We start from the raw sequence: 267,419 nt of genomic DNA on the forward strand, positions 1-267,419 counted from the left end.
ACATCTCTGTTACAGAATATTTTCTTGAAGGCAGGGGTCCTGCTGCCTGCTGACAGCCCAGGTTGCACTTAGTTCTTCAGATGTATCATGCGTTTGCCCAGGCACCCTCCTGCCTCCCCTCCCCTTGTCAATGTGTGCTGAGCTGGGAGAATCATAGTGAGATGGCCACAAGCAGTGTCTGGAACGCCCACTAGGGGCTGCACTAGTAGAGGAACAGCACAGAGAGATCAATACAGCACAATGAGAGAAAGCAAGGCGAGAGAGAGACAGAGGCAGAGAAAGAGAGCAAGAGCGAGAAGTACACATTGCCCAGCTTCCCCACTGCAGCCGTGAGAGGCAGAGAGAAAGGAGAGCTCACAACTGAGCAGCCGTCGTAACAACGAGGCTGACAGATTGATACTTGGCTGAGAGATCGATATAGTCGCCAAAAGACACTGGGAGAGTGAGAAAGAAACCTCTTGGAGATCAGTGTAGAGTAAGCGAAAGGGACCTGCACCAGAGGGAAGATAGAGATAAACCCGAGGCAAATTTAAATTGTTCATCTGGCTGATTTCTCCAACTGGGTAAGTTACACTGCATGTTTAAATTATGGTGAAATGTATGGCAGGTGTAGCTCTTTTCCTGGCGGGGGTTTGGTTGAGGGTGGCAAGGTAACACAATAATAGGGGGCTTTATATCAATAAAAACATAACGATGAGAGCAGATGGGCCACAACAATATAAGGCTAATGACCCCCAAGCAGGGACTAAACAGTGGACAAAATCAGGAAACTAAAACACTCTGTTTTTAGACTTAGATCAAGCACTAGAGCAATTTCACATCTTAAATTCAATGATATTGATTGCATTTCACAGGCTATTATTCAAACAATAAAACATTTGTTTTTCTGAAATCCAAAAGAACCTGCATATCACAAAAAAATCTGTATTGTTCATTAAACTTTTTTTAAAAAACCTAGTTTGCTGCTCTCTACCTTAACCTATACTATACTATATTGACATATTTTTATACAAATAATTAATCTATTCTCTATTATTACAAAACCTTATCTAACGATGTTCAATTGATCCCTTATGTGTAACATCTATTGACTACTCTAGATGTATAGCTTTTATCTGTGTGCCGTGGATACAATATGAGACATACTCATAACTAAGTTAATGCCAACCAAAGTTTTATGTCTCATTTGTGTTTCTAAGCTGTTTTGCGGGAACACCATGAGCATAATATCACTACGTGTCTCTAATTATTACAAGTATTTCCTTTTTAGTATTCTCTTTATTAAAGTGTCACGTCACACTTTTTCCAAATTACGTTGGATTCTGAGGTTTCTGAATGGATCACTTAGCAAGAAAAGCAGGGATTGTCATTTACAGATGTAGGATCTTAATTTGATCCGCCTGTTGCAGAAAAACGTGTAGTGTATTTGAGGTTTAAAAAGGCTTCTCAAGTTTGTAATTTCCACTTTTTGTTTCAGACTTGATTTTCCCTTACAAAAAATGTATCAACCCCTACCAAAAATATTCATTCATTTATCATCCACATAATAATTCACATATCCTGTTGCTGCAGGATTGTTTTCCTGCTCTAGCAAACTGGCTCAAAATAAGATGCTATATGTCAAATATTTACATGATTTTTCTTCAGAAAATATCAAAGGAACTCAATGTTTCATCTGCTGTTTACATGTGTGAAAAGTTTTAGTGCCTCATGTCAAAAACTCCTGTCTTTTAAATTCTGTTTAACACCAGATCTGTTAACCACCTAGTCACTGAGTCTGGATCACATTGTTGTCTGAACCTAAATCACTGCTATCATTGTATTTTTGTTTATTTCCCCCATTCAAATCTTAGCCAAGTTTTATTGTTGTTTAATTAAAAAACAAAACAATACTGTGTACACATCCAATTATTTTGTAATGCTGTGATAGTCAGATAAGGATGTCATGGTGTGGTGTATCTCGATCTCCAGAAATAATGTTTATCTCATGCTGTTCTTTAAAAAAAATATACACGGCTATATATCTGCTGTTCCACTCGACAGCATCACCCATCGAAGGTTATTATCATAGATTTCAGGTGTCTGATTTGTCGAAGTCAGCTGAGCATATTCTCCAAGATCCAGAGAGTTGGGGGTTTGATGTTAGATATTGTATTGATATTATAATCTGGTGAGGGGGTGTCCTAGGACCTACCCTATCAGATGATTTACAGTGTACAGAAAATACCTCTGTTGGTGCTTTCACTGTTGTGACTGTGAGATATAATTTGGTACATTTTAGGCACCACCTCTGTGTGGTGCCGGGAGAGTCTGCAGGTATAGAGTAATCTTTCTCTGTTGAGAGATATCATTTGGTTATTTTAGGCACTACCTTCTTTCTGTGTACGAATTGTATGTAGACTGGCTGTTAGTCCGTAGGTAGAAAGTAATCAGTCTTCGGATTCATCATACCTTACAGCCTCTCAATTCCCTTCTCCCCTGTGGCCCTGCGTCATTAGCCTGAGCCATGCTTTCAAAGGTTTTCCAAAGTCTCAAAATGTACACACCATTCTCTCTATTTCACCCACGGTTACATCTAGCTTGCTAACCATACAGTGTTCAATGAATGTGAATATGTGTAAAATGGCTGGAAAATCACAAGACATAATATGTCTGTGTCATATGTTAAGAGAATTGATAGAAAAACACCAATTCCTTGTGGACTTTTCTTTCTTTCGTGAATCATACTTAGAAATAGACTCATTCATTAGGTTAGGTAACAAATATTCACATCATGCTCTTTCTCTTTTCCCCTTCAGCTTATTATATTACTCTAGAGCTCAGGACCGTTTCTTTTTGCACTCTATGTGAATAATTAATATTTACCGGAGTGCCATTGGGTAGCCAAACAACACGATTATGTTAGTCTATGTGGTAATTAAAAATGTACATAATATTTCAATCCTGGGGATTTAGTTCTCTGTTGCGCCCAGCAGTGATCGTGTTAGGGAAGTTTCCCCCATTACTCCTCATTATTCAGCATTCAAATGGAGATATTTCAATCATTTGCATCATCAATCAGATAATATATTCAAACAAACAGAGCTGCCAAAACATACCAATAGCCAGATCCACCAACATCTGTATCATTGTGTTTGTATTAGGCTCCTGTAACAAATAGACTGACATTGTGATTAACAGCTTTTTGAACAACAGAGCAACTGAGGACTGATAGTCTCTGGTTCCATCTATCATGAAATCCCATATTAAGACTTAAAAAATAAAACAATATTCTAAAACTTAAAATCAAAGGTCATTAGTTAATGACAGTGGATGCATGCAATGCACAATGATGATACAGCATAGAGACGCTATGTGGATGCCCTGGGATATACACCTTCCACACACAGTCTTGGTCATTCCGTTGTGGTCATCATGGTCCATTCTGTCATATTCTCAATCTGTTTGATAAATGGTCTATAGACCCTGCACTGATTCGTCTCAACCCCTCGCTGAGAAAGCCACACAAGCATTTCCATTTCACAATATCCGAGTAGAGAAAACAGAAAACACAGAAACAGATACACACAGACTCAGGCTGATGCAAATCTTCCTACCTACACAACCCTCTGTTTCCCTGGCGAAAGATAGAGTTAGAGCCCTTTTGAAATGTACAATGTCACTTATTATCATGCAGCTGTGGTAGCATGGCTTTCTCTCCTCGCCAGTGGGGGGAGTTAAAGTGCATTGGCTTGTAGCGGTAGCCAGGCTTCTGGCCTGTGGAGAAAAGCTCTGGAGACCGTCCTCCGGCACAACAACGCACTAGTGTTGAATTTAGACCATGACCGTCTTCATTAATGCGTTTATGATGAATATATGAATTATGCAGATCTTATCAACGCTGTTTCTGTTTGGCTGGTTGCATACTGTAGGAACGTTCTGGGTGTGTGTGTGTCCTCTATTCGAAAAGTCTGCATGCTTATTGAGCACAGAAACAATACCAGACTCAGATAAATGTTAAGTGACAGTGGGCGAGCAACAAGTCAGCAGTTTGGTGGTCGGAAGTCTGATCGGGCAAGATAGATTCTGACTGCCCACAGTTTGCTTTGAATAGCAGTGCTGAGCAGAGAAAATCTGCAATCGATGGAGGGCTAAGAAAGTCCACTTATATACTACTCACTGACAAAGAACATTTGTCTTATCAGCTCTGTTTGATCATGCCTGAGCTAACCGGGCGATTGATTATGCCATAAACCCGGAGGAAATGAGGAAAAAAAAACATCATAAATCAAATATGATTTACAGTAGCTGGACAGAAGCTTTTGATTAGCTTTAATGCTCCTCAGATTCACAGTGTATTACTGCTTGTGTAGATAGAAAGCCCAGAGAACACTAGAACGTAACAGCAATCAAAGGTTAGGAGGGATGATGATGAAGACCATCCATTTTCAGCTAAAAACTATTTGAAAGATAGGCCCACATTCGTTTTTCTTCTTTTTGCTATTTTGTTAGAAAACTTCTAAGATCAGACGATAGAAAGTATCATATTTAGACCTATATTCAAAATCAAATCAAATTTTATTTGTCACATACACATGGTTAGCAGATGTTAATGCGAGTGTAGCGAAATGCTTGTGAAGTTCTAAATCAGGTGAACAGAAGGATTTGAGTTCCTGTATGTTTCTTTCATCACACCATGTCACGTTAGTCATAAGGCATACGCCCCCGCCCCTCTTCTTACCAGAAAGTTGTTTGTTTCTGTCTGCGCGATGTGTGGAGAAACCCGTTGGCTGCACCGCTTCGGATAGAGTCTCTCCAGTGAGCCACGTTTCCGTGAAGCAAAGAACGTTACAGTCTCTGATGTCCCTCTGGAATGCTACCCTTGCTATTCTTTATATTTGTTGAAGCATTTTTTAAATTTTGATCTTCACACCATTCATGGGATTAGGTCATCAGCCCCAGTTTGGCATCATTTCTGTGTAGCCTACAATATGATGCTTCAAATAAATCATTTTGAGGAGAAGATACAGTATCTCTTTTACAAGCATTTGTCTAAGCAATTTCATTTTTATCCACCTTTCCTCCTCCAAACGTAAAGGAACGAGGAGGGCCATGCTAATGACTTCTCATTAGTGGGATGGGATATTGAAACTGAAACTGGATTTCTTCCATTATCCACAGCGTCCATTATGCTGGTGTTATACTTTCTTCCTTCTTGATCCCTGGTCTGTTCTGGGAGATCACCTGCAAACGTTTACAACTCTTAGTTATACTTCTTCTCTGAATCAAACCTGTTTTTAAATACCAAGTATGAAGAGCAACAGAGCAACAGAAACAGGATGTTTGCTGTAGACCTCTGGTCCATGCAGCATCTCCAAGGAGGAGGCAAGCTTAAAGTTCAGTCTCGGCACTCCCCAGCATGCAATGCAGGATGTTCTTAGATGCAAAGATATCTACCCAAGAGATACCTTAGCTGAAGGGTAAATATGTTTGGGGTGTTTAGATTCTCTTTCTCTTCTTATCTGTATTGCAGTATCAGATGTTGCTTCCTAATAGCGTGTAGACAGATACCCAGCATGGAAGCAGAGCTGTATCACTTCATTGCTTATCTAAATCTATATGTGCTTTAGGCCTATATAATGTGGAAACCAATCAGGATTGCACTGCCACTGACCCTCCCAAGTTAATTGATATGTGATTAAGGACTAAAGTAACTATTTGTTCCAGCAATTAGAGAGGAGGGTGTCATTAACCTAATATGTTCTTATAGGCCACACATTTCCCATTCTAAGCACATTGACGCACACAGTCACACATGTACGCATGTACGCACACACACACATACACACAAACAAACAACAATTGTTCAATTTATCACACTCGCCATTGTACAAAAGTATGCAGGGCACTTAAATATGCTTGCATAATTTCAGTTGTTTCTATTTTTAGCCCCAAAAAGCTAAAATAGACGTATCCTAATGAATCAGATGTAGAGGAATAAGCAATTAGCAGAATACACCAGGGTACACTGTCTTTGTTGTCTGCAGTATTTTGTTATATACTTATTTTGGAAATGTGTTTTATTTCAGCTAGTGGCTGTCATTTACCCTTTGAAACCGCCTCTGTGTGCTATATGCTTAGTTTGCTTACACTAGTGAATCCTGTCAGGGGGCTTTCATTGTCGATGTCAAATCCTTATTGCCAAAGGACACTGTGTACAACAAATGTCCATGTGGTTCACTGTGCCTGCATCAGAACGGACAATGACAAGCCAATGGAGAATAGAGTTATCACTGTGCCGTGGGCAGTATTCATGTTTCTACTTTCTACAGTGTTGTTTCTTCTGTGTCTACAGTGTTGTTTCTTCTATGTCTACAGTGTTGTTTCTTCTGTGTCTACAGTGTTGTTTCTACTGTGTCTACACTGTTGTTTCTACTGTGTCTACACAGGTGTTTCGACTGTGTCTACATTGTTGTTTCTACAGTTTCTACTGTTTACACTGTTGTTTCTACAGTTTCTGTTGTGTCTACAGTGTTGTTTCTACTGTTTCTACTGTGTCTACAGTGTTCTTTCTACAGTTTCTACTGTCTACACTGTTGTTTCTACGGTTTCTACTGTGTCTACAGTGTTGTTTCTACAGTTTCTACTGTGTCTACACTGTTGTTTCTACGGTTTCTACTGTGTCTACAGTGTTGTTTCTACGGTTTCTACTGTGTCTACAGTGTTGTTTCTACGGTTTCTACTGTGTCTACAGTGTTGTTTCTACGGTTTCTACTGTGTCTACAGTGTTGTTTCTACGGTTTTACTGTGTCTACAGTGTTGTTTCTACAGTTTCTACTGTGTCTACAGTGTTGTTTCTACAGTTTCTACTGTGTCTACAGTGTTGTTTCTACAGTTTCTACTGTGTCTACAGTAGACTACTGGAACAATTAAAAGCTGCTGTATTAATAATTTTGGGCTTCAGCGGCATCAGAATGGCTTGATACAAAGGACTTCCTGATGGCTCCTGGGCAGTGGTAGTAATTACATCTGTGGCGCTGATTAAATTTAACCAGTAATTAAACAAACATCATTGAGAGCCCAACAATTACACTTTTCTCTTGGCTGCCTCACTCCCATCATCCTGCCTTTATGCCTGCCTGACTTTCTGGCTTTCCAGCCCCCCTGCAGCTGTTGGCCAGTTAGATCATTTTAATTCCAGTTAGACAGTGGTCGGACACATTGATATTCCATGCTTTGTTGACAACCTTTTCCTTCCTCTTGCTAGTTGAGACAAAGATCAAAAAAGCAAACCTCATCTAAGAGGATAGATGAGGTTTGCTTGTGTTGGTGGTCTTTCAGTTGCTAGTTCTCCCCATCTGTGCAGGCAGATGGAGGACCGCTCTCATATAGCTATGTCTGCTGCCAACTCTTCTCCATCCTGCTCTATAGTTTAAAGGAAAGGAAGACTACTTCTCAGCATCACAGCTTCACCAGTATCTGTGTTTTGAGAGCCTGGCCATTATCTATCAACCCTGTTTGTTTCACTTGCTCGGTCAGTGGTGTGGTGATTGTTCTGCTGAGGATGGTGAAAATTGATGTGCACTCATCACAAAAGAGAGCTTCTGAGGCTGAAGCTTTAACATTGAGATACAAACAAATGTTGGTTGGCATAATATTTGAATAGATGGTAGTTGTGGAGGGATGCCAATGCTTGCTTAAAAACTTGAAAAGTGTTTACCGTGGGTATTCAGAGCTGGAGAGGGGAAATCCATATTTTTGTTCTCTTGGTGACCACGGGTGAAAATACAGTTGGCTTTATTGTCTGAAAACACATTCTGTGTTGCATGATATTCAATACTTCTTGCTGAAAGCCGCAGGTTTTTGTAGAAAACCTGCAGCAGTAATGACTGAGGCATTCTAGATAACTGACCTTTGACTAGTTTGTCTAGAATAACTGTCTACTGAACAACATGCATGTCTTTTGTATTCCGTTGCTTCCCCAACTTCAAACTGGCTAAATTAACTTAAAAAGCATATCATACTGAAGTGGTTCTTATGATCTATGAAATCTAACAAATACACCTCACAGTAGTTTGTTACTGTGAATGTGAGCAAGGACATCCTCTCCTGCACCATAACAGAGAACACGCTGTTGTACTTCTCTATAAAGCAGATTCAATGGCTGGATGTGGTTTAATAAGTCACACCTCCCACTTCCAGTCTGATCATCAGCATTTAAAAGCAGTCACACCTCCTCAAGTCAGTCTGCATTCATATTTCTCATTACATGAGCCAGTCCACCCAGAGAGATCACACAATGAGCTATTCTTCGCCTCAGCCCAGCATTCAGTCAGTGGTGCATTGCAAAGGGCTTTCAAAGAGGAGAGGAGACATTGGGACTGGCATGGAGCTTTGTTCCAATTATGCTATTTGGACAAATGTCAGACCAGCCTCAGAGAAAGAGATCATCTATCACAGATCCAGTAAGACCAGCTTCAGTGTATAGAAGATTTAGCAGTCCACTGGAAAAATACTTAGACATAGATGTTGAATATATGGATTAAGTTAAACATTTATTTTGTGAAGTCCTTGGGAGCTAGTGAAATAAAATAGCATTTCCACTGATTTCACTCAATATCCGCTTGACCTCAATGTGCATTGACTTTGTAGACTGAAGCGAGACAGTTAGGGCAAAGAAAAAAAACTGTGACCTTTACAATATTTCCTTAGACATCATGACACACACCAGGCATTTAAACGCCCCAACTTCTCAAATCCTCCCCCACGGAAAGCACTGGGTTGTTCTCAATTAGTGTCTCTTTATGTGTTGAGGTAGCACAGCTCAAAGAACATGATGTAGGCCTGATGAAGTAGTTCTGTTGTTGAATAATTGACCAAGCAGTTCCCTCAAATTTAGACATATCAATCAATGAGGTACAAATCATGTTTTATTTTATGGGTGATTGTTCATATGATGTGTTGGCATACTTATTATTTGTGGAATAGGCTTATGGAATTATTGAAAGTGTTGGTAACCAGACATTGAAATCAGCATGCTGAAATAGAGAAGTCTGTCTATGGCGATAAGACAGCAACCATTTCAGAGTAGGCTGCAATTCTCTTCTCACTAGCTTGGGATGTCTTAAAATGAGGATACCTTTGAAGTGTGATAATTCTAATTGGAATTGGCATAGCGAATGAAAAATAAAGGCATGCTAAGACATCTAAAACAAAACTGTTGTATGGGAAGGAAAATATATATTAAACAATAAGACAAGAAAGGTTAATTGGCTATTTTCTTTTCCAATTATCAGCATGAGCAGTGTAAAAAATACATAAAAACAATAGCTGGTCTATACTATTTGTTTAATGTTGCATATTGCATGGTGCTGCATGCAATACTCACTCTGTTTACCTACCATAGTCGCTCTAGCCAGCAATACTAACCATGTCCAACTGCTTGTCCATTAATCGGTGAATGTTCCAGAGAGGATGTGGAAGCAAGGAGCCATGAAACGAATTAGATAAATGTTTTCAGAGAATATTTAAAAAGGAATGCATGAACCTTATTGAGGCATTCATGCTTGAAATTGGGTAAAATCACATATTGGGAGGTACATGTAAGATCCCATTCGCTCCTATTGTTAATGCTGGAACATTTACCTTTGTCCTCTCTTGTAAGACATGTATGAGGAAGAGTCTGGGTCTGCATCCCAAATGGCACCACATTACCTACAGTATGTAATGCACTACTGCTGACCAGGGCCCATGGAGCTCTGGACAAAGTAGTGCACTATATAGGGAATAGGATGCTCTTTGGAACTTAACCTGGGATGACAACCCCCCCCCCCCCCCCCCCCCCCCACCCCCCACCCCCGCTGCATTCTAAAGCTCTTCAAAGGTCAGTGATTTTCCCATCCTGTCTATAATTTTCAATATACCTGTATGTCAGAGCAATAATATAATATAGAATCCTATTGGAGTGAGGAGACAATAGTGTAAGAATATAATGGGATGGGAGGAAAATAGCTTTAGTGTTTCTATCTACTCCCTCCCCTCACAGCAGGATGGCTATGTGGTGTAGCAGTGCTTTAGAGGGACTGTACGTCTGTTGGGTTTCTCTTGTAAATATGTCATAAAGATATACAGTGGGGCAAAAAAGTATTTAGTCAGCCACCAATTGTGAAAGTTCTCCCACTTAAAAAGATGAGAGAGGCCTGTCATTTTCATCATAGGTACACTTCAACTATGACAGACAAAATTAGAAAAAAAATCCTGAAAATCACATTGTAGGATTTTTAATGAACTTATTTGCAAATTCTGGTGGAAAATAAGTATTTGGTCACCTACAAACAAGCACGATTTCTGGCTCTCACAGACCTGTAACTTCCACCATCATTTGCAAATAAATTCATTCAAAATCCTACAATGTGATTTTCTGGATTTTTTTTCTAATTTTGTCTGTCATAGTTGAAGTGTACCTATGATGAAAATTACAGGCCTCTCTTATATTTTTAAGTGGGAGAACTTGCACAATTGGTAGCTGACTAAATACTTTTTTACCCCACTGTATAACAAACATATATTTCACACCTTAATATTTTATCTTTATACTTTTTATCAATTTAGAATTGTCTACAGGTCATATAACTCCCTTTACCGTTCTGTCCTCACGAGATTGCCCTTTAAATCTGGACGGATCGTTGTGTCAACTTTCGCGCTTTTAAATCATTCAATGTGACAATTTAACAGTGTCAACTCAAATGATAGTAGCGCAGCATACCCATGGCGCAATTTATCCAGAGGAATTGCAACAATAGATGCCTTAACCTGGAATTTGCCAGTAATTCCCGGGTTAGCTCTTTTTAGTTGGAGTAAGAGATGTAAGAGACTTAACCCTGCATGTTAATGAAATGTTGTCACTACATTGTTATTACACAGGTAACTAAGCAAATTCATGTAAAATATTATAAACACAATACCTGCATGAAAATAGGTGTAATATTAATCAATAATATTGATGTGTTATTGTGTTCCAGATAACACTATTGTCTCAGACAGTGATCAAGTAAAAGCTCAGAACGCACCTCAACGAAGTGAAGCAGCACTCTTCACAGTACCATAATTAACATTTTACAGAAGCTCTTATCCAAAGCAAGTGACTTGCTCAAGGGCACATCAACAGATTTTCACCTAGTCAGCTCGGGATCCAAACCAGCAACCTTTCGGTTACTGACCCAACCTCTTAATCACTAGGCCACCTGCTGCCCTAATAACACATCATTCCTACACTTCATCACAACCATGACTTAATGCAATTTCAATTTGCATTTTTCAAGTCTTGATAGGCATAGATACAAGTCTATCTTCAAATCACTGCATTTGTCGCAGCTCTCACACATCCAAAATGTTTAACATCTCAAGTTTAACAGAAATCCGTGTCCACTTTGAATACTAATTCCCTTGTTCTTTTGTGTGAGGCTGCTGTTAGTCACAGCCTGTTTGACACCACCGCTCCACTCGCTGACCGGCTGGACCTACAAGTGCCAAGAGTCAGTCGCTCTTCCAGACTGAGGAGTGCCTTAACATCCCGGTGCCCTGGGCTGACAACACAGCCGCTCACAAGCCAATCCATGTTTTTGTCCACCTTGGCCGAGACTAGGTGCTCCCATTTATCCCTTTGTGTTGTTAATGCTCTACCAACTAAGCAGGATGTTTTTTGAACACTTACACTGCTCTAGTTTCTAGTTACTTCATTAATTTTGGGGCCACTGACTGCTCCAGCACATAGTTGGCCCATGCCAGGCATATTGCAAAAACAAAAAAAATAAGTCCTTGTTCACTGTGCTATATCTGTCAAATACTGTATGTATTTGCCAGTATGGTGGATGGGGGTGTTAGCATCCCCATGCTAATACCAGTGTTCTACTTCTCCTCTAGCTCGGAGGTGTTTCCAAAGCATGGACTGATTTGACAGGGATCAATAAGTACCTCTGGCAGCTGGGATAAAAGACAACACCAGTGTGCAACACAGAATGTGACTGTTTAGCCGATGATTAACCAGGTCTAAATATTAGGTATATAAAAAGATAGGATCTGTATATCCCCATAGTGGTCAGTCAATTCCCCAGAGGATAATTAAGATTGGAAAATATGTCTATATTTTAGGTCACTGCGATGGAACACAGACAGTAGACTGTTGATGGGCCAAGAGGTAGTGTTGTTGCTTGCAGCCACTGTGAAGGGTCGTTAAGGTTTTATCAGTTACTCTCTGGTCTCACTGTGACAAGATAAGTGATTGTCCAAGAATCCCCTGTTTAGAGTGACACCAGATGCTGAGCTGAGGTAGTGAATGAGTGCCTGCATACGGTCGCAACTGTCTCTACAATAAAAGCTTCCCTGTTTCATTCAACATTTTCCATGCCGCATTCACAATAGTAAAATGCATTGTCATGTTAAAGCACTTGACAAGTGCCATTAACAGTTCAAATTCAACCATACTGCGAGAAAGGTTCATGCATATGGTATACATTGCATCCCTATGGTTATAAAACCTTCAGTGCATCTGTCACTGGAAGGGGAGAGAGGTATGATTAAGTACTAAAACAACCTGAGTGTCTTGACCACTCAGCCCCTCCCCTGGCAGAAAGCAGGTGGCGGAATGGATTAGTATTCAGTGCAACACAACATGCTCTGCCTTTTGGGAATAAAAATGTGCTCCTATACTCCCGTGGAGTACGTTATAAGGCTCGTCAGCATGTAGCCTGTAGCTTGCCTCCCCTGTTTGGGGAAAAGGATGACTTATCATTTTCTGATTGTTTTTATTAAGGGCTACATAAACAGCACTCTGAGGCCAAGACATTTATGGTAATGAAGTGAATTTTACATAAAAAGTTTTAAAACTTTGCAGTTACAAGCACACAGTAAGTGACCGACCAATGGAGAAAAGCCCCCATAAAAAGTTTTTGGGGTGTGATTATGAATGGCAACTACATTCACTAGGTTTTGCATAAAAATTAAGAATTGAGAAAACCAGAAATAATGATATGATAAATTAGAATGGAATGTGAATTAATTGAAGAAATATGCATTGTCTCTTTAAAATCCATTAAACCATTGTGTTCATTTATTAATGACGTCCATCTCATTTAATCCACCATGTCATTTAAATGAAGTCAAATTTCACATCCTAAATCCCTTACAATGCCTCTAAGTGCATTTCTTGCGCTGTAGCTAGTTGGCATTTCAACATTTCTGGCATGAATTAATACCATAATGACATTTGTACAGAATTACAAGATTATGAATGTGTTGAATAATACCATTTTGACCCTGTGCAAATCGTAAAACGTAGCCTACATTTGTATGGGATTTAATTGGTAGTTGCTGTCACTGGGTAATCAAAACAGAACAAAAATATCAAACTTTTTTTTCATTAGCTGGGACATCAGTAGATTATTGGGGCTGAAAAGTGACAGTCAGAAACAAAGCTATAGATATTGAGACTTGTTTAAGTAGTTGCCATTTCTGCCTGGATGTTTTGACTTTGTGACTCCCCCCCCCCACTCCCACCCCATGTCAATGTGGTTGCCATGGGAACCGGTCAGGCCTAGATGAAGGGCACATGGGGTGGAGAGGGCCTCTCGAGGCTGCTGGACTCACCGGCTGTGACTCCAGCTCTGTAAATTAAATGTGGTCAACATTGTTCACACTGGTGTGTGGTGGACACACAACACACTCAGGTAATTGCCACACAGCCATGGCTTTGAATTCGAATGTGGGGGATAGCCAGAACTCCTGCTGTTTTACCCTTGAGCAATGCAATAAACCTATGAACCTGTGGTGGTCCCTCAGAAAGAATACTTCATCCGGTAATATAACCTCAACCTGCATTTGAATGAGTCTGCGGTATGGTGCAGCCAAATCATGTAGCAAATCATACACTGCCAAGTGATCTGTCCAATTGGCTGGTTCATAGGGCCTGGGGCAGCTGCACTAATTGAGTGGCGAGCATTTGGCTGGCTATGGAACAGTACAGTGGACTTATGGAGCCTGGGCCCAGATCATATCACCTGCTCTAGTACCAGTTCTGCGGTCAGTTGAGTGTTGACTGGGCATTGTATAGACTGGGTTCAGACCATGTAACCTGCTCTAGCACCAGGTCTGGGGTCAGTGAAGTGTTACTTGGCCTTTATTTAGGCTGGGCCCAGACCTTTAGAAGAGGGCTAACACACACACACTACACTGCTTATCCTGTTTGTGCTGTTGGGTGTTACAGACCCAAAATCAATAGACATTACCATCTGCTCTGGTACCAGGTCTGGGGTCAATGGAGCTTTACCTGGGCTGGCTACAAGAGTAGCGCTAGAGCCAGAGAGCACAGGGCTTTTTAGCCTCTTTTAGGGCCAACCACCATAATTCAGTATGGGCAAAAAGCACCAAGTGTATCATATTATATAGATACATCTTACCTTGTGGTTCAGCTGTTTCCTTGGTCAGCCACTGAGAAATTGTGACCACCCACGTAAATGTGTGAAGTGGTGGGCTCGCTACATGGCCACTTTGCAGCAGCGGCCTGCCATAACGGAGGTTGACACCAATAGAAATAATGAATGTCCTCCATTTGGATTCTGCTGTGTCGGTTTATGACTTTTCGGTAGATGATGTCAGGGCTCTTAATGATAAATGGTGGCACTCAAAGTATATTTCTGCTCAACAGGTAAATCATTCCACCTGAGGTACCCTATTTTCTGGGCTGCCTGGGGATTCAATCTGGCGGTGTGGTGCTGTGATTTGACAGGCTAAGGATTGATCTGATTTTAGGAAATGGCTATTGTCTAGCCAACATTAAAATGAAGCATCTTTTAAAGACTTTAACGCTACCATACTGATTTCTCTTTACCTCAGGATGTCCATGTTGCAGTGTGGGTCTCTAACTGTTACTGTTTTATGAGGTATGTCTTTTTAAAATGAGTTTACCAACATAAGTTTGAGACTGTCGGAAGCCCTGAAGCCTAAAACAAAACAATAAAAGTACTCTTGGAATTATCTCGTCTGAATTATTAATAAAGATTAACTAGTCAGTGGCCACACCCCCGTGAGCCCAGGCATCACATTAGGCGTCATAGAACCACCCCTTCACACCAGACTAAAAAACATGCAGCTGACGCTTCATGTGAAATGGTTTAAACTACAACTATGTGAAAGAGATCCATGGTAAGCCCGGACGTCTCTAATGGTAAAGAAGTCAGAGAACGCCAGGACAGAGTCCCCACGTTGGAATGGCTACAATTCTATAGACCATTAGACCATACAGCATAGTTTTGGCTACACGGCTGGAAATGGTTAAACTCTGAGACTATCGATCACTGCAGAATAAGAGCAAATTCTAGACTACACAAATTACTAGTCCATTCTAACCACCTACAACAACGAAAGACATTGTGGGTTCTGGGAAAATTAACCAGAGACTGTCTTTCCCGCTCTTTCTCAGTCCCCACCCCTTTCCTTTGCCTACCAAGCCGTCATATCGGGCTTAGCCCACTAGGGACTTTTCTATCATTGTTAGTAACCAATATCTATTGTTCAAAAATCCACACTCTCATTTAGGAGGTTAATATCACAATACATCTTTTCACAAATAGTTTCATGTTTAATCACATACGTTTTCCAATATTTAGATGTAAACCTAACAGCTGGGAAATGTAAACTTTAACCTCTTGAGTGTAGGGGGCAGTATTTTGATGTTTGGATGAAAAACGTACCCAAATTAAACTGCCTGCCAGAATCTAGAATATGCATACAATTGTCAGATTAGGATAGAAAACACAAAAGTTTCCAAAACTGTCAAAATATTGTCTGTGAGTATAACAGAACTCATATTGCAGCTGAAAACCTGAGGGAAATCCAACCAGGAAGTGTTGTTTTTCCTGAAAGCTCTCTGTTCCATAGCCTGCCTTCGCTCCATTTAAAGGGATATCAACCAGATTAATTTTCCTATGGCTTCCCCGTGGTGTGAACAGTCTTTAGACATAGTTTCAGGCTTCTATTTTGAAAAATTAGCGAGAAAGATCACATCGCGTCATTGTATGGCTGGGTGCCAGCAGCATTTTGCATGCACAACAGCTTGGAGCAGACATTTCTCTCTCTCTCCTATTGAAGAAGCTACAGTCCCGGTTGAAATATTATCGATTATATATTGTAAAAACAACCTGAGGATTGATTATAAAAAACGTTTGAAATGTTTCTACGAACATTTCAGATACTATTTGGAATTTTCATCTGAGATGTCGTGACCGCTCGAGCCTGTGGATTTCTGAACATAACGCGCCCACCAAATGGAGGTATTTTGATTATAAAAAATAATCTTTATGGAACAAAAGGAACATTTATTGTGTAACTGGGAGTCTCGTGAGTGCAAACATCCAAAGATCATCAAAGGTAAGCGATTCCTTTTATTGCTTTTCTGACTTTCGTTACCAATCTACTTGGCTGCTAGCTGTTTGTAATATTTTGTCTACTGAGAGAGATGTCCTTACATAAACGCTTGGTATGCTTTCGACGAAAAGCTTTATTGAAATCTGACGTGCCAGGTGGATTAACAACAAGCTACGCTGTGTTTTGCTATATTGCACTTGTTATTTCATGAAAATTGTATATTTTTAGTAATTTAATTTGAATTTGGCGCTCTGAAATTCAGCGGATGTTGACGAAAATGATCCCGCTAACAGGATGGGTGCCTCAAGAAGTTAATGTGTGTTTCCTGTCCGTCATGAGATCACCAAATGAAACACACTCGTCATAACTGTCCCTTAAGTGTCCACGGACCATTCCCACATTCTCAAAAGTGGAAATATAGTTTATTTCTCCCATTTTGGAGATTTAGGTGTTTGGCCAATTCTCTCTATGTTCTGGTAGACTCTCTCAATACTGCATGGCAGTTTCTACCAGGTATTTATGACCTGTCGTGCAGTTATAAAACTGGAGAGAGAGAGAGAGAGACAGAGACAGAGACAGAGACAGAGACAGAGACAGAGAAACTTAGGCGCTATGATCCTTCCCCCAGGGCACGTCATGACAAAGTGTTAAACAAATCAACATATATTGTAGATTTTCGAATATTCAAATTAGCCACCATTTGCCTTGATGACAGCTTTGCACACTCTTGGCATTCTCTCAACCAGCTTGATCTGGAATTATTTTCCAACAGTTTTGAAGGAGTTCCCACATATGCTGACCACTTGTGGGCTGCTTTTCCTTCACTTTGCGGTCCAACTCATCCCAAACCATCTCAATTGGGTTGAGGTCGGGTGATGGTGGAGGCCAGGGGCCTCATTTATAAAACTGTGAGGAGGATTCACGTCAAAAGGTGGGTTACGGACGAAACACAGAAAATATTTATGCACAAAAATATTGTGATTTATAACACAGTGCGCACGCACGTCCCATGCCGGTTTCCCTTTATAAATCACAATCAACTCAGAATTTGGCGCACGTGAGCGAGCGTCTTGTCCCACCCTATTAACGACCATAGTTGCCAATATATAGTCAGTGAAACGCCCCTAATTAATATTCATCCATACTGACTGCATGACGACAATAATGGCAAATCCCGACAGAAAGGATAAAAAAGTAAATTTCACCCAGTGTGAAATGGAAGTGCTTGTAGGGGAGGTTGAAGCAAGAAAAAATAGATTGTTTGGTGGACACAGTGTGTCAAATGCCAAAAAAGGCGTTGGAGTGGCAGCATGTGGCAGACGCTGTGAATGCTGCTGCTTCAGAAGGTCGGACCCTCTCAGAAATAAAAAAGAAGTGGTCCAACATAAATGGAGGCCAAAAGGCGCATAGCCTGACACAGACAAAGTGTTTGTGACATGGGCAGGGGAAAGGGGACACCGGAGCACAACCCCCAAGATGAGCGACTTGCCGGTATTATAGGGGAATCCATCCTGAGTGGAGTAGTGACGGAGGTGGAGGGGAACACGTACATGCAAGACACACTGGATGATCCAGGTATGTAATTAGTATTCCCTCGTTTGAAAAGAGTAAACCAAATGCATTCAAGTTGTGTTTAAACATTTATTTACACAAACAATTGTGACATGTTCTATTGTTTTTAGTCGCTGCGTGTTCCTGCGGGGTCGGTGGTTCTGCAGCTGAGCAGGAGCTGACTGCGCCCAGCCCCAGTGTCTCCACTGCACCTCGTGCGTCACAACTCTCCAGCGGCCTTGGCCTCACAAATGCAGACCAGCAAATGCAAAGAGACACCATCAACACTATTTTGCGAGGTTGCCAAGGAGTTGAAGTGGGACAGGCATGGCTTGGTTTCTGCGGGTGCTTCTCTGTAAAGCTGGGCCCACTACATCACAGAGATCCAAGAGAACAGCTCTTGTTAATCGGAACCGGCTCATAAGCAACTCATAATTATTGGCCAGTAAATCTTGCTGGTCTCTGAAAATGTGCTTTCTCCGAATTCTTCCATTCGCCAAATCTTCCAACAGTGCCAAAGCAGCTATTGTGAGTCATTACGCATTTTAATTGAATGCCTTTTAATACCCACCCATTTGATTGTCAAAGTCACCCAATTGCGTAACACCTTCAGGTGTGGTAATTACCCTGATTGTAACTGACAATGACAGTGCCATTATCACATTGATAGTTCTGCGCAACGAACATGTGATAACAATACATGAAACTGTACACTTGTATATGCCCGACTGAGGCATCGGAAATGGCATCAGTTTAAGCTTAATTTGTCCTACTGTTGACCTTATTATTTATGAGAATGCATTTCATAACATGCAAGTATTGATTAATCATTACAGATTCAATTAAATATGATTCCAAATTAAAGTGTGCAACTAATTTGAGGGGTTCTTTTGCAAAAACAGATATCTCCATTTGTATTTATTATCCTAAAGTGTGTTTTTTTGTGTGTTTGTTTTGTGTGCACTCCAGGGAACTCTTCATGTATAATACGTGAGAGGTAATATTTTGATTTATTTTACACAATGGTATCACTTTCAAAGCGTTTCTCGAGTTCCATCCTTCTGCTATCGGAGTCGCAGCTTCTCATTTCTCGAGTTTATGTGCGTATGTACAGTATGAGTCAATGTGTCCGTAGAGGACCGCACATTCTCCCATCAAGTTTGTTTTATAAATCCCAAAGTTTGCTTAGAATGTGGCGTACGCCTTCTTTTGTGACTACGCAACGTTTATAAATGAGAACCCAGGTCATCTGATGCAGCACTCCATCACTCTTCTTCTTGGCAAATAGCCCTTACATAGCCTGGAGGCGTGTTGGGTCATTGTCCTGTTGAGAAACAAATGATAGTCCCACTAAGCGCAAACCAGATGGGATGGCATATCACTGCAGAATGCTGTGGTAGCCATGCTGGTTAAGTGTGCCTTGAATTCTAAATAAATCACTGACAGTGTCACCAACAAAGCACCCCCACACCATCACACCACCTCCTCCATGCTTCACGGTGGGAACCACACATGCGGAGATCATCTGTTCATCTGCTCTGCATCTCACAAAGACACGGCGGTTGGAACAAAAAAAATCTGATTTGGACTCATCAGACCAAAGGACAGATTTTCACCAGTCTAATGTCCATTGCTTGTGTTTCTTGGCAAAGGACGTCTCTTCTTCTTATTGGTGTCCTTTAGTAGTGGTTTCTTTGCAGCAATTCAACCATAAAGGCCTAATTCACACAGTCTCCTCTGAACAGTTGATGATGAGATGTGTCTGTTACTTGAACTCTGTGAAGCATATATTTGGGCTGCAATCTGAGGTGCAGTTAACTCTAATGAACCTATCCTCTGCAGCAGAGGTAACCCTGGGTCTTCCTTTACTGTGGCGGTCCTCTTGAGAGCCAGTTTCATCATAGCGCATGATGGTCTTTGCGACTGCGATTGAAGAAACTTAAAAAATTATTGAAATGTTGCTGATTGACTAACGTTCATGTCTTAAAGTAAGGATGGCCAGCCTTTTCTCTTTGCTTATTTGAGCGGTTCTTGCCATAATATGGACTTGGTCTCTTACCAAATATGGCTATCTTCTGTATACCACATCTACCTTGTCACAACACAACTGACAGGTTCAAATGCATTAAGAAGGAAAGCAATTCCCCAAATTAACTTTTAACAAGGCACACCTGTTATTTGAAATGCCTTCCAGGTGACTACCTCATGAAGCTGATTGAGAGAATGCCAAGAGTGTGTAAAGCTGTCATCAAGGCAAAGGGTGGCTACTTTGAAAAATCTTGATATGTTTAACACTTGTTTGGTTACTACATGATTCTATATGTGTTATTTAATAGTTTTATTGTCTTCACTATTATTCTACAATGTAAAACAGTGAAAATAAAGATAAACCCTTAAATGAGTAGGTGTGTCTAAACTTTTGACTGGTACTGTATATACAGTGGGGTCCAAAATTATTTACACCCTTGATAACGATGAGCAATAATTAAATAAATAGTTCAAATTCTGTATGCTCCTAAAAATTGGTAAATTATATGATTTTATATTAATACAATTGCTCAGAGAAAGAGATTTTGTTTAGCAAATATAAATATTTTTTTCTCAAAAAGGTAGGGATCAACATTATTGACACCCCTGTAGATATTCCCATATTCCTAGCACGCAATGACTACATCATGCTTTTGACTCTACAAACCTGTTGGATTTGCATGTGCAGTTCGTTTTGGTTGTGTTTAAGACTATTTTGTGCCCAATAGAAATAAATGGTAAATAATATATTGTGTGCTTTTGGAGTCACTTATATTGTAAATAAGAACAGAATATGTTTCTAGACACTTCTACATTGATGTGGATGCCAAAAAAGGACATTTGTATTTTCACATATACCGGATAGGTGCAGTAAAATGTGTTGTTTTACAAGGTCAGCCATAGTAGTACAGCACCCCTGGATCAAACTAGGCTTAAGTGTCTTGCTCAAGGGCACATCAGCAGACTTTCCACCTTGTTGGCTCGGGGATTCAAACTATCAACCTTTTGTTTACTCGTCCAAAGCTCTAACCGATAAGCTACCTACCACACGTTACTGCTGCCAGAGTGAGAATGTTACAGAGGGTCAAATATTATACCCCCAAGACATCCTATCCTCCCCTGCTATTGGTAATAGTGAATCGTCCAACTCCAACACCATCATTACTAAGTCGTTAGACTCCAACACCATCATTAAGTTTGCCGATGACACGGCGGTGGTAGGCCTGATTATCGACGACGATGAGACAGCTGATAAGGAGGAGGTCAGAGACCTGGCAGTGTGGTGCCAGGACAACAACCTCTCGCTCAATGTCAGCAAGACAAAGGAGCTGATCGTGGACTACAGGAAACGGCGGGCCGAGCACAACCCCATTCACATAGACAGGGATGTAGTGGAGCGGGTCGAGAGCTTCAAGTTCCTATGTGTCCACATTAGTGGTGGTCAGTGCCGTATAACATGAAGGAGGACGATTTGTTTTCCATGAGCATGGCCTTATTTCTATTACAGCATATTGGTTGACTCTCATTCATATTTCATTCATCGAGTTCAATGTAACAGCGATAGGTTTAGGCTACTATATGATACTCAAATTTTCCCTGTCATTAGTCCAACATTTGAAAACGAGAGTTTCTATTGTACAAATGCAGGTATGTTTATCCCCATTTTATTCCGCTTGCTTCCGTTTAAGAAATGTTTCTCAACAGAATCGGCGGAATGAATACACCTCTGATCATGCATAAACACAGTTCACTTTCATAGCAGCCACGTTGTATTCCTTCACACATCTGTGCGCTCACCTTCTCTCACTTTGCCCCTTCGCTTGTGGACTTCCATGCACAACACATCAGCTGTATGTGACCAGGCGAAAAAACCTTTCCAAGCCAAACTGCTACACACAGTTGTCACCATATAAGCTAAAGTAACATCAAAATCAGCACAGGAATAGTTCCAGTCTTGTGTTGGAAAGTCATAGCCAGCTAGCTAATATAGCACCCCTCTGTTTGAGCAGGGTATTTCAGTAGGCTAAACTAGCTAGTTGCATTTATTATCTATGTAAGTGAAACTGAAAGTGAAAAAATGACACTCTCTCTCTATTTCTCTCTTGCTTCTCCTTCATTTTGGAAGAAATGAATTTGTTCAAAACTGTTCAACTACTGTCTTTTTCTCTCTTTGAGTTTACTACTTACCGCATCTTATGCACTGCAGTGCTAGCTAGCTGTAGCTTTTGCTTTCAGTACTATATTTATTCTCTGATCCTTTGACATGTCAGTTCATGCTGCAAGTGCTCTGATAGTTTGGAGGACGTCCCCTGGAAGTTGTCATAATTACTGTGTAAGTCCATGGAAGGGGGTGAGAACCCTGAGCCTCCTAGGTTTTTTATTGAAGTCAATGTACCCAGAGGAGGACGGAAGCTAGCTGTCCTCCGGCTACACCATGGTGCTACCCTACAGATTGCTGTTGAGGCTACTGTAGACCTTCTTTGCAAAATTGTGTGTTTTAATCAATTATTTGGTGACGTCATTATATTTTGTAAAGTTTTATCTTAAAAGGATAACTTTTTTAATGTTTTTAAATTTTTATTTTTATGAAATTCACTGAGGAGCCTCTACTGGTCCACGTCACTAAGGATCTATCATGATCCAAACACACCAACACAGTTGTGAAGGGGGCATGACAACTCCTTTTCCGTCCCAGGAGGCTGACAAGATTTGCCATGGGCCCTCAGATCTTCAAAAGGTTTTACAGCTGCACAATAGGAATGGCAACTGCTTGGCAACTGACCGCAAAGCTCTAGAGGGGATAGTGCGGACGGTGCCAGTACCCATTTTTTTGCATAGAATATTGCTCAGTATTTGAATGATTTATTCTATACAGTCATTATTGCTCATCTTTATCAAGTGTGTCAATAATTTCGAACCAAACTGTATGTACATTTTTTACCAAGTGCTTCAAACAAGATACTAGGTCAGTACTTAATTCGTCTGGAGCTGCCGGATGTAAATAGAAACGTATTTTGACTTGTTGAAACAACGTTTAGGGGTAGATTTTCGGATTCCTATCTTGGCACGTTGAACGAGTGAATTACTCAAATCGATGGCGCCAACTTAACAGACTTTTTGGGTTATAAAGAAGGATTTTATCGAACAAAATGACACTACATGTTATAGCTGGGACCCTTTGGATGACAAATCAGAGGAAGATTTTCAAAAGTAAGTGAATACTTAATCACTATTTGTGAATTTATGAAACCTCTGCCGGCGTGAAAAATATTTTGATGGGTGGCGTTGTCCTCAAACAATCGCATGTCATGCTTTCGCTGTAAAGCCTACTGTAAATTGGACAGTGCAGTTATATTAACAATAATGTAAGCGTTCAACCAATATAAGACACTTGTATGTACCTAAATGTTTAATATATATAATTGATATGATTATTTTTTCACGGGACGCCTAGCCCTAATAAGATTTATTAAAAGCATTGTTTGTGGGTGTCCCTAGCATTTCCAAAAAACAAGGAGCTGTGACTGGATCAGTGGTTCACCAATCTGGACCTTGATGGGCCTTGCAACAGTAACAAGGGGTGATGTGTAATGAAACAAGGGTGCCTGTACCCTGGGTAAAAAATATTATCGGGGAGGGGAGAACATTTCTTTGCAACCATCAGGTGATGTCCCTGGGACAAACAGAGAACTAGACAAAGACCTCCAGGGGACCATGACACAATGTCCCAAGAACGTTCTGGGGACATTCAGGGGACCCTCACACAACATCCCAAGGAAGTCCCAAGAAAGTCGTTACCTTTCTTGCCTGTGTAGATAGGCCTAGTCTTTGCCATTGCATTTAGCCTACTTCCACCCAATTCTTAATTCACAATTGGAAGATTACAGCATTTTATAATAATAATATACAATTATATTATAATAATAATAATAATATACAATTATATTAGACCGCACAACGGTCTAAGGCACAGCGTCATCTGGGTTAGGAGAGGGTTTGGCCGAGGGGGCTTTACTTGGCTCATTGTGCTCTAGTGACTCACATGATTGTGGCAGGCTGGTTGCCTGCAGGCTGACTCCGGTTGTCAGTTGAACGTTGTTTCCTCTGACACATTGGCGCAGCTGGATTCCAGGTTAAGCGGGTGGGTGTTAAGAAGTGTGGTTTGGCGGGTCATGTTTCGGGAGACCCATCACTTGACATTCGCCTCTCTCAAACCTGTTGGGGAGTTGCAGCGATGAGACAATATCGTAATTGGATATCATGAAATTGGGGAGAAAAAAAAGGGCAAAATACAAAAAATGTGTGATCCACACATGGTGGTGTCTTCATCTCAATGTATTTTTGTGTGTGTGTGTGTGGGGGGGGGGGGGGGGGGGGGGTTTGGGGACTTTTCAAATATACAGTGCCTTGCGAAAGTATTCGGCCCCCTTGAACTTTGCGACCTTTTGCCACATTTCAGGCTTCAAACATAAAGATATAAAACTGTATTTTTTTGTGAAGAATCAACAACAAGTGGGACACAATCATGAAGTGGAACGACATTTATTTGATATTTCAAACTTTTTTAACAAATCAAAAAATGGAAAATTGGGCGTGCAAAATTATTCAGCCCCTTTACTTTCAGTGTAGCAAACTCTCTCCAGAAGTTCAGTGAGGATCTCTGAATAATCCAATGTTGACCTAAATGACTAATGATGATAAATACAATCCACCTGTGTGTAATCAAGTCTCCGTATAAATGCACCTGCACTGTGATAGTCTCAGAGGTCCGTTAAAAGCGCAGAGAGCATCATGAAGAACAAGGAACACACCAGGCAGGTCCAAGATACTGTTGTGAAGAAGTTTAAAGCCGGATTTGGATACAAAAAGATTTCCCAAGCTTTAAACATCCCAAGGAGCACTGTGCAAGCGATAATATTGAAATGGAAGGAGTATCAGACCACTGCAAATCTACCAAGACCTGGCCGTCCCTCTAAACTTTTAGCTCATACAAGGAGAAGACTGATCAGAGATGCAGCCAAGAGGCCCATGATCACTCTGGATTAACTGCAGAGATCTACAGCTGAGGTGGGAGACTCTGTCCATAGGACAACAATCAGTCGTATATTGCACAAATCTGGCCTTTATGGAAGAGTGGCAAGAAGAAAGCCATTTCTTAAAGATATCCATAAAAAGTGTCGTTTAAAGTTTGCCACAAGCCACCTGGGATACACACCAAACATGTGGAAGAAGGTGCTCTGGTCAGATGAAACCAAAATTGAACTTTTTGGCAACAATGCAAAACGTTATGTTTGGCGTAAAAGCAACACAGCTCATCACCCTGAACACACCATCCCCACTGTCAAACATGGTGGTGGCAGCATCATGGTTTGGGCCTGCTTTTCTTCAGCAGGGACAGGGAAGATGGTTAAAATTGATGGGAAGATGGATGGAGCCAAATACAGGACCATTCTGGAAGAAAACCTGATGGAGTCTGCAAAAGACCTGAGACTGGGACGGAGATTTGTCTTCCAACAAGACAATGATCCAAAACATAAAGCAAAATCTACAATGGAATGGTTCAAAAATAAACATATCCAGGTGTTAGAATGGCCAAGTCAAAGTCCAGACCTGAATCCAATCGAGAATCTGTGGAAAGAACTGAAAACTGCTGTTCACAAATGCTCTCCATCCAACCTCACTGAGCTCGAGCTGTTTTGCAAGGAGGAATGGGAAAAAATGTCAGTCTCTCGATGTGCAAAACTGATAGAGACATACCACAAGCGACTTACAGCTGTAATCGCAGTAAAAGGTGGCGCTACAAAGTATTAACTTAAGGGGGCTGAATAATTTTGCACGCCCAATTTTTCAGTTTTTGATTTGTTAAAAAAGTTTGAAATATCCAATAAATGTCATTCCACTTCATTATTGTGTCCCACTTGTTGTTGATTCTTCTGTTGATTCTTTATGTTTGAAGCCTGAAATGTGGCAAAAGGTCGCAAAGTTCAAGGGGGCCGAATACTTTCGCAAGGCACTGTATTCCATTCTCCTTTCTCTTGTTTATATTATGGCTATATTCCCACTTTATGTAATTAAGCTTTCACCTGTGTGATTTTCCATGTTTATGAAGCTTGTTGGTGTTTGCTTCTGTGCGCAAATAATTTGACGGCTGCAGTTTGGGATTATTTATTACCTTTATCTTCTCTGGCTGCTCCCAACAAATTACACTCCACTCCTTGCTCCACACTCATGGAGTCATATGAAAATGTCAGCAGTCAGATGTCAATAGCGCGCTGAACGATGAGTTGACAAACAGGAGATCCACATTTGATGTGATGTATGCAACCCTTTACATGATCTGGCATTCAATAGCAGCCCTGATTTAGGCTATCAAAGAACTGTCAATTTAATAATCATATCAATTGACGGAATCAGTGAATGGATCGCTGCAGCAGAGGTCTGACAAGCACAACAGGTGCTGCATAGCAAATGAGCCCTAATTACACTAAATAACAATTAAGTTGTTAGAACAATATAATAAATCTTGATCAACCAACTTAGTATCAAATTTGAACTACTCAGTAATTATTTTTTACTAAGTAATTCTAACGAGATGCTAAGAAAATATATATATATTTTTTATGAAGTCGTTTGGATGAGATCATTTCAAGAGTTTACGTTTTTTTGGGGGGGGCTTGGGCTTCAGTGTTTCCGTAGGAGACTTCCTTGCTGGTAAAGTACACTTGATGCAATACAGTGCCACTTAAGAGAAGTCCAAACAAACAAACAAACAAAAATACAGCCTATTCATTGCTATAAAAGCTCAGTTTTAATTATGTATGGCTACAACAGCAATCCTTTCTTTTTGGCTCTAGCCAGCACTCTTTGCCAAGCAGCTGAATCTTTTGCACAGTCATGGAAGTGTTGCAGAAGCAGAAGCCAACATTAGAAGCCTCTTTCAACCGTGTCCAAAGCCAACTACCTTCCTGAATACAGAAGTTAGCTGTTTCTAGCCTTTCTCTCCCCCTCGCCATGGACTGTGGAGTCTGTGGAGAGAGAGTGAGGGAGAGAAAGATAGAGAACATTGGAGAGAGAGAGAGGGTCTTGGCTGCAGGACAGGTGCTGGTTTTCATCTCTTTTGGCTGGACGAACACTCAGGAGTATGTGTTAGGTGCAGTTGGGTCCGCTCTATTACTCTGCCTGCACCTCCTGGCAGACAGAGATGTAAGAGGCTCCCAGGAGAGAGAGTCCAGCCCCAGTCTGGCTACAGTCATCTCCTCAGCTTTCTGGATCGGGGGCTGTTCCCCAAATAGCACCCTGTTCCCTGTATAGTGCACTATTTTTTGACCAGGGCCCATCAGGCTGTGGTCAAAAGTAGTGAACTATGTAGGAAATAGGTTGCCATTTGGGATGCAGACTGGCGCTGGCTCTGGGTCTGTCCCTGCCAATTGCTGGTTGCTGGTCACAGCTTTGATTCTCTCCCTCAGCTCCCATATTCCTTTTAGTATCCCATAACAGTGTCATCGTGTCTCTCTCTCCCAAGATACAGTACGTCAATGCTCTGACAAAAAGGTAATTCACTTTGCGCTGTGGGAGGGTTTCATGGGGTTCTGTTCCTCATATTATTAGTGGAGCCAATGAACTTGAATAAAGACAATGTGTTTTTACACAGGCAGGTGTTAAAGAGTCAGAAAGCATTGCAGCATTTCAATACATAAGCCTACCACTATGGGAGTAGAGATGTTGATGTGGTTGGTGAGAGGCTGTATGTGGTGAATGACACATTACACACAGGGCTGTGAAATCTGCTCTGTCAGTTGTGAGGGAGGGAATAACAGCTAGAGGAGGACAGGGTCATTTTGGTTGTAAGCCATGAATGAAAGCTTGTCTCAGCAAGGGAGCTTTACTGCCCTGGGTTATAACTGAACTGAATACTGTTTACAATGCACTTATTAAATCAATTAGGGATAGCTATTAATACCCCTAACTGGCACTGAAATGAATCAAACCCCTCAGGTTTAGGAATATCATGGAACTCATTTATCAAGCCTGTATGTGTGTGTTGTGTGTCTGTGTGTGTTCACACAAAGTACACTATTTATCAATAGCCATGTTGCAGCCCAATGATCATACAATTCTGCACCAGTGTTTGAATACATTTTCCCATAGTGGAATTATGGCAGATGGGCACTATAATTATGCGTCTCCTTCCATTGTTTTAATGGCATAGTAATAAATTGTTACTGTTTTGTTGCCATGAACTTGGTTACATAAACTATCCTAAAACATTATTTTGCCGTGATTAATTTAATCCAAAATGGCAGACTTGAACAAAAGCTTCAAACTATTCCTCTGCAGATGAGTCAGAATTACTTTAACAATGTTTAGCATTACTTATTGGAGCTGTAAATAGAGAGGCAATATAATGAGAGTTGAGAGGGTGAAATTAAGCAAAACAACATCAGGCTCTCTGTTTGCAAGAGTTATGTTTGACATTTTTGAGAAAAATGTTAACTTTCATGTGCATCCCGCTGGTATACACTGTCTGCTCATTGATGATGTAACACAAATTAATTAGAGAAGTAAGAAACCACTCCACCAACCCAATCCACATTCCCCACTACAACAAAACACTGCAATATTTAATATATTTGTATCAACATCATTTTGAAGGCTCAGATTGCTGCTGGCAAGGTTCATATTTATACAGTAAGATTTCCCTTGTTAGATCTTAGGAGAGTTCAATCTCTTTCCTCCCGCTCCTGCATGTTTCAGTGACATTTCCCCTCCCCTTCGAGCAGTTGTGATTCATTACAAGGTCACCATAAACAAAAAGGTACAGTTGTTCTAATGCTCACTATATTATTGGCCAGCTTTATTCCTACAGTAGCCTTTCATTCATCACCTGCCCGGTGCCTGCCGCATACGTAAGCCTCTCTAATTAATATAATGGACTCTGGTTTTAATGCTGGAGAAATTATGCAGTCGTTTATATGCTGATTTGCCATTTTTCAGCCTTTCACACTGAGTCAAACAATGCTGAGCTATTGACATAGGGCTCCCGAGTGGCATAGCGTTCTAAGGCACTGCATCTCAGTGCTAGATGCTTCACTACAGACCCTGGTTCAATCCCGGGTATCACAACCGGCTGTGATCGGGAGTACCATAGGGCAGCGCAAAATTGGTCCAGTGTCGTCCAGGTTAGGGAAGGTTTTGGCCAGGGTAGGCCATCATTGTAAAATAAGAATTTGTTCTTAACTGACTTGACTAGTAAAAAAAAACATTGAAGGTTGTGTATAGCTTAAAGAACACGAGTCAATTGCCTCAGCTCAAATGACTACCTCCCCCTGTATTATTAGGCTAAACCTGTAATCATATCAGGAACAGGCAGGGAGAAATAAACATCACCGGACAGTAGTGTAGATGCAAGTTTATGCATACGTAGGGAATGAGAATAATCTAAATTATATTTGTGCTCTTGTGAATGACATTATCCAACCTCTGAAGTTACGAGGAGATACATATTATTTTTGTGTTCTATCTTCTGGTTCATGGTTTTCCCTACAGTGCAGTGCATTTGTACTCAGACTCCTTACTTAAAGGATTATGAAGAAGACATGTTGTACTAGGACACATGTTCATTTGAACCAAAGAGTTCAGCCTGTCTCTCTGGAATGGAAATTAAGTGCATACTCACAGGTAGATTGCTATACCCAAGGTCAACCCTATACAACTATGACAAAGACCAAGGGTCCCTAATAAGGAGCTCTGACAAACTCTGCGTTCTGTTTCAACAAGATGGACCATTTATCTGCTTGTATGGATTAGATGTCCAACATCACATCTGTCCTTTATTACAGGGAGTCCCAGACTAATGTTTGCAAGTTCTTAATTTGTAGATTTGTTTCAATACAGTCTGGCTTAAGGTAACTAACAGGAGTGAATATAGAATACAGAGTTTGAAGCTCTGCGTGATACTAAATAACGAATGACCTTGTATTAAACATCTGACTGTTAACAGCATGGTTGTGTTTGCAATTGGTTGTATAATGGTTAATTTCTGTATTATCAAATGATGAGAGACAAACTTATCACACAAGTCAGAGTTATACTTGAACTAAATCTTTATTCACTTATTAACAAGGGAGCAGGTCAATAAAACACACACATACAAAGTGAATCGATTGCGTGCTCTGCGATAATGATGGCTGCTCGACGACCCACCCGTAGGTGATTCGTTGGGGACCCCGACACAAAGAATACAACACCTTTTTATAGCAAAGATACACCCTCCTGAATGTTCATGACAAACAACAGATGTATGGAATGGGTCACAAGGTTAGGATTCGTATGAAAGATACTAATAATTCACAGCAGACAATATCTGCTGTAAAAACTGTTACCATTGTGTAGAAACCAGGGTCTGGCCCCCAAAACAAAGTTCCTCTCATAATTATCCATACTGGAGCCATCTTCACCGTGGTACCGCAGCAATCGCCCTCACATGAATGGAATGTGACTTGTTAGGTTTATCACCTAAGGCATTTTAAATCTACTGTCAGCATTAAACTCCCAGAGGCCCACTCTCAGCTCACACAGACACAATAGAGCTCTAAGAATCCCAGATTCTGTTGCATGAAACAACCATTTGATGCAGTTACAGTATTATAACAATCTTGCAATTTTCCTCTCACAGTTGTAACGGTTTACGTGAATTGCTTGCTTTCCTGTCGTGTAGCATTGTAGAGGGTGAACTCTCCCCTCCAGTGTTCTTTCAGCTAAGTCTTGTCAAATATCTATCTGGCAAAACACTGGAACCTTCTCATATTCTTTAAACCTCTCAAGATATTAGCTGTATGGAGAGTTGTCAAGACGTTACATACATTTTCAAAAAAGTATCAATGCATGCTATATCTATGATGGAGTACCATTGGGATAACATCAACAAAAAGTACATTTAACTTCATCCAGGGGCTGAGCATTTGTAAGAACACCCTGTTGTTGGTGTCATTGGGATATGGAGGCCATTACTTTATCATAGCCTTTCCGCTCCACCCTACCGCCACTTCTAATATGCAAGCATTATATCACTCTGCTATTGCACATCAATAGAGACAGGACTCTGGGTGACTGTACATGTAAATGGTTTGATAAAATCCACTTTATAGCCACACAGTAAATCACCAAGCCTATCTCCCACAATATGGTGTATGCTGAAGTTGTGAACTTTGCATTTTATTCTCAAAAACTGGCTGAGAACAAATCTCACAAAGCATGTCAAATAATACATTTTTGGTAAAACAACAAACACGACAGGAGTTGGCTATTAATGGCTAAAGCAAAAACTGATCTGCTACCAGGCCAGTAGGAAGTTTTATAGGCTGTGATTAATGAATGATATCCTCTCATCGTTAATTTTTTGTGGAAGACTGGTTTTAATCAGATTTTCCTAAATATCAAATTAAACATTGGTTATGGAGTCTCGCATCTACAGCAACTGAAACGACTTTTCCTTTTTTTTTGAGAAGCTGCAGAAACAACCAGCATACCAAGGATAATGAGACCAGAAAATATTCTTAAATATTGTGCACGGTGTTACAGAAAATCTCTTGCCTACGGTGCTATCACAACTCGACATTAATAAGGACGACATTCATAACTCACGCTCTAAACCTCCCATCCCATAAAGAATTTCCACAAGACCTTTTACATAACCTTGACATTTTACGATCGTTCAGTAGAGATATTCAGTGACAACCTCTGACGCCACTAAAGCATGGGTGACATGCAAACGAGGGAAAAGCTAAGAACATGATAAGACAAAGCAGCACCTAGCAACCTTCAAATACCACCTTAGGACAAGTTTTCTGTTTTCATTATCATAACACTTGAACAGCTTATAAGCCATTCCCCTGGTGGGTATAGGGAGGAGTATTGACCTGTTAAGAATATGGGTACATTCCACATTACACCCAATTCCCTACATTGTGCACTACTTTTGACCAGGGCCCATAGGGAATAGAGTGACATTTGGGACACATCCCTGTTAAAGTATGGCCCCTCCCACAGTGAGGAAGTTGGATCAATGAGCAGAGAGCTCCTGGGGCCCTCCCATCAAGTTGGCAGCAGGACAGCAGGAGTGAGATGAATGGGACACAAGCTCCCGATCAATAATTCTGAACAACCGAACGAAGAGAGAAAGTTAGAAGGTATACGGGGGTAAGGCAAATGCAAGCATCTGTGTTTGTTGGAAGAAATTAATCCAAAGGCTTGTTGTAATGGCTGACACTATGTAATGTCAGATATTAAGCATCTCACCACCTCCTCCCCCTTTCCTCAATCATTCCATCCCAGATCATTTTGAATTAATGTGTTAAATGTCCAAACCATTGTCCATGCTCATGGTACTCGTGGCTCTCTAATGGGACTGAAAAGTTCTTTGTCATTAAAATCCCATCATTCAAGATGACATTGTCTAAGGATGTTGTAAATATCACTTTATGTATTTCACAAAATCCAAGGACTAAATGACCATTCACCCATGCGGCATGAACCAGTGTGATTCTAGCACTTTCTGAATTTGCCTGGGCAGCGGAATTGCACCAGAGCCACTATTCACCAATGAGGAATTAGCAATTTATAATGAGACATATTTAGTACATAAATTAGTAAGAATATAAAATTCTAATTTGGCAGTTAAAAGAATATGTAAAACCTTGCTATAGCCTATGTTGTTGCCGACGGATTCTGATATGGACAGGCAGCTACAGTACCTGTCTTTGCAATAGTTTTACATGTTTTTCTGAGAAAGGGTGACAGCAGGTGGGAATGTCAAACAGGATCATTTCAGAAACAAAGATGTCCGTCCATTTGCTTCCAAACAGAGCTGCAAAGGTCATGTCAATAACTCTCAGCTTGCACCCCAAATGGCAGCCTATTCCCTATATAGTGAACTACTTTTGAACATTCCTTTGGGCCCTGGTCAGAAGTAGTGCACTATAAAGGGAATAGGGTACGATTTGGGAGACAATTTCACTTTCTACCTCCGGCCATTAATCCCTGCGTCATACGTCTGTCATCATGGGGGGCTAATGAGATATACATAGATCATGTCATCCTTACGCTGCAGGGCACTCCTGCTCTTTAAAAACACTCCATGGATTTCAGTGGTTCATGTGGGTCACGTATTTCGTCCAGATCAGAGACCATGTTTTTGTTTTCATTTTCTCTATGTAAGTGTACGTAATAGATTTGAACATGCCACAATAGGAATTTTGCCCATAATTCATCAAATGTTCATGTAATGTCATCATGAGAAATAGCGTATAGTGGAGTATGTTTATCATTAAGTGTACAGTATAAGTATATCACCCAAACTGTACTTCAAGTTTTAGCAGAAATCTTGGTCCACATCTGTTCCTCAGTTGAGATATAGCTAGTTGAGATATAGCTAGTTGAGATATAGCTAGTTGAGATATAGCTAGTTGAGATATAGCTACCTCTGCTATTGTCGCTGGGAGATATTTACTACTCTGTGACACGTCGCTTCTATTTTCTCCCAAACCTTCAATCAGGAGGGTAGGGTACACCAAAATAAACAACCACATTAATCAATCATCCTGTCAGCCAATCTGTAGATCAATAAAACTCTCATCAAACGTTGCTAGCAGAGCAATTCATCAAGACCTCAGTCTGATTTCTCTTGGAAATAGACTTGGGGCGATACAAAATTATGTATAAATAGCAGGTAGATGCTTCCTGGTCACTTGTCTCAGCTGACCACTGGATGTGGTTAGATGTTTGTTGATCAGAGGGCCTATGTACTCTTTGGGAATATGCTGAGTAAACCTTAAAACCTTATGGTAGTTTAACCTTCACGTGATTCAATGTAGTAGTCCCTGTTTATGGGTTAATACATGTTTACCTTTGATCTTTTACAGTAGTTGTATATCCCTATACTGTAACCTACAAACAAAGTGAACAAAAAGTCATCCATTATCAAACATATTGCATTCAGTTTTTTTGTGTAGTGAAGTTGATGTGCCAAACTGTCCTCGCCTGTGAAGGAAACTTATGTTAGACGCATCTATTATGCATGATGAACCTGAATGATACTCAAGAGACAACTTGAATATTTTGTCAAAAAGATGACGCGCTCGTCATGCTGAAATGAATATGGTAACAGCCTGTCAAAGTAAATATAATTTGTACCTTGGGAGTCGGTGATGTGTAGAAAATTTCTAATTTATATCCAGCATCCATCTGGTTATACAGTGTTTTTGAAAATATATTGTATCTGTCTCCATCACAGCTAATGCTACTGTATACTCAAATGATTGAATAGCAGTCATCCTCGAGATCTCAATAGGCTTTGAGATGTTTTTATTAATGGCAGTCTATCTGTGTTGGATGCTGAAATATAGCATTACAGAAGTAAGGACTAGGCTGATATGTGTACCACAGACAGCGGAGTTCTTTATCCACTCATGAAAGGACCTGATATGGAGCAGTGCATTATCTCCCATCCTTTTGTTGACTACTGAGAGTGTTCTTAAAATCTTGTTTTAGAATACAAAAAAATACAAACTAAAAGCAAAGTAACACAGTGAAGGTAATTGTACTATTACAGGACATAAAGGTCTGTGTTGATACATTGACTATCCTGTTCTGAAAGTGGGTTTATTGGATTTATTTGGTCCAGAGGCTTTAGACAACATTTTCCAGATGTACTATGGTCAACGTTAAAGCCAAATAATATTTGATAGTTTAAATAGGTTCACTGGCTCCCTCCGTTTGATTTCTATAGACGAAGATCTCTTTTAGTCCTCATTCAGACGTATCTTCCAAGGGTCCTGTTGTTTTGTGGAATATAATATTGATTTACTTTCTTTTGATTTATTTAAGAAATATCTTCTAAGAAATCACTGATTGTATTATTCATATATCTTATGTGATTTGGGCATCAATACGGAGGCTAAGTGAAGGCCTGTTAGTCTGTTTAACACAGGGCTTGCCTGGCCGCAGCTCAGTAATCACTCATTAAATTGCACTAGGACTAAAGGGCAGTTCCAAAGGCAGCAAACACAATCAAAGTTACACCAGCTTAAATTTAGCCTTTTCTAGCATGTCATTGAATAGAACGTAATGGTATTACTATGCCTTTCACTAACCAAAGATGTATTTCGCTCTCCTCCCAGTGTGTGTCCTCTGTAGAACAATAGTACGTGGGGGTAGCTATCCAGGGTGCTGAAGCAGTTTGCTGGACAGATGCTTTGAATGTGATGTGTGCTCTTTGCCACCTCTACTGCACTAGCTGTAAGGACATTTAGCCTATAACACAGAGTAGCTGAAGTGCGGTGTCAACAAGAGTAAGATCAGGATATAAAGAAACACTGATATGAAATGTATTCTGCTGCTGGCCTATAGCCCTGTAGCCACTCCCTACTATACGGTATGTCAGTCACGCCTAATGGAACATGTCTTAAAGAATAAGTGTCATAAGCGGGCTGTGCATGGCAAAACAATAGTACCCTTTCTGGGATGCAATAGATGGTGGAAGTGTAAATACTGTGAACTATCCATGAAATCAATGGGCCACTGGCGGCTCTGTCTGTTCTGTCTGCTGTGGCTCTACAAAGTAGACTTGGCCACATAAAGGATGTTTATTAGCCTGACCATGCTACACTGGGGCCCTCTGTCATCTTCTGATAATAGGTCTGGTGCCACCAATGGAAGTTATATCTCAGCTGGCTAAGACACACTCAGTAAGAGGAGAGGGGAGGTAGTTAGTGCCTGTCTCGGGGGGGCTTCCGTTCTGTTTCGACAACACGCCCAGTGTTCTCAATTGGGGGTTCGCTTGTTTTTCACAAATCATTTCAAAGGACACACATCTCCCAGGGTAATTATTTATCCAAACACAAGTGGAGCTGGCTGACAAGTATGTTGTTGTATGACATGAATACCACATTGTGAAGTTTATAGTTTGGGTTTAGAACCACAATGTTAGAGATAGTAAGAGATGAAACAATTGTATGATGTTATCTTATTAACAAGATGTGTATTTTATCATGCAATGTGACTCTAAACTCACAATCCCATGCAGATGTATGATATAAATAAGTTACTCAATATAGGTCAATGTGAGCCTTCAGACAAATTGCAAGGGAAAATGATATGAATAGTGCTGTTTTTAGCTATATAATGGACAAGAGACTTTGGCCTGCAGACAAGAGACTGGATGTCTGTTTCTTTTTTGTTTTAATTGGGAACCACTTTGCAAGAAAACGCCTAGAGATTTTGCAGTGTGTGCAGATGCATTTTGTGTAAAACTAAATCTCAAGTTATTTTAGTTTCTACACACAAAATACATATAGTCATTGTTGGTATAATTGAATCCAAAAGTACAATAAAATGAGTTTAAACCTCTTTTCCTCGTTCTTTACTTTACAAACCAGGTCAAGGAAAGGAACATTTTGCAAGCTCGTCATAAAACCTGCCTCCATACCTCTGAGGATCAGCCCTTTGAGTGAGCTCGCTGGAAGTTTTGGGACCGTCATGTCATGAAGGACAAAAAGAGAAAGAAGCTATTTTAATTAAAGCTGGCAGATTTACTTGTCGAGGTGGGTTTAAAACATCACCGGGCCGGGCTGATCGAGGCCGAGTGCCGGCCATAAAAATGACTTATGCCAGCTACTCCAGTAAAGGATCCCCCTGAGCGATTGGTGGTAAAATTAGTGGAGGCATTTGGAGGCTGTTCTGTAATGAGGAAAAATAGCACTCAGTTCATCTCCTGACAAATAGCAGAGTTGCCAGGCAAACAGATGCGGGGTTCTTTTTTTCACCCAACTTCACCCAACTTCACCCAGTGACCTGGGTATAGGATTGTGGGTGGCACATCGAAATAGAGCAGAGGACAAAATGAGTGTTCCGCTTAGCAGGCTTTGTCACCGCAAGGCCTTCATCTTTCATGATCTGTGATGTGGGGCCCACTTGCACTGCTATCTCTAAAGTGTATTTGTTATAACGATCCATTGTTCGAACATGTTTAAGAAGTGAATAATGGTCCCACCCATAGTTGTAGGAACATTGACACCCAGGGCAAACTTAGGGCTGAATTAAAACAAAAACTTCACTGCAATGTGGATTTACCTTAGTGCATGTCCGATTGAATTCCAGCCCTAGTCTCATACAATAACACCCTTTAAGTCATGGCTTTTCACATGTGATTTTATTGTTAGATAAAATAGTGCAATAATGTTATTGATTCTTTCTCTTATTATTCTGACAGTCAATACCCTGTTGGATATCAAATTGAATATCAAACATATTCATCTTATATTTGAGGAAGTATTATTTCCTAGTGTTGTCATTTCAGACATCTGTTCCAATAAATGAAGGCGCAACGGTAGTTTACCAGTAAACTACCAGAATTTTGGTAACTTTAAAGGAATATATGGAATTTTATCAGGTGACATCTAGTGGCCCCTTTGGGTACTTCAGATTATCACAGGTGTCTGTAATTCGCTCTGGCCCTGTGAGGTCTTATCACATGTAAAATATATGTAAAATATATATGTTTTAAATCTAATAAAACGATTTTAAATAAAAAAATGGATGACAAAGCTGGAAAACATTATCGTAAATATAAACCATCAAATAATGAATATCACTGATGTTTAATGTGAGGGTTTCAGTAAGAAATAGACTTAATAAATATATATATATATTTTATATTTATATATTTTATATTTAATATACTTAACTTTTTTTTTACTATGCCAATATGTCTTTGTTGTCCTACTATTTGCAGTTGTAAACACAGTCAATAGTTGGTCTATCTACTAGAAACGCATGGACAATATGGACACAGATATAAAAAAAAATGAATACTATATGAATAAATGTTCTAAAATGAATTCAAGCATATATTACCAAAATTACAATAGATTACCATAGATTACCTGTTAATTACCAAAATTACTAAAAATACCAGTAACTGTGCCCTAGATTTCTTAAATACATGTGGGTGGTTTCTCAGGGGCCCTTTCTGTTGCTGTTCTCTGCCTTTCCCTGGTACTCAGCAGCAGCATGGCTTCTTCAAATGCAAGCTTCACGATTAACGTCATGTCTCCTTCAGCCCACCCACTCCAATAAACTGGGCTTCATTAATATGCTGTTCTTCGCAAGCGTGGAGCAAACGCCATGTGATACTGAGAGAGGCGCGTGGCATGCCGACAAACAAGCAGGGGGTTTAGAGAAGCACAGGTTTAATGTGCCATTGGCAGTCCTCAAACACACAAGTGTACTTGTGTGAAGTGCAACCCATGCAGCCGCTGTTGATTGCCTCGCTGCCAGATTCCATGAAAATAATCTGACAAGAACCCTCAAAAACGGGCCTGTTCTTTGCTTCACTATTGTCAAGCTTTGAGGTGAAATCAAGGCAATGCTTTTATATTGGTGTCCCTATGAAAGACTGATACATTTATTCCTGGGTGAAAAAAAAAATGTATAATCGTATTATCTTTTCTCCAGCTGAGAGACAAGCTGCTGTGAGGTGTGATCACTTACCACCTGTATAAAGGGTCTGCTTTTAAAAGGTTCTGTTTTTGTGTGAGAAGACATGCTTATTTTGGGAATAAACAAAGTACAGGAACTAGAAGCAAACTGACTTGCTAATAAGCACCATGCCATCCAGAGTGCTTCAAACAACGACGGCACTGAAATATGGTAGAGTACTTTTTCATTCTGAGTAGCTAGCGCTATCTATGGAAACCAAGAACCACCACTCAAATTTGACGGGAAGCCCAAGAAAAAGCCTGCTGTAGAATGACTATTTTTCTTAATCTGTGTTTTGAGCCATCACTTCAGCTGTCGTGTGCTCTATTGCTCTCTCATTTGAGCTCTGTTCTTTATTTTTGTAGTTGTGCCTTTGAACTCCAGAAAAGCAGTCGGAGTGGATTGAAATGGGGTTTATTGATTTAAACATCTATTTGTTCCCAGGTTAGGATAACAATTTATAGCATTGGTGTGGGGGAATTCGCTGATATTTATGCATGCTTTGACATCCTGTTCACTTCATCCGTCTTCAATCTAAAAGTGCTTGTTTGAATGTGTTGCTGTGTATTGTGCAATCTGTTTTCGTGGTGAATAAATATTTAATTCAAGCTGAGAACTGACCTTGTAAAAGAGCAGGGAGGGAAATATATCATCACACTTAGGGTTGCGTCCAAATTGGCACCATATTCCCTATATAGTGCACTAATTTTGACCAGAACCCTATGTGGCCTTTGCTGCTGAATATGACCAGAGTGAATGTAATGAATTCTGTCATGTGCTTTGTGCATGAGAGCACTGTGTTTAAAGGGAAGAAAATGTGATCACAGAGCTTTATGACCTCAAGAGCAGGTTAAAAGGCTCAGGAGGATTGGCAGCACAGAGACGGCTCAGTGCAGACTGAGTCAAGGCAGGCTCTCTATATGCTGCAAAACCCTTGTGTTTGGGTTGTTTCCATTTCTTTCTAAGGCTTCCCTGTCTTTCATGTTGTCACTAAGGGCTGATCATTTCTAGTTTGCATTTTAGTTTGCTCTAAGTAGCTGTATCAAACTGAGCCCATGCTTCAAGGATTTTTGATGGTATCAGGTTAGTTTCAGGTGGCGATAGTGTCATTTACCATGATGAATGACATCACCTAGTCAACTTGCTTGAAACTGGCATTATGGGATTATTTATTGGCTCTGTTATCATCGGCTACATTTGAGAGGAGGTAAATATGATTAACTGTCAGTGAATGCATGGATTCACTTCTGACTATATGACTTATGGCCCATAACGAGATATTTTGTCTCAGTTGTGGCTGGCCACCATTTTGTATTATTAGCATAAGAGATGTTCAACTCCCACTATCGTGGATACCTCACTCTCAGCAGTGGCACATTTGGTGGTATAACTTTGAAAGGATTTTGGTCCTCTTGTAACACACATTTATGGTTCAGTGACTCCAAGAAGGATTGTTTTGTTTTTTAATCCAATCTGTGCACAGAATGTTGAGCAATTCAATGTAATACCCCATGACTATGGCACACAGAACTCATTTCAAAAGGAGTTAGTGTAGTAGTACATTATCATAGAATTAGGAATTCTACTTTAAATACTAATTTAATAGGATCTCTATTTATATTATATTCTCCATTGTGACATTATTTGAAACCCTCTCCTAATAAAAGCGTTTGTTCGAGGCAGACAATGTTTCTGACAGAATCATACAATGGAAAGTCCAACACAGACATCACACAGAGCACAGTGCCCGCATAGATTTGACCTGCCAGCAATTCCTGCCATTGCTATTACCAATGGTATGTTTAACACTGTTATCAGTAGGTTAACACCTTAATCCAGAACTTTGAGAAAGCATGCAGATTACATGCAGTTAATATTTCAGAATTACAAGATGGAAAACTAGAGGATCAAACCATTTACCATACAGCATAAACACCATTCAATATTGACATTTCTCTACACCTTTGCTTTTATCAACAATGTCTACATCCACAGACAGACCATCAGGCACACAGACAGACAGGCCATTTACCATTGAACACAGAAGCTTCAGTTGGAGCTGAGACACAGCACAGAGAATGGAGGGAGAACAGGTCTGCGTCTCAAATGGCACACTATTCCCTCTATGTTGCACTACTTTTGACCAGGGGTGTTAGTGGAGAGTAGTGGCTAGCCAGCTAAGCTAACCATCACCAGCCCGGAGCAAGGGGGACGTGATGGGACAGCAAGGTGCGCTGCTGAGGCAATGGACCTGACTATCTCTCTACTCTGACCGGCTCTCTCCTCTGCTCATCTGATAATCAGACCATCAATGCTTCTTCCGATCGCACTGCCATCAGATATGCTTCCCTGTTCCTCCATCATACCTTCCAGTTCCATTACTCTCACCATTTATTGTTGATTGTAGATGTTTTTGTACTTGTAGATGCAATTCAGCTGCCATGTATGCTAAACACAAGTGTTTTTAAATAATTTGGGAAGCATCCCTGGTCTTCCTCCATCCATATTTGCCTTTCTAATTACTCCAGATAGGAACCGGACAGTGGTTGTTGCAAATGTGCATTGATTTGGGGGGATTCTGAAGGTGTATCGTATGTCTTGAATGCCACAGAGCCTGCTGCGATAGAAAGGAACCCTGTGCTTTCTGCCTGGGCCCTGTCTGCAGCCAGACTGCAAGAGTACATCCCAAATGGCACAATGTTATTTATATAGTACACTACTTTTGACCAGGTCAAAAGTAGTGCACTATGTAGGGAATAGGGTACCATTTGGGACACACTTGAGACATTGATCTGCCATGCAACAGTGTACAGTATGTACATTGGCTCAGGCCAACTAAATGCTTGTTTTCATCACTCAACATCACTAGTCCAAATAAATCAGTAGGAAAGGTTAGGGAGGTGATTTCAGTACATCTGGTCAATGACCAATGACCAATGAGCCACTTTAGTATCAAACATGCAAAGTGATTGCAGCAATGCATCATACATACTTGAGATATGACTAGTTTGATTGATAATATTAAATTGGTATCTTGTGCTAACAGGGCTCGAAGAAGTCGAGTGCCACTCTGGCTGTGTGTGAGAGGGAGAGATCAGATGTTCTGTGTGTGAGAGGGAGGGATCAGGTGTGTTGTGTGTGAGAGAGGGATCAGATGTGCTGTGTGTGAGAGGGAGGGATCAGATGTGTTGTGTGTAAGAGGGACAGATCACATGTGTTGTGTGTGAGAGGGAGAGATCAGATGTGCTGTGTGTGAGAGGGATAGATCAGATGTGTTGTGTGTGAGAGGGATAGATCAGATGTGTTGTGTGTAAGAGGGACAGATCACATGTGTTGTGTGTGAGAGGGAGAGATCAGATGTGTTGTGTGTGAGAGGGATAGATCAGATGTGTTGTGTGTGAGCGGGACAGATCACATGTGTTGTGTGTGAGAGGGATAGATCAGATGTGTTGTGTGTGAGAGGGATAGATCAGATGTGCTGTGTATGAGAGGGATAGATCAGATGTGTTGTGTGTGAGAGGGATAGATCAGATGTGTTGTGTGTGAGAGGGACAGATCACATGTGTTGTGTGTGAGAGGGATAGATCAGATGTGTTGTGTGTGAGAGGGATAGATCAGATGTGCTGTGTGTGAGAGGGATAGATCAGATGTGTTGTGTGTGAGAGGGATAGATCAGATGTGCTGTGTGTGAGAGGGATAGATCAGATGTGTTGTGTGTGAGAGGGATAGATCAGATGTGTTGTGTGTGAGAGGGATAGATCAGATGTGTTGTGTGTGAGAGGGATAGATCAGATGTGGTGTGTGTAAGAGGGATAGATCAGATGTGTTGTGTGTGAGAGGGATAGATCAGATGTGCTGTGTGTGAGAGGGATAGATCAGATGTGTTGTGTGTGAGAGGGATAGATCAGATGTGCTGTGTGTGAGAGGGATAGATCAGATGTGCTGTGTGTGAGAGGGATAGATCAGATGTGCTGTGTGTGAGAGGGATAGATCAGATGTGTTGTGTGTGAGAGGGAGAGATCAGATGTGCTGTGTGTGAGAGGGAGAGATCAGATGTGGTGTGTGTAAGAGGAATAGATCAAATGTTAAAGGTGCAGAGGGTGCAAGTGTTCTCGGATCAATCCAAGCATGGTCAGCAACAGGAAGGTTAGTCATTGGACAAAAAAGGAATTGGCTCCCTGCAATCGTTGATATACGATTGTGAATCAAGTCTGAGACCTGCAATTGTTATTTTTAAAGAGGATTTGTTATTGAATGAATGCATTATGTTGGAATGTGTTGTTTTTCCTTTTGTAAGATTGTTCAATGCTGGTAGAGAAGTGATCTAAATGTGATTTATTTGAAGTTGTTCTACACGTCTTTCTTTTGGTCTTGGATCCTGTGTAGTGTCTATTTTGATGACTTGTCTTTTTCTTCATGTGTTGTTATATTTCAGGACCTAGGATCTTAATTTGAGGCAGTTTGCTACAACATGAAAATAATCCAGGAAATATTCATTATTATTTAGATTATAATTAATGGACAATTAATAGACATTTTTTGTACGGATTGTCTGATTTTCAAATCAAGTCTGACATTTGAAAGTGGAAATGACAAACTTCAGAAACCTCAAAAACGTTATTCCGGAACAAGGTGATCAAATTAAGATCCTACATTTGTGTGGGCTCCCAAGTGGCGCAGCGGTCTAAGGCACTGCGTCTCAGTACTAGAGGCGTCACTACAGACCCTGGTTCGATCCTGGTCTGTTTCACAACCAGCCGTGATCATGACTCACATAGGGTGGCGTGCATTAGTGGAGGGTTTGGCTGGGGAAGGCCATCATTGCAAATAATAATTTGTTCTCAACTTACATTGAAGGTATAATAATAATGTGTTCTTTATAGCTTAAAGAACACTAGTCAATTCCCTTGGCTCAAATTATTACATTTCCCTGTATTATGTACCTGCAGACACTGCATACAAACAGATGTGTAGACGTGAATAATGCTGTGGTATTCTTTGTTCCCACCCCTCTCTCTCTGGGTAGCTTTGAATAATGGAACACCTTCAATGACTGAGAATCTGTCAGCTTCACAGAAACTTGGAAAAGGACTGTACACCAGCTGAATATGGTTTTAGATGAGATTTAATGTAATTTACCTGCCTAATGAGACACAGAGGCATTTGTCATTTCAACCGGAGCTCGCTGCTGGTCATGGTTTGCTGCATTGTGTACCTACATCTCCTGCTTGATTGGTGGCTTATTTTTAGTTGTCTGGGAAAGTCGGGGCGGCCTTTAATGAATGAGACCTTTTTCCAATTGTTACATAGGAGAAACCCACAGTTGCCGAGATGGCAATGTTCAATGGTAAGACCCAGCCAAAGAGGGATAGACCTTTGTGTTAGATTCAGTAACTACCCTACATACAGGACAGACATTAACATACTGTATCTTTCCTTACAAGTACTGTACCTTACAGAGGCCTCCACAAAGAGTGGCCATGACCATGCCCACTGAATCCAGGATACATCAGATAACCACCCTACATACTGTACAGCACAGACATACTCTATCATAATATACAATATTAAAGAGGCATCCATCTAGAGTGTCAATGGCCATGTAGGTGCCCACTGAACTTGAAAAGTGATCATAAATATTCCCTGTGAAAATACTCAGATTGGACACATTGAGTACCTGTTATTTCCTTGTAAGATCCCCATTGATGCAGTCCATGGCCCTGATGAGAGGTACTTCATCAGCTCCAAATTCACAGGAACTGTCACAGTCTTGAATTCTCCATCTCCATTTCAAAGCAGTGACCAAGGGGTCTCTGCTCCAAATGAGACCAACTACTTTTGACCAGAGCCCTATTGACCCCCCATGTACCCCACTATGGACCCTCCCATGGCCCCCCCTATAGACCCCCCTACGGACCCCCCTATAGACCCCCCTATAGACATCCCTATAGAAATCCCTATAGACCCCCCTACGGACCCCCCTATAGACCCCCTACGGAATGCCCTATAGACCCCCCTATAGACCCCCCTATAGACATCCCTATAGACCCCCCTACGGACTCCCCTATAGACCCCCTACGGACTCCCCTATAGACCCCCCTACGGACTCCCCTATAGACATCCATATAGACCCCCCTACGGACACCCCTATAGACCCCCTATAGACCCTTCTATGGACCCCCCAATAGGCGCTCTATAGACCCCCATATATACTCCCCTACAGACCCCTGTGGACCCCGCAATATACGCTCTATAGATCCCTATATATACTCCTCTACAGACCCCCTGTGGACCCCCCAATAGACGCTCTATAGATCCCCATATATACTCCCCTACAGACTCCCTGTGGACACCCCTATAGACGCTCTATAGACCCCTATATATACTCCCCTACTGACCCCCTATGGACCCTGGTCAAAAGTATTGCACTAAATAGTGAATAAGGTGCCATTTGAGACTGAAGCAAAGTAGAAAATCAAATCAAATGTTGCACAGTTTAGCAGTTGTTATGACTCAGTTGTTATGACTCAGTTGTTTTGACTCAGGTGTTATGGCTCAGTTGTTATGGCTCAGTTGTTATGGCTCAGTTGTTTTGACTCAGTTGTTTTGACTCAGTTGTTATGACTCAGTTGTTTTGACTCAGTTGTTATGACTCAGTTGTTATGACTCAGTTGTTATGACTCAGTTGTTATGGCGGGTGCAGCTAAATATTTATGTTCCTAGTTCCTATCAATCAATGCAGTAAAACAACAAAACACAGCACACTACAGGAAATATGCTATCCATTTTTATTTTTAATCCCAGGCCCCCGTTCCCGCAGGAGGCCTTTTGCCTTTTGGTAGGCCGTCATTGTAAATAAGAATTTGTTCTTAACTGACATGCCTAGTTAAATAAAGGTTAAATAAAATAAAATAAATATATTTTTGTTATCAAAGAAAGTGTAGAGCCAATTGGCCAATAGCATTTAATTGCCTGGTTTTATGTGGGCTGCTGAGGAGTAATGGCCACTGAGCACTTCTGTCTACATGATAGATGCTGTTAGTGGATGTCTGGGTTGGTTGTGTTGTAGAGGGTGTCGAGCCAGGAGCACTGGGTTGAGGAAGTCCATGTAGTGGAGTAATAAGAAACTATGGTTCACACAAACCCAAAGGAGTTCCAATTGGAAAGCACTCGTGCTTGGGCCAAAGTACAGAACTGGTTAGCTCTTTCTGTGATCAGTCTCACATTTCAGTCCTATCAAAGCAATGAGTTGTCACAACGTGCATGCCGTACCGTTAGGGGAAAGATGTCTACACAGTATATGCTGTTTATTTTAGTTGAATTAAAGAAGTCTACACAGTATATGCTGTCCATTTTAGTTGAATTAATGACGTCTACACGGTATGTGCTGTCCATTTTAGTTTAATTAAAGCACATTTTCTTATTTTCCTTTAATTTTATTTGAGTGAATATGACATTTCCGAACCATTTAGAACAACACACAACACAGTACAGACCATATTTGCACTTCAATTCAACTGTTGTTGTTTTCTTCCATAGTTATTAAATGGCTTGCAGAGGTCAATAGTCTGAATAGTAAGTCCTCTGCCATTGAATAGACAGCAAACACGAACAGTTACCATGGAATGTCTATTGTTGCCAGGAAAAATGTGAACTTGTGAAAGAGAACTGGGGAAACTGCTGAGCGTTCTCAATTCAAATGGAATCTTAATATCTTCACATAGAGGAATACTGTAGACTAGACTACCCCCACTGTAGAATTATAGAAATATTTGTGTTTTCCCATTTCTGGCACTGAAAATATATTTCATTTTTCATTGTGATGACACCATAGATTATTAAAGGATGTTGTGAATGTGTGATAGTATCAAATAGGATTTATGTGAAAATAAGTTCCTATCATAGAAAAGGTAAACATCTAATTATACTGTACATGCCCAACTGAAATGCATAGTCATGATATTTGTTGTGGAAAGCAGACCTGGATTCAAATACATGTTTTTGAGTATCTGATATTAGAAACACTTTTCTGTGTATTTGAGTATTTTCAAATACACAACCCAAAACAAGTACTTTTTTAAATGCATGGGAGTGTATTTGAGTCAGTGTATTTGACGTTTTAAAATGTATTAAAAAGTGAGACATTTGAGTGTACAAACCATTAGGAACACCTACTATTTCCATGACATAGACTGAAAAGGTGAATCGAGGTGAAAGCTACAGTGTCTTGCGAAAGTATTCACCCTCTTGGCATTTTTCACATTTTGTTGCCTTACAACCTGGATTTTTGGGGTATCATTTGATTTACACAACATGCCTATCCCTTAGAAGACGCAAAATATTTTTTATTGTGAAGCAAACATGAAATAAGACAAAAAAAATGAAAACTTGAGCGTGCAGAGCTACTGTATTCACCCCCCCAAAGTCAATTCTTTGTAGAGCCACATTTACAGCAATTACAGCTGCAAGTCTCTTGGGGAATGTCTCTATAAGCTTGGCACATCTAGCCACTGGGATTTTTGCCCATTCTTCAAGGCAAAACTGCTCCATCTCCTTCATGTTGGATGGGTTCCACTGGTGTACAGAAATCTTTAAATCATACCACAGATTCTCAATTGGATTGAGGTCTGGGCTTGACTAGGCCATTCCAAGACATTTAAATATTTCCCCTTAAACCACTCGAGTGTTGCTTTAGCAGTATGCTTAGGGTCATTGCCCTGCTGGAAGGTGAACCTCCGTCCCAGTCTCAAATCTCTGGAAGACTGAAACAGGTTTCCCTCAAGAATTTCCCTGTATTTAGTGCCATCCATCATTCCTTCAATAATTCTGAGCAGATTCCCAGTCCCTGTCGATGAAAAACATCCCCACAGCATGATGATGCCACCACCTTGCTTCACTTTGGGGATGGTGTTTTGCTTCACTTTGGGGATGGTGATGTGAGGTGTTGGGTTTGCGCCAGACATAGTGTTTTCCTTGATAGCCAAAAAACTACATTTTAGTCTCATCTGACCAGAGTAGCTTCTATCTTCTATGTCTTTTGGTAACAAAAAAAAAAATACTTGTTTGCTTGTTTTTTTCTTTAAGCAATGGCTTTTTCTGGCCACTCTTCTGTAAAGCCCAGCTCTGTGGCGTGTACAGCTTAAAGACGTCCTATAAACAGATACTCCAACCTCCGCTGTGGAGCTTTGCAGCTCCTTCAGGGTTAGCATTGGTCTCTCTGTTCTCTCTCTGATTAATTCCCTCCTTGCCTGGTCCATGAGTTTTGGTGGGCGGCCCTCTCTTAACAGGATTGTTGTGGTGCCATATTCTTACACTTTTTAAATAATGGATTTAAGGGTGCTCCGTGGGATGTTCATATTTTTTTATGACCCAACCCTGATCTGTACTTCTCCACAACTTTGTCCCTGACCTGTTTGGAGAGTTCCTTGGTCTTCATGGTGCCGCTTGCTCAGTGGTGCCCCTTGCTTAGTGTTGCAGACTCTGGGACTTTCAGAACAGGTGTATACAGTGGGGCAAAAAAAGTATTTAGTCAGCCACCAATTGTGCGTTATCCTACTTAAAAAGATGAGAGAGGCCTGTAATTTTCATCATATGTACACTTCAACTATGACAGACAAAATGTGAAAATAAATCCAGAAAATCACATTGTAGGATTTTTTATGAATTTATTTGCAAATTATGGTGGAAAATAAGTATTTGGTCACCTACAAACAAGCAAGATTTCTGGCTCTCACGGACCTGTAACTTGTTCTTTAAGAGGCTCCTCTGTCCTCCACTCGTTACCTGTATTAATGGCACCTGTTTGAACTTGTTATCAGTCTAAAAGACACCTGTCCACAACCTCAAACAGTCACACTCCAAACTCCACTATGGCCAAGACCAAAGAGCTGTCAAAGGACACCAGAAACAAAATTGTAGACCTGAATCAGACTGTGAAGACTGAATCTGCAATAGGTAAGCAGCTTGGTTTGAAGAAATCAACTGTGGGAGCAATTATTAGGAAATGGAAGACATACAAGACCACTGGTAATCTCCCTCGATCTGGGGCTCCACGCAAGATCTCACCCCGTGGGGTCAAAATTATCACAAGAACGGTGAGCAAAAATCCCAGAACCAGAAGAAGATTGGGAGAATGTCATATGGTCAGATGAAACTAAAATATAACTTTTTGGTAAAAACTCAACTCGTCGTGTTTGGAGGACAAAGAATGCTGAGTTGCATCCAAAGAACTCCATACCTACGGTGAAGCATGGGGGTGGAAACATCATGCTTTGGGGCTGTTTTTCTGCAAAGGGACCAGGACGACTGATCCGTGTAAAGGAGAGAATGAATGGGGCCATGTATCGTGAGATTTTGAGCGAAAACCTCCTTCCATCAGCAAGGGCATTGAAGATGAAATGTGGCTGGGTCTTTCAGCATGACATTGGTCCCAAACACACCGCCCGGGCAACGAAGGAGTGACTTCGTAAGAAGCATTTCAAGGTCCTGGAGTGGCCTAGCCAGTCTCCAGATCTCAACTCCATAGAAAATCTTTGGAGGGAGTTGAAAGTCCGTGTTTCCCAGCAACGGCCCCAAAACATCACTGCTCTAGAGGAGATCTGCATGGAGGAATGGGCCAAAATACCAGCAACAGTGTGTGAAAACCTTGTGAAGACTTACAGAAAACATTTGACCTCTGTCATTGCCAACAAAGGGTATATAACAAAGTATTGAGATAAACTTTTGTTATTGACCAAATACTTATTTTCCACCATAATTTGCAAATAAATTTATAAAAAATCCTTCAATGTGATTTTCTGGATTTTTTTTCTCATTTTCTCCGTCATAGTTGAAGTGTACCTATGATTAAAATTACAGACCTCTCTCATCTTTTTAAGTGGGAGAACTTGCACAATTGGTGGCTGACTAAATACTTTTTTGCCCCACTGTATACTGAGATCATGTGACAGATCATGTGACACTTAGATTGCACACATGTGGACTTTATTTAACAAATGATGTGACTTCTGAAGGTAATTGGTTGCTTACAGATCTTATTTAGGGGCTTCATAGCAAAGCAGGTGAATACATATGCACACACCACTTTTCCATTTTTTATTTTTTAAATTTTTTTTTGTGCTTTTAGAACAATAAAAAAAAATAATTTCACTTAACCAATTCGGACTATTTTGTGTATTCATTATATGAAATCCAAATAAAAATCCATTTAAATTACAGGTTGTAATGCAACAAGATAGGAAAAACGCCAAGGGGGTGAATACTTTTGCAAGGCAGTGTATGATCCCTTATTGATGTCACTTGTTAAATCTACTTCAATCAGTGTAGATGAAGGGAAGGAGACAGGTTAAAGAAGGATTTTTAAGTGTTGAGACAATTGAGACATGGATTGTGAATGTGTGCCATTCAGAGGGTGAATGGGCAAGGCAAAATATTTAAGTACCTTTGAACTGGGTATGGTAGTATGTGCCAGGTGCACCAGTTTAAGTGTGTCAATAACTGCAACGCTGCAAGGTTTTTCACGCTCAACAGATTTCCATGTGTATCAAGAATGATCCACCACCCAAAGGACATCCAGCCAACTTGACACACCTGTGGGAAGATATGGAGTCAGCATGGGCCATTATCCTTGTGGAACACTTTTGTCACCTTGTAGAGTCCATGCCCGACAAATTGAGGCTGTTCTGAGTGCAAAAGGGGGTGCATCTCAATATGAAGAAGACATTCCTAATGGTTTGTACATTGAGTGTATGTTATTGAAATATTTGAAATATTATTTGAACGCAGTTCTGATGGAAAGTAACATTTTTATTCATATTTAATCATCCGTAGAAGTTCAATTATGAATAGTTCACATTGACTTAAGTGATTGGATTTCAACCATGTCAGAATTCAGCCGTGAGACTAATAATTCTCCACGTCATTGCATTTTGTTGGTCTCCTCCTTGTGATAAAGTCAATTCAAAGTCTCTGTCCATGAAATCAAATGACCCGCCATTGCTGCATGACAACGAGGAAGCTATCATTATCTAAGAACATGAATTACAGTTTTTCACACGATGGACCACTTTCTTTGACTTATTTAATGTCCCACTGGGCAGAGCATTTATCAGAATGTGTTTACTTCTCTTGGTTAAGTTTCACATTAAACCAATGTGTTTCTGTTCAGTCCATCAGCTGCCATATCCTTAATGCATGCATACATGCCCCCCCCCCAGAAAATACTTTTCCTGTTAGTGTTATACAAGTCGGTTAAACCACTTATTTCATCTGTCATATTATATTCTTTATTTTTCCCTCTATGCTCTCAGTATAATTTAGATTGACACTGTAGGTGATAAAGACTAATCTAAAACACTTATTTATAAACTTTCATGTAGGTATATTGACTTTCAATTACGATTGTTTTGGCAAGTATGCATATGGGCATATGAGCATTGGAGCATAGCTGACTGAGAGTACAACGTTGCTTAGAGACAAAACACTATTTATATGCAAACTGAAGACACAAACGGAAGAGGTTTTAACCAACATTGTATAATTATGTTAATTTATATGCATATCAAAACCTTTCACATTCCTTGCAAGGTCTCCTGCCAATTGACTTGACCTGTGATGGTATGGTTTAGGTCTTGCCAGTTTTTGTATGCCTTCATTGTAATGTGCCATTATGACGATCCCCATGTCATTTAAAATGAATGCAATCCAACAAAACAGGAAACAAAAAACACATGAAAATGTTATCAGTGGTTTTGACTTCAGGACTTCAGGCGAAGTGACAATGCATGTGTTATAGGCCACGGTTGTATGTATCTAATGATAGTCCAAAATAGCTGGTTTTCTCTGGTGAACTTATGTCCAGACTTCAACATGTTAAACGTGTAATTGGGGTTGATGGTGAGGGATTTTGACCCTTTAGTTGCCAATTCCCTGTCTGTATCCCAAATAGTACCCTATTCAGTATCTATTGTAATACTTAGGGAAGTAGTGCAGTTGATTAGGATGTAACCTCTGGCTTTGTGAATTGTTTCATGGTTGTAGGCGACTCCCTCTGCTGGTGACACTATATAGTTGCCCTGAGTTCCTGTAAGTTTCTAGTTTCTAGCCCAGGAGATATTAAAATAACTGCATGATGCAATATGGAAAGTGGCCATTAAAGTAACGATTTACAATGCTGCATGTTCAAGTAGCTATTGAGTAAGTAGATATTTCTTAATATAATTGATGACCATTTCTAAGTATTGCTATGATAATCATTTGAAACTACTATCTAAACGTTCAGCCAAAATGTCGGGTTCAGCATAGAGTTTCCATGGTGATTGGAGTGAGTGGCCACCATGTACCATAGTTGAGGAGACGGTATTTCACACTGTATGGATAACATCCTCCAGTAAAAATGACTTTTGATGACTTTTGACCTTAGCAGTAAACGACTCCCAGATGGAGTAATCCATTGCCTTTAAAAATCAACTCTGCCAACAAATTTGGTTGGGCGATAACAAAGTAGTATCCTCCCCATGTAAAATCCTAAAAATAGAATAATGTATTCCTCATTTCCACTCTCAACGTTGCAGATGATGGATGTCCGCGTCTCCAGCAGAGCCATATGCTCACAGGGTCCATCTGTGGGACCTTTTACATACAGTACAAAGGCAGCTTCTTATTCTTATGTTTGTGTTCTGTGCTATCCTATTTGAGCACTCATTGTATGCAGTCAGTGCAGGAAGGCAAAACATATATTAAAATGCAAATAATTTCTCCCAGTTGTCTTGAATTAGAGGCTTAATGAATACTGATTTAAAAAGAGGATTTCATTATTGTGACCTTGCCATCAGTATTGAGAACAGCATCCTCCCATTACAGTATATGGATGCTGTTGGGTCTCACTATGCAGTTGCCATTCCTCAAATTTGTAAAAAGGAAAATATCCAATAGAGGTGCAGGTGTCCATAATTTCTTTAGTTTGAAGCAAACAAACATAATTTAACCATGGTGAAAAAAGACAATTTAAGATACCAGATAAAAACGACTTCTCGGTTCATGTACTGTAGCAATTTCAGCTATATCAGTTGATGCTTTCTGAGTTGCACATTGATGATCCATGAAGCGGAACTCTCATCTGATAACAAAGCAAAAAATAATCAATGAAGAATAGACAGGAAAGGTCATGAGGGTTTTTCTGTGAAATAACTTTCTTTGAAGTAGTACATTCATTGACAGCGAATGTGTTATGGTAGAATGCCAGAGTACATCAAGTAAAATCCCTGGTGTTCAAGTGTTCCCCTCTGAGGAGAGAAAGAACATGAGGCTGATTTTAGGACTGATTCACCAACAGTTCCCCTGATACACATCCGTTCTGCGCACTACTTCCACAGACAAAACTGGGCCAATTGATCTCTGTTTAGAGACAGCATGTGTTCAAGGGCAGGCAGCACCATCAATGCGCCCCATGCTCCCCCTCCACACAGCGCCAACAGCCCAACGGCCCAATGCATCCCAATGCATTGATCAGATCCTGGCCTCTTCTACAGGCCAGTCCAATATGTCAATCCACATCTGACATCCAGGCCAGCACAGTCCACTTGTAGTCTAGACACCACCAGAGGGTTGGTTGGCTTCACAGCCAATAACCTTGTCCCGGACGATGATGAAGTGGAATACTGCCTGTGGTGTGGCATCTACACGTCTATATAACCATCTATTGCTGCCCCATCCAAGCAGAGAAATCAACCTCCATGAGCTGCCTTGGTTTATAAACCGTAATCGAAAGGTCAGATATTTGCCAGCTAACACATTGTCAGTCAGAACTCTATGCGCCTACCAAAATACTTTTGGTTGTGCCCCGTCGTCCGTCCAGAGAGGCAATGTCGTCTCTGAAGTGATAGGAGTGTCTCAGATGCTTGTGACAGTTGTGACAGAAGCCTTCAGAAGTCTGCCTGTGCCGTTGTCAAGACACTGTCAAGCTGACTGGTAGAACAAAGGCCTGATGTATGTCTCCGTGAGAACTGTGGTGCACAGCAGAACTCATTGTGAGATATTGTCTCAGCTAATCAGCTAATTAGAACATGTGTTTATTTTATGTCTGCAAACTTTTCAACACACTTTAAGAGTCTGTCAAATAAATAACCAATACTTCTATAACTTCATCACAGAAATGGTCAGTCTTAGTTGCATCTCCATCTCAGATGCATACGTTATATATAGGATGCAGAGAGCTTCATTTGCCAAATGAATTGAGTGAGTCCTGTAGTGAATATTCTGAGGCACAGGAGGGAATCACTTTCAACATATTGCTTGTGGACCTTGAACACTCCCCATTAATCCACCTTGTTTCCTCTAAATTATCTCCCCGAATGTGGGTCCTCCAAACTTAGGTCAGTTGTTACTGTAAATGATCTCTGTGACTCACTAATCTCAAAATGAGTTTGGTAAGGAACGTAATGTATGCCTCTGTTTGGTCATTTGAGCCTTGACTATGTGAACAAGGCAGAATTAGGTAGAACTGGGAACCAAATCCATGAAGATTGTATGACGGCATCCGATCTGAAATCAACTGACAAATATCTAAGGAAGCCTCTGTAGGTTAAGAAAGCTGGGCAAATAGATGGCTACATTGATTGTGTTACAATTTCCAATGAGCTCACCTAAGCACTCATTCCTAAGGCTACTCAAGTAATGAACCTTCCAATTGCCGACCCAAACATTTTTCACAATGTTAATTGACACGACATCTTACTTGTTACTGAGGGCAGCATATGGTACTGTATAACAGGCAGGGGTACCAAACAAGCAAAAAACAAATGCTTGTTTTTATCTCAGAGGTAGGCATATTCCTAATCCTATCCCTACTGTAATAAGGGTCAATAGCAATTGATTGAGGAGGGCACTTTCCCTCTCTCTCACGCTCTCTGCCTCTGTGTTTCAACCTGGAGGAAATCCATGACTGGCCTCCTGTCCTTACCTCCCACCCAAACACACTCTGCTCCCCACACCTCTCTGCCTATGAGTGGGCTGCAGTCCAAGGAGAGAGTGAGGGTACTGTAGGTAGTCACTAGATGTAATAGATGCTATCTTTATTGGAATGCTCCTGCCTCACTATACTGATACGGATAGATTGGTAATACTTTATATTAAGGTACCCTTTATAAGCTTTATAAACCCTATATAAAGGCCCTGGGTGTATAAAGGCCCTGTGTATAAAGTGTTAGCCTACCGATAGATCTAAAATCATGTCTATTGTTTCTCACATCTAATGTGGCGGGTTGTTGCAAGGTTCTGTACTGTAATGCTCAAAAAAGGTGTGTAAAATGAATTCATTTCATTGTCTCTTGCTTTTTATCCAACAATACTATAAAGCGTTTTCTCAAGTATTGTAGACGGGTTTGGTCTTGAGAATCTGTACCTCCTTGCAACAATCTCTGATAGGCAGAGGATACATATTTAAGGTGCTTATGGTGTGTATAGCATGTGAAATGTTTCCATTGAGGGAATGGGTCTTGTAGCGAATCAGCGGTGGCTTGTATGCCTCTTTACCTTCGCTGCTATGAGAAGTGGAAGTGCAGTAGCAGGTTATGAGTGTCTCCAGAAGGCTGTTGTTGTGTTTGCCACGAGCCATAAAGCCATTAAAAACCTCTTAATAAGACATGGCCTGCCTACAGCACATTACTTGAACTGTCAGTTCTTTTATGCTGCCTTTGATGGATACATTTACTCTTTGAAAGCATGGGAAAAACACAACACTGCTCTCAGCTCCCAGCCAGGAGTGCATGATGGGCTTATTTTAAGGCGTTGCTAATGTTGTACATTTTTTGAAGATGAATAACTGACTGAATGGACTGTGCAGATCAAGCCTTTTTGCATGCGTTTTAGGGTAAAAGCCATTTGATTTGAATATGTTGCCCATCGCTAGTTCACTACCTGCTGCTTTCTGACTACTCTATAGAACTGTTCTTCATTGAACCCTGCCTCTCAATGAAATGCAAGAGATAAAAACACTTTAAAGATCCTTGAGTCTGGCAGGCAGGCAGAAAGAAAAGTCCATTTTCAAGCTGAAACATGTCTGCTTTTTGTCCATCTCAATAGAAAGAGCAAGTGGCATGGCATTGTGAAGATGCATTTGAATGAGGTAAGTTTTTTGGTCCCCAACACTCCACTAGAAAGACTATCTTATATTATTGCCTCTAAATCCAGGGCTCTAATTTATAGCGGCCAGTGCCAAGAGACGGATTTATGGATTTTAATCAATTGTCTTATTTGGCATGCAGAAATGTCAGATAGTCATAGATATTCACTGCCAATTTTTTCCAACCCTTGCCCTGCTGGGAATTGGCAAAACCCAGATTAATAACTGTGGAAAGGGCCTGTAGTCCGCTGGGTTCAGGTTAATCCTACCTGAGACTGCTGAGTGAGAGTTGGCATCCTGATTAACTGAGGATTCACTTAATGGCTAGCTTAGCTCTGTAAACACCCTTCAGCAACTATTGTGTTTCCTTCCAAAATCCTGTTTCATCACTCGTGGAATAGACTGATATCTACACTACCATTCAAAAGTTTGGGATCATTTAGAAATATCCTTGTTTTTGAAAGAAAAGCAAATGTTTTGTCCATTAAAATACTATCAAATTGATCAGAAATACAGTGTAGACATTGTTAACGTTGTAAATGACTATTGTAGCTGGAAACTGCATATTTTTTTAATGGAATATCTACATAGGCGTACAGAAGCCCATTATCAGCAACCATCACTCCTGTGTTCCAATGTCATGTTGTGTTAGTTAATCCAAGTTTATCATTTTAAAAGGCTAATTGATCATTAGAAAACCCTTTTGCAATTATGCTAGCACAGCTGAAAACTGTTGTCCTGATTAAAGAAGCAAGAAAACTGTTCTTCATTAGAATAGTTGAGAATCTGGAACATCAGCATTTGTGGGTTCGATAACAGGCTCCGAATGGCCAAAAACAAGTAACTTTCTTCTGAAACTCATCAGTCTATTCTTGTTCTGAGAAATGAAGGCTATTCCATGCGAGAAATTGCCAAGAAACTAAAGATCTCGTACAACGCTGTGTACTACTCCCTTCACAGAACAGAGCAAACTGGCTCTAACCAGAATATAAAGAGGAGTGGGAGGCCCCGGTGCACAACTGAGCAAGAGGACAAGTACATTAGTGTCTAGTTTGATAAACAGGCGCCTCACAAGTCCTCAACTGGCAGATTTATTAAATAGTACCCGCAAAACACCAGTTTCAACGTCAACAATGAAGAGGCAACTCCAGGATGCTAGCCTTCTAGGCAGAGTTGCAAAGAAAAGGCCATATCTCAGACTGGCCAACAAAAACAAAATATTAAGATGGGCAAAAGAACACAGACACTGGACCAAGGAACTCTGCCAAGAAGGCCAGCATCCCGGAGTCGCCTCTTCACTGTTGACGTTTCCAGCTACAGTACGTAGTCATTTACAACATTAACAATGTCTACACTGTATTTCTGATCAATTTGATGTTATTTTAATGGACAAAAAATGTGCTTTTCTTTCAAAAACAAGGACATTTCTAAGTGACCTTAAACTTTTGAACGGTAGTGTACATATATTAAACTGATAACTAAAAAGTATCTAACAAGACATACTTGGTCTCGCCTAACATTAAAAATGCACGTGGTATTTTTGTATGCAGTGATAGCAAGCTTATAGACTAGTTGCACAAATGTTTAAACCCAGAAAAGTTAACTCCATAGACAATTGAAAGGTTCGACAAGAGAAGCAAGTCAGCCCTTGCTGTCTCTGCCTGGCCGGTTCCACCCTCTCCACTGGGATTCTCTGCCTCAAACCCTATAACGGGGGCTGAGTCACTGGCTTACTGATGCTCTTCTATGCCGTCCCAAGGAGAGGTCCATCACTTGAGTGGGTTGAGTCACTGACGTGATTTTCCTGTCTGGATTGGCGCTCCCCTCGGGTTCGTGCTGTGGGGGAAAACTTTGTGGGCTATACTCTGCCTTGTCTCAGGGTAGCAAGTTGGTGGTTTGAAGATATCCCTCTAGTGGTGTGGGGGCTTTGCTTTGACAAAGTGGGTGAGGTTATATCCTGCCTGGTTTGCCCTGTCCGGGGCTAATGTCGGACAGGGCCACAGTGTCTCCCGACCCCTCCTGTCTCAGCCTCCAGTATTTATGCTGCAATAGTTCATGTGTCGGGGGGCTAGGATCAGTCTGTTATATCTGGAGTATTTTTACTGTCTTGTCCAGTGTCCTGTGTGAACTTAAGTCTGCTCCCTCTAACTCTCTCTTTCTCTCTTTCTCTATTTCTCTCTTATCTTGGAGGACTTGAGCCTTAGGACCATGCCTCAGGACTACCTGGCCTGATGAATCCTTGCTGTCCCCTGTCCACCTGCTGTCCCCAGTCCACCCCATTCCACCTGCTGCTGCTCCAGTTTAAACTGTTCTGCCTGCAGCTATGGAACCCTGACCTGTTCACCGGATGTGCTACCTTGTCCCGCACCTGCTGTCTCTGACTCTGAATGATCATGATCATGATCATGATCAACTGTCATTTACTCCTGAGGTGCTGACCTGTTGTACCCTCTACAACCACTGTGATTATTATTATTTGACCCTGCTGGTCATCTATGAATATTTGAACATCTTGGCCATGTACTGTTATAATCTCCACCTGATACAGCCAGAAGAGGACTGGTCACCCCTCAGAGCCTGGTTCCTCTATAGGTTTCTTCAGAGGTTCCTGCCTTTCTGGAGAGTTTTTCCTAGCCACTGTGCTTCTACAGTACATCTGCATTGCTTGCTGTTTGGGGTTTTAGGCTGGGTTTCTGTATAGCACTTTGTTACATTGGCTGATGTAAAAAGGGCTTTATAAATCAATTTGATTGATTGATTGATTGACTGTAAAATAAAGAGCTATATTAAGCCTTGCTGGACTAAAAATGATTTGCTTCAGTTCAGTAGACCCTCAACCGTGTTGGTTTTTCTCCAGGTGTAATGCATATAATACAGCACACTGCCACTGTCATCATTTCTATTGTTTTCCTAATTCAGCAAGCAAGTTGGCGAGAGTTATGGATTTTGCAACCAGTGTTGAATTCATTATTCCAGTTAGTAGTTTCTTTAATAAAAGCTGGTATCAAAAGGCTTCGATACTCAGATAGTCTTAAACTGCTAACAATGGCTCTTTCTGCTTGTAATTATCCTTCTAGCCATCCCAAAATATTGCCTAACGACTCACACTGAATTCTTCCGCTGCTCTATGTTCTCTACCTACTTCAGTCTGAGACTGCCATCATTAAAGTTGTTTGTGCTGATGTCAAAATTAGGGATCTGGTACAAAATAAAGTAATCAGCGATTTGATCATTTTTAACCAATCAGTGGAGCAATGCCAATGGCAAATTTTCTAAACGCTGCTTTATCCATGTGTGTTCTGACTCTGTCCCAACCCATTGGTATCTGGGACCATTCAGAAAATTTAGAATGCGTCTGCATTCCAGAAATCGTTGGCGAGGTGCTCAGATCCAGACTCATTGCGAAGAAGAAACTAACGTCCGTTGGCGTGGCGTAGTGTTTGGCCTGAGCAAGGAGTTTGGGTAGCCAGGCAACCAAAAATATCCTTTATTTCTAAAAAAAAAGAAATGTATCTTAAATTGAAAATCTCAATTTAATCGAAAGCGTTCCATTGGGATGCTGGCCCATGTTGACTCCAATGCCTCCCACAGTTTTGTCAAGTTGGCAGGTAGTGGATCTCTACTCCGAATAACTCGTTCCATCTCATCCCACAAATGTCCAATTGGATTGAGATCAGGTGACTGGGTAGGACACTGCAGTAAGCTGAATTCACTGTCACGTTCCTGGACAATCCTAGCTTTGTGACATGGGGCATTATTCTGCCGAAAAAATCAATTCGCAGATGGATACCCTCCTGCCATGAAGAGTTGCACCTGATTGACAATGATGTTCTAGATATCCTGTGGCATTCTAACATAGATCCACTTTCATCAAGGGGCCAAATGTGTGCCATGAAAACACACCCCTCACCATCACCCCACACCACCACCTGTAATGTTGACATGAGGCATGATGGATGCATGTACTCATGTGGTTTTCTCCTTACCCTAGTCCTCCCATCAGTTTGAAACAGCAGGAACATGAATTAATCAGACCAGGCAATGTTTTTCCCACTCTCCAGTGTCCAGTGTTTTTGTTCTCTAGCCCACTGCAACCACAGTGTCTTGTTTTTTGCTGAAAGAAGTGCAGCTCTGTAAGATCGTGGGCTGCCATACCCCATTCGTGTCAAGGTACGGCGATTTGCGCATTCTTTTATGGGTCTTTGGGCCCCAATGTTGTACTGGACTGTCAGTTGACTAACTGTAGCCCATTTGTTGCTCTGCACAATTCGTGTCAGCCTCCTTAGTCCTCTTTCATCAATGATCCGTTTTCGATCAATGGCCTGCCGTTGGCCGGATGTTCTTTGGGTGGTGGACCATTCTTGATACACATGGAAAACAGTTGAGCATGAAAAACCCAGCAGTGTTGCAGTTCTTGATACACTCGAACCCCTGGCACCTACTACCCCGTTCAAAGGCACTTAAATCTTTTGTTTTGCCCATTCACCCTCTGAACGGCACACACACACAATCCACGGCTTCACCAGGTAAGTTGTACATTCAGTGTACTGTATTATACATAGTCATTTGTGTGTATTGAGGCACGAGGCATTATCATTATCTAAAAATATATTTTTTCACTAGCGTGAGAAGTTTTCACATTGTTTGGCTTTTCCTTTTCGTTTTGTTTTGCATTGAAGTTGAACTTGATGTTCTGTAGTCAAGGTTTTCAAACTCCAGTTATGGACTAGAATTCAGAGCGAGAATATGTATGGGTACAATGTTGGAAGCAAAGGTTTCCTTTATATTGTTCGAGGAAACTGCTTAGAAATACATAAAAAAATGGTTTAAAGCACATTTTTCAAAGAAAAGGGAGAAAATAGGTTTCCTGTGGCAGGTGATAAACGAGGACTGTGAGGCAATCCATCTGCTGCATCAACAAATTGGAAATGGGATCTCCAAAAGATTACAAATTACAAGATATCAGCAATGATTCACACAGAGAGACCAGCCACAAGTAGTACTGTAGAGGCTCTCTCCTTCTCCTTACAGTGGTAGTACCGCTGGCAACGTGACAATTTCCCCCCAAAATGTCAGCATCATATCATGTCTAATATCTTCCCAGTCAATAACCTAAAGTGTTTAATGCGTGTTCAGTGTTATGTTTCATTTATTAATAGTTTGAAGTGTAATTAATTTTTTCATTCGAAATAATATGCAATTCTGTTTGGTGAAAATTATGATTATACTGTAGCAGAGCTTTCAAAATGATTGGGAACCAATAGGTCCTAATATTCTGAGGACCGAACCCAACATTGGGCAGGTTGGGTTGAATATAGATCCTGCAACCCTTACTCAAGCTGAGGAAATTATTGTTATACTGAAAAACAGTTCTATAAAAATAGTGTAGCGCATAGCAATTTCTATCATATGATCACCATACAGTACAAGCAAGCATGTCCAAGTAATATTGCCATAACAAAGCCATAATGCATTCCACAGATAATACACCACGGAAAGCCTATTATTTATTTATATAGCTACCTTTACTTTGACCATGTAGGCCATTGAGATAATTTGTCTTACAACAACCATCTCAATATTGTACAGTTTTAGTACAGTATGTCTTATGGTTTGATACACTGCAGGACAGCCAGGAGAGGCTCTGACAAGCTCAATAAGGCAAGGAAGCATTTTGAATGATTTAAAATCGCTTTCTCTCACAACCACATAAAACTGAATTACCTGAAACAGGATTATCTGTATCGTTCTCCTCCTCCAGGACTGAGACAGCAGAGAAATACTAAACAGTGTCTGTGTGTGTGCGTGTGTGTGAGTGCATGCCTGTGTGTGTGCGCTCATGTGCCAGGGTGCATGTTTGATACTGTTCTCCTATGGGACTGGGACAGCAGAGAAATATTAAACTCTGTGTGTGTGTGTGTGTGTGTGTGTGTGTGTGTGTGTGTGTGTGTGTGTGTGTGTGTGTGTGTGTGTGTGTGTGTGTGTGTGTGTGTGTGTGTGTGTGTGTGTGTGTGTGTGTGTGTACGTGCCGATGTGTGTGTTTGTGGTACAATAGTACAACGTGGAGGGATTCCCAATGTAGCCATGGGACTTGTAATCTCTTTTCTCTTAGGAACACTGAGATAGGTATCATCAGCACCATGGCATGTTAAGATCTAACCCTGCAGCCATCCTCAGTGTATTTAATAAAACGGCACAGCTGTCGAAGAGGGAGGGAAAATGAAAAAAAAAAGTGCATTTGCAATTCCTTACAGCTGACAACACAACTTGCAAAGGCTGTCACTTTATCTCCCAGTAGGTAAGCAAAGGCCCTGAGGAAGAGACAAGGCGAGGAAAGCAAATGAGGATGGTTTCTCTTTTCATGTTGAGACAAGCATCCTGCTCGCTACTTTGTGTATCCCTGCAGCAGAGTGTTGGTGTGGTGTGTTTGTTCTTTACCCCGACTGACAGAGAGCTCATGGCCAAGGTGTGTGTGTTCGCCTTTAACACCTCTCTCTGTGTGTTGATAGGTGCAGGATTAGACATTGGCACAAGAGGACCACTGCTTACGCTCAAGTTAAGACAACATCAACCATAAAGATATGCTTTATTATTAAGTATTCATGGTTTGGACTTCAGCATTCATATTGTGTTGACATGTATTGCTTTTTAAGTGCATCCCTCAGGTATACAGAAATGGGATTAAAGTGAAAGAGTACTGGTTTGTTATAAAGATACTGTACTAGTATACACATTTTGAGCATTTGGTGACCAGTTTTCTATAATCTTCAATTAAACCTCCAATTTCCTCAACTGGTTGAAAAAGTGAGTTATCCCTTGGTGCATGCTGCAGAGCATTGTGGGGCTCAAGAGACCAAGAGTAATTGTCTGACTGACAATTAAACTCGTGATCACAAATTTAAACTCGTGATCACAAAGATACAGCCAGGGCTTAGCAGTGAGTCGGTAATATCGTACTGTGGAGATTCATGTATTCTTTCCACACAACAGTAGATGAGGATTTTTTTATGTGTGGCGGGCGATTGTGGGATCAGAGACTCTAGTCTAGATCCCTCTGGGATATTGCATCTTTAATGTCTTACTGAAATACTTAGAGGAACTGTTGTTATTGTGGTGGAGCAGCAAAGATGAGATGGAGGTGAAGTACCAGCCACTGGAAGCCTTTGATCTCTGATTTCTAACCAATGGGGATTAGTGGCCCCATCATAGTGAAGGCTTCAGGCATGACTACGTACAGTGGTGACAGTAACACACACACACACACACACACACACACACACACACACACACACACACACACACACACACACACACACACACACACAGCCCCTTAGGCTGATGGGTTGTCATCCCAGGATAAGGTAGACCTGGTGGTCTAACAGCTGCCTGTTAATTAGTTAGACCTGGAGATATTTCGGGAAGGATTTCATGCCCCTGGTACAGATAGTGGTGATTCATTATCAATCTTTCATTATCAATCTAACCCAATATACCCCAACATAACCCTGGCTTGATCAATAATGGATGATTGGGAATGGATTGGTTTCACTTTCTACACTTTCAACTTTCTACACGGCATCAAAAGGCCTGTTTCCAAACTTCTATAGGTATATTAAAATATCTTATTAATCATAACCAGTCAAATCTTACTAGGTGAAAGTCAGGATGAAACAAAGCTTTATGAGTCAGCCAATGCTAGCAATGTCCATTCTTTTGTTGTTGTGTTTGATATTTATGAAAGTCAACTCAATGTTCAACTTGTCTCTGAGCATATTTACACATCCTATTTTCTCTTCTCCTTGCAGCGTGTTATTTTCTCCACCTATCTGAGTTGACAGGTAACTTATCTTCAGTTGATCTTTACAAGGTGATGCTGAAAACCTCTCACGGACAGATTTCCATTTACCAGAGTGGAAGATAAGAGGCATAAACAGTAGTGGAAGATGCATACTGGAGGCTTGTACTTTGATATCATCCTTAGACCCTCAAAATTCCATGTTGCACCGTCCAAACAAAATCACTGTATCACTGAAACCTCTATTTGTTTATGATTGAATTCAATCCTAACCATGTAAAAGGATTGATGTCTTCCTCTGGTTTGGCATCTAACTCAAACAGGCACAAACAAGAAAACACATCTATCCCGTCTTGATTCCGGTAGTTATTTCATCATTTCTCTGACACCTTGTGGTATTATGTTCTTGTGTTATGTTGCTCCGTCATTTCATCCTGCCTTCATCTCTGACTCTTTCTCGTTGCACAAAGGCAGAGAGAAGACATTTCTTATACTTTCAAGAAAGGCAGAACAATAACTGTCAGTTCTGGCCCACAAAAAACAGTCTCCTCTGAAAGAGGGAGATGAAAGGAGAAAATGACTTACGAGAGAGGGTGACGGAGACAAGACTGTTTCAAAAGGCTGGTTGGGTAAGAACAGAACAGTGCTGTATCCTAAGAGGGAAGAAGAAATCACAGCACTGACAGATTATTTGATGCTTTGCATAAGTGGGATTCACTGTCAGGTTAGGAAAGAAAAAACAGATACAAAAACATGGGTTCATTGGAATGAAGTTGGGTCTGAATCATTAGCAGTCGTTGGCTTATAGGGATTCCCAAATGCTTTAATGACAGCAATACTGCTGCAGGACCCAAGGGACAGAACTCAGTCCTCGAGTTAATAAAGAACATGCATCCTCTCGAAAGACACCTTGTGGATCACACATTCAATATTTTGTGTTATTGTGTTATTGTGTTATTGTGTTATTTTAAACTTGGACAGAACAAATGTTCCTCACAACAACATTTGCACGAATGGAAAACAATACTGAAACATATATTTTGACATATTTTAAATATATGGTCTGAAACAATAGATCACAAGAGAAGTAGTTCCTTTAAAAGCAGACCGTCACCATGGTGCCCAGCATGCCTGCAGCCTCTGACCTGGTGGGACAAATATGAAATTAAATTCTCCTGAATCATAGCGGCATGAACAAAGTGAGTCTTCAGCAGCATTTAAATGGACTGTGCCTGAGTCCCAAATGGCACCATATTCCCTATATACTATGAGCCCTGCACTAAGTAGGGTGCCATTTGGGATCCAGGCTGTGTTATGCTTTACTGTCTCTCCATTAAACAGGGAACCATTTGGTTGGTCATTATTCATGTTGTACCCCCTGAGCCCTCTGTATCTGCTGCAGCAGCTGGTCCCACAGCCTCTCCTCTGACAGATAGGAACAATGATAGCAGCTCAGAATTATGTTCTTGATCTGTATCTTGTCTACCTTTTATCAAAGCACTAGGTAACATTCTTGCAGATAGCATATTTTAGCAGATGGCATGTTTCTTTCATTGCAATATAAGCCAAAATGTGACTTCTTGCTCACTCTGCACTATTGAGGCTACTGAGGAGTGACGGGGTACTTATTTTATTCAGAAATATTGCATTTCCCTTGTAATTTGCAGAGAAGAAACTTCTCCAAATATTTCTTTGTTAAGCTGTATTTATTTTTTAAACAATGTGATCAGGTAGTAATGGCACGCGTCCTTATGTGAAAAAGGCCTGAGGACTGAGGAGTAATGGAGATCTTCAAACCTTTTAGGTCGCAGGTACTGAAAATGAGCAGTGGCCAATGATCCTGAAAGACAAGGCATTTTGCCAAGTGCTACTGGAGTAATGATAATTGAATCGGAATGTTGCAATACAGAGATTTACAAGGTAGAGAGGGGCAGAGCGCCTGTGGAGGCTGGCTACTGGTACAGTGTGCATGTCGGGATGTTTGCACATTAACCTGTACAAATAGGGGTTACCAATTCACTTCCCAGGGCCTGGCTGGGCCTGTCTGGGCCTCTCTGTGGTGCGGCTAGCTAGAGCCTGCCCGAGCTCTGTAGCAACCCAGCTCACCCAGCTCCATCAGTGATTCAGCACCGTACACACAGACACCTCTTTATTCAGCAGTTCAGGTCTGGACCGATATACTGTGTGAAATAAAGGAGGACAGCTAGAGAGATTTCAAGAGAAAGATGGAGTTAAACAGACGCTAGGAGAATAGGGAGCAGCAGAATCGCAGCATCCCTCTGGTGCTATGCCCCCCCCATGTTTTCCATTATGACACAGGACATTGGGTATGAAGTGACTCTGACAGTTAGTATACTGTAGATTATTCTGGAAAGCCCTAGTACAGTATGTTTAACAGGAAGTTTGACCTACTGACGGATCCAGGTAGTCACTAGTCCCCCAAGGCTCACTTGTCTTTGTAGAGAGAAAGTCCTCTACGGGACCTACAGTATATAAACACAATGTTCAGTACTGGGAGGAATAGAGAGGAGAAGGGAGAAGTGAGGAGTAGGGAGGAGAAGTGAGGAGTAGGGGAGAGAAGGGAGGAGTATGGAGGAGAATAGAGGAGATGTTAAAAGGCTTTAGGCCTCTTTTCCAGATAAGCTGAATTTATAAAGATATGCAGAGCGTCGCCTCAGAGTTACAACAAGGATGCTCTTCCCTGAGGGCGCCGGGAGACACTGTGATCTAGCATGGCACATGGGAGGTTAGGAACATCAATGGTGCTCTCATATATAATGCAGCAGGTGGTGTAATAGCTTGTGTAACCCCTCTTTAAGAACCACTCAGGGTAATGTCAGCTGAATGAGAAATGAAAGCAGATCGAAAGGAGAGCAAAGTGTTGAATAGAACATTTTTACAAAAACTTCTATTCCCAATAGATGTCAGATGAAATATTAACTCCTCAAGGAATGATTTGCCTTTCTTTGATGTTGATTAGAGGTAGCCTAGTAACATTATTTATTTCTAACAATGATCTTGTCCTGGCGTTGTGCTGTATCCCAGCCTTTGTATTCCTTAAAACCTGAAGGCTTGAAGTGTGCTGTGCCTGAATTTGAGAGCAATCCATCTTTGTGCCTTTTTGTCTAATATAAAACCTTACTGCAGGTCATTCAGAAGGTCACTCATCATTACACACTGAAAGTATGCTACTGCAACATCTCCGCTATCTCCTTAATAGAGCATGAGTAGGGCATCTACAGATTGAATGCTTAGCAGAAAAATAGGATTGTACGTTATGTTAGGGAAAGGTTAATGTATTTTTTGACCTACTCTAGCAGTAACACTATGTAGCTTTCAGCATCTTAAACCTACACTGTCTTTTTATCCTGCTGTATGACCCTCATTGATGAGCTCATTAGACAGTAAATACACTCAAGAGTCAGAGTAATAGGCCAATTTAACAAAAAACACAAGAACAGCTCAGGGTTTTGATTATATTTACTGTTGAACAGACACTGATGTAGGTTTCCATTTGCATCATAAACATTCATCCTATATGAACACTTATGAAAACAATGGCGCTACATGTGAAATTTCACTGTTAATACACTGTTACACAGGTATGACAACAACTAACGGAATTCTCAATTTGCAAATGTCCAGACATGCTATTCCACATGAGCTTTTATCATACATGCTCCTCGTCCTGACATTTCAATCAAGCCAGCCAGTCTACTATCTGTTCTCAGTGAGAATTAAGGTGAAAAGTGCTATTGGCCGTCAACAGAGAGGAGTTATTGCATGGTTCGGCTTGATGGTAATGTTATGTTAATACCAAGGTGAAAGCAAATGCTGTTGATATAAAGGGAGACTCTGTATATTTGTTATTGGAATGGCTGCTTAAAATGTGTGACAACATTTGTGTTTTCATTAATGCCTGTGATGATACTCAGCTTGTGTTCCTCTACGATATGTGGTGAGGAGTGGTGAGGAGTCCTCTACTGTATAGACTCTCTCTAGTCATCCCTCTTCACTGTATTCACTGCAACTTTATGAGAAAAGTCATATTTTTAAACCTCTCTCTACATCATTAAGACAAAACCTGATTCTGTGCATAATTGGAGCATTTTTCATATCTTCTCTTGTATCATCTCCAGCCTGCGCCATAAAAAGAAGGCTTTGGATGGAAGGGATATTCAGCTTTATGACTATAGTCTCTGAAAGAACAGAAGTTAAGGGGGAATGTATATGGCGAGGAACAAAACCCAAGGTTTTACCCAAGGTTTTTTGCTTTTGGGTGTACAATGAATTTGAAATGGCTTTCTTTGTGAATTATCTGCCTGCCCACATCATGTTCAGAAATAGACACTTATTGCTTGTCAATGGCATCCCAAAGCTGCAGATGCTTACTGAGTGTCCTGTCAGAGGGTTTTGTCAGAGGGGTATACCCAAATGTGTATGTGTAAAGTACAATTCGTAAATGTTTTATATTGAAACAGCCAGTTTTCTAGGGTTCGTGATCATCAACTTTGAACAGAATTGCTTTATGCCTCAGTGAGTTTTTGATCATGCCAGCTAGCAGGGGGTCGGCCCGGGAGAACCAATTCACATTCAATTTCCCAAGAAAATGACCCGTTTCAATAAAACTGACACTATTGTTCACTGGTCATCTTAGCAGGTACACTACTCATTTTTATACTACTAGTCATTACAGGGTATAGCTTAAAATGGCAATGTGCCATAGTAGCCCCAAACTAATTTCATGACTTGTCAACGTGCTCCCAGCTCCCAGAATGCCTCCTCACTTCCACCCGTTCAGCGGTAGGCGGCCCAAAGGACGGATTGTGAGCCTCTACGCCGTCAGTTCTCATTACGGTCAAGTCAGGAGGATGACCAATAAGTGCATCCAGGGCAGAAATGTGTGTTAAAACACCTTGCCCTTGAACAAGAAATTGAAATAGTCGTTGCTGTTGCCCCCGAGCCTTTGATCCTCATCCTCCTCTTTGTCGCTTCTAATTGAGAGGCGTCCTAATTGAGGCCCGACAACAGGCCTTGATAAAACACATCTGTCTCTAAACACTGTGGCCCCATTGCAATTGCAGAAACCTAAAAGCCTGAGGAAAACGTCCTATGAATATCGAATCTCTATCCAACTTCAACAAATGCAGCCCATAGTCTCAATGCCCCTGATTCCTGAGCTGGAGCGCAGGGCAATGGGGGCATGTTGGTGTATCTCCGTTGCTGTGGCATAGAGGAGCAGACCCATTATACAAGTCCCTGTGTGTGTGGTTGAGAGTGAGTCAGAGAGCCATTCCGGGCCATCAATTGAATATGTCATTTTGACTTTAGGACTGCATGTACCACGTTTTCACTTTAATCAAAGGGACCCTGCACTACTTAATGAGTGTGAAAATAATGTTCCAGTTGGGTTTGTCCATTTGATTTCTTTCTCATCTTTCTGGTTCTCATTTATTTGGTGGATTTGCTGGTTAAATGGCTTGCGTCGTGTCAAACGGGATCTTTTCGCATGAGGAGAGGAACATTTCCCCATTCTCTACAGGTGGGGGGAGGTTTAACAATGTACCCGTTCCCAAGGCCAAAGCCGTATATATAAAGGTATAGCAGGCAAGCCTGTTATGTTACAGTACGTCACACAGCATATTTGAACATGCAGGATCTCCCAATCCCTGGATGACTTACACAGCTCTTTAGTTGTATAATGACTATTTCAGTTCAGCATCAGCACACATGCACCACATCTGTTGTGTGCTCTCACCTTGAGATTGTAGCGTGGTCATAAGTAACCTTCAAAGATGTGTAGTAAAGACAAATAACCAAAGATCATACCTGTGGTTGGTTTCAAAGAAGTAGTCAAGGGGAATTGCCCTGATTTGTGATACATAACAAGGAAATAACATGAAAGGTTGACTTCCCTTTCACTTCACAACGGGGCATTCGTCAACAACAAAAAATAACAAGACAATTTTCAGTATCTGTCACATCGTGTATGTAGGTGACAGGGAAGTCAAGCTCAGGAGAATCAAAACTGGGTATAAATTGAGTATTTAAATAACTTAAAACACAAACTCCAAAACCAAAGTCCGTAATAAAATAAATGTAGGTACAAGAACCCGACGCGAACCAATCCATAAAACATGAACATAATAATAAACTATCTCTGACAAGGACATGAGGGGAAACAGAGGGTTAAATACACAACATATAATGAATGGGATTGGAACCAGGTGTGTAAGAACACCAGACAAAACCAATGGAAAATGAAACATAGATCAATGATGGCTAGAAGACCGGTGACGTCGATCGCCGAGCACCGCCCGAACAAGGAGAGGCATCGACTTCGGCAGAAGTCCTGAAAGTACCGGTTGATACCCCAATACACACTGAAATGGAGAAAGGTTAGTGGAGGAGTGGCGGAGCGAGTTCTTGGCCATCTCTGTCCAGGGCACGAACGCCGCCCACTCCCCCGGCCGGTCCTGGCAATAAGACCTCAGAAACCTACCCACATCCTGGTTAACTCTCTCTACCTGCCCATTACTCTCGGGGTGAAAACCTGAGGTAAGGCTGACCGAGACCCCCAGACGTTCCATGAACGCCTTCCAGACCCTTGACGTAAATTGGGGACCCCGATCAGACACTATATCCTCAGGCACCCCGTAGGGCACCCCGTAGTGCCGGAAGACGTGTGTAAACAGGGCCGTAGGGAGACCGGGCAAAGGGAGGAGACGATAGGACTTCGGGCAGAAGTCGTTACAGTTTCAGATACAAACTTTTGAAAAGGCTGCATGTATTCAGCCTCTGTAGGCTTCTTGGCATGCTGTGTATGACCTCCTACAGATACATCTTTGAGACATAACCTTACATACTGTCCTGATTTGTGTCCTCGTACAAAGTCATTTTTTATCCATGAACTGATATATACGTATAGTGTACGTCTCACATTTTTATTCTGCTGATTGAGCTTTGAGAAAATCCCTCCATCTAGTCTAACAGAGATGGAAAAATGTAATCGCAGATAATCACTTTCTGACCACAGGCTTTTCTAGACAGGAATCAGTCCCTCAATGTGATTCATTCTGTAGTTTGTTCCTGTCCTCAAGCCCAGTTGCTGAAGAGAGAGGATTACAGTGGAAAGAAAAATCACTAAAGCCAGGCTCTATTGAATCCATATCAACATGTTCTATGTGCTCAATATTTCAACATCCCTCCCCTGTGAGAAATAACAAATATTTGGTGTTGTGTGCAGAAATACGTATATTTAAGGATCCGAAAAACATCCCATAAGCATCCAGTTATTTTCCAAGGCAATTATTCTTTCACAATAGATCAAATACTCTTTTCCATTTCTCTCTCTCCTCTATAGATCCTATCAGAAGTCTGCCGGAAGTTACTGTGGTGTCAGGAGAGCCCTAGCTAGGCCCATGGTTCTAACGCCGTGGTGTTTCACCATGGCCCCTGCACGTGGCTGGCTGCTGGGCCTGGCTCTGGCTTTACTCCTTCTGGGGTCCCAGCCTGCTCCATCCCTATCCGGTGAGGAGCAGAAGCTGGTCCGGACCACCAGGGTCAGACGACAGGCCCCTCCAGGTGGCCCCACCAGCCCACTTAACAACCAGACAGTCAAGGAGCAGCCCATGGTCTTCAACCATGTGTACAACATCAATGTTCCCCTGGAGTCTCTGTGCTCTGTGGATCTTGAATCAGCAGCGGCTCCACCCAGTCAGTCCTCCAGGGGAGCAATGTCCAGTGGGGGTGGGGAGGACCCCACAGAGTTCACAGAGCAGACAGTGGACACAGACAGCCAGGTCACCTTCACCCACCGCATCAACATCCCCAAACAGGCCTGTGCCTGTCCCGCAGCCAACAGCATGCAGCAGCTGGCCACCCGCATCGAGATGCTGGAGAGAGAGGTGTCGCTGCTCAGAGTCCAGTGCAGCTCTGGCAACTGTGGCTGTGAGGAGAGTTCAGCCATGGGTAAGTAGGGAATAATAGTACAGCTTGACACTGTTATTAGAGTTACTGTACCCTGGTCATAGGCTACTTTGAGGCCAATGTGGAATGTTAGGTTTTTATTTATTCAGTTACTGAGCATCTTGGTTCAAGTAGATAGCACAAGGATATAAAGCCTGGGGGTTTGCGATTTGTTATTTTATTTGGATCCTCATTAGCTGTTCTAAAAGCAGCGGATACTTTTCCTGGGGTCCACACAACACATAAAACATGACACAATAGACAACATCAATAGACAAGAAGAGCTCAAGGACAGAGCTACATTAATCTAAAAGAAGAGTGTAGAAATGATAAAGGTCCTGTAATCACAAAATACTAAGACAGAGAGACCTATAATATATGCCTACATTCAGTCATATACAGTATATCAATTTCATTATTGCATACAGTACCAGTCAAAAGTTTAGACACCTATTCATTTCAGGGTTTTTCTTTATTTTTTAAATATTTTCTACATTGTAGAATAACAGTGAAGACATCAACATTTTGAAATAACACAAACAGTATGGAATCATGTACTAACCAAAAAAGTCTAAATATACTTGAGATTTGAGATTCTTTAAAGTAGCCACCCTTCGCCTTGATGACAGCTTTGCACACTCTTAGCATTCTCTCAACCAGCTGCATGAGGTAGTCAGCTGGAATGCATTTAAATTAACAGGTGTGCTGTCGTGGTGATTTCCTGTATTACTAAACATTGAGATGGCAAACCACACACAAGTCAGAGTTATATTATAGTCCATCTTTAATTCTATGAGTTTCACCTTAGCCCTTTTTGACTCTCAGATCAATTCAGTGTCTATAAAATAATTATCTGGGAGTGCTTACAAAACAGTTCTTAGTGTCATTTATAGCCAAGACACACCAATCTCAACTCACATGACGAAACCCAGATCTCAGGAACAGTTCACAAAGAACCTTTTACTTGAAAGAGGAGTATCCAATAGCTAGCTAGCATTAGCTATAAATTATCGTTCAGTTTGGTCTCCTAAAAGAAGTTATTATCTCGTTCATGGTACAACATAGTACCAAACCATTACCTCATCCAATGGCATATATCAATTGTCAATTCTAGATACTCCCATCTCAAATACACCCCCCCCCCCCCCTGGACAAGATCAGAAAAGACAGTGAGCCTCTTAGGTCATGTACTAGATCAAGATAAAGGCAACCTCAGAGGGGACGTACCAGACACTGCCATACTCCTCCCCCCAATGGGAAAAGTAGGGAGTGACTGGTGTACAGACATTGTGGAGCCCTTCACATGGTTTGACAGATACATTGACATATGAAGACAAGCCTGACATCTCCCCTCTCTGGGCCCCAAGTGACTAAGCCCTAGCAGAGAAGGGATAACTGCAAACTGCCAACAGTATTATTCAAAAGAAGACATGCCAATGACAAATATCTCACATAAGCATTATTATGTAAATTAAACATCCTATTTATCAATGTTACCTAACTAATTCTGATTCAGCCACGACAGTGCCTTGTTAAAAGTTAATTTGGGGAATTTCTTTCCTTCTTAATGCATTTGAGCCTGTCAGTTGTGTTGTGACAAGGTAGGGGAGGTATACAGAAGATAGTCCTATTTGGAAAAAGACCAAGTGGAAAAAGTCCATATTATGGCAAGAATAGCTCCAATAATAATAAGAGAATTGCTTGGGCCAAGAAACACGATCAATGGGCATTAGACCGGTTGAAATCTGCCCTTGGTCTGACGAGTCCAAATGTGAGATTTTTGGTTCTAACCGCTGTGTCTTTGTGAGACGCAGAGTAGGTTAACGGATGATCTCCACATGTGTGATTCCCAACTTGAAAGATGGAGGAGGACGTGTGATGGTGTGGGGGTGCTTTGCTTCTGACACTGTCTGTGATTTATTTAGAATTCAAGGCACACTTAACCAGCATGGCAACCCCAGCAATCTGCAGAGATACACCTTCCCATCTGGTTTGCTCTTAGTGGGAATTTGATTTTCAACAGGACAACAATCCAAAATACACCTCCAGGCTGTGTAAGGGCTATTTTAGCTAGGAGAGTGATGGAGTGCTGCATCAGATGACCTGGCCTCCACAATCACCCAACCTCAACCCAATTGACATGGTTTGGGATGAGTTGGACCGTAGGGTGAAGGAAAAGCAGCCAACAAGTACTCAGCTTATGTGGGAACTCCTTCAAGACTGTTGGAAAAGCATTCCAGGTGAAGCTGGTTGCGGGAATTCCAAGAGTGTGCAAAGCTGTCATTAAGGCAAATGGTGGCTACTTTGAATAATATCACATATAACATTGTTTAACACTTTTTTGGTTACTATATGATTCCATATATGTTATTTCATAGTTATAATGTCATCACAATTATTATACAATGTAGAAAATAGCTAAAATAAAGAAAAACCCTTGAATGAGTAGGTGTGTCCAAACTTTTAACTGGTACTTTACATACATATCAATTGACATAGGCTATACATACAAGTTATTTAGGTCAGATAGCGGAGGGGCATCCTGCCGTGAAGTGTTGTTTAAAAAGAAAAGTTTGCAAATCCGACTGTTTGCTTGTGTAATTGGAAATGGGAGTTCCATGTAACCACGACTCTATGAAATTCTGTGTGTTGCCTTAAATTTGTTTTGGACTTGATGACTGTGAAAACACCCCTGGTGGTATGTCAGTTCAGTCACATCATTTCTACATGTCCAACATGTGTGCTAATCAGATGTGCAGCCTGGCGTATTTTCCACTCCCTTTGCCTCATTTTTCTCAACAAAACAGTTTTTGAATTCCTTATCTATCCAGGGGTCTTAACAGTTAACAGTCACCCTACAAACAGTAATGAGTCATTAGCACGTTCCTGGGACGTCACAAAATGGTCACCTAAAGTCGTCAGAACGTTGCCATGGTCCCCTGGATGTTTTTGTCTAGATCCCATTTTGTCCCAGGGACATCACCTGGTGGTCAGAAAGATATTTTCCAGGTTGGGGCATATTGAAAAGGCAGTATCAAGTGATTACATCAAATGTTGTTGTTGATAAAAGAGTGTACCACTTACCTTAAAACCCACATACCATTACTTTACGTATAATGGTTTGGGACACCTGGGACCATTAGGTGACAAAAACCTCCAGGGGACCATTACACAATATGCCAAGAATGCTCAGGAGACCTTCGGGGGACCATGACACAAAGTCCAAAGAACATCGTAAAAACATATTGGGGGATGTCCCCGGGACAACCGGGAACTGACAAAACAGCAAGAATGTTCAAGGGACCATCACACATCGTCCAAATGAATGTCTTAAAAAGGTCCCCGGGACAAACAGGGAACTATAAAAAGGTCCCCCAGAGAATGTTCCCTTCGCACCATCACGTGGGACCATCACGTGACATCTGAAAGACTAGTAAAATTAAAGTCTTGAGAACGTCCTAATAAGGTCCTGACATGGTCCTGACAGGGAACTAGACAAAGGTCCCCCAGGGAACATTCCCTTGGGACCATCAAGCAACGTTCTTAGAATGTTTAAGAACGTCAATGGGATGACGTCGCACTAAAACCATTAAGGGACCTTATAGAAACATCACCGAAAGTCCTCAGGACTTTGTCTGAAAATCTTATACACTATTTTAGGCACAGCCTTTGAAACACTGGCTTTTCTAGATATAGCCACTATATTATGATCACTACATACAATGGGTGTGAACACAGCTTGAGAACAAAGTTATACAGCGTTTCTAAGGTTCATAGGTTCATTTTACACTGTTACACTGTTAAAGTTTTTCAAAATGTACACTGTTACAACAGACAATGTTAGCATTAGTAAACAATACAGTATATTTAGTGATGTGATTTTGAGTCTTTCTTTCTTCCTCTAGGTCGCTTGGACTTCATCCCCCAGTGCAGTGGCCACGGCAGCTTCAACATGGAACTGTGTGGCTGTGTGTGTGAGTACAGCTGGACGGGCAAGAACTGCTCTGAGCCACGCTGCCCAGACGACTGCTCTGGACAGGGAGAGTGTATGGAGGGCGAGTGTGTCTGTGACCGCGACTTCGGAGGGGACAACTGCTCGGAGCCCCGCTGCCCTGCGGACTGCTCTGGTCGAGGGCTGTGCATGGACGGGGAGTGTATATGTGAGGAGAATTTCACTGGAGAGGACTGTACGCTTGGTCGCTGCCTCAATGACTGCTCTGACCAGGGCCTGTGCACCAATGGGACCTGCCAGTGTCGCCCGGGATATGTGGGAGAAGACTGCTCTCTGGCCTACTGCGCCAACAACTGTAGTCAGAAGGGCATCTGTAAGGAGGGCTTCTGTGCCTGCCAAGAGGGCTTCGCTGGAGACGACTGCTCTTTAGGTGAGAGAAAGGGAACAACAGGAAAACACAGTAGCTCCTCTGAGAGGATTATTTACCTTTATACTTTTTGCCATTGTTGTTTCGTAGGTTGGATATATGGGTGGATATTTGGTTATATGAGACAAGCATTAGCCTAATATGCTGACTAGAACGGGCACACGCGTGAGTCCGCTTGCATGTTGATTTTGTCTATCCACACCAGACACGATCAGGACACGCATGTTGAAATATCAAAACAAACTCTGAATCATCTATATTAATTTGGTGACAGGTCGAATATTCACAGAGGTTATGGTAAGAAGTTGTCTCAGTCTGCATTTGGTTCTTTGGGGATATCTAAGCCTGCGTATCTGCCAAATATTTCCAAGAATTATGTTTTTACAGATAATAGCAATATTCTCCATGCAATAGCAGCTGAATCGACAGATCTTGCCCTACAAAACAGTAGTCAAACACCTCTTGCAGCCCCTCTGTATTTCAAATAGTAGCTATAAAATTGGTGATGGCTTGCTGTGTAACAGCATTCATTTGTCAAAAGTCACATTAACTGAAGCTGAGGCAATATCTGAATCACACTAGCCTGGATTCACAGCTAATTCTCAGGAAAAGGCTGCTGATTCACACTGGCGTAACGCAGTTTCTCCCACCCTTCCCCATATCCCGGTGTGCCAGTACTGATTCCTCCTTTTGCTATAGACATCTGTCATCTCACAAGTGAAACGAAAAAGAGCCTATACTACCTATACTCTCCCTCATTTTCAGCAGAACCTGCTGGAGCTAAAATTGCTTATTTCTTTGCAATTAGAGATAAAATAGCAGAGGCGCGTGTGGGAGAGGTTGCGGAATGCAAAAAGAGGCCATTCAATTACCAGCGCTTTTTCACGACTCATAGGTTGGCCTGCATTGTAAGTGTTTCATATTATCAAAGTAGAAAAATCAGGATATGGTTTTGTAGCCCCATTTTCTCTTACTATGAAAATAATGAGACGATGGAATTTAAATTAGGCATTTGGCGATGTGAAAATGTAAAAACAAAGCAGCTGCATTCACATGATGAGTTTACCTATCATAGAATGCTAATTGCCTTAACATCACTATCATTCAAAATTCTAGTCATTATGACTCCACCACTTTGCTAAAATGTCTCACATTGGAAATGATTATGCATGACTAAAAGGTTTTCACAGTTGTTTTTAACCCCCCAAAAGAAATGTACTGTTGAAGTCGAAAGTTTACATAAACAAGGTTTAATGACTCCAACCTAAGTGGTTCAGCCACTCCACAAATTTCTTGTTAACAAACTATAGTTTTGGCAAGTCGGTCAGGACATCTACTTTGTGCGTGAAAAGTAATTTTTCAAACTTACTTACTGCTTACAGACAGATTATTTAACTAATATAATTCACTGTATCACAAATCCAGTGGGTCAAAAGTTTACATACACTAAGTTGACTGTGCCTTCAAACAGCTTGGAAAATTCCAGAAAATTATGTCATGGCTTTAGAAGCTTCTGGCTAATTTACATAATTTGAGTCAATTGGATGTGTACCTGTGGATGTATTTCAAGGCCTACCTTCAAACTAGTGCCTCTTTGCTTGACATCATAGGAAAATCAAAAGAAATCAGCCAAGACCTCAGAACAAAAATTATAGACCTCCACAAGTCTGGTTCATTCTTGGGAGCCATTTCCAAACACCTGAAGGTACCACGTTCATCTGTACAAACAATAGTACGCAAGTACAAACACCATGGGACCACGCAGCCGTCATACCGCTCAGGAAGGAGACGCGTTCTGTCTCCTAGAGATGAACATACTTTGGTGCAAAAAGTGGAAATCAATCCGAAAACAACAGCAAAGGACCTTGTGAAGATGCTGGAGGAAACAGGTACAAAGTATATCCACAGTAAAACGAGTCCTATATCGACATAACCTGAAAGGCCGCTCAGCAAGGAAGAAGCCACTGCTCCAAAACCACCATAAAAAAGCCAGACTATGGTTTGCAACTGCACATGGGGACAAAAGATCCAACTTTTTGTAGAAATTTCCTCTGGTCTAATGAAACAAAAATAGAACTGTTTGGCCATAATGACCATTGTTATTTTTGTAGGAAAAAGGGGGAGGCTTGCAAGCCGAAGAACATCATCCCAACCGTGAAGCACGGGGGTGTCAACATCATGATGTCGGGGTGCTTTGCTGCAGGAGGGACTGGTGCACTTCACAAAATAGATGGTATCATTAGGTAGGAAAATGATGGGGATATATTGAAGCTACATTTCAAGACATCAGTCAGGAAGTTAAAGATTGGTCACAAATGGGTCTTTCAAATGGACAATGACCCTAAGCATACTTCCAAAGTTGTGGCAAAATGGCTTAAGGACAACAAAGTCAAGGTATTGGAGTGGCCATCACAAGCTCTGACCTCAATCCTATAGAAAATGTGTGAGATGAACTGAAAAAGCATGTGCGAACAAGGAGGCCTACAAATCCGACTCAGTTATACCAGCTCTGTCAGGAGGAATGGGCCAAAATTCACCCAACTTATTGTGGGAAGCTTGTGGAAGGGTAACTGAAACGTTTGACCCAAGTTAAACAATTTAAAGGCAATGCTACCAAATACTGATTGAGTGTATGTAAACTTCTGACCCACTGGGAATGTGATGAAAGAAATAAAAGCTGAAATAAATCATTCTCTCTACTATTATTCTGAAATGTCTCATTCTTAAAATAAAGTGGTGATCCTAACTGACCTAAGACATGGAATTTTTATTAGGATTAAATGTCAGGAATTGTTAAGAACTGAGTTTAAATGTATTTGGCTAAAGTGTATGTAAACTTCCGACTTCAACTGTTCCTAATGCAAATGGTTTTGCAGTTTGTGCCAGAGAAATACTGTACAGGAGCTCTCACTAGTAGTCAGGTGGTTGCATGTGAGCCTGTCAATCCTGTCACCTCCTCTTGTTAACAGAGTTGTTCACTGACTGACAGACATTTTCAGCCAGAGAGAACACATCAATGACCTTGCCTTTCCAGAATGCCCCACAGAAATAGAACCAACAATTTTGACTTCAAACATTCTTTGACAAAACCTACACTTTCAACTTTCATACAGTAGCTCAGCTGCATTAAATAGACAATTGATTTTTCTACTCAGTCTTCATGACACCTGCATTTTGTATCACCCTTTTCCATTATTGCTCAACTGAACTGAGTGATGGAAGAGAATATGAATTTGGAATCGATAGCTCAATCCACCAGAGGTAGAAGTAGCTTTGCTTACCCTCCTCGGGAGACACACGTCTTCACTGTGTCCTCATTAATGTATTCACTCCAAAAAGCATAGCTAACTTCAATGTTGTGTCATTTTTAGGATAACCTCATTACAGCAGTTTAAACAATGCAAATATCTTCCATAATGTTGTGTAATTCAATGACCTTTGGCCTATTTAGAATTTCTGATAAACAGTCCCAAAACACTAAACTCTAATTACGCTTTCATAAGTCATTCGCTGCCCTGTAAAAAGAAGATCAGTCAAACAGCGAGTCTGTTTGCTGTGGGCAATAATAAGTGAAATGGATGGAAACGGAAAACAGTGGTGTGATGTGGTACTCAGCTGTGCTGTGGGGCATTGGCCTCATCATGCCAGAGTCCTGACCCTCCTGACCCTCAGTGTAGCGCAGTGTAGCGGTACAATGGTTCATTCCCCTCCTCCCTCTGCTGACCCATCCAAATCAAATCAAATCAAATTGTATTTGTCACATGCAGTGAATACAACAGGTGTAGACTTTACTGTGAAATGCTTACTTGCGAGCCCTTTCCCAACAATGTAGAGTTAAAAAGGTAGAACATTTTGCTAAATAAAAAAAGGAAATAGTAACACAATAAAATAACAATAAAGAGGCTATATACAAGGAGTTCTAATACCTCGTCAATATGCAGGGGTACGAGGTAGTTAAGGTAATTGAGGTAATATATCCATGTAGGTAGGGGTAAAAGTGACTAGGCAATCAGGATAGATAAAAAACAGAGTAGCAGCAGCGTGGGTGAAGAGTGTGAAAGAGTGTGAAACTGTGTGTGTGCGCGCCTGCGTGTGTGTGTGGGGCGTTAATATATATGTGTGTGTGTATGTGTATGTGTTTGGTGTGTGTGAGTATATGTAGTGTTTGTATGTGTGTTTTGGAGTATCAGTGTAGTATGTGTAAGTGGGTGGGTAGAGTCCAGTGAGTGTGCATAGAGCCAGTGCATGGGGGTCAATGCAAATTGTCCCGATAGCCATTTGTTTAACTGTTTAGCAGTCTTGTGGCTTGGGGGGTAAAAGCTGTTCTCTGTGATTAATGAGAGGCAGCTATACTGTAGGCTTAGTACTGGAGGGAGGGTCTGGCCTGTCTCAAAGACTGTGTCATAGTATTCATAGCTGATTTTGAAAATGCCTTTGAGAAAGTATGACTAGAATTTATATAAAAATGCCTAATTTTGGAGAATAGTAACCCAGTTGTAAAATAGTAAATAATGACTACTTCTCAGACAGTACTGTCAAGGGGAGTGAAGCAAGGTTGTCCACTGTCAGCATATCTATTTATTATGGCCATCAAGGTGTTATCTATTCAAATTTTATCCAACAATAATATCAAGAGGTTAGAAATACAGGGCTTAAAAACAAAAGGTTGTCATTGTACACTGACTACATGTTTTCTTTTTCATTCGCAATTTGGGTCCCTGCACAGCCTCATAGAGGATCTAGATAATTGATCTAACCTCTCTGGATAACAACCTAACTATGATAAGTGTACCATATTACGTATTGGATCGATACTGTGTAGTTTATCAATAAAATGGTCTGATGGTGAAGTGGACATACTCAGTATTAATTTCCAGAAAGAAAGAAACAATCTCACTACTATACATTTCAATAGAAAGTTAGAACTTGTTGCCATGGAAAAGTAAAAACCTGTCTATTTGTGGAAAAATCACCCTTATTAATTTAGTCATATCCCATTTTACCTATTTACTTATGGCTCGGCCTTAAATTATATGTGCAAAAAATATGAAATACTCTCCAGAATATACAGTGCATTCGGAAAGTTTTCAGACCCCTTGACTTTTTTCACATTTTGTTATCTTACAGCCTTATTATGAAACATATTAAATCTACACACAATACCTCATAATTACAAAGCAAAAAGAGGTATTTAGAATTCTTTGCATATGTAGAAACAGAAATATCACATTTACAGAAGTATTCAGACCCTTTACTCAGTATTTTGTTGAAGCACCTTTGGCAGCACTGGGAGAGCATCCTGACCAGTTGCATCACCACCTGGTATGGAAACTGCTCGGCATCCGACCATAAGGCACTACAGACGGTAGTGCGTACGGCCCAATACATCACTGGGGCCAAGCTTCCTGCCATCCAGGACCTATATACTAGGCGGTGTCAAAGGAAAGACCAAAAAAATGTCAAAGACTCCAGTCACCCAAGTCATAAATTATTTTCTCTGCTGCCGCATGGCAAGCGGTGCCAAAGTCTAAGTCCAAAAGGCTCCTAAACAGCTTCTACCCCCCTTCTGAACAATTAATCAAATGGCCACCCAGACTATTTACATTGACACTGTGTTTTTACACTGCTGCTACTCGCTGTTGATTATCTATGCATAGTCACTTTACCCATGCCTACATGTACAAATTACCTCGACTAACCTGTACCCCCGCATATTGACTCGGTACAGCTACATATATATATATAGCCTTGTTATTGTTATTTTATTGTGTTACTTAAAAAAAAAAAAACTTTATTTATATATACATATATTACAAAATTACAGCACAGTTGAAAAATATATGGCATTTAGTAATCACTGGATGGTTTTCAGAACTAGATGGAAGGGGCTGAGTGTAGCTGAAGGGTGGGACTAAAAAGAAGGAAAAAAAGTAGTATATATGTATAGTATGTATACGCTGGAAGTAGAAGCCTAAGTATTGTCCATTAGTTTACTCCAATTAATTGAGGGGTATTAGGGTTAGGAAAATATATAAATACAGATATATATGTATATGGGCGATTGTAAATTACATTCATAGAACCCACAATCTGTCGGCAAAATTAAAGCTGATCTACCCCCTAAAAAAAATGTCAAATACAATAGTAAGACTGCATCTCAAATGGCATCCTATTCCCTTTATAGTTCACTACTTTTAACCAGAGCTCTATGGGACTTGGTCAAAAAGCAGTGCATTACAATTGACAATAAGGTGCCATTTGGGATGTACCCAAAGCTCTTCAGAAGAAACGTTGCTCTAAGCATGGAGACTCTCTTCATTCTGTTAGAAGGCTTAGTTAAAGTGCTCACTCCCTATACCCCATATCAATCACCTTACTACTGGTTCACTTTCTTGTGTCTTACTTAAGACTGAATCTGGTCCATGCGATAAATCTTCCTAAGTGATGCCGCAGGACTTCTCCTCCTCACTCCAGGGTCAGTCTCGAGGAGGAGGCATGCTCGGCTCCATCTGTCGTGTGCGTGTGGAAGTAACTCAAACTCTTTCTTGAGTCCCTCAACGGCTCCCCTAGGAGGGCTTAATGCTCCACCACCACCACCACTGAGCCCAATCTACAGAGGAAAGTCCCACACCACTAGTTGTCTTCAGGACAAGATCTGTTACTCACTCTCTCTGATTGAGCTGTAAACTTACACACTCCTGTTTATGCAGGGCTTCATTTGCATTCTACACTCAAACCCTCTCAGGCTTATGGCATGGCTCTGTCCCAGTTGCCCCCAAGAATATCAATCCCTTCCACGAATCCACTCTCATATACAAGCTTAGTTGTGGTAGTGGCACCACTGGGGTATTGTAAGTTAAAATGTTGCATCTGCATTTTGGGTCACTTTGGGTGATTTCAACACACATTTGGCAGTCAAGTGCACATCAGAATGTGTTGTTTATACAGTACATGTGGGTCAAGTGGGACCTAAGAGAAAATAAGTAAGTCAGTCTTCACCTGCTACAGTAGGTGCAATATAATGCATGGAAGTTCAAGTTTGCAAGGTTTTGATTTCATACTATGCACACAACATTTCATCTACAGTGGCTCCGGATCTGAACCTGCGTGTGCGGGGAGTGACAGAGCGTACTATTGACCTGGAGTGGGAGGGGTCGGTGTTGATGACAGACTACCTAGTCACCTACGTGGCCACCAGCCCAGGTGGGGTCCAGCTGGAGATCAGGGTCCCTGGGAACACCACCACCTGCAGTATTCCAGACCTGGAGCCTGGCATCGAGTACAATATCAACGTCTACGCTGTGCTCAACAACATCATCAGTGTTCCTGCCAATGCTCAGGTGTCAACCTGTGAGTACAACAGGCAGCCATTTTCTATTTCTATTTTATTTGGGACCTCTGCTTAAGTCCTCCACAAGGTCCATTTTTTTCTGCTTAGGTTTCCTTTCAGGTGTCAACCTGAGTACTACAACATACAGACAACCACTTTCAACTTATCACACTTCTTCTTTTACAGGAAAGTGGTCTTAGAAGGTTTATTGTACCATCACAGACCGGGGAGCGATTTTTGATTTGAGTTGATTTATTAGGATCCCCATTAGCCAACACCAAGGTCAGAACACTTGAAACTTTTGTACTATGGACACTATGGAAAAAAAAAGCTACTTGCCAGAATTGAATCATGTCACGTAAATATTACCTACAAACAAAACAACCATTGTTATACTGTATACACTAGGCAACTTGTCCTCACCATTGAAATCTGGGCACTTAGGTTTTCCACAACAACAACGCAAAAACTCACACGTACTTTCACAGACAAGTTTTGAGAAAAGTCCTGGAAGGAGGAGGCCCATCTTTGCCAACAGGATGTGATTAGACTCTTGCCACCTGCTGGGTATAAATGCCAGATTGGCAAATTGCTGCAGGCTCTCAGTTTCCAGTCAATATTTCTCAGACATATGCAGAACTCTCACTCAGGCCCAGAATAGAACATGTTTATACAGTAAACATTCAATTATCTGTCACGGACTGATTGGGCCTTTGCTAAAAAATTACAACTCTCATCAGCAGGCAACACTCCTGGTTCTGATATTATCACTAATTTTGAAATGATCAAGTAAATAGAGACAGGAGTATGTTCATGCAATTATGCTCAAGTTTTTTCTCTCTCTCCCTATAATATAATTATTAAGCTTTGAATAGTTAATTTTTTTCAAAGTTATTTTATGTTTCATATGACTGATCTGGACATGTTGTGTTTTCATTATGTGTTTATACCTCAAAGATGACCTAATGAAGAAACATTTTATATAGGGACCATGTAAACAATTACTGTACTAAACCGTTTGTTCAAAAGTAATGGATGTGCACCTGCTGCCTGGCCTGTTGTAGTCCACTAAGAAAGAAACTCCCTTTCCCCCTGCCCCTACGCATGGAAAGCTCTGTAGTAAAAAGGGAGATTTATTGAGCATACAGAAGATGGAGGCCTATAATACAGCTCTCCTTGCCTCAAAGATCTCTCAAATCCAGACGGTTTAGTCTTCAAATCCATCACAGAGACGGCCGTGGAGGTGCAGTGGCAACCGTTCTACTACTCGTTTGATGGCTGGGAAATAAGCTTCATTCCAAAGGTAAGGTTTCACCAACAGAGAGGAGAGATATTTATTCAATACTGGCCACATCGTTAAACATTTGAATGAATGAATGTTGTTACAGTGTAGACATATTGTTACATACATTTGTTACATTTAACAGATGCCCTTATCCAGAGTGACTTACAGGAACAATTGGCTACCTGCCACCCTATCTCTAGGATCCCCGACCATGCAGATAATCTTTCTGCCTAGGGATTGGTGGAAAACTGGTTTGAATTTGAACAAAACAGAAGTTTGTAGAAAACATTCATCAAAACCATAGAAATGTTGACATCAACCTTACCTACGGTATTTCTGCAAGAAAAATGTATTCAAGAACAGCTTCCCCATAGAGATGAAAGAATTCAGGTTTGGCGATGTTCTGGGAAGAGCAGTGTGGCACTGTACACAGCAGTGTGGCACTGTACACAGCAGTGTGGCACTGTACACAGCAGTGTGCTGAACAACAACAACAACAAACACACAGTACAATAAAACCTGTCATTTTCAACTCAGTCTGCTTACATCTCAGGAGAGTTCCTTTTGAAATAGCAACATTATATTACTATATTTATTACTACAACATTATATTGCAACATTATATTATATTTTTGATTTGATCCATGGTTAGATTTTTACTCTTGGGATGGTAGAAATAGTGGAACATTTGGGGAGGGGATAGATTTTTTACCCTTCAACTTAAAGTACCAAATTAGATGATGGATTGCCCAAGGCTTATTGACGATTAGGTGGATCAGCAAGCAGGAGACATTTTCAAACCCATAGCCATATTAGCCACAGGTTCAAAGTTAGGAGAGCTTTCCCTTTAATTCCCTCTATAAACACCAGGTACTCGTATCCTCAGTCCCTCTCTCTATAATTGACTTTCTCCTTTAGGTGTTCCTAGCTAGGAGGATAGAAGTTTGGCTGGGCTCAAGGACTTAAAGCTGGGGCTTTTAGATGAAAAGCATAAATGCCATGGAAACAAACTCGGGAAAGCTCTTTTGGAGGTGACAGACTATGAATACAAAGCGACATGGGAGTATTTGGGTCACAGTGCACTTTAATCTACATCATTGGGTGTGAGGCTGCCTACTACAGTAGACTCTGCTAGCTAGCTCCTTCTCCATAAGGGGTCTGAGTTCAAACTCAACGTCGTCACTTAGAAATCACATTAGAAGTCAGAGTCTCAACCCCTCTGGATTTAATCCAAAAGAAAAGATTAACAATAACGTAATGGATGTGAGCATAAAAGTGGCGGCTGGGGACAAACAAGAGTTCACAGTGCCAAAAGCACAAAGAGATGAGAGCTCGCCCACTGAGTCACCCCACACCAACAGCCGTTATCTGAGACAAAGTGACCCTGGAATTAATATATTCACAGTTTTTTTTACCTAATATTATCATACCAATGCTTTATTTTTTACCTTTATTTTACCAGGCAAGTCAGTTAAGAACAAATTCTTGTTTTCAATGACGGCCTAGGAACAGTGGGTTAACTTCCTGTTCAGGGGCAGAACAACAGATTCGTACCTTGTCAGCTCGGGGATTTGAACTTGCAACCTTCCGGTTACTAGTCCAATGCTCTAACCAGCAGATAGCCTAGCTGTTCAACCGTTGGGCCAGTAACCGAAAAATCAACACATTGCACTGCACCTATCAATCATCATCCTGTCAATCAAACATTGCGCACATCGCCCTTTTTACTAAGTCATTTAGCACAGAACTCTTAACAAGACCTGGAGATTAACCACCAAAAGAACAACCAACGCAAGCAGAATTTATCATAAAGCCAATCACAATATCATATTTATAGATGCCATAACTTGGTGCCCGTCAGAGCAGTAAGGGTTGAGTTTTATTCAGATCCTTCCTCTGCATAAACATCTGTCTGGGGGAGTAGCTCACATGGAACCATGCATCACTCCTCCATCAACAGCAGGTGGGATTGTTAACCTGTGTATGTATGAGAGGACCAGGGCCAGATTACCGAACAGGCACGCAGGGCACCTTTTGTGGGGGAGGTTGGGGCTCCCCCTGGAGAATGGGGGCTCTCAGATAGCATATGATAGAAAAATGTGTAGAACTGCAGTAAATTGTATTTAAAACTGTCAGTGCCCCAAATGCAGTAGTCTGTCCCAGGAGAGGAGCCCAAGTGAAGCCTGAAAGTGTGTCCCAAATTGCACCCTGTTCCCTTTCTAGTGCAGACATTTTTACCAGAGCCTTATTGACCCTGGTCAAAAGTAGTGGACTATATAGGGAATAGGGTTCCATTTGGAAACCATACTGTATATAACAAGAGGAGCCCAAGTGAAGCCAGAGGGTTCTGCCTGTCTGTGTTCTCTGACAGGACAATGATGGAGGGATGACAGCCCAGCTGCCCAGCACCATTACTTCATTCCACCAGACAGGTCTGAGACCAGGGGAGGAGTACACCGTCAACCTGGTAGCTCTCAGGGACCAGGGCCGCAGCCAGCCCGTATCCGCCATCGTCACCACATGTATGTATGGTTTCGTCGGTGATCCCATAAACCTCACAAAGCCATCATTATCAAACTTCTATCTATCTACTATTATACATAAACATTTGGTTGTATAAATATCCTTACTTGTGGGTGTTTGAGTGCTTAGACCTGTGGACGTCTCATTGTATGGCATCCACATTAGGAAGTCCCATAGGCTAAACCCTGTGACACTGAAAATTAGTCTCTTTGCCTCTCATATGTTGTCTCTATATGTTCCGGTATCCCCACCCCATACCCTGTTCTCACCATGTGACAGTCTTTAGGCTAATCCGTGTAGCTGAGACAAAGACCACTCAAGATGGGGGAACTCACACATACAAATCTCACACACACCACATGCATCACACAGCTGAGACTAACTGAAAATGTCACCTTGACGAATGGCTTGGTCTGCCAGCAATTATGCACTTTATGTAAACTTCACCCAGGAATTCCTCAGAGTGACACTTCCAGACAGTAGGAATAGATTCAATTGAACGTTTCCATAACAATTCAAAATATGTGTCCGCAGTGAAAACTCCATTCATTTTCCAACCCTGGCCCACTGTCAGTTGTAATTAAGTAGGCATTCATAATTCATGAGCATTCACACATTTTTCAACATATCCACCCGCAGATACCTTATTGGATAAATAAAGACACATTTGAAGTCACTCAATTATTTCTGGGTGTAAAGATTTAGCCATCCTTCTTCGAGGAAAGAAAAAAAAGAAAACAATATCAAACTTCTGGTGAGGGAATGAGGGAATTCATTCTTGGCCAAGAATCTTGAAACCCCTTGTGCAATCTTCAAGGAAACATCATACGCTCTTTTCTGTCAGGTTTGCTGCAGGAAGAGTTTCGAGGTCAGGTACAGTAGGTGTTCCAGGTGTTAATGTTTGGGTCAGAAGCATGGGAGAGGTTTAGCTTCGTTACAAGGTCTGTTGAAGCAGCAGATGTTCCCTGCTGCAGCCTCAGTGAGAAACAAGTTAATTATATGGAAAGCCAATTAGCACACTCTGAGAGACATGTGACTAATCAGACATGTGACTAATCCCCACTCTGACATTGTTCCCTCCCAGAATGACAATGCTATGAAATAAGTGTTCTGTTCAGTAGATCTACACTGCAGCAAATGTTCCTCCACCTCCAATAATGTTTTTTTTTAATGCTGATATAGCCAACAGCATAATGTGTTTTTTCCCCCAGACGTAATCTAATTATTGTTGGACCCACACAATTGACATGGGGACAATATGATTATTGGGTGTATTTTCAGTACCTATTTCTATAACGCCCCAAGTCTCTTGTGTTGTTTTACATGGTCAGCAATTAATTAACTGCATTCACTGCCAACACCTTCATTTTACCTTTCTAAATGTGATTCAAATTTCAGAAAGGCACTCACATGGTATATCTGGTATGTCTTCTTGCAGGTGCATAGGAACAAAGCGATAATTTCAAAGAAAAGTGAAAACTGCTCTTCCTAGTATCACTTTCTTTTAAGCTTACATTTCTAAATGTGCAAATCCGTGTTTTTGTATCAATTCTGGTGCTGTTTGGTACACAACTAGACATGACTACCTCATGTCATGTTAGTATGAATTGTACATACAGTACCAATCAAAAGTTTGGACACACCTACTCATTCAAGGGTTTTTCTTTATTTTAACTATTTTCTACCTTGTAGAAAAATTGTGAAAACATCAAAACTATGAAGTAACACATATGGAATCATGTGGTAAACCAAAAAGTGTTTTCAAATCAAAATATATTTCATATTTGACATTCTTCAAAGTAGCCACCCTTTGCCTTGATGACAGCTTTGCACACTCTTGGCATTCTCTCAACCAGCTTCACCAGGAATGCTTTTCAAACAGTCTTGAAGGAGTTCCCACATCTGCTGAGCATTTGTTGGGTGCTTTTCCTTCACTCTGCAGTCCAACTCATCCCAAACCATCTCAATTGGGTTGAGGTCGGGTGATTGTGGAGGCCAGGTCATCTGATGGAGCACTTCATCACTCTCCTTCCTGGTCAAATAGCCTTTACACAGCCTGGAGGTGTGTTGGGTTATTGTCATGTTGAAAAACAAATGATAGTCCCACTAAGCGCAAACCAGATGGGATGGGGTATCGCTGCAGAATGCTGTGGTAGACACGCTGGTTAAGTGTGCCTTGAATTATAAATCAATCACAGACAGTACCACCAGCAAGCACCCCCATACCATCACACCTCAACCTCCACCATGCTTCACGGAGGGAACCACACGTGCAGAAATCCTCCGTTCACCTACTCTGCGTCTCACAAAGACACAGCGGTTGGAACCAAAAATCTCAAATTTGGACTCATCAGACCAACGATAGATTTCCACCGGTCTAATGTCCATTGATCATATTTCTTGGCCCAATCAAGTCTCTTATTCTTATTGGTGTTCTTTAGTAGTGGTTTCTTTGCAGCAATTTGACCATGAAGGCCTGATTCACGCTGTCTCCTTTGAACAGTTGATGTTGAGATGTGTCTGTTACTTGAACTCTGTGAAGCATTTATTTGGGCTGCAATTTCTGAGACTGGTAACTCTAATGAACTTATCCTCTGCAGCAGTGGTAACTCTGGGTCTTCCTTTCCTGTGATGGTCCTCATGAGAGACAGTTTCATCATAGCACTTGATGGTTTTTGCGACTGCACTTGAAGAAACTTTAAAAGCTCTTGACATTTTCCGGATTGACTGATCTTCATGTCTTAATGTAATGATGGACTGTCGTTTCTCTTTGCTTATTTGAGCTGTTGTTGCCATAATATGGACCTGGTCTTTTACCAAATAGTGCTACCTTCTGTATACCACCCCTACCTTGTCATGATACAACTGATTGGCTCAAACACATTAAGAAGGAAAGAGAAATCACAAATTAACGTTTAACAAGGCATACCTGTTAATTGAAATGCATTCCAGGTGACTACCTCATGAAGCTGGTTGAGAGAATGCCAAGAGTGTGCAATGCTGTCATCAAGGCAAATGGTGGCTACTTTGAAGAATCTCAAACATAAAATCTATTTTGATTTGTTTAATACTTTTTGGTTTTCTACATTATTCCATGTGTTAATCCGAAGTGTTCATGTCTTCACTATTATTATTATTCAATGTAGAAAATCATAAAAATAAAGAAAAACCCTGAAATGAATAGGTGTCCAAACTTCTGACTGGTACTGTATGCTAACTACCCATATGGATCTCTTGATCATGAGCCCTGTCTCCATATTTATCTATGCTATCCCTTACAGTGATTGATGGGCCGACTCAGCTGATAGTGCGTGACGTCTCGGACACAGTGGCCTTCGTGGAGTGGACCAATCCCAAGGCTAAGATCGACCAGATAGTACTGCGTTATGGCCTGGTGGGGGGGGGCGGGCCTAAGACCACCTTCCGTCTGCAGCCCACCCTCAGCCAGTACTCCCTGCAGGTGCTGAGACCAGGCTCGCGTTACGAGGTGTCCATCAGTGGTGTTCGCAAGGGCAATGAGAGTGGAACCATCTCCACAGAATTCAGTACCGGTGAGGACCGTCAAAAACAGCTGGACCATACAACAGCTGCTCATTGTGCATGCCATGTTTGATGGATTAAGTGTATTTCATATGAACACAAACAGCACTTTATACATAACTCTACATTCTTCAAATATACTGTACTATTTGTTAAGCTCTTTACATTTTCACAATGTCTTCCATTACAAATACATTAAAGAATGCCAAATATGTAGGCCTACTGGCATGCTTTTTAAATATGTATTCATGGCAGAAACAATACCAGTCATAGCCATCTAAATAAGTGTAGCTTTGAATGTAATATTTTAAAATCTATTATTATCTATAATTATTTTTTTATTATTTTTTTCTATGGTCATATTATCATGTTTTACTATCTGACTGACTGATGAAACTGCATGTGGAAACCATGTCCAACTTCTGATGATTGGTCTCAGTGGCCCCAACATTGTCAGTTCTGTTGTTCCTCTCAGAGATCGACGCACCCAAGAACCTGCAGGTGCTGTCCAAGGCCTCCACTACCCTGGAGCTAGAATGGGACAACAGCGAGGTGGAAGTAGAGGGGTACCAGGTGGTCTACAGCACCCTGGCAGGGGACCGGTATGATAAGGTCATCGTTCCACGCAATGATGGACCCACCAGCAGAACCACACTCACTGGTGGGGATAACTTTAGTTCATGTTACACCTCTGTTTTTAGGACAAATAATATAATGTGGGGCCTCCGAAGTTGCAGAGTGGTCTAAGTGCTGAGGCACGACTACAGCCTCGGGTTCAATCCCAAGCTGTGTCACAACCGGTCATGACCGAGAGCCCCATGGGGCGGCACATAATTGGCCCAGGGTTGTCTGGGTTAGGGGAGGGTTAGTCCGTGGGCCATTTCCTTGGCTCATTGTGCTCTAGCGACCCCTTGTGGCGGGCTGGGTGCCTGCAAGCTGACCACGCTTGGGAGTTGGATGGTGTTTCCTTTGACACATTGGTGCAGCTGGCTTCCGGATTAAGCGAGCAGTGTGTTAAGAAGCAACATGGCTTGGCCAATGTTTCGGAGGATGCATGACTCTCAACCTAATATCTCCCGAGTCTTTGGGGAGTTGCAGCGAAAAGACAAGATCATAACTACCATTTGGATATTACGAAAAAGGGGGTAAAAAAATATATATAAGATAACGTTCATGCTTTAGTGTGATATGATGAGGACGTCTGTTGAATAACTGAGCGAGATTCTAATGTCGTGGATTTTTATTACATTTTTTATCAAAGTACTGATAGGTTTCCAGACATGAGTTTTCAGATGTCTGTCTTATGTAAAGGGAATATCAGAATAAGGGAACGCATTGTCTGTGGGATGACAGCTATCAATGCTTTCCTCTCTCCATTTCTGTAACCTTATAAGCTCACTGATGTAATAGCAGTTTTTACTTTACTGATTAATTATGCAGTTGAAAAAAGGTTAACACAAATCTTAAGAAAACGTATTGATGAACAGGGTATTTGGCAAGCCCTTCATTTTTAACGCAGTTTTTAATAGGCAGGTCTGTAAGGCTCCATCTGCTTGCTAATCCTTTCTCTTTAATATCATCATACTATATTGTCCGCCAGGGTATTGCATGGAGAGATTCATTCACATCACCAGCTAATGTTTAATCGTTTTCTATTCACATACTAATTAAAATCAATAGTTGGCTCGGTGTCTTGTGTCTCTCATCGTCCATCTGTCGTATTCTCATACACACTCTCTTTCTCCCTCGCTCTCTCTCCCTCTCTCTTCCTCCCTTTCTCTCCCTCTCTCTTCCTCCCTCTCTACCCACAGACTTGTTGCCAGGTACAGAGTATGGCATTGGTATTTCGGCCATGCTTGGCACCAACCGGAGTTCTCCTGCCACAATGAACGCCAGAACTGGTAAGTGAGTTAATCGCCTGGCTCATCTGTGCAAATCAGTGATCTGACACAGAAAATCACAACTACCAGTATCAGTAAACAGAAATTCACCACCCTGTTCTCTTTTGTACCCTACGTGTTTTGTTTGTTTGAATTTCAATGAAGCATGAAAAAACAGCGTCAAAATACCATTTACTGTACATGCATTTATTTATAGGCTATGCAAATTAGTCTAGTTACAGAATGTGTATTTTTGTCTCTTTATTTTATTAGCTGCACTAAATCAAATTCCTAACAGCTTCGGTTGATTATACTTGAACTACTCTTTACTGTGTGTTTCAGGTCTAGATGTCCCCATGGACCTGACTGTGACAGCGTCCACAGACAACACCATCACCCTGCTGTGGGGGGTGGTCCAGGGGCCTATCGACCACTACATGGTCACCTACACCTCCTCATCTGGACTGACCATGGAGGTGACTGTCCCCAAGGACGTGACCACCACCACTCTCAATGACCTGGAGCCAGGCACAGAATACACCATCACTGTAGCTGCCCAGAGAGGCAGGCAGCAGAGCACTGCAGCCACCATCGATGCCTTCACAGGTACAGTAACTGTATTGTACAAGGGCCAAGTAAGTGACATAACTGACGTCACATTGTACTATTATTAATAGCAGAGCTAGAAGTAGTCTAACCATATAAACAGCGTTTACACCATGAGTTAACAGGTCATAGGTTATATACCCCTTCTATGGATTATTTTGGTCTCTGGTCCATTTAGCTATTCCATTTAGGACACAACCTGTACTGTATCTGCACATGTACCAGTTCCAGGAACCTGAAAATATATTGTATTATTAGATTAATAAAATATGTAGTCTATTAATAACTATTTCTTTTCAAATACACTGGTTAAAGGTCAGCTTATTCAGTGAAGCTCCCACATCACTATACCCAAACAGGCAATTATGAGCTGAAGTGTAGCAATGACTGCTGTACTAGAGAATAGGCTTGCTTTGCATGCAATGTGGAACTACTGTTGGGAAGGTGAATACAAATCAAGCTATTAGGCAGTGTCAATCTTTGATGTAACAATTAATGTAAATAATTCACAGTTAGCTAACGTGCTCATTACATGTGCTTGCTAATCGCATCACCATCCTTCATTCATCTATCCAGCAGAGAAAATATATTATTTATTGCTTTTTTTCTTTACTCCATTTATCTTTCCTGTCCCTCTTTTCTTCACACTCCTGTACATCTGTCTACATCAGGCAGCAAGCTGTCTTGGTAGTCTTCATCTTTCCATTGCTTCTTGTTTTGACAACACACGCCTTTCAGTGTCTTTTATTGGTGAATCTTTCAAAAACAGCCAAGCCTCGTTGACGGACGTGTTTTCATCCCATCTCTACTGTAAACATTGACATCCTTCTTTCCCTTTGTGTTCATCATCATTCCATTGTCACTGGTCTCCTACTCTGTGTGTCTGTCATCTTCAGCTCTTCACATCCACATCACGTCTCACTGAGAGGGAGAGAGCCTCCAGAGAGATCTGTCCATTATTGACCAGACATGCCATCCACTGACTGACTGACTGTCCCCTGCTTCTTAATCACCAGCCATCCACTGACTGACTGACTGTCCCCTGCTTCTTAATCACCAGCCATCCACTGACTGACTGTCCCCTGCTTCTTAATCACCAGCCATCCACTGACTGACTGTCCCCTGCTTCTTAATCACCAGCCATCCACTGACTGACTGACTGTCCCCTGCTTCTTAATCACCAGCCATCCACTGACTGACTGTCCCCTGCTTCTTAATCACCAGCCAGCCATCCACTGACTGACTGACTGGCCCCTGCTTCTTAATCCCCAGCCATCCACTGACTGACTGACTGTCCCCTGCTTCTTAATCACCAGCCATCCACTGACTGACTGACTGTCCCCTGCTTCTTAATCACCAGCCATCCACTGACTGACTGACTCTCCCCTGCTATGCCTGCCTCTGAATCAGCCATTCACTGACTGACTGATTGTCCTTTGCCTGCCTGCCTCAGAACCCCAGCACCACCAGCCATATTGACAGCAGATGATCAGATCAAATAAATTCAAATGAAATGCAGCCCTTTATGACCATGCAGCTGGTGTCTTTGACCTTTGACTTTCAGGCTTCAGCCCTGTCATTGCTCTCTACTTGTCTGACATCACGTGGGACTCTGTGACGGTGGCATGGAGCGCCCCGGCCCCACCCGCAGACCTCTACATCCTCAGCTACAGCTCTGAGGACGGCACTGACACCTCCAAGGTCACCCTGGATGGATCCAAGACCCGGTCCTCTGTGGAGGGTCTCCTGCCCTCCACACAGTACACAGTCAGCCTTATCACCATACAGGGAGAGGTGACGTCTGAAGCTGTCACAGCCACGCTCACCACAGGTAGGCTACTTATTGTATCTCTGCAAGGGAGACTCTTATCTCCCTCACTAACTTCAAGCGCCAGCTGTCAGAGCAGCTCACAGTTCATTGCACCTGTACATAGCCCATCTGTAAATAGCCCATCCAACTACCTCATCCCCTTACTTTATTTGTTTATTTATTTTGCTCCTTTGCACCCCAGTATCTCTACTTGCACATTCATCTTCCGCACGTCTATCACTCCAGTGTTTAATTGCTATATCGTAATTACCTCGGCACTATGGCCTATTTTATTGCCTTACCTCCCTTATCTTCCCTCATTTGCGCACACTGTACATATACTTTTTTTGTACTGTATATTGACTGTATGTTTGTTTATTCCATGTGTAACTCTGTGTTGTTGTTTGTGTCGAACTGCTTTGCTTTATCTTGGCCAGGTCGCAGTTCTAAATGAGAACTTGTTCTCAAATATCCTACCTGGTTAAATAAAGGTGAAATAAAATAAAATAAAAAAGGGAAATAGGGTTGTATTCATTAGTCACCAAATGGACGAAAACAGACTGAGACAGGGAGAGACTACCTAAACTTGTCCAATGACAAAAAAGTTTTGCTACGGTGTGTGTATTGCATACAACCCAGAACTATACTGAAGGTTCACATGGTTCAATATGGTTCATTCAGGGACAACAACAACACTAAACTACTGACTAATGCAAAACTGCTGCAACGTCGTATACATTGATTGACCACACTCACCACAGGGTGCATTGATGTCTGATTTGGGCTGACGGTTTGCTGACACAAGACAGTTGCTAACGAAGGACAGCATTTTCCCATACTTAGACTTTCCTGTACAAACTTCTCGTACTTAGGATATCAATCAATCAAATCAAATGTATTTATAAAGCCCTTTTTACATCAGCCGACACACGTCCCATTGTGCATGCTGTACGTGCTTGGAGTTTGTTGTGGTTTGTTCTGTTTGTCAGCAAGTCGTCTAGCTCCAGAAGAGAACACCACCCAGACACTTTTATGGCATGTCTCTTGCTCATTAAGATTATTACACTCCCAGCTGCACTACTGATGAAACACAGAACCACCTTTCATTTCTTTATTAATGCTTCTGTGTGTAATCCTCTCTTAATTACCCCTGCTTGAACGTGGAGGTGTCGGGAATATTCAGCTGTCGCATCAGCAGGCTGTTACTCACAGTCGCAGCTGCCAAGTAAAAGGAAATGTGTATTGTCTGAGGAGGACCGGACAACTCTATAAACACTATGGAGCCACCTGCATACTGCCGTCTGATTACTGCTCTTGTTATTGCGTTGCTATTTTCAGCTTGTTGTTATCAAGCCACGTTATTATATGCAAATGAACCACAGGGTTGGTGGGCATGCTGTGGTGCCTGGCTGTCTTTGAAGGTTGACATATTTCTTTATGTTTTCAAGTGGCACTTCTTATGCTAAGTCTGAATAAAGGGATGACAACATGTTTACTGTACCATATGTTGTAGTGCAACACATAGGATGCATCCAAAATGGTACCCTATTCCCTATTGAGTGCACTACTTTTGACCAAGGCCCATAGAACTCTGTTCAAAAGTAGTGTGCTATATAGGGGATAGGGTGCCATTTGGGACACAGACCCAGGTGAATGCAGGTTAGACTTGTACTATAGAAGCACATCTCATTGCTGCATTCTGTCTTCAGTTTGCCCACATAATGTCACATGAATATTTAGTTTAAATTCAGAGCTATTACAGCAGCCTCCATTGCTGATTGGGAAATAAATAAAATATAGGCATTCGCCACTGTTTTATACTTGCAAAATTTAAATGAAGCTGGAGCCTAACTTATGAATTGTCCTCAATGTTGGTGAATAATATTCGTTATTGTAATGGAAATGGGAGGGTGGGGGTGTTGGTTTATCAAAAACAATTCTGTGTTCAGTCCACAACAGTAGAGAGAACCAATCCCTCTATCCCTCCCTTCCATAATGCATGCCGACCTTATAAGTCTCTTTAATTAAGATTCTATTGACGCACCCGTTCGCACTTGAGCATCAATCTAAGTAACATAATAAAAAAATCCCCATCAAAATCCGTCAGTTTAAGTTAGAGATATCAGGTTTTTGCCTGGGCCGCTTCTCAATCCACCACATCTGCATATGTTGGCCGAGCTACAGCAGTGCTTGTCAGACCATGAGACATTGCGAATATTGGTCTTCTCACTAAAATGTCTGTAGCATCCAAATGGAAAGAGGGAGACTCTCAGGAACATGATGGTGTTCTCTGTTGTGCTTTACGACCCCCACAAGTGTCATGGGACTCGTCTGAAGGTAACACGTACAAACAAATGGAGGTAGTGTTGTGTCAACAAAAATAAGGGGTTAAATGTGTCCAAAAAAACAAAACATTTCCTGAGCTTTCTTACTGTATATCTCCTAGATGTAGGACATACACTTCAAAACCTTATTCCTTATTATTTATTTTTTGACTGTCTTTTTTTCCATTTATGAATGTGTTATGTCAAAGTGTTTCTAAGGGCCATAGTAAGTAAAGGCCAAATTCAATATTTTATCAAATAAATTCACTGTAGCACATTCAGAGATCGATTTATAACCGCTAATCCAAAATAATTTTAATTTTTTTTTTTTTTTTTAAACCTTTCTGTTTGTCATAGATGGATGTAATTAATATGAGATGCAAGGCGAGGTCCTAACGAGTTCGGTAAGCCAAGCTATAGCTCTGTGGGACGTTCACAGAGATGGGGCAGATGTTTTTATCACAAAGCATACAACAGATTTTTCTCTCACAAAACACACAACTATGCATTTTACAGTGATAAGGAAGGTGAAATCTTATAGTCATTTTATAATTTGATTATACTATATTTAGAAAGCATAAAGGTAATTTCAAGCCTACAGTTTTATTGAATCGAAAATACATCATATAACTTGTATCATATTTGTACTGTGTACTTGAGCTTGTGTCCTCAAAAGTGACTACACCTAAACAATTTATAACAATGTTTTCCAGAAAGGTGATATATTTAATATTTCTTTGAGTGTGCAACATGACTAGTTATTGTTTATGGCCCTCTCATGATAAATAATTACTTTTGGTGGTTACATAGATTACATTTTCAATTACATTTAGTTACATTTAACTGGCTAGTACCCCCCATTCCCCAAGGGCTTAGACTTGTAGAGGTTATCTGTTTGCTCACATGGTCTCTGGTAACCTTTGCTGCCGCAGCAGTAATGGCCCTGGGGACAGAAACAAATCATGAACTAATCCCGTATGGGCAACAGCACTTGATCACAATGCAAATATCCCATCGCTGTTCTCCTGGCTCTGGCCAGCACAGCATGCAATTTACCTACATATTTTATAATGTACCTAATGTGCAGGATAAACACAGTGCTTCTTACACTATGACAGGAAAATGTGTTGGTTTTATCAATAAAGAAGTGTCTGTATATACGCTTCATTTAACTTCCACTGCCCTCCAAAAGTTGCCGAATTCCTTCTTCAGTTTTCTCCTCAATTCAGCCACCTTGGTTGGAGAGAGAGGTAGTGGCAGTATTCCCTTGAAACCCTTTCCTTTCATATATGGAAAGCATAGACTTCAAAGTGCTGAAATATATTGAACACACGGAGGTAGCAGCTTCGTAAGAAGGTTAAGTTAAATGTCAAGAGTGTCTTGTATGAGTGTATAGTGTGTGTCTTAATAGCCCGTTCCACTCACAGTCCGTCTTCCCGAATTCAGGTTGAAAATGACTGATTTTATCATTGATAAGCACCTAAATTGGAAAGCAGTGGCTTTACTGCAAGAGCTCAGTTTCTCTTCTTCACATCGCTTTATCGGTTTTGACTGACAGCTGTTATAAACATGAGCCCAGCATGCGACAAGAAGATGCCCCCATCCCACTAATTGGGCTACTTTTGCACATTTGTTGTTGTCTGAGGAGGGAAATGTTGTAAATTGAGAGGAGTTGATGTGTTCTGAAAGATGAGATGTTGAGCATCATAATAAGAACCACTTTGATGTCATACCACAAAAACACACGACTCCAAATGTGCACTTAACATTTCCATATGACAACTATGTTTGATCCATAGTTGCAAGGATGACATGCGTTATACCCTGTGTTGTCCTGAACAGAATGAGCCTATGTTTGTCATATTGTGATCAAAATTTGCCACGGAAAACGTACTTGAATGTGCTCATGACTCTATTCTACGCCCACCAAAATTACAATTTCTTTGTTTGAAGTGCCTTTTGAAAGCCTAACACTGTACAATTGTATTTTAAAATGTAGCTAGCCACGTTGTCAATAGAATAAGCTTTGAAATGATGTCCACCTGACCCAGATTGCGATTTAATGGAACGTTTTTGGATTTTTGGAGTAAACAACAACAGTAATTGTGTAATGGTGGGGATGCAGGGCTGTGTTCCAAACCAAAAAAAATACAAGTGTGCTTGTTTCAGTTCCTCAATGGCAAAGCTATGAGAGTTTAAAAAATAAAAATAAAAGCTCTTTACTTTAGTCATAAAAGAGCATTGAAATTACTTAGGAACTGTGTACAGTTTGGAGAGGTGTGTGGCCACTTGAAGGCACCAGTTAGACCTCTCACTCAAACCCTTGTAATCGTTTTTTTGTATCTTGCACCTTCTGCAAGATGTAAATTATCTTCATATTATGTTACTGAATGTATCCAGAGTATTTCCAGATTTCGTTACTAAGAAAGCTGTGAAAAGTACAGGAAATGTAAAATGCACATACAGTAAAAGCAACATTGTAATGTTTGGATTCAGTCTTGTGTCAGGTGGACTGTAATTTCACCATAATCTCCAAAAGTGTTCTCTCAATTGAGAGAGAGTTATTCAATTTGGCCCAATTTCAACAAGTATAACATGTACTATTTATTCTCTGTCATAGGAATGGACCCACCTAAAGAGATGACTGTGTCATATGTCACTGAAGACTCTGTCATCATATCATGGTTGAGACCCTTTGCCCCCTTTGACTATTACAAGATGTCCTACCAATCAGCAAGAGGTAGGCTAAGACATGTTTTATTTGAAAAGTTACTTAAAGTCCCAATGCAGCCATTTTGATGCTAATATCAAATCATTCTGGGTAACAATTAAATAACTTACTGGATTAGTTTTCCATTCAATGGTCAACAAGAAATAAAAATAGCTTTTTTAGCAACAAAAAAAAACAATTTCTCAAGCAAAATGTTTGTCAAGACTGTCTGGGAGGGGTCTGTGCGGGGAGGGGAAGGGCGCCAAAGAGGTGCTTTAAACACAGTGTGGATCAATCCACCAGAGCGGAGGGGCTTAATGGGAGGTATATGTAACCTGAAAACGAGTTATTATTGGCAGAAAGGTTTGGAACTTGCTTTGTTATTGGTCTATCGCACACCAGGCAAGCCAAAACTCCATCGTGCAAAACTTGCTGATTAGAAGGTCCTGTGTAGATTGTATTTTCAACCAGTAACTGTTGGGAAATAAAACAGATCACTTTTTCCACCCCTTTACAGTGTTAGTTTCCTCAGTTGAAAATGTGAAATTTGACTGCACTTGGCCTTTAAATAAAATACCACACTGTTATTCCATGGTCTCGTGGAGGAAAGATAGCATGACAGCAGTAACAGTGCGAAATGAGATTAAAATACTTTTTATTTCATTTTCCTCAGGGCGAGTGGACAGCATCGTGATTGACAACGACGTGACCAACTACACTCTGTCCAGCCTCCACCCGGCAACAGAGTATGAGATCAACCTGAACGCCGTGAGGGGAAGCCAGGAAAGCAAGTCCATCACCACCAGTGTCTTCACAGGTCAGTATGGTCCCCATAAGGAGCAAACTTCGATCTCAGTCACAATGCCACTCTTCCCCTGTACATTTTTACTGGTCCAAATGTACATTGTATTATATAATTTTTGTATCCACATTCCACTCCACATATTATTCCATATACTACACCAAATGTTTTGGTACCCCTTACTATCTCAGCCACAATGCCACTATAGAAAGTGACTATGTAAAGGGACTGAACAATTTGTCAAATGTTTTTGCTCCAAAAGTCAATGCACACATTGTGTACACATTGTATTTATGGAATCTTTGTCTCCACATCCTGCACAATTCTACAGAACAACTAATGCAATTCTGTTTTGTTCAATAATTTAGCTTGTATACAAAAATGAAAGCTAGCCTTGTTATTATATGTCTGCGCCTAGGGGTCTGAGATGGGGGAACAAAATGTTCTGGAGTCAGACATTGCCTATTTCAAAGATAAATGGAATGTTCTGTCTTTTCAGTGAATTTTATTCCTAGTACCAACTCTGTGGAGCGCTCACATCGCCAGCTGCACACTGAGAAATTGTGTTCCAACACAGACATACAGACAGTAGAATAATGTCTGGCTACATGCCTCTCATTGCTGCCGCAGTGAATGTAGTTACTGTTACCCCCTTGACCTTATAATTGGTAGCCTCTCCTCCTATCTGTCTCTGCATTTCCTCAGTATATCAGCCAGTCAGTCAGTCAGATAGACCTCTCAGCATTGATCTGTGTGAGATGTGAGATATATTTCACTGATAGTGAACCACCAGAGAGAGGTGTGTAGGCTGCAGCAGCTCCTCTGTGTGTGAAGTGAACTCCACTAACCTGGGCTTAACCAGCTCTCCACTGCATGCATAATCATCCAGCTGATCCTGAAGTGCACCACCGCATACTGATGAGCCAGTTAGAGATTTCTGCTCCAAAATCAGCAGGCTCATAACTAGAGAAGAGAGACAGAAGAGAGAGACAGACAGAGAGCGAGAGACAGAGAGAGATGGATAGAGTAAGAGGTAGAAAGAGCACAATTCATGTGTCTCTGCTTGTGCTGCTCTCCACTTTTAAAGCGGAAAAAAGTGCTCTGCATTTGCCAACTCTTCTTATAATGACGCAGGGCTTGTGGTGCTGCTACTGTAATAGCGCCAGAGGATAGCCTGGAGAAATAAAATGCCAGAGTGGCATCATTAAATTAATTTAAGGATCGGACCCTTTTTTTTCAATTTTAGCCTAAAATGACATACCCAAATCTAATGTATTTGTATTGTTGTTGTTTTTTACACCTGAATAGAATACAAATGCTTAGTAAATACATATTTGCTGCTACATAACACCCCAAATACACAGAAAAAAGAAAACTATCTAAATTTTCACTACAAAAAGGTGCTATATGGAGCCAAAAGGGTTCTTTGACTGTTCCCATATGAGAACCCTTTTGGAGAACCTCTTTGAGTTCCAGGTAGAACCCTTTTTGGTTCCATGTATAACCCTTTCAACAGAGTGTTCTACATGGAAGCCAAAAGAGTTCTACCGGGAACCAAAAAGGCTTATCCTATGGGGACAGCCGCAGGATCCTTTCCCCCCCAAAAAATCTAAGAGTGTACAGTATCACAGTGTAATTAAAAACTAGAAAAAAAGCACACAATACCATTTCGTAGTTATAGAGTTTACTTTTCTAATAATGTATTGTCAGAGGAACACTAGAATTCTGCTAACGCAGACGCTATGATAAATCTCAGGCCATGTTTCACAAAGTGGTGTGAAGGAGTATTATAGGACAAATGGCAGGGCTCATTAAAACAGGGTCATAGCCCGAAGAATATCATTCCACTGTGGTGTGATTCAGCAAGAGCGAGATAAAACATATTATGGAGAGAGGCGCTCTATCTGACAAATGGGGCGCAGAGGGTTCTCACCTTCTATATGAGAGAGAGATGAGAATTTGATAAAAGTGCCTTGAAATCCAGATTGTCAGATGTGAAGCTCTGCCCCGAACTGGGTCGGCGCCCCACTTGCAGGCCAGAAGCACGAACACAGTCAACTTGTTAAGATCCTTCGCACTAAGGGAAAGTTTGCTGCAGTCGCTGGAGAGTCCTGCCTGCCGGGTAGCGACCGATGTCAAGCTCTGAGGCACTAGCTGCAATTCCAAAGGTAATGAGTGTCCACGATTCACTGGACTGGAGTCAACTGTCCAGCTGATGGCTGTGGCTGGGACAGAGACGTACTGTGGCTCAGCAGACTCTGGGTGTATGTTTCTGCATTGTATTGATACTGTAGCTGACCAGCATTCAAACAGTCAGGCCAATGTGTAACACTTTACTTGAAGGGTACCAAGAACTTCATAACACATTTTTACCCCATAGGCTACACTACATTCTTTAATTTATACAATACTTATATAGGCTTCTGCTTATGGATGTGGTATAAATTGGATATTAAATGTGTGCTGAAGTCCTTGGATACCCTTCAAGTAAGGTTTTGGTCTGGTTGGGGCACATAATCAGCCATATCATAACTACACAGAGATTGATGAATAGATTATTACATACTTTGATTGATTAATTAAGTAGTTTTAGCTTATTCAGTCTAATCTAATTACATGTTATTTCATTTAAAATTGTCAGCTTTCATTGGATTCAATTAAATATTTAAAGTAATGAGTGTAATTAAACCCATTCTATCCATGGTGCGAGATGTGAGGCAGTGTGATTATGATTCCTAGATATGATCTTAGCTGTTTCCCATTAATGAGGGTTTGGTCTAGAACTATTCATGTTTGGATGCAAGCTGTTTTCTTCTGTGTTCTCAAGAACGGTTCTTGCAGTACCATGTGGACTATATACTTCTCTGCAGAAGTATACAGTATAGTCCACATGGTGGTCTGTAATTGGAACATACAGTCAATGGAATTTAGTAAAGTGATGGGGTGGGATCTGTGAACCCCTCTGACCCACTTTTTTGTATTCATCTCTCGCTTTATCTCTCTCACTTTCTCTCTTTGATGCAGCGATGGACATGCCAATGGAACTGACAGCCCTCAACATTACCCCACAAGGAGCTTTACTGCAGTGGAACCCTCCTCTGTCCAGCGTTGACAACTACGTGCTCACCCTCACCTGCAACCAGAGTAGGCAGAATTATTATCTTCTCACAAACTATGTATCTCCGCCACAGGGGTGGAGCGTGTGGAGCACCCTGAGTCTGTAGGTGGACTCCTGCCAGGTCGACTCTGAGAGAAAGTCTAGCTTTGTGTCCCAAATGGCACCCTGTTACCCATAGAGCTCTGGTCAAAAGTAGTGCACTATATTTGGAATAGGCTGCCATTTGGGCTGCGGCCTAGGACAGCTACTTGTAAATCAGCTCAGACATCAACCTGTTAGTCGATGCCGCTTTCATCAATATGGCCACAAATGATGGTTCTTCAGCAACCTCTTGCCAATGTGCTCTATTGACTCTAGTGTGTTCATTAAGTGTGATTTCTCATTTACTAATCCAGACTCATCTAGGCAATAGCATCTTGGCAGAAATGGTTTGTTAACCTGTTACTTTTCATCATCAACACGGAACCTATTTCTAAGGATCTAGTAAGCCATTCATTAAACAGGCAATTTATCTAGATTGGTTATACAAAGTTTAGTCGTGCAAGCAAATAAGAAATTGTGAATTTAAGTGAAATTGATTTCAGCAACATGCAATTAAACCTGACCAATAATAACCCCAATCTACCAACCCTGACATTGACTGTGCATATCCTAGGCAACTGTTATATATTCAAATTGTTTAATGTAATCATAAAATCCATGTTTGTTTACAATCTCATGTAGTCTCCTATTCTAATGTGAGTCTTTGTGTTCCTCCTTCTCCTTAAGTGACAGCTGACACCTTCCTGGTGGAGGGTGGGAAACAGGAGCACCAGCTCACTAAGCTCTTGCCTAGCACCACTTACTCTGTAGCCCTCTATGCTACCAAGGGACCCCTGACCAGTGGAACGGTCATCGCCAACTTTGCAACACGTATGTCACGTACTTTACTTGCTTAGCTACTTACTGTTCCACCTACCCATTCAGAACTAGCCCACAAAGACTACCGAGAGCAAGGCAAGCTACTTAAAACTCCTTGAAACATACTTCTATTCAACTAACGCGTTGCCTCTCACATCTCTTAGTTAAAGTGTGTCTAATTAGCAACAGGAATAATTTCTCCTCTCATTGAGGCACTTGCAGTGTGATCACGGACTGACCACGTCTCTAATGCTGGTATACAGTGTTCATTAGGACAACCTCAGTCTCATACATAAAAAAAAAAAATCTCAGTTGCCAGGACTGAGGCAGTCCTAATATGGACACCGTACTGCTAGCTAACAACCTTCACAAGCCAATCATATCATACCTACTCCACTTTAGGGAAGGGAGAAGAGGAGGGGAGGAAGATGGTGTAGATTAGCAGAGTTGGAGCTCTGGGCCCAGTTGCATAAAACATATTTAGTGTTTCCCTTAAGGGTTTACCTTAAGGAATAATGTTCTATTAAGGGAAAAGATAAGGGGAAAATGTACTTAAGATGTTTTGTGCAACCAGGCCCTGAACTTTATTTTCAGTGTTTCATGAACAAAACAATTCTGTCAGCAGCAAGGCATTACTATACTATAGTACTGTACTATGGTGGAACCACATTAACATTTTCAGGCCAAGTGGACTGCTGCCTGTGTAGTGTACACAAACAAATGTCCAGAAAAAAAGAACAACTAGTAGCTTTTTGGGGCGTTTTTTGTCTTGCGGTAAAAGTCTCCCTATGGGGAGGGGCAATTCCACTATATTTATTTAATCAACCAGTTCCCTTTGCAAAACTTTATTTATAGACACTGTTTTTCGACAAATTAATTTGTCTAAAAGTGTCACAGGCCATTGGTTTTGCTACTCAAGGGCCAGCCTTGTTCTCTGATGTTGACACGTAATCACTGAACGAACGGAGTAGCCAAGTTCACCAGACTTCAGAGACTTTTTACATTTTTAATTTGGGTGTTATTTAATTTTCGATGCTGTTATTCTCCGCTTACGCTTTGTTTTCGCTGACTGTTATGCTCTGATAAAAATGTGCCTGTGTTGATGGCCTCTTATGAACTTAAGTCATTTGCTGACTCACTTTCTAAAAGACTTGACCAGCGAGAGAGATTTTATTTAGGGAAGTTTTAGAAATTATAATGTGTCTTCAAAACAAGTACTTTGGTTTAGTATACACCTGAACCTGTGCATGGGGATTCACTTATTAATTGTTTCTTGATGGAAAACATGTCCAAAAACACCATCTCTCAGAATAGTGTTCACATGGGGTATAACTAAAGAGAATGAGAGAGAGAGAGAGAGAGAGAGAGAGAGAGAGAGAGCGAGAGAGAGAGAGAGAGAGAGAGAGAGAGAGAGAGGAAACAAACGAGAGAGAAGTGTAGGCATTGTCATGGCTTGAAAAGATTCAATCAAAATTAAAGGGGATGAAAGGAAAATTAAGATTGACGCCCTCTCAGGCATTGCAGTCATGTTGAGGAGAGTGGAGGAGAATGGCAGTCTGTCAGATAAGACCTCGAAGAGGCAGATATGGTAGTGTGGACACCCACATTGTAATTTCTCTAGTGGGTACTACTGCTGTGTGGAGATGTCATTGCATCTCATGTAGAAAGTCCTTCAGTCCAGAGGCCTGAGGCTATCAGTGGTAAAACACTGTTAATTACTGAACTGTCATAGATCTCCCCTGAAAACACCTGAGGACAACAGGAGGAGAGCGAGATAGGAAAAAGAGTGAAACCGGAAAAAGAGTGTGCAGCAGGTGTTCAAGAGTGTTGGGCCAGTAACCGAAAGGTCGCTGGTACAAATCTCTAAGCCAACTAGGTGAAAAATCTGTCGATGAGCCCTTGAGCACAGGTAGGCTGATTAGTTTTGAGCAGTAAAGGATGCTGGATTAAGGACAATTAGAATGCATTCGCAGCAGGATGACTCCAACTAAGGTCCGCTAGAGGGGTGTTCATCAAATTAGGAGATAGATCATAATTGGGCAACTTTTCCAATTTAAGTACAGTATTTGGATACTAGAAATGGACATACTGTAGCCACTAATGATTTGACTCAATGGAACAGGGACATAGTTATCTGCTATCTGATTTCTCCCCTCTAGCCATGGACGCTCCTTTGAACCTGACCGCCAGTGAGGTGAACCACCGCAGTGCCCTCATCTCCTGGCAACCGCCCATCGCAGACATAGACAACTACATGCTTACATACAAATCAGCCGATGGCAGCAGAAAGGTAGGCAGAAAACAGTAGGGCGTATCTACCTTTATCAACAAGAGTTCTCAATCACAGACACACACTGAACTGTGAACTGTAGTATCAAGCCAAAGCGGCTCAAATGGGAAATGAATATGGGCCATACGTGCTACGTGTAGTGTTTTCAAGCTTCCAAAATACTAGCCTTTCCCAGATCTGTCTGTGCTCTTGTTTTCTCCATTGTTGTAATTGTCAAGTCAAACATTGGCATGACAATGAGTGGCAAGGTGTCACGACTTCCACCGAGGTGGATCCCTCTCCTTGACGTCACCGGCTTTCAAGCCATCCCCGATCCACTTTTCATTTTCAATTTGTTTTGTCTTTGTCTTACAAACCTGGTTTCAATCCCCCCAATTACTTGTTCATTATTTAACCCTCTGTTCCCCCATGTTTGTTTGTGAGTAAGTGTTTATTGTATTGTGGTCCGTATTTGTGGCCTTGTACTTATACGACGTGTATTTCTTTGGTAAGAGTTGTCTTTTTCTATGAGTTTCCAATCAAGCTCCCACACGATGCTGTATCAATAAGCCAAAGGTCCTCCCAGGAGATATGATTGATAATACAAGAGCCATAATATGACTGTTACCGGTAGAGTTTTGAAGCTATCAAAACAGTGTAAATATCTCCCAGACAAGTGACCGCTTAGTACAGATCCATTGCACAGCTCTACTCGGCAATAGAGCCGTTTAGATCTTTTAATTTGACTCCTGGAAACGTTTTCATTTTAATTACATTCTTTGATGTAGCTGAGTAATATTAATAAAGTAGATTAGGAAGGTTATTCCGTTGCAATATGCCTATTAATGACTCACCAGGAACAATTTCCCCTGATATTCTACAGCAGATATCTCTCTCAACTAATTACATCATTCAGGCAGAGCCCCAAAATGGGTCCCAAATAGCACCCTATTCCCTATATAGTGCACAACATATGACCAGAGCCCTATGTGCCCTGGTCAAATAGTGCCCTATATCGGGAATAGGATGCTATTTTGGGACGAAGAGCCCAACACTGTACTGTCCTCACGGTCTTCATCTTAACTAGCTTTGAACCTTTTTTTTTATGTATATACGTATATGCACTGCTCAAAAAAATAAGGGAACACTAAAATAACACATCCTAGATCTGAATGAATGAAATATTCTTATTAAATACTTTTTTCTTTACATAGTTGAATGTGCTGACAATAAAATCACACAAAAATGATCAATGGAAATCAAATGTATCAACCCATGGAGGTCTGGATTTGAAGTCACACTCAAAATTAAAGTGGAAAACCACACTACAGGCTGATCCAACTTTGATGTAATGTCCTTAAAACAAGTCAAAATTAGGCTCAGTAGTGTGTGTGGCCTCCACGTGCCTGTATGACCTCCCTACAAAGCCTGGGCATGCTCCAACTCCTGGACAGTCTGTGGTGCAACATGGCGTTGGTGGATGGGAGCGAGACATGATGTCCCAGATGTGCTCAATTGGATTCAGGTCTGGGGAACGGGCGGGCCAGTCCATAGCATCAATGTCTTCCTTTTGCAGAAACTGCTGACACACTCCAGCCACATGAGGTCTAGCATTGTCTTGCATTAGGAGGAACCCAGGGCCAATCGCACCAGCATATGGTCTCACAAGGGGTCTGAGGATCTCATCTCGGTACCTAATGGCAGTCAGGCTACCTCTGGCGAGCACATGGAGGACTGCGGCCCCCCAAAGAAATGCCACCCCACACCATGACTGACCCACCGCCAAACCAGTCATGCTGGAGGATGTTGCAGGCAGCAGAACGTTCTCCACGGCGTCTCCAGACTCTGTCACGTCTGTCACATGTGCTCAGTGTGAACCTGCTTTCATCTGTGAACAGCACAGGGCGCCAGTGGCGAATTTGCCAATCTTGGTGTTCTCTGGCAAATGCCAAACGTCCTGCACGGTGTTGGGCTGTAAGCACAACCCCCACCTGTGGACGTCGGGCCCTCATACCACCCTCGTGGAGTCTGTTTCTGACCGTTTGAGCAGACACATGCACATTTGTGGGCTGCTGGAGGTCATTTTGCAGGGCTCTGGCAGTGCTCCTCCTGCTCCTCCTTGCACCAAGGCGGAGGTAGCGGTCCTGCTGCTGGGTTGTTGCCCTCCTACGGCCTCTTCCACATCTCCTGATGTACAGGCCTGTCTCCTGGTAGCGCCTCCATGCTCTGGACACTACGCTGACAGACACAGCAAACCTTCTTGCCACAGCTCGCATTGATGTGCCATCCTGGGTGAGCTGCACTACCTGAGCCACTTGTGTGGGTTGTAGACTCTGTCTCATGCTACCACTAGAATGAAAGCACCGCCAGCATTCAAAAGTGACCAAAACATCAGCAAGGAAGCATAGGAACTGAGAAGTGGTCTGTGGTCAACACCTGCAGAACCACTCCTTTATTGGGGGTGTGTTGCTAATTGCCTATAATGTCCACCTGTTGTCTATTCCATTTTCACAACAGCATGTGAAATGTATTGTCAATCAGTGTTGCTTCCTACGTGGACAGTTTGATTTCACAGAAGTGTGATTGACTTGGAGTTACAGTGTGTTGTTTAAGTGTTCCCTTTATTTTTTTGAGCAGTGTATATATATATATATATATATATATATATATATATATATACAGATGAAGTCAGAAGTTTACATACACCTTAGCCAAATACATTTTTCACAATTCCTGACATTTAATGCTAGTAAACATTCCCTGTCTTAGGTCAGTTAGGATCACCACTTTATTTTAAGAATGTGAAATGTCAGAATAATAGTAGAGAGAATAATATATTTCAGATTGTATTTCTTTCATCACATTCCCAGTGGGTCAGAAGTTTACATACACTCAATTAGTATTTGGTAGCATTGCATTTAAATTGTTTAACTTGGGTCAAATGTTTCGGGTAGCCTTCCACAAGCTTCTCACAATAAGCTGGGTGAATTTTGGCCCATTCCTCTTGACAGTGCTGGTGTAACTGAGTCAGGTTTGTAGGCCTCCTTGTTCGCACACACTTTTTCAGTTTTGCCCACAAATTTTCTGTAGGATTGAGGTCACGGCTTTGTGATGGCCACTCCAATACCTTGACTTTGTTGTCCTTAAACCATTTTGTCCATTTGGAATACCCATTTGCAACCAAGCTTTAACTTCCTGATTGATATCTTGAGATGTTACTTCAATATATTTACATACTTTTCCTGCCTCATGATGCCATCTATTTTGTGAAGTGCACCAGTCCTTCTTGCAGCAAAGCACGCCCACAACATGATGCTGCCACCCCCGTGCTTCACAGTTGGGATGGTGTACTTCGACTTGCAAGCCTCACCCTTTTTCCTCCAAACATAACGATGGTCATTATGGCAAAAGAGCTCTATTTTTGTTTCAACAGACCAGAGGACATTTCTCCAAAAAGTACTATCTTTGTCCCCATTTGCAGTTGCAAACCATAGTCTGGCTTTTTTTATGGCGGTTTTGAAGTAGTGGCTTCTTCCTTGCTGGGTTATTTCGATATAGGACTCGTTTTACTGTGGATTTAGATACTTTTGTACCTGCTTGCTCCAGCATCTTCACAAGGTCCTTTGCTGTTGTTCCGGGATTGATTTACACTTTTGGCACCAAAGTAGGTTAATCTCTTGGAGACAGAACGCGTCTCTTTCCTGAGCGGTATGACGGCTGCGTGGTCCCATGGTGTTTATACTTGCAAACTTTTGTTTGTACAGATGAACGTGGTACCTTCAAGCGTTTGGAAATTGCTCCCAAGGATGAACCAGACTTGTGGAGGTGATAATGTCATGATGTCAATTAGCCTATCAGAAGCTTCTAAAGCCATGACATAATTTTCTGGAATTTTCCAAGCTGTTTGAAGGCACAGTCAACTTAGTGTATGTAAACGTCTGACCTACTGGAATTGTGATACAGTGAATTATAAGTGAAATCTGTCTGCAAACAATTGTTGGAAAAATGACTTGTGTCATGCACAAAGTTGATGTCCTAACCGACTTGCCAAAACTATAGTTTGTTAACAAGAATTTTGTGGAGTAGTTGAAAAACGAGTTTTAATGACTCCAACCTAATTGTCTGTAAACTTTTGACTTCAATTGTATATATCTTTCAACACACATGCATGCACACTCACGAACAACGCTATACTGACCTTGTGTGTTTTTGGTGCTTGTGTTTGTCCAGTGGGTGTCAGTCATGCACAGAGGATTTGGTTTTAGTAACACGCTCTGTTGTTTTACTCTGCTTAGGTTAATTTCAGTCCCCATAAATTCTTCCCAACCTGTTCTCTCTGCTAATATAATCGTCATATCCACCACAGTAATCTATGTTAGTTTGATTATGAATCATGTGTTGACCTTCCAGATTAGAATAAATAATACAAAAAAACTACATCTGCATAATTCACCCAACATGTTGTCTTAAAATGTGTAACTTTTTCCAAAATGGCTGAATATTTCATTCAGTTCTTCATAGATATTTCATATGGCTCAAAGCCTCATCAGATTCAGCAGTTCAACGCTGCTGTCACGGCCAGCTCCTAGAGAGCTCATATTTTTATTTCATCTGCCAGAAAAAGAGATCTCTGAGAAAAATGGTATGCCATCCACTCTGCGACAGAAGATAAGCTTGATAAAAGTGGATTTGTCAAAAACAATGAAAGGGAACTGAGTTTTAGACTGAAATAGTCATTCTTCTTCCTCTTCCTGGCAGCTCCTTACAGCACCAGTGTCTGATAAGGTCCTTTTCCTCTCCTTTTTAGTTCTCCCTCTTATCATTTAGAAAAACACAGGGCAGTTGTACAAGAGCCAACAACAGTGAAAAATGAATTCAACATTTATATGGGCCTGACATAAATGTTTTATGTCTGTAAATGTGCCTGGGTGCTTTTGTTGTTTGTTGGTAGGAGTCAGATGGTATCACCGCTATGGGTTACTGTCTGCTGTACACTTTGGATTGGATCCAGCTAAAACTATTTGCTGTACCGTATCCAGTCACAGGCCCATAAATTATGATAAAAACCCTAGGTAAATGCTGTGCTTACACTCCTATTCATAACAACAGGGATTATCAGAACAGGGCCTGCATTCAAAAAGCGCCTCAGAATAGGAGTGCTGATCTAGGATCAGTTACCGTTCCCTCATCTGTGTGTTCTCCCCTCTGTGGTGTGTGTGTGGTGCTACAGGAGCTGATCCTGGATGCAGAAGACACGTGGATCCGTCTGGAGGGCCTGGCAGAGATCACAGAATACACTGTGAGGTTGCAGGCTGCCAGAGGATTAGAGACCAGCGATATCATCTCTACAGCCTTCACAACAGGTAAACACACATGCATGCGCACACACATGCTCTCTCTGAAACACACACACACACACACACACACACACACACACACACACACACACACACACACACACACACACACACACACACACACACACACACACCATTCATCCCCACTCCACACTCTATCCAGATTTCAGGGCCATATTCAATAAGCATCTCAGAGTATGATAGCTGATCTAGAATCAGATCCCCCCTGTCCATATAATCTTATTCATTATGATCTAAAAAACCGGACCCTATATCAGCAGTCCTACTATGACACACTTTATGAATACAGGCCCAGTCCTCGTCATTCTCCATTATGTTGAGCTTATGTCATGTGTTCTGTTCTTCTCTGCTCCAGGAAACCGTCTGTTTGCCACCCCTCAGAACTGTGCCCAGCATCTGCTGAACGGGGAGTCCGTGAGCGGCGTCTACACCATTTATATCAACAGAGACGCCAATCAGGGAGTGCAGGTCTACTGTGATATGACCACAGATGAAGGAGGCTGGATCGTAAGTGTCTCATAGCAGGAGATATACCTTGCAGACAAAACCCCAACAACACCCAACATTATAGTGCATAGGGTGCCATTTGGGACATGTACTTCGTCAATATGTACAGTTGTGGACAAAAGTTTTGAGAAGGACACAAATATACATTTTCACCAAGTCTGCTGCCTCAGTTTGTATGATGGCAATTTACATATACTCCAGAATGTTATGAAGAGTGATCAGATGAATTGCAATTCATTTGAAAGTCCCTCTTTGCCATGCAAATGAACTGAATCACCAAAAAACATTTCCACTGCATTTCAGCCCTGCCACAAAAGACCAGCTGACATCATGTCAGTGATTCTCTCGTTAACACAGGAGTAAGTGTTGACGAGGACAAGGCTGGAGATCACTCTGCCATGCTGATTGAGTTCGAATAACAGACTGGAAGCGTCAAAAGGAGGGTGGTGTTTGGAATCATTGTTCTTCCTCTGTCAATCATGGTTACCTGCAAGGAAACACGTACACAAAAAGGGCTTCACAGGCAAGGATATTGCTGCCAGTAAGATTACACCTAAATCAACCATTTATCGGATAATCAAGAACTTCAAGAAGAACGGTTGAATTGTTGTGAAGAAGGCTTCAGGGTGCCAAAGTAAGTCCAGCAAGCGCCAGGACCGTCTCCTAAAGTTGATTCAGCTGCTTGATCAGGGCACCACCAGTACAGAGCTTGCTCAGGAATGGCAGCAGGCTGGTGTGAGTGCATCTGCACGCACAGTGAGGCGAAGACTTTTGGAGGATGGCCTGGTGTCAAGATGGGCAGCAAAGAAGCCACTTCTCTCCAGGAAAAACATCAGGGACAGACTGATATTCTGCAAAAGGTACAGCGATTGGACTGCTGAGGGCTGGGGTAAAGTCATTTTCTCTGATGAATCCCCTTTCCGATAGTCCGGGGCATCCGGAAAAAAGCTTGTCCGGAGAAGACAAGGTGAGTGCTACCATCAGTCCTGTGTAATGCCAACAGTAAGGTATCCGGAGACCATTCATGTGTGGGGTTGCTTTTGCCTAAGAACACAGCCATGAATAAAGAATGGTACCAACACATCCTCCGAGAGCAACTTCTCCCAACCATCACGGAACAGTTTGGTGACGAACAATGCCTTTTCCAGCATGATGGTTCACCTTGCCATAAGGCAAAAGTGATAACTAAGTGGCTCGAGGAACATCGATATTTTGGGTCCATGTCCAGGAAACTCCCCAGACCTTAACCCCATTGAGAACTTGTGGTCAATCCTCAAGAGGCGGGTGGACAAACAAAACCCCACAAATTCAGACAAACTCTAAGCATTGATTATGCAAGAATGGGCTGCCATCAGTCAGGATGTGGCCCGGAAGTTAATTGACAGCATGCCATGGCAGATTGCAGAGGTCTTGAAAAAGAAGGGTCAACACTGCAAATGTTGACTCTTTGCATCAACTTCATGTAATTGTCATTAAAAGTCTTTGCCACTTATGAAATGCTTGTAATTATACTTCTGTATTCCATAGTAACATCTGACAAAAAATATCTAAAGACACTGAAACAGCAGACTTTGTGGAAATTAATATTTGTGTCATTCTCAAAACTTTTGAACATGACTGTAGGTGGAATCAGAGTGGTGCCACCTGGTCTTCACTCTGTATCTGGTCTGTGTTCCAGGTGTTTCAACGTCGTCAGAATGGCCTTACCGACTTCTCCAGGAAGTGGAGTGACTACAGGGTCGGCTTTGGGAACCTAGAGGATGAATTCTGGCTCGGTAAGTTTTCTCAGCAGCTCATTTCAGCCCCATAACACTTATTAGGAGGTATCTCTTGGGGCTACTTACACTATTTAATATAGGAATAGGGGGCCTTTGTGTTTGTGTTGCAGTCTCTGCTTCTGCTTATCTCTCCCACCTCAGAATTAACAGTTGACTTAATTTACACGTGTTTCTAGTCTGTTGTTCCTAGTCTGTTGTTTCTAGTCTCTCTCTCTCCCCTCTTTCTTTCATTACTTTACTTCACAAATACTAGCTCTGTGATTTATTAATGGATGTATTCAGCTCTCATTTCTCTCTGAGATTACATGGTAATTGTTTTTCATAAATGCTTTGATTTTGATACAAAACAAAAGGGCTCTCTCCTTTGATGCACTCTGGAATATTCATTATAACATCATCAAAATTCATTATAACATCCATAATTATATTCATTAGAAAAGCTAGAAATGAACAATGTTTCTTCATGGGCTAGTTTTCATGCTGTTGTTTTTGTAAATAGATAAAAGATGACGTCAACATAAATATTTCATAGCAGAGATCCCAACCTTCAGAACTAGTTTTTGTAATTTTATCAGAAAAATATAATTAAAGTAGAGTACACTTTCATAACCAAAAAAATGATTGTTAATGAATTTAACAACCATTAGAACACGTGTCAAACTCATTCCACGGAGGGCCGAGTGTCTGCGGGTTTTCACTCCTCCCTTGTACTGGATTGATGAACTAAGAGGACTAATTAGTAAAGAACTCCTCTCACTTGGTTGTCTAGGTCTTAACCTGGTTGTCAAGGTCTTAATTGAAAGGAAAAACCAAAAACCTTCAAACACTAGGGCCTCCATGGAATGAGTTTGACGCCCCTACTTTAGAATATTGCAGAATATCGATGACCCTGCAGAAGATTAGTCCCCAGTCTTTGTCATGCCTCTTTCTATGTTAACAATTGCCACTGCGTTCCTACCCAAGCTGTACTTCAGTATATCATCTACTAATGACACACAGATCCAATGTGCTGGGAAAACAGTATGAATCCTGACTCATTCCAGTGGATATTCCTTATGACCTGTTTCATTTCTGCTGACTCAGTGCTGTGCTCACTCCTGTTGGGGACGGTAGGCGTCAGCTCTGGCTGAGCCAGGCTGCATTCCAGATGGCTCCCTATTCCCTATATAGTGCACTACTTTTGACCAAAGTGTTGCAGTGTACAGTATAGGAAATAGGGTGCCATTTAGGATGCCGCTCCAGTCTACACTGCCAGGCCCATCCCATATCCCCTGTCTGTCATTAACTACACAGTAGGAGGTCACCTCTGGCTCTGGCAAGCACACTCAATGCTCCTCCTTGCCCAGTCTCGTACTAATAGATAACTGTCTGTCCACACTGCAAAAACACCTCCTGCCATGACAGGAGCACTGTAGCCATGTACTGTACCATTCCTGTGACTGACACTGATATGGTAAAGCTATGACCTCAAGAGGAGAATAGTGGTGCTCTCAGAGGACATCATAGTGGGCTTCAGATGATGTAAGCACACAGCACCTGATCTTTTTTTTATCCGACATCAAGCCGCAGAGACTGTGTGTTAGACCTGACATTTGGTTTAACTATCCTGCTATGGACAGAAAAGCTCTTTCTACAGGGAAACACTTCACATTAAGGTTGCCTCACGGTGAAGAAACAGGAATTAACGGATGCTACTATCAGTAGTTGAAAAGAGAACATTTTCATTTCAGCTGCGGTGCTATCCATTAGTCTGACTGACTAACCCGACCCTGGCCAAATATATTGTCAATTTGAGGACGTATTATAAAGAAACTGACGCAGTTGTGCAATATGCGATCATTTTCGCTCTTTTTAATTTGCCTCTTAATTTCTGTGGAAGTGTAGGAGTAAGCTGGGTAATAAAATGATAAGAGATATTAATTTATGAAATATAATGAGAACAGAATACAGCCTCCAAATGCATTTTTAATCCTGCTGGCTATTTCTAATCAGGCTGACGCAAAAGCTTTGCTATCAGGTTAATAGCAGATGATCCTGCATTATGCACTGGCAAATTGGACTTCACTCAATGTTTAACAAATCTTATTACACCAATTGCTTTTCCCCTGTCACCAGGGATTTCTTTTGTTTGTAATGCCGATTGTATCTTTTGCTGACATGTCGGAGCCCGAGCCCAGTTTCTCCCTCATTCAGTCCAATGCTTATCATCAGAGGCTTCAAGTTTTTCATGGAGTAAAAAAAAAAAAAGCTACCTGCTATCATGAGGCATGTACAACATCATATGATTTCTAGCTTGAGGTTAAACTTGAAACATCCCTGCCAAGAGGGGAGATTTGTTATCTGGGGAAAGCCAGGTCTAATCTCCCTGGTCCTTATCACAGCCTGGCTGGGCTCTGGGCTGGCAGCAGCAGTGGCAGCAAGGCCAAATGGACCAAAGACTGTTGACTGGAAGATATGGACAAATTTCACTTCACTGTCCACCTCCTCTTATCTCTATGTCATTTCCTGTGTGCAACGGTTCTTACCATGTCAAGGTGCAGGTAGAGGTTTATGTCAGACTTGAGTGAGTTAATTAAGCAATAAGGCCCGAGGAGGTGTGGTATATGGCCAATATACCACGGCTAAGGGCTGTTCTATACACGACGCAACGTGGAGTGCCTGGACACAGTGCTTAGCTGTGGTATATTGGCCATATATCAGAAACCCCTGAGGTGACTTATTGCTATTATAAACTGGTTACCAACGTAATTAGAGCAGTAAAAATAAATGTTTTGTCATACCCGTGGTATACGGTCTGATATACCACGGCTGTCAGCATATCAGCATTTAGGGCTCGAAGCACCCAGTTTATAATTTGAACGGCCTTTGGTTATCTCTTTTTCTTCTTCAGGTTTGGACAACATACAGAAGCTTGCAGCTCAAGGTCGCTACGAGCTCCGGATCGACATGAAGGATGGCCAGGAGTCTGTCTATGCCAACTATGACAAATTCGCCATCGGTGATGCCAGGAATTTATACAAACTCAGGATAGGAGAGTATAATGGCACAGCTGGTGAGCATTTATTTACTCTATGTGGCACTGATTTAAGATCAACCAACTGATCGGCAGGTAGCCTAGTGGTTAGAGCGTTGGGCCAGTAACTGAAAGGTTGCTGGATCGAATCCCCGAGCTGACAAGGTATAAATCTGTCATTCTCCCCCTGAGCAAGGCAGTTAACCCACTGTTCCCTGGGCACTGAAGACGTGGATGTTGATTAAGGTAGCCCCCCGCACCTCTCTAATTCAGAGGGTTTGGGTTAAAATGCAGAATACACATTTCATTTGAATGCATTCAGTACAACTGACTAGGTATCCCTATTAAATGTACAGTATATTACTTTGAACAGTGAAGAGATGCTTAATACTGAACCGACAAGATGAAGAATCTGTCATTCTGCTCTTGATCGAGGCAGTTAACCAGTCCCCGTCCCCGCCACAACAGCAACTCCCTTGGCGCCCATTGTGGCAGCCCCCCAAACCTCTCCAATTTAGAGGTTCAGTTCAGACTGTCAGTGTGCCCATGTCTTGTGCTGCTTCCTTCTATTTCATTTATTTCCATTCCCTGTCACAGGGGATGCACTGATCTATCACCAAGGCCGTCCCTTCTCCACCAAGGACAGAGACAATGACATTGCTGTGACCAACTGTGCTCTGTCCTACAAAGGAGCCTGGTGGTACAAAAACTGCCATCGGGCCAACCTGAATGGAAAATATGGCGAGTCGAGACACAGTCAGGTGCGTGTCCCTGTCCTCCATACTGAAACTGAGGGGTGACGACTGACATTAAACACCACAGTCCCTGTCATTTCAATTAGACACATAAAGAAAGTGAAGGCAGTAAGGCCAGCTCCTTTGTATTATACTTTAAAGCTCCTGCTGCTTTTACACCAGTGTGATTTTGTTAAAAAGTACAAATCTTGAAAAGAGCTTTTGGTGAGGCTACTACAAAAGGCTTGCAACATCACACAAATTCAGCAGTTTCCCAATCTCCTCAACCTTATGATGACATGAAATGAAACCAGAAAGACATAACAAGAGGAACTAGCTACATTGTACTGTAGGAAAGATAAGACTGTCTGCATACTTTAATCCACTAATTGAATGCTGAGCTACAATGACCACAGTAAGTTCAAACCACAAAATATAAGGAAAATGTGTTCCAATGTCCAAAATGTTGCTGAACATTTCAATACTATAGGAAATACCATTGTAAGGAAAAAGGTTGGTCTGATAATAAGGAGAAAGCCTTCATTTGTTACGTTCAAATTAGAAGAGAACTGTCCATTTGAGAACCATATCTAAACCTATCTCACTTGGCACATAAGCAATATGTAATTCGAAAGTTACATAACTAATACCATATGTCAGTGTAGGTTTCTAACCAATGTCCTCTCTTGATCTTACAGGGTATCAACTGGCATAACTGGAAGGGTCATGAGTTCTCTATCCCATTCGTAGAGATGAAGATGAGGCCATTTAACTACCGCAGCATCAGTGGCAAGCGAAGGAGGTCCACTCCTCCAGAATAAACCCCTTACCCCTGTACACTCTTACCCCCAATCCAGCTAGCTGTTCCCACTTTTTCATAAGGCTGAAAGACAATAGGATGAGCTATGTCATTTATTAAAACAATTCAATGACAATGGTTATGTTCGCTAGCCCCGGAAAACCAGACTGAATTCAGTTCTGTTTCGTGTTTGTTTCACTCCACTAGTGAAACGAGTGAAACATAGTGTGAGTCAATCGGAATTTTGAGGCTACTGTATCTATTTGCTAATATAGGAAGAGATGTAAACCACTGGGTTTTTGTGTTTAGCCAGTTGCCCTGTCCTGGTGAGCTCAGAGTAGAGTTCATGAACTTTTCTCTATCTATAAAATACGAGTACATGAGAGCTAAGATTATTTCTCCCATTTAAAATAGTAATTTTAACCCAATTCTATATGCCCATAAACATGTAAGATATCTCTATTTTTATAACTGATATGGTAAAAGTCCATTTATTACATGATATGATTTGATGCCTTGTTATTGAGATTTGTATTGAAATAGCAACCCTCCATGAGTTTTATAGACAAAGGCCTGCATGGAGCAATTCATTGGTCATAGACAAAACATTGCCACTCATAATGAGCTAATCAGTATTAGCCATCACCAAGTGACATACTGTACCAGCCTGTAATAGTGGATTCATCATCAGTTATTTATATATTTATGTCCATGTGGCCAATTTACTTTTGAATGTAAAGTAAAATCCAAAATCCACACCCTGATTGGAATGGAAGAAACGTTGAGCACCAAACAATGATTGTGCACAACTTGAAAAGTACAAGCTTATCTCCAGTGCCCATTTATCAAGAAAACAACAGTGTGCAAGTTATTTGCACTGAGATTATACATAGTATGACCACTGTCATTCACTACTGGTCTGTATACTGCCCTGCATAACTCAAACATATAACATTATTGACCAATATTCACATACAGTATTCTCCTTGAGGAAATTCCAACTCCACAAACAAATATAAAGTGGTATAAAGATACTGTATGTGAATTAGCACTCTCAAATGTTTTCCCATTATGTTACTTGCAGTGATGGTGCTAATAATTGTTCAGACATGAAACCAAAGATTTGCTGAAGAGAAACTGTCAACAGAGCTCCCTTTCTTTGTAACCTCATCCTCACTTCAGCAGATTTTTTTGGGGGGGGATTCTTGGTTTTAATCTCAGAAACAATTGTCATGGTTACATTCTGAGCACTTGTTCTTTGTCAAAATTAAGCTCATTTATACACAGTTATGGTGTTGGTGTTCAATAGTCGTCCTATATACAGTACATTCTTCCTGTCTCACCGGTATTTACCGTCTAACTGTGTTACGCCACCAGAGCAAGTAACATTTGGCCTGCTATAGCGAACCCCTTTGTCCTCAATGTACATTGGATGGATGAATACACTGTTCTACTCATCCAATCATTTTCATCAAACCATTTCATTTACTATTGTTCTCTGTTTTGGTGTGTTTTTTATTGACCAATTAACTTTATTTTCTCTCACCCAATCTCTACAAACTCTACCAACCACACAGTGTGTTTGTAACATAATAACTGTGTATGTGTTTGGTAATTCACTGTCCTTTAGACTTGATGACTTAAAACTTTGGTGATTGTCCATCCTGTAGACTGCTGGTACTAATACATTGGTATAGGAATCAGGAGCTTTATGAAACGCTGATACTACTTCCCCTATTGTTCTAATCATAGTTGTTAAGACAGACTTGTTTTGAGAAGGGAGGAGCCTATTGCATGCCAACAGTATGAGCAATACCTCCATGGTAATAAGACATGTCTAATGAGAATATTCTTGTACTTAAGTGTTGAATTTCTCCTCAGAATTCCACTTGTCAAGTAACTGTTTCAGAGCTGTTAATGCAATGCATCCAAACTCCCTGAGCAAGACATTGTTAAGTTTTTACTAGAATAGGGTGTGTACTTATTTATTAACTACATAGACTAACTACTGTATGTCTCAGTGCATTTTGTGCAAGGAATGAGAGTGATGAAGCTCTGTAGATAACAGATGGAATGTACTTTATGTAACAAAAGAGGTGTCTCTTTTGGCAAATCCTGGTGTGCCCAAATTCTAACCCGAATGCTTATTGACTCCTCCCCAAAAAATGTCACGCTGTTTTTCAGAATTTATAATAGTAAATCAATCAGAATTGTACAGCGGTATTGTCCACAAAACATTTGGTTAGGTGAGGTGTTCTGACAAGATTATCCAGAAGGCCTATTCCAAACTTTAGGACATGTATACTGTAGTTCTTATTTATGTTATGATTCCTTTCTGCAAGTCATAGCCTTTTCCTTTACACCCCTGTTACGCTTGTCAGTATGTCAACCCCCAGAATCTCTGCCAAGAATTCAAGTCTGAGCTAGTAAAGTTGTGTCAATTGGAGTGACTAAATCCCCTTACCTGTTTTGATGTTGTTTCAGGGGAGCAAAAGAGAGAATATCTACAAAATTCTGCTTCAATTTTGAATGAAAGGTAATAGAGCGTTAAGACACTGTTATCCATTGGCTTGTGATGTAATAGGACATCTAGCTATTGAGGGAACCTCAAATACAAATGCATGTAATCAATGATGGCTGTGAAAATGCTGAGTGCTAAAAAAAACGATATAAACAGATCGGGAAATACTGAGGAGGGTAATAAAAGCGAGATAAACTCTTCACAGAAGAAAATGTATTGTCAGTAAGAAAGATAATAGAATCTCAATATGCTGACTATAAAGTTATTTTCCGTGCCTTTGCACTTCAGGACTACTGTAGACAACACATTGCACGTGTGTGACAGGAATAGTATACGCAATGCTGTTACTAACTCCATAAGCTGTGAAAACCGAGACATGTAGATCAAGTATACCTCTCCCAGGCGTCGTCAGACCTCCACCAGACATCGCTGAAGCAGAATAATATGTTAAATAATGTGATTACCACGTCTGGCCCCTTAAACCTGCCACTATTGTTCCTACTATTGCTTCCATGCCATCACTTGAAGGAGGGTGAATGTATAGTTCTGATTATAGAATGGAATAACTCGAATGGGAATAACACAGACCACTGTGATTCTATTTCTATGGTTCTGATGCGTCATACAGCCATGAGTAGAAATGTATTTTGACATAATAGGACTGCAGTTCACCACATAATCCACCTCGCAGAATATACTCTAATGCTTTAATCACAGTTCATCACAGTCCATATGTAAATTAACTAAGGGACAATTGCATGGCTGTACAAAAATCATGCAGATTGTGGGTGAATTATCCCATCACTTTAAGATGATTACATTGGCCTAGAATAATAAGTGCTTCGACATGGATATGTCACATGCCACTCATATTAGATAAGTAAATGATCCAACATGAAATAGCCTACATAATTTTTTTAATCAGAATTACACATTTAACCTATTGATATGCTGTAGGACTAATATTGCTGTTCCCCTCTTAGTATGCATTCCAGGTGAATGTTGTTGCTGTTGCTCTACCCAGGAGCTGTGGTTGGAGGATCAGATCAATAGGTGAATTCGGGCTGCATCCCATATGGCACCCTATTCCCTATTTTGTGCACTAGTTTTGTCCAGAACCCTATGGCCATGATCAAAAGTAGCTCATTTGGGCAGAGCCCTATGGTCCTGGTCAAATGTAGCTTACTAAACAGGAAATAGGGTGCCATTTGGGACACAACCCTGTTTTCGAATGCCATAACCAGAGGCCAAGTTAACATGTGGTCTGCTCTTCTATTTGAACAGATGAGATACTATAAAGTATCTCTCTGTTTTATCTGGTGCACAGCATGCAGATCTTTGTATTTACATCTGAGAGAAGGTTTGAAGATTTTTCTGTGTGAGGAGGGGAGTGCAATCAAAAGACTGCATTTATCCAACAAGGTTGAGAACAGACTTCTACAGACTTCTATTAATCATTTGCATAGCAGATGCATAGCAGATGGAAAAGATAATCTAGTGTTTCAGAATTGTCAATCTTCCCCCCATTACTTTACCAATCACAGGTTCACAATGCACTGGAGCAACAACTCACACTGGATCACAACTCAAACCCACAATCTGTTCCTTTGTTGTGTGATTTAATCAGGCATAGTTAATGAGTGGAATCATTTCCCGTCCTTTATTTATTTCATTGTATTTATGACTACTAGACACAGCTATGTAATTAATTTGTCAGTTGATGCAACATTACTGTTTAGCTGAGAAATAGCCACAAGGATTGTTGAAATGTGTACTTTACCTGTTTGGATTAAGATCCCAGTTCTATGCTGTATTATTTGCCATGAAGAATGTGAAGGAAGGTTGGGACTGTGGAAAAGCTCTTTTGATGAGTATCTGGATTGTGTTGGATAATCCTGGATATTACCGATGAGATTAGTTCTAGTTTAATTTAAAACATGTACTGTATAGTTCCTTTTTTAATACATTTTCTACATATTAATAAAATATTCCAATTGTCAATTTTGCTGTTTACATGTGCAGTTCTTGTTTCAGATGTCCTTTTTTGTCTCAACTTCCTTTCACATGCTTTATAAATAAACACAACAATCTAACAATAATTTCAATCACACCAATAGTTTTAAAAAAATAATTCAATACTCTTCTTATCACTTGGCCTATTTTTGACAAAGAATGTCTTCTCATTAACTCACACTAATAGTTTGTTGTGATGATGATGGGGTTCTCTGTGGTGGCTGCAGCAAAGGGTCTGCCATCAAACTAGACGCTAACTGAACCACAGAGTCGGAGCCTAACACAGACACGAGCTGTATCCAAAAATGTCACTCTATTCCCCATATAGTGCACTACTTTTGACCAGGACCCATAGACCTCTGATCAAAAGTAGTGCACTACATAGTGAATAAGGTCATGACCAGGTCAAGGCCACACAATTTGCATAGGATCTTGCTTAAACACACAAAACAGTATCCACTTCAGAATTGTATAATGTTGAACACTATACACTACTGTATTTGAGAGCATGCTCATATTTACAGATAAATCATTTGTAGGCATATGATAATGGCATGTCCTAATTAGTCATTAATTCATTAAAAATGGCTAGCATGCAGAAATGGTCCACTAAATAATGAACAACACAATTACAATTACATGAAGCAGTTATGATTTAAACAGGACAGCATAATACTGTGGGAATGATCAAATATTAGGCCCAAGCCATGGCTCGCTATATTCTGTCCTCATCAAAATATACCATGAATAGCGCTGCTTTTGAAAAACAGAATTATTTCTGCCTTAATCAAAACCAACATGTCACTGACTGCCATATGACAACCAGATTGTCACAAGATATTGCAATATACTGTGATAAAAAATGATGAACTTGAACTTTTGCCCTATAACAAACAGTAACATTGAGTAAATGTAATTAACGCCTAGATGTCTGCTGTCTGTTGCGAGCTTGAGCGTGACACCAGAATAGGTGCTCTTATGTGCTGTTATTAACACGTGCACTCCTGCTAAATTGTTCAATTGTCTCACACATACTGTATAAAGATGCCAACCATTAATGGGTCATGAGGCCCCTTCACCCCTCTTCATTTCCCTCCAGTCATCCCTCCAGTCATTTCACAGATCACTGGTTTGAATGTGATGAAAGGCGGCACTGTAAAACCAGCCCCAAGACTGGCTGAGCGGCTTGCATTGGCTTCACAACTGACTGAGCCCTGGAAGCAAATTGGGGCTGACAAGTGAATAGGAGGAGGTGCTGCTCCCCGTTGGACTGGGTAATAGTGCCGTAAACACGTTGGCTTAATTGAGAATTGAGGGAAGGAAATGGAATGATGCACAGCATTGATACTTCTGACTTAGCTAACATTTAGTAAGCCAGTGGGGCTACTCAACATGAATGTTTGCAGGGCATGAAGAAGACTAGGGACAACTCCATTGGAGGCAGACAAATAAGAGGTAAGAATATTTGGCTGCATGGATTGCTGTCTCTCTCTTGCTTTTTCTCTTCTTGTAGGTCATGATTTACTCAGTGATCTAGTAAGTTTGTGTGCAAGGTGATGATATCATTAATTGAACTGATCACATGGAGTTGTAGTCCTAAACCTTTGATTGGACGGTATATAGTAGGAAACATCTTGTGATGTGGGGACATACTGTATTACACTTAGCCAATGTGTATGGGTTTTTGCATTAAAAATGAACTATATCTAGTATTAGAGTTAATGTTAGTCGCAGTCTATAGCTTTTCTTTTCTGTATCTCAATGTACTCTAGTACTTGATTAGAGACGGCGTCATTGCTTAACCAATAAGGCTCAGTCCTGATGATCATCTACTCTGACAGCTGTGCTTTTTGCATGTTGCATGATGTCTGCACAGTGGAGAGAGGAGAGGAAAGATCCAAGTCTAGAAGAAAGATCTAGAGCTTTAGTGGTGGTTTAGAACAGGCAGTTCATGTCAGGGTGCTGACCCACATACTTGATACAGTGGGGCAGCTTAAGTCAGCAACCACAGTGAGACCACATTGTTTTCTCTATTCCCCTCTTAAGAAGAAGGTGTAGTCAGCGAGGAGTGTGACCTGGCCGTGAGAATGTAGACTAGTTGGTCATGAACTGAACAGGTGTTTTGACCACGGTTGTAAAATTCCATCAAGTTTCTCAAAATAGCCCGATTTTCCAGAAATTTCAGTTGGAGGATTTTTGCCAAAGTTACCAGAATTTTTCAACTCTACCAGCAAATGACTGTAGGCTCATCAATAGCCATGATTACAAAGGCAAACTATGTTAGCATTTAATTATAAGACGGTCTTCATGTGGTCTTCATATGTTGATAAACAGTCCATGGAGAGGACCATGAAAGACTTAATAATTGCATGTGGAATGTACATTTTCTTGTCTGAATTGAGTCTCATTACATGCAGAGTGAAGAGACAACACAGGACAGAGAGCATCTGTGCATGAGACAACATGGCCAGAAGGTAAAGACCTACTCTGCAAAGTACAATCTTTTGTTAACTTCCCAGCCATGTAGAAATTGATGCTCACAGGTACCATCTGTGTAGAAATCCCTTCCTCCTTCCATCCATGGGTCTATTTGAAACCTTCCCTTTTGTCCAATTTATTAACATGTCACAGCATACACTGTATACTGTATACAATCACAAGACTGCCTCTTAAGGCTGTGGACTGGGCAAGCATTGTTAATGCTTTGCTTCTTCAGCTCCAAAGTAAGATGTGTTTTGTCCTGGAGACCTTAATTCTGATTTACGATTGGATGATCTCTCTCTACCCCTCTGGAGGGAGTCCAAGCAAGTGTTCATCGTTCTGCCTCAGAGCTCTGGGCCCAGTTGCATACAACATGTTAAATGTTTCCCTTAAGGATTTACTTGAATTAATAATTTCCCATTACCTAAGGGAATTGTTTAATGGCATTAGAGACCATCAAACATTAGGTAAGGGAATACTTAAGGGGCTTTCTCTCTGCATTGTTGGGAAGGGCCCTTAAGTAAGTATTTTACTGTTATTTGAACCTGTTGTTTACGAAGCATTTGATGAATACAAATGTATTTGATTTGATTTTACGGTAGTTTGAAGGCATGTACAGCAGAAATAATCTCAGGTTACCATGGACACGACCTGATTAACTGACTGAACATCTCCTCAAAGAGATCGCATTTATTTTGGAAGATCGTAAAATATAACTTTTACACTCAAGACAGGAGAAGCTAGAAGATAATGAAATTGTTATTTCAGTAACTTTTTTTTATTACTTTCTAGCATGTCAAGGTAACTAGCTAGCCAGCTAGCTTTGTAGCCATGGATTGTGCACCTTCCAATGTTTAGCTAAGTAGCCAGCTATCTATACACCTAGCTAGCTGGTTGATCAGCCTGGTCTCATAGACTAGTTGTAAACTAGTAAAAGTAAAGGTTGATGTTTTCCTTTTGCAACCAGGGCAGAGGAAAGCAACATTCCTTTCCACAAATGCGTTTTACATTGATATCCATACTGAATGAAGCACTTAAGGGACCTCATGGGCACCCATAACCTTTTCACTTAATTTAAGGGGGAAATTTATCTTAAAATGTTTGTACAACTGACTCAATGTTAAGGAAACGTTAAGTGAAAAGATAAGGCAAAAAAGCAGAATGAAGGCGGAGTCTTCGTTGAATAGCAATGGAGAGTGGGCATTCTATTAAACATAGCCATGTAAAGATATTCTAAGAATAGCCTAATTGATTTAAATTTTTACAATTTTATTTAACCTTTATTTATCCAGGTAGGCTAGTTGAGAACACGTTCTCATTTCTATCTGCGACCTGGCCAAGAGAAAACAAAGCAGTTTGACACATACAACAACACAGAGTTACACATGGAATAAACAAACATACAGTCAATAATACAGTACAAAAAAAAGTACATATACAGTGTGCGCAAATGAGGTAAGATGGGAGAGGTAAGGCAATAAAATAGACCATATAGCAATTAAACACTGGAGTGATAGATGTACAGAAGATGAATATGCAAGTAGAGATACTGGGGTGCAAAGGAGCAAAATAAATAAATAAACACAGTATGGGGATGAGGTTGTTGGATGGGCTATTTACAGATGGGCTATTTACAGATGGGCTGTGTACAGGTGCAATGATCTGTGAGCTGCTCTGACAGCTGGTTCTTGAAGTTAGTGAGGGAGATAAGAGTCTCCAGCTTCAGCAAATTTTGCAGTTCGTTCAAGTCTGGCAGCAGAGAACTGGAAGGAAAGGCGGCCAAAGGTGGAATTGGCTTTGGGGGTGACCAGTGAAATATACGTGCTGGAGCGTGTGCTGCGGGTGGGTGCTGCTATGGTGACCAGTGAACTGAGATAAGGCGGGGCTTTACCTAGCAAGACTTGTAGATGAGCTGGAGCCAGTAGGTTTGGCGACGATTATGAAGCGAGGGCCAGCCAACGAGAGCGTACAGGTCGCAGTGGTGGGTAGGATATGGGGCTTTGGTGACAAAACGGATGACTTGCTGTACATAGATCTCCCCTGAAACATGTATATTTGAGCCTTATACACTATATATACAAAAGTATGTGGAAATAAACAATATTTGAGGACAAATAAGAATCGTAGCTTACTGAGACGTTTTAGTTGTTCCTTAATTGGTATCATTGAAATACCTGTGGACAGAGAGAAAAATTCTAAATAGTGGATTCGCCTATTTCAGCCACACATGTTGCTGACAGGTGTATAAAATCGAGCACACAGGCATGCAATCTGCATAGACAAACATTGGCAGTAGAATGGCCTTACTTAAGAGCTCACTGACTTTCAACGTGGCACCGTCATGGGATGCTACCTTTCCAACTAGTCAGTTTATCAAATTTCTACCCTGCTAAAGCTGCCCCCGTCAACTGTAAATGCTGTTATTGTGAAGTGGAAACGTCTAGAAGAAACCATGGATTAGCCGTGAAGTGGTAGGCCACACAAGCTCACAGAACGGGTGCTGAAGCCCGTAACGCGTTGAAATCATCTGTCCGTGCTTGCAACACTCAATACCTAGTTCTAAACTGCCTCTGGGAGCAACGTCAGCACAATAACTGTTTGTAGGGAGCTTCATGAAATGGGTTTTCATGGCCGAGCAGCCGCACACAAGCCTAAGATCACCATGCGCAATACCAAGCATTGTGGTTTTAAAGCTCGCCGCCGTTGGACTCTGGAGCAGTGGAAACGGGTTCTCTGAAGTGATGAATCACGCTTCACCATCTGGCAGTACGACGGACAAATCTGTGTTTGGCGGATGCCAGGAGAATGCTACATGCCCCAATGTATAGTGCCAACTGTAAAGTTTGATGGAGGAGGAATAATGGTCTGGGGTTGTTTTTCATGGTTCGGGTTAGGCCACTTAGTTCCAGCGAAGCGAAATCTTAACACTACAGCATACAATGACATTCTAGACGATTCTGTGCTTCCAACTTTGTGGTAACAGTTTGGGGAAGGCCCTTTCCTGTTTCAGCACAGAGCCCTGACCTCAACCCCAATGAACACCTTTGGTATGAATTGGAACGTCAACTGCGAGCCAGGCCTAATCGCCCAACATCCCTGATTTATTGAATGAGGAAATAATTTTATAAAGATAAAAGTATTTGGATGTAATGTTGAAAAAGCCAAGCCTGCACACCCAGGAGCTCTCCAGATGTAGGGTTGATCACATGTTAGCAACATGTGACTACCAGTGCAGTTCTATGTGGGGGGGGCTAAGTGCCTTGATCAAAGGCACAACGGCAGGAGGTGGTAGGTCTACATGGGATCAAACACAGCAGATTTCCAGTGTAAATAGTGCTTACCTTGTCATGAAGGCTATCATGATAGTCATGGAATTTGGCTAAAAGTCATGGAGAAGTCATTAAAAATGTAACTGTGTTTAAACCATTTTAACAGCAAATAATCAGAGGTCTCTATAGTATAATGTCATTTGTGAATGTAGTCTAATAGACCGACTTGGAAGACATCCACTCCTGCACTTTTTACAACCCAAGTCAAGCACTGATGATGGAAAGCACTATGTTTCACCTCTGTTAGGGGAAGGGGGATACCTAGTCAGTTGAAGGCCTTCAACTGAAATGTGTCTTCACATTTAACACAACCACTCTGAATCAGAGAGGTGCAGGGGGCTGCCTTAAATCAACATCCATGTCTTTAGCACCCAGGGAACTGCCTTGCTCAGGGGTACAACAACATTTTTTTTCCTAGTCAGCTCGGGGATTTGATCCAGCAACCTTTCAGTTACTGGCCCAATGCTTCAACCACTAGGCTACCTGCCACTTACGGTTCCTTCTTTACTTCATTTTTGCATTGATGATCGAATCATAATCAAAATCATGCTGTGTAGCATGTGCCTCCAGACTCCAGACTAGCTCGGAGCTATAGCTCATATTTGTTATGTTTGTCTTATTTCAAGAGAGCTCATTGCTCATGAAGTATTTTAGGCCAGGAAAGAACATGAGGTCAACCCACTGCCTGGTGGGAAACTCTCTACAATGTGTCTGTTCTTTTAGACAAGGGGGGAAATGTGCTTGTTATCATAAGACGCCTGAATTACAAATTTAGAAAACATCTAGTTAGAAATGTTGTGGCAGGTTTCCTTATGGGAACTGTATAGATTATTACCAGCAATTAAATGATTGCTTATTTGAGTTGCATATAATGATTGACTAATGACAGTTACGTGGAAAATGGATGTCAGTGGCATTCATAATACAAAAGAGATCCGACATTAACCAAGCCTCTCAAATTAAGAAAAAATACTGGAGACTGGATTGTGTTTATTGGACAGAAAATGAACATGAAAGGTGTTTTCTTCTTCATGACAGTGTGGGACATTACACTGAACCAAAATATAAATGCAACATGTAAAGTGTTGGGCCCATGTTTCATGAGATGAAATATAAAATCCCAGAAAGGTTCCAAACGCACAAAAGGCTTATTTCTCTCAAATGTTGTGCACCAATGTGTTTATATCCCGGTTAGTGAACATTTCTCCTTTGCCAAGATAATCCATCCACCAGACAGGTGTGGCATATCAAGAAGCTGATTAAACCGCATGATTACACAGGTGCAACTTGTGCTGGGGACAGTAAAAGGCCACTTTAAAGTGTTTAGTTTTGTCTCACAACACAATACCACAGATGTCTCCAGTTTTTAGGGAGAGTGCAATTGGCATGCTGACTGCAGGAATGTCCACCAGAGCAGTTGCCAGAGAATTGAATGTTAATTTCTCTACGATAAACTGCATCCAACGTTGTTTTAGAGAATTTGGCAGTACGTCCAACCGGCCTCACAACCGCAACCGTATTTCTGTCTGTAATAAAGCACTTATGTATTCTGATTGGCTGCGCCTGGCTGCCAAGTGAGTGGGCCTAAGCCCTCCCATTCTCACCCATGGCTGCAGCCCTGCCCAGTCATGTGAAATCCATAGATTAGGGATTAATTCATTTATTTCAATTGACTGATTTCCTTATATGAACTGTAACTCATCAAAATCTTTGAAATTGTTGCATGTTGCGTTTATACTTTTGTTCAGTATACATTGAACTTGCAGCTCATTGTGAATACAATAATGTAGCTAACTATTACTTGAAAAATAACAATTTTACGCACTTCTTTATCAGTTTCTGTGGAATTTCTTCCTCTCTGTGTACAGACCACATAGTGATACTGGGTAACTTATTGAGAAATTGAGAAATGCAACAGACAGAAAAACAGGAAGTCTATTCACAGTGTTCTAAGTAATCTCATGACTACACAAGTTCATGACTCGGTCTTTGTTGCTTTCCTCCTGAAACTGCCAATCAGACACTTCTATTTATACTGTAGATGTTGTCTGATTTACTTCACTGTATGTACCAGGCAGTATACCCTTGTAGTGAACAAATGGGAATAACAATGCAAAACATTGGTAGAGTCTATTAATCCATGTTTGGACAGGTACATTCTTAATTCTGCCTTTTAAAAGACTTGACTAAGGGGATCGAAGACATGAGTCATTTGGGAATAACCAACTGGTTCATACAGTGTGTCCAATATATCATGTGGTCAAATGTACCTCGACCTTTGGCCTGGAATTAATTGGCTACTTATTGATGTACTTTCAAAATCAATCATCTCTTCAACATCTATCTGATATTACAGATGTAGTCAAATACATTTTGTCCAGTGGCATTAACACAGCTGTATATTGGACCAGTCCGTCAGAAAGTGGATTGGAAAGTACCTAAACAAGGCCTTTGTTTCCATCAGAGCAAATAACTACTTTTTTTACTATGCCATTACTGAAAAGGGGGGAGAGGTACTTCCATATATAGAATAATCCCCATCAACTCCACTTTGTGTGCTCCTCAGATCCTTCCTACTGTTTTCATAGCACTGGGCCGAAACATTTTACAGGAGTGACTCATGGCCTGTTTTGCTTTTGGGACTGGTTAGCAACGGAGTGGCCTAGCCTATTTTTGGCATCCTGTCAGATTCCAATACAGTCCTCCTGGTTTACTTTTCATTAGCACACAAGCTCATAAGCTGTGCGGCGTAATGTTTAATGCAGCTATGTAGTGCAACATCTAGCCTCTCCCTAAATATCCAATAAGATTAGGAGACATACTAGGTTGATATACTAGCACAAACAGTTGAAGTTACATACACCTTAGCCAAGTACATTTATACTCCGTTTTTTTAATTCCTGACATTTAATCCTAGGAAAAATTCCCTGTTTTAGGACAGTTAGGATGACCACTTTATTTTAAGAATGTGAAATGTCAGAATAAAAGCAGAGAGAATGATTTATTTCAGATTTGATTTCTTTCATCACATTCCCAGTGGGTCAGAAGTTTACATAAACTCAATCAGTATTTGGTAACATTGCCATTAAATTGTTTAACTTGGGTCAAACGTGTCAGATAGCCTTCCACAAGCTTCACACAATAAGTTGGGTGAAATTTGTCCCATTCCTCCTGACAGAGCTGGTGTAACTGAGTCAGGTTTGTAGGCCTCCTTGCTCGCACACGCTTTTTCAGTTCTGCCCACACATTTTCTATGAGATTGAGGTGAGGGCTTTGCGACGACTCCAATACCTTGACTTTGTTGTCCTTAAGCCATTTTGCCACAACTTCGGAAGTACAGTGGGGCAAAAAAGTGTTTAGTCAGCCACCAATTGTGCAAGTTCTGTAATTTTCATCATAGGTACACTTCAACTATGACAGACAAAATGAGAATAAAAATCCAGAAAATCACATTGTAGGATTGTTAATGAATTTATTTGCAAATTATGGTGGAAAATAAGTATTTGGTCAATAACAAAAGTTTATCTCAATACTTTGTTATATACCCTTTGTTGGCAATGACAGAGGTCAAACGTTTTCTGTAAGTCTTCACAAGGTTTTCACACACTGTTGCTGGTATTTTGGCCCATTCCTCCATGCAGATCTCCTCTAGAGCAGTGATGTTTTGGGGCTGTTGCTGGGCAACATGGACTTTCAACTCCCTCCAAAGATTTTCTATGGGGTTGAGATCTGGAGACTGGCTAGGCCACTCCAGGACCTTGAAATGCTTCTTACGAAGCCACTCCTTTGTTGCCCGGGCGGTGTGTTTGGGATCATTGTCATGCTGAAAGACCCAGCCACGTTTCATCTTCAATGCCCTTGCTGATGAGGTTTTCACTCAAAATCTCACGATACATGGCCCCATTCATTCTTTCCTTTACACGGATCAGTCGTCCTGGTCCCTTTGCAGAAAAACAGCCCCAAAGCATGATGTTTCCACCCCCATGCTTCACAGTAGATATGGTGTTCTTTGGATGCAACTCAGCATTCTTTGTCCTCCAAACACGGCGAGTTGAGTTTTTACCAAAAAGTTATATTTTGGTTTCATCTGACCATATGACATTCTTCCAATCTTCTTCTGGATCATCCAAATGCTCTCTAGCAAACTTCAGACGGGCCTTGACATGTACTGGCTTAAGCAGGGGGACACGTCTGGCACTGCAGGATTTGAGTCCTTGGCGGCGTAGTGTGTTACTTTGGTCCCAGCTCTCTGCAGGTCATTCACTAGGTCCCCCTGTGTGGTTCTGGGATTTTTGCTCACCGTTCTTGTGATCATTTTGACCCCACGGGGTGAGATCTTGCGTGGAGCCCCAGGTCGAGGGAGATTATCAGTGGTCTTGTATGTCTTCCATTTCCTAATAATTGCTCCCACAGTTGATTTCTTCAAACCAAGCTGCTTACCTATTGCAGATTCAGTCTTCCCAGCCTGGTGCAGGTCTACAATTTTGTTTCTGGTGTCCTTTGACAGCTCTTTGGTCTTGGCCATAGTGGAGTTTGGAGTGTGACTGTTTGAGGTTGTGGACAGGTGTCTTTTATACTGATAACAAGTTCAAACAGGTGCCATTAATACAGGTAATTAGTGGAGGACAGAGGAGCCTCTTAAAGAAGAAGTTACAGGTCTGTGAGAGCCAGAAATCTTGCTTGTTTGTAGGTGACCACATACTTATTTTCCACCATAATTTGCAAATAAATTCATTAAAAATCATTTCATTTTTTTTCTCATTTTGTCTGTCATAGTTTAAGTGTACCTATGATGAAAATTACAAGCCTCTCTCATCTTTTTAAGTGGGAGAACTTGCACAATTGGTGGCTGACTAAATACTTTTTTGCCCCACTGTATGCTTGGGGTCATTGTCCATTTGGAAGACGAACCTTGGGAGCAATTTTGGCTGATTTCTTTTGATTTTCACCTGATGTCAGGTAGGCCTTGAAATACATCCACAGGTACACCTCCAACTGACTCAATTTATGTCAATTAGCTTATCAGAAGCTTCTAAAGCCATGACATCATTTTCTGGAATTTTCCAAGCTGTTTAAAGGCACAGTCAACTTAGTGTATGTAAACTTCTGACCCACTGGAATTGTGATACAGTGAATTTAAGTGAATTATAAGTCTGTAAACAATTGTTGTAAAAATTCCTTGTGTCATGCACAAAGTAGATGTCCTAACAGACTTGTGTGGAGTGGTTGAAAAACGAGTTTTAATGACTCCAACCTAAGTGTATGTAAACTTCCGACTTCAACTGTAAAGGGGATCATAGTTTTAAGAGTTGAATGTGGTGGTGCTTATCCAACTATCTCTAAATCCTGATGTCTAGCCTGCTTACAGTTATTGTACCTCTTTACTCTCCACACCCTACGATCCAGTCAACACCCCCTCAATGTGATGTATGACAGTATAGCCGACAGACAAGGAACTGGGCGTAGATTATGACATTAAATACCACTTAAAATCATGGCTTGGAGAAAACAGAATAAAGCTCACCTTCTAGTATAGAATCGTTGGAATACTATGGTCATGAAACACAGATACTCGTGTGGCCAGCATATTCAAGGATCAGTACGAGGTTGAAAAAATACGATACCCTTTTTGGTGTCAGTCAGAGCACCTATTTGGTTCCGAAGAGCACCTTTCAGTGGGTCATTTCCCTCCTGTTCCTCATCACTTTCTGTGAATTACTGTACAGGAGAGAGAGTCAAAGTGTGTATGTTTTCTGATATGACAGTCTCTTACCAGTAAGTGCCTCCTGTTTGCTATAGCCATGGATAATACATTTTTTGAACCTTTATTTTACTAGGCAAACAGAACCAATACTTATTTACAGTGATGGCCTACACCTGCCAAACCCTCCCCAAACTAGGATGATGCTGGGCCAATTGTGTGCGCCCTATGGGACTCCCAATCTCAGTCCGGTTGTGATACAGCCCAGGATCAAACCCAGGTCTGTAGTGACACCTCTAGCACTGGGATGCAGTGGCTTAGTCCGCTGCGCCACTCAGGATCCTGAAAGGAAATGGTTGAGGTCCATTCTCCTCGCAACCAGGGTCACATGACCTCTCACAACTTTCTACAGAACAGTCACACATCCGTGCATCTCTCTCTCTCTGCTTCACCTGATTCCCTGTTCTGTCCACACCCTGAGCATACAGGACACAAACACGCACACACACACTTTCATTTCCTCTTTCCAATTAAAGTTAGTGAGGTGGGGCTGAAAAGGGTGAGGTGTTTTGGTTATTTTTAGATCGCCCTTCATAATTAAAATCAAATCAAATTTTATTTGTCACATACACATGGTTAGCAGATGTTAATGCGAGTGTAGCGAAATGCTTGTGCTTCTAGTTCCGACAATGCAGTAATAACAAGTAATCTAACTAACAATTCCAAAACTACTGTCTTGTACACAGTGTAAGGGGATAAAGAATATGTACATAAGGATATATGAATGAGTGATGGTACAGAGCAGCATAGGCAAGATACAGTAGATGGTATCGGGTACAGTATGTACAATGAGATGAGTATGTAGACAAAGTGGCATAGTATAGTATAAAGTGGCTAGTGATACATGTATTACATAAGGATACCGTCGATGATATAGAGTACAGTATATACGTATGCGTATGAGATGAATAATGTAGGGTAAGTAACATTTATATAAGGTAGCATTGTTTAAAGTGGCTAGTGATATATTTACATCATTTCCCATCAATTCCCATTATTAAAGTGGCTGGAGTTGAGTCAGTGTCAGTGTGTTGGCAGCAGCCACTCAGTGTTAGTGGTGGCTGTTTAACAGTCTGATGGCCTTGAGATAGAAGCTGTTTTTCAGTCTCTCGGTCCCAGCTTTGATGCACCTGTACTGACCTCGCCTTCTGGATGATAGCGGGGTGAACAGGCAGTGGCTCGGGTGGTTGATGTCCTTGATGATCTTTATGGCCTTCCTGTGACATCGGGTGGTGTAGGTGTCCTGGAGGGCAGGTAGTTTGCCCCCGGTGATGCGTTGTGCAGACCTCACTACCCTCTGGAGAGCCTTACGGTTGAGGGCGGTGCAGTTGCCATACCAGGCGGTGATACAGCCCGCCAGGATGCTCTCGATTGTGCATCTGTAGAAGTTTGTGAGTGCTTTTGGTGACAAGCCGAATTTCTTCAGCCTCCTGAGGTTGAAGAGGCGCTGCTGCGCCTTCTTCACGATGCTGTCTGTGTGAGTGGACCAATTCAGTTTGTCTGTGATGTGTATGCCGAGGAACTTAAAACTTGCTACCCTCTCCACTACTGTTCCATCGATGTGGATAGGGGGGTGTTCCCTCTGCTGTTTCCTGAAGTCCACAATCATCTCCTTAGTTTTGTTGACGTTGAGTGTGAGGTTGTTTTCCTGACACCACACAATTATGTTCTGGTACAGTGTTCAAACACTCTGAAGTCGGCAGCTCTTTTGAAAAACTGTTAAAAAACTGCAGACAAATCAAATGAATTATGACCAGCGAGACTCTCTCTCTCTCTCTCTCTCTCTCTCTGACATCACTGGGAACTTGTGTGTATAAAGTAAACACAAGAATGCAGCGCGTCAGGCAAGGGAGTGTGAGCACAGACAGAGGGCCCTTTCTTACACAGGGTGGGCAGGGCAGGGAGAAGTGACTCTGCCCTGAGAGAGTGACACACACAGGGAGAGAGGAAGAGAGAGAGAGGCAGAAAGAGCGTAATTCAATACAGACCAAGTATGGGGCAAAATTGAGAGCTTAGAGTATATCAACAAAAAGCAGCAGCAGATATTGAAGAGGATATACAAGGAAGAGGAAAGGAGGAAGAGGAGCTTTACTGGCCTGGACTTCTAAAGTGTTTGCCGGTAAGGTTTACATTTCAAAAGACCTTAAAAGCTCTTGATCTTATTTGGTTGAGTACCTGTGATTCGGGAGCCAATGAATATACCTGTAATACTATGTGTGAACTGGAAATCTGTTGTTTTGGAAAGTCCCTTCCATCACCCCTCCATGGTCTTTATTCATAGATACATATATTATGTACATATCTACCTCAGTTACTTCATACCCCTGCACATTGACTCAGTACTGGTACCTCATGTATATAGCCAAGTTATCATTAATCATTGTGTATTTATTATTACATGTTATTCCTTTTCTATATATATTTATTTCTCTCAGCATTGTTGGGAAAGACCCATACGTAAGCATTTCCCTGTTAGTCTACGCCTGTTGTTTACGAAGCATGTGACAAATAAAATTGGATTCGATTTGATCAGTTCAACAGGTACTGTGACATACCAGATGATACTTTTCTGTTCAGTCACTACTCAGTGCCATTCTACAGCATGACTCTTTTAAGTAACGTAAACCTCATCTTAAATATAGTCTTGGGCGTTGAGCCTTGTACAGTTTTGGTGACGGTTCAAACCTAAGGTTCACCATAAGATCTTGTCAGGCTCTCTCCCTCCTCCACCACTTACACTATTTCACTCCCACTGACTCAGAGGTTACCTTTCAGCATGAGCTGTAAAGCATTAAGACAATGCCCTGTCTTATACTGTGAGGCGATATGATAATGTTTGCATTTGTATGTTGTATTTATTATAGATCCCCATTAGGTGCTGCTTAGGCACCAGCTACTCTTCCTGGGGTACGGCAATATCAAGGCAGTTATACAATTTGACAATCATTACAATACATTCACAACAGATTTCACAAGACAATAAGTGTGTGCCCTCAGGCCACTACTCTAGTACCACATATCTATAACACAAAATCCATGTATGTATAGTGCGTATGTTATCGTGTGTGCATGCATGTGTCTGTGCCTGTGTTTGTCTCTTCACAGTCCCAACTGTTCCCATAAAAAATATTCCATCTTGTGTTTCTTACCATGACACCGTGATGTTGAGTAAAGATGTGAATTGGGTACACTCTTACGCATGACTTTCCGTGTCTCTAAACTATTGACTGTCCCTGCACAAGAATGTTGATTGTCTCACATTAATAAGAGGATAAAAATGTCAAATCACACATTTCAAGTTTGTGTTGACGAGTCAAAAGGGTTTTGCAGCAAATGATTGCCTTGGGCCATTCCTGTGTGCTCTTGTATTGCCTTCTGTCATTCCGGCTTTTAGGTTGGGCAGAGCAGGGTCTCAAGCTTCCTAAATAGCTGTAGCTTATGCATGCAGTCATAACAGTTTCTGCCCCATCCTGGCTTTGTGTTGCCACTGAAAGTATATTTCTGTTTACCGCTGATCCTAGGCCAAGACAATGTTAGGTAATTATGTTACATTGTTGTTATTTTACATGAATTTTACAGCCTGGCCAGGTTACAACGTAGATAATATGATGTCATGATCGATGAAATGGGGATGTTGGAGTGAAGAATAAGACGTCAATATCGTTTCTCCCCATTAAAAGCATTGAGTTTGAATGAATTATTTTAATTGCCAATGTATTTTTGAAAACTAGTCTCTAAGGTCTTCACAGCCTCTGTAAGTACATGTGGAGTGCCCTACAAAAGACCTGTGACCATTTTGAACTTTGGTGAGGAAAACGTTCTCACACCTTGCTAGGAAATGCTAATGAGTCATAGTGCAACTCTTTTATTTCAGTCAACACGTCTTCCTATGTGTGATCATTTAGTGGGCTGCATGTCTCAACATCAGGCTCAACTTCATCAAACACGAAATGCAAAGGCCTTCATACATGAATAATGGATGGGCTTACATTTAATGGATTTGGTGAACAAATTTGTTTAGAGGAAATGGGACCTTAATGTTGACAAACTGCAAGTAAATACAGCCTTCTTACTTCAACGCTACAAAATAGCAGCAGCGCACTGTTTCCTGTTGAGTGATGCGGGAACGGAAGGGAAACTGACTATGGGTAAACCGATTTCACCTATGGGCTGTGAGACATAAAACATAATGCACAGCCTATGTGCAGTTCAGTTGCAGTCAGATACACTTGGCTTAGAATGTGAAGCAGGCAATAGAGGACAGAGGAAAAACCTGGCCAACATTTTAACATCCATAATCCTAGTCACCGTAAACCTATAAACTAGAGACAGCTACCATTTGACCTCCTGGCTAGCCATAAAGGTTAGCGTTCATCCAAGTTGCAGTGGAATGCTACAATCAGTTAATGTTAAAGTCAAAACCATCAAAGCTAGGTTCTGTCCATCATTGCCAATCCCCTCAGAGCTCTATTAGCCGGTACATTTAAATTAGTCCAGAACGAGTGCATTTCCCTCTATGGTGCAATCAGGCAGCCAGAGCCATGACTTTCTCCTCCAACTTTAATGAGAGTAAAGCTGAATAATATACTTGAGCAGGAGAGGGAAGAGGGGGAAGAGAGCGAAGAGGCACCAGGGGGACTGGAGTTCATTCTGCTCACCTTCTTCTCTCTATTTCTCTCCGCAGAAAATCTCTCAGAGCCAGAGGAGAATGGATTAAAATAGACAGGAGACTTCAGAGGACCTGAGGTAGAATCCCCAAATCCCAAAAGAGGGACACAAACAAACTACTCTGAGAGGCAGACTCCATAGACCTTCCCATCGCAGCAAGGAAAGATCGGAATCATTACAGAAACTGAAGGATTTCAAAGGAAAACGTCCATCTCTCATAAAACAATTAATCTTTGGTCTTCAAACTTTCTTAAATAATGCTTTGGTCTTTAAACCCCCAGACAAGGCACTTAAGGAAGGAGGGGAGGATAAAGAGATTCTCCCTGCATCAATGAATTTTCCAGTCTCTTGCTATCCTCCCTTGGCATGTGCTACTATATCAGCAACATCTTCACTATCAAGCACTAGTTCAGGGTCAAATCACCATAGAAACAATCCCCTTCCTGGTAACAGCAACACCCTTGACTGACTAATTCAATAATCTATCCTTGTTTGCTATTGTGGTTGGCTTCTTCAATAGATGACCCTCTAAAGGAGTTGCTAAGACACTCACTGTCAGTGAACCATGAAGGAAGACATCTTGGATTTTTTCAGTAACTTGTGGAAGGTGGCCACCACCAAGCATGACCAGGGGATCTACAATACAGTCTGCCTGGTGGTGCTGCTAGCCCTGCCTATGGTGGTGCTCTTCACTTCTCTGGTGGTGTGCTGCCACTGCTGCTGCTGTCGCCGGGCCAACTCCACTGGTTGCTGCGGAGACAGCCCAAGTTCAGACACAGCAAAATCAGACAAAAAGAAGAAGAAGAGTCCCAAAAATGAGGACTTGTGGATCTCGGTCAAAACAGGACCTATGACACAAGACAGGGTTGCCCTGACGATGGTGTAGTAGTCGTGACTGATGTTCAGATAAGGTTTAATTATTTTGTATTTATATGAAGCTCTTTTTTACTGCAATGTACAGGTACATAATGCCGGGCAAGGCCAGCCTTAGCCTTTTAAAGGCCCTAAGCGATATTTGTTTTTAAGTTTTAAAGTTAATTTCCTGCAATTCTACACATTTTGCAATGGGGTGTACAGAAAATGTTGAAGTTTTAAATCACCTTTTCCCAGTTCTACACATTTTGCCATGGCGCAGAAAGAACTTTTGCAATTTTATAACAAATTTCATGCCATTCTACACATTTTGCCATGGGGTAGAGATACATTTTTTGACCGTTTGAAAGCAACTTTCCTGCAATTCGACATATTTTGCCATGATTTAATGATACCGGAGTGACAGTGACGAACAAAATCAACGAGGGCCCCATGGAGGTCAGGGCCCCTAGGCACGTGAACTGCGTGCCCAGTCGGTATTCAGCCATGATTATGCCTGGAGCCGGCACTGGTGTTCAATATGCTCCATAGAAACTCTTGAAAGAGACTAAAAGAGCCAATAATATGTGATTGATTGTGTGTGTGCGTGCATGCATATGTGTGGCTGTGCATATGCACGTACGTGTTACTCTCAAACTCAACTCTGTACCTTGAAGCTAGTTCCACAGCATTTTTTTTATTGTTTCCTTCGAATCACAGACTGATTTAGACCTGAGACACCAGGTGTGTGCAATTACCTATCAGGTAGAACAGAAAACCAGCAGGCTCCAGACCTCAAAGGGTAAGAGTTGAATACCCCTGTGTTAGAGTGTGCACTCAACCAGAAGGTTGAGGACTGCTTTTTATTTCCAATGCTGGAGGCCAGCAATCTAGCATTGTGATTCGGTTAGAAAGATCATGTTTTTTATAGGTTAGACCATTTCAAGTTCAAAGCACTTGCAGTTATTGCACTTACAATGTGAACAATGTGAACTTATGTAACTACTTTGAAATATTTTGCTGTATTTGCTATATCCACTAAATGGAGATCTCAATTCCATTCATGAGTTGACCATCAATCGCTGAATTGAATAGAACAAAGTGAAGCACTGAGATCTTTCATTTACATTACCGTAGAGTATGCTGAAGCTCAGTATTGTTGATGAATGAGTGTTTCTACCCAACAGTTCCATGTGTTACGTTACCTTATGCTCAGATTGCCATGTGTACTGTCTTGCACTGTCCCTATTGGTTCATAAAATCATTATGCGTTATTATTATTATCTCCAGGCTCTCAGACTTTGGGGTGCTAAGTGGATCCTTCTTACATCTTTATCCCTCAGTGCCAATAGCCATCATTTCACATGTAGTGATATTTACTGGCATATCATAGTTGAGGTACTATGCCATCATTCAGTATTTTCTACACCATTGTATTGATAAAATATAAGTTGTGTGCATATGGGGCATTGTGTGCAAAATGCACACATTTTGGGGCGGCAGGTAGCCTAGAGGTTAGAGTGTTGGGCCAGTAGCCGAAAGGTTGCTAGATCAAATCCCTGAGCTGACAAGGTAGAAATATGTTGTTCTGCCCCTGAACAAGGCAGTTAACCCACTGTTCCTAGGCTGTCATTGTAAATAAGAGTTTGTTCTTAACTGACTTGCCTAGTTAAATAAAATTAAAATGTATGCAAATAGAAGTTTATAATTGATTTACAAATCCGGTGACAAATCAGTTTCATTTGTTATTTTTTTATTATCCCTGTTTTCAGATCCTTATTTTGTGCCTAATAGGCTTCTCTATTAGTTATTCACTAAACTTTGATCGAGACAAATTATGCATTAGAACATACAGGTAACTGACAAAATAAAGGAAACACCAACATAAATAGGGCGTTGGGTCACCACAAGCAGCAAGAACAGTTTCAAGGTGCTGTGGCATAGATTCTACAGTCTGGAACTCCACTGTAGGGACACAACACCGTTTTCCCACAATAAATTCCATAATTTGGTGTTTTGTTCATGGTGGTGGAAAACTCTGTCTCAGGCATGATCTGGTGAATGAGGCATGCATGCATGCACACACACACGCACGCACACACGCACGCACACACACACACACACACACACACACACACACACACACACACACACACACACACACACTTTAAACCCCCCTAAGCTCCTTTGAGACCCCTCTTTCAAAGTTAATGAGATTTATTCTTCTAGTCATGCCAAAACAATGGGAAACTGGGCATTTTACATATGACCCTAAGCATTATGGGATGTTAACTGCTTAATTAACTCAGGAACCACACCTGCGTAAAAGTACTTGCTTTCAATATAATTGGTATCACTCATTCATATATATTCAATCAGATCCACTTTAGCCGACATCCAGATAGCGGTTGTTTTGACGTGTCAGAGGTGTGTTACAGCTGTCAAATCCACAAGCGGCTCCTGGCATTATAGCCTACCTAAAGGGGACATTTCCATTGACAGCACGGAGTCGCATTAAGATAAATCTCCTGCAGCCTTGTTTACAGGTTTGAACACTGGAATGTGAGATGTAATCTACACCTCGATTAGTGTGATAGAAATCCTCATTACTTTAATGATTTTTTGTATTATTTCTGTATAGCCTTCACTCTCGTTTTGAACTTTTAATGCAAGGGTGATTGATGGGTTACAATGAGCAAGAACAGCTGCTCTCCAATTTGACAGCTCCAACACAGTTACACCTTCGACACCGCCAGAACATCAGTTATGAGGGTGGCGGCTACCGCCAGTTAATGCTTGATCTGATTGAGTCTAGGCCTTACTCAAGTGTTTCCTTTATTTTGTCAGGTACCTATATATTCTCTTCTGTTTGTCATCACACAAGAAATCGCTGACGTGATACATTTTCGAGTTATGAGCTCAGGCCACACTGGCGGCTGCATGAATCATTTATCCTGTCATTTGATTTTACAAAACAGCTGGAGAAAAGAGGGACAAAATAAAGTATTTTTGTAGCTTTGTTGATTCTTTGTTGGTGGGTTCATGTGTGGTTCACAATAGATGTGTTTCTGTTATCTTGTTTGTTGCATAAATTGACTTAATCCCTAGAGAACTTGGGCAAATGTATCATAATTTAATCTGATATTTGGTAACCAACATAAAGCATTAGCATCCACACACTCTGGATGTTTGTTGTTATTTCAAACTGATATGTAGTGATAGTCTGGTTCTGGAGCAGTGACTAGCCAATTCTATGTGTCGAGATAATGATTTGGGGGTTTCCTACTCTCTGTCAGACATGCCGTGTTGCTGAGTCCTACAGCTCTGACAGGCCCAGACATTCAGAGGCAGAGCACAGACATGCAGTGGAAAGTCTATGTGGGCTGATGGCAGTTTGTCTGCCATGACACAACCCACCAACCCCAGCAGTACTCCACTTCTAAACAAATAAGTCTTGTTTGAATACTACACTACCACTCATGGAAAAATGACATCAACCCTTCCCTTAGCCTCACACACACTTCAATGGAGATTCAGCCTATGCTCATGGGTAGGTACTCTGTTGTATGAAAGCCTGTTTGTCAGATGCCACTTTGGAATCTGAGCACCAAACTTGAGCTCATGTTGAACTTGTTCTCTGTGAGTGAGGTAAATAGCCACAGACTCAAAACACTGCTGCATGTATACTCAAAAGTGTAGGGATGACAAAATAAGCATATGTTAATTGACAATTGAAGTAACCTTTGAAGCAGGAATAAGCGCATAAAGGAGTTATTCTCAGGGTAAAACGGTTTTACTTTTCTACAGGAGATTACATGTGTCTAACTGGATAAAAATGTGTGAAGAATTGTGTGTGAGGCATTTCCTTCCCTTTCCATCCCTATTACATCCATCTCAGCATTAAAGACGCTACTTTGCCGACTAAGAAAGTATTTTTTAAACCTCCCACTTTGGGCTGGATGTGTGAATGTGTAGTTCATACATGTATAATCTAAGAGCAGAATACTGTCTTACCTCAATTATTCACAATTCCTAGTTTCAAAGTAACTGGTTTCTTGAACCTGTGCCGCACCATTTCCCCTACATTTTCCTCACGTGGGCAGCCCCCTAGAAATTAGAGTTCTAGCCAATGAGTTTCAGCCCCTCGCATTTGTGTATTTCTAGCAAGAGGCCTGCCCTTCATTATCTAATGAGGTTGCAGGGTGGGCCCAACAGCTCATTGGACACAGCAGAGAGAGAGAGAGAGAGAGAGAGAGAGAGAGAGAGAGAGAGAGAGAGCAATGATGAGGTGCACATATCTGCACATATGTGGCGTACAGTAGTACGCAATTGTCGGGGACCACTTTTGGCTTGTGAGTGTTACTTTCAGACTAGTGGCTAAAAAGTATCAGAGAATCTCTTTAAGAGCTCATTTGCCCCGCAGTGCTGTTATAGGAACCAATCTTCTTTATAGTAATTTACAATCCATGTGGTTCAAATAGCTATTGCATCAATTGGCTCCTGTGAGACATTTCAAAAGCTCAGCTAGAATATTCCACAGTAGGCCCCATCCTCTTCCTCCTTCTTTTTCATTCTCGCTTAACTTTGTGAATATCTTTCTTGCATTGTTATTCACACAGTCCAATGTGTGAAATCATTCCTCAGCAGTGAATTGAAACGACAGCTGAGAAACCAGGGGAAGTTGAGAAACCTCAACTTGTGGTATGATACACAACTCAAGTGTAGGTTATCCTAGACTGTGTCTGTCAAAGAGAAAACCATAGTCATTCAACTCAAAAAGGACATAAATAGGGACCATTTTCAAATGTCCTGTCAAGATCAGGTTACCTGTGAGGTTACGTCACAAAGTGATATGAATGGTAAAAAGCAAAAGGAAACTGCAAATCTGCTATTCTGTTTTTCTGGTATATCTAACCTTTTCTGCAAATCTAACCCTGTTTCTGGGAAAGATATGGTGAAAATCAAACGTTTTCTACTTCGTTCCTCTTCAAGTATGAATTGAATTAGTTGATTAACATCAACTGCATCTTTTTGATAAACACTGTGTGAAGTCATGTCCCATTCAAATAGCACTCTCTGTCACTGCAGGCATAGATGCTACTGAGTCACGCCCTGACCTTAGAGATCCTTATTATTTTCTATGATTGGTTAGGTCAGGGTGTGACTCGGGTATGAAAGTCTATGTTTTCTATTTCTTTGGTTTTTGCTGAGTGTGGTTCCCAATCAGAGGCAGCTGTTTATCGTTGTCTCTGATTGGGGATCATATGTAAGTTGTCATTTTCCTTTTGGATTTTGTGGGGTCTTGTTTTCTCTTTAGTGTCTGTTACCTGACAGAACTGGGCGCTTTCGTTTTGTTATTTTGTTTGAGTGTTTTTTGGATAATAAAATCATGAACACTTTCCACCCTGCGCTTTGGTCCACTCCTTTCGACGAGAGCCGTTACATAGTGCTATAAAGGACTTCAATATAACACAGCAACTGGGTCATTCCACCAATTTGCTGCCTTTTGAGAAATGTATAAGGAAAAAAAAGAAAGAAAGAAAAAAAGTTTGATTTCACCTAACTTGAACATTTTGTTATTTAGCATTCAACTTCATGAATATCAGGTTTTCCCATCTCAAATGACTATAGTAAATGCCTATTAAGTGTGAAATAAAGTAACAGGGATGGCCATAACAGGGCTGACAATTTCTTCTGAAGTCAGCCATAAATCCCCTTGTGACAGGAGGAATGGAAGTATGTTGTGTGCAACAGGCAGTGGCAATTGAATGCAAGCTTCACCAAAAAATGAACTTGTTGAAACATTTATAGCCTGTCAATCTATGGGTAAAAAGGTTGACATGTTATGCTTGACACCACAAAACACCAGAAAATGGCCAATAAAATATTTTACTCTATGATTTGACTCTTAGATATTCAATGTTTCTTCTGCAAAAACCGTGTTCAGTTCACATAACAGTGTTGACCTTAAAACGAGGGACAGATGTAAATGAATCACTAATCACATGAAATACATAATAGTCTTCAGAAATGACTGTCATAGCAACACTTTAAGTAGGGCTTTACAATGATGGTGAAACTTGGAGACCTTTTGGGATTAAGTGGGTTAAAATCTTCCTAGAAGTGACACAAGGTGGATGGAGGGACATGTCAAAATGCTGAATTTTGGCATTTTAGCAAGCCTATATTCATTTTAGGAATCCGATTGATTGAATTCTCCATGTGGTCTATATTAAAGGGCACTTCATTTAATATAGCAGGCTTTTAATTTCTACTTAAAATATCAAAGGGACGCAAAAGGCACTCTTCGTGGAACGACACAATTACAAAACACACTTGAAAATACAATCTTACAAAGGAGCATGTCATACATTCTATTTCTTATGCATAACATCTGAAATGTGAAATGTAGCTAACTCTGTAGGCTGGGTAGGCCAGAGACCAGAACTTAGAACAGAGAGTCAGGGTCTATGCTATGTTATGAATGTGAACAAGAGCAGTATAACTATTCTAAAAACACGGTATCATTTGGTGATCTAACTGATTATGCATAATAGGAGCAGACAGTGTTATGAATATGGTGACTGTTTTATGCCATGGAGCCAGCCTATAAAATGTAATCATATACAGTACAATAGGACAGAGGTCATTTGCTAAGAATCTACGTCTGCGAGGAATGCCGCTTTAGGACAGAGCCAAGATACGAAATCCTTTTACTTTGCCCATGTGATAACACTATACAGTGAAAGTTGCAGTTCACTTGTTCATAATATATATGAAATAAACCAATAATACAAATATCCTATGAAAAATAAAGACGTTTATGGCTGCAGCCATATGATATGTTAACATAAAGTAAGTTACAATAGTCTTGAGATAGATTGATGTTCCTGGTTTGAGGTTCTAGCTACTTTGCCTGGTTTGTAATGAGGTTCCCATTGTCTGCTTTAGTTCATCAGAGGGACTATTTTCTGGGAGCTGTACTGCTTCTAAGCGACCTCCTCTTCCTGGCAGTGCCCACAGGCCGAATCTTCATCTCAGTGAAATCAAGAGACATCAGGTGACCCTTCCATGGCTCCCAGTTCACACCCTGGTAGAGGTTAGAAAGAGAGACAGGACAACACATTAGCCACAGTCAGCCAGATGTTTCATGATACTAGTAACTGCTTCACACTGAAGAGGATTTCATACTGTCTCATATCTATCAAAATAAGGTCAAATATAGAATGATCCAGAATGAAACTTCTATCAAGTTCTATCTGTGCCGGTGATGTCTTCATCAATACTGACACAAACGTATTTTGCATCTCATTAAGAGAGGCATGGTATAACTTGATATGACAAAACAATTCCCTCCCATTTCCTCTCAACGTTCTTCATGCAGACACAAAACAGTTCTTGTTAGGCTCCCTGAGAATGAAAGTTAGCTATAAACACCTATTTATAAGGCTTTTTGAGAAAAGTGTACCTTTATGGAAGCTGATAAATCTAGGACAGCCATTTCACACTAAGAATAGAAAACCCCTACCGGACGCTCACGTGCAACTACCATGGATTCTGTATTATGCTATCAGCGCCATCTGCTTGTACGATCTTGCACTACACCCCCAAAAAACTATGCCGCACAAGTCTTACCATGCTGTGTCTGTTGTCTCCGAATTTGCCGTTGAGGTTGGCAAGGTGACAGTTTTTGTACCACCATGCACCACGATGTGTCAGGGCACAGTTACCAAGAGCAATGTCATTGTCATTGTCAACCGTGGAGAAGGGGCGACCTTGATGGTAGCTCATGGCATCGCCTGGAAAACAATCATATACCTGATTCACAGCATCCATTGTGAAAATTCTATTCATGACAGTCACAGCTGTGTGGTAATTGGTTATGTGTGTGGGTTGGAGCCCTGAGTTTGTTTAATGTGTGGAATATTTATGCTTGTATTCCTCAACAAATTGTTAGAAAGATACAAAGAGATGGTCCACCTGCTGTTCCACTGTATTCACCGATGGTCAGATTGAACTTCTGCTTAGCCGGGGCTATCTTGAAGTTGTCATAGACAGCATAGGCCTTCTCTGAACCCACACCAAGGTCCACTCGCAGCTCGTACTGCGTGGGAGTATTGGTCAGCTCATAGATATTGTCCAGACCTGTGGGTTAGAGTAAGAGAACTTTGAGGACTTATTACATTTACATCATCATTATCGTCAATATCAATTCCATGAGAGGAACTCCTAGGAACATAACAGTCCTATTGAGATACAGGAGATGAAAATTATGTTTATACAGTACTAACCAAGCCAAAATTCATCAGTCATGTTCCCAAAACCAGCCATGTACTGTCTCCAGCGCTTCATGAAGTCCATCTGTCCATTGTTGCGTCTCTGGAACACCTGGGGAGTGATGTACTGTAGATCTCAGTCTCTGCTCACACACAAATTTGATTGATAGTTTGATTGACCACTTAAATCGATGGTCCATCTATCCAGACCGTTTTTTTTCTTTCAGTCATCAATACCATCAATCAAAATGTACTTTAGCTTGAGCGTACCACCCATCCACCGCCATCAGTGTCCATGTCACAGTACACCTCCATGGGCTTGGTGCGATCACTGTTGACGTAAATGGTGTAGATTCCACTTGCCACGTTACCATTCTTCTTAATCTGAGTACAGTCCATGGGGAATGGGTACAACAAACCCACTGTGAAGGATACAAGTGCAATGATGCCAGTAAACTATAACCGTTATGGGGTTCAGGGGAAAAAAAATATGTAACGATGTGTCAAGTAATTTATTCTGATATAGCAGCAAGCTAATTGCCCTGAAAGTTGGCTTTCAGTTATATTTCACAAGTGACCAATTAATTGTAAGATGAGAAAGAAATGAAACATTACTAATCAAATTGAAATTATAGCACAAGAGTGTAGTGAAATGCTAACGTCTCACCACACTGAGTCAGACTAGTCTGGTGTGTGGATGATGTTCATAGAGGGCACAGTGTACCTGTTTTGAATGTGATCTCTATCACTCTGCTCCTCTTTGGTCCTCTGTAAGCAAGGAGGGTAACAATGTAGTTCTTTCCTTTCTCCAGGCCCGATAAGGCAAAGCTGCTCTCTCCTGCCCTCAGCTTCTTCTCCACAGCCTATTCAGAACACAGTGGAATTACAATCATTCACTGAGACAAGGAAGAGTCACTGACACAGAACTAAAGACCACTGACGTTGGTTTTTACAAATGTTTCGCCACTAGAGGTCAGGGGTATAACACTGAGAATACTTGTTTTTTGTACACGATGCACGCCAACAGTAACTTTGTCGATTAAGGCAGCTCCCCGCACCTCTTCAGAGGGGTTTGGTTAAATGCGGAAGACACATTTCAGTTTAAGGCTTTCAACTGATTAGGTATCCCCCTTTCTCTTTCCTTTCCCTTTCATATAGGATGAAATGAAATTGTGATCTCCAATACCGAAAGCTACGAAAAAAAACACAACTGGCTAATATAATAGGTTTCTATAGCTACATACATATATCATGACATTGCATATTTCCATGCCCACAACTAGAGTGTGTGTTACTGAGAATTAGTACCTTCAAACTGCCATCCTCAGCTCTCAATGTGAGGATGTAGCCATCGATTCTGGCTAAGGGAGCAGTCCAGGTCAGGGTAGCTACATTCAGTTTAACATCCGATGCTTTCAGGTTTTTTGGTGCGTCAATTTCTATGGAGAGAACATCCCAAAACAGAAGCCATTTAGTCAAATAGAATGCATGAATGAAAATGTCCAGACGCAGTAATTGGATGGCAAAATAAGAATATGACAGCTGATGAAGTACTATTTATCATGCCTTACATTCCTCCATCTCTATTCTCCAATAAATGTCACTGTTTGTATCTCATATTGAGCAGATCCTTGAACTGTTGGTTTGGGTTGACCAGAATTCCACTAAGAGCGAAGGAACCTGACAGCTCCTCAAAGATGATTATGCCTCCACACAGGATGTCCTAGCCTTGTCGGAATCCTGGCGTAGGAAGGCCATCAAAAACCCTGAAATGTCCATCCCTAACATTTCCAGACAAGATAGAACTGCAATCTACTGCAGAGATAGCCTGCAGAGTTCTGTCTTACTATCCAGGTCTGTGCCCAAACAATTTCAGCTTCTACTTTTAAAAATCCACCTTTCCAGAAACAAGTCTCTCACCGTTGCCGCTTGCTATAGACCACCTTCCGCCCCCAGCTGTTCCCTGGACACCATATGTGAACTGATTGCTCCCCATCTATCTTCAGAGCTTGTGCTGCTTAACACCCCGGCCATCCTACAATCTAAGATTGATGCCCTCAGTCTCACACAAATGATCAATGAACCTACCAGGTACAACCCCAAATCTGTAAACACGGGCACCCTCATAGATATAATCCTAACCAACCTGCCCTCCATATACACCTCTGCTGTCTTCAACCAGGATCTCAGCAATCACTGCCTCATTGGCTGCGTCCGTAATGGGTCTGCGGTCAAACGACCACCCCTCATCACTGTCAAAGCTCCCTAAAACACTTCAGCGAGCAGGTATTTCTAATTAACCTGGCACGGGTATCCTGGAAGGATATTGACCTCATTCCGTCAGTAGAGGATGCCTGGTTATTCTTTAAAAGTGCTTTCCTCACCATCTTAAATAAGCATGCCACATAAAATTTAGAACCAGGAACAGATATAGCCCTTGGATCACCCCTGACCTGACTGCCCTTAGCATCGAATAGCCCCTGCGATATGCAACTTTTCAGGGAAGTTAGGAAAGAATATACACAGGCAGTTAGGAAAGCAAAGGCTAGCTTTTTCAAACAGAGATTTGCATCCTGTAGCACAAACTCTAAAAAGGTCTGGGACACTGTGAAGTCCATGGAGAATAAGACCATCTCCTCCCAGCTGCCCACTGCACTGAGACTAGGAAACACTGTCACCACCAATAAAGCCAGGATAATTGAGAATTTCAATAAGCATTTTTCTATGCTAGGCCATGCTTTCCACCTGGCTAACCCTAACCCGGTCAACAGCCCTGCACCCCCTACAGCCACTCGCCCAAGCCTACCCCATTTCTCCTTCACGCAAATCCAGATAGCTGATGTTCTGAAAGAGCTGCAAAATCTGGACCCCTACAAATAAGCCGGGATAGACAATCTGGACCCTCTCTTTCTAAAATTATCCCTCAAAATTATTGCAACCCCTATTACTAGCGTGTTCAATCTCTCTTTCGTACCGTCGGAGATCCCCAAAGATTGGAAAGCTACAGCGGATATCCCCCTCGTCAAAGGGGGCGACACACTAGACCCAAACTGCTACAGACCTATATCTATCTTACCCTGCCTTTCTAAGGTCTTCGAAAGCCAAGATAACAAACAGATCATTGACCATTTCGAATCCCACCGTACCTTCTCCGCTATGCATTCTGGTTTCCGAGCTGGTATGGGTGCACCTCAGCCACGCTCAAGATCCTAAACGATATCATATCCGCCATCGATAAGAGACAATACTGTGCAGCTGTATTCATCGACCTGGCCAAGGCTTTTGACTCACCACATTCTTATTGGCAGACTCAACAGCCTTGGTTTCTCAAATGACTGCCTTGCCTGGTTCACCAACTCCATCTCAGACCGAGTTCATTGTGTCAAATCGGAGGGTCTGTTGTCCAGAACTCTGGCAGTCTCTATGGGAGTGCCACAGGGTTCAATTCTCGGGCCGACTCTTTTCTCTGTATACATCAATGATGTCGCTCTTGCTGCTGGTGAGTCTCTGATCCACCTCTACGCAGATGACACCATTCTGTATACTTCTGGCCCTTCTTTGGACACTGTTAACTAACCTCCAGACGAGCCTCAATGCCATACAACTCTCCTTCCGTGGCCTCCAACTGCTCTTAAAGGCAAGTAAAACTAAATGCATGCTCTTCAACCGATCGCTGCCCACACCTGCCTGCACTTCCAGCATCACTACTCTGGACGGTTCTGACTTAGAATATGTGGACAACTACAAATACCTAGGTGTCTGGCTAGACTGTAAACTCTCCTTCCAGACTCACATTAAGCATCTCCAATAAAATTTCATCCAGAATCGGCTTCCTATTTCACACCAAAGCATCCTTCACTCATGCTGCCAAACATACCCTCGTAAAACTGACTATGCTTTCGATCCTTAACGTCGACGATGTCATTTACAAAATAGCCTCCAACACTCTACTCAGCAATTGGATGCAGTCTATCAAAGTGCCACTGCAACCTGTATGCTCTCATTGGCTGGCCCTCGCTTCATTTGTCGCCAAACCCACTGGCTCCAGGTCATCTATAAATATTTGCTAGGTAAAGCTCCGCCTTATCTCAGCTCACTGGTCACCATAGCAGCACCCAACCGTAGCACGCGCTCCAGCAGGTATATTTCACTGATCACCCCCAAAGCCAATTCCTCCTTTGGCCGCCTTTCCTTACTGCTTACTCTGCTGCCAATGACTGGAACAAATTGCAAAAATCACTGAAGCTGGAGACTCAAATCTCCCTCACTAACTTTAAGCACCAGCTGTCAGAGCAGCTCACAGATCACTGCACCTGTACATAGCCCATCTGTAAATAGCCCATCAGACTACCTCATCCCCGTACTGTTATTTTTTTCTACTTGCACATTAATCTTCTGCACATCTATCACCCCAGTGTTTAATTGCTACATTTTTATTATTTTGCCACTACGGCCTATTTATTGCCTTACCACCCTTATCTTACCTCATTTGCATACACTGTATATAGACTTTTTATATTATGTTATTGACTGTATGTTTGTTTATACAACTCTGTATGTCGCACTGCTTTGCTTTATCTTGGCCAGGTCGCAGTTGTAAATGAGAACTAGCCTATGAGAACTATCCTAAATGAGAACTAGCCTATCTGGTTAAATAAAGGTGAAAAACAAAAACACCATAACCTCTTGTTCAGAAATGACTATCTCACTCATTGGACAATGAATTTGTGGGATTATCATGAAAATACAGATAGAAAACCTGTCTCAGCTTCTGTGGAGCTCTTCCTGCTGACCCGGGAGCCCTTGACAGCCCAGATGTAGACTGTGTAGATGACTCCAGGCCTCAGCCCAGTCAGCCTGTAGGAGGTGCTGTCTGCCCCAACAGGGATCTCCACACTGGAGCCCTCAGCAGAGCTGTAGCTGATCAGGTAGCCATCAATGTCCGCTAAAGGTCTGTCCCACGACACATCAGCTGTGTCCTCTGTCACTTCTCTGGACAACAGGTTAGTAGGAGCATCCAAATCTGGAGAACCATTAGTAAATGGATTATTACTATACACAGTCTACCATGCATTACATTTTTTTTTCATCTGGGAGATTAAAAGTTGTGTTTCCCAAGAGCGAGATCATTTTCATGTCAGGATTTGTTAAAAAGTAGCACAAGTATTTTGCATAGAATAATTAACAAACTAATATCGAATTATTGAGGAATTACAACCCAATAGCAATGTTTGTTGGATGTTTTTAGGCCTCAAAAGTGATCATCTGTTGAGATAAGTTCATGTTACAGGCCATCTGTTTTGTAGCTGCAGCTATATGGCAAAATTCTAAATGACCTGGGAAAGGTTATCACTATATCATTTCAAGCTTTGCAATGCAAATTTGTTTCCATTTTTTAGGAGGTTGAGGAATATAGCTGGATGTACTCAGTCAATGGTGTGCAGAAAGTGGACTAATCTTGACATTAAGATATAAAAACATCAGACAAACTTCAATTTTGAAGTGTAATGTATTTGTGAGTATACATATTATTAAAATATATAATTTTCTGTGATGGTCAGTTGTGGAATGACTAAGGATATGTGAGACAAGTTTGATTGATTATCTCTTTGCCACTTTTACTGGTAACACTACTTTGTATAGTCCCAGATGAATTATCTAACACAAACACTTCCTATTCTAAGTAACATCCATATCTACAGGGTTTTTCAACACTTTGAATCACGAGACGAGTTAGTGACCTGTCTCAGCGTCAACAAAGTTCTTCCTGCTGACCCGGGAGCCCTTGACAGCCCAGATGTAGACTGTGTAGATGACTCCAGGCCTCAGCCCAGTCAGCCTGTATGAGGTGCTGTCTGCCCCAACAGGGATCTCCCCACTGGAGCCCTCAGCAGAGCTGTAGCTGATCAGGTAGCCGTCGATTTCAGCCTGGACTTTATCCCATGTTACTGTCGCTGTGTCTTCTGTCACTTCTCTGGTCAACAGGTTAGTAGGAACATCTAGTTCTGGAGAGGTATGAGTGTGAGTTAATTTCAGTAGTTTCAGCACATACTATGTAAGTAGCAGGCACTAAAAGCTAGATGTGTTAGGAACTATGATAAAGCATATGTATGTAATTCTACCAGTGCAGTGTTATCACATGAAGATCTTTAACAATGTATTTTTTTAAATACATTTTTTAAGGCATTTTTCAATTAATTATCAGTGTTCAATTTAACCTCAATGACTAACCCTATCTTAAAGTGTACCTACCAGCACCCTGTTTGTTACCACTTGTTTGAGAGCAGAAAGCTCTGTGTACCACCTTCCATTGGTCCTGTGTCACTGTTCATTTACGTTTACTGATCCAGTAATCCTAGCCTTCCCCAACCTACCCCCATCCAGTCAGCAGACAAAACATGGGAAACATGGGGAGCCCTGCTTGAATTTCACCCCTCTCAGATGTTTGTATCCATGTGGAATCCCGTTGTTTGACTTATGGGACAGGTTAGTGTACTATGTCTGTTTCATTTTCTCACTGAAGCAGGCGTCCATGACAATGCAGCTGTAGGCATCCAATAGGCTTCCAATGTCGCACACCAGCAGTCCCTGGAGGCCAGACGACCAAACCTCACCTACGTAGCAGGTAGTATATTGTTTACTTTTGGTATCAATGGGATTGTGGGGGAGGAAATGTATACACTGATACGGAAAGTATATACCACTGGGTGTGATATTTCTGCGCTATGAGAGCCAAGAGGAGATTTCCTACACAGTGCTTATCTATAGCCTGTATTTCCTGATGGTGGGTGTCAGCTGGTATAGTACTTGAGCCTTCTGTTTTAATGCCATAAACAGCAGTTAAAATGCACTCTCCTCCCCCTCTCTCTCTCTCTCTCTCTCTCTCTCTCTCTCTGTCTCTCTCTCTCTCTCTCTCTTTCTCTCTCTCTCTCTCTCTCTCTCCGTCTCTCTCTCTCTCTCTATCTGCCTCTCTCTCTCTGTCTCTCTCTCTCTCTCTCTCTCTCTTTCCTTTATGTATAACGTTGATCTCAAGTATTTGATAGTATTTTGCTGACTGGATTGCCAGTAAGTGAAAGTTAAACACATAGTTAGGTGAACCGAGGGGTTATTGAAAAAGCCCCACCAAGCCGTTACTGCTTCCTCCTTTTACCCTATCACATTGACACACAAGGGAAGCATATGTTTGGTGTTTCTTTCAAATGAGCAGAATTAAATAAGGAAGGAACCATTTCTAGCTCCCTTAAGCTCTCCTTAAATGTCTCTAAAACATTTCCACAAACATGCTCCACAGCTATAGGCTATGATAAACTCATTTCAAAAGAAGTGTCTACCTAATTACTTTAAATAGCTTGCCCAGCACAGGTCTGAGCAAGAGTTTCCCTCTTGGAAAAGATGTAAAGAAGATACATATTCACAAAAGTGCTGAGGGTGAAAGTCTGGCTGGCTGGTTTTTTTTTTGTACCATGTTGTCATTTTGTAAAGTGCATCCCTTTAAAAGTGAAAATACAGCCCTAAGAACTATCCACAAGACCCCAACATTAAAAAAATGTCCTCTTGCACAAAGGACCTACATAAAGCATAGGATGAGAAGTTCTCTCCCATTCATCCACAAGCCATCAGGATCAAAGTATAAAGACAGACGTCACTTAAGACTATTTCGAGAACTGAAACAAAAACAAGTCAGGCATTTGGTTAACAGTTTACCTGTCTCAGCTCCTGTGGAGCTCTTCCTGCTGACCCGGGAGCCCTTGACAGCCCAGATGTAGACTGTGTAGATAACTCCAGGCCTCAGCCCAGTCAGCCTGTATGAGGTGCTGTCTGCCCCAACAGGGATCTCCCCACTGGAGCCCTCAGCAGAGCTGTAGCTGATCAGGTAGCCGTCGATTTCAGCCTGGACTTTATCCCATGTTACTGTCGCTGTGTCTTCTGTCACTTCTCTGGTCAACAGGTTAGTAGGAACATCTAGTTCTGGAGAGGTATGAGTGTGAGTTAATTTCAGTAGTTTCAGCACATACTATGTAAGTAGCAGGCACTAAAAGCTAGATGTGTTAGGAACTATGATAAAGCATATGTATGTAATTCTACCAGTGCAGTGTTATCACATGAAGATCTTTAACAATGTATTTTTTTAAATACATTTTTTAAGGCATTTTTCAATTAATTATCAGTGTTCAATTTAACCTCAATGACTAACCCTATCTTAAAGTGTACCTACCAGCACCCTGTTTGTTACCACTTGTTTGAGAGCAGAAAGCTCTGTGTACCACCTTCCATTGGTCCTGTGTCACTGTTCATTTACGTTTACTGATCCAGTAATCCTAGCCTTCCCCAACCTACCCCCATCCAGTCAGCAGACAAAACATGGGAAACATGGGGAGCCCTGCTTGAATTTCACCCCTCTCAGATGGTTGTATCCATGTGGAATCCCGTTGTTTGACTTATGGGACAGGTTAGTGTACTATGTCTGTTTCATTTTCTCACTGAAGCAGGCGTCCATGACAATGCAGCTGTAGGCATCCAATAGGCTTCCAATGTCCCACACCAACAGTCCCTGGAGGCCAGACGACCAAACCTCACCTACAACCTAATGTAGCATATTGTTTACTTTTGATATCAATGGGATTGTGGGGGAGGAAATGTATACACTGACATGGAAAGTATATACCACTGGGTGTGATATTTCTGCGCTGTGAGAGCCAAGAGGAGATTTCCTACACAGTGCTTATCTATAGCCTGTATTTCCTGATGGTGGGTGTCAGCTGGCATAGTACTTGAGCCTTCTGTTTTAATGCCATAAACAGCAGTTAAAAGGCACTCTCCTCTCTCTCTCTCTCTCTCTCTCTCTCTCTCCCTCTCTCTCTCTCTCTCTCTGTCTGTCTCTCTCTCTCTCTCTCTCTCTCTCTCTCTCTCTCTCTCTCTCTCTCTCTCTCTCTCTCTCTCTCTCTATCTCTCCCCGTCTCTCTCTCTCTCTCTCTCTCTCTCTCTCTCTCCGTCTCTCTCTCTCTCTCTATCTGCCTCTCTCTCTCTCTCTCTCTCTCTCTCTCTCTCTTTCCTTTATGTATAACGTTGATCTCAAGTATTTGATAGTATTTTGCTGACTGGATTGCCAGTAAGTGAAAGTTAAACAAATAGTTAGGTGAACCGAGGGGTTATTGAAACAGCCCCACCAAGCCGTTACTGCTTCCTCCTTTTACCCTATCACATTGACACACAAGGGAAGCATATGTTTGGTGTTTCTTTCAAATGAGCAGAATTAAATGAGGAAGGAACCATTTCTAGCCCCCTTAAGCTCTCCTTAAATGTCTCTAAAACATTTCCACAAACATGCTCCACAGCTATAGGCTATGATAAACTCATTTCAAAAGAAGTGTCTACCTAATTACTTTAAATAGCTTGCCCAGCACAGGTCTGAGCAAGAGTTTCCCTCTTGGAAAATATGTAAAGAAGATACATATTCACAAAAGTGCTGAGGGTGAAAGTCTGGCTGGCTGTTTTTTTTGTTGTACCATGTTGTCATTTTGTAAAGTGCATCCCTTTAAAAGTGAAAATACAGCCCTAAGAACTATCCACAAGACCCCAACATTTAAAAAATGTCCTCTTGCACAAAGGACCTACATAAAGCATAGGATGAGAAGTTCTCTCCCATTCATCCACAAGCCATCAGGATCAAAGTATAAAGACAGACGTCACTTAAGACTATTTCAAGAACTGAAACAAAAACAAGTCAGGCATTTGGTTAACAGTTTACCTGTCTCAGCTTCTGTGGAGCTCTTCCTGCTGACCCGGGAGCCCTTGACAGCCCCAATGTAGACTGTGTAGATAACTCCAGGCCTCAGCCCAGTCAGCCTGTATGAGGTGCTGTCTGGCCCAACAGATATCTCCCCACTGGAGCCCTCCGCAGAGCTGTAGCTGATCACGTAGCCGTCGATCTCTGCTTGTACCTTCTGCCATTCCACGGTAGCGGTATCCTCTGTCACTTCTTTGGTCAAGAGGTTAGTAGGATCGTCAAGATCTGTTGACATATATGAGGATGTAGGCAGAGAAGACATTGTATGAAGAATCACTATTTTCTATAAGGACACTCAGGTATGTGGTTTATAAAACACCATTCAAACATTTATTTTATCCAAGTCGGTCAAATGATTTTCTGTTGGGCTCTTCACTCCTGTGAGGAGCAGACAGAGACCCTAGGAGCAGGCTGGAAGAGGAACGCAGACCCAGCATATACATCTACAATGGCACAATGTTGGCCCAATGCGAATATAAATATTGACCATATAAAACCAAATGCATGCTTTTCAACCGTTCGCTGCCTGCACCCGCACGCCTGACCAGCATCACCACCCTGGATGGTTCCGACCTTGAATATGTGGACATCTATAAGTACCTAGGTGTCTGGCTAGACTCTAAACTCTCCTTCCAGACCCATATCAAACATCTCCAATCGAAAATCAAATCAAGAGTCGGCTTTCTATTCCGCAACAAAGCCTCCTTCACTCACGCCGCCAAACTTACCCTAGTAAAACTGACTATCCTACCGATCCTCGACTTCGGTGACGTCATCTACAAAATTGCTTCCAACACTCTACTCAGCAAACTGGATGCAGTTTATCACAGTGCCATCCGTTTTGTCACTAAAGCACCTTATACCACCCACCACTGCGACTTGTATGCTCTAGTCGGCTGGCCCTCGCTACATATTCGTCGCCAGACCCACTGGCTCCAGGTCATCTACAAGTCCATGCTAGGTAAAGCTCCGCCTTATCTCAGTTCACTGGTTACGATGGCAACACCCATCCGTAGCACGCGCTCCAGCAGGTGTATCTCACTGATCATCCCTAAAGCCAACACCTCATTTGGCCGCCTTTCGTTCCAGTTCTCTGCTGCCTGTGACTGGAACGAATTGCAAAAATCGCTGAAGTTGGAGACTTTTATCTCCCTCACCAACTTCAAACATCTGCTATCTGAGCAGCTAACCGATCGCTGCAGCTGTACATAGTCTATTGGTAAATAGCCCACCCATTTTCACCTACCTCATCCCCATACTGTTTTTATTTATTTATTTTTATTTTTCTGCTCTTTTGCACACCAATATCTCTACCTGTACATAACCATCTGATCATTTATCACTCCAGTGTTAATCTGCATAATTGTAATTATTTGCCTACCTTCTCATGCCTTTTGCACACAATGTATATATAGACTCCCCTTTTTTCTACTGTGTTATTGACTTGTTAATTGTTTACTCCATGTGTAACTCTGTGTTGTCTGTTCACACTGCTATGCCTTATCTTGGCCAGGTCGCAGTTGCAAATGAGAACTTGTTCTCAACTAGCCTACCTGGTTAAATAAAGGTGAAATAAAATAAAAAAATAAAAAAAAAATATAGGTTGCCAATGCGCCTTTGCTCATCAGCTTCACATTGGTCCCTAAGGCATTTGTGTGGGCAGTTCATATCTGTTGAAGGCAGTCCTTACTTTGCCTGAAATAAGCCAATCTTTTCCCAGCACAGGTCTTCATTTGGCTCCCTGATTTGCATACTGCTACTACCACAGGAGGTTGGTGGCACCTTAATTGGGGAGGACGGGCTCGTGGTAATGGCTGGAGCAGAATTTATGGAATGGTATCAAATACATCAAACACATGGTTTCCAGGTGTTTTATGCCATTCCATTCGCTCTGTTCCGGACATTATTATGAGCCATCCTCCCTTCAGCTAATTTACAACATAATTCTCTAAAGGTGAATCCTCACTGCAGAACCAATAAACAGCACGTCATGCTGGTCCATGCACATTTTTTCAGTGCATGAAAAAATATTAACAATAATAACTACAGGCCATCTAAGAATTTGGCCAAATAAAAAAATATTTTGAACTTGCATTTCATGATCTGACATAAAGGCAGCCTACGTTTTGGGCATTACATTGGAGATTTGCTATTTTTTAACATCATGAACGAAGAGCCAAATGCGCCAGCTCACCGAAAAGACTCGAAATGCCCATCTCTAATACATAGATTTTTACAAGAGAAACTATTAACTCATACTGTATGTTATTTAAATATTTTTTGAGACTTCATCATTGGCTATAAACAAGATTTTAAAACATGTGGGCATTACACAACAGAACACTTTAACTGGAACCAAATATTTGAATGAGCCCCCGCCTCTAGCTGGGACTGGTTTGGGATAGACTGTGTTGGGCTTGGTGTGGGCTAACCTGTGTCGGCTGGTGTGGGCTTGGTGTGGGCTAGCCCACGCTGGGATAGTCTCTGTTGGGCTGATATGGAATTACTGTGGATTAGCCCGTGTTGGGCTGGTGTGGGCTTGATGTGGGCTAGCCTGTGCCCACCTTGCCAACCAAATACCCAGATGGGGCCCATGCTTGCTGGGGCACGCTCTCTCTATGACGAGGAAGTCAAGGGGCTTAAGGTATCAGGGGACAGAGAAGATATATGGCGGATGTGAGCAGACTGACAGGGAGGATCCAGAGAGGAGCATCCAGCAGAGCAGGGTGAGTGAGGGGAATGGAGCTTGCAGCTCTACGGGGGTTAGGGAAGGCAAGCATCAGTGGCATCAGCAGCCAGACTGAGAGAGGAAGTGAGAAGACATGTAAAAGCAATCATCATTTAGGCTATCCCTCTGCGACTCCTCCAAGGTCAGCTCTATGTCACCACGCTATCCGCATCATGAAAACGGATTATTGATGCGTCCAAAGAGAGAGTGCCGGCATCGGGAGGCACTTATAAGGTTTAGCTGCTGTCTTTTTGCCACTGTATGTGGGTACATTGCTTGACAAGCTGACAGGGGTTAATCACAAGAAAATGAAATGTTACACATAGTATCAGTAGCCTCGGAGAAAGCCCTATGTACCGTGTAGGAGTTAAAAATGCAGACAGCCACACGTGCCACAGCTTTCTGATCCTTTCCCATGTTTGGTTGCTCACGCTTAAACAGATCAGCACGTTGGTAGGTGTTATGTTTCCATGGGAAGAGACCACGTTTGGCGAGGCCATGTCGTGATGTATGACGGCTTTGGATAGCTCAAGGTTCTACTGCCACGGTAGCTGAGTGGGGAGACTACAAAACACTGGTTGCGGTTTACCATGTGGAAAACAGCTTATCCATCAGTAGGCCTCCTCACCATCCTTACAGGCTGGGGAGAAAGCTGCTAGTAGTTTGTTCCCATTCACAAGCTTTATTTAAACGGACAATGACAGCAGAAAGTCGAGTGCTCGAGGAGCCAGAAGGGTGCAATTCGTCCCATGTGGGTCAGTCTGTACGTGAGTCCATCCACACTGCAATTAGGTGGCAGGAGAGATTAGTAACTTCAGTGCCTCAGACTAACTCTGAAAGATGCCAGAGTACTCCTCCGCCCACATCACTGACTGCAGCCCAGCTGTACTGCACAGCTCCACATGGCCTTAGAGTCCAGGGACCATGATGAAGACTAAACACTTTCCCTGACATTCACCTAGCCATGCATCTGCTTCTAGTTATATGGCCGCTCCTGTGTAAACCGTATTGAATCTGATGCGGTAGCACCAGTAGACTACTATGTTGTGTTTATGAGCCTTACAATCCTCTGGCAGGTTACTGTGACAGGTAGCAATTCTGTTGATTTTGGCTTGTCCCGAATGCTTTCAGGTTGCTGCAATTTATCTCTCCTTACTGAGCCCTGGCAACAATACTGACGCAGGAACCGTGCACACGTTACAAGGTCTAACATTCTAGTCCACCGTTTCATTGTCTATGAAATAAGGATTTATGATTTATGACAGGAGAAGAGAGACATTTGTTTCACAAAATACTATAATGCCATTCAATAAAAGAAGACAATGCACTCTAGCTGATTTTCACAGTAAATAAATAGCATATCTTTCCTGAAAGAGAGAAGAATTGAAAAGCCATTTCCCCCTCTTGTTGTAAGTGGACCGGCCACTTGTGAGAAAATGTTCTGTAATGTATAACTTGCTGAGAGGAAGGAACAAAGCTCCTCTAATTGAGGCTTACATAATGTGAGCTGTCAGGGGTGGCCCCACAGGATACAGTTTCATACTCTGTACGGTTATTAGGAGGCTCATATACTCACAGACAGTCACAATAAACTGCCTCTATGTGATTGCTATTATGTTTGAATTTTCCTATTTTTCTATCGCGTGTGTGACTATATTGCTCTGAGGAGAACAAACTGGGCAGTAGCAATAATAGGTGACCTTTTAAAAGTTCCCGGCCCACACACTCATCTTGAAACAATTCTACGCCTATCTAAGGGAACTCTGGAGTTCCAACTTCCAAAATCACTATAAGCCTTTCGTGCAACTCCTCAAGTGAAGGTTTCCGTGGTGGTTGAGACAGGCCACCTTGTCTTGTGTGAAGATTAGCTCTATGAAGAAGGATGTGTGAGGTAATGGAAAGACACCTGACAACCATCAAACTGGAAACGCTACAATGGTTAACTCCCAAATGAAACCCATTAAATGTCACCTGAGGGTTGAGAAAACTAAAGCACCATCACCGTAATGAGACAGGGACAGCTCTGCTTTTGAACTACTGTAATACATCTCCTGAAATAAACAGCCAACAAAAGGAGCAGGCCAAGCTGTCATTTCAGTCGGTCAAATAAGTGGCAGGTATCGGGTTGGCAGGACCGGCTGTAGAAGTTAACATCCTTTATGAATTCATCCTCACGCAAAATACTCAAGAGAATGCTTGTGAGATCCAAATAAGTGATTCCCATGTTCATATTTTTAAAGGACCAGGTGGCTTATGTAAATCATGAACTACACTGACCTTAGGGCTCGGATCCTGGTCCAGACACTCTTACCACGATCATTAGAATCTGTCCAGATTATTAAACTGTGATTTATGACCCATAATCACTACCCATAATTATTAGTCTTCCTGACCACGTTCATATTCTACTATCATTGGCGGTTATAGTGAGACCTAATACCAGGGTACAGTACTGTACTTTATCAAGCTATGGACTCTAACACATTCTGTGCCTATTTTACTCCGCTGTTCTCACAGTAGAGTTGGGAATGGTTTAGAGCAGAAGTGTCAAACTCATTTTCTCTGCAGGCCACATTCGGTCTTCAACGAGGTCCAGGGGGCCGCACTTAAAATGGATTATATTGCCTTGCCGTCAAAATGTGCAAAAATAGTCCTTTATCTATCGCTTTTGGAATTTTCGATGCTCCCTGACAGTCTAGCTTCCATTGCGATGACTATTAGCAAGCTGGACAGAGTGAAAAGAGACTATAAATTAAGGTCTATTATAATTTCTACATCATTTTGATTTGGTTATAGTCCTTTCAATGTCCATTGAGATCGTCCCCCCCACATGTGGTTTTGAGTTGGACTATGGTCCAGTGGGCCACAGAGGGTGGTTACCGCTCGCTGATGTTGGATACAGTACCCATGTCCCAGGTGGCACCCTATTCCCATGAACTACTTCTGACCAGGGCTCACTGGTCAAAAGTAGTGCACTATATAGGGAATAGGGGGCCATTTGGGACGAAGACACTGTCTCCTCACTTTCTAAAACCCCCAGAAAGTCTCTGTATCAGCAGCAGTCACCTGTGACCCCGGTGGCGAAGGAGGCTTTCCCTTCGATGGTCCCTTTGATGCCTTGCACTGTGATGAGGTACTCAGTGCCAGGTTGCAGTCCTGTATAACACACACACAAGGCAAGTAAGCATACAGGTTTGCAAAACCTCATAGTAGTTCAAGGTTCTTAATCTACCACAATACATTTGAACACAATTGAATGATTAGCCGTTACGGGTACATAGATCTGTGAATACTCAAAGGGTTATGCGTGTTCTGCTCAAATGGGGAGAGGTGGAGACCATTGGGGAACAGACAGTTACACAGGTAAGAGTTGTAAAACATGAAGTCCTATTCTATTCAAAGGTTGTAAAATATGATGGACTATTTGTCATGCCTGCTCCCGTTCCCCCTCCCTGGCGCTCAAGGGTGCCAGGCTACCCGTCATCATAAGCACCTGTTACCATCATTACGCGCAGCTCTGCTCATTGGGCTCACCTGGACTCCCTCACTGTTTGATTGCCCCTGTGTATATGTCTGCTCCTCTGTGTTGTTCCCTGTAGTAGCATTTTGTTGTGTCGTGTTTATGTCCAGACGCTGTCACTGTTCCTGTTCCGTTACATGTCCGTATGGTTCACTCCCTGTACCCGATTCTCATGTCCTGCATTGGGCCTCACACTATTCTATTCAAATCTATTTCAGACGGTGTTCTCCAATTTAAATGACATACCTACGATGGTGTGGGTGGTCCTGGCCTCTGCACTCATTGGTACGTTCTGCTCCTCCTCCTGCCCGTCAGGGTTAGCATAGGTCAGTCTGAAATGGTCCAGAGGTGCTGCAGGGTTCTGCCAGTCCACCTGGATAGAGTCCTCAGTCTGGCCCAATACCCGGATACCATCAATACCAGACACCTCTGTGTAGGTTCAACATAGTCTCATTAGAATATGCCAGAATAATGACATTTAGCCATTTAAATGTCACCTGCGTTGACATATAAATTGTCACTAATGGTGTTATAGTTAGATACAAGTTATGAGAGACGTCTAATAGGGTACCCAAGAGTGTCATCGCTATCATACAGAACCAAGGACCAGGGCATGTTTCCTACTGGTTTCTATGAGGTTTCCTATATGTGATTTTGCATATAAATCCATTCCAGGCCAGGGAAAATAGTCTGGCTAATGTTCTTTAGCAGTTCTTTCTAATTGGAAAAAAAAAGATTTAAAACCATTTGAAAGGGATAACGTTTGAAGTTAAGCATATTGTGTGACTGAGAACTGTTTGTCTCACGCTAATTCTTCATCATAGCCGGATGATCAGGCCTTTTCTCATACCCAGACAGGAATGTCATGCACTGAGATGTTTTCCATGGCTAACCGCACAGCAGAGCCCAGGGCCCAAGGCTCGGTGCTCTGTGTCTCTCTTTCCATAAAATGTGTCTACAGCTTCATTTCCTTTTAATTAGGCTGACTGGTGTAATTACCTTAAACCTAATGGTAAGCAAACGATCACTAAGTGAATCACTTAGTACAAACAGTATTCAGGATTATTGGGGTGATCTGTACATAGAGAGTTTTATGTGACGACAGGACATTTAAATTGGCATTCAGAACCACTTACCACAAACAAAAGCACCTGGACTTTTGAGTAAAATATGAAAATCAATGTTATGAGAAACATACTGTACTTTCCTCTGTAGTTCACTTCACTCCCTTACCTGTGGTCGCCTCGATCCTGTCCCCCTCGCTCTGGATCTCCTTGATGACAGCGTACACCTGCACTATGTAGGTGACACCTGGGCTGAGTCCTGTGATCAGGTAGGAGGTCTCTGTGTTGGGCACGGTGAACTGCTCCAGCTCTGCCTCATTGCCCTCAGGGTGCCAGGTCAGGATGTAGTACTCTGCTGCTTTCACAGCCTCCCATTCCACCAACAGAGAATTATCAGTCACCCTTACCAGACGCAGGCCGTTAGGGCCCGACACTGAGGGGGACACAGAGGTATGATTAGTTAAGGTTCAAAACTTTATGTTACTCACTATGTTATTGGGATGAATTTGAGGGGTAGCCCCAACCAGGATAAACATTGGGGCCTGTCAGTCCAACACTTCAGTTGTTACGCCAAGAATTCCGGACCTCTTGGCGAAGTCAGTAGGTGTACTAAGTTCACTATGTTATTGCTCTCTCCTTTTTACTCTTTTCACACTTCACTCAATGTAACTCTGACAGAAATAACATATCTGATTTAAGGAAAACACAATTTAGAAAATTGGGGAAAACATATTCATTTTCTGCAGTTACAGCGTGATACTGTATCTAGACACGATCCTTCAATCAAGATGGTAGAAATAGGGTCGGGCGAATCAGACAGTATGGGGGGACTCTTCAATAACATGAATAAGAGCCCAGGAGACGGCCAGTCAGCAGTGTATGAAGCAAACTTTCCAAGCCAAGATATTCCTGCGGATACAGGGAAATACGGACACAGACGACCGAGCGTATGTGCTGAATTCGAGGAATTAAAGTGCAGAAAAAGCGTGTGTACATTGGGGGAAATATGAAATAGGTGCTAAGGAGACCACATTTACCAGGAAATAATTCACCGCAGGCTTGGACCTTGTTCCATATGTTAAAGGCAGGAAGCTCAATGTTTTCTGTCTCTTCAGCAGGAGCATTTCCATCCAGTGGCAGTTAATAGAACTTTTGCTGCCGTTTTCTACAGCCACTGCCAGTAACAATTATGCCCTTAAATAATATTTCAGAACAGCCAAAAGTACAAATAAATGAACATCTAATGATTCGGAAAAAGCAAAAGGAACTGACATATTTTGAAGAAGAAAATTATGAAATTATGTTTGGACTTCATAAAGAAGAGAATCATACATCTACAAATCAAATCACCAAATCAAATAATATTTTATTGGTCACATACACATGGTTAGCAGATGTTAATGCGAGTGTAGCGAAATGCTTATGCTTCTAGTTCTGACCATGCAGTAAAATCTAACAAGTAATCTAACAATTTCACAACAACAAAGGAATGAATAAGAATATGTACATATAAATATAAGGATGAGCAATGGCTGAACGGCATAGGCAAGATGCAGTAGATGGTACAGAGTACAGTATATACTTATGAGATGAGTAATGTAGGGTGTGTAAACATTATATAAAGTGGCATTGTTTAAAGTGACTTGTGAAACATTTATTACATCCAATTTTTAATTATTAAAGTGGCTAGAGATTTGAGTCAGTATGTTGGCAGCAGCCACTCAATGTTAGTGATGGCCTTTTAACAGTCTGATGGCCTTGAGATAGAAGCTGTTTTTCAGTCTCTCGGTCCCAGCTGTTGCGCCTTCTTCACCATGCTGCCTGTGTGGGTGGACCATTTCAGTTTGTCTGTGATATGTACGCAGAGGAACTTAAAACTTTCCACCTTCTCCACTAGTGTCCTGTCGATGTGGATAGGGGGGTGCCCTCTGCTGTTTCCTGAAGTCCACGATCATCTCCTTTGTTTTATTGACGTTGAGTGTGAGGTTATTTTCCTGACACCACACTCCAAGGGCCCTCACCTCCTCCCTGTAGGCCGCCTCGTCGTTGTTGGTAATCAAGCCTACCACTGTAGTGTCGTCTGCAAACTCGATGATTGAGTTGGAGGTACGCATGGCCACGCAGTCATGGGTGAACAGGGAGTACAGGAGAGGGCTGAGAACTCACCCTTGTGGGACCCCAGTGTTGAGGATCAGTGTGGTGGAGATGTTTTTGTTTCCTACCACCTGGGGGCGTCTCGTCAGAAAGTCCAGGACCCAGTTGCACAGGGCGGGGTCGAGATGACGAGTCTGGAGGGTACTATGGTGTTAAATGCTGAGCTGTAGTCGATGAACAGCATTCTTACATAGGTATTCCTCTTGTCCAGATGGGTTAGGGGAGTGTGCAGTGTGATTGCCATTGCGTCGTCTGTGGACCTATTGGGGCCGTAAGCAAATTTGAGGGGGTCTAGGATGTCAGGTAGGGTGGAGGTGATATGATCCTTGACTAGCCTCTCAAAGCACTTCATGATGACGGAAGTGAGTGCTACAATAGTCGTTTAGCTCAGTTACCTTAGCTTTCTTGGGAACAGGAACATGGTGGCCCTCTTGAAGCATGTGGGAACAGCAGACTGGGATAGGGATTGATTGAATATGTCCGTAAACACACCAGCCAGCTGGTCTGTGCATGCTCTGAGGACACGGCTAGGGATGCCGTCTGGGCCGGCAGCCTTGCGAGGGTTAACACGTTTAAATGTTTTACTCACGTCGGCTGCGGTGAAGGAGAGCCCGCAGGTTTTGGTAGTGGGCTGTGTCGGTGGCACTGTATTGTCCTCAAAGCGAGCAAAGAAGTTGTTTAGTTTGTCTGGGAGCAAGACATCGGGGTCCGCAACGGGGCTGGTTTTCTTTTTGTAGTCAGTGATTGACTGTAGACCCTGCCACATACCTCTCGTGTCTGAGCCGTTGAATTGCGACTACTTTGTCTCTATACTGACGCTTGTTTGATTGCCTTGCGGAGGGAATAGCTACACTGTTTGTATTCGGTCATGTTTCTGGTCGGCTTGCCCTGATTAAAAGCAGTGGTTCGCGCTTTCAGTGTTGCGCGAATGCTGCCATACAGTGGCAGGTTCTCAGCCAAAGACACATCATTATGGTGTTAAACATTTTTTGAGACAACTGTAAGTAGGACTTCCATCAACTGGGCCAAACGTGTGCTGCTCAGTGTTCTCTGTCGTGATTAATATGAAAAACAAGTGGGGAAGCACATGTACTGTTTCCATGTAGTTAAAAGTGACCATACATAATGTCAATGCATTTGGGCATTGCTAAAGGGTACAGTATGTTATTCAAATAATAGTCAAGACCACCAATTTGAAAATGGACGTGATTCTCAAATGTGAAGCAGAAATGTGAATGTACATTTCTGCATGGAACTGTCATTTGTCGGTGTGAGACATCCCACTTTTCAGTGACTCACATAAGGTCCTGTTTTTACTGAGTCTACTGTACCATGGTGAAAAGAGTGTTAAGGGACAACTCAGGAGACGTACATGGAAAGCAGACCAAATCCAGATGCAGCATCTGTAGGACATTGATCTGGCTTTTAAAAATCCACAGAAATTCACCAAGGCCTTTTGTGGGCAGAATAAAACAATTTAGGTTTTCTCTAGATGGTTTATTTGAAATGTGTGTCTGAGTTCTTTATCAATGTACAAATCTATAAAGGCATTAGCATTGCTTTTGATGGTCACTAAAAAGAAAACAGCATTGGTGATGATGATGCACCTCAAGGTCTGATCACACAAAACATAAAATGTCTCAGTATACTGTAGCTTTTGTCCTATACTCATAATATTTATCCTCCAAATCTAACTCATAAACTCACATAGCCTCCCTCTTCCCCCTTGACACGTCCCTGTTGTTGTTGTAAGCAGTTCCTACATGCACATTACTTTAAATCTCTCCAAATTTCTCTTGCAGCACAGATTGAAAATCTTACTATCGCTGAGTGCAATAGCTGACCAGCTACCATGGGTCTGTGCACAAACTTGGTTTTAACAAAGTTAAATCTTTAGACAGTTTGAGGCTGCAGCAATTGCTGTCACTTTCACAAGTGTGGATGCAGTGAATTTATCTGACAGGATGTTTTGACTGCAAATGTTCTGCTTAACTGCTATTTAACTAATAATCAAATAACCAGTACCTAATGGCAAGTTTAAAGTGTTTATGAAACCTTAGAACCCTAAGGATCCTACAGCTGTAGATTTTCTGCATTTTAGTTCTGCGAATCAACAAAAGGTAGAGTTTGCTATTTAGATCTAGGCCATATCAAACTAGGAGTGCTGATCTTGGATCAGTTTTCCCTTTTATATAATAATGAATAAGATATTATGACCTGATTATAACCTCAGCCTATATCAGAACTTCTACCTGTAGAGCAGTCTTCCCCAAAGAAGCCTTCGTCACAGATACACATTCCGTTCACGCAGGTGCCGTGGATGCAGTCAGGATCGCATTTCTGTTCGCTGCAGTCCTCGCCAGTGAAGTGGCTGAAGCAAACACACTTGCCGTCCACGCAGTGTCCCTTATCGTTGCAGTCGCCTGGGCACATCAGCTGGCTGCAGTCACTCCCCGTATAGCCAGCGTGGCAGACACACTTGCCATCCACACAGCGGCCGTTGTCGTTGCACTCATCAGGACAGGTGGAAATGGAGCAGTCAGGACCCTCCCAGCTAGGGTTGCATTGACAACTGCAGGTGTTGTGCTGGTAGGTCCCGTGGCCACTACAGCTAGTGTCCACACCTGTGGAAGTTTAGGAAATCACGTTATGTGACATCTGAAGTGTCTGTACTGTAAGTATAATGTAAGTGACCGTGCATCAATCATTATTTCAAACAGTGCCACAGTTATATATATTATTTTGTACTTATTACCCCTTTTTCTACCCAATTTTGTGATATACAATTGGTAATTACAGTCCTGTTCCATCGCTGTAACTCCCTTACAGACTTGGGAGAGGCGAAGGTCGAGAGCGATGTGTCCTCCCGAAACACAACCCTGCCTAGCCAAACTGCTTCTTGACACACTACTTGCATACCCCAGAAGCCAGCCACACCAATGTGTCGGAGAAAATACCTTCCAACTAGCGGCCGGCTGCAACACAGCCCGGGATCGAAGCCGGATCTGTAGTGATGCCTCTAGCACTGCGATGCAGTGCCTTAGACTGCTGCACCACATGGGAGACCAGTTTCACAGTTTTAAATAACATCTGGGATTAAATTCCACTTTTTTTTTCAGATATACACTGAGTGTACTAAACATTAGGAACTCCTGCTCTTTCCATGACATAGACTGACCAGGGGAATCCAGCTGAAAGCTATGATCCCTTATTGATGTCACCTGTTAAATCCACTTCAATCAGTGTAGCTGAAGGGGAGGAGACAGGTTAAAGAAGGATGTTTAAGCCTTGAGACAATTGAGACATGGATTTTGTATGTTTGCCATTCAAAGGGTGAATGGTAAAGACAAAATATTGAAGTGCCTTTGAACAGGGTATGGTAGGTATAGGTATCCGCTGCACCCGTTTGAGTGTGTCAAAAACTGTACACTCAATATATTTTAGCTATTGAATATAGATGTTCTGTCAGATCTCATGGTGATGGACTGCACTGTAGGCTTACCTCCTGCTCCACCACCTTTTCCACCACAGCAGCCCTGGGAGCACTGACTCTTCAGATGTTCCACCTCCTCCTCCAGCCCGTTGACTCTGTACAGCAGAGACGTAAAGCTCTCCGACTCATCACAGTCACACTTTGGGGTCTTGAGGTTGATTTGGTGCCTGAAAACGATGTTGTTTTCCCCCTCCAGAGTAGCGCCCCCTTCCAGCTCTTGCAGGCCTGAAAACTGGTCCTGTTGGGAAGGGAGGGTCTGCAAGGCGAGTTTACACTCAGGGCTCTTGGCCAGGTCAATCTTATAGACGTGGCTGAAGGTGACTTCTTTCTCAGCAGGGGATGAATAATCTTCTGTCACATACTTGGAAGTGACAGTGCACAGTATGCTTATCAGGCATAGGGCTCTTGTGAGCCAGTGAAGTCTAGTGGTCATGGCTAGAGGGGAAAATAAGTAGAATAATTGGTGAAATTGATATGCAACTTTTGACATGCACAAAGAGCACTGGTCTTGACACCTTTTTGGTCTATTATGGGGGATTTTCCAGAGAGAACATGGCTTTTTTTACAAGATTGTTAAAGAAGTCACATTCGTTCTAGTTAAGGCAGACTATGTTTTACAAATGGGACATGAAGCAATCTCGTAACCTCCAGCAGAAAGCCAGCAGTCATCACTCGAAACTAAACACTTTTATCCCAAGTTCCTAACTATTAATAGTGCTCAGCCAACCATAAGGGCTTCAAGGAGCAATTGAACACTGTCTTCCAAAAGATGTCATGTCTAATGACAGTGATGTCATCCAGCTTTTGACATCCCCAGAAAGAGAAATTATATGCTATCAAAATAATAGGCCAAATATGTATCTGAAAAGACTTCTTCAGAAATAATTTGGTTCAAACCTCTATGGTGAATAAGAGGTTACCTGTTTCTCAAGCATGTTCGATTGAACCGCTGCGTCCTTGGCACGCAGCCATTAGAAATTTGGTAGTGGAGCAACTTATAGTCGATGTCTGAACTTGTGTGGTCTGTGGAAACTGAAAACCAAACTTAAGTGACTGTCTGCTCCGCTCTCCTCCAAAAGAGAGGCCATGGTGCTTGACAACTGGAAACTCCACAGTAATAGCATACATGCTTTCATAAATTGCGCAGGGTACTTTTAAAAGAATGTTGATTGGTCAATGAAATATGCATGTAGCGCAAAAACACTAACGGGATAGATAATTGGGAGCACACAATGTGGAACTATCAAAGAAGTGAAATGACTCAACCATGCACAAATACTAGGCTTTTTACCTTAACTCACATATGGTATATTGCAACAATGGGAACGATAAATGTTGTACAGTAGATCAATAGTGCAAAGCGATTGTTACTGTAACATTGCAAACCAGTATAAAGAAATCTTCATCAATGATTATATCAATCATACAACACTAGCAACCTCATCTACAGGCTGAATTCATTGCATTGGTGTCAGCTGTGACACAAGTGGTGCTACAGTATCTGAGGCTTGTCCATGTAGTCACCTGAAGGATTGTGAAAGTAACCTATAAGTAATAAGCACAATGGTATAGGTGTTATGGCATCATAAGCAGCCTACAACATTAGTGTAGATGTTCATAGTTTGACATAATGGCTTAGATGCTCCTGGAGAGTTTACAGTATGTTTGTGATACTGCAGTGTGCAACGGAACAGTGTTTGTACCCATGTTGGTTATTTCTTTATGTCGTTGGTCTTGAAATTAAACTGCTCCGGCTTTTACCTAGTTCTGCTCTCCTGCGTCTGACTTCCCTGCCACCAGTTACGCACCCCTTACACTAACATTAGCCTAAATATTATGATAACTAACCCAAGATAGGACAGAGGCATCATTTACAATAGGAGCCAATAAAGCACAGTAGTCAGAACAGGCAATGAGGTGGGCAGAGCCAAGCAAGAGCTAGCATGATCCTATTAACGTGCTTTAGCATGTATTTGCATATTTACGTTAGGGAATGCCTAATCTCTGAAGTGTGCATGTGCAAGAACTTGAATTCACCCTACATTCCTAAGCCATGCCATTTTTAAAAACTTTGGCAAGGAGTCAAATCTACAAAACGTGCACTCTGTTTGTAACAGATTCTAGTTTTGGAACAGAAAACTGCATTCAGATCGTTATGAGAAAATGATGAGCTCTTGCTCCTCCTTGACCCTCTGCCTGCCAATAGACTTCATTATTACCATTTAAGGTGGTGAATAGAAGCCCTCACTGGATGCTTCAAGTTTATACCCCATGTGACACATCTGGGTTTTCTCTTTCTTCTGTGATTAGCATAAATGAAAATGGCTAACATGAAATTGGCGAACATTAGCCTAAATAAGAAAATGGCTAGGATTTACCTGAATGAAAGTGGTTAGCATTAGTCTAATAATGACCTCTTAGTCAAATAACCCTTGGCATTAAGCTTCCATCCAACAGTAGACTTCACAGAGGGAAAATGGCTCAACACTTGTGAAAATGTAGTATCAGTAAGCGACGTGTTGGGAGAAATTATGTTGGCTATGTTGTTAATGACTGTTAATGACAGTAACTGTATTCGTGCCACACAAAATTTCCACCATGTTTGCTACGAGTCCTGTGTCTGTTATCCAACTCAGTGGGTGAAAACCTTGAGGTTAGAGTAGCCAGACCGTAGAGACTATGACATCACAGCTATGGCCATTCATCCCCATTGACTCTCTGGCAATAATTACAGTAGATGGCACTTTATCAGCAACCAGGACATAGATCAGACCAAGGGGAAAGACCAGCAAGTCAATGACAGCCTTACAATAACCCACATCACAGGAACATTATACAGCCCTGTGGAATGGCACCAGGCGCTGGCGCACACAGATCCTTAACAAGCTCATTTATAGTTTACTGTCAAGGTTTTATTTGATGTTTGCCATTTTAAGGCTTTTATTTGTCTTAGAGAAGATTCCAATGTGACCTTCTTCCAGCTACCATGAACTCCTAAATCTCTGCAGGGAAGGAACGTCAGGAATGATACAGCAGTAAGACCAAAGATTCTCCTTAGTCAGTGAATCCATGGTTGTGTCCCAACTGACAACCTATTCCAGCGTTTCCCAAACTCGGTCCTCGGAACCCCAAGGTGTGCACATTTATTTTTTTGCTCTAACACTACATAGCTGATTCAAATGATCAAAGCTTGATGATTAGTTTATTATTTGAATCCACAGTGTAGTGCTAGGGCAACAACAACACAAATGTGCACCCTTTGCGGTCCCAAGGACTGAGTTTGGGAAACCTTGCTCTATTCCACCTTATTGGGCCCTCAAACTCAACTCTGGACATCAAAGCCAGTTCCACTGTTTTTTTAATTGTTCCCCTATAATCAGGAACAGATTAGACCTGGGACACCAGGTGTGTGCAATGAATTATCAGGTAGAACAGAAAACCAGTAGGCTAGGGACCTTGTAGGGTAAGAGTTGAATACCACTGATATAGGGAATAGGGTGCCATTTGGGACGCATTCTATGTGAAGCATGTCAGATGTGCAGTCATGGAAGAGCCGAAGCAGTCTCAAAGGCTTCGAGAAAACAGTATCCGCAGTTCCGCACTCAAAGTTGGCATGGACACACAGGGGAATTACCTTCACATAACAAGGAATTCAAATAGTCAGACACAAGGATGTCTGTCTCATCTTTTCAGCCTCCATTCTTTGTAGGCTTGTCGACTAGCTGTGAAGTTTGACAGACTTCCAACCGGGATTGGCAGGAAAGTACCTAAGCAATTCCAGCATGCATTGCTGACTGGCAAGTTTTGCTGGTAGTAAACTTCAAACAGCTACTGAAAATGTTAGAATCACTCCTCTAATTGTTAAGGTTGAACAAAGGGTAGAGAAAGCTGCATTTTACCAAAAAGTGGAACACTGTTGTGCATCATCTACTTACGGAATAAGAGGAGGTAGAATGTTTCCCCTCACTCACTAACAAGAAACGCTTCAGACTCAGACTGTGAATGCAATCAATATCAGATCCTCACAGGGACCCAATTTTCCCTCCAAAATCATTGCATGGGGAGGAGAGAAAGGAAGGGAAGCAAGTAAGGACAGACTGTGTGCAATGCCCCATCCTCTCATGAGACACATTAACCAACAGACAGATAAAAGGCAGTCTGTTCTTTTCCGTTTCAAGGGGAATTGCACTGGACCAACAAGCCTGGGATGAAAAGTTTAGCGCTCTGTAGTCTGCACACAGGGGGAAGAGCTCAGAGCTCATGGTCTTTATGTGGTTGCAACATTTGTCGAATTTTCCTTTACTAGCAGGCAGAAAAAGCTGAAAGCAATTAGAGTAAGTCTGAGCTCAAACTCATATCCCCCTGCTCTGTCTGCTGATCCTGCCATCCAAACCACAAAAAAACCTTGATAAGGTTACAAAAGCCCAATAGTCACCCCATTGGGTTTATGTAGGCCTTATGATCACATATTAGAAACCACCCCATTCATGGCTAGCTGCAGGCAACGCTCTACATCTGTTGTTCGTTTTATCACTGCTTCCAAGATAACTTTGAGCCAGTACAGTAGCATTTCATCAAGTTGAGCCACAGGCAAGCACCGTTCACGTCTATGAAGCTTGTTGAAACTATTTATTTTCAGAAGAAAAAAATCCACCTTCAATAAAATGGTTTACAAGAAAAGAAAAAGAAATATAATTATTATACTGAAGCTGTATATTGTATTAACAACATATTCACTCCATGGTAAGGACATGGCTGACACTTCAGCTATTTCCCCACTGGCTCTATGTCTGACTGACTGAAGTATAATTTGTTAATGCTTAGTCTGATGCTTGACTGCCCAGCATTTCCGTCTGGTACCAGAGAGGCTGGAGTTTAGTCTGTGATGAAAATGTGAGGAGTGAGAGAAGGCAAGTTTATTAACAAGGAAATGGACCTCTAAACGTATTGGGTTTGATGCCTAAGTCACAACTTGTGCAGTTTTTTTGGTGTTGATGCAAAATATCAAAAGAAATCGAACCCATATAGTTTTGTTTCTTTCTATTTTACTGTATAACTTGTGCTGAAAGAGCTTAGCTTTGTAATGAAGTTGTTATAATAAGTTTGAAACTTTGTTTAAAAGACTACTACTATATGTTAACATCTCATTTGCTCTGATGAAAACTATATGCTTCCTGATCATATATCATATAATGACTCAAACAGGAATAATGTTGCAAATTACTTATTTCGTAGTAAGTATAACTTTTTCAAGGTAATTACTTATTTCAATAGTAAGTATGAATCTTGTCTGTAATTGCATTTGTTAAAAGAAAATGAAAAGGTATGTAAAATATTAAACAGGTCACGATATGAATAACAATGTATCAAATCAGATGCAACCCCTAATTTAACAAAAACTTGCAGTCATATAAAATGTTTATGCACATATTACAAAGCCTCTCAAACTGAACATTCAAGAATAAAACAATAAAACAATAACATACAGCAGTGTTTCACTCACCGTTGCAGTTCCCTGTGACTCCCTCTTCTGAAAGCCTGAGAATCTGTCACTCTATTTCTTCTCTCTCTGACACCTGTTGACAAGCTCAGGGCATGAGTTTGAAGGGGCCCTTATAACCAATGCCTCTGTGGCTCCTGCAGCAACAGCCTTTCCCTCAAGTAGTTAAATCCCCTTCCGAAATGCCTTTGGCCAATGGGCAGTAGTTTGGGAGTGTCTCTTCTCTTGCTCCTCAATAACGGAATGAGAATAGAGACAGATAATGAGAGACATTCCTCCTTAAAAAAAAAAGAAATTAGGCTGGAACTAATCATAATACTTCAACATGACCCCCACATATGTTGCCCCCACCCCGTCACTACCAACTTTTGAGTTTGAGTTTTATAAACTTTTTTTATTTCACAGTTTCCTGTCACAGTAGCAGCGATGGATGCAATGAATCATTTTACCAGTCCAGGAGAGTAGTAATACAGTAATAAGGCAATCAGAGAAAGCTTGGATTTAATGGTGAGCTCAAGCCAAGAAAAATACGGACATTCATGAAGAAAACACAGGTCTAGTCATATCAGGGAATTAAGTTTCCAATCACATTAGCCAACATGTATCAGTCTATCTGAAGTGTGAATTTAGTTCTAGATTACAGACGTTAGTTACAGTAGGATTTGTACTGTAGGATTTTTTTCATTACATAAACTACTACAACACAACACAACACATGGACATCCTTATGTGGTCTGAAATCAAATAAACACAGATTTTATAAACCACTTCAATTTGGCACAAACACTGTGCTTACCATTGAGAAATGTCCACATTAACTGCTCGAAAAAAGAAGCAAACACGGATATTTTGTTTCTAGAAAACAATTGGCAACTCTTCAACTAAGCCAGCATGAAAGCACACCATCATTGTGCCACACATGTACAATGTTAAGGTAGGGATAGAGCAAAATCATCAAACAGTACCAAAGTGTTGTGTTTATTATGAATTGAATCGCTAAACATTTTGGTTTGTTACATAACAACAATGACGCAAATACAATAGAAACCCATGCAACAGCATGAATTCACACCAACACCACAGCCACCCCACACTTGCCTAATGGACAGGCAGCATCACCAAAGACTAAGTGTCGAGGTTGGTCATATTTTTCACCGGCATCTGTTTGTCTCTAAATATATAGTTGAAGTTGGAAGTTTACATACACTTAGGTTGGAGTCATTAAAACTCATTTTTCAACCCCTCCACAAATTTCTTGTTAACAAACTATAGTTTTGGCAAGTCAGTTAGGACATCTACTTTGTCCATGACAGAAGTCATTTTTCCAACAATTGTTTACAGACAGATTATTTCACTTAGCACTCCCTGTATCACAATTCCAGTGGGTCAGAAGTTTACATACACTAAGTTGACTGTGCCGTTATACAGCTTGGAAAATTTCAGAAAATTATGTCATGGCTTTAGAAGCTTCTGATAGGCTAATTGACATAATTTGAGTCAATTGGTGCTGTACCGTGGATGTATTCCAAGGCCTACCTTCAAACTCGGTGCCTATTTGCTTGACATCATGGGAAAATCTAAATAAATCAGTCAAGACCTCAGAAAATAAATTGTAGACCTCCACAAGTCTGGTTTATCCTTGGGAGCAATTTCCAAATGCCTGAAGGTACCACGTTCATCTGTAAAAACAATAGCACGCAAGTATAAACACCATAGATGTCACGCCCTGACCATAGAGATCCTTTTTATGTCTCTATTTGGTTTGGTCAGGGTGTGATTTGGGGTGGGTATTCTATGTTCTATTATTTGTATTGCTATGTTTTGGCCGGGTAGGGTTCTCAATCAGAGACAGCTGTCTATCGTTATCTCTGATTGAGAACCATACTTCGGTAGCCCTTTCCCACCTGTCTTTGTGGGAAGATGACTTTGTTGATGGCACATAGCCTTTAGCTTCACAGTTTGTTTTGTAGTGTTTATTGTTTTGTTCGGTGTCTTCTCTAAATAAAATAATATGTACGCTCACCACACTGCACCTTGGTCCAGTTCTTTCAACGGCCGTGACAGAACTTCCCACCACCAACAACGGAGCAAGCAGCGTGGTAAGTAGGACTAGACATGGGAGGACATCCTAAATGGCAAAGGATCCTGGACATGGGAGGAGATCCTGGTGGGAAAGGATTGCCTGCCGTGGGAGCAGCTGGAAGCAGAGAGCAAGGTGGAGGCAGCTTGAAAGAGGGCCCAGGTTTCACAGGGTCACGGCTGGCACTAAAGACCGGGAGGCCACTCCAAAAACAATTGGGGGGGGGGGGGGGGGTGCTTACCATGGCGAGCATGTGACTGGTCAGGCACCGTGCTGTGGGGTGATGGGCACGGTGTCTCGAGTGAGCATTCACAGGCTGGTGTGCTCTGTGCCAGCGTCCCGCATTTGCCGGGTAGAAGTGGGCATCCAGCCAGAACGGGTTGTGCCAGCTCTGCGCTCGAGACCGCCAGTGCGCCTCCACGGCCCAGTGTATCCGGTGCCTCTGCCAAGAACTAAGCCTCCTGTATGTCTCCCCAGCCTGGTGAGTCCTGTGCCTGCTCCCATATCCAGGCCTCCTGTGTGTCTCTCCACTCCAGTGATGATCCATGGCAAGAAGCCTCCAGTGATGATCCATGACCCGAAGCCTCCAGTGATGATCCATGGCACGAAGCCTCCAGTGATGATCCATGGCAAGAAGCCTTCAGTGATGATCCATGGCACGAAGCCTCCAGTGATGATCCATGGCAAGAAGCCTCCAGTGATGATCCATGGCACGAAGCCTCCAGTGATGTTCCATGGCAAGAAGCCTCCAGTGATGATCCATTGCACGAAGCCTCCAGTGATGATCCATGGCACGAAGCCTCCAGTGATGATCCATGGCACGAAGCCTCCAGTGATGTTCCATGGCAAGAAGCCTCCAGTGATGATCCATTGCACGAAGCCTCCAGTGATGATCCATGGCAAGAAGCCTCCAGTGATGATCCATGGCACGAAGCCTCCAGTGATGATCCATGGCAAGAAGCCTCCGGTGATGATCCATGGCATGAAGCCTCCAGTGAGTAGTAATGGCACGAAGCCTCCAACGATAGCCTCCAGTGACGTCCTTCAGTCCGGAGCCTCCAGAGACGGTCTCCAGTCCGGGGCCCGCAGCGCGGGTGCCCAGTCCGGGGCCCGCGACGAGGGTGCCCTGACAGGGGCCTACGACGAGGGTCCCCAGTCCGGGGCCCGCGACAAGGGTCCCCAGTCCGGGCCCGCACCAGAGGTGCCACCAAAGTGGGGTGAGCCAGTGGTGGAGCGGGGCCTGCGTCCCGCACCTGAGCCGCCACCGCGGATAGATGCCCACCCAGACCCTCCCCTATAGGTTCAGGTTTTGCGGCCAGAGTCCGCACCTTTGGGGGGGGGGGGGGACTGTCACGCTCTAGCCTTTAGCTTCACTGTTTGTTTTGTAGTGTTTATTGTTTTGTACGTCGTCTTTTCTAAATAAAATAATATGTACGCTCACCACGCTCCAGTTCTTTCAATGGACGTGAAAAAAGGACCACACAGCCATCATACCGCTCAGGAAGGAGATGCGTTCAGTCTCCTAGAGATGAACCTACTTTGATGCAAAAAGAGAAAATTAATCCCAGAACAACAGCAAAGGACCTTGTGAAGATGCTGGAGGAAACAGGTACAAAAGTATCTATAGCCACAGTAAAACGAGTCCTATATCAACATAACCTGAAATTCCGCTAAGCAAAGAAGAGGCCACTGCTCCAAAACGGCCATAAAAAGCTAGACTACAGTTTGAAACTGCACATGGGGACAAATATCGTACCTTTTGGAGAAATGTCCTCTGGTCTGATGAAACAAAAATAGAACTGTTTGGCCATAATGACCATCTTTATGTTTGGAGGGAAAAGGGGGAGGCTTGCAAGCCGTAGACAGCATCCCAACTGTGAAGCGCGGGTTTGGCAACATCATGTTGTGGGGGTTCATTGCTGCAGGAGGGACTGGTGCACTTCACAAAATACGTGGCATCATGAGGTAGGAAAATTATGTGGATATATTGAAGCAACATCTCAAGACAGCAGTCAGGAAGTTAAAGCTTGGTCGCAAATGGGTCTTCCAAATGGACAATGACCCTAAGCATACTTCCAAAGTTGTGGCAAAATGACTTAGGGACAACAAAGTCAAGGTATTGGAGTGGCCATCACAAAGCCCAGACCTCAATCCTATAGAAAATGTGTGGGCAGAACTGAAAAAGAGTGTGCGAGCAAGGAGGCCTACAAACCTGACTCAATTACACCAGCTCTGTCAGGGGGAATGAAGCTTCCAACTTATTATGGGAAGCTTGTGGAAGGCTACCCGTAATGTTTGACCCATGTTAAACAATTTAAAGGCAATGCTGCCAAATACTAATTGAGTGTATGTAAACTTCTGACCCACTAGGAATGTGATGAAATTAAGTGGGGATCCCAACTGACCTACTTGGATTTGAAAAACTGAGTTTAAATGTATTTGGATAAGGTGTATGTAAACTTCCAACTTCAACTGTATATGGTATCACATTGCTATGACATAGGCCGGGCTGTGCACAGACCTTTTGGCGGGCATGTGCTCAAAAAAAAAAAGGGCACCTCCACAAAAATATCCTGCAGACCCAGTCACGGACTAGTTGAACGGTTAATACAAGAAGAGGGGAAAGCAGCACAAGCTAATGTGTAAAGTATTTTGCAAAACTATTTTGAACTGGAATAAATGCTGTACGGTCACCAAAACAATAACAGTAAAAATAGAAGATTGAACGAAATACTACAGTATATCCTACCATTACTATATCCAACCCCCCAAAAATGGTATTTTATGTTAGCAGCTAATATCAACTCGGTATATGTCATGTCACTTCTCTGGAGTCCAGAGCAAGAAGAATCACACAGTCTATTTGTAACAGAGGTAGCAGGATGGAAAGCATGTTCTGTTTGTGTCGCGCCATCCCTTTGGAGGGCAACCTGCCTGCAGAGTGCTCGTTGCCATTTCCCCCAGTGCTCGTTGCCATTTCCTACATCGATGATGTCGTCCCCACAGTGACCACGTACATACCCCAACCAGAAGCCAACATCCACAACATCCGCACTGAGCTAAAGGCTAAAGCTGCCACTTTCAAGGAGCGGGACTCCAACCCGGAAGCTTATAAGAAAACCCGCTATGCCCTCAGACGAACCATCAAACAGGCAAAGCATAAATACAGAACTAAAATCGAATCGTACTACACCGGCTCTGATGCTCGTCGGATGTGGCAGGGCTTGCAAACTATTACAGACTACAAAGGGAAGCACAGCCAAGAACTGCCCAGTGACACGAGCCTACCAGACGAGCTAAACCACTTCTATGCTCGCTTTGAGGCAAATAACACTGAAACATGCATAAGAGCACCAGCTGTTCCGGAAGACTGTGTGATCACGGTCTCCGCAGCGGATGTGAGTAAGACCTTTAAACAGGTCAACATTCACAAGGCCGCAGGGCCAGACGGATTACCAAGACGTGTACTGCGAGCATGCACTGATCAATTGGCAAGGGTCTTGACTGACATTTTCAACCTCTCCCTGTCCAAGTCTGTAATACCATCATGTTTTAAGCAGACCACCATAGTCCCTGTGCCCAAGAACACTAAGGTAACCTGCCTAAATGACTACCGACACTGTAGCCATGAAGTGCTTTGAAAGGCTGGTCATGGCTCACATCAACACCATTATCCCAGACCCACTCCAATTTTCATACCGCCCTAACAGATCCACAGATGATGCACTCCACACTGCCCTTTCCCACCTGGACAAAAGGAACACCTATGTGAGAATGCTATTCATTGACTACAGCTCAGCGTTCAACACCATAGTGCCCTCAAAGCTAAGCTAAGGACCCTGGGACTAAACACCTCCCGCTGCAACTGAGTCAGTTAAGAACAAATTCTTATTTTCAATGATGGCCTAGGAACAGTGGATTAACTGTCTGTTCAGGGGCAGAGCGACAGATTTGTACCTTGTCAGCTCAGGGGTTTGAACTTGCAACCTTCCGGTTACTAGTCCAACGCTCTGACCACTAGGTTACCCTGCCGCCCAGGGATGAGGTCAGAGACCTGGCTGTGTGGTGCCAGGTCAACAACCTCTCCCTCAACTTGATCAAGACAAAGGAGATGATTGTGTACTACAGGAAAAAGAGGACCGAGCATGCCCCCATTATCATCGACGGGGCTGTAGTGGAGCAGGTTGAGAGCTTCAAGTTCCTTGGTGTCCACATCACCAACAAACTAACAAGATCCAAGCACACCAAGACAGTCGTGAAGAGGTTACGACAAAACCTATTCCCCATCAGGAGACTAAAAAGATTTGGCATGGGTCCTCAGATCCTTAAAAGGTTCTACAGCTGCACCATCGAGAGCATGGTTGCATCACTGCCTGGTATGGCAACAGCTCGGCTTTCAACTGCAAGGCAATACAGAGGGTAGTGCGTACGGCCCAGTACACCACTGGGGCCAAGCTTCCTGCCATCCAGGACCTCTACACCAGACGGTGTCAGAGGAAGGATGTAAAAATTGTCGAAGTCGCCAGCCACCCTAGTCATAGACTGTTCTCTCTACTACCGCACGGCAAGCGGTACCGGAGCTCCAAGTCTAGGTCCAAGAGGCTTCAAAACAGCTTCTAACCACAAGCCATAAGACTCCGGAACATCTAATTAAATTGCTCGTGAGTAAGCATTTCACTGTAAGATCTACACCTGTTGTATTCGGTGCACGTGACCAATACAATTTGATTTGATTTATTATGAGCCGTTCTTCCCTCAGCAGCCTCCACTTGCATTCCATTCAACCAGAAACACTCACACAGGCTTCCATTTGTCTTTTTGATTTTTCTATACTACCTTAGGAATGTTTTGAAAAATGTTATTGCATTCATGATAAGGGTTACAAGTTTTAAAACTGTTGGCCCCTAGTCATGAGCTGCTAGCATAAGGAGATGTATTCTTTCAGGTAACATTATAGCCAGGGCTGCAGGGTTTGTTGCTTTGAGTTTGACTGTTATCACTCTCCTATAAAATCAACTACATACTTCTGATGTTGAAGTAATCCATTGGATTTAGGTACTACTTTACAGTAGCTCATTGGACCTGTGTGAATGAGTTGCAGATGGCATGATTCCCCCCATACATTCTCCTACTGACAGTAGCCCTGGTCTGACATTATTAAACTCCTTTAGTGGGTGAACAGAGCCGATAACAGGCCCACTAAGCACAACCTCCATAACCCTGAAGAGTAACATGATGGAAAGGCATGTATTCCACGGAGAGGGACTTTCATTAACTGTCAATATGTAAGTATGGTTTCAATGTACTTGTGGGGGTAGAAGAGTACACTACAAAAGGCTGCTGTGTTCCATTTAGTTGGTTGTTCTAATGCCAGTTTTCTAACATTGATGAGTCCCAGTCAGTCGCGGTTTGACTTTCATGAGAATATTCCCAAGTTCCCTTTTTGTTATTCACAGCCTTTGTCAAAGGAATGTTAATTTCAGTGGCAGAATCTCACTTCATTTCCTCTATACCCCCCCCCCCTCCCATTTACACATTCTCCTCTTACTGTACGTGTACTGTATTTGACTTAACATGTGAAATTGATTTTATCGTTGTTGTTGCTGTCTTCCCCTAGCTGCTATTCAGGTGGTTGGAATCAGCAGATAGAGTTGGTGGTTTGGGTTAATTTACTGAGAGAGCCTTTTGTTGGACATTCAGCTTGGCTGAATTCATGAGGATATACAATGAGTGTACAAAACATTGAGAACACCTGCTCTTTCCATGACATAGACTGACCAGGTGAATCCAGGTGAAAGCTATGATCCCTTATTGATCTCACTTGTTAAATTCACTTCAAACAGTGTAGATGAAGGGGAGGAGACAGGTTAAAGAAGGATGTTTAAGCCTTGAGACATGGATTGTGTATGTATCCCATTAAGAGGGTGAATGGGCACGACAAAATAATTAGGTGCCTTTGAACAGGGTATGGTAGTAGGTGCCAGGCGCACCGGTTTGAGTGTGTCAAGAGCTGCAACGCTGCTGGGTTTTTCACACTCAACAGTTTCCTATGTGCATCAAGAATGGCCCCAAAGGACATCTAGCCAACTTGACACAACTGCGGGAAACATTGAAGTCAACATGGGCCAGCATCCCTGTGGAACACTTTCATCACCTTGTAGAGTCCATGCCCTGACGAATTGAGGCTGTTCTGAGGGGAAAAAGGGGGGTGCAACTCAATATTAGGAAGGTGTTCCTAATGTTTTGTGCACTCAGTGTACATGAGCCCCTCTAGTTAATAAGAACTACGCAGAATCTTCTTACCTGTGTCCTATGGAGGACGCAAAAGATTTTATTTATTTATCCGTTATTTTACCAGGTAAATTGACTGAGAACAAGTTCTCATTTGCAGCAACGACCTGGGGAATAGTTACAGGGGAGAGGAGGGGGATGAATGAGCCAATTGTAAACTGGGGATTATTAGGTGACCGTGATGGTTTGAGGGACAGATTGGGAATTTAGCCAGGACACCAGGGTTAACACCCCTACTCTTACGATAAGTGCCATGGGATCTTTAATGACCTCAGAGAGTCAGGACACCCGTTTAACGTCCCATCCGAAAGACAGCACCCTACACAGGGCCATGTCCCCAATCACTGCCCTGGGGCATTGGGATATTTTTTTAGACCAGAGGAAAGAGTGCCTCCTACTGGCCCTCCAACACCATTCCAGCAGCATCTGGTCTCCAATCCAGGGACTGACCAGGACCAACCTTGCTTAGCTTCAGATGCAAGCCAGCAGTGGTATGCAGGGTGGTATGATAATGTCTTCATGCTCCCATCTGCCTCTCCCATTGTCCACATCCTCTCCATTCCTCACTGGAATACAACATGCTATAACATGATTAAAGGTTGATCCTTTTTACTTGGTAAGATCACAACTTCTTTTATAAATGTTGATAGAAATGTATCAGCAATGGTGGTTTTGGTCTGTAGGCCTATGTTGAGAAATGTCACTCTTCTTTTCCCCTCAACCCTTGACAGGTGAAATCTCACTTGGATTTACGGGCCAAATGCAATGTGCTGCAGGATTTGTTACAATAGACAAAGCAAATGTTTAGCTAATGAGAGGAATTGATGGACTATTGATGAAGAAGTTAATGAGGAAAGCACTCGTCTGGTTTGCCCAAGCTTGTCATGGGCGTGTCTGTGAAGACCTGACTGTCTTGGTAGTTAATTGTGTCTGTGAGGACCTAGCTGTCTTGGTAGTTAATTTGGGTCGCATTTGAAAGTTTTAGATCAGTGACAGTGCCTAGGGTCTTAGTGGTAGTCACACAGCAGTGTGTGTATAGTGGCCTCTAACCTAGTTTCAAGATTTTCGTTTTAATGTTATAACAGACAGAGCTTTTAAGAAATACAAGTCACCTCAAAATAGTACCCTAATACACCTGATATTTGGATTTAGAGTTTCTTGCTTGAGCTTTAGGGATCTCACTTCCTTTTATTCCTGGTGGTCCCACCCTAAGTGACTTAACAGACGCTGCTCCGAAACTATTCAGAAACGTTATGATCCCCTTATCATTTTGTTTGGCATTTAGGATCAAACCAAATAAAAGTAGCTTTGTTCTCTTTTTTTTATTAACAGTTACAGTCAGTGGGAATACAGACTAGCCTGTGTTTTATTGTGATCCTTGGCTGTTAGTTTACAGCTCACTAAAATGTATTTATATCCTCTTTAATGGTCAAAACCAGTTGTGGTATGAGAAGGGCAAAACAGTATTTGAATGATGGCTGTAGATGTGAGGTGAAGTGCTAAACAAACGATTCAACGTGGACAAACATTCTATTGAAAATCTGTCAATGAAACTAAAAAAGTGTATTACCAGTAGCCTCCATAAAGCATGACTATAACCTAACACCTCTTAGAAATCCAGCTTAATCTGAACAGAACTAAACCATTTTACTTCGCCCCAAAAAAGTTCCAGATCCCATGTCATGATGTCTCCTATCAATCACAATTGACAACAATTGCACTAGATTATGTTTGATAAGATAGTTATCTATAAGAGAGCACCATACACCATATGGCACATAAGGACTTTTGAACTGAGGGAATGGAGAGGGGAGAGACTCCTCTTTGGAAACCCTGAGTAATGACTGGGGGGAGATATCTGAAGTTAAAATTGTAACTTGGGCACTCAGGAACATATACTGCCTTCTTGGTAACCAACTCCAGTGTAGATTTAGCCTTGTTTTTAGGTTATTGTCCTGCTGAAAGGTGAATTAATCTCCCAGTGTCTGGTGGAAAGAAGACTGAACCAGGTTTTCCTCAAGGATTTTGCCTGTGCTTAGTGCCATTAAGTTTATTTTTGATCCTGAAAAACTCCCCCAGTCCTTAACGATTACAAGCATACCCATAACATGATGCAGCCCCCGAAATGCTCTATGCTTGTAAATATGGAGAGTGGTAATTTGTATTCAGGACAAAATTGAATTGCTTTCCCAAATGTTATGCAGTATTACTTGAGTGCCTTGTTGCAAACAGGATGCATGTTTTTGAATATTTTTATTCTGTACTTGCTTCCTTCTTTTCACTATGTCAATTAGGTTAGTATTGTAGAGGTTAGTGTTGTATTGCAGTATTGTAGAGTACAATATTGATGGTCCATCCTCAGTTTTCTCCAATCACAGCCATTAACTCTGTAACTGTTTTAAAGTCACCATTGGCCTCATGGTTTCCTTCCACCCTGCAATGGTGTTAGGAAGGACGCCTGTATCTTTGTAGTGACTGGGTGTATTGATACACCATCCAAAGTGTAATGAATAACTTCACCATGCTCAAAGCAATATTCAATGTCTGCTTTTTCTTTTTTTTTTACCTATTTACCAATAGGTGCCCTTCTTCGCAATGCATTGTAAAACTTCCCTGGTCTTTGTGGTTGAATCTGTGTTTGAAATTCACTGCTCGACTGAAGGACCTTACAGATAATTATATATGTAAAGTACAGCGATAAGGTAGTCATTCAAAATCATGTTAAACACTATTATTGCACACAGAGTGCAACTTATTAGGTGACTTGTTAAGCACAGCTTTACTCCTGGACTTATTTAGTCTTGCCAAAAACAAAGCGGTTGAATACTTACTGACATTTTTTATGAATTTGTAAACATTTAAAAAAACATAATTCCACTTTGACATTATGTGGTATTTTGTGTAGGCCAGTGACAAAACATCTCAAGTGAATCCATTTTAAATTCAGGCTTTAAATCAACAAAATGTGGAAAAAGTCAAGGGGTGTGAATACTTTCTGAAGGCATTGGTTCTGCCATTAAATGGTTGGTTTGGTTTTATGTCATGTTTGTCAGTCCACGGATGTTAAAGTAGGTGGACAAATTGTTAGATTTGTTTCACTGTTTATGAATGGTTGCTTTGTCAATGATTTATCAAAACCCCAAAATAGGTCTGCACTGTTTGTTTCATTTTGCAGTCTTTCAGGGAGATTTGGATAGTATTAATGGTCCTCTTTAATGTCTATAGTAGCTAGGTCTGAAGTTTGCATTCATCCCTGGTACGAGCTTTACGACATCCTGTAGAAAGTAAGAGTCGCTTGTTTAACTGTAGGGTATAAAGAAATGTGTTGTTTCTAAAAAATTAAAATAAAATAAATAGAATCCTATTCAAGTATGCCTGTTACAGATTCTCTAAGTGTCTATTACAAGAAGTTGACAATGATGATAAATAATGAAGTATGTAAAAACGATGTGCTAGCAATATTCTACCTGCAGGGCAACTCTGTGTGGTCTGTACTCTGCAGCTGATTATAGTGTATGTGCTGTCTCACACAGTGTACAGGGATGTCAAATCTTACAATGCCCACCCAGGTAGATGGGCATTTCATTGTTGTGTCTTAAAGATACATTCTCAGTCACAGGAGGATAGGTCCTATTTGATTATTGGTTTGATAGACTACTTTAAATACCATAATGATATTCTACTCAATCCTTATTAAGGCAAAGGCACGAAGTTATACTTGCAGATAATATCCAGCAATACCATCATGAGGGTAGATTTTGAACACCAGCTGTCAAACTGCCCTATCGTTAAAACATAGAAATCTAAACAATGTGGTATAAACACATTTTACCCTTCTATCCTGAGATGCTCCTAAAGGTAGACCGGAGGTTTAATGTTTGCATCTTTACACCTAAATCGTTCGCCTTTGTTCGATCTTAGTGAGGAAGGTATTCGTGTTGAACTATGTCGAATGATAGTAGATGGTAGTGAATTGTGCAGAATTTTACTTCTGGTCTTTTGAAAGACTAAGACAAAATGAAACAAAGGAAATAAATATTGAATATGTGTGGGTTGGGGTATCTCATTAAAAAAGACTTAGCTCCATATTGTGTCCCTTTATTGTGAACACGTTTGCAATTTAGCATCTGTTAGTATTTATCCAGGAACGCATCTTCAAGCGGTTACTTACAATGAACGGAATTGTGGGAAATTATGAAAGAATTCACTTCTATTGTGTTTAGATCACTGTCCTCTTAACCAATGTGATGTGAAACAAAGCACCACAGAGCACTGTGGTTTGAAACTCCTAAGAATTAGCCTGAAAGGTTTTCATTGGGTTGTGGTCTAGGGAGATGTTTCCTGGGGTTTTTACAAACAATAATTTGGCTTGTGATGCTCTGTAAACATTTCATTTAACAAGATGGGGCAAAAACATCCCCTGTATTCAGAGGATGGATGTGTGTGTGTGTTTGTGTGTGTAGATCAGCTGTTTTTCAGTTTTGTTTTTCAGCTTTAGTGATTTGACTAGTCTTTGAGTGTGTTTTCTCAACCGCTCAAATACATTGAATATGCTTTCTGATTACATCCTAACATTATTCAGACTGAGACATCAAAATTACTTCATCACCGTGAACAAATACTGCCATCCTCAGGTGAAAATGGGGTTCTGCATAGTCTCTCTCTCTCTCGCTCTCTAGACACTGAGATACTTGTAAACATATTTGAGTCATGAAAGTCTCATTTTAATGTATTATAATTAAAGATGTGTGTAATTTATTGCATTTGCACTGAACCTGACCTGATCAAGTTCAGGCAAGTGAAAATTACTGTCAAGCCAACTCCCGCCTGGTCGCAAGGTGGTAGTAATTGTGCAAATCGAAATTTCGAGCACTACAGAAGAAGACGTCATTTTCACGATGGCGACAGCCTGTAGGACTGCATTTGCGGGGGTAAATGTTTTTCACTCCTCGTTTTGTGCACCTAAACAGGTATGTCGTTGAATTATTGCTAATGTTTTCGTCCATGGTGAGATGTCTGTGTTATTGTGACTTTCAACTATGGACTTTATAGCCCGAAAGAGAAGCCAGAAACGGTTGCTAGCATGTTAACGAAAGGCTAGCTCTCTTCCATCGCACGACAACAACTAACATTAGCGAGTTGCCTTTGCGGATTTCGATTTATCCTTTCCTAGAAAATGTGTTTTTTCCCCCAAATGTGTTAAGTGACTGACTGGCTTCAATCTACTTTAGTAACTCCCCAAAGTAAAGATCCCAGTAAGCTAAATGAAAATACTTATTTTCCAGACGTTGACATCCCGTACATTTCAGGTGCTGAATGAAAGGTTAGAAGATGTATTGTCCTGACGTCGAAAATGCGTCTTATACAGATGTCATGCGTATTTTCCAGAAGTTTAAATCCGTTTTATTTTAATGAACGAATGTAAGGTAAAAATGTCTCTTCTAGATATTTAAAATATGTAACTACCTAATTTACAGACATTGAAAATGTATTTTTCGGTCATGATTCTATGGCCAAATGTAAACTACTATACACTGAATGTACTAAACATTAGGAACACCTGCTCTTTCCATGACATACTAACCAGATGAACCCAGGTGAAAGCTATGATCCCTTAATGTCACTTGTTAAATCCACTTCAATCAGAGTAGAGGAAGGGAAGGAAACAGGTTAAAGTGGGATTTTTAAGCCCTGATAAAATATACATGGATTGTGTGTGCGCGCCATGGGAAAAACAACAAAATATTTAAGTGCTTTTTAATGGGGTATCAATCAATCAAATGTATTTATAAAGCCATTTTTACATCAGCCGATGTCACAAAGTACTATACAGAAACCCAGCCTAAATCCCCAAACAGCAAGCAATGCAGATGTAGAAGCACGGTGGCTAGGAAAAACTCCCTAGAAAGGCAGGAACCTTGGAAGAAACCTAGAGAGGAACCAGGCTGTCACGCCCTGGTCGAAGTATTTTGTGTTTATCTTCATGTATAGGGTCAGGCCAGGGTGTGGCATGGGGTTTTTGTATTGTGGTGTGTTTTGTCTTGAGGTTTTGGTGTGTTTTGTCTTGGGGTTTTGGTATGTATTGGGATTGTAGCTAGTGGGGTGATCTAGCAAAGTCTATGGCTGTCTGGAGTGGTTCTCAATCAGAGGCAGGTGTTTATCGTTGTCTCTGATTGTGAACCATATTTAGGCAGCCATATTCTTTGAGTGTTTTTTGGGTGATTGTCCTTAGTGTCCTTGTTCCTGTCTTTGTTACTTTACACAAGTATAGGCTGTTTCAGTTTTCGTTTCGTTCATTACGTTTTTTTGTTTTGTAGTGTTTGTATTAATTCATGTTTACGTTTGTTCATTAAACATGGATCGCAATCTACACGCTGCATTTTGGTCCGATCCTTGTTCCACCTCTTCGTCAGAGGAGGAGATAGAAGAAAGCCGTTACAGAATCACCCACCACAAAAGGACCAAGCAGCGTGTCAACAGGCAGGAGGATTTCTGGACATGGGAGGAAATCCTCGACGGGAGAGGACCCTGGGCTAAACCAGGGGAGTGTAGCCGCTCAAAGGTGCAGCAGGAGAAGAGGCAACAGGAGCAGCCCAAAGAGTAGGACAGTATGGGCTATACTTCTTGGGAGGAGATAGACAGGTGGGCGACGACCCAGGGAGAGTGCCGGAGCCCGCCTGGGATTCGATGGAGCAGTGCGCGGAAGGTTATCGGAGAATGGAGTTGGCGAAGCAAGCTCGGCGGCGCGGACGGAAGCCCGAGAGTCAGCCCCAAAAATGTCTTGGGGGGGCTCACAGGGAGTAGGGCTACGCTAGATAGGAGACCTACGCCAACTTCCTGTGGTTACCGGGGGGCTAGAGAGACCGGGCAGGCACCGTGTTATGCAGTGGTGCGCACGGTGTCCCCAGTGCGGGTGCATAGCCCGGTGCCAAATGCCATGAAGCCGGCTCTACACATCTGGTCCCCAGTGCGTCTCCTTGGGCCGGCTTACATGGCACCAGCCTTGCGCTCGGTGTCTCCGGTTCGCCTGCATAGCCCAGTGCGGGCTATTCCACCTCGCCGCACTGGCAGGGCGACCGAGAGTATTCAACCAGGTAAGGTTGGGCAGGCTCGGTGCTCAAGAGCTCCAGTGCGCCTGCACGGTCCGGTCTATCCAGTACCACCTCCACACCCCAGCCCTCCGGTAGCAGCTCCCCGCACCAGGCTTCCTGTGAGTGTCCTCGGTTCAGTACCACCAGTGCCAGCACCACGCATCAGGCCTACAGTGCGCCTCGCCTCTCCAGCGCTGCCGGAGTCTCCCGCCTGTTCAGCGCAGCCAGAGCCTTCCTCCTCTACAGCGCTGCTGGAGTCTCCCGCCTGTTCAGCGCAGCCAGAGCTGCCAGCCTGCATGGAGTAGCCAGAGCTGTCAGTCTGCATGGAGCAGCCAGAGCCGCCAGTCTGCATGGAGCAGCCAGAGCCGCCAGTCTGCATGGAGCAGCCAGAGCCGCCAGTCTGCATGGAGCAGCCAGAGCCGCCAGTCTGCATGGAGCAGCCAGAGCCGCCAGTCTGCATGGAGCAGCCAGAGCTGTCAGTCTGCATGGAGCAGCCAGAGCTGTCAGTCTGCATGGAGCAGCCAGAGCTGTCAGTCTGCATGGAGCAGCCAGAGCTGTCAGTCTGCATGGATCCGCCAGTCAGCCAGACTCTTCCAGATCTGCCAGTCAGCCAGACTCTTCCAGATCTGCCAGTCAACCGGGATCTGCCAGATCCGCCAGTCGGCCGGGATCTGCCAGAACCGCCAGTCGGCCGGGATCTGCCAGAACCGCCAGTCGGCCGGGATCTGCCAGAACCGCCAGTCGGCCGGGATCTGCCAGAACCGCCAGTCGGCCGGGATCTGCCAGAACCGCCAGTCGGCCGGGATCTGCCAGAACCGCCAGTCGGCCGGGATCTGCCAGAACCGCCAGTCGGCCGGGATCCGCCAGAACCGCCAGTCGGCCGGGATCCGCCAGAACCGCCAGTCGGCCGGGATCCGCCAGAACCGCCAGTCGGCCGGGATCCGCCAGAACCGCCAGTCGGCCGGGATCCGCCAGAACCGCCAGTCGGCCGGGATCCGCCGGTCGGCCGGGATCCGCCAGAACCGCCGGTCGGCCGGGATCCGCCAGGACCGCCGGTCGGCCGGGATCCGCCAGGACCGCCGGTCGGCCGGGATCCGCCAGGACCGCCGGTCGGCCGGGATCCGCCAGGACCGCCAGTCGGCCGGGATCCGCCAGGACCGCCAGTCGGCCGGGATACGCCAGGACCGCCAGTCGGCCGGGATCCGCCAGGACCGCCAGTCGGCCGGGATCCGCCAGGACCGCCAGTCGGCCGGGATCCGCCAGGACCGCCAGTCGGCCGGGATCCGCCAGTCGGCCGGGATCCGCCAGTCGGCCGGGATCCGCCAGTCGGCCGGGATCCGCCAGGACCGCCAGTCGGCCGGGATCCGCCAGGACCGCCAGTCGGCCGGGATCCGCCAGTCGGCCGGGATCCGCCAGTCGGCCGGGATCCGCCAGTCGGCCGGGATCCGCCAGATCCGCCAGTCGGCCGGGATACCGCCAGATCCGCCAGTCGGCCGGGATCCGACTGGATCCGCCAGTCGGCCGGGATCCGCCAGTCGGCCGGGATCCGCCAGTCGGCCGGGATCCGCCAGTCGGCCGGGATCCGCCAGTCGGCCGGGATCCGCCAGATCCGCCAGTCGGCCGGGATCCGCCAGATCCGCCAGTCGGCCGGGATCCGCCAGATCCGCCAGTCGGCCGGGATCCGCCAGATCCGCCAGTCGGCCGGGATCCGCCAGATCTGCCAGTCGGCCAGGATCTGCTGAAACCACCAGCCAGCCAGGATCTGGTAGATCTATCTACCTGCCTGGGCTTCCTCTCACTCCTGAGCTTCCTCTCACTCCTGAGCTTTCTCTCACTCCCGAGCTGCCCTTCAGTCCCGAGCTGCCCTTCAGTCCCGATCTGCTCCTCAGTCCAGTGGGGTTCTGGGTGAGGACTACTGGGCCATGGTCGGCGGCGAGGGTGGACTATCCAGGGACGCGAGGAGAGGGGACAAAGACATTGACTGAGTGGGGTCCACGTCCCGCGCCGGAGCCGCCACCAAGGACAGACGCCCACCCGGACCCTCCCTGTTGTTTTGAGGTGCGTTCGGGAGTCCGCACCTTAGGGGGGGGGGTTCTGTCACGCCCTGGTCGAAGTATTTTGTGTTTATCTTCATGTATTGGGTCAGGCCAGGGTGTGGCATGGGGTTTTTGTATTGTGGTGTGTTTTGTCTTGGGGTTTTGGTGTGTTTTGTCTTGGGGTTTTGGTATGTATTGGGATTGTAGCTAGTGGGGTGATCTAGCAAAGTCTATGGCTGTCTGGAGTGGTTCTCAATCAGAGGCAGGTGTTTATCGTTGTCTCTGATTGGGAACCATATTTAGGCAGCCATATTCTTTGAGTGTTTTGTGGGTGATTGTCCTTAGTGTCCTTGTTCCTGTCTCTGTGTTCTCACCAGATAGGGCTGTTTCGGTTTTCGTTACGTTCTTTGTTTTTTGTAGTGTTTGTATCGATTCGTGTTTTACGTTTGTTTATTAAACATGGATCGCAATCTACACGCCGCATTTTGGTCCGACTCTCCTTCACATACAGAAAACCGTGACACAGGCTCTGAGAGGTGGCCAGTCCTCTTCTGGCTGTGCCGGGTGGAGATAACCGTACATAGCCAAGATGTTCAAATGTTCATAGATGACCAGCAGGGTAAAATAATAATAATCACAGTGGTTGTAGAGGGTGCAACAGGTCAGCACCTCAGGAGTAAATGTCAGTTGGCTTTTCATAGCCAATCATTCAGAGTCAGAGACAGCAGGTGCGGTAGAGAGTCGAAAACAGCAGGTCCGGGACAAGGTAGCAGATCCGGGACAAGGTAGCATGTCCGGTGAACAGGTCTGGGTTCCATAGCCGCAGGCAGAACAGGGTGTGCTAGGTGTCAGGTGCACCGGTTTGTCTGTCAAGAACTGCAACTCTTCTGGGTTTTACACGCTCAACAGTTTCCCATGTGTATCAACAATGGTTCACCACACAACTGTGGGAAGCATTGGATTAAATATGGGCCAGCATCCTTGTGGAATGCTTTTATGCCTTTACAAATTGAGGCTGTTCTGTTGGCCAAAGGGTGCAACTCAATATTAGGAAGGTGTTCAGTGTACATTCTCAATTACACTACCGTTCAAAAATTGGGGTCACTTAGAACTGTCCTTGTTTTTAAAATAACATCAAATTGCTTGCCCTTTGGGGTTTTAGGCTGGGTTTCTTTTCACAACTGCTGATATAAAAAGGGCTTTAAAATACATTTGATTAATTTGGTGATGAAATCCTTGCCGTGGTTTCATTGACAATTCAATATTTTAGTCAAACTCCCAACATTTTCCATAAGACGTGTTTGTCTTCTTTGTGGGCATTGCACATGTAGAAGTCAGCACAAAACTGGCAGTGTGGTTTTATTTTGTTCGGCAATAGATTTAATTAGGCCTGTGATTATGTCCTAGGCAGCACACGGTCGGACCCGTAAGATAAAGGAAAACCTCAGACAAGAGGACGTTGTTCCTTACCTGGCAGGAGAGAGACGTGGAAACTCTTGCAGAGCAACATCGAGTCGCGTAAGTAGTTGCTACATCTCTCACCTAAGGTTTTATCCCATCTCGAAATAGCCCTTTCTGTCTGGCTTAGCCCTACCAGTCATGACTGACACGTTCGTATACCCTACTATTTATCCTGGTCCCACAATCTACTAGATCTCCCTGTTACTTTATACTCATATCACCACCACCTGCCCCTTTCCACTGCATATCCCAAAGACTGAATGCCCCCCCTCTCCTGCTTAATCCATTCAACATTAAATCTTCTGACCGGATTGAATGCTGGTCTCTACACTGCAGCAATTTTGGAAAGTCTGCAGACTAAGATGACTCACTGTCTGCTGGCAACAATCCATAGGCTGGTCCTGAAGTGCTCTTTCTATTGTGGCCTGGTCTGAAAGTATGCAGGTACTGCAGCCAATTCAGTCTTGTTGAACACGGCATCACTCCCTGGCATATCACTGCTGTTGATATCTAATTGTCATTCCCACAGGTGTTTTGAACTATATGAAAGATTTCTATCAAACTTCAAGATTTTCATGACCATTTCTTTCAATTGTTTTTCAGATGCACAGACTATTGCTGTGCAGCTCTCCAGAAAAGCCAGGTGGACATCGGAGAGAATAAAAAAGCAGATCATCTCCTACAATGGAGGGAACAAGTCACCTCAATTCCCCCTAAGACTGGAGTACATTGATGTTCTCCAGCAAGACCATCCAGTCTGGTCCCAGGTGTCCAAACATTTGGGGGATAGTCTGCTCTGGGCCAAGCAGGGTGCAGTGTGAAGTGATGCTGCACAAGGTCCTAAACGATATCATAACCGCCATCGATAAAAGACTGTACTGTGCAGCCAACTTCATCGACCTGGCCAAGGCTTTTGACTCTGTCAATCACCGTATTTTTATCGGCAGACTCAACAGCCTTGGTTTCACTAATGACCTCCTCGTCTGGTTCACTAACTTCTTCTCAGATAGAGTTCAGTGTGTCAAATCGGAGGGCCTGTTGTCCGGACCTCTGGCAGTCAATGGGGGTGCCACAGGGTTAAATTCTCGGGCCGACACTCTTCTCTGTATATATCAACGATGTCACTCTTTCTGCGGTTGATTCTTTGATCCACCTCTACGCAGACGACACCATTCTGTATACATCTGGCCCTTCTTTGGACGCTGTTAACAAACCTCCAGACAATCTTCAATGCCATACACCACTCCTTCTGTGGCCTCCAACTGCTCTTAAATGCTAGTAAAAGGAAATGCATGCTCTTCAACTGATCACTGCCCACACCCACCCGCCCTACTAGCATCACTACTCTGGACGGTTCTGACTTAGGTATTTATAGTTGTCCACATATTCAGTGTCTGGCTAGACTGTGAACTCTACTTCCAGACTCCTATTAAGCATCTCCAATCCAAAATTAAATCTAGAACCGGCTTCCTATTTTGCAACAAAGCCTCCTTCATTCATGCGGCCAAACATACCCTTGTAAAACTGACTATCCTACCGATCCTTCACTTCGGCGATGTCATTTACAAAATAGCCTCCAACACTCAGCAAATTGGATGTAATCTATCAAAGTACCATCCGTTTTGTCACCAAAGCCCCATATACTACCCACCACTGCAACCTGTATGCTCTCGTTGGCTAGTCCTTGCTACATTTTCGTTGCCAAACCCACTGGCTCCAGGTCATCTATAAGTCTTTGCTAGGTAAAGCTCCGCCTTATCTCAGCTCACTGGTCACCACAGCAACACCCACCTGTAGCACGCGCTCCAGTAGGTATATTTCACTGGTCATCCCCAAAGCCAACACCTCCTTCCAGTTCTCTGCTGCCAATGACTGGAATCATTCACACAGCCCATCTGTAAATAGCTCATCCAACTACCTACCTCACCCCAATATTTGTTTTTATTTTTCTGCTCTTTTGCACACCAGTATTTCTACTTGCACATCCTCATCTGCACATATCACTCCAGTGTAAATTGTAATTACTTTGCCGCTATTGGCTTATTTATTGCCTTACCTCCTTACTTTTTCTGTTGTGTTTTGACTGTTTGTTTATCCCATGTGTAACTCTGTGTTTTTGTTGCACTGCTTTGCTTTATCTTGGCCAGGTCACAGTTGTAAATGAGAACTTGTTCTCAACTGGCCTATCTGGTTAAATAACGGTGAAAAAATGTATACGGTGCCTGTCCTTTTATTCAGGCAGACATACACAATGTAGGCTCGGTCAGCACATATGTATAGGAGGACAGTGATTCAGAAGGTGAAAGTGGTTGAGGTGTGTGTGTGTGTGTTATATAGGGGCAAACTATTCAAAACATTAAGAATACCTTCCTAATATTGAGTTGCTGGATGTCATTTGGTTGGTGTACCATTCTTGATACACACAGGAAACTGTTGAGCGTGAAAAACCAAACAGCATTGCAGTTCTTGACACAAATCGGTGTGCCTGACACCTACTACGATACTCCATTCAAAGGCACTTAAATATTTTGTCTTCACCCTCTGAATGTGTTTGATCATTTTTCTTCCTTGTGGTAAGCCATTTTGTTCTTCCCTGGGAACTCAAGTCTGAGAATGTTAATTGCCACTAAAGGTGGTGATACTGATAACTTGCTGTCTCTCCAGGAACTCCCTTTTGCCCCCATAATGGATGATGATATGCAATAATGAATTGGTATCCATGTTTGATTAAGTACCTGAAGGTTTTTAGTTATGTTGTTAAATGACAGCAACCGTAGAATGTAATGGAAAAAGGATCAGATATGAAGATGGATTTTTGTCTATTGTAATGCCTATTGTATGTAAGAATCAGTATTTACTAAATGCACTCCTGATGATAGACTGACTATGTTAATTAAAATGTATTTTTATTATCCCATATGGTGGTACAAGGAGGGAGTGTAATAGAAATGTTTTATGTGTTCTGTCTCTGCAAATCTGTGACTACGTGTAACGTGTTTCTTGTTGTTGGGTTAGGATGTTCTGTGACTTCTCTCAGGGAGGACTGATTGGGCGTTGGGCCAAAGTAACGATGTATGCAAGGTCACGATCAGCTTATTGCACGCTGAGAGCAGCAACGCCTAGTTTGTGCATGAGTATAAAGAGTGCTGAAGGGAAAACATCCCTTCAGAGCTTCCGACAGACTTGTATAAGCTTCCGACAGACAGACTGTTAAGTTTGTTGTAACCTCTCCGGCCGTGATGATAAAGATATGTTAATTTAACTTGGAGTCCTTAGTGGTATTTTCTACGACAGTAGTTACCCATGCTTCTCCAGACATACATCAACAGTAAACATAGCATCACTGGGCTTACCCCATTCTTTGTAACGTGTGGCAGGCATGCCTGTCTTCCTGTTGAGGTTTTAGGTGTAGAGGCCCTGATGCTGCGGATGGACCTAGATGGATGGGTGAGGCACCATCATGACCAGCTACGATGGGCCTACAGTCCGGTTGAGACAAGGACCCGATATCAGCAGGAGCAAGAGAAACAGCGGTACGATAAGCAGGCAAAGGACCTTCCATTGATGGTTGCTGAACGGGTGCTCCTGCAAAACTTCCGATGTGATCAGGATAAATTAATCCCCCGATGGCAACCGTGGCCGTTTGTCATTCTAGGACACCTTCGGCCTGGACTGCCAGTCCTTCGTGTCCGACCAGAGGGAGGGGGAACAATACAGACCATTCATTGGATCCATGTGCGGCCTTGCCCCTAACCATCCTTCAGACTTCGCTCAGATGTATAGCACTTTGTGACATCGGCTGATGTAAAAAGTGATTGGTTGGCTGGGGAGTTACTTCAATGTTCAGCTGAGCCAGGCACCTAGGCCAGACGGGCAGAACTACACATGGTACCCTGCCATTCCCTAGGCCAGAGAAGAGCCCGCTGCACCCCCAAGGGTACAGGTCCAACAGTGAGAACCGTGGGCCCCTACTTAGGTACTGGGCTCCATTGGTTAGTTCAGTATAGTCGGGACGACTACAGAGAAAGTGTGTGTGTTGGGGTGGGGGGGTAGGGGCTGGTGTGATCAGATGCACCTGCAGGGAGTTAGCTAATCAGACAGGTAGCTGGGGATTGGCTGTCATTTCCTTTAAAGCCCTGTGTTTTGTGGTGTTTGATGCTTGGAGTTGAGTGGAGAATGTCTCTGAGGTGGGATTGGGCCCTTATGCAAGTGTCCATGTCTTAGGTGTTTGCTGTGATCACACTGGACCAGTATCTGCAGGACAAAGTCTTAGTGGCGAATTCAAGTGAGGAAGTGACGACGAACTGGGCTGTGGGGAGCAGAGGGCCGAGAGAGGCATTGGTACAACGCACATCTAGGAGCTTTAGCTTCTTCCTGTGTTCACCTTACACTACTCTTTCTCTCTGGGCCATTTTGCCACACTACTGGAAGCCACTATTGTCGGCAGGTTTCCCTGCCGTCTGTCTCCCTCTCGTTCAGCATCGGAGATGGGGCCATCAGTGATATAGGCAAGCCAGAGACTCGGACCATGTGTGCACCAGGACAGGGAGTTGTGCGGATCTGGGTATCACCAGACAGATGTTAATATTTCAATTTTTGTGAGGATCTGGTTCTGCCACCCTCTGTCTTTTCCCCTCCCTATTTTGTCCCATAGCAGTAGAAAGTAATTTTAGAGGGGTTGGCAGAGTAGAGCAGGGCCAAGGGTGGGTCCCATATTGTGTGCCTCACCAGAGTGAAATTGTAGTGCCTTTCACCATATTGTTTGCAGTGCCATATCAGAGTAATTCGCAGTGTGTCACTTTTGCATGCCTGATATTTACCTGAGGGAGTAAGGGGAGGGTCTATTTTGTGGACACCGTCTGGGAAATCGTACAGTCTGCTGTGGGGAAACGGGGTCCAATCCATTTTAACCCATGAATTGAAACTAAAACTTACCTTGAGCATACTTACCTTACCTGGTCTTCTGTGTTGGGGTTGTGTGCTGGAGAACATTCAATCCTTTGTTGGGTGCAGTTAAAAGGAATTCACACTAAACTGTTACATGTGTCTGTGTGGAGTCTAGAGTTGCTAGGGCAACTGGGCCTGCCTGCTCAGAGAAGATAGGGAGGAGCAGACAGACCAGAAGGGAGAGGAGAAAAAACGGAAGGAAATCAAGCTGCAGTGGCATCTGTCCAGAACTCATCCAAAGGGCTTTGACTTCTCAAACACAGCAAAAAGCAAACACAATATTAATTTAGTTACTTACTTAGATAACTAGCAAGTTGAACTTAGAGGTTGCCCTAATGCAGAATTCTTTGTTTTTTCACGCAGGAAAAAAAATATAAGAGCATAAGAAATATCTTGCTGCGTTTTGTAAATGCAGATCTAAAATGCTTCTTATTGTAATATCTGCTCAGCATCAAACTTATTTTATGCCTCAGGGCATTCTATCAAAAAACAGCGCTCTGACTGATATGTAGCTACTTTTCTCTGTGTAGACTACTTTTCTCAGCTACTTTTCTGTGTAGACTACTTTTCTCAGCTACTTTTCTCTGTGTAGACTACTTTTCTAAGGTGAAATGCAATATTAACTTCAAACAAAACAGAGTAACCAGCTACATTTCCTATGATAAACATTAGCTTTGCAAAAAAAAATACAACTTATTTTTCATTGTAAGCTCATTAAGGAAAACTATAGTTGCATGTCCCTGATCACCATTGAAGCAACAACAAAAACACAGACTTTAATTACACAGCTGGATGCACCTGCTCCCGCTTTCTCACGTTGTGCCATTTACAAACAAACAGGTGACTGGCTCAGCTGTTCTGGGGAACTACAGTAAGCTTCATAATGTAAAATAATGTGAGGTAAAAAGAAGAATGCGATCTGCTTTATTTCGCAATGTATTGCACAAGTTGACTGCAGTTGTTTATTTAAAGTAGATACAAATATTAAAATGTATTAGAAATACCATCCATTGGCTATTTCCAAATACCCCAGTATACGGTATATATGGTATACTGCCCAAGCCTAATCTATAACTCCTTCAAACACTCATACAGCACTGTCTAATTTGTGACATCTAGGCCAACTGTATCTTCACAGTCTTATTCAACCAGAGTTAAGAGTATATATAATTTTATTTGACATATCTATTAAAATCTGATAAACAATTCAACAGTCTTGTGCTGCTTTTAAACAAATTAACCACTAAAATTCAGGCAGAGTTCTGGATGTAAGGGCTGACAGATTTATAAAAACAAAGTACAAGTCAAAAGTTTGGACACACCTACTCATTAAAGGCTTTTTCCTTATTTTTACAATTTTCTACATTGTAGAATAATAGTGACGACATCAACACTATGAAATAACACGTCATGTAGTAACCAAAGAAGTGTTAACAAAATATATTTTGACAGATTTCCACCAGTCCAATGTCCCATTGCTCGTGTCTCTTGGCCCAAGCAAGTCTCTTCTTATTATTTGTGTCCTTTAGTGGGGGTTTCTTTACAACAATTCGACCTTGAAGGCCTGATTCACACAGTCTCCTCTGAACAGTTGATGTTGAGATGTGTCTCTTGAACTCTGTGAAGCATTTATTTGGGCTGCAATTTCTGAGACTGGTAACTCTAATGAACTTATCCTCTGCAGTAGAGGTAACTCTGGGTCTTCCTTTCCTGTGGCGGTCCTCATGAGAGACAGTTTCATCATAGCGCTTGATGGTTTTTGCAACTGCACAACTGAAACTTTCACAGTTGAAATGTTCCGGATTGACTGACCTTCATGTCTTAAAGTAAAGGACTGTCGTTTCTCTTTGCTTGTTTGAGCTGTTCTTGCCATAATATGGACTTGGTCTATTGCCAAATAGGGCTATCTTCTTTATACCAACCCTACCTTGTCACAACACAGAAATTCCACAAATTAACTTTTAGCAAGGCACACCTGTTAATTGAAATGTGTACCAGGTGATTATCTCATGAAGCTGTTTGTGAGAAAGCTTTGCACACTATTGGCAATCACCAAGGGTGGCTACTTTGAAGAATCTCAAATATATATTTTTATTTGTTTAACACTTTTTTTGGTCACTACATGATTCCATATGTGTTATTCCATATACGGCTGTGGCTGCCAAGAAAGTGGTCATTGAAGTAGAGGGCATGCCAGGTCTCCAAATATGGCGTAGACCAACTATTTTAATTTTGGAGGCAGATCTTGGCATCAAATTCACAATAAGTAAGATGCAATGCTCTCTACAATGATTCAATGCAGAATTGTAATGTCTTGGTCATTGAGATGAACAACATTGACATGTACAGTACAGGCAGTGACTTGACCCATTACTTTAGACAATCAGTATATTCCCTTTGAACAGATACCCATTGTGGGCTTTGCTATACATATCTTGGCCATCCATCACTTGTTGTTTTTTTCTACGTAAATGTGTTTGCAGATTATGAAAAGATGGAGCAATTGTTTGATTTTAGAATATATCTTTGTAGGTGATGCTGGTCCTAGAGCTGGGCCTGTTGCTAGAGCTGGATTGTGGCCTATAGTTTGTGCTGCACCTTGGCCTTTAACTGGAGATTGAGCTGTTGTTGGGGCTGGAAGTTGGGCTAGGGGAGGGGCTAGGGGAGGAGCTAAGGTAATGGATGGAGCTGGCTGTTGGGCTGACGCTGGAGCTGGATGTTGGGCTGACGCTGGAGCTGAGGGTTGGTTTGAGGCTGGAGCTGAGGGTTGGGCTGAGGCTGGAGGTTGCTACTGTGATAATATACAGTGCCTTCGGAAAGTATTCACACCCATTGACTTTTTCCACATGTTGTTAGGTTACTGCCTTATTCTAAAATGTTTTTTTTTAAATTCCCTCATCTATCGACACACTATACTCCATAATGACAAAGCAAAAACAGGTTTTTAGAAACGTGAGCTAATCTTTTAAAAATTATAAACGGAAATATCACATTTATATAAGTATTCAGACCCTTTATGCCGTACTTTGTTGAAGCACCTTTGGCAGCAATTACAACCTCAAGTATTTTGGGGTATGATGCTACAAGCTTGGCACATCTGTATTTGGGGAGTTTATCCCATTCTTCTAAGATCCTCTCAGGCTTTCTCAGGTTGGGTGGGGAGCATTGCTGCACAGTTATTTTCAGGTCTCTCCAGAGATGTTTGATTGGGTTCACGTCCGCGCTGTAGCTGGGCCAATCAAAGACATTCAGAGACTTGTCTTGAAGCAACTCCTACGTTGTCATGGCTGTGTGCTTAGGGTCATTGTCCTGTTGGAAGGTGAACCTTCACCCCAGTCTGAGGTCCTAAGCACTCTGGAGCGGGTTTTCATCAAGGATATCTCTGTATTTTGCTTTGTTCATCTTTGCCTCGATCCTCATTAGTCTCCCAGTCCATGCCGCTGAGGAACATCCACACATCATAATGCTGCCACCACCATGCTTCACCATAGGGATGGTGCCACGTTTCCTCCAGACGTGACGCTTGGCATTCAGGTCAAAGAGTTCAATCTTGGTTTCATCAGACCAGAGAATCTTGTTTCATGGTCTGAGAGTCTTTAGGTGCCTTTTGGTAAACTCCAAGCAGGCTGTTATGTGCCTTTTACTGAGGAGTGGCTTCCATCTGGTCACTCTACCATAAAGGCCTGATTGGTGGAGTGCTGCAGAGATGGTTGTCCTTCTGGAAGGTTCTACCATCTCCACAGAGGAACTCTGAAGCTCTGTCAGAGTGACCATCGGCTTCTTTGTCACCTCCCTGACCAAGGCCCTTCTCCCCCGATTGCTCAGTTTGGCCAGGCGGCCTACTCTAGGAAGAGTCTTGGTGGTCCCAAACTTCTTCCATTTAAAAATTATGGAGGCCACTGTGTTCTTAGGGACCTTCAATGCTGCAGAAATGTTTTGGTACCCTTCCCCAGATCTGTGCATCGACACAATCCTGTCTCGGAGCTCTATGGACAATTCCTTCTACCTCATGGTTTGGTTTTTGACATGCTCTGACATGCAATGTCAACTGTGGGACATTACATAGACAGGTGTGTGCCTTTCCAAATCATGTCCAATCAATTGAATCCACCACCAGGTGGAATACAATCAAATTGTAGAAATGGAAACAATCGAAACAGGATGCACCTGAGCTAAATGTCGAGTCTCATAGCAATGGAACTGAATACTTATGTAAAAAATGTATCTGTTTTTATTTTATAATACATTTGCAAAAACAAATAAAATCCTGTTATCGCTTTGTCATTATGGGGTATTGTGTGTAGATTGATGAGAAAAAGAATGCATTTAATCCATCCCAGCTGTTGGTTATACACAAAAACAGACATCACACAAGTCACACAGAAGAGGGTTTGTGAAACTAACCAATTGTGAGATACATCTCATTCTTCAAAATCCAGTATACCTCAGTTGGTGTGTCTGATGCTCCTACTGATCAGTCAACTTTGTCTTGGTCACAAAATCAAATCAAACTTTATTTGTCTCATGCGCCAAATACAACAATAGAATAGACATTATCGTGAAATGCTTACCAAAGAACCGCTCAACATGTTTGGGACCATCAATGCTGGTCACAGACGATCTTTTCATGGAGAGCCCAAATAGTGCACAAGCTGCAATAATTTGATGAATGTTTTCCTTTAAAACGATGCAAATAATGAATTATACAAAATGATTAGGAATACAGGGAATGTACATTTGCATGGGTATTACTTAAACCCCTTTGCTCTTTGGGAAGCATAGGTAATTTACACTGTAGTTTATTTGTGATTGTATCTGTAATCGGTAGTATCCACTAAGGGGACGATTGGTCCGCCTAACTTTACCAGAGCCCCATTATCCAGCGTGTGATGGATCCAGACAGGCCTTCATGGCAACCGTAGCAGCCTGGGTGGCAAAACCACCCACAAAACTTTGCCCTGCCTGGGAATCCCGTACCTCAGCTGTTTCCGCCTCCCACAACTTGGATGAGGGGTTAGGTTTTTCAGAGGCTTGCAGTGGTATTGCTGCATAACATTACTACTGTTTGGCAAGGCAGTGATAGTTGTCTTTTTTATAGATCTTCTGAGGTGGTAGGATCCAGATATATTTCCCCTAAACAATTATGAACAACATTAAATTCAAAATATATGAGGACAAATAAGAATCTTAGCTTACGGAAACTTTATGGTTGTTCCTTAATTGTTATCATTGACATACCAGTGGACAGAGAGCACACGTTGTTCCGTCTGAGGTCTGGTGCCAACTTCCTGACAGTCTCTTGTTCAAACTGCCAGCGTTTGAACTTCTCAAATGACTCATTTGTGAGCTTCCGTTAGAGCTCAAATGTCTGAAGATAACTACTCCTCATAGCAAGAAACACTTGCATGTATAGTTTGATTTCCAATTTAAAATACAATAACTACCTACCAGCATGCATTGGATTTATGGAAAGTCAAGCTAATCCCCTTCAAAGACACCCCTCACTCCAGCTGCAGGAGTTCCACTGAAATTACTGCTTGCGGCTGATTGGGGGGTGGCAGGCCAGAGTCTGTAGCGGATCAGGGTGACAGGTTCCAGCTCACAGCTGCAAACTGCAGCCAGACATCATGAGCTCTTCCTGAAATGAGGACATTCCATTTCTTAGATTGCATTGCTAAGCATTACATCCGATGTTGGTGAGATGCATGTCTTAAAAACGTTCAAAATGACTTCATAACAACGGAGTGAACAGGGTTATAGTAAACTAGATCAAATTAAATCTAAATCAAAGTTGCGCAGGAATACAGCGTAGTGTGCACAATACAATGAAATAAGTAGATAACTTCAGTATATTAAGTACAGATCAGTAGGTGCCATAGCAGTAAAGACTTTTCATCAACAGTCTTATTGCTTGGAAGGTGAAACTGTCTCTCTTCATGGTGCTACTACACTTGATGTTCTGATACAGTTTGCTAGGAGCCAGACATCTTAGTTTCCAATTTTGATATAAGGCCTACCTCTAACTTCAACAACAGTCACAAGACGGTTGTACTGGCTGTGACAGTCATGGCCATCTTGTCTCTTCCACTCCCATCGTAGGCCCACCAGGACACATGGGATGAACTGCCCTTACTAAGAAAGACCTACAGACAGACAGACATAAAGACTACAGTAGCTGCAGATTTGAAACTACACGATCAGGGGAATATTGCATTACACAAGTTGTTTGTAAATTAAAAATCAACTAGGTGCTTGGAATGACAGATTTAGTCACCTTTACATTACCACTGCAAGGAACAGTAACTGTTTTAGAAACTGAACTGTGTGTACATTAACATTTTTGACTGTGAAGCAGTTTTTAAGGCAGAAGTTGACAGGTTTGTTGACATAACATGAAATACATTACCTTCCATAACGCCAACTGGTGGAGAATGTGTTGTGTGTTCTCACAGCACAGGTGGCACAGAAATATGTATCTGAGCCACAATCCCCACAGCGCCATAGCTCAACCTTCTCCAAATCTCCACACACATTGCAGATGGCATTGGGTGGAGGACATTCAAGTTCCAATGCAGGCATGTGGAGTAGCTCTCACAAGCCCTTCCAGGCCTCAACATCCGCTGCCTTCCTTCTTTTATGCTGGTTAAGGTGGAGGAGGCGCATCACTGCAGCTGGGCACAACTTCTGCTGCAGAAGGAACCGGCTCTGTTCTCCCAGTACTCTCTAGATAGCAGTGACAATTGTTACTGAGTGGACTATCCTGGTTAAATTAAGTTGAACAGAACTGAACAGAGAAACTTTCTCTTCTATCCAAGTTGATGGCAGGGGTATATGTGCTATCCCGCTTCTAGTCTCTGTATATCAACGTGTCTCTTTTTCATCACACTTCTAGTCAGGTCTCTGTAAAGCAGCGTGTCTCTTTTTCATCACACCTCTAGTCAGGTCTCTGTAAACCAGCGTGTCTCTTTTTCATCACACCTCTAGTCAGGTCTCTGTAAACCAGCGTGTCTCTTTTTCATCACACCTCTAGTCAGGTCTCTGTAAACCAGCGTGCCTCTTTTTCATCACACCTCTAGTCAGGTCTCTGTAAACCAGCGTGCCTCTTTTTCATCACACCTCTAGTCAGGTCTCTGTAAACCAGCGTGCCTCTTTTTCATCACACCTCTAGTCAAGTCTCTGTAAACCAGCGTGTCTCTTTTTCATCACACCTCTAGTCAGGTCTCTGTAAACCAGCGTGTCTCTTTTTCATCACACCTCTAGTCAAGTCTCTGTAAACCAGCGTGCCTCTTTTTCATCACACCTCTAGTCAGGTCTCTGTAAACCAGCGTGCCTCTTTTTCATCACACTTCTAGTCAGGTCTCTGTAAACCAGCGTGTCTCTTTTTCATCACACCTCTAGTCAGGTCTCTGTAAACCAGCGTGTCTCTTTTTCATCACACTTCTAGTCAGGTCTCTGTAAACCAGCGTGGCTCTTTTTCATCACACCTCTAGTCAGGTCTCTGTAAACCAGCGTGTCTCTTTTTCATCACACCTCTAGTCAAGTCTCTGTAAACCAGCGTGTCTCTTTTTCATCACACTTCTTTCTAGTCAGGTCTCTGTAAACCAGCGTGCCTCTTTTTCATCACACCTCTAGTCAGGTCTCTGTAAACCAGCGTGGCTCTTTTTCATCACACCTCTAGTCAGGTCTCTGTAAACCAGCGTGTCTCTTTTTCATCACACCTCTAGTCAGGTCTCTGTAAACCAGCGTGCCTCTTTTTCATCACACCTCTAGTCAGGTCTCTGTAAACCAGCGTGTCTCTTTTTCATCACACCTCTAGTCAGGTCTCTGTAAACCAGCGTGCCTCTTTTTCATCACACCTCTAGTCAGGTCTCTGTAAACCAGCGTGTCTCTTTTTCATCACACTTCTAGTCAAGTCTCTGTAAACCAGCGTCTCTTTTTCATCACACCTCTAGTCAGGTCTCTGTATATCAACGTGTCTCTTTTTCATCACACCTCTAGTCAAGTCTCTGTAAACCAGCGTGTCTCTTTTTCATCACACCTCTAGTCAGGTCTCTGTAAACCAGCGTGGCTCTTTTTCATCACACCTCTAGTCAGGTCTCTGTAAACCAGCGTCTCTTTTTCATCACACCTCTAGTCAGGTCTCTGTATATCAACGTGTCTCTTTTTCATCACACCTCTAGTCAGGTCTCTGTAAACCAGCGTCTCTTTTTCATCACACCTCTAGTCAGGTCTCTGTATATCAACGTGTCTCTTTTTCATCACACCTCTAGTCAGGTCTCTGTAAACCAGCGTGGCTCTTTTTCATCACACTTCTAGTCAGGTCTCTGTAAACCAGCGTGTCTCTTTTTCATCACACCTCTAGTCAGGTCTCTGTAAACCAGCGTGTCTCTTTTTCATCACACCTCTAGTCAGGTCTCTGTAAACCAGCGTGTCTCTTTTTCATCACACCTCTAGTCAGGTCTCTGTAAACCAGCGTGGCTCTTTTTCATCACACTTCTAGTCAGGTCTCTGTAAACCAGCGTGTCTCTTTTTCATCACACCTCTAGTCAGGTCTCTGTAAACCAGCGTGTCTCTTTTTCATCACACTTCTAGTCAGGTCTCTGTAAAGCAGCGTGCCTCTTTTTCATCACACCTCTAGTCAGGTCTCTGTAAACCAGCGTGCCTCTTTTTCATCACACCTCTAGTCAGGTCTCTGTAAACCAGCGTGTCTCTTTTTCATCACACTTCTAGTCAGGTCTCTGTAAAGCAGCGTGCCTCTTTTTCATCACACCTCTAGTCAGGTCTCTGTAAACCAGCGTGTCTCTTTTTCATCACACCTCTAGTCAAGTCTCTGTAAACCAGCGTGTCTCTTTTTCATCACACCTCTAGTCAAGTCTCTGTAAACCAGCGTGTCTCTTTTTCATCACACCTCTAGTCAGGTCTCTGTAAACCAGCGTGGCTCTTTTTCATCACACCTCTAGTCAGGTCTCTGTAAACCAGCGTGTCTCTTTTTCATCAGACCTCTAGTCAAGTCTCTGTAAACCAGCGTGTCTCTTTTTCATCACACCTCTAGTCAAGTCTCTGTAAACCAGCGTGTCTCTTTTTCATCACACCTCTAGTCAAGTCTCTGTAAACCAGCGTGTCTCTTTTTCATCACACCTCTAGTCAGGTCTCTGTAAAGCAGCGTGCCTCTTTTTCATCACACCTCTAGTCAGGTCTCTGTAAACCAGCGTGGCTCTTTTTCTTCTAAAAGATGACAAGAAAAACAAGACAATGACAACTAAGTTTAGTTAATTCTAAATAAAGATATAATTTGAATTACATTTAAATGATCTGATACATAGGACACAATTCTATATCATAATGCATGACTAGTGGAGTTACTTTGCATTCATTCAATTATTTTCTTATAGAGAATCTAAAGACAGTTATGGATAGGAAGTTGTGCTTCGCATTGGACATAAGTAGTCCGAAATTGGCTCCAGAGACAGATGATAACACATCTTTGGGCTTCAACAAGCATGGGACAGGAATATATTGGGCATCTTGGCTAATGGATGATTATTGTTGGTATTGTTGGAATTGTTATAATGTACTATCTAATACTTGCCTAGTCCAGTGGTTTTGAACAGTTTGGCCTTAATGTCCATGCACTCTTATAACCTCTTATAACCACCCCTCAGAGCCTGGATCCTCTCTAGGTTTCTTCCTAGATTCCTGCCTTTCTAGGGATGACCAGCAGGGTCAAATAATAATCACAGTGAACTGGCCACCCCTCAGAGCCGGGTTCCTCTCTAGGTTTCTTCCAACAGATCCACAGATGCTGCAATTTCTATTGCACTCCACACTTCCCTGTCCCACCTGGACAAAAGGAACACCTATGTTAGAATGCTATTCATTGACTACAGCTCAGTGTTCAACACCATATTGCCCTCAAAATTCATCACTAAGCTAAGGACCCTGGGACTAAACACCTCCCTCTGCAACTGGATCCTGGACTTCTTGACGGGCCGTCCCCAGGTGGTAAGCGTAGGTAACAACACATCCACCACTCTGATCCTCAACACGGGGACCCCTCAGGGGTGCGTGCTCATTCCGCTCCTGTACTCCCTGTTCACTCATGACTACACGGCCAGGCATGACTCCAACACCATCATTAAGTTTGCCGATGACACAACAGTGTTAGGCCTGATCACCGACAACAATGAGACAGCCTATAGGGAGGAGGTCAGAGACCTGACCGTATGGTGCAAGGACAACAACCTCTCCCTCAACGTGAGCAAGACAAAGGAGATGATTGTGGACTACAGGATAAGGAGGACTGAGCACGCCCTCATTCTCATCGACGGGGCTGTAGTGGAGAAGGTTGAGAGCTTCAAGTTCCTTGGCGTCCACATCACCAACAAACTAACATGGTCCAAAGTTCAAACACACCAAAACCGTCGTGAAGAGGGCACGACAAAACCTATTCACCCTCAGGAGACTGAAAAGATTTGGCATGGGTCCTCAGATCCTCAAAAGGTTCTACAGCTGCACCATCTAGAGCATCCTGATGGGTTGCATCACTGCCTGGTATGACAACTGCTCGGCCTCCGACCGCAAGGCACTACAGAGGGTAGTGCGTATGGCCCAGTACATCACTGGGGCCAAGCTTCCTGCCATCCAGGACTTCTATACCAGGCGGTGTCAGAGGAAGACCCCTCCCAAAAAAAGACTCCAGCCACCCTAGTCATAGACTGTTCTCTCTGCTACAGCACGGCAAGCGGTGCCAGAGTGCCAAGTCTAGGTCCAAGAGGATTCTAAACAGCTTCTACCCCCAAGCCATAAGACTCCTGAACATCTAATCAAATGGCTACCCAGACTATTTGCATTGCCCCCCCCCCTCCCCTTTTACGCTGCTGCTACTCTCTATTATTATCTATGCATAGATAATATGTACAAGTAGGTTATCTATGCATTATCTCAATTACCTCGACTAACCGGTGCACCCGCACATTGACTCTGTGCCGGTACTCCCTGTATATAACCTCGATATTGTTATTTTGCTGCTGCTCTTTAATTATTTGTTACTTTTATTTCTTCTTTTCTTTAGGTATTTTTCTTTAAACTGCATTGTTGATTAAGGGCTTGTAAGTAAACATTTCACTGTAAGGTCTAAACCTATTCTATTTGGCTCATGTGACAAATACAATTTGATTTGAATGGGGGCAGCCAGGAGTCATCAGGCCGGGTAGTCCGGAGGCATCATCTACGTTATACCAGTAGATGATGTAGTTATAGGCTTGGACCTTCAACAAATGACTTGTGTGAGAATAATAAAGACACAGATGAGCCTTGTCTAGAATAGCCACCTGAGCTGCAAAATAGAAAGTAAATATGATTAAGGCTATGCCTGTTCCGATATCTAAATAGGCCATGCTGTTTGTTGTGTGTTATTAAATCGCTATATAATTGCATAATACATTGTTATAGCCGCATGGGACTATTATGGTGATCATGTAATGTAATGTATCACACTTTTTCCAGTATTTGGGAGCACGGACTGTAGGCCTTATATTAGGCATTTTGACTATTGTATTTGTGAATTCTACTCTGTGGAATGTAGGCTTGCTATAGCCATTTGCGTTGCACCACCTCATCACGCAGAGGCTAGATCCATATCAATAAATGAGACAAAACAAAACATTGATTAAGTCTTGGCTTATAACCTGTCCTGAGTAAAATAGCCAAGGGGTTCCAAATGGTCAAGACTATATATATATAGCCTATTCTTATTGCCAGATATGTTTTCCCTATCAGCCACTGCATGTGCTTTTTCAACTATTTTGTTTAACATTTATTTAGAGGCTATATTTAGAGGCCTGTGAGCTAGGATCTCTTTTTAGGGGAGCACTATAATAAAAACACAAATTGAGTTCTGAAATTATTCTGCAAAACACCAGTACGCAAAATTATAGCCTAAATTGCAATGCCTACAAGTTGAAGGACTATTTTTTGGGGGGGATAGGCCTAAATTAAACATGTAATTGTCAAAATGATAGGCTAAAGAACTTTTGAGAATTTAGATAATTGTGAATACATATGGATTTCAATAGACAAATGGATGACTGTTCTATTCTCTTTGATTTAGTTCCTATTGCAACTCAGACCAAATGGATGACATACTGACTGAACTGAATGAAGGAAATATGTTTGAATGACGAGTTGCACGCTCTGCACTTTATTTGGCTAGTAGGCAAATAGACCTATAAGGGCACAAGGCGAGACCCAAATGCAGACGGGGGGCAGATGGTTTAAGTCTTGGATATTTATTAATAATCCAAAAGGGGTAGGCATGAGAATGGTTCTGGACAGGTAAAAGGTCAAAACCAGTTCAAAGTCCAGGAGGTACAGTGTGGCAGGCAGGCTAGAGGTCAGGGCAGGCAGAATGGTTAGGCAGGCATCCAGAAAACAGGCAAGGGTCAAAACCAGTTCAATGTCCAGGAGGTACAGCGTGGCAGGCAGGCTCGAGGTCAGGGCAGGCAGAATGGTTAGGCAGGCAGGTACAGAGTCCAGAAAACAGGCAAGGGTCAAAACCGGGAGGACTAGCAAAAAAGAATAGAAAAGGCAGGAGCACAGGAAAAACACTCTGGTTGACTTGGAACATACAAGATGAACTGGCACAGAGAGACAGGAAACACAGAGATAAATACACTGAGGAAAATAAGTGACACCTGGAGGGGGTGGAAACAATCACAGGGACAGGTGAAACAGATCACGGTGTGACAAGACCTACATTAAGGGTATAATGACTCTATGGCTGCATGCCTCCAGAAGGGCATCTTCTGAGGCTGAGTGGTGCTTTTCTGAAGGTGCATGGTGCTGTGGTGCTGCATGGAGATCAGAAGCTCTTCAACTGGGCAGCAGTGTCACGATGGAGGGAATAGTCTATACAGAGAATACCTAACACCACTGCAACAGAGTTATTGTAAAGTGTAGGAATAAGTTCATGCCAGACTTAGCCTATGTTTAACCTCTCCCTTGTTCATTTCAAAGTCCATATGTTCATGACCCGATTCGTATAAATCATGTTAAATTATTTGATTTCACATTAACCCCTCCTACAGAATATGCTTTGGCAAAATTTGGAGTGTTGTAATAAATATCTAAATATTCAATAAAAAAAGTTTTTTGTTGTTGCCTTGTGTTATTATGCAATTATTAATGGGCATGTTTAGTTCATTATGTTTTATTAATGGCCATGTTTAGTTAATTAAATTTGAAGTTATCAATTGTGATCATGGTCACAGCTCTATTGCAAATGTATCATTCTCTACATTTAATATCAGTTTCATTGTAGACTTTTCCCTGAAATGAGATGTTGGCATGTTGGCCTTTCACAGGGCTACAGGCTTCCTGCATCTAGCTCAGCAAACCATGGCAAAGTTGAATTCCCAGATTTTAGTCAGTAGCCTATGCCTATAAGAAGTCAATCTCGCAAATAGGCCCTTAATAAAAGTTTGTGGTCAACATCTGGCACATAATAACAGCACAATTGCCAGAAAATAGCCTAATATTCGTATTTGGAAGTTTGTCCAAGTGTTTCTTACACAGAGATATCCTCAGTCCAACTTTCATCACTCAAACTCTCCCGATGGATTTATCTGATTGGTTGAAAGCCATGGTATATCAGACATGTACCAGAGGAATGACAAAAACATACGTTTTACTATTCTAATTATGTTGGTAACCAGTTTATAATAGCAATAAGGCATCTCAGGGGTTTGTGGTATATGGCCAATATACCACGGCTAAGGGCTGTTCTTTGTGGTATATGGTCAATATACCACGGCTAAGAGCTGTTCTTTGTGGTATATGGTCAATATACCACGGCTAAGGGCTATGTCCTAAGAACAGCCCCTAGCCGTGGTATATTAGCCATATACCACACCTCCTAAGGCCTTCTTGCTTAATCATAGCAGTCAAAAGATGTTAAATCGACATCCATTGATGGAAAATGATCTGGAGAGTTTAGTAAGGGTGATTTATATTTTGTCTTGCAACATATTCTTAAACCTGTAATAATTATTATTTTAATGGAAAACATAATTTTGTTTCTTAGACTACATCATTCAAAATTACGTTGATATTAATTCTTAATGCGCTCGATAACGTTATGGAAAAAGGGTTTATTGGATAAATGTGGCAACTTCTCTCTTACTGCGCAAATTTTTTGGCCGGCCAGTTTTCAGGCCTTGTGGGCAGATATTCAGAATTCTACCAATGAAATGTGTTATCTGTGATGTTATCGATCATTAGCAAGCTAAAGTTAGCTGACTTGCAGGAAGTCACCAGTTTTCTGGAGAAGTCTGATAAAGAGCGTGCTTTGGATTTCCTTTAACTGGAACAGAATAAGATTTCAGTGAAGCAACATCATAAGGAGCAGCAGGCAAAAGGGGAGGCAGACCCAACTTCTGCCTCAAAAGCATACACAGTAAAAAAATATATATTATGCTACTGCTTTTGTAATATCTAAAAGGATACATTACTTTGCTAGCAGCTCAGCTAGCAAACACTAATATAAAAAATGTAGGATGCATGTCTTCTAGGCAGAGTTGCAAAGAAAAAGACATATCTCAGACTGGCCAATGAAAATAAATGATTAAGATGGGCAAAAGAACACAGACACTGGGTAGAGGAACTCTGCCTAGAAGGCAAGCATCCCGGAGTCGCCTCTTCACTGTTGACGTTGAGACTGGTGTTTTAGACACTCTAATGTACTTGTCCTCTTGCTCAGTTGTGCACCGGGACCTCCCACTCCCCTTTCTATTCTGCTTAAAGTCAGTTTGCGCTGTTCTGTGGAGGGAGTAGTACACAGCGTTGTACCAGGTCTTCAGTTGCTTGGCAATTTCTTGCATGTAATAGCCTTCATTTCTCAGAACAAGAATAGACTGACGAGTTTCAGAAGAAAGGTCTTTGTTTCTGGCCATTTTCAGCCTGTAATCGAATCCACAAAGGCTGATTCTCAAATAGTCTAAAGAAGATTGCTTTTTTAATCAGAACAGTTTTCAGCTGTGCTAACATAATTGCAAAAGGGGTTTTCTAATGATCAATTAGCCTTTTAAAATGATAAACTTGGATTAGCTAACACAGGAGTGATGGTTGCTGATAATAGGCCTATGTAGATATTCCATTAAAAAAAATCTGCCGTTTCCAGCTACAGTAGTCATTTACAACATTAACAATGTCTACACTGTATTTCTGATCAATTTGATGTTGTTTTAATGGGCAAAAAATGTGATTTTCTTTCAAAAACAAGGACATTTCTAAGTGACCCCAAACTTTTCAATGGTAGTGTACGTTCTTCTTTAATGCAGGGTGGGACCAATCAAAAATCTAAATGTACATCACCCTCAATCGAGTACACAACATTGCACCAGAAAATGTGAAGGTCACTTTACAGAGAGATAGGGCTATGTTTTTGTTGTGTTACAATTATACTGTAAATGTTTCAATCCCCTTTCATCTCTTCTGCCTAAGTTTAAATTTGTATAATGTGTCTTCATTTTTTCTTATTACAGGTATTTAGTTTTACTTGTAAAATATTTGGATGGGAAGAACCATCAAATGACTATCAACCATTTTCTTTATACTATTGATGTTCAGAACAGCTCTAAAAAGGTGTGTTTTATTGTTTTAGATTTTCATCATGATTGTGGACCACAATACCTTTGCTGCATTGTCTTATGTAGGCAAAGTCTGTAAATGACACCTCTCGTGATATCCTTCTTTTCTTATAGGTTAAAACTGATATGGTCCTGGTAATGTGTCAGAAGAAGACGAACAGAATTGGATCAAAATGTTAACTGATTAGAATTGTAATGGATATTGAGCTTTAATAACCTCTCTTGGATATGTGGGACGCTAGCGTCCCACATGGCCAAAAGCCAGTGAAAATGCAGAGCGCCAAATTCAAATAAATTACTATAAAAATCAAACTTTCATGAAATCACACATGCAAGATAACAAATTAAAGCTACACATGTTGTGAATCCAGCCAACATGACAGATTTCAAAAAGGCTTTTCGGCGAAAGCAAACGATGCTATTATCTGAGGATAGCACCTCCGTAAACAAAGAGAGAAGCATATTTCAACCCTGCAGGCGCGACACAAAATGCAGAAATAAAAATATAATTCATGCCTTACCTTTGACGAGCTTCTTTTGTTGGCACTACAATATGTCTCATAAATATCACAAATGGTCCTTTTGTTCGATTAATTCCGTTGATATATTTGGCGCGTTTGATCCAGAAAAACACTGGTTCCAACTTGCGCAACGTGACTACAAAATATCTCAAAAGTTACCTGTAAACATTGCCAAAACATTTCAAACTACTTTTGTAATACAACTTTAGGTATTTTGTAACGTAAATAATCGATAAAATTGAAGACGGGATGATCTGTGTTCAATATAGGAGGAAAACAAACTGTAGCTAGCTTTCTGGTCACGCGCCTCTATCTAACACTATAGAGGTTACCCTCGTTCTGAACAGGGCTACTTCTTCATTCCACAAAGGAAAAACCTGAACCAATTTCTAAAGACTGTTGATATCCAGTGGAAGCGACAGGAACTGCAAGAAGATCCCTTAGAAATCTGGATTCCCAATGAAAACACATTGAAAAGAGAGTGACCTCAAGAACAAAATCTGAATGGTTTGTCCTCAGGGTTTCACCTGCTAAATAAGTTCTGTTATATTCACAGACATGAAACTTCAGAGTGTTGTCTATCCAAATCTACCAATAATATGCATATCTTATCTTCTGGGGATGAGTAGCAGACAGTTGAATTTGGGCATGCATTTCATCCGGACGTGAAAATACTGCCCCCTGTCACCAAGACGTTTTAACGTACCTTCAACCCTGTTCAAGATGTTTACTGACAGCACCTTTTAGAGTAATACATGGAATACTAAAAACCCACTGTAAAGCCAGACGAGAATGCTGATCCTAGCAATGAACTAATGAGCATGCTGAAAAAGATGTACTCTGAGGGGCACAATGAGATGAAGCACAGCATTAACAAGGCCTGGTCTGAGTCCCAAGACAAGAAATCCAAAAGAGATGGAGACATGGGCAACATGGACATGTTTTGAACCTGATCCACATCCACACACTTCCTAAGTTGTTTTATTTTCGTTCATTGATGACTTTGCATTCCATTGGCCTCTTAAAAGTCCTTGAACTGACTGAAAAGGAAAGTTTGCAGAGATGTTCCTTCCTGTTCAAATCATTCCAAAAAGAAAATAACTGTTAAAAGTCCAACTTTATTAGGTAGATCACAAAGTATATTTGTGAAAATGTAAAATTGTTGCAATCATGTACATATATATTTCAGAATGAAATGTAAAAGTTATCCACTCTAACGTGTTTCCCTAGTGTAGTAGTTATCACGTTCAACTTACACACGAATGGTCCCTAGTTGGGGTGGCGGTTAGCCTAGTGGTTAGAGCATTGGACTAGTAACCGAATGGTTGCCATGGAGCTGACAAGGTAAAAATCTGTTGTTCTACTTCTGAACAAGGCAGTTAACCCATCATGGTAAATAAGAATTTGTTCTTGCCTAGTGAAATAATGGTTACATTTAAAAATATATAATTTAAGAATTGTTTCTAGTAGCCTTCCATGGTCTGGTTCTGAAATGCAAGCTAAGTGATCAAGATGCAAACCCCAGAGACATTTACAGGCGATTGCTGTTGTTCAAATTACAGGGGGGTTTACTGAGGGGCCAATGATTAGCTGGATCTTTATTAAAAAGAGCAACATTTTACGAATAAAAATGTATTTTATCCCTAAAACAAGGGATCAGCTTTCTAGCTGCCAAACATTCTGTTTTGAACACAGCTGCTCAACATGTCAAATTGAGAAAGGATTATCCTAGGTGTTTCCAAATACTGTAGTCACCCAGCCAGAACAGGCACTGGTGAGATGATTCCCTAATCCCTATCCCTACTGAAAGAAAATGGCTTTATATGAAGGAAACCGCAGCTGCGCATGTCAGATGGATACAATTTTCACGTAGTAGTTCATGCTGAAACCATTCAATGTTTACTCCACCAGATGGCATCTCGAACCACTTCCTTTCACTGTCAGACGTGAAATGAGTTGGCAGCCTCATGTTCAGCCTCGTGATAATGGCACTGAAGTCAATATGATAAAATACTGTTGATTGATTGTTGTCTTCAGTTTTTTAAAGAAACATCTATTACAGTAATTTAATTTCCAAAATACAGGTTACATATTTCAATTTCTAAGACAAAATCCTACTAATAAGAGAATAAATGAATACATATTTATTTCATCTTGGTATATAGAATATCATGTTGATAGAACAATAAGTGTAATGTGCTTTGATAGAGTTATGTGTTTCTCTGATAATACAAATGTAAAAATATATTTAAAAAAATTAAAGAGTGGTTCAAAACCTCCATGCCTAAAACAAAATCCCCTCATTCAACAGCAGTTGAATCAATGCAGTCACGTGACTGGATGCATTGTTCATTCGTTCATTCAGTATTTCACGCACATATGAAAAGCACATTTAAGCACACGAATCATTTAAATCATCTTTGATTGAGAAGTATTTCGAGCAAATAGGATTGGTTCATTTCAGTAATGCACCACATATTCACCCGCCCTCCATGACGTCAGGGATAGTTTATATAGTTGAGGAATTTTCTGCGCGGTCATGTCAGATGGATACGAATTGGGTTTGAGGACACCCCTCCGCTGAAAGGATCAATCGTTGAATCAGAGGATTGTTGGAAAATATTTATTTTGGATGAATGGATACCCCATGTTTCGCCACCTCTCAGGGTAGTTCATGTCTCACGATGAATCCGAATCTATTCAAACCTTGTCCAGAACGTGAAGTTATTCCTCCTACTAAACCGAACAGGACTAAATCAGAACAAATCAAACCAGAACTCGCCCAGGTGGTGACAGATTCCAAGACAGGGAAGTCTTACAGCAAAGGAAAGCTTCTGGGAAAGGTATATCAATTTGCTCAATGGATTATGTATCTCACCGAATTCAATTGTTTGTACACATGGTAGTAGTCTAAAGAAATTGGAGATTGCCGCGTCAGTGTTACGTTGTCAGTTTTCATTCATTGACATGATTTGTTCACGGTTAGGTCGCATGTTCTACAAAGTTACACGTTAGTCACATGTGAATGTTGCGGGATAATTACCTCGTGCGGTGTTGGATATGACTAACTTTATCCTAGTCTTTCTCTCTCACGACTAGTCTAGGGAGATGTGCCCCTCATGTGCATTAATCTAGTCTACTAGCCCAAATATCGATGTTTATGTATTATCTCTTGTGACTGAGGTGGTGGAAATTGGCACATTGGCTAATCGTAAAACCAGCCACTGTTCAAATACCACCCGTCATGAGTCTAGACTACATTATTTTGCCAGTGCAATAATGTATTCTAACGCCCTACTTGTCACTGGTCAGTCATTTGTTGATATAATGTATATATTCTAAGTGTATATATTCTAAATGTATCAACACAAGCGCGGTGTCACTGTCTAAACATCGTTGCCTCAGTCTTTGCTGCTGCATGTGAGAAACAAATCATTGTTAATGATTGTGGCGTTAACCTAAATCTAATTTCATTTAATTCTAAATTAAATGTGTTTAACACAGGTACTAATAAATATCGAATGTATTTGATGAAAGGAAAGCGTCACAATTATGTACGAGGTATATGGTTTGAACATACGTCATTGGATATACAATACAAACAAGCAGCCTAGTGTTGAATGGCAGCCAAACCAACATTGTGAAAACCCCATTAATGTTATTTTATGGCTAGAAAATAGTCTGATGCTGATTTGTCGTGTTTCTTCTAAGGGTGGCTTTGCACGATGCTATGAAATGACAGACCTTTCTAACAAGAAAATGTATGCTGTAAAGGTGATACCACAGAGCAGGGTGTCAAAACCTCATCAGAGAGATAAGGTAAGGAAACATTTGAATGTAGATCTACAGATCAACTGTTTTCAAAAGTGGTCTCTATTCCTATTTATATTCTGGTTAACAGTTTCATAATTTTTCTGTCAGATAACAAATGAAATCGAGCTTCACAAAACCCTTCATCACAAGCATGTGGTCAAGTTCTCCCATCATTTTGAAGACCAAGACAACATCTATATTTTCCTTGAACTCTGCAGTAGAAAGGTGAGCTGTGCTGCTGCTTTCTGTTATGGTACAGCGTGTGCAGGCATTCTGAAGGGTGCTTGCTGGGTACTGACAGAATTCTCATCTTGTCTTCGCAGTCCCTGGCACACATTTGGAAAGCAAGACACACACTGACAGACCCAGAAGTGCGGTACTACCTCCGGCAGATCATTTCTGGGCTGAAGTACCTTCACAATAGGGGCATCCTTCACAGGGATCTCAAATTAGGTATATAGAGTGATTTGTCAAATATCATATTTATTATTTTACCACCATCTATCTCATTCAGTTCAGCCATTTAGAAAATGTCAATGGTTTATTTAGAATTTCCTATTTGGTTGTAGTTTCATGTCAAGCCATTTCAGGTGTGTGCCTATTCCTCATGGGAGTCCTAGGGGGGAAAAAAGGAATTTGACAAATGTTGCTCTTGCAGGGAATTTCTTTGTGAATGAGAACATGGAGTTGCGGTTAGGGGACTTCGGCCTGGCAGCAAAGTTGGAACCAGTTGAGCAGAGGAAGAAGTAAGTCAACTGATGGAATATGTCCTTTGGCTGGGAAGGAAAAAATAATATTCCGGCAATCTGAAGTGAACACCTCTAACGCAAACCTGTTTCTCCTCAGAACTATATGTGGAACACCTAACTACCTTGCACCTGAGGTGTTGAACAGGCAGGGCCATGGAACAGAGTCTGACATCTGGTCACTAGGTTGTGTAATGTAAGTATACTTAAAATGGTGGTTTTGTGGTGTCTGAGCTACGTTGTATTTGACTTGGCGCATACTTGCTGTTGACTGATCTACAGCTCATACTTGGTGCTTGAATGTTTAAAGCATGTACAGAATTTCACATATGCAAAAGGTTGTTTTATAGTTATGAGGTAGGCCATTGCTAAGGTAGGCCATTGCTAAGCTCAAATTAAGCATATGTCAACAGTTGAACTCAATTGGCATTTGGGAGACTTACGGATTAGTCTTGTCTTTAACCAGGTACACGCTGATGTGCGGGAACCCTCCCTTTGAAACCCTTGATCTGAAGGAGACGTACAAGTGTATAAAGGAAGTGAAATACAACCTGCCCTCAACCCTGTCCCCTGCTGCTCAGAAACTCATCTCTGGCATTCTGCAGAAGAACCCCAGTGACCGCCTCACACTGGACCAAATCCTCAACCACCAATTCTTCACAAAAGTATGTCACCCATGCCCTGGAATTAGGCTAGAATTTATAGCACCAATTCCTATAGCTTTTTTACTTATTGGATTACATTTTTAGTCTAATCAGCCTTGATTTGTGTTTTGAGTGACTTTCTAATTGGTTTATGCTTCTTGATCTTGGGGATGACATTTGGGTACAGTTAGGGGCCTCAGCCTTGGCTATAAAGTGTACTTTCTAAAGAGCAACACTGAATAATAGCACATGGCCACTGACTGAAGAGATCTCGACAGGATGTCAGTATTCATTGTGCTAAGTGTTTGATTTTTGAAGTGCCGACCTTGCATTTTCCCTGTCCTAAACCTCTTCTCTCCCTCTTATAGGCTTTCACCCCAGACAAGCTGCCTCCCAGCAGCTGTGTGACAGTGCCAGAGCTCAACCTGCCCAGCCCTGCCAAGAAGTTTTTCACCAAGATGGCCAAGAGTCTTTTTGGAAAGAGAAAATCCAAAGGTAAGCATTGTGGCAAGTCATGACTGACCTTCAAAAGGCTGCAGCCTAACGCCAGGATTAACCTTAGAATCAGAGTTTAATTGAACATGTTTGTTTTATAGTGGATAACAGCCATTGTGAAGAGCGGGAGAGCATCTCCAAGCTTGTGTCTGGCATCGTCAAATGCTCCATTAGTCGCCAGATAAGCTATAAAACAGTTGGAGCCAATGAGGTATGTACTTTGCACATGACAACACATGGTACCGCAAAAGTTTTTCTGTAGTATAGGCTAGATAGTTTATAGCATAGGCTAGACATGTTTAATTACTTTAAGTATGCAGCCATTTTGCACTTCCTCTTGTTAGCTGAGATGCATTAGCTGAGGACCGAGCTCAGCAAGGGACTGTTATGGGGTTGCTATAGTAGTAAATCTCTCAGAATAGTTTTCTACTGTACTTAGCAGAATCCCATTTTAGCCAGAAGACATATGGAGAGACTGGGTGATGGCTTGATTGACCATATTTAAAAATGTAAAAAATAAACAGGCCTGTGGAATAGAATGAATGTGCAGCAGTATATGCACACTGCTAATCCTTGTTCTCACAGCCCCCTGACATCTGTTTCCCTAGCGGTGCTCTGATTCAGTACAACTGCATTTGATTCATGCGCCATTCTTTGCTTTTTCGGTCAGATTTAAAACTCTTGTAAGGAAGGAAAACCAGTCTTTGTTTCCTGATGCTCATGAAAGCTGTTTCCTGTTTCAGCCTCCCACTCCCACAGTAGGCCAGCAAGTCAGCTCTGGTCCGCTGGATACTCCAGCCGAGGAAGAGTCCAGGAAGTCCGCAGCATCAGGCTCCTTTAAAGGCACGGTGGCCAGCAGCACAGAACGTAAGTTGCTACTCCGGCTGTTTGATTTAACACCAATCATCAGTTTTACTGAACATGATCAATGCTTTAAATATAGATTATTGTAAGGTCAAGGCCTTTTCCATACCTATACTGTTCAATTACTGTGAGACAGCCTTTCACTTGTCTTTTTGGTGTATCCAAATTGATCGCTTTTGAAGTGGCTTGAATGCACTGATCGTTTTGTATCTGAGCTCATGGACCTGATAAGTGGTTGAGTCAGACTGTTGGTGGTGGTAAATTAAACCTCACCCTCTCATTTCTCTCCAGTGTGTGAAGATGGCGTTACCCCTGCTGCTATCGCAGAGTCAGCCATGAAGGTCCTCAACAGCTGTTTGTCTGCTATGCCTGCAGGTGAGCTTTCAGCCCCTCTGCAAGCTAGTATTCAGTATGTTTAAATGGAATTTAAATGGTTATACTGAAATTCTCTTAACTAGCCTTTTCTTAATAAGTATTTTCCTCTCCAGCTACAAGAAATCCACCTTGTCTCTCCAGACCCAAATCATTTATCTGGGTCACAAAATGGGTTGATTATTCCAATAAATATGGCTTTGGCTACCAACTCTCAAATCAAGACATTGGTGTGCTCTTCAACGAGGGGACACACTTGAGTCTGTGTGATCAGCGCAAGTAAGAGCCCTTCATCTAATTGAGTAATATTCAAGCAGTTATTATCCTTATTTTAATCCTTTGAACAAACCCTACTTGTGCTCATTTTGTAGCCTTTTGCTTGTTTCAAACCCTTGTCTAATGTAACTCCATTGTCTTCTCCATAGGACTGTGCACTACTGCATGACCAACAACAAACACTTCACCTTCCAGGCCAGTGCTTTACCAGAGCAGCTCTGCAGCCAGAAGCAGATTGTGGAGCTTATGGCCAACTACATGGAACAGAACCTCATGGAGGTAAGGCATTGGAGAAGGAAGTTATAGGTTGCCTCCCAAATGGTACCCTGTTTCATTAGTACTCTACTTTTGACCAAAGACCTATGAGCCCTGGTCAAGAGTAGTGCATTTCATGGTGAGTTGGTTGCCATTTGAAACTCAGACAGTCATTTTCTCATCAGAGTATCAGTAATCAACTTGCAGTTTGCTGATCTAAGTGGGATTTAAATGTAATTCTTTCCCTTTTCCAGGGTGGAGACGTCCACTGTGAAGAACAGCCTCCCTCCCAACCACCGCTCCTTCTGCAGTGGGTGAAGACCGACCATGCTCTGGTGATGCTCTTCAACAACGGTACCCTGCAGGTAAGACTGACTGAAACGCTTCTGTGCTTTGCGTAGCACAATTGAACTGCAGCACTCTGTTATACACCACTCACTGTAATTATATTGTACAAAATTCCCTTTGTCTTATTGTGCGTTTACCATCCTTTTCTCACAGGTGAATTTCTACACTGACCACACCAAGATCATCCTGTGCAAGTCTTCTGGCTCCTACCTACTGACCTACATCAGCCGAGAGCGTGTGTCCTACACCTACCTCCTGAGCATGCTGTCAGAGATGGGCTGTTCTGCCGAGTTGCGGCACCGCATGCGTTACGTGGTCCAGCTGCTCGAACACCGCGCGGATTCATAATGGACTCCTGCCTCACAGCTCCAGAGTAAGGTGAAGTTTCCCGTAAATGCTGATCTAGGGTCAGTTTTGAATTCCCCCATGGTGAAGGTTAGAATGTGGGAGGGGAAGCTGATCCTGGATCTGTACCAAGGGAAAACTTCACCCCAGTGCCATAACGCCTGGCTCTATCCACAAGCATCAGCCAATCAACCCGCTGCTTTCTGCTTCCACTGGGAGCAAATAACCAGGAGGCTCTGTTAATTCAGGGAGTCTCCTATCTTCGGCTAGTGTCTGGCCTCTTTGGACTATGGTGCACATCTATCTTTTTCAGTTATTCTTTTTGGATGAAGCCTGACAACAGTAACACACTACTGGCTTGACTCACTTCATGTGCACAAACAACCTGACCCTGTTCTCTGAGTAGATGCTCAGACCTGATTCTGAAAATGTCAGGCTGGGATCACAAGCTGCCTAGTGACCAGCCCCATTGTGGTTGAAAAGCTGTGTGAAAAGGGGCTCTTCTGCTTTTCATGCTTTGACTTCACTTGCCTTTTATGATAATTGAACTTCACTAATTGGTACACAATGGCATAAGGAGGGCAATGAGTGTGACACTATTTGCACAATCTCTTATATTTCTTTGGATTGGCAGTAATTTTACCACAAATTGCTGAATTTTTGTTCAGTTTTTAGCTATAGATACCAAAAGATAATTATTTTAACCTTAACTGGTTAATGTGCAACTCATGCCAGCATTGCCCAAAAATATTTTTGGCATGTTCTGGTAATTCTCCCCAACGTTATTGGGCAGAAGTATATTTGACCATGTTTTTACATTTGTATGAAAAGTTTCACAAATTAGTTGCTTTTTTTTAGACCTATACATGCCTGTTGTAAGACCCTATGATCTGTGAACTGTACATGATACAGACAGTGTCTTCGTTTCATTATTCTCCTTAGTGTGCTCTAAATTATGGAATATCTCGATTCTGGGGAAAAACATATCACTTCATGTTTGAGACATTTAGCATTATCTCAAAGTACCTGTTTTGATTTAGCTTATTCTTAGACATAGTTTGGAACCAAATACTCTTCAAACAAATCACACTTCCAGTGGGCTCTTGTACTTTTAAGGAAATTACATAGGTCATTATACCAACCACAGCCCTCCTTTTAGGATTGCACATTCAACAAATCACCATTCACTGTTTTGGTGGTGCTCATAAAATTGATATCTTCAGAATTACTAGATCACACTGGAAATGTTCTATACTTGTATGTGGTGTGTTTTGTTCCAAACATGGTATTAAAATTAACAAAATCAAAAACGGTGCTTGGAGAGATTCATACTAATATTTTTAATGTGAAAATGTGTTTCAAAATCTTGACATGTTAGCGCACAATAAGGAGTGTAACGACACCAAGATGTCTATCATGTCCGGATCATAAGGTCTTGCAGGAGGTATGTGTATAGGTCTACAAATGGCCACTCATCAGGATTTTCTGAAGTTGCAAATGTGAAACAGCCTTTTGCCCAATGAGGTCTCTGAGAAGTGCCAGAACAATGAGATCAAAAATATATTTTGTCTTATGTTGCCGTGGAATCGCCCTAATATAGTTTTTCTGTGTTCAGGAGTGAATGTGTGCACTCCAGTTGAAATTGGCTTTGCTAAATTGCATTGCTGTTTGGCAAAAGGGATAAAGTGCCTTTTTGAGAATTCTGTATTGTGCAATAACAGCCGTTTCGAATGTCAGGTTGTGGTGTCATGGGAAATGGACTATGGAGGCAAATACTTTTTTTTTTACATGGAATTGGTTAAATTAAAATGAAGCACTAGTCTCACTACCTGGTATAAGCGTTTGGTAAAATGGTATGATAAACCTGTATCAATATGTAAAATTGCGTTTCGTCATACTGTACTCATCCCTCTTTGGTTTACCTTGCCGGCCATGTCTGCCAAGAGTTGTATCCTTAAACTGTGACCCCTGAGTGCAAGTATTATACAACTTCCGGGTATTGTCTTTTCAAAAATACAACATTGTGAAAGCATCTGCTTTTTCAGAAGAACCTTTATTTTTTTGACAAATGTTGTCTATTTATTTTATTTATTAATGTGTAATTCTATGGTCTTGACATGTGATATGATCATTATGTACTGTATTTGGGCGAATGGAGGAAAATAAAGTTTATGGTAATCACATTGATCATTTTGAAGTCTTTGACAATTGCCTGATCCATCAAAATACAAGTGTAAGCTTTTTGTGTCCCATGAGCTTAAAATTTGTACAATAAGCACATTTGGCAATGGTGTTGGTGAAATACAAATGAATTCTCAAACTAGTCTTTGCCATACACCAGAGTTGACATATTCTGACCCTAGGAACTAAGACTTTATCAGTGTTCATCCAGGTGGACTAGCTACTTATAAGCAGCAATTTGGATCTACGCTGAACAAAAATATAAATGTAACAATTTCAAAGATTTTACTGAGTTATGAGAATCGGTCTTGTGAATTTTGTTAGGCCCTAATCTACGGCTTGCACAAGACTGGAAATGCATATGTATCTGGTCAAAGTTGAAGTCGGCAGTTAGCATACACCTGGGTCGGAGTCATTAACTGGTTTTTCAACCCCTCCACAATTTTCTTGAACTGTAGTTTTGGCAAGTCGGTTAGGACTTTTACTTTGCTTGACGCAATACATTTTTCAATTGTTTAGACATTATTTCATTATCACAATTCCAGTGGGTCATACATTTACATACACTAAGTTGACTGCCTTTAAAAAACTTTGAAAATTCCAGAAAATTATGTCGTGGCTTAAGCTTCTGAAAGGCTAATTCACATTCAAGTCAATCGAGTCATGTATCTTGGGAGAAATTTTCAAATGCCTGAAGGTACCACGTTCATCTGTACAAACAATAGTACACAAGTATAAACACCATGGGACCACGTAGCCATCATACCGCTCAGGAAGGAGATGCATTCTGTCTCCTAGAGAATGTATTTTGATCAAATCAAAAACTGAAAAATTGGGCATGCAAAATTATTCAGCCCCCTTAAGTTAATACTTTGTAGCGCCACCTTTTGCTGCGATTACAGCTCTAAGTCGCTTGGGGTATGTCTCTATCAGTTTTGCACATCAAGAGACTGAATTTTTTTCCCATTCCTCCTTGCAAAACAGCTCGAGCTCAGTGAGGTTGGATGGAGAGCATTTGTGAACAGCAGTTTTCAGTTCTTTCCACAGATTCTCGATTGGATTCAGGTCTGGACTTTGACTTGGCCATTGTAACACCTGGATATGTTTATTTTTGAACCATTCCATTGTAGATTTTGCTTTATGTTTTGGATCATTGTCTTGTTGGAAGACAAATCTCCGTCCCAGTCTCAGGTCTTTTGCAGACTCCATCAGGTTTTCTTCCAGAATGGTCCTGTATTTGGCTCCATCCATCTTCCCATCAATTTTAACCATCTTCCCTGTCCCTGCTGAAGAAAAGCAGGCCCAAACCATGATGCTGCCACCACCATGTTTGACAGTGGGGATGGTATGTTCAGGGTGATGAGCTGTGTTGCTTTTACGCCAAACATAACGTTTTGCATTGTTGCCAAAAAGTTCAATTTTGGTTTCATCTGACCAGAGCACCTTCTTCCACATGTTTGGTGTGTCTCCCAGGTGGCTTGTGGCAAACTTTAAACGACACTTTTTATGGATATCTTTAAGAAATGGCTTTCTTCTTGCCATTCTTCCATAAAGGCCAGATTTGTGCAATATATGACTGATTGTTGTCCTATGGACAGAGTCTCCACCTCAGCTGTAGATCTCTGCAGTTCATCCAGAGTGATCATGGGCCTCTTGGCTGCATCTCTGATCAGTCTTCTCCTTGTATGAGCTGAAAGTTTAGAGGGACGGTCAGGTCTTGGTAGATTTGCAGTGGTCTGATACTCCTTCCATTTCAATATTATCGCTTGCACAGTGCTCCTTGGGATGTTTAAAGCTTGGGAAATCTTTTTGTATCCAAATCCGGCTTTAAACTTCTTCACAACAGTATCTCGGACCTGCCTGGTGTGTTCCTTGTTCTTCATGATGCTCTCTGCGCTTTTAACGGACCTCTGAGACTATCACAGTGCAGGTGCATTTATACGGAGACTTGATTACACACAGGTGGATTGTATTTATCATCATTAGTCATTTAGGTCAACATTGGATCATTCAGAGATCCTCACTGAACTTCTGGAGAGAGTTTGCTGCACTGAAAGTAAAGGGGCTGAATAATTTTGCACGCCCAATTTTTAATTTTTTGATTTGTTAAAAAAGTTTGAAATATCCAATAAATGTCGTTCCACTTCATGATTGTGTCCCACTTGTTGTTGATTCTTCACAAAAAAATACAGTTTTATATCTTTATGTTTGAAGCCTGAAATGTGGCAAAAGGTCGCAAAGTTCAAGGGGGCCGAATACTTTCGCAAGGCACTGTATATATCCACAGTAAAAACAAGTCCAATATCGACATTACCTGAAAGGTCGCTCAGCAAGGAAGAAGCCGCTGCTCCAAAACTGACATAAAAAAGCCAGACTATGGTTTGCAATTGCACATCGGGACAAAGATCGTACCTTTTGGAGAAATGTCCTCTGATCTGATGAAACAAAAATAGAACTGTTTGGCCATATTGACCATTGTTATATTTTAAGGAAAAATTAGGCTTGCAAGCCGGAGAACACCATCCCAACTGTGAAGCACGGGGGTGGCAGCAAGATGTTGTGGGGGTGCTTTACTGTAGGAGGGACTGGTGCACTTCACAAAATAGTAGGCATCATGAGGGAAAATTATGTGAATATATTGAAGCAACATAACCCTCATAACATCAGTCAGGAAGTTAAAGCTTGGTCGCAAATGGCAAAATGGCAAAAAGGACAACAAAGTCAAGGTATTAGAGTGGCCATCACAAAGTCCTGACCTCAATCTTATTGAAAATTTGTGGGCATAACTGAAAAAGTGTGTGCGAGCAAGGAGGCCTACAAACCTGACTCAGTTGCACCAACTCTGTCAGGAGGAATGAGTGAAAATTCACCCAAGGCTACCCGAAACGTTTGACCGCAAGTTAAACAATCTAAAGGCAATGCTACCAAATACTAATTGAGGGTATGTAAACTTCTGACCCACTAGGAATGTGATGAAAGAAATAAAAGCTGAAATTAATCATTCTCTTTATTATTATTCTGACATTTCACATTTTTAAAATAAAGTAGTGATCCTAACTGATCTAAGACAGGGAATTCTTACTTTTAAATGTCAGGAATTGTGAAAAACTGAGTTCAAATGTATTTGGCTAAGGTGTATGTAAACTTCTGACTTCAATTGTACCTTTAAAATTAAAAACATAAAAGTAGGGGTGCAAATCAGAGAACCAGTCAGTTTCTGGTGTGACCATTTGCCTCATGCAGCGTGACACATCTACTTCGCATAGAGTGGATCAGGCTGTTTGTGGCCTGTGGAATGGTGTCCTGTTCCTTTTCAATGGCTGTGCAAAGTTGCTGGATATTGGCGGGACCTGGAACACGTACACATCAATCCAGAGCATCCCAAACATGCTCAATTGTTGACATGTTTGGTGATTATGGAGGCTGTGGAAGAATAGACATCTTCAGCTTCCAGGAATTGTGAATATATCCTTGCGACATGGAACAGTGCATTATCATGCTGAATCATGAAGTGATGGCAGATGAATGGCAATAGGCCTCGATCTTGTCATGGTATCTCTGTGCATTCAAATTGACATTGATAAAATGCAATTTTGTTCGTTGTCCGTAGCTTATGCCTGCCCATAACATAACCCCACCGCCACCATGGTACACTCTGTTCACAATGTTGACATCGGCAAACTGCTCGCTCACACATACACACAGCCTTTTGCCCAGTACAGTTGAAACCAGGATTCATCGGTGAAGAGCACCCTTCCCCAGTGTGCTAGTGGCCATCGAAGGTCAGCATTTGCCCACTGTAGTCGGTTACTACACCGAACACGTAGGTGAGCTTTCCTGAGACAATTTCTGACAGTTTCTTTAAAATGTTTCTGGAGGCTTGTGAAATAAACATTAAATTCTCTGGCAACAGTTCTGGTGGACATTCTTGTAGTCAGCTTGCCAATTGCGCTCTCCCTCAACTTGAGACGTGAGAAAATTTTAGTGGCCTTTTTTTGTCCCCAGCACAAGGTTCACCTGAGTAAGAATCATGCTTTTTATCTGATTCTTGATATGCCACACCTATCAGGTGGATGTATTAACTTGGCAAATGCTCACAAGGATGTCAACAAATTTGTGCACAAAATTTGAGGGAAATAAACTTTTTGTGCCTATGGACCATTTCTGGGAGCTTTTGTTTCAGCTCATGAATCATGGGACCATCACTTTACATGTTGCATTTATATTTTTGTTCAGTATAGTTGTTGCCAGTGCGTATGACTCACTCACAATAAACTCCATGGACTATGACCAACGTGAAAAGAGAATGGTTTTGGAACATGGCAACTGCAAAGTCATCATGTTGCGAGTCCCAAAGACAGCGACTGGCCACTCGTAGACCCTGGTTCCTGTTCTGCCCCACCACCACCTGACACACCAGCTTGTACCGCGGAGGAATCATCTCTTTCACTTTGCTCTTCACCATGTCTGACAGAATCTGGCTAAGATGGCTGCCTGAGGCTGCGTTATAGCTGGCCCCATCCAGATAACTATCCAGCATGGCTTGCACAAGCTTCTGGACCTTACTGGCTTTAAAAAGACATCCCTTCTCTGGTTCAGTCTTATAGGTGTTCTCTAGCTGGACAGGCTGATGGAGGGGCAAACCAGAGAAACTGGCCCGACTGCCCTGAAGCCAACCGCCAAAAGAAAAACGCTTGGTTAGGGCGACCAAGTCCCGGCGTATGAAAGGGGAGTTTGGGTTGCTGATATTGGGCCTCCTGGATGAGGACTCGATAGGGAGGAAGCCCCTTGGGAGTAATAGAGGGTACCGAGGATGCTGCTGCTGCTGTTGGTCTCTAGACAGGGAGCTGCGGAGGGTGGAAATGGAGCCTTGGCGGCTCTGGTGAAGCTTCCGGGAGCCCCATGGTTCCATGGCCTGCTGGTTACACTGAGCCAGAATCTCCTGGGAGAGAGGGGGCTGCTGGGTCGTCATTTCGAGCCAAACCTGAAAGTCGAGGGCACTGTACTGTTCAAGGATGCAGTTGCTTGCCGGTGCATTCATTTAATCACATTAATTTGCATCACTGTTATTTGCCAGAGGAATCAATCTGTCCTGAACTATGGATTTTCAGAGTGCTGCCCTAAGTCTTGTCTATCATATTAGTAAACATCTCCCTTTCTGCATGTGGAGAATAAAAATCGCCTTTACATTAAATGTAAATAAGACACAAAGAACACCATTTCACCAGTTCTTTCTGAATGAACATAATCCAGAGCATTTTGGTTCACATCACTGTATGTCCTAAATTTAACCACTTTGCTAATTCCATCCACCCCTAATACCCCCATGAGAGTTCCTATCAGCATGATGGCTAAAATACCTTCATTTACAATTTCCACTTGTGCTTATCAGTAGCTTTAAATAACATCTTTAAAACTATGTATGTGAGATTAAGGTCAACTATTCAAAGGACAAGTGCTGAAGCATACAATAGTAGGTTAGAAAATGTGCTCTTTAAACAAACCAAAGGGAAATCATTTTGACATACTATGATGCCATGGGGAAGTTTTGTTTCCTTAAAAAACGAGTTATGTTGCATGTCACACTATATACATTCCAATTATGTTGCCTACAACCTTCCCCTTTTTCAAATGAGTCAATCCTGCTGCCAGTTGCAAACATTAGCTTTACCACACCCCGAATAATAACAAAATACTGTGACCACAACCAATAACAACAGTAAAATATAAGTATAACCTTACCTTTTAAAATCGCCGGAGAGACTACTGTATGATGATCAACTCTCCCGCAAAAGCTTTGTGACTCAGACACTCGCTCCTCTGCATGCTAAGGAAAGTTATCAGGCGAACACTGGCCAACCCACCAACAGGAGTTTTACTAGTTTGGGTTCTCAGCAAGCCACTGTGGGTAAATTATTGGCTAGAAGGCCAGTGCAGGTCAGCAACTACAACAGGCTGAGAGCTAAGCAATCATTCCCTGGGAGAGATGTGCAGTCTCTGGCTTACTGCCACGTCCTCTGCTGTTGTCATGGCAAATTGTTTTCTTCAACCTGAACAGTGACCTTCTGAATCAATGGGCTTGTCTGTGTTTGCTGTCTTTGGAATCATTCGATTAAGCAATCGAAATACGAATGGATGAATATGACAGTGTCAACAAATTCAATAGTGAAAAGGATCAGTCATTTCATGTGGGTATTTCATTGCTATATTACCAATGGCATTGGTGTTGGAGACACCATTAGCATTGGACAATTTGATTCTGAGTTCCATGCATGATTGACAGGTGTCCTTCCCTATAATACCATGGCTTTGGACTCATAAAACACAACACAAAATGTACATGTAAGAATGTAGATGTAAGCATGTATGCATATAAGATCATTTGGGTTGGCCACAAGGGCGATGCAGTACACACAGATTAACAGAGACAAATTGAAGATAGTTTGTATGATGTGGACTGGGAATCCAGCTAACTCTGGAGTATCTTTCTCTTGATCCTAAAAGACGTCCAAGCATCTGAACTGGGGCACTAGCAGGTGGTCATCAAAAGGCATCTGGCACCCATGAAGAGAGTGAAAGCTAAATGTGCCATTCCAAATGCTTAATTGCAACATGGCTTTAGCTTTTCATTTCAGGGCATTCAGAATTATGCGACAGTGCAAATGAGAAAATGTTTTCCTGTAACCAAAAATATCCCCAAAGCATGAGAGTAATTGTGCCATCCATCTGTTTGTGCCTAGGGTGTTTAACATTCTGACGTCAGAGGAAGAGTAGAAGGGCAGAGGCACTAATGAGCAGAGCACCGTCTAATTCATTTTCCTAATTAACAATGCTATCTTCTCACAGTCGCAGGTACTATACTGTGCTGTACCACCTCCTTCCTATTTTCATGACTACAGAATAGTTCTGAGGACCCCTGAAGGTATGACGGGATGATTCAGGGATATGCTATGTCTTACAGTATCATCATCATGGAAATTGAGGGTGTCTGCTCTCGCTCTCTCTCTCTCTCTCTCTCTCTCTCTCTCTCTCTCTCTCTCTCATTTAAAAATATCAGGTTATCATCCTAACAGTGAGGTGGTTATGGAGCTATACCTGTAACATTGGCAAGCCTGGGCATGTCTGTCGGTGGAAGCTAATAGAGATCAATAACTCTGGAGTTGAACAAACAGATGGGAGAGGTTGATGACTTCTCCTTTGAAGGGAAAATATGTTAATAGTTACGGGAACTTTTCTGTTAGACGTTGAAGACTTTCTAAGGTGGGGTTTTGTTTGCTTTTGCCTTGATTGAAAAGAGGGACATTTAAAAAAAAAAAGGTTGTTACAGTTTAAGAGCAATCTATTTGATGGAGTGGGATGTAAGTAGCCTGTAATCCAAACTGATATGTGTAGTACTAGTCTGGTTTAACCAGGCTAGAAGAAAAGAGGTATTGGCTCCGACCACTTCAGTCATATAGATATGTTTCAATGGCCCATTTGACAAAGGACCGTAAACAAGCAGCCTGTAATGACATAGAATCACCAGCCAGCCCTGTGTCACTAACAATAGACCCTTAGATTGTTCAGAAATTAGGTTGAAACCTTCATCTAATCCTGATGGATCAGTATATTAGTGTTCTTTCCACCTTTTCATTCATACATTGGTCATTTGGGAATCCAAATCAATAACTTTTGTCTATTACTCAACATAGCTGCACATTGCTGTTGCCAGAGACTTAGATAACTTGAATTGATATGAATTCTGCATTTTAATAACAATGTCCTTTTCACAGAATTGTACATTTAAATACTGTGGAAGATGAACATGAGGTACACTGACATACCTTGTTGCATCTTGACAAAAATAAACGTATCTCCATGTTGCACAATTTACCTTTTTGATATCAAGGAAATGTGAAGTAAATCACTAACTGGCTATGAAGCACAACTGTAATAGCAGCCAAACCTACTAACAGTTTTTATCCATTATGAAATGTTATGTTGCCTTGAATTGCTCATCTTGAGTTAAGATGATGCATATTTCATCTCTTTTAATTATGGCTCCTACATGAGCTCTGAAGTATACAATAGGCATCATTAAAGTGTGTTGACAACCCACAGTGATTGGATGTTTGCATCCTGTATTTTGACCTTCTGCAGTAAGCTGAATGATTTCAGCAGCTATTCATCTGTGCTATTTTTGGCCAGGTTGCCATCCTCTCACATGTGTACACATGGGAGTACCCTATCATTACAATCTGCTTGGTGAGGTACCTGGGAGCCCATTTGGAGAGCCTCTGTTGGAGAGATTCTATTTCTGGTAAGTATTTGCTGAGTCCCCTAAGGAGAACAAAGCAACTGTTTCAAAGCTTGATGTTAAGTATTTCTTTCGTTCCAATACAATCCAATATAATCATGGCTGTACATTCAGGGAGGATCATTTGAATGTCAAATGCAATATTGCAGAAGTAAGTTCAATGGATTGTATTTGCATATGACCCTGTATTTATAACTTTGCAGAAGAGATATAATCAACTGACAACTAGTTCAGAACTGACCGACCTGGTCAGATAAAGGTTAAAAAGGGAAGAAAATATAGACTGTAAATGTTTATTAGAGTCAGGAAGAATCAACTAAATAACCTCATAGCTGTTTGTGGGACATGTTTGTAACCCACATGGTTTCATGGTTTCTTGATATGTGGTGATTTTGTTTAGAATTTTGGTCTATATGCCAACTGATTTGTTTGTGAATATGCATTATTCTTTACATTTAATTTGTGCCCTCCATTGTATTTCTATATGTTGCGTTGGGTTGAGTGCTAACTGAACGTTGTTTTTATTAAATGCTCTTGAGCAGGGATTCAATTGTGTTTTTTGTTGGTGGTGGAACTTTATTCACTCTTCCACATCCTAGTTACTCCCATATTACCCCTTATGTGATCCCTGCTTAGCTCAAGTGAATGCAATCAATTTATTCTCAGTCGGCCTGGGATTCACTGGCTGATGTCATAGATGTGCTATTAACTACTCCAGCGGCCCACGAGGACTGAATCACACAGGGAGAGCAACGTCACTCTGGAAGACCACAGCAGGATGTGCTCTGCCTTTTCTTTCTCAGATCCTTCCCTATGTTACTCATCAGAACAACAGAGGAAAACCTAGCTCCCTTTCCCCCTAATTATTACAATGTTTCTACTTTTTATTCATTTAGCAGACGCCTTATTCCGAGCGACTTACAAGAAGTGACATGAGGGGAGTGAGTTACCAATAACTTCACTTCTCTCTGATTATAGTTTTTCCCCGAATTGATCCTGGACCTGTTCTAGAATATTCTATCAGTCCTCTGTTTTGACTATTCTACTTCCGGCCCTGTCCTCATTTATCCCTGTCTACTGATTAGCATGACTTCCTAGTATGACAGCATCCACAGAAGGCTATGAAAACTACCCCGCCAGGAAGTAAAACATTAGGAAAAAGGCATTCAGACATTTGGTTCTGAGGGTCGGAGAATGTTCCTAATTATTAACTTGTGTTTTCCCAGCCACATGGCAGCTCTGGGAAAGGCAGCCAGATCATTGCCTTCTATTATGGTGTTCGGTGCTTTCCTTACAAAAAAAAAGCAGGGTCTATGTGGGTGGCTGGGAATTGGTCTGGACTGGGTGGGTGGGTGATGGAGGACTGACTGACACTAGCTTCCTCTGAACAGAGGTGCTGCTGCTGGGCAGGGAGAGGCCAGGCAGATAAGCAGCCATTGTGAGGAGAGGAGGGTCAGAGTGGAAGACATGGAATGCTTTTTTTCCCCCTCGTAGAAGACTAATGGAGGCCATGTTTGTTTTAGACATGGTGGATTTCTTCTGGAGGCATGGAGCTCATCATGTGAGGGAGGGAAATGGGAATGAATGACTTCATTCATTTGTCATAGAAGAGTCAGCAGAGAAGTAGAGCAGCTCTAGTAGGTGTGCGTCCCAAATGTAGTTCACTATGTAGGGAATAGGGTGCCAATTGGGATACAGACTCTGTCTCGTGAGCTGTCCACTCCAGAATACCTCATTTAAGATGGTTGGATTGAAATTGACCACCTTCACACTATTGTTACATATGGGAAATTCCACAGTAACGGAATTGCCCTGAGACTTTTTACTTATAATGTATGCCAAACAAAAACCATTGATTTCAAAGTTTAACAAACCATGATATGATACCTTGACTTTGAAAAAAATCTCTTTTGGTTATTGAACTACTACTTTCAATCAAGGCCAGGGCGAACTGACCAAATTTCAACTACTTCAAGGATATCTGGTGTCGACCGGTGCTCAGTGGGTGAGGATCCTCCCGAGTGGCGCAAGATCAAAGGCACTGCATCTCAGTGCTAGAGGTGTCACTACAGACATAACTAATTGATATATCTACAATTTATGTTACCCCTGCTCCCGCTCCCCCTGTTTGATGCTCGAGGGCGCGTCAGCGCTTCATGGGACTCACCTGGACACTATTACTTTATTGATTACCTCTGCTAAATCTATTACTTCCTCAGTTTCTTCCCTGTGTCTGCATTAATGTTGTTAGGTTTCCCCTGTCCATGCGCTGTCCTTGTTTTGTTTCATGTCGGTTATTTATTAAATATTCACTCCCTGCACTTGCTTCTCGTCTCCCAGCAGCTGTCCTCGCAATCTATCTCTACTTGTTACTTCTGTGATCATCCAGTATGGTAACGGAATTTCATGGCACAAGGCAATGTTTCATAAAGTTACAGAAGGCGTTACCTCAGCGTTATTGTGTTTTGATGTACTTTTTATAACTTTTATACCTTTTTTTTTGTCAGACGCTTTCCATATGTTTGAAAAGAAATCAAAGCCTTTTCTTATTCCTAATTTCTAGGATGGAAAATGGTTGAAAAATGTATATGCCTTATTATTATTTTTAAATAGAGACTTTAGCTTTCATTTTACACCCAATTTGACATGCTCCTATGAACTTCACACGTTGGTGCTCATGGCTCCTTTTACATGGAAATGAACATGCGCTGCAATCCCTTCATTGACTGACTATCTGCACTATCAGTTGCTTCATAGTGTGTAGAGCATTCAAGGCACGGTATAAACTCTACCCCTCCATTCTTTAGTCTGTGCATTTTGATGTGTCAGCAACAGCAACTATTTGCCAAAGACATTAGGGGATTAGATTAGCATTTCACACTCGGTGTCTCCACATTATTTAAGGGAGTGGACATGCTGTTCCAGAAAGTCTTATCATCTATGTCATCCGAGAGAAAAGTATTCAAAGTAGTGCTTTTCCTGATAAACAAATGTTGGTCTGGACTGTCAGATACACTGTATGGTGTTGTACATATGCTGATAAAAGCTATATACTGTAGTACTGTACATACTGTATTGGAGGATGACTTAGCCTTATGATGTTTTGGCGTCTGTCTGTCCGACGCTTGATCATTTCAAAACTACAGTAAAACAATGCATCAGGTTGACTTGTTAGCTCTAAAATGGCTTTTGTTTGTCTATGCATTTATGAATTTATATTGCGTCCACCGGCATCTGCCAGTGAAAATGAGGCGTTGCAGAGCTGATGGAAAGTATTGCAACATGCGATAGACAGTACAGCACTAAATGCATCCCTCAGACTGTTGCTTTGTTTTCCATGGGTGCAGGTCATAAGCCTTCTCTCAGCACATGACTTCCTCTGTACCTGGTAAACAGGATGTAACCTGATGATCTCCAAGCAACTGCACACCCACGATAGTCTGATGACTTCATCAGCACTATAAATAGGTATTCTGGGACACTAGGTGGGTTTGTCTCTTTCAGAAAGCCTGCATTATTAATGGGAATCTTTACTTATCTCTGGCAGCTACGGTCTTATGGCATCTGGATAGTAAGTGTATCGCTGTGAGCGTGATACGTGTAAAAATGTGAACAGCATTCACAATCAGATATTATGTCTCCAGAGGCCTAGTTTGTGTATTAAATGGCATCCTTTACCCTATACATTGCACTACTTTTGACCAGGGCCCATAGGGTGCAAAGGGTGCCATTTGGGATGCACACCAGCACTATTTCAGGTGAAGCACTTAGACTGACTGTTACTGACTATGAGAAAGGCTGTTGAGTAGAGGGTCTCTCGTCTGAAAGCCACCCTTTGTTTTTTGTTTGGCTTGTTGCATTTATTGGAAATCCCCAAGAGGCTGTAACGTTTACTAGGCTCTAATTCAAAGTCATGTCTGTCTAAGAACCTAATAGCTGAAAAAGACATCTCAACTCGAACAATTGCAGGTTCTACTTCAAAATGGGCTAATGTGGTATAATTCAGAATAATACCATGATGCTAAATGTGAAAGTAGTTTTCTTTCTTCTTATTTCTCTGTCTTTCTTCCTCTAAAACTCAAACAGCCATGTGATGTGTGCCAGAGAGAGATTCCAGAAGGCTAGATAAGGGGGAATTCCCACACTCACTGCACTGTTGATCATTCCAACAGACTCCCTCCCTCCCTCTTTCCCAGCTGAACAAAGTTCAGCCCAGATCAGAACAGTTCAAGTTACAACTATGTGTCTGACTGTAATTCGTGCTCGGGAGAAACAGGCAGATTTATTTGTCTCTAACTTTTATATTTTGGGAAGCGATAAAGGGAATGTCATTTTATTTAAAGTACAGCTGGGAGGTTCCTCCTGTGTATTTCCCCCTTAACCTTACATCAGGGTTTATGTGAGTCTCTTGTGAGTCTTGGGGTTTTTGCCTTTTTGATCTAGAAGAAGTTTCCAAAAATCATCAAGATAAACGACTGATGTCTGATGGGATAGACTAAACACAAATAAAACTTGAGTGACTGTGTTACTGCGTGGCATTCCAGTAAGACTAGAGGTCCAGACGAAGAAGAAGAAGTCCAAGGACACCATTTTGATGGATGGTGTTATAATGCAGAGACGTGGGAGAGCTCACCACTTTAATGGATACAAATAAATCACTTATTCATCGAAGACACTGTTAGATAAGGTGCGCCAAATTATCTCCAAAACCGATCTCATCACGGAGACTATTGATCAGACACTGTATGTAGGGCAGGTTCATATTTATTGTGCCATATAACAAGCTGTGTGCATATGCCAACAGTACTATTTGGACTTGTTATTTCAAGCCTGTGTGCCAACTAATCTCGCAATATATGCCAACCGTATCGCATTGATCTACTTGATGACCCACAGGCACTGAGCAGGATACAACAACACATTTTAAAACACATGGTTGATAACAAAGGTACATTTTGACAGGGTAGTTAGGTAAGAAAACATGACATTCCCCACAGGGGCGAGTTTCGGTGTAGTGACAGGCATTTTCTTAGTCACTTAATGAACTGGGGAAATTTGAGAAGGAACTTGACGAATAACCCAGACATAACGAGTGCAGCAGACACATCAGAGAGAAGGTGAATTTGTGGGAGGGGACAACAAGGTATAATTGACGCAGCAGAAAACCCATACAGTTTCTCATCCTGTAAATCTCCCCACGATGTCCGCCTCCTCATGTACAAACTGGGCCTCTGTAGTCTCTCTAGTGATGAGACGGTCAGGGGTGTCAGCGGTGTTTCAATCCACCTAACTGGGGCTGTCCCAGGTCTACCTCCCCTCCCCTAGCCAGAACTCCCCAGCATCTTTTCTTGGCAGTTCAGACATAATCTACCTGTGGGTTTATGCACTGTAATTTGTTATGGGTAAAATGATTATGTCTTCCCAGAAAACACAAGACAATGGGCAATTAGGGAGACCTTATCGTCAAACCAGGATATAGAGAGAGCACTTTCGAAGGGCAATAGAAACTCTAGTCATTACGTTGCCCATGGAGATCAGCCTGCATAATCTTGTCGGTTGTTTCAACTACTATGGTAAGATAAAACGCAGATACCTGTTGTTTACAATGTTTTATGGGAGTGGAGATAAGTTTGGTATTTACTGTCTCATTGTCTGGTAATTTTGCACCGTGGATTTTATTGCACCTCTGACATGTGTACTGTACCAATCTAGTGTGTCTCGATTTTGATATGCAGTATACAGTGCATTCGGAAAGTATTCAGACCCCTTGACCTTTTCCACATTTTGTTATCTTACAGCCTTATTCTAAAATGAATTTAATTTTTTTTAAATAAGAGACTCTGGGTTCGCGCCCAGGCTCTGTCGCAGCCGGCCGCGACCGGGAGGTCCGTGGGGCGACGCACAATTGGCCTAGCATTGTCCGGGTTAGGGAGGGTTTGGCCGGTAGGGATATCCCTGTCTCATCGTGCACCAGCGATCCCTGTGGCGGGCCGGGTGCAGTGCGCGCTAACCAGGTCACCAGGTGCACGGTGTTTCCTCCAACACATTGGTGCAGGCTGGCTTCCGGGTTGGATGCGCGCTGTGTTAAGAAGCAGTGCGGCTTGGTTGGGTTGCGTCGGAGGACACATGGCTTTTGACCTTCGTCTCTCCTGAGCCCGTACAGGAGTTGTAGCAATGAGACAAGATAGTAACTACTAACAATTGGATCCCACGAAATTGGGGAGAAAAAGGGGTAAAAAAATGTAAAAAGTAAAAATAAAACAGAAATACTTTATTTACATAAGTATTCACACCCTTTGCTATGAGACACAAATAATTTAGGTCAGGTGCATCCTGTTTCCATTGATCATACTTGAGATGTTTCTACAACTTGATTGGAGTCCATCTGTGGTAACTTCAATTGATTGGACATACTTGCAAATGCACATTGCACATACCTGTCTATATAAGGTCCCACAGTTGACAGAGCAGGTCAGAGCAAAAACCATGAGGTCGAAGGAATTGTCTGTAGAATTGTCTGTAGAGCTCCGAGACAGGATTGTGTCGAGGCACAGATATGGAGAAGGGTACCAAGGACACAGGACACAGTGGCCTCCATCATTCTGAAAGGGAAGAAGTTTGGAACCACCAAGACTCCTCTTGGAACTGGCTGCAATGGCCAGCTTTAACATTATAGGGTATTGTGTGTAGATTGATGAGGGGGGAAAAAATAAGGAAAAAAATGTGGAAAAACTCAAGGGGTCTGAATACTTTCTGAAGGCGCTATATATTGATACAAGCTTTAAAACAGCTGTGACAGGTAACAACTCTATTGGTAAGATTGCATTCAATTCCTTTATTTCCTTGATTGGATGGTATATTTAGAAGGCGTCAGAGCCTCAAGCGCTCCATGTATACATGTGTTTACTTTTAACAAGAAGCTTGGCAAGATCCTAAGTTAGTGACCCAACTACCTATCGTCTCATTAAACTGCATGCATAAAGACAACTAGCAAAAAACAATCTACAGGTAAAAGTGTGTTGTAGGCATTATGACGGGGAGATGGATTTGGTCACTTGAATAGGAAGATTACATAGTCAGTTGAACTATCCAGGAATTACACCTGATAGTTAATACATTCAGGTACTATCTATACAGACCTAATTTGGCAGACATTTACTCAGTATTTACAGTACATTACAACATACTAATGTGATGCTATAGGTCATGATCATCCTCTAATCCTTATGCATATTGTTTTTAGCACAGGGTGCTTTTCTTTGTATTCCTCTTAGTACTGCACAGTGCCAGCACAAGCTAGTGATTAGTCAGAAAGCTCCCTCTCACCCATTGGAAGTCATCCCTGTGGAGAGAGATCCTCATTGAGTTTCCGGGTCACATGCTCTGGGCTTTATTTTAACAAACCTAACCTAATGTCCACAGCTGAGCTGTGCTCGCAAATGTTATGTTTTATAAACATCATAGAACCATCTTAAAGATCATATTTGCACTTTTCCAGAAATAGTTGACAAAATTGGATTGCATTCGAGCCATGTATGTTATCACCATAACCCAATGGATGGTGACTCTTTCTTATAAGTTGGGTTTATAATCAAGTAAAACAAAACAATATTTCTAAACAGGTTCGGGTCAGAAGCATAATATCATAAATCGCTTCTCTTTCTGCTTTTGTGGGTCTTAAAACTTCCCATTATCGCTTCATGAAATTGTCACGTTTGCTCTTGTTTTTAAGGACAAACCTCAAATATTGCCACCCCTCCCTCCCACCAAAGCGCAAGTGAGCTAATGTTAGACGGATAAATGTCAGAACCAGGCGTTAGGGCTGGGAAATGTTTTTACATGACCAAATTGCAATCTAACGTGTGTTTGACACCTGCGCCTCCTTAGCTCCAGCTGAAAATAGATCCCTCTATGACTGTATCCCAAATAAGATTTTCTATGTAGTGCAATGCTTTTGACCAGGGCCCATAGATGTATGGGCACTATATAGGAAGGAGGGTGCCATTAGGGACACAGACTAAAGACACTCTCACTACACATACAGCTGGCATTTCTGCCATGAGCCACCCACACTCCTCAGCCAGCTCTACTCAGCCCAAGCTGTTGTACATTAACCTGTGTGCTGGAATCATTCCACTACATGTTCAATCACTTGGGCAGCAGGGCTGAGATATTATGTGAGAATGCGTAGGTCATTACCATCCTGAAGGCGAGGTCGAGGTGAAGGCGAGGTGCATCAAAGCAGGGACCGAGAGACTGAAAAACAGCTTCTATCTCTAGCCATCAGACTGTTAAATAGTCACCACTAGCCGGCCTCCGCCCAGTATTATGCCCTAAACTTTAGTCACTGTCACTACCCGGCTACCAACTGGTTACTCTACCATGCATCTTAACGAGGCAGCATGCTTCAGTTTGCTGGTGCCTAGCCGAACTTGTGCTTTCATACTCACTTAAAAGACTTGAAGGCTTGAAAAATGAGAAAAAAAACGGCAATAGTACTGTTGGTTCATTTTGAGATGACTTAGTCAGTATAAATTTCCTCAAAATAGTCTGAATGAATCTTAAATAACTGTCAATAATTTTAACGTTATTGCCGAAGAGATCTTAGTTGTGCAATTTTACTTCTAACTAAGAAGTTTGGTACAGTATTTCTCAATTAAAACATTTGCATGAAAACGAGTAGGTCATATCGTTGAATGACAACAAAGACTTTATTGAAGAATCCCTAGAGTTGATCGATCACCGACGAAGGGGCGTAGACTTCGGCATCCAATCTTCAACTTGCGTGTGGGAAAAAGATTGTTTGCCTGAACAGCTGAAAAAATCCACACCAAAGTCCAAAACGGAAAAAGAAAAAAATCACAAAATGTCCTTATAATATATGCACAAACTCTTCCAAACTGTTTCGGCTGAGATGCATGTGTACGTGTTTAGAGGCTGCTGCCCTATGTACATATTCATGGAACACTTGTCACTTTAATAATGTTTACACATTGTTTCACCCATTTATACAGTATGTATATACTGTATTATAGTCAAGGCATATTTCGAATATAACTATTGCTGGGCATATACTATTCTTCAGATGTACTACATATTCTATCCATATACTGTCCATATTGTCTATACATCCCATCACATATATATTTTCTATGGTCCTCCAACATTTCTCATCCTAATATTTCTACATTTAATTACTCCATTATTTTACTATTTAGATTTGCGTGTATTGTTGTGAATTGTTAGATATTACTGCACTGTCGGAGCTAGGAACACAAACATTTTGCCACAAAAACATCTGCTACATATGTGTATGCGGCCAACACATTTTGATGTGATTGATTTTTATTTTACTATGTAAAGCAGAGAGACAGTCACATGTCTGTTGTGGACGATGACGATTAATGCCTGGGCTTGCAGACAAGCCTTTCACCATGAGATCAATAGATTTGACAGAAAAATGCTTGGTGGCCTGAAGTGATGAGCCTGCAACTTGAACATCTTTGGGAAGCATATCCCTGTAGGGAAGGGAAATCACATGAGAAACATAGAGAATTATAGTCTCACCAGATATTTACCTTACAAACTTTAGCCTAATTGAAGTTACAGCCATTGTTATAGGCTTCGCAAATATTCCACAATAAACTACAACCTACTCATATGCGTAGCTTATTAGCCTAGTGTGACAATCTATTCAGTCTCCCACACACACGGGAGGTGCCTGTACATAGAACAGGATGTGTTGCTATGGGAAACACATCCAGGCCTATAATCAGGTCTTGTCCTTGTGAGTGACATCACCAAGCATCAATCCATATTTCTATCCAATTCAATTCAATCTATCTCTCTGAGTCTCTGAGTTGTCACAGACAATGGCCTGACCTCGCTCTGTGTGATGCGTGTACAGTGAGGTATGTGATGAGCAACCTGAGCAATCAGGTTCCCACCCCTTCATGAGGTAAAAGGATGATGTCGACATCTGTAATCATTGTCGTATAGCCAATCAAGGGAGGAGGGAGGCTGTGACGCATGTAGAGTTAGGCTAGTCTAAGGATGACTGTTTCCTCTGCTCCTGGTTGCGCCTGTAGGCATTTGTACTTTATGTTGTAGTCCGCTGTATTGAGATATCATAGTTGCCTTGTCTTTCTCTATACACCACAACATGTATTTCCTCTGCACAAACACAGTTTATGTTGTACAGTGTTACATACCATGAATGTTCAAGTCACCTAAAATCCCCTCCTCTCTTGTGTGATGTTGTGATAGGTCCGTCTAGCACTACACATATGTCTGCACCGTTTTTCTGTCCGTGTTATGTACAGAAACACATTCAAACAAGCCTGTTTCCCATGATGTTCCCGAGAAGGAGACGTGTGGGAATGTAATCACCTGGGTGAGACATGTTTACCACGGGAGGGAGAGAATGTTTGACCCCCCCCTGAGCTGCCCCCACCACACCCCACTGAGTTTACAGTCGGGAAGTGTGAGACACTTCAGATCCAGGGTTACTTCCTAAGTGAAATAACTCACTCTGAGGCGCTCTATGGCTGCTGACCTCTCTCGTGGTGGTGTGAACATCTCACAGCTATTCTCAGGCCGTTACGGGCAGGTGGGGGTTGTCCTTCTGAGCGGCACAGAGGCTGCCTTTGTGATCTACAAGATATAGTGTAGTTGGGAAAATAGCTTGGTCACACTTTTTTGGGATAGTCCGGATTCTCTACACATGGTCAAACTATCTGTTGATAAGCAACTGCTTGCTAAGGTTACGGTTAGGGCTAGGGCTAGGGTTAGGGTGAGGGTTAAGTTTAGGGTTAGGATACAGATTAAGGTTAGGGTTCAAGCTACAGTAGGGTTAGGGTTAGTAGATAGTTAGTTCAAATGTATGTTGATAGCTTGTAGAGCATCTACTGATTATCCAAATAAAGTGTTACCAATAACTTTGCTGGTGGACGGCAGCTCTTGACGCTTTTCTCTTATTGTCAGAGTGTACTGGTAAAGAAAGTATAAGTGCGGTGGTTGGAATGTTTTGTAGTGTTTTGTAATGAGGTATGATGACTCACAACTGCCTCTCCACTCCTGGAAGTGCAAACACCCACACAGTAGTTTAATCAAACATATGTAGGCTATCACAGACTAATGGCTGTTATTTACTTTTTATGGTGTCTGGCTTATTTTCTTTCCTTTTCCTCCGTTTTTTCAAACTGTAGTTTGTGGATTTTGGAGGAATCCGAAATGTGCCATGACAGGTGCTTTGCAAGTAATCAATGAGAGACGTGAGTATTGTTAAGTCAATGGCTTTTTGGGACAACAAGGTAACACATGTGGGCTTAATGCCCATTTTATCTTCATTTCTTCCTTTCATCATGAAGACTTGCAGGGAAGAAATTCTGATGTGTTTTCCTTGACATCAGTAGCTTGATCACCAGCTGTATGTTCCTCCAATCACACAGCAACATAGATCTATAACCAACAGAGTCCACAAGTGACACATGTCCATACTGTACATAAGCAATTGCCAGTAAGTATAAGCAAAGTACTGCAGTATGACGCAGTATGGTGACACATTGTCATAGTCTGTAGCACTAATGGACTTGTCCATTACCCAGATACCACTAACTTTTTGAATACGCATACAGCAACAAAGTGGCACACAGATTTTCCCTATCAAGTGGGACACATGGTATCCAACGCTAGCAAAGAGAAGAAGCAGGCTTTCGTGTGTGTTCCCCTAATCTTCTCTTACTTCAAAGCCCTGCTTTTAGCACACAGAATAAATAGCCTTTTCATGTGTTCAATTCATGTGTATGAATGCTCTCAGATTAGTTAATTGACCTTCAATTCCTGAAATAGTTTCATATGAAGTCACAAAGCAGTTTTTTTGCATTCATAGACGGCTTGTTTTGCATGCTTACAGAATTCTAAAATACACTCATCTACATTTTAGTAGATAATAATTGAAGCCACTGAAAATGTCTGTGCCTCTTACGTCGAATGATCAAGGGGATTAATTCAGCTGGGTCTTTCATGAAAACTGTTGACATGTTTAAAAGATTTAGGCAGACATTTTACACAGGAAAATAGCAGCAATAGTAAGCAATATCATCCAAATCAAATTCGGAATACTACAACTCGCAATTGCATTGTGCGCATGCATCGCCTCAATACTGAGCCCCTGACGGGAGTTCAATGTCGTAGATGTGGCATTTAAGGAATGTTTACCCAAGACCATAACAGTCTTGTTGTCATGTGTCTGAAATCTTACTAATGTTCACAACAATTAGATAGCCATGAAACAGCCTCTGTCTTATTTGTTTAGAATGTGCCGGGCTGCCAGCCATAGAGAGAGAGAGAGAGAGAGAGAGAGAGAGAGAGAGAGAGAGGGAGCCCCACTGTGTACCCTACTAAACTGTAAACGAAAACCCCAAGCCTGGATGAGAGGGGAAAATAGTCCTTCAGAGCAAACCATCCAATCAATATCCTCCTGACAGGCGATCGATGCTTCCTCTGGACCTGCACGTCATATCCCTGTTTACACTATGGATCTACCAGCCTAGACTAGAATTACGTTACACTGCACATCATTCAATGACCGTTTGTTCTCTAGACCCTTTTCCAACTGATCACTAACATTGTAATTGTATTAGACTTAGCCTATAGCCCCCTTCACCCAGAGGCCTTTACCCAGAGGCTTTAATTTATCATTTTTTTTATTTAACCTTTATTGAACTAGGCAAGTCAGTTAAGAACAAATGCTTATTTACCCAGAGACCTTTCCCCAGAGGCCTTTCATTATTTTTCCCTTCTTTTTAATTTGTATATTTGAAAAACAGCTTAGTTTACAATGAGGTTAAGTGTAAATGACAGCACACAGAGGAGACCTCCATAGACTATACTACTAACGGTCTCTGTCTCACTGAGGCTGAGTTGTCCCCAATAAGGCTTCACATGATAGCCACTAGACTTTTCAATAGCAGAGAGCTGTATAAAAGCTACTTGAACTGTGTCAGGGGCAGGGAAGCAGTGCAGCAGGAGTGATTGTGAATAACAGATCCATTTGACTGGTGGTGGAAGCCTTTGTCTCTGAGTAGCAAAGGAGATGGGAGAGAGAGAGAGAGAAAGAGAGAGAGAGAGAATTAAGGAAAAAATGTGACAGGTTCTCTTTTTCTCCAGTTAGGTAGTTTCCCTAGGGAGAGCAGGAAACAGAACAGTGTCTCTCTTTTCCCCTCTCTCTCTCTCCTTCTCTTTCTTCCCTTTCCTCTCACTCTCTCTGTCCCTCTCTCTCGCCCTTCTCTCTCTTCCCCCCCCCCCTCTCTCTCTCTCTCTCATATTTAAAAATATCAGATTATCATCCTAACAGTGAGGTGGTTATGGAGCTCTCTCTCTCTCTGCAGCAGCAGCATACCGAGCAGAGTGATGTGACAAAGCACAATGATGTCACCTCCTTCAGACATGGTCTGAATACTTAATCACAGGCAAAAGTACTAAAAACAAAGTACTACTTCCATCCACTAGGTAATGATTCTATTACATTCAGATATACAGTATCAGTCAAACGTTTGGACACACCTACTCATTCAAGGGTTTTTCTATATTTTTACTGTTTTATAATTATAGAATAAAGGTAAAGACATAAAATATGAAATAACACATATGGAATCATGTAGGAGCCAAAAAAGTGTTTAACAAATCAAAATATATTTTAGATTCTGCAAAGTCGCCAACCTTTGCCTTGATGACAGCTTTGTACACGCTTGGCATTCTCTCAACCAGCTTCACCTGGAATGTTTTTCCAGCAGTCTTGAAGGAGTTCCCACATATGCTGAGCACTTGTTGGCTGCTTTTCCTTCACTCTGCGCTCCAACTTATCCCAAACCATCTCAATTGGGTTGAGGTTGGGTGATTCTGGAGGCCAGGTCATTTTGATGCAGCACTCGATCACTTTCCTTCTTGGAAAAATAGCCCTTACGCAGCATGGAGGTGTGTTTTGGGTCATTGTCCTGTTGAAAAACAAACCAAGTCTCTTCTTATTACTGGTCTCCTTTAGTAGGGGTTTCTTGCAGCAATTCAACCATGAAGGCCTGATTCACGCAGTCTCCTCTGAACAGTTGATGTTGAGATGTGTCTGTTCATTTCCTGTGGCGGCCCACATGAGAGCCAGTTTCATCATAGCCCATGATGGTTTTTGAGACTGCACTTGAAAAACCTTTCAAAGTTCTTGAAATGTACCATATTGACTGACGTCCAGGTCGTAAAGAAATGATGGACTGTTGTTTCTCTTTGCTTATTTGAGCTGTTCTTGACATAATATGGACTTGGTCTTTTACCAAATAGGTCTATCTTCTGTATATCACCCCTACCTTGTCACAACACAACTGATTGGTTCAAACGCTTTAAGAAGGAAAGAAATTCCACAAAGGAGCTTTTAACAAGGCATACCTGTTAATTCATAGTTTTGATGTCTTCACTATTATTCTACAATGTATAAAATAGTAAAAATAAAGAAAAATCCCTTGAATGAGTAGGTGTGTCCAAACTTTGACTGGTACTGTATTTATTTCAACCAAAATCATTTGTCCCCAACAAACATTTGAGTGGGTATATCGGTCACACTTTATTTGGATAGTCCGGATTTTCCGTCTTTTGATGCTCTACAGGTCATCTTACTATCAACAGACTATCTATTGATAAGCAACTGCTTGCTAATGTTACGATTAGGGTTTGGGTTAGTTTTAGGTTAAGGGTTAGGATAAGGATTAAGAGTTAGAGGTAGGGTTAGGGTTAGTAGATAGTTAGTTGAAATGTTACTGATAGTCTGTTGTCTGTCTCTAGAGCATCCTTTGCCTTTAGATCAACCATCCAATAAATATCTCCCTGACAGGCGATTGTTGCCGCGTCTGGACCTGCATGTCATAGTCCATCTGTAAATAGTCTATCTAAATAAAGTGTTACCGAGATATCATTGCCTGGATGTAGGAATTTCTAAAATTGCATAATTAATAAGGGATGTGTGGAAGAATAGCGTATGAGGCCATCGCCTATCCTAAACATATGGAATTATTCAATTGTATTTACATTTTTGGTGCACAGTGAGAGTTATTTAAGATACTCTTCAAAGAGGTAGAATTTCAGACGTTTTCGAAAGAAGGGCATCGACTCCGCTGTCGTCACTTTAGGGGAATGCTTGTTCCAACATTGGGTGCCAGGACAGAAAAGAGCTTTGACTGGGCTGAGTGGGAGCGGACCTCCAGTATCTACACATTTTTGTTGACAAATTGTTGGATGCTTCTCCTCAAATGTCTTTTTGTGAATCTCTATGTTTAGAGGAGTCTTGACTGAGCAGTACTTTTCCATGTTCTCCTGATTACCCAGCTTATACTACTCCTCTACCAAACCAATTCTGGCATGGAACAGGACAAAACAACATAGGCCTTCATGTCTCATGACTATAACACTACTGCTGCTGGCAGCAGTAGAAGTAGAGACCATGAGTGGAGGTAGCTAGCTCGGAGCCAAACAAGCAGCAGTAGAAGTAGAGACCATGAGTGGAGGTAGCTAGCTCGGAGCCAAACAAGCAGCAGTAGAAGTAGAGACCATGAGTGGAGGTAGCTAGCTCGGAGCCAAACAAGCAGCAGCTGTGTATTGTTAATATTCACATGACCTCCTTTAGAATTTGTTTGGAAATCCTTTTAAGCAGTATGTACGCCCTCGTCGACAAAGACACAGTGAAGAAAAGCCTCCTGGGTCTGACAGGCTGCAGTGCGGGGTGTTGTGATGACACGGGCCTGCTTTGTGTGGCCCCGGCTGGTGGGACCAACCCCCCCCCCAGCCTGGACCGTCGACAGGGCAAGAGGGTATCCAAACCCCATCTGCTGTAGTGACAGCGGGGCACACAACCCTACGGCCGCCACCACTAAACCTCAACCTATGGGCTGAGTGAGTAGGGGCCCCTCCCCTCCACTTCACTCCCTCCGCTCCCCACCAACACAAAGACAATCTGCTCATCTTTCAGCCAGGGAATAGAAAGCGATCCTGGGCCCCAATGACTCCTATTCACTCCACTGAATGCAATTATTCAAATCCTATCCCAGCTATGAATGTGCATGTGTACACCTGTCTCTAGGGCTGGCCAAGGCGATGAAGGTTAGAGGAAAGGAATGTTATTATAGTAGGCTGTTCATGACAATATTGGCTGCGATAGTGAAACAAGGGCTCAGCAAAGTTGGGGAAACAGAGGTGGGGTGGTAGATATCTCTATCAGTGATCTTTCTTGAACCAAAGGGTTTTCTGTGCTTTTTAAAAATGTAACTAGGCAACTTTGTTAAGAACAAATTCTTATTTACAATGACAACCTACCAGGGAACAGTGGGTTAACTGCCTTGTTCAGGGGCAGAAGGATTTTTTTTTTTTTTTTACCTTTGCAACTCAGGGATTCTATCCAGCAACCTTTCAGTTACTGGCCCAACGCTCTAACCACTAGGCTACCTGCCACCCCAATGTTGATATTGAGATAAATGCAGACTGACTTCAATTAGGAAATGTGCCAAGGACACCCCAAAACAATGAAATATGTCCATAAAACAATGTTTGTATAGTTCTATTGATTTGTTGTGACTGTTATTGATCTATTGGTCTGCGATTCCTCAAGGTCCAAGACTTGTAATTTGTGAGGGTTTTTTGTCAGTTGTTGAACAGTTTCTCAGTAATGTAACAGTTTATTAGATACACCCATCTAATACCGGGTCGGACCCTCCTTTGCCTCCAGAACAGCCTGAATTCTTCGGGACATGGGAACGTTGCTCAATTGGTATCAAGACCAAATGTTTTTCCACTCCTCAATTGTCCGGTGGTGATCTCGTACCCACTGGAGTCGCTTCTTCTTTTTTTTAGCTGATAAGAATGGAACCCGGTGTGGTCGTCTGCTGCAGTAGCCCATCCGTGACAAGGATCGATGAGTTGTGCGTTCCGAAATGCTGCTCTGCACACCGCTGTTATTTACCAGTTTGTGGCCAAGCTGTTTTCTCCCACAGGACTGCCGCTGACTGGATCTTTTTTGTTTGTTGCACCATTCTCGGTAAACCATAGACACTGTCGTACATGAAAAGCCCAGGAGGCTGGCCGTTTCTGAGATACTGGAACCTGGCGTGCCTGGCGCCGACGATCATGCCACTCTCAAAGTTGCTTAGGTCACTTGTTTTGCCCATTCTAACATTCAATCGAACAGTTACTGAATGGTTCTATACCGGTCTGCCTGCTTTATATAGCAAGCCACGGCCACGTAACTTACTGTCTGTAGGAGCGAACCATTTTCGTGAAAGGGGTACCTAATAAACTGGCCACTGAGTGTATATTGTCAATTTAGAATACCAAGCACTTTTTAGGAAATCTATAACTTCAGCAAGGATGCAGATTGAACTTTTTTTTAACCATCCCTCCAGGCAGGTATTGTCTTGGGACCCTTTTGCTCCATATTATTTACTGTTAGCAGCACTGCTGACACAGGAGAAAGGCAGTCATAATGGTTAGCGTTTGCGACAGACAAGGGAAGGCAGCCTGTCGTCCCACTTAGGCTGAATATATGACCTTACTCACTGACAGAGAAGAAAAGGGTACAGCCTGTTCCTCCTTAACGCTTGCTTCAACAACAAGGGAACAGAAAATTAGCAGCATTGGGTTTGAAATGAATATGCAAAGAATGCAAGTGAGCTTAGAGAATGCAGTGTGACCTGCGAACTTCGTTTCTTTCCAGACCTGGTGCCCTTAGCTACTTTAAGATATATTGTGTATGGGCTGAATACTAACTTGAGATATCAGAGTTTAACTCTGACTTTTGTGTATGCATTCATTTGTGAGAAAAATCAAGTTACATGCGCAAAAATGTATATTACTTCATTTTAGCCTCTCTCTTTACTTTACATATGCATAAACATATGGCTTGCTTTACATATGTATAAACATATGGCTTGCTTTACATATGTATAAACATATGGCTTGCTTTACATATGTATAAACATATGGCTTGCTTTGCATATGTATAAACATATGGCTTGCTTTACATATGTATAAACATAAGGCTTGCTTTACATATGTATAAACATAAGGCTTGCTTTACATATGTATAAACATATGGCTTGCTTTACATATGTATAAACATATGGCTTGCTTTACATATGTATAAACATATGGCTTGCTTTACATATGTATAAACATATGGCTTGCTTTGCATATGTATAAACATATGGCTTGCTTTACATATGTATAAACATATGGCTTGCTTTACATATGTATAAACATATGGCTTGCTTTACATATGTATAAACATATGGCTTGCTTTGCATATGTATAAACATATGGCTTGCTTTACATATGTATAAACATATGGCTTGCTTTACATATGTATAAACATAAGGCTTGCTTTACATATGTATAAACATAAGGCTTGCTTTACATATGGACCAAACAGAAGAGGATATCCTCTGTTGGTACAGGATCTGTGACATAACTCTATCGACAGCGTCCAAACTGAAGGAAGGGAAACCCCTAGTCCTGGACCAGACACCGTATCCTGATCCTGAATTACAGGCCTGACCTGTCAGCTTCAAAAGATTCAGCATCCCATGGGGGACATGATTCATGAATAAAACAGCTGAGGAGAGCACAGTCCTTCTTCCTTGCTTAGCGGTATCCTGCTGCCTCCCCCTAGTACATGACAGGACATGTCCAGACACATCCTCTTTTTGGGACAGAATCAGGGAAGGCTTTACATTAACCAATTGCTTTTTTCATTGTTCATTGTTCTAGGACAATGTTTTTGGGAACCAAGTGAACAGCTGTTTTAGGTGAACAGAGGCAAATGATCCGGCTCACCCCAAAACATGTTTAAATGTCCATCACTACTTGGCTGTTCTCCTGCCTCCCAGTACAATTCGTAACATATCATACGAAATGGATGATGGACATCCACAAATGTATACGTATTTTACTAAATGGAGGGAAAGAAAAGTACCTTTACCATGTTATGTATACACATGATTTCTGGTTGTTGTTTTCGGGACAGAAAAGGAAGTGAAACAGCCTTTGTTGTGGTAGCAGTTGGGAAAGGGTTGGGAGGGAGGGGTGGTTATTTCCAACAGAGTTTTTTTAACCTTTGACCTCTTCCATCCCCCACCCCTGACAGCTGTCACAAGGCCAAGGGCCTGTCCAGAATTTGCCCCATCTGCCATCTGCCTCTGAGGGGTCAGGTAAAGACAGCAGGGGCACGGAAGTGCATTTCACTTCATTAATCTTCAAGAGGGACGGAGGTGCAGCTTTCTGTATCTCAGACACACTTCTCCAGACATGGGTTGTTGTAGTTTAGACCCTCCCCATGGTTCTGCCAGCTGTCTTTAGAACCGCTAACAATACAAGGGATACCTGCATATTCATTACTCTGACGTCGATATCGTACTATGTTGGGTCCCAAATGGCACCCTATTCCCTATTTAGTTCACTACTTTTGACCAGTGCTCATATGGCTCTGGTCAAAACGAATGCACTATAAAGGGAATAGGGTTCCATTTGGGATGCATCCTACATGCCTCCTGTGGTATTGTTTCATTCAACACCAGTATAAATCTGTTAACTCTGTAAGTAGAACTACCAGGACATCAAAAGAGTCTCTCCATGAATCTTGATCATAGCTCCCGTGAAGTTCATGGGCTAAGCCTTCTCAGGTCATAAATTCCTGTGCTTGTCTCCAATATCGTCTCCTCCCTAGCATTCTGTTTATTTGGGAAATTCCCCCATATGCATTCTCCGCTACATAAAATACGTTGAAACATTCTTTAAAGATGATATGAATTACAGGTTCAGATTTTATCTAATAAATATGCTTTGTTCTCTTTCCAAGGTATGGAACTTGGAAGTATTTCCAATAAACCGGTAACATGCAGGAACTCGTTTAAAATCAAAGACGAACTCTAGCCAATAAATTAACATTACACAAACAGATAAGAAAGGGGTTCTCAGACATAGATTAGTGGGGTCATTCACCTTCTCATTATTAACTCTTAAAACCCTCTTGAATTATCTCCATTTCCGAGAGCCAGGCTTTTAAGAAATGAAAACCAGATGCTTCAGTCCAGTTATGTAATATCTAGTATTTGGTGGTACTTGAGACAATTAGGATGTTATGTAGGCCTAATGAGTTTCAGCAACATAAATAATTGCAATTAAATGCCACAAGTAATCAATTATTGGTGGTGCATCCATTACAATGATTAATGGCTCGATTGTTTTTACAGTGCTGATACTCCATCATGCTCTATCATATAAATGTTAATCAAAATGATATAATCTAAAAGGCTAGCTATACACTATGACCTAAGAAAGCTGTGCAACATGTATGTTGTTGGGCACAACACCACATACAATGAGTATGCCAAACATTAGGAGCACCGTCCTAATATTGAGTTGCACTTCCTTTTGCCCTCAATTTGTCATCCTCAATTTGTCGGGGCATAGACTCTACAAGGTGTTGAAAGCATTCCACAGGGATGCTGGCCAATGTTGACTCCAATGCTTCCCACAGTTGTGTCTAGATGGCTAGATGTCCTTTGGGTGGTGGACCATTTTTGATACACATGGACAACTGTTGAGCCTGAAAAATCCAGCGGCGTTGCAGTTCTTGACACAAACCGGTGCGCCTGGGACCTACTACCGTACCCCGTTCTTGCCCTCTGAATGGCACACACACAATCCACACAAATCTAACTGCCTGTAGCTCCTGAAGCAAGGATATGCATATTCTTGGTACCATTTGAAAGGAAACACTTTGAAGTTTGTGGCAATGTGAAAGGAATGTAACACATTAGATCTGGTAAAATATAATACAAAGAAAAAACAACCCGTTTTTTTTTTTTTTTGTACCATCATCTTTGAAATGCAGGAGTATTAAAGTAGTACATAATGTATTATTCCAGCCCAGGGGCAATTTCAATTTTGCAGAGTATGTGCAAAGTTTGATCCAATGAACCATTGCATTTCTGTTCAAAACGTTGTGTTGACTGCCCAAATGTGCCTAATTTGTTTATTAATAACTTTTCATATTCAAAACTGTGCACTCTCCACAAACAATAGCAGGGTATTATTTCACTGTAATACCTACTGGAAATTGGACAGTGCAGTTAGATTGACAAGAATATAAGCTTTCTGCCAATATCAGATATGTCTATGTCCAGGGAAATGTTCTTGTTACTTACAACCTGATGCTAATCGCCAGAGGTGGGACCAAGTCATTGTTTTACAAGTCTCAAGTCTTAGCACTCAAGTCCCAGGTCAAGACAGGCAAGCCCGAGTCAAGTCTCAAGTCAAGACCGTCAAGTATCAAGTCAAGTCTCAAGTCCTGAATTTTGAATTTCGAGTCCTAAACAAATCATAATGTGCTCCTCACCAAATCGGACGATGTAGGCTTCTACACAATCGCCCTACCTTAGCACACACACACACACTCTCTCTGTGTGGTTACAGTAGGCTAACATATGTCAATGGTTTTAGGAACAGCAGTAACATCAACCAGGATTTAGGCTACCAACTGCCTAGCCAGTTGTAGCTCAATCTTGGGTGCATTGATCACATTCCCTCACTGACTGACTGTGTGGAGGCTCATTGATTTAACGTTACGTTAGCCTACATGATACACCAGTAAAGTAATAAAATATATAGCTGTCGGCTATATTAGTCAAGACTTACCATTCTTTCTGCAGCTTCAAATGTCGAACAAAGATGGAAATTGTTGCGCCTCCGTCTGTCATTTTCTTCCCGTATGTTTTGCAAGTTGCAATCTGTTTTTTGTTGATACAGCGTCGTCTTTATATCCGAAAATAATAATTTTGGGTATCATCTTTCCAAGGGCTCCATCTGAATTCACCCGCCGACGTTCCTCTGCACTGCCACGCACAACTTTTTCTCAGCTGGCACAATTTGATTGGCTGCTGTCCAATTCAAACTGTAATCCGTTAAATGAAGAGTTGATGCGCTGCACACTTCTTTTAATAGCATCATTTTTTATATTTGGGCTTGGGGGAAGGTATCAAGTCATAAGGCTGAAGTCCAAGTCAAGTCACGAGTCATTGGTGTTAAAGTCAAAGTCGAGTTGCAAGTCATCATATTTGTGACTCGAGTCTGACTCGAGTCCAAGTCATGTGACTCGAGTCCACACCTCTGCTAATCGCATCAGCCTACGTTAGCTCAACCATGCCGCAGGGGACCCACCAATCCTGAAGAAGTTTTAACAAGTGACATCAATAAGGGATCATAGCCTTCACCTGGATTCACCTGGTCAGTCTATGTCATGGAAAGAGCAGGTGCCCTTAATGTTTTGTAAACTCAGTGTATGTGCTGCAGTCTAGCAATCATCAAAACAGGAAACAATGCTTGTCTGTCTGAGTAATACGTCTTTGAGCTCAGCAGCACACAAAAGGCCCCAGGAAGTGATCTATTGGTGTTGTACAATGGGTGGGAAGTGTTCGGAGATGCAAGGGAACTTGCCCAGAGGGAGGGGGGGGGGGGGAGAGGGAGGGAGGGAGGGAGGGGAGAGTGAAAGGACTGGTGGGTGATTGTGAAGTGCAAGGCAAGTGACAGCGTTGAGGTGACGCAGCGATGGTGTCATCAGTCGGTTTGATAATTGGATTGCAGAAGGAAAGGGAGATAGGAAACCCCAGTACCTCCCACGTCGACATGACAGACATACAGACATGTGGGTGGTTAGTGGAGGTAGCTATTTCCATAGTAACAGGCAAGGATTATAGTTGCCATATGCCCTTTCTCTCTCCATAGCTGTGTTGTGCGTCACGCTCTCTCTAGCTCTATTTCTCTGTAGCCCTCTATAGTCCTCTCTCTCTGCACACGCACACACACATGTATACACACATACAGTACACACACAAACACACACATTCAAATCACTCTAGTCTAGAGTTGAGTCTCTGTAAATTAACACTCGGCAACAGAGTCTCACTGTGTCACATGCTGTGACCTTCAACACATCCTGTCACCACACACAGCTTGTCATGCATATTATTGTTTTGCTTATGAATACAATCATTAGAGTTGAGTCCTAAAACAAAAATAACCTTCATATGTGTGATAGAACAGAATTGGCATCTACAGTAAGATTTCACTTCATTCTCCAAAGTGTTTCAATATCACTGCGGTGGACTGTATCAGTATCTCTTTGAGGTGACTTTCAAGTGCTAACAGTTCAGCTTTTTCCAAGATAAACCACTAGCACAGTTTGCAGGTCTTGTCAATTTCTTTGTCCTCCTGAGTCCTGGCCTCAAAGACAGACCGACAACTGTGTGGTGCTTTGTTGATGTTGGTTCAAACCGAATTAGAAAGCTTGTAGATGTTCAGAATGTGAAAAATAAGATCACTGGCCAAAGTTAGGGCTCCCGAGTGGTTCAGCAGTCTAAGGCACTGCATCTCAGTGCAAGAGGCGTGACCACAGTCCCTGGTTTGAATCCGGGCTGTATCACATCTGGCAGTTTTTGGGAGTCCCATAAGGCGGCGCACAATTCGCCCAGCGTCGTCCGGGTTTGGCCTGGGTAGGCCGTTATTGTAAATAATAATTTATTTCTTAAATGATTTGCCTAGGTAAATAAAGGTTAAAAAAAATGTAACATTAAAATAAAGACAACTAGATTAGAAAGGCCACAAAACGCCTGCCTGCCTGGCCACTCTAAGCTGATCTGTAAACTTCTTTATTGTAGGCTAACAGATCAATCATCCATCACCTCCCCAGTCCTCTTCCACTCAACTCCACAGTGTCCTCACAGATGCCTGCACTACAGGAGTGGATCTATTCGTGCTAGCTGTGTGCAATTGTGCAAGAATATTGTAACGGCTTTCTTCTATCTCCTCCTCTGACGAGGTGTAGCAAGGATTGGACCCAAATGCAGCGTGTAGATTGCGATCCATGTTTATTCAACAATGATAAAACATGAACTGTACGAAAACAATAAACGTAATGTGAAAAGAATATGGCTGCCTAAATATGGTTCCCAATCAGAGACAACGATAAACACCTGCCTCTGATTGAGAACCACTTCAGACAGCCATAGGCTTCAGTAGAACACCCCACTAAGCTACAAACCCAACACACCACATACAAAAACCCATGCCACACCCTGGCCTGACCAAATAAATGAAAATAAACACAAAATACTTCGACCAGGGCGTGACAGAACCCCCCCCCAAGGTGCGGACTCGCGGACGCACACCAAAAACCATAGGGTAGGGTCCGGGTGGGCGTCTGTCCATGGTGGCGGCTCCGGCACCGGACGTGGACCCCACTCTATCAAAGTCTTAGTCCCTCCTCCTCGCGTCCCTGGATAGTCCACCCTCGCCGCCGACCATGGCCTAGTAGTCCTCACCCAGAACCCCACTGGACTGAGGGGCAGCTCGGGACTGAGGGATAGCTCGGGACTGAGGGGTAGCTCGGGACTGAGGGGTAGCTCGGGACTGAGGGGTAGCTCGGGACTGAGGGGTAGCTCGGGACTGAGGGGAAGCTAGGGACTGAGGGGAAGCTCGGGACTGAGGGGAAGCTCGGGACTGAGGGGAAGCTCAGCACTGAGAGGAAGCTCAGCACTGAGAGGAAGCTCAGCACTGAGAGGATGCTCAGCACTGAGAGGATGCTCAGGCAGGTAGTTGGATCCGGCAGATCCTGGCTGGCTGGTGGTTCTGGCAGATCCTGGCTGACTGGCGGATCTGGAAGAGTCTGGTTGACTGGCAGATCTGGAAGAGTCTGGTTGACTGGCAGATCTGGAAGAGTCTGGTTGACTGGCAGATCTGGAAGAGTCTGGTTGACTGGCAGATCTGGAAGAGTCTGGTTGACTGGCAGATCTGGAAGAGTCTGGTTGACTGGCAGATCTGGAAGAGTCTGGTTGACTGGCAGATCTGGAAGAGTCTGGCTGACTGGCAGATCTGGAAGAGTCTGGCTGACTGGCAGATCTGGAAGAGTCTGGCTGACTGGCAGTTCTGGCTGCTCCATGCTGACTGGCTGCTCCATGCTGACTGGCAGCTCTGGCTGCTCCATGCTGACTGGCTGCTCTGGCTGCTCTGGCTGCTCCATGCTGACTGGCTGCTCCATGCTGACTGGCAGCTCTGGCTGCTCCATGCTGACTGGCGGCCCTGGCTGCTCCATGCAGACTGGCGGCTCTGGCTGCTCCATGCAGACTGGCAGCTCTGGCTGCTCCATGCAGACTGGCGGCTCTGGCTGCTCCATGCAGACTGGCGGCTCTGGCTGCTCCATGCAGACTGGCGGCTCTGGCTGCTCCATGCAGACTGGCGGCTCTGGCTGCTCCATGCAGACTGGCGGCTCTGGCTGCTCCATGCAGACTGGCGGCTCTGGCTGCTCCATGCAGACTGGCGGCTCTGGCTGCTCCATGCAGACTGACATCTCTGGCTGCTCCATGCAGACTGGCAGCTCTGGCGGCTCCTTGCAGACTGGCAGCTTTGGCGGCATCCTGCAGACTGGCAGCTCTGGCAGCTCCTTGCAGACTGGCAGCTCTTTGCAGACTGGCAGCTCCTTGCAGACTGGCAGCTCCTTGCAGACTGGCAGCTCCTTGCAGACTGGCAGCTCCTTGCAGACTGGCAGTTCTGAACAGGCGGGAGACTCTGGCAGCGCTGGAGAGGAGGAAGGCTCTGACAGCGCTGGACAGGCGAGGCGCACTGTAGGCCTGATGCGTGGTGCTGGCACTGGTGGTACTGGGCCGAGAACACGCGCAGGAAGCCTGGTGCGGGGAGCTGCTACCGGAGGGCTGGGGTGTGGAGGTGGTACTGGATAGACCGGACCGTGCAGGCGCACTGGAGCTCTTGAGCACCGAGCCTGCCCAACCTTACCTGGTTGAATGCTCTCGGTTGCCCTACCAGTGCGGCGAGGTGGAATAGCCCGCACTGGGCTATGCAGGCGAACCGGAGACACCGAGCGCAAGGCTGGTGCCATGTAAGCCGGACCAAGGAGACGCACTGGGGACCAGATGCGTAGAGCCGGCTTCATGGCACTTGGCTCGATGCTCACTCTAGCCCGGCCGATACGCGGAGCTGGAATGTACCGCACCGGGTGGCACTGGAGACACCGTGCACACCACAGCATAACACTGTGCCTGCCCGGTCTCTCCAGCCCCCCGTAAGCACAGGGAGTTTGCGCAGTTCTCCTACCTGGCGTAGCCATACTCCCTGTTAGCCTGCCCCCCAAGAAATTTTTGGGGCTGACTCTCGGGCTTCCGTCCACGCCGCCGTGCTTGCTTCGCCAACTCCATTCTCCGATAACCTTCCGCGCACTGCTCCATCGAATCCCAGGCGGGCTCCGGCACGGTCCCTGGGTCGACCGCCCACCTGTCTATCTCCTCCCAAGTCGTATAGTCCATTCTCTTGCTGTCCATAACGTCCTCCCATGTCCTTTCCTCCTTTTGCTGCTGTTGCCCGTTACCACGCCGCTTGGTCCTGTTGTGGTGGGTGATTCTGTAACGGCTTTCTTCTATCTCCTCCTCTGACGAGGTGTAGCAAGGATCGGACCAAAATGCAGCGTGTAGATTGCGATCCATGTTTATTCAACAATGATAAAACATGAACTGTACGAAAACAATAAACGTAATGTGAAAACCGAAACAGCCTAAACTGGTGTAAACTAACACAAGACAGTTACAAGGACACTAAGGACAATCACCCACGAAACACCCAAAGAATATGGCTGCCTAAATATGGTTCCCAATCAGAGACAACGATAAACACCTGCCTCTGATTGAGAACCACTTCAGACAGCCATAGGCTTCAGTAGAACACCCCACTAAGCTACAAACCCAACACACCACATACAAAAACCCATACCACACCCTGGCCTGACCAAATAAATGAAAATAAACACAAAATACTTCGACCAGGGCGTGACAAATATCCACTCATGGCTATCATATTCAACAGACCTTCATATTTAGCATACTATATTAATTTTATCAATTTTTTTGACTGATCATGGACAATTTCACAGCAGCCTGTATTGGTACACAAAACAGTGACGACTGAGGGAACATTGTGATTGACAGAGATCCCTTATGATTCAGCATTGCTGTGCTAGGATGACAGCACACCGTCTGACAGAGCTAACAGCCAAGAGTTGACTGTACTGACTGGTGGCATGACAGGGCTGGGAAGACAAGCAGGAAAGGTTCTGGCAGCCAAAAGAAAAATGAATCAGTCTAGACTTGGGAAGAGAGACAAAAATAAAAACCTTTTGATCAGAAGGGGTCTTTTGACATTAGAGTACTTTGTATATATCAGTGTCAAAGACAATCCAAGTTAAATCCATTTTAATTTCTAGGTTGTAACTCAACAAAATGTAAAAAAGTGCAAGGGCCTGAATACTTATGAAACCCACTGTAGGGGGATGGTAGCCATGGTAGCACAAAGGTCTCTATTACTCCTTTCCTACAGTCTTTTAGTAATCCCAGAAGGGATTGAGCGTTAATGTGTCCAAGCTCCTGGATTTTAGATGTTGCAATTTACATAAAGCAACTACAACATCAGCCGTTCGTTCTGGCCTGAGCTGGCAATACAACCAAACAAATAGAATCGGGTGCATTGTACTGGCTGGTAACTGTCTCTGCTACCCAGTGCTGTAAGTATCAAAGACAGGGCATTAGGGCAGGAGTGCCCCATACATACCTACATGTAAGCCTGTTCAAGTTGCCTTGATTACCTAATGCTTTTACAACAAGCAGCATAACCAAAGTCTCTGCTCACAACAATCGAGGTTTGTAGAACTATAAAAGTCGACTAAACTACATTCCTTTACTCTAGCTTACTACAATGTATTACTAAATATTGTTACATGATACGTGGGCTAGGTTGGTACACCTGTACTTTCACCTCGGTCATGTGGACCTGTTATCTTCCATAATGAGCCACCTGCCGCACGCTGATGTTCAGGGTTAATGTCTTATGCAGTAGTATTGGATCCAGAGGACACACCCTTCCCAACCAGGCCAGTCCTCCAGCATTTAACTGCAAAAGCTGATTGGACAGGAGAGCAGAAACGAGTTGGGTGTTGGAACACAGCCAACTAATAGAGTGATCAATCTGCCCAGACTGCAGCTGGATTGCGGCAGTGTCAACCTTAGGGAGAGACATCAGGACAATACTGCAATCAGACAGAACCACTATGAAACCACCTTACACTAACCATGCAGAGGCGCACTGGGCTGTTTGACCACATTTGCAGTGAGAGGAAGACAAACATGTTTTTCTATTCTTCAGCAGTTTCGACTGCTACCAATCAACAGCAGGTGTGTGATATTTGTGTGCACTGTTGCTCGCCCTTAATGCATGCACTATTGCATGTTTATGTCAATCTATACACACACTAACAAAAGAGGGTTCCTCAAGGGTTCTTTGGGAAGCGTGATGGTTCTATGTGGAACCATAATGACTCAAATAACTATTTGAGCCCTTGAATGGTTCTTTGCAGTTCAGAAAAGGGTTATTTCCTCTTTTAGTGATAGTTAAAATGAAGGGTTGGCAGCTCATTTGAACATTTTGTGGCGTGGTTTGCTCACATCTCTTTGGAGCAGCCGTGAGTTATAGTGTCATTCCAGTTGATCTAACATGTTGTGTTATGTCACTGCATGATAAGTATGACTATGGCCCGTAACCATGTCTTGTGAAAGACTCACATAAGGCTTTGTCTCAACTTTCTCCCCAGCTTTTCCGGAGCTAACGCGTGATTCAACTGGTCAACGAACACAATAATGACACCAATGGAAATGTGATTAATCACAAACCCTGTGTGGTTCATCAAAAGGATCTATACATAGTTTTTTTTATATTAAGGAAGGTTCTTTATGGAACACTTTTCCATAAAGGTTCTATAAAGATCCATAAAAAGGGTTCTACTGTATATAGCCCCAAAAAGGGTTGTAACCATATAGCAGAACCCTTTTTTTGGCACTATACATAACATTTTATTAATGGTTCTTTATAGAACCTAAAGAAAGGGTTCTTAATAGCACCATGCATATTCCAGTTAGAACCTTATAAGCATGGTTCTTATAGAACCTTCAAAAAAATGTTATTTTATAGCACCAAAAAGGGATCTGCTATGGTTACAAGACAAATCATATTATTTGGCATTATATATTACTTTTTTTGTGTGCCGTCACTATAATATCTGTAAACAAAGCCTACAGTAAGAATTCAGAAACTGTGTCAGAAACTGTGTCAGAAACTGCATCTCAAAGGCATTGACTGTTTGCTATATAGTATTGTTTACTTTGAAGGTCATGTGGACACTACATGCGGTTTGTGGACCCTTGTCGCCCACGCGGTTGTTTTGTCTTATGAAAGGTCTCTGCTCCAGCGTCCTGTTGATCTCTGTGGTCTGTCAATAACACACAGGTTGTTGATGCACATCCAGGGCATCATTACCCACTGCAGATAGAGGCCCATCTGTGATAATACCAATGTATTTTTCCACCCACTTTAATTTCCATCTACGTAGGTTATATCAGAAGAAGTACAAATAGTACAGGTCTTACAGTGCACCTTTAAGATTTTAGTGACGCATTTGTGTAGCTGCTGGCCGCCACACTCAGACACTTTCTATTTACAACTGACACTGTTCAGTCTCTTGAACTACACAAATAGAACAATGCTATATGTAAAAGTAGGCCACTGACGCAACAAGTCATAGACGACGAAACAAATAGCGATAAGACAAACATGACAAAAAAACAGTTGTGTGTTAATCAGAATCAAGTTCAGTAGCATTATTTCAGCTGTTCTAAGGATGTGCCCTTGGTCAAATCCAACTCCACTCTCTCTACATATTTGACTATGGCGCATCAGTATCAGAGTGGTGTGTGACAGTATACACCCGTGTGTGTGTGTGTGTGTGTGTGTGTGTGTGTGTGTGTGTGTGTGTGAGTGTGTGTGTGTGTGTGTGTGTGTGTGTGTGTGTGTGTGTGTGTGTGTGTGTGTGTGCGTGTGTGTGTGTGTGTGCGTGTGTGTGTGTGTGTGTGTGCGTGTGTGTGTGTGTGTGTGTGTGTGTGTGTGTGTGTGTGTGCGTGTGTGTGTGTGTGTGTGTGTGTGTGTGTATGTGTGTGTGTGTGTCTGTGTGTTTCATGCGACAGTGCGAGAGTGTGTTTGTATGCTGTATGTGACACGGTGCACACAACCTCCCATCTCATCCCAGGATCTATGTAATCACATAACAGGCCAGATTGATCTCTGTGTTGCCAGACCACTCGTCATCTCAGATGTAATTATTCCACTGGCTCATAAGGGACTGAGCTACATCAGTGCACAGCTGTCATTTAAGCACATCTAAAACAAACTCCATCAATCAAGCCTAAACCATTACACATCCCGCGCCAACGGCCTCCATGATCTGCTCTCAGCTCTCTAACAGTCCCTATGTCTCCTTGATCTTCAAACATTGTCAGAGTATCTGTGACTGTCATTCCCAGGAGATGAACAACGTTCTGTGGGGCAGTGCTGTGACCGGGAGTAAATATGGCCTACTCATACTAAATCATCAGTGTTCTGGTATTGTAGGTTAACAGACATACAGGATCATCTCCTCCAATGTGTTGCTATTTGAGCTCACATGTCTGTGTCATGTCCGGGCCCAAAATAGAGGAGGACAGACAGTGGTGCCTGGCTCCATTTTATTGAATATTTCTCATATGATTGTGTCTCTGTGCATTATTATTATTATTATTGATCTACGTTAGCTAGATGCATAATGACTATATGGTGCGGTGTCATTGATGTGCTGGTTAGGATACGTTTTATTTCAGGCAACTCTTTTATTTATTGTCATGATGACTAGTCTGATTGCTTTCTTTGTTTAGTTTGGACACATTTGGACACATTTTTGTTTTGGTTTCCATCACAGGGCAACATTCCTCTGTGTTGGCTCTGCTGTACCAGTCCCATGGTTCACCAAGTACCAGCAGTCTACCAGTCAGAGTCCCTCCAAACCTTCTATGGTTACATGTTTAGTTCTGAGTGATTCGGTTTTGATCCAAATTGAGAGTATCTAGGCCACCATCCAGTAGAACCTACCTCCTGGTTTTAAAAAAAACCTGGAGGAATAATAAGAGAGAGAGAGACCAAACGAGAATCTGACATCATTAAGGGATTATGGTGCAACAACAGGCCAGAAGGTTTCTCTAATTTGAACAATGGGAGAAGTTCTGGGTGATATAGTATTGGGGTTTTCCCTCTTAGGAAAAGGGCCTTATCCCGAGCTGTCTAAGAGCTGTCTTAATGAACCGTTAGTCAGGATTAGTCCAGAAGTTAGAATTATGTGAATGCCAAATAGATTTGAGATGGGGAGAAAGAAAATGTTTCATGAATTTAAGATCCTTTTTTTCTTTAGAAACATCCTCAGAGAAGTTTTCTTATTTTTCTTTATGCTGAATCATACTAGATATGCTGTGTTTCTGTCTGAACTTC

The 267,419-nt window shown here is 42.1% G+C and overlaps 5 protein-coding genes and 1 long non-coding RNA gene across 7 annotated transcripts; 4 read left to right on the top strand and 2 right to left on the bottom strand.

The window, feature by feature from the left end:
• The first annotated feature begins 218 nt into the window (after nucleotides 1-218).
• On the top strand, nucleotides 219-123,600 carry LOC110530311 (tenascin-R). 2 transcript variants are annotated; one of them, XM_021613244.3, is made up of 22 exons: nucleotides 219-563; nucleotides 70,789-71,396; nucleotides 75,299-75,775; nucleotides 82,859-83,122; nucleotides 84,290-84,405; nucleotides 86,759-86,909; nucleotides 90,192-90,461; nucleotides 90,926-91,111; nucleotides 92,262-92,351; nucleotides 92,673-92,936; nucleotides 94,501-94,767; nucleotides 99,691-99,810; nucleotides 100,454-100,597; nucleotides 103,607-103,726; nucleotides 104,469-104,612; nucleotides 106,760-106,890; nucleotides 112,100-112,232; nucleotides 112,603-112,754; nucleotides 114,433-114,529; nucleotides 117,423-117,584; nucleotides 118,143-118,306; nucleotides 118,978-123,600. In XM_021613244.3, the coding sequence occupies exons 2-22, from the start codon at nucleotides 70,847-70,849 to the stop codon at nucleotides 119,098-119,100; spliced, it is 4,125 nt and encodes a 1,374-aa protein (XP_021468919.3). In that variant the 5' UTR covers nucleotides 219-563; nucleotides 70,789-70,846; the 3' UTR covers nucleotides 119,101-123,600. The 2 variants fall into 2 exon arrangements, with proteins under 2 accessions (XP_021468919.3, XP_021468918.3); XM_021613243.3 differs by having other exon boundaries at nucleotides 233-563; nucleotides 90,908-91,111.
• A 16,666-nt stretch (nucleotides 123,601-140,266) lies between these two features.
• LOC118965541 (uncharacterized) lies at nucleotides 140,267-140,865 on the top strand. The gene has a single exon (XM_090182280.1). The coding sequence runs from the start codon at nucleotides 140,417-140,419 to the stop codon at nucleotides 140,735-140,737; it is 321 nt and encodes a 106-aa protein (XP_090038406.1). The 5' UTR covers nucleotides 140,267-140,416; the 3' UTR covers nucleotides 140,738-140,865.
• A 5,626-nt stretch (nucleotides 140,866-146,491) lies between these two features.
• LOC110530312 (tenascin-N) lies at nucleotides 146,492-177,610 on the bottom strand. Its single transcript, XM_036985951.2, has 17 exons — nucleotides 177,229-177,610; nucleotides 171,735-172,160; nucleotides 170,485-170,856; nucleotides 166,248-166,511; nucleotides 165,261-165,443; nucleotides 164,561-164,650; nucleotides 158,728-158,991; nucleotides 156,684-156,947; nucleotides 154,721-154,984; nucleotides 153,739-154,002; nucleotides 150,288-150,418; nucleotides 149,704-149,842; nucleotides 149,250-149,401; nucleotides 148,995-149,091; nucleotides 148,684-148,848; nucleotides 148,339-148,502; nucleotides 146,492-147,793 (listed from the first exon to the last, which is right to left on the bottom strand). Exons 2-17 carry the CDS (start codon nucleotides 172,156-172,158, stop codon nucleotides 147,668-147,670), a joined length of 3,363 nt encoding a protein of 1,120 aa, XP_036841846.2. The 5' UTR covers nucleotides 172,159-172,160; nucleotides 177,229-177,610; the 3' UTR covers nucleotides 146,492-147,667.
• A 12,627-nt stretch (nucleotides 177,611-190,237) lies between these two features.
• LOC110529126 (uncharacterized) lies at nucleotides 190,238-199,446 on the top strand. Its single transcript, XR_002474331.3, has 3 exons — nucleotides 190,238-190,566; nucleotides 196,131-196,241; nucleotides 196,788-199,446. It is a non-coding gene; the product is annotated as an uncharacterized LOC110529126 (long non-coding RNA).
• A 20,225-nt stretch (nucleotides 199,447-219,671) lies between these two features.
• Nucleotides 219,672-227,641, top strand: LOC110530313 (serine/threonine-protein kinase PLK3). Its single transcript, XM_021613247.3, has 15 exons — nucleotides 219,672-220,139; nucleotides 221,008-221,115; nucleotides 221,218-221,334; nucleotides 221,433-221,562; nucleotides 221,768-221,855; nucleotides 221,956-222,051; nucleotides 222,322-222,520; nucleotides 222,868-222,994; nucleotides 223,096-223,205; nucleotides 223,738-223,861; nucleotides 224,150-224,233; nucleotides 224,347-224,509; nucleotides 224,656-224,785; nucleotides 225,016-225,126; nucleotides 225,263-227,641. The coding sequence occupies exons 1-15, from the start codon at nucleotides 219,933-219,935 to the stop codon at nucleotides 225,455-225,457; spliced, it is 1,989 nt and encodes a 662-aa protein (XP_021468922.1). The 5' UTR covers nucleotides 219,672-219,932; the 3' UTR covers nucleotides 225,458-227,641.
• Nucleotides 227,489-233,634, bottom strand: dynlt4 (dynein light chain Tctex-type 4). The gene is made up of 2 exons (XM_021613248.3): nucleotides 233,378-233,634; nucleotides 227,489-232,619 (listed from the first exon to the last, which is right to left on the bottom strand). The coding sequence occupies exon 2, from the start codon at nucleotides 232,605-232,607 to the stop codon at nucleotides 231,897-231,899; it is 711 nt and encodes a 236-aa protein (XP_021468923.1). The 5' UTR covers nucleotides 232,608-232,619; nucleotides 233,378-233,634; the 3' UTR covers nucleotides 227,489-231,896.
• Nucleotides 233,635-267,419: the final 33,785 nt, after the last annotated feature.

The sequence above is a fragment of the Oncorhynchus mykiss genome, chromosome 8 (assembly GCF_057628025.1).
Source record: "Oncorhynchus mykiss isolate SJ-2025 chromosome 8, ASM5762802v1, whole genome shotgun sequence".
NCBI classification, from domain to species: Eukaryota; Metazoa; Chordata; class Actinopteri; order Salmoniformes; family Salmonidae; genus Oncorhynchus; species Oncorhynchus mykiss.

Coding starts and splice junctions, on each gene's coding strand:
- LOC118965541 (XM_090182280.1), top strand. CDS start 140,417: ATGAAGGAAGACATCTTGGATTTTTTCAGTAACTTGTGGAAGGTGGCC.
- dynlt4 (XM_021613248.3), bottom strand. CDS start 232,607: ATGACGACCCAGCAGCCCCCTCTCTCCCAGGAGATTCTGGCTCAGTGT.
- LOC110530312 (XM_036985951.2), bottom strand. CDS start 172,158: ATGACCACTAGACTTCACTGGCTCACAAGAGCCCTATGCCTGATAAGC. Junction 150,419..153,738: donor CTCCACAGAAGCTGAGACAG/GTTTTCTATCTG, acceptor TTCTCTCCATAG/AAATTGACGCACCAAAAAAC. Junction 148,849..148,994: donor GACTGATGAATTTTGGCTTG/GTTAGTACTGTA, acceptor TCTAACCCACAG/GTCTGGACAATATCTATGAG.
- LOC110530311 (XM_021613243.3), top strand. CDS start 70,847: ATGGTTCTAACGCCGTGGTGTTTCACCATGGCCCCTGCACGTGGCTGG. Junction 94,768..99,690: donor CACAGCCACGCTCACCACAG/GTAGGCTACTTA, acceptor TCTCTGTCATAG/GAATGGACCCACCTAAAGAG. Junction 106,891..112,099: donor CAGCCGATGGCAGCAGAAAG/GTAGGCAGAAAA, acceptor GTGGTGCTACAG/GAGCTGATCCTGGATGCAGA.
- LOC110530313 (XM_021613247.3), top strand. CDS start 219,933: ATGGATACCCCATGTTTCGCCACCTCTCAGGGTAGTTCATGTCTCACG. Junction 221,335..221,432: donor TTGAACTCTGCAGTAGAAAG/GTGAGCTGTGCT, acceptor TTGTCTTCGCAG/TCCCTGGCACACATTTGGAA. Junction 222,995..223,095: donor TGGAAAGAGAAAATCCAAAG/GTAAGCATTGTG, acceptor TTTGTTTTATAG/TGGATAACAGCCATTGTGAA.